Here is a 288358-nt window from a genome sequence, read left to right as displayed (position 1 = left end):
TAGTGGAAATGCGCTCAAAACTCTAGAGAACTTTTAGTATTCCCTTTTCAATGAGAACAGACAGCCATCTTGTCATACCTGACAACAGTTGATTTTGACTTGTCTGAGTTAGACTGTGATCGTGGAGATTTAGAGTGAGGGCCTCTTGATTTAGACCTTTGAAATGATTTTTCTGATGGTGTCTTTGATCTTTCCTCATCAGATGATACAAGTTCGCCCTCTTCTAGCACCAAACCACCTTCTACCGTAGATGTTGCAGTTGATTTCTCAAATTCTTCAATCGATTCTGCAAGGAAATGCATTCCAAGCAAACACTTGTATAATGTGACGCACCCATTACCCAGGTGCTTCATCAGATACAAGACAATTAATAGTACTCAAGGGTCAAATAGCTGAAAAATCCACAAATTTGAAGCCTTTTAGACCAGTTGAGAGTAACTTTTTGCTAAATAACAATGCTTAAGTAGATCCTTTAACACAACAAACAAACTAAAGGAGGGCAAACACTGAACCTTGATGTTAGTTGAAACTATACAATTGCTATGAAGTTGCTAGCATGAGTGCAACAAACTTTTAGCAAATTTACTTGAAGCAATAACAATGGCTCACCAAGTTGTTGGCAGCCAGAGATGTTGCTTTCAGTTCTTCCAGCGAAGCTATCTACTACTGGTCTTTTCATATTTGATTGCTGTAAATATAGCAAATGTTCGTACCTCTGGACTGACAAATTGTGAAAAGATGGAGCTCACAACACAGCAGTAAGCTCAAACAGCTGTTTATCAGCAATAATCATAAAGAATAGGCCAAGTTCGGTGGGTAAAACAAACCTCTGGAGCAGTCACATAGTCTCTCCGACACTCCTTTGAAATCCTAAACACGAAACACATGCATTAATTTACAAAGAGCAGAAACAGTCAGATTATAGTACTGTAGGCTAGATCCTAGATAAAGACGGAACTCGCCCGTTCCTGTCTCGAACATTATCACAGACACTATTACTAGTAGTCAGACACCAGCTTAACAAAATTGAAATTAGACTGCTGACACTTGCAGTCTTCACAAGAAAACTAGCTAGTGTTTTACACCTAAAGAAAGAAAGCACATGAATGAGTTAAATTCGAGAGCCAAACACTGCTTGCTTTCAAGTCATAGGCAGTTACATTGAGTTAATACTTTGCATCTACCAAACGACTAAGTGTTGGTGTGTGCCATGGCAAAAGGACAAAAATGTTTAAAATTTCTGGGCAGGATCATAAAATACTCGCCTTCTACTTGACTGTAAATCTTCTTGCAATAGCTTGTCATGACTAGGATTAGCCCTTCTGCAACGTTTTAATACACCTTTGGTGCCATCATCTGAACCACTATCAAATAGCTTTCTTTTTCCTCTCCTCTCCTTCAGAAGATGGTCAGAACAGTTTTTGAGTCGTCCATGGTCTTCCTTCTTCTCAGAGTATACACCCTCACGGCGCAACAACTTCTCTTTGAGGTGAGAAGGATATCTATGCTTTTCATAAAGTTTATTTCTAGTCTTGCTAGCATCGTCCATTGCTGAAACCTTTTCTCCATAGCCTTCAGATTGGTGCCTAGATATTTTCGTTCGAGCATGGTGGTCAGAAATCAAACAAGAGTCAAATGATGGGTGACCCAAAGACGTCCTGCCATCTTGTGATTGCCCTTGCACAGTTGTGCCTTCTTTTTGCGGTCGATCCTTATGACCAATCTCTCTTAAATGACTCTTGAGAGACTGTCCTTTATCACGTGCCTCGCTCTTAGAAGACCGTTCTCCCTCATATGAATGGCCATTATGAAACAGTTCACTTTCTTGTGATTCCCTACTCCGGTGAAACTTTTTCAACGAAGAACGGCTGCCCTCTGTTATGTCCTCAACAAAGGCCTTATCTCTTGGTTGATTTTCCATCATGTACGACTCTCCTCCTGGAGACTTCCTCGTGGCGAATGCTTGATTCTCGAAATGCTGCAGCCTACTGAGTGATTGCTGTTTAGCAGGTGTTTTATACCGATCCTTTAAGAATGACCTGCTACTGCGTGAATGACCTCTGTCAAACTTCCTCTCATCATGAGATTTCCTCTTGACGTCTAACCATTTATTTTGTGACCAGCTCTCATGATAAATAGATTCATTTGGTGATCGCTGATCTACAGTCTTCCTTCTGCTAAGCAACAAACTTTTTTGAGACTTGATGCTATCATGAGACAGGCGTGATGAAGATGCTTTACTTCCTAAGAAAAATCTTTCAGATGTCTGCTTTTTACAGTTTCTATAATCACGTAACTGGTTTATTGCTGATGTCTTACCATGCGAGCGATGCTCTACCAACTTTTCTCTGCTAACTAGTGAATCATTTTTAATATATTTCTTTTCTTCAGATGAATGGTGCTCCGAAGACTTTCTGGTCTTGTGTGATCGGTATTGTACTAAACTTCCTCGTGATGATTGACTCTCTTTGGACACGCTCCTATGCTGTGACTCGTTTTCAATATGCTTGTCTTTGCTTTGAGATCGCTTTTTGGTATGACACAACAAATGTTCTGCTGAAGAACATTTATCATATGACTGGCCCTTTGGGGTAGTTTGAAAAGGTTGTTTAACATCACTCGATATGCCATCTATTAGACCTCTCCCTTGAACTGATTGGTGCTTTTTTGGCTTTCTACTATGACATGATCTCTGTTGACACTTTTTTGTGTCTGGTGAGCTGGGTTCTGTCCTATTTTTTTGAGGAAGGTTGTGGTTCAACTTTCCTTCAGTGGGTGAACAATTTTTAACCTTTTCGTGACAAAACTTTTGTTGCTCTATGTTTCCACTAGCAATTACCTGCGTAGCTGCTGATCTTTTCCTATCATATGATATGACAGTATGTTCTGGGCTAAAAGGCGGACTCTCTGTGAGCTCCTCTGCTGATCCCAATGAGAAATCGCTCGTTGAGTTTTGGGGATCTAGCAATTCATCTGTGAGCACTTCATACGCTGATGCAGTTCGATTTTTACTAGAAACTAAACTACTCACTGACACACTGGGTAAGTTACTATAGTCCTTTCCTTTGTTCTCTGAAAATTCTTTTTCTGAATGAATGTGCGGTTTGGTGGTCAAATGATTTCCATGCTCTTTGGTTGATTCCTCAAGTTCTACAATGGTTGTTTTTGAAACATGCAGCTTATACAGGTATGAAAACATAATTAACCATAGAGTGAGGACATTACAGACTGTAAAGCCATGTTTGTATCTACAAATTTACCATCAGATGGAGTAAAACTAGTTAAATTACAGCTGCCATTACCACTATCAGAACTGACGGTCACAAATATATGCTTCTTCAAATAGGTCTCCGATTCTACCTTGAATTGGTTTTTAGTATAGCAAACAAACCAACTACATGTTTGAGCAAAACATAGAGCTAACAACCAGGACATTTTAAAGGCATACAGCATGGTAAAATCATCAAAATATGTATGTTTACAAAAACACTATATAATATACTTATAATCACTAGGGACTGAAGAGCAGCATATAGGAGTGACCTCCCAAGCTACAGTTAGTAGAGTCAAAGGAAATAGGTGTCGACAGAAGTACCAAAAGCTACCACTGACTCTCATGGGTCAACAGAGCAGTCAGATCGCAAGCGCATACAAAACTATAGTTGGCTTTCACATAAACAACAAGGAAGTCACACTAATGTTGCAGAATAATGGGGCAGCATGCAAGAATTACGACTGATATGCATGGGATAATCGTGGTAACTGTGTTGTTCAGCAGCTAGACTAATATGGTCTCACAAAGATTTTACCTTTATTAGAAGAAAAGAATGAAACAGCTGGCAGGTCTGGATTGCTCATCAATTCGTTGCAGCTATTGGAATCACACGCTATCTCATCTGCGTGGGACTGAAAATTCTCAACCAGATGACATTCAGAGCTGGAGGCAAGCTTACTGATCGCTGTTGAAGCCAGCAAAACTTTGACTCCTGGCTTACTGTTATTTATCATGTGTGGTCCAAGGCTTATGTCTGCATTGCAGATAGTCTGTGTGGTCTGCTTTCCAACCTCATAGCTGTTACGCAGAGGTTTAGGAAAGCCTTTAAGATCATGTTCAACAGGATCTTTAGAGGTAGATGCACATTTGTTGGCAACCTGATGGTGTATTGACAACCTTGATGTTCTATTGGGCTGACTATCATAAGGATTTGTCTGTATTTGTGAGGAAGCAGCTGTCCTTTGCTGTCGTGTCATTTGATCTTCATCTGATGACATTGTGGCTGAACTTTTCTTCGGTATTCTATACTTCTTGCTGATTGGAATATGACGGACAAATGAACCGTTAGCGAAAGCATCAACTGTATCCGATTTGGACTCAACACCGCTTAGTTTAATGGTTTCCTGAAGAACATTTTGAACGATGTTTTCAACCACTTCCTTAATTATCTCATCCTCTTGCATCGGTTTCAAGGCAGGACAGCTTCTTGTGAATGCGCAGTCACCTTTCCGAGATAAAGCAGATGAGCTGCAGAGGCTGATAGCAACTGCCTGGAAACAGTTGGTATCAGCCTCTTCTTTCATAATGTTACCATCAACACTGTTGCTGTTATTACTTGTGGATACCTTTGTCCTCGTCTCACAGATGACTTTTTCACATGCAGTTGATGCGGCAGTATTATTACCTTCTTCTTGAGCGATTGATTGATGCTGATTTGATGACATTGAGTTCCGAGACCTCCTAACCATGTTTAACACTGTGGAATCTGTAACTAAAGCCGGCTTCTCTAAAGAGTTAGACTTTGGCATAGCTGTGCTGTCATCAACTAACTCTTCAGTCCAAACTAACACAAGCAAATCAACTACACTGCTACTGAAAGTGCTCCGATGACTCCTAGGGTCTATAATGTTAAGGTCGACAACTTCTAAAGGTATCTCAGTGACATCGTCTATCTTCCTCATTGTAGTATCGGCTTGTGAATATTTTATTATTCTTTCATTCTTATTGGCCTGAATATCTTTGTGAAATGAACTTTGTGGCTGAGATGAATTGTCTGCTATAGAAAATAAAAAATTAACAGCTTGCATTAGTGATAGGGCAGGTGCTTATATTATGCGACTTTGAAAATGATTTTACAAACTGTTTGCTATGAAAGTTTTATAGACGAGCAGTAAATTGTGAGTTGCACCGCTAACAATCGGTAACCTATCTGCAGAGTATAAGTGATTTGGGTTGCCGTATAGTTGAGGTTCATTGACATATTTCACTGTGGTTACACCTTTTTCATGTATTCATTATTGTAACTCAATGACCATTTTAGCTCAAAAGACATGTGCTTACAAGTAGATTAGAAAAAAATAAAAAGCTTAACATTATTCTGCATTACCATGGAGTGTTCCATATTGAATTTGAAAGTTAAAGTCGGGCCCCAAGCGGCGGCAACAAGCTCGTCAGACTACTGGCAACGAAACAGAAACCTACGACCTGAGTCATGCCTAGAGCCGTCGACAATTAAGGCAAGAGTTGAGCACTGTTCAAAGTTTTGTAAGTAGCAGCGCAGAAAGTCTTTTTCAAAACACTGTGATACACTATAAAAGTGAGTGAAGGTCAGCAACACTTGCTGTGTGGAACTGCTTACTGGTGTTTTGTGGCCGACATAAAAAACACACGAAACAACTTTGGTTTGCTGTGGAAAAGCAGCCATTTTGACGATAAACGTGAAGATTCTTAGGAGTATGCACAATAGATTAATGATGCATTATAATGATGCTGATCTTAATGATAAATGCGGCACTTTTGGAACACAAATTGAGCGATAGTTTTGCCGAGGTCTGGCAGCTGACATTAGAACTGGGCTGATGCAAAATGTATGTAAACAAATCAGATATGTAAGTGAGTTGTCTGCCGATGTTCGTAGCAATGTCTTCAAAAAACCCCACTTTGAAAATCATATTTTCGTAAGTTCAAATGTACAACCATCTTAATGCGCTAGTACAGATCTAGAAATTAGGCGTGTTAATTATTTGTATATTTAAAGAATGTTAGAAGGCTGTGAAGATTACACTTCACAACTGATGCAACTTTTGAAGAATTATACCATCTCCTATAAAGTATGTAAGCCACTTATAGATTTACTCTACCATTAGTGTAATATCATTGATACTACATTAGCGTGCTCAAACTAACAGCGTTATCTTACACAAAAAGACTTTGACTGGAAATATTTTGCTTGTTAGAAACCAACTAGTTTTTAGACTATAAAAAATTAACCCTAGAGATCAAGTACCAGTTATTAGACTATAACATATTAACTCTAGAGATCAAGTACCAGTTATTAGACTATAAAACACTAACCCTAGAGATCAAGTACTAGTTATTAGACTATAAAATATTAATTCTAGAGATCAAGTACCGGTTATTAGACTATAAAATATTAACTCTAGAGATCAAGTACCGGTTATTAGACTATAAAATATTAACCCTATAGATCAAGTACCAGTTATTAGATTATAAAATATTAACCCTAGAGATCAAGTACCAGTTATTAGACTATAAAATATTAACCTTAGAGATCAAGTACCAGTTATTAGACTATAAAATATTAACTCTAGAGATAAAGTACCAGCAATTAGACTATAAAATATTAACTCTAGAGATCAAGTACCAATTATTAGACTATGAAATATTAACTCTTGAGATCAAGTACCAGTTATTAGACAATAGAATATTAACTCTAGAGATCAAGTACCAGTTATTAGACTATAAAATATTAACTCTAGAGATCAAGTACCAGTTATTAGACTATAAAATATTAACCTTAGAGACCAAGTACCAGTTATTAGACTATAAAATATTAACTCTTGAGATCAAGTACCGGTTATTAGACTATAAAATATTAACTCTAGAGATCAAGTACCAGTAATTAGACTATAAAATATTAACTCTAGAGATCAAGTACCAATTATTAGACTATAAAATATTAACCTTAAAGATCAAGTACCAATTATTAGACTATAAAATATTAACCTTAGAGATCAAGTACCAGTTATTAGACTATAAAATATTAACTCTAGAGATCAAGTACCAGTTATTAGACTATAAAATATTAACTCTAGAGATCAAGTACCAGTTATTAGACTATAAAATATTAACCTTAGAGACCAAGTACCAGTTATTAGACTATAAAATATTAACTCTTGAGATCAAGTACCGGTTATTAGACTATAAAATATTAACTCTACAGATCAAGTACCAGTAATTAGACTATAAAATATTAACTCTAGAGATCAAGTACCAATTATTAGACTATAAAATATTAACCTTAAAGATCAAGTACCAATTATTAGACTATAAAATATTAACCTTAGAGATCAAGTACCAGTTATTAGACTATAAAATATTAACTCTAAAGATCAAGTACCAGTTATTAGACTATAAAATATTAACTCTAGAGATCAAGTACCAGTAATTAGACTATAAGATTTTAACTCTAGAGATCAAGTACCAGCTATTAGACTATAAAATATTAACTCTAGAGATCAAGTACCAGTAATTAGACTATAAGATATTAACTCTAGAGATCAAGTACCAGCTATTAGACTATAAAATATTAATTCTAGAGATCAAGTACCGGTTATTAGACTATAAAATATTAATTCTAGAGATCAACTACCAGTTATTAGACTATGAAATATTAACCTTAGAGATCAAGTACCAGTTATTAGACTATAAAATATTAACTCTTGAGATCAAGTACCAGTTATTAGACTATAAAATATTAACTCTAGAGATCAAGTACCAGTTATTAATTAGACTATAAAATATTAATTCTGGAGATCAAGTACCGGTTATTAGACTATAAAATATTAATTCTAGAGATCAAGTACCAGTTATTAGACTATGAAATATTAACCTTAGAGATCAAGTACCAGTTATTAGACTATAAAATATTAACTCTTGAGATCAAGTACCAGTTATTAGACTATAAAATATTAACTCTAGAGATCAAGTACCAGTTATTAATTAGACTATAAAATATTAATTCTAGAGATCAAGTACCGGTTATTAGACTATAAAATATTAATTCTAGAGATCAAGTACCAGTTATTAGACTATGAAATATTAACCTTAGAGATTAAGTACCAGTTATTAGACTATAAAATATTAACTCTTGAGATCAAGTACCAGTTATTAGACTATAAAATATTAACTCTAGAGATCAAGTACCAGTTATTAATTAGACTATAAAATATTAATTCTAGAGATCAAGTACCAGTTATTAGACTATAAAATATTAACTCTAGAGATCAAGTACCAGTTATTAGACTATAAAATATTAACTATAGAGATCAAGTACCAATTATTTGACTATAAAATATTAACTCTAGAGATCAAGTACCAGTTATTAGACTATAAAATATTAACTCTAGAGATTAATTACCAGTTATTAGACCATAAAATATTAACTCTAGAGATCATGTACCGGTTATTAGATTATAAAACACTAACCCAAAGTGTAGAGTAGAAATTTATAAATACGAATGATGACAGAGCAGAGTAGTAAAAGTGTATAAAATACTAGAGCGTCTACTAACTTTTGGTGGTTTGATCTTTATTATTCAAGGGAATCACAGAGTCACTCAAAGAAAAGAACTGGGCACTGGTCGTCTCCCCAAGTAGATTTTGACAATTCTCATCAGACTCCGCAGATGAAATTGTCGCATTAGCTTGTTGGATTTCTGCTACTGTCGGAGGTTTTTTGTCATCGCCTGATCGGGGAGAACTTGATGCAGCCCTTGGTGTGTTACTACTATTATCTTTTACACACATACTATCTTTGTCTGATGTACTAGCGCATGTTTCTTGCTTTTTTGATGCAAACCTAGTCATAGGAGTGTCAATCACGGCCCCTTTTGATGAAACTTTCTCACATAATACCATCTCTGGTAGACTGTCGGTGCTTTTAAAACTAACACTGCTCTCACTCTTGTTAGGCAAGTTGCTATAGCGCGTACTTGTGTTACTGGAGGCAGTAGCAGTATCTACTTCAACACTCGAGTTAGAGTCATCTCGAAGCGCATCGAGTAAAGATTCTCTCAACTGCAAGAGCTTGTTAAGGTTTCCATCTCCCGTATGACTTACTGAAGCCGATGTATGCTTCACTGCATGACAACCTTTGGAAGTAACCTTATGTTCACTATGTTTGCGTGGCGCTTTATTACCATATAGTTCTCGGTGACTTTGGTGAATGCCCAAGGATGGGTGTGTTGCAGCGGCTATGATTCTAGTTTTGTCAACTTTTGACTCATTTTTTAAACGTCCCATCCTTTTGTCATAGCCGCGTTGGCAACCCGACCGGTACATTAGCCTATCAAATCGTTCCTTTCCATATTTTTTTAGATAATCTTCGTCTATAGTGTTTACTTCACATTGCTGCCGCCGTCTCAGATGTTCTTTTGCTTTATCGAGACTAGTCTGGGAAGATATCCTGTTCCGAATATCAGAGGTATTCTTAGAGTTTTTAGAAAAAGTTCTGGAATAACGATGAGCTTCGTGTTTCAAATCATTGGATTCTCTGTGATGCGTTTCTAGTGGTCTTATAGGAAGCTTCCGGGATGCAAGACGACGGTAAGAAATATTTGTAGCCTTTTCATCTCCAGCAGTGATGCAGGATGATTTCGACTTGCCGATAGGTTTTTGAAAAAGACGATCTGTAGTTGGAGATGTCAATGCAGGCCTGACTGGCTCTTCTTTGCGAAGGCTCGACTGGTCATGTGTGCTCAGGAAATGACTGTCAGCACAGCGTGATGATGAGGATGCCTCAATGCTCACGCTAGACTTCTGAGCAGTAAATGATTGCTGATGATATCTGCAAAAAAGAATTATGGCTGTAGAACACTCAAGAACAGGCTAAAGATTTAGAAAAGACAGCATGTTGATGAGTAAATGAGGGGCAAACCTTGTAGAGTGCATTGATGTTTCTGTGGAGACAAGTTGCTTCCTTAAAGTCAAAATCAAATTTTTTTGACTAGCAATTTCTTTCTTTGCCGTGGCCTAAAAGTTTTGATATATAAGCAAAGACAATAATCAATAAGACCGTGGAAGGCTAACTTTTGTAATACGGCTGCTCATCAAGAAAACACAATCCCAAAATATGCCTTAAAGTAAAGTTAAATTTCACTAACTGATAATCGCAACTGAATGAAAGTAGCAAGTAATGAGTGACGTAGAAGAGAGTGGCAGAGCAGAGGGTACATATACCAGATGGGGCAAATAGAAATGTATATGCTAGTGATAAACCAATGAAACTGCATACAGCAGCATAGGAACAATGGAACTGCACATATTAGTGACCGACCAATAAAAACGCTTGTGAAAAAAGAAAAAACTAAATACACTAGTGAAAAAGCAACAAAAGTGCATGCGTCTGCAACTGACCAATAAAAGTGCCATGCTGTGACGCAGCTGCTTGTTTTCTGCAGTAATCTTGGTAAGTTTTGCGTGTAGGTCATTGATCTCAATCTGCTTCCGGTTTAACTCCTTGCAGTGCTCTATATCCTTCTCTGTGTGAAGCGAGTACACATCATTCATCAAATCCACTGTTTCCAGCTGCAAGCAGGAGCTAAATCAAGACTATCACAAAGAGAATACAACTCCTTGATATAATCGCACACACATGTCTGCATTAAAGTGCCGTAACTTACAATCTAGAGCACCTTTTTATGAATTTGCAATTTGACAATACAACAGTTGGTCACTAGCATATATACAAAGGGTGGCCAAACTATGGTCGGTGGGCCAAATGTGGCCCAGTTGCCTATTTGGAGCGGGCACCCGCTTGTGCTAATTTTAGCGTGTCAAACAGTTAGTGAAGCTCACTGGATTTGTTCTGCATAACGTACATGTATATGCTGCATAACGTACATGTATATGCTGCATAACGTACATGTATATGCTGCATAACGTACATGTATATGCTGCATAATGTACATGTATATGCTGCATAACATACATGTATATGCTGCATAAAGTACATGTATATGCTGCATATCGTACATGTATATGCTGCATAACGTACATGTATATGCTGCATAACGTACATGTGTATGTTGCATAACGTACATGTATATGCTGCATAACGTACATGTATATGCTGCATAACCTACATGTATATGCTGCATAACCTACATGTATATGCTGCATAACCTACATGTATATGCTGCATAACGTACATGTATATGCTACATAACCTACATGTATATGCTGCATAACCTACATGTATATGCTGCATAACGCACATGTATATGCTGCATAACCTACATGTGTATGCTGCATAACCTACATGTATATGCTGCATAACATACATGTATATGCTGCATAATGTACATGTATATGCTGTATAACCTGCATGTATATGCTGCATAACGTATGTGTTGCATAATCATTGTAAGCATCCCAAACATTCTGCATCACACAGCATGATGTTTTGACCAAATCTACAGTTATACACGTATACCGTAAAACCTCTATTTGAACGCCACCCTCTACTTGAACACCACTTTCTTTTGACAGCAACTTTAACAATCTCTGATCTTTACGAACAATAATATCAAGTGATCAGTAGAAAAGTGTCCACAAAATCACATTAATAATGAACTGTTTACATAAATAACAAACAATTAATTCTCTCATTGTCCAAATCCCAAGTTTTAGTTTTTTCTCCGTTAAACCTTTGAAAGCAACGTCATAGAAATAATTAATAACGGTCTCAGGCTAATAGTGTTTCCTTGTTTTACACAGTCTTGATATTTTGATGTGTATATATAAAACAGTTTACATTAACGACAATAGATGAATGACTAGTTTTAGGTTAAAGGTTAAAGGTTGCATTTAGCGAGCAAAACTTTTACGCGTTGCACTTGAGCTACATGTCAAACGTGAAAGTTTTACTTTGACAAAAAATTGTTTGGATGCGAATATCGACTGTTTCAGAAGTTCAGTAGAAGAGTAGAGGTCAGAAAACATTGTGGAAGGTGAAGATCCATCCTTTTGTCCCATCGAAAGCAACAACCAGAACCCAGCTGGCCGAGCAAACAATGCAAATATTTGTTTTAAAAATGTTAATTTTTGTTTCTGCATGTAACATAAGTATGGTTAATTTATGCCACTTGTTCTTGAATATATATTTGTAGCATATGATAGATTATAATTATACAACTTATAAATTTGTAGCATATTATCGGATAGCATCATTGCAGCAATCTGATCTTACAATTGATCCTTCTCTATTGCACATAAAATGCTAGTTTTGGCTAAAAACTGTAGTAAACATATCAAGTGAGAGCCATGAGCTTTTATGCAACAATGTTAAATATAGATATAAAATAAACATGTCTTCAAATTTAAAATGAAATAAAAATTGAAAGCACCAACAAATTGCAAAGGAGGACACAGAATATATCATCGAAGGTTAATTGCAAGCAGTAGATATCGGCTGGTAGAGATATTTCTCGATTTCTCAATGCATATTTATTAAGAGATTTTTGACAAGTTGGCAGATTTACTGCATCAAAAAGTTAATATCGCTCCACCGGAAAGAGAGGGCAAAATATAGGCGACATCCGCTTTGCCCGTAAAAGGGCTAATTTATTTGCCATTTGAAAAATACAACACCAGCCTCTATTTGAATGCTGCCTCCAATTGACCGCCACTAAAAAGAAAGGATTGAAAAATAGAGCACCATGGTGTTCAATCAGAGGTTTTACGGTATATAGACGTTATAGTTGAAAGCTTGAGAATGGCAATATGTCAGAGACTGCGATGTTGCAAAAACATCACATCACTGGAGAAGAGAGCTACAGAGGCTTCCTGGTGTTTGTCAAAATTGCAGAAGCTGTGACACCATAGTCATGTTGATCTAGTAAAGTCTTGCATGTTGTAAATTGCAAAGACAGCGTGTCCTTACAGAAAGACACAGGGTTGGCATTTTTCCCGGGAAAAACTGTTTTTCCTAGGGCAACGGGAACAACTGGTAAAAACCGGGAAAAACTGGTAAAAACCGGGAACAACTGGTAAAAACTGGGAAATATTATAACTCCAGAATTTTTTATCCAAATATTTTGAAAACAATGAAATTTAATAAAAATGGAAAATTGGACTAAGCAATTAGTTGCGTGACTCCATATTTATATCAATCAATAGCAATGGAATTAAAGTAGTGTTTAAAAGTTTTTCCTTAGTGCAGACCAAGCTGCGCAACGGGCTTGGAGTGGAGAAAGCGTCCAAACTGGTAGCTTGATACCAAAACCTAAAAACAATTTCTTTAAGGTAAGATTCGGCCGAATATGAGGATTAACTTTTCTTAGACAACCAATTCTCAATACTCTAATCCGTTTGTTCAGTTCACCGGTCTCGACTACTTGGTATTATCTTCATGTGTTTTCATTTTTTAATTATTTTTAATTGTTGTATTGTGTTTACTGTCATGTTTCACACATATTACTTTTGATTTTTATACAATACTAATAATTAATATATGTTATATAATATGTTTATTTAATATATGTTTATATATTAAATAAACAAATATTATCTTGTAGTCAGGTCTTCCCATTCAATATTTAGTAAATAAACCAATTATAAAGGTTGTGCGCTTTCTTAGCCTGTGTACTGTTAAAGAGCCATAAAGAAGCTCTATAGCAGCTAATGGTATAAGTGTATTGTAATTCTTTGTTTAAGCATTAGTCAACTTGTCAAAAAATAAGCTTTTTAGTTTTTCCCACTTTTGGACCAAAATGAGTTTTTCCTGGGGCGGTAATAATCGCCATGGGAAATACTATGCCAACCCTGGGAAGACAAGACATTGTTGACAAGCTGCAATCAGTCCCGTTATCTCAGGAAACATGTGCAAGGCGCACAGATGAATTAGCTAATGACCGAGTAAGGCAACTACATGCAGAAGTGCTTATGCTTAATGGTATTTGTTAGCCCTAGATGAGCCATCAGATATTTGGGATGTGGCACAACCAGCCGTATTTACTAAGCAACTATATTTCTGTTCTCATGATCTTTTACTCAAAAACACAATTTTGCCGTAACGTTTACGGTATTGGTTGTGAAACACAAAGTATAAAAATGCATCGAACGCACACAGCTGTATCATATTTTGGCTGTATGTAATATGCTGTTTTTGCTTCTAATATTTGCAAAGCCCTTGTTTGTAGATACTTTTCTGGAGAAAAATTTGTAGACGAGCTGCTAAATCTGGTTGGCATTAAAGGAGACAGAACAGGATCTACAACACATACACTCATACAGCTACCTTGGAGAAACTAAGAGAAGCAAGACTGTTACGAATTGTGTTTCTGTTACCACTGATGGGGCATCAGCAGACTGGCAAGAAGCAGGGATCGTTGGTGCAATTGAAAACAAGTCAGCCAAAACTGCTAGACTTCCATCGCATAATTTTATCGCTAGAATAGATGGCGATTGGGCATTGGCTATAAGTGAACTTCCTATTGACTTGTCAGTGGCTGCTATGCAGATGGAACTACGTGATCTGCGAGCTACATGCAATGGCTTTACCCCATAGTGTTGGACCAAAGCTGCAACAAAGGCATTGTGTCCTAACATGACTCATCTAGCACTTGGGCTGTGTACAATATTCTCACCAACATGCTTATGCTAGCCGGCATTTTCCAAGATGAACCTGATAAAATCTAGCAACGATCTGTACTCAAAACAAGACCACCTTCAATCAATGAGATTAGCAGGTTCCCAGAAGGAACCAGACAATGAAAACATCTTGAGTGCTAAAACCCATTCCATCCTAGTCACTAGAATTTTGGTGTAAGTCTGTGCATACTTTGTGTGCATTACATTAGTGTATGTATAATTACATACTTTTGATGTATTTTAGTGTAAATGCATCATTTATAATAAGTTATATTACTTTTGACAGTAGAATAAATATTGTTTATTGCCTGTGTTTATTAGCTGTGTCACTATTGTTTCATGTGTTTATTAGCTGTGTCACTATTGTTTCATGTGTTTATTAGCTGTTTCACTATTGTTTCATGTGTTTATTAGCTGTATCACAATTGTTTTATGTGTTTATTAGCTGTGTCACTATTGTTTCATGTGTTTATTAGCTGTGTCACTATTGTTTCATGTGTTTATTAGCTGTGTCACTATTGTTTCATGTGAAATACCGGGTAGTTACAAAAGCAGAAAACCTCTGGCCCACAGCACTGCTTGATTCCTAAAATTTGGCCCACTAGCAAAAGTTTGACCAGCCTTGATATATACGGTTGGCGACCGATCTTGAAATAACAATACAAAAACTCCAATAAAATGGTTACACTTCAGTCGTTGTAAGAATAAACATTTATAAACACTATTTTAGAATGCAGGTTTAGATATACTAACATTACTAGTACTATATATAACTGATGATAATACTACTATATATAACATATGACCGATATTACTGCCAAAAATCATAATAATAATCATTTGAAAACAGTAAACAATCTGCAAGTTCGTTATCTTAGTGGAAAGGTGATTGAGAACTGCTTAAGAATTGAAGATATTGGGGTGATCAAGCCATTTCTCCTTTGTTTCCTTATTTTAAATAAAGACAAAGTCATTATGTATTCTAATTTGGCTACATAAAAATATTCTATTGAGATACATTGATGCACAAACGGATCTTTAGATGTTATAAGCACAAAAATACTTCATTCAGAATCAAACTATGTAAGTTAATTACGGTTTATGTAATGCAGATAAACTGCTAGCTATTGATTTTGGCCGCACAAGTTACCGTAAAACATATAATTGAACGCAACGGCACTCTATTTTCCAATCCTTCCTCTATAGTGGGGGCCAATTGAAGGTGGCGTTCGAATAGAGGCTGACAGGATATCAAAAGACTGGGAATGGTGACAAAATTAAGCTCCTAAAACCTGTAAAAAGGTAGCCAGCCTTCTGTCTCCATCTCCTTCTGTTTGAAGGAGATGGATCAAAGGATCAATCAATTTGAATGAAAGGAGACTGAACAAACTCTTGCATTCTGTGTAGGTCCTCAAAAGGACCAAGGAAAGATACCTCTTCTGATTTACCCCCACTCTTTTCCTCCTCTGTGTTTTGTCTTTCCTTTATGCTTATAGTCTCAAGAATTGATCGGAAAGATGGCTTGCACAAAGATGAAATGCGTGAAAAGTCACCAGCTTCAAGCTTTGAATTCGTATCATTGTTGTGTGACTCGGCCTTTGATCCTGCAGCGTTTCCATTTTGATCACTGTTAGCCGGTTGTGTGCCTGTAACGATAGCGATACAACTTTGCAATGTAGTCTTTAGCTAACTGTTTCATACAGACACCCGCATCCTCTCTAACTAACTGTAAGAATATAAAAAATTACCTGGTGAAGTATTCTCAAGCAGGTCACCATAAATATCAACACTGTCATCATTCATCATCTAAAATCAACATGACATAATACAAATGTATTTCAATTCAAATACCTTGAGCTTTAAGCTGGTTTATATATTAACTAATCTCTCGCGCGCAGGATGCAAGGTCAGACAAAATTAAAGATGATTTGCGAAATATTTAATAGCTGGAAAAAGACATGTTTGCAACTTTTCCTGTGGTCTTCATCAGCTATAATGTAAGTACCAGCACTAAAATTTACCTTTCAGTACTGAAAGCTGCATTATAATAATGACGTTATTCAATAAAAATAAAGGTTGACTTGCAACAAAATTCACATTACAGTTATTTGGTATCAAAAGATTCACCATGTCTTAAGGTAAGGCCACACGTATCGTGTAACTTCAACTAATCTGGGAAATTCCATTCATACGAAATTTCTGACCTGCCACACGGAGTTTCCCCACCACGGATTCGTACGAAACTAACTTTCAACTAGCCAATCAGAACGCGGTGATAAATTGAAGCCGATTCCGTTTCAATCATTTGCTTCAGTACAAACATGCGCAAAAGAAAACGACCTTCAACATTCAACTAACCTTTTCAACCGACCAATCAAACAACGATTCGTAAGAATTTCTCACGTTTCGTCCAATTCAGGATTCGTTCATCGTTCGCAACCAACGATGGACGAATTCGTCCAAATGTCAATTCGTACGAATCGTTTCGTCCAAATTTTGCCGATTTCGTGAGAATTTTGTCTCGTGTGGCCCTACTTTTACTCTGCTGTGTTGTAGGTGCAAAATATGTAGAAATGTGATTACAAGCTTTAAAAAGCTTAAAAACGAAAAGCCGCCGTAAATTGGAATCAGTTTATTTCTCTGACGTAGTCATTACATTTAGTTATTTTTTTGTCACGTGATGTGCCCACGTGAATTGAAAGGCCAATAAAAGGCTCAATATAAAACTTCTCGTAGCCCTAGTTTATGACAAACACTGCGGGTTTTACCGAAGACCCCGTATCAAATATAGATGCTTGCTACTTTACAGTTTTGTTTCAGCTTGGTCTAATCGTCTAGTCGTAATCTGATCATGTGACCCATATTTCACGAATAATTTCTGCAGCATTTTTCGATTATCATAGGTGACCAACAGGCTCATCATGTTTATCAGACAATGATATGTACTCCTTCGAGCTAAGGTTAAAATATTAGACGAATTTTCATGGTAGGTTATAAGATATCAGTGCTGAAAGTGACAGCATTACAATGACGATAAAATGGACACGTAAGAACAATAAACACGGTTTTATTGAATGCATGAAGTAAATTTGTGAAAATATTTTGATGAATGAGGTTGCGTGAAAGTGTAAATAAAAGCCATCTTGTACAACTGCGTCCCATTTGAGCCGTTTTGGAAAGAGATTCCAACCTACGGCAGTCTCATGATGGCGGCGATTAACTGTTCGTTTTTTAGCTTTAAGAGCTTGTAATCACATTTCTAAATATTTTGCACCTACAACACAACAGAGTAAGACATGGTGAATCTTTTGATACCAAATAACTGTAATGTGAATTTTGTTGCAAGTCAACCTTTAATAATACTGATTTGATTAGATTGAAGCTCAAGCGGTTTACAAGTTCAATGGAATGGCAAGAAGACATTTGTTTGTGCATCACACGAAGCATACGTGAGATCATGAATCTAGGACTGTGATTCCGAGTTGCAGCGTAATCACAACTACTAAATCATTCATACTAATGTGCCGAGGAAAGGCATGTGTTTAGAGCTGTTAGAAAGACACACATTAGTAAGCAGTTTTGCCTATGGCATCCACGGCAATAAAATTTGAAAGTTGTCAATTATTCATAAAGCTTACGAAAAAAAGTGACCTGGTCAAAAAACAGCATCAGTTGATAACTTTGCACTCATCGCCAAGACAAAAGGCAAATACAGTAGACATTTCTATAACGTATACCTTCTATGACATAAATTCCAAATAATGTAAAAAATTTATATAAAGTTTTCAATTCGTTAAATATAACATATATATATCTCTCATATTATATCCATACAACATAAAGCGTCAAGTTGGTGCAAGTTCTTGAATTCTATTTCAATAAGGAGTTTTGTTAAAAATAACAAGTGTATACTCACATGAATTACGAGTCTTTTCTAATTTCAATAATCACTAGTGCAGTAACTATTGGAATATTATCATTTTTGTGAATGTAGGGTGGTAATTAGTTTCAAGAATAATTATAGGGCAGATTTATCACTCAAGGACATCTTTTCAAGTAACACCCAGAATTTCAAATCGGACCTAAGATGCAACCTTAATAAATCCCCATTCAGTTCACTAGCAAAGAACTGAACGAATATAAAGGATTGTTCACTTTTAAACACTCATAAAGGTTTGTTAAGAGCATCATACATCAGTTGTAAATTTATAACAATCATCTTGCTACTACTTATACAATGCAGGGGTACAGGGATCCTCTAAAGTGACCTAATTTGACTGAGAATATTTAGTGTCTATAAGTGCCCTTTGCAAAATTATCAGTGCTGAAAAGTTGCTAAATAGTCTTTACATTATGCAAATTAGAAATAACCCTTAAATGTTGATCGATTTACAAATTTTGTCTATTTGCTTTCTTTTAGCTTACATTGTGTCTTTTTGGAGACAAAGAATGTATGAAGTATGATTTCTCCAAAAGATCTTTAATGAATTTGAACAAAAAACATCTTTTAGAGCATTCCTTACTCTAGGTTTTACTCTTTGATCAGCCATAATGCCAGGGAGCTTAGCGTTGCAAACTGCTTTTAGAGCTGAGCGATAGAACCATTGTTCCCAGCAGTTCTAAGCCAACCTTTTGACAATATTTTTGGTCAAGTTCGATCTAAAAAGTGATTCCAACATCATGTTTAGCAGATGTTGTCGAGCCATCTAATTCTACTAGCAACGACAAATAATAGCTAAGGTAGTTTATGCCTATCATAGTCAATAGGAGTAAAATTAGTACTTGCAAATATTCTATTAAATATATTATGAAGGTCTCAATAAAAATAGTAAAAATTAAATGAATTGTAACAAGATAAAATAAAAATATTATAACAAGTGTATACTCATAAGAATTATGAGTCTTTGAATTAAACTCGTCTAGCTTTGTAAAATCTCTACTAATAGCATTTGCAGCTAGATTCTATCGGAGACATGCGTTTTTTACCGAAATAGTTTCAGATTGAATGCAATATATTCATTGCCACAAGCTTGCCGAAGGTATAAAAAGCTATTTACGCTTCAGTAAAAATTGCTATTTGTCGATTACCCATAAGGACCAGCATGACTCCAAAAGTTTCAGCAAGTTTAACAAATATGATGCATTTATTTGTAATAAGTTGATTAGAGCCTTCTACCCCACTATTATTTGAACTGCGTTACCTCTTAATGAAATCGTTGAATTGATCAATTTATCTTTCCCAAATCTGCGTAACTTGGGGTAGCCCAGCTTAGTATAGCATTACTTCAATTATTTTTTACTATATAGCTTTTACTTATTAGGGTAAAATGCTTCATTTGATATAAAACTATAAAGCTTACCGCAGTATCATTTATCTAACGATAACAACGGCGATAGACAACTTTGTTTTGGGAACTTCGCGCCTGGATATAGATTTTAGTGTTTATTATCCGTATATACGCTTTTTCATAAATATATAGTCGAAGATTATTATTGCCGATTACAAGTGCTGTAAATTTTGTGTAATGTAATGATTCCCAAAATTCACGCCTAACAAACGCCTGCTTATGCATGAGCAAGAGGATTGCTACGCTGTGGTCAAGTTTTGAACATTTTCAATAACAATAATAAATGTTTTCAAACAATCATAAATTAGTTTCTAAAATTAATTGTCGAATACTAGGTATTATTCTAATGACACATAATAGGACTTGCCTGCCCTTGCTAAAATTCTCCTATAACCTAAAGAAAACTCGTGGAGGGAGTGGTGGAGACCACTTTCACGTTTGGTGTATCTATGATAAGTTCTCGAGACTGTCTCACTAGGCTTAGCTGAGACAACCAGAGTGTGCTGAATCTAATGCTTAATACAATACAACCTGCTGTATCCAACAAGAAGGAGCTGGAACCATCTCCATTTGTGCTTTGCTGAAACCAACAGAGTGTGCTGAACAATTGATATACAATCCCAGGTGGTTCATATCATTGGCTGAACCCACCAAATCCCAAAATACAACCTGCTGAAAACCAGCAGTAGGAAGTTGAAACCAGCTCACTTGTGCTCTGCTAAAACCAACAGAGTGTGCTGAACCAATTGCTTCCTAAAATATAACCTGCTGAAAACTAACAGTAGGGAGCTGAAACCAGCTCACTTGTGCTCTATTGAAACAAACGGAGTGCACTGAACCCAATGTTTTCTACAATACAACCTGGTGAAACCGACAAGAACGAGCTCAGCTCTTTGTAAAAACAATAAGTCTTTAGTTATCTAATTATTTTAGCAATGTTGTTCGAGCTTGTTATTAGTAATTTAATGACAATTAGACGTGATATTTTAGTCTAAACTAGAATAGACTAGGCTAGTTATTGGTCTAGTCGAGAATAGACTAGGCTAGTTATTGGTCAGGAGAATAGACTAGGCTAGTTATTGGTCAGGCTGACCAATAACATCGCTTTGCTGACTGCCGACTTAGTAAGTTTTTCACAAACAATAAAAAATTGTCGAGTTACAACTAGCCGTTATAGTTCAACTAACTAGACAACAACAAAAAACCCGTACAAAAGTGAAAATAATAGGTAGAGAACACAACTCTTAAAAACAGTAAGACAGCCTGAGAATGAAAAATATTAACTACAGAACCTTATCTTGAGAAAATGTATAAACCGAATATAGAAACATATTACTTAAAAGAACTTTAACAATTAGTACATAATTAGAACAGATGCCTAGATTATTCTGACAGGCAATCCATGAGCATAAATAACTTTTACTAACATGCAAACAGCTGGAATAAATTTGTTAAGGATTGTCGAGTGCGTAAAATTTTCTATAAATTTCAGTAAAAAGCATCTGTTATTTTTGTTGTGTAAATAAATGTACATACATGAATTTGAAGCAAAGGAGGAACCGGTCTTCTCCTCCACTAGCCTTTATACTCTTCTCTCTACTACGTCACTTCTCATTTAACATCTGGTAACTACCTGTAACCGCAGAGATCTCAGACATTAGGGCAGCCTGTGGCCCACTAATCCGATTATACAACAATCTTTTTTAGGTCAACCTCTGTGCCAGAAGTCTTTTGTTTATATGCAATGACTCGATTGCTTTGTCTTTTCATCAGTCATCATAAATGAATGTCTCCCTACATTTCGCCCTGCCAATGGAATCAAGGCGACACAAGGCATGCCAACCAGAGTGGTCTAATTTGCGGAGTTGCTCTTCCATGGCTCTTTTCAGAACTATCATTCATTTTCTAAAGTTTGTCCGCTAGAGTATTTCTCGCAATTTTTAATTTTACTACAAACCCTCTACTCAAAAATAAACAGAGACTTGGTTAACGTATATTCCCCTTTTGTGAATAGAAATAGAAATGCTCAATAGAAAATACTAAGCTTAAATTGCTTTACTTTACATATACTTTTTTATCACTTTATCACCGTTTAATATTTATCATCTTGTACCAACTTGTATCAACACCGAAAAATGTGGGAGGCAAGGAAGATAAAGAATACCGAAAGAATTTCTTTCTGTTATTTATAATGTGCAACCAATTTATAAAGGACACTCAGCAACTTATGCTTAGCTTTCAAAGTTTTACTGTCTTTCTAACCTCCGCTTGCAAGCAAGTGTAAATTCCTGGTAGGTATGAGTAAGTAATCCTCAGAGATTAAGTATGCTGACTGGAAGCAGAGGCTGTGGGTGTTTCTAAGAGCAATGTTACACAAACAATGGCTCCATGTTCTTGGCTGGACATGTCTGAGTTGAGTGATAAGTACGATGAGCTGGCTCATAACACGTATTAATGTTTCATAGAATGACAAGGTCTGTCTTGTGTCTAATGATTGGTGTGTGGAGCAGTTGAGGGCACTGAATTGGCTTCTCGATCCATGGGAGACCATAAAATGAGCAAACTGGATGACAAATCATTCATCTTGTCACAGCAAAATGCAAAGTTATTAAAACTATATTTGGGCTATTGCGTTTTAGTTGTTAGAACGGAAGGTAGGATCTTCATTTCTACACAGAGTAGACAACTCTTCGACACCAATTGCAGGTTTTTTATGGTAGAAAACAAATTAATCTAACCACTCTCTACCTAAAAGGAGAACTCTCAATATCACACATTGACAGCTGCCAATGTGTAAAGCATAAGGGAACTTTTGACACTGTTTCATAACGTTCTGACAATGGCGACAGTTCAACCTCTCAAAACTGTTTTAGGCTCATTAGAAAGGTTGAGAAGTAAAGGTAATCTTTTATTGCTTCTCGAGCAAACGGTATACCATAATTTGCAGTACAACCTATGAGTGTGTTTAGTCACATCTTATATGAACAAATGCTACTCATTTACAGTATATACCATGGGCAGCAAGCTCTGCATTAATCTTAAGCCAATTAATTATAAATTGTTTTTTCCACTAGTTGCCATCTACGAGCGGTAATAGTTCAACTGCTTTTTAATGTTCGTTGATTTTTATTAGAACTTTGATACTGTCCATCAAATAGTAGCTAATTACTAAGCTATGTAGGTCAAACAGAGTAAGTTTTGTTGTATACATAAGTTAACCAGATTCAGCTTTGATCCTTATATAAGTCAAATAAAGTTAGCTATGTTGTTTATAAAAGTCAAACGAATTCAGCTTTGGTCTTTATATAGGTCAAACATAGTTAGCTTTGTTGTTTATATAGGTTAAACAGAATGAGCTTTGTTCTATATATAAGTCAAACAGATTGAGCTTTTTCTTTATTTAGGTCAAATTGAGTGAACCGTGTTACAGGGTTGAAGATATGTACTACCTGTATATGGTTTATTATAGCCTACTCTTTTCTCTGACAATATATTAGATTCAATAGGACTGTCTGTGATGTGCACACCAGAGCAAATTAGCGACCCTAAATTTACCAAAAGCTTTGGCATACAATTTGATATTAAATGCTAAAACTTATCTTGCCCTTCTTTAGACTTTGCCCCGCTAACCATCACCAATAAACAGAGGTGTTCGTTTAATCTCCCTCTTCTGGTTATATACTAGCTAGCCAAAGAAGTTGCAAAGCACTTATAAAAATGACAAGTCGTGCGATGTTTCAAATAGCATTTTAAGTATATGATTTATTAACTAAATTAACAGTTATAAAAACATTACAAAACTGTGAATTGTAAGAAAATATTAGCATAAAAACTTATGCAAAATATGAGCCTTACATATGAGATTGAATTGTCATTAAAAATCTGATATAACACACACGTACATTAGGAAACATTTTTTTACACATGAGTGCTTTCCATAGAATTATGAATGTCATCTTATTTGATAACTCAAATGGAATTGGCTTCATTTGTCTACCGGCAAGTGAGAATAGAAGCTGAGAGTAAATTCTACATTGTGAACAACATCATTTTACTCGAGTGAAACGAATGCTACTAAACTATATAATATATTTTAATATATTTTCCTTTCAATAATGATGTATTTTAAAGTGACTAAGAACTTGAAGCAGCTGAACAACAAGCCACTAGCCCCGCGACTAAGACCGCAACTCCGATCACAGCAATGATAGCTACGCCTCCAATAACTGTGCCAATAATATTAAGAACAAAGGCAGCGGTAGCCTTCTTCTTTGCAGAGGAATATTTTCCTTGTTTATAGTCTCGAGCTGAGAGAATGGAGAGTATTGTAGCTGGAATGCCTAGTGGTATGCACAGTACCACAAGTGTTACTATACTCCACGCCAACCAAGTTTTAGGCTGTGTTGATTGAGGGGTCGCTTCTGCATTAGCCGCAACTCTCTGAAAATAAAAACAAAAAATAAAAATCCTTAAATTCAAATAAGCTTGAACGATAAGGTAAAAAGCGTTCACAAATAGACTATACCTGACTAACAGTTGGGAGTTGTCTTCTGTTCTCTGAAGATGGAAGTGTCGGTGGTATTATAGCATCTACATTATTAGGATTTTCTGGGTAGTCATACGAGTGACACTGTAACAAAATAAAAATACAAGCTACACTAATTTTTTAACTAAGATTAAAAATTCAACGTTTACCAGAATTGCGTATTAGTGGTATACAAGAGGGGAATTAGTGTGCAATATTACAGCTTTACATAAAGAAGAGCACGAGCCTTAGGCCCCCGTCTTGTACACCATCATAGTAAGAGCTTTTACCTATGTGGGCTATGTCTATGGCTTTCAAAATTATGTTGTATATAATCATCAAGGAATTATAGTATTTGTTGTGATAATTGGTATACATGTTCGTACGGGAACATCATACCATAACAGTGACACATCATCAGATAGGCCATAGATTGTGTTCAGTATTTAAAGTTTGTAAGTTAATGCAATTGACCGCTTGGCGTGTAACACACGTGACTGGAAATTTCCAAAATTGAAGTTGTTTTAAGCGCGTTACAGGCCTTCCTCTACTTACTAAAACAATTGCTGTATGGCTGGTTGCGCATTGAAAAAGGAGCAAACAACTCCAACTTTATAGGTAAGAGATAGTTTGCATGAACCTGAGATAGTGAGACATAACAGATCTGAAAGCACTCTAATCTGTAGACTGTATTTTTGTTTGCACACGAGACAAATGGTTCTTCCTACCTCATATGACTCATAGGCATTCTCATGAGGACTCCTCATAGACTCATATCTGTTTTCTCTCGATATAGGTTGGTGGACTGAAGCAGCATTTCTATCAGGTTCCAAATAGTCAGGACCAATATAGGCAGGCTCGGGTTTTAACTCCTGATCATCATACGCTGCCTCGACCTGGTGACCATCAGCTCTGGATTGCACTGGAGCTACATAGCTGTATACTGTAACGTATCTGGTTGCGGTATCAGAAGGTAATGGTTTCAAGCTTTCATACGCTGGTGGCTGGTCAATTCTTGTCTCTAAAAATATCCGACTGTTCATATATCTGTAGCTATGAGAAAATCTCATTTTAAACTACATTGTAGCTCATGGCTAACTGATGTGACAACTCCGAACCTAAGTGCAGCGAATGAACTTCTCTAAATAATTGTGAGAAGATGGCAGATGCATGACACAAAAGAAACAGGAAGTTAAAAAAATCATGCCGTTATTTAAAAATATGCTTTTGGATTCAACCACGCCAACCCTTAAAGAAAATATTGTTAGTTTGGTTTGTAGTGGCCAAATTTTGTCTAGCAAAGCTTTAAGGTTTTGAGCTGATCATCTTTGGAGTTCCACTGTGACTAATTTTAAATGAGCCAATTCCTCTATGTTATGGTATTCAGCAAGAATACCTTTTTCAAATGTGAAGACAGCTAGCCACTTACAGTTGATGCTCTCACTTTGTGTACTTATTACTTGTGTACAGTCACTGACTCTCTCTCTCTCTCTCTCTCCTCTCTCTCCTCTCTCTTCTCTCTCTCCTCTCTCTTCGCTCTCTCCTCTCTCTCCTCTCTCTCTCTCCTCTCTCTCTCCTCTCTCTCCTCTCTCTCCTCTCTCTCCTCTCCTCTCGCTCCTCTCTCTCCTCTCTCTCCTCTCCTTTCTCTTCTCTCTCTCCTCTCCTTTCTCTTCTCTCTCTCCTCTTCTCTCTCTCCTCTCTCTCCTCTCTCTCTCTCCTCTATCTCTCCTCTCTCTCTCTCTCTCTCTCTCTCTCTCTCTCTCTCTCTCTCTCCCTCTCTCTCTCTCCTCTCTCTCTCTCTCTCTCTTTCTCTCTCTCACACATTGCTGACACATTGCTGACACATTAAATTAACAGTAAGAATTAATAGCATCTCATTTTTGCTTTCAACTTCCTAAAGCAGACTTGGTAATTGACAAAAATAGTGCCAAAATGCTGATATAGTTGTAGAGATGTAAATATTAGTTTTGATCTTTGTCATATCTGATAGAATTGGCTAGAGAGCATCAAAGTAGACCGGAAACGCTGATATACTGGTAAGTTGTATTTTGTGTCTAGCCATAGAGGTAGGTTAATTGCGAAATGAGCTTCCAATATTACAAGGTAAGGAACATTTACCTACACTCGTTTCTTCATCCTTGTTTGGCTCCATGACTGTCTTGGCACTAAAACACAGGCTATTGTCAGGCTATTGCGACACAAGCTAGTAGGTATCGTTTATCATGCAATTAGATGATGTAATAAAGGTTTTATTTGTTGATTGAGGGACACAAGGAATTTTGAGATACTGCTATCAAAAGGTAGCTTTCTCTAAAACTTAGCACTTTGATGTGTCTTATCAGACTTTTAGTTTTGATATAAAGAATACCAAAGTTGCCTCTTCTATTAAGCCAACCACAAACGAATGACACAGTCAATTTGTCATGTTATAGTTTATCAACATGCTCAATAATTGTTTTCTTTTAAATTTTAAGTAAATATTTTTGAATAGTTTGCAAACATGCTTTAAACAATAGTCCATTGCTACCTTTGAAACATATAACTGTGCCTTTATCTTTTTGATAGTACCAATGAGCAAACAACTCCTTGTATTTGAATATCAGTAGTTGAACTGACATGAACATTTATCCATCACGTGCAAATGCTGTTCAGTTCATATACAGTTGAGCAACACGCAATTAGGTGTTGTCAGATGCTGCACCTATTTATAAACCGCGGAAGAAAATACTCTTCTGCGAAAAATAAGGCTACCACTGCCTATGTTTCTAATATTATTGGCACAGTTAATGGGGCATAGTTATCATTGCCGTGATTGGTAGATGCAGTTCAAAATGGAAACAATGTTTTACACTCTAGTAAAGCCTATAAACTACTTTGAGCCCCCAATAGTTATTCACACCAACTCCAATCTTGTTGCTTCGAAACCTGGATGCACTTTGCTACATTTCGCAGAACCAACAACACTGATAGTGAGGACAGGAGAGACGTCTTCACGATAACAATTCCTACAGACAGTCATTCCCGATGCAAGAGTTTAAGAGATTGCAACTCCCAATTTACTTAAATTAGCTGTCCCATTAAATGAAATTGATAGTATAATTATATTATAGTTCTACTATGTAGAATTCTGCTTGTCAAATGAGCATCACCCCCCTTAGGTTGGTTATGCAAGAGTCTCTCTATCTCTTGAAAATTGATCATTTCGACAACGACTGTCTTATGCTTCACGCTTTGTTACTGACTTCCATATAACTCTGTTTTGCGCCTCCGCTTATTTAAGACTAGACAGAAACGTTGGTTTCCTTTGTTCCAAAAGAAGACATTTTGTTCATATAGAGACATTTTGTCCTAGAAGAAAACGTTTTGTCTCCATAAGAAGAGATTTTGTCCATATATAGACATTTTGTCCTAGAAGACGTTTTGTCTCCACAAGGAGATAGTTTGTCCATATATAGACATTTTGTCCTAGAAGAAGACGTTTTGTCTCCATAAGGAGACAGTTTGTCCATATATAGACCTTTTGTCCTAGAAGAAGATGTTTTGTCTTCATAAGGAGACAGTTTGTCCCAATAAGGAAACATTGTCTACAAAGAAGGTGTTTATTAAGCAAAAAATGTGTTTTGTTATTGAAATAGTGTGGTGTGTTATGATTCAAATATAAACACTCACTATTTATTTTAACTGGGAAATTCTTATTGCAAAACAACACATTTTGCTACTGCACCACTGCTGCTGATCTTCAGTAACTCAGTAAGTATTTCAGCAGTTTATTTTTCTAGTTCTCATAGCTGAAGGCGTAATCGATGCAAGGAAAGGCTTTTTGACTCGTACCATTAAAGCACTGAAGCAATGAAGTGGAGCAGTGTCTGGTCAGGTGATATTGAAATTCAATGTAGCATTTAGTGGCTTGGCAGGCTCTCTTTGTATTCAAGCATTTTGATCAACTTTTTTCAGTTTTGACAATTGAAAAAATGGATAACATATCTTCATATGAATGCAAGAAAACTCTAAAGTTGTATCTGCATAGCAACTAGTATCAGTAAAACAAACTCAAAACAGAGAATATGCTGTGATCTGGGAGTTCCACGCAAAACTGGAGTTTTTGTAAGGCGGCTAGGTCTAAAGCCTGACCCTGATAACATACATATTATAAATAACGCTGCTCTTCTAGATTTGACTACTCAGTAAGTATAGATTGTATAAAGGAATATTACGTACTCTCTGTAAACCTACATACAAAGTAAATAAACTATTCAGTGCTTATCAATGCTTGCTGATATAGGATGATTAGTTTACCATCCTACTTGCCCCGAGAATTCAGAACTAGTGTGAATATGAAGAAGGTGAAAACTGTGCTTACCTATAGCTGCTTTAGCTGGCTTCTTTGTTTGTTGGTGCCTCTGCAAATAATACTACTCTCACTTGTTCCGCGTGGTCAGCTTCAGGTGTAGCAATCATCCATTCAATGACGATAGATGTTACGCACATCGCTCGTGTGTCATTAATAAATTCCTGAAAGATTACTTCAGTGTGCCAAAGTGCACGAGGAAATAGTTGACTCATATCAGGATAAAATCTACACTTGAACACTTTTTAGTTTTCAACAAGTTGACTAAATTTAGTGGTGATTCAAAATAGTTAATTATCAATTCTGCATTTCACAGCTGCAATTTCTTACAACTGCTTATAATGGTTGCTTTTGTAATCTAAAAGCTCTAAAGTCTGTGGTAGAACAGCACCTGAAGACAAAACCCATGGTATTTATAAAATACGTAAGAATGTAATGCGTATATATACTTCTACTTAATAAACAGGCTTATAGAAAATAGTATGGTACATCTAAAGCATACTAAACAATTTAGTAATTAAAGGAATGGCGGGTTAGTTGATGCTGGAAGGAATGGAGTGTTAGTTGATGTTGGAAGGAATGACGTGTTAGTTGATGCTGGAAAGAATGGCGTGTTAGTTGATGTTGGAAGGAATGGCGTGTTAGTTGATGCTGGAAGGAATGGAGTGTTAGTTGATGTTGGAAGGAATGGCGTGTTAGTTGATGCTGGAAGGAATGGCATGTTAGTTGATGCTATCCGTATATATAAAGCATGATGCTTCTTAGTCAGTCATATGATTAGTAAGCTTACCTACATGTAGTTATTGTTATTTATGATTAAACAGCAGTAACAGAAGTGCTAAAGAATTGCTATATAAATAACAGAACAAGTGTTAAAAAGTGTATAAGCCCGTAATGCAGTGTACTTATATGAGTGCATACAATGAGCAACAGATGTGATTGCGGTAAAAAGTATTTGACAAACAATGTGAGAAATGAACTTAATTTCAATATTTAGAGCAGTTTTATTTTCTCTTTAACAGATTGAAGAAATTCGTTGCTTAACTATTGAGCAGATGCTTAATATGTGTTTTCTAATTTAAGAACATTGTCAGAGCAAAAATAGGACTTTCAAAATCTTTTTTATAGAAACCCCAAGTTTGAAAGATAAGACAGCAATGGTTTTCCAACCTTGTTGACAAACAGCAATTCTTGGCTGAGGCATTAATACATAGTATGACTATGTATGGTACAAAGTGTGACTATACATAATACATGGTATGACTATATATGGTACAGTATGTGACTATACACAATACATAGTACATTGTATGACTATATATGGTACAGAGTGTGACTATATACAATACATGGTATGACTGTATATGGTACAGTATGTGACTATACACGACACATAATATGACTATGTATGGTACAGAGTGTGACTAAACACAATACATCGTATGACTATATATGGTACAGTATGTGACTATACACAATACATAGTATGACTATATATGGTACAGAGTGTGACTATACACAATACATTGTATGACATGACTATATATGGTACAGTATGTGACTATACATGATACATAGTATGACTATATATGGTACAGAGTGTGACTATACACGATACTGATTATGACTATATATGGTACAGTATGTGACTATACATAATACATGGTATGACTATATATGGTACAGAGTGTGAATATACACAATACATTGTATGTCTATATATGGTACAGTATGTGACTATACATGATACATAGTATGACTATATATGGTACAGAGTGTGACCAAACACAATACATCGTATGACTATATATGGTACAGTATGTGACTATACATGATACATAGTATGACTATATATGGGTACAGAGTGTGACTAAACACAATACATCGTATGACTATATATGGTACAGCATGTGACTATGCACAATACATGGTATGACTATATATAGTACAGTATGTGACTATACATGATCCATAACATGACTATTTATGGTACAGGGTGTGACTGTACATGATATGACTATATTGTAGATAGCAATAAAAAAACCGAGTGTATATATTGTACTTTAGAGTTATCTCTTTTATGCATACAGGAGTAAACAATTCGTGTTTTGTAATAATATGTTTTACGCTCAGTTGTCCTTGCGGATTAAACACTCTGTTTAGTTTTTTTTATGAACGAACCCCTTGAATGCTATACATGGAAATGTAGAATTTAGCTTGCTGTAAACTATCTGGTGACACAAAGAGTATGAAAGTTGCCAAATCAACCAAGCAAGTCACGACATGTGTCACCTGCAAAGAAAGCAAAATGCCGAGATGCCCTAAATCTGAAGACGATCCGCCAACTCACATGATGAAGCTGGATTCTTTTCCCATCACGTGAAAGATACTGCTACCTGGTCAATTTTGTTGATGAATGTTCTTCTATGCAGTTCACTTACTGCCTGCAACACAAGGACTAAGCAACAGCCGTGGTAAAAGCGCTCCCGAGTGCTGTAGATCTGGTTGGTCAAGTAAAAGAGATACACTCTGACAATGGAGGCGAATACACTGGGCAAGCTTTCTGACTAGTACTACTGGACAGAGGAATTAAACAAACAACTACTGCGCCTCACAGCCCATAACAAAATAGGAATGCCAAACGATCATGGAAAACATCGATGAAAATGCGGCGATGTCTCATTACCAAAGTAGGTTTTTCGAAAATGCTGTGGCTATGTGCTGTGAAGTATGCAACCTACTTACGCAACCACGGTTACCAACAAATTCTGTGACTTATTCTGTGGACAACAACCCGACATGAGAACAACTCATAAGTTCGGCGCTACATGTACCTTCTACAACGATGACAGGTGATCTACAACAGGTTACGTCTTCACACTCCGTGTGAACAGTGCGCCAATCAGCTGGAAATCCAGCAAGCAAAGCACAGCAGCACTGTCATTCACCAAGGCCAAGTACATGTCTATTTCTTATGCCACCAAGGAAATGATCTACCCTCACTCCTTCTGTAAGTCTTTTGATATGAAGCAGAACTCTATCAATGTCATTGCGCCAACCTATCTGCTATATCGCCATGCAATGGCAACCCTGTTTCACACAGTTGTATGAAACATATTGATATTCGTCATCATTTTATAATACATCAAATACTCTTACATCAACACGCTAACTGCTGACTGTTTGATAAAGCTACTTGCAACATCAAGCCATATGTCTGCTGTCAAATATCTTTGCATTTTACATGTTGATCTTTTCAAACATATTTGCATGTTGATATCAATAAAAATCCTTAGTGTACATATACTTTGGAGCTATCCTCTCTTGTACATACAAGAGTAGAAAACTTCTGTTTTCCAATAATATGTACGAATATTTATTTGTCTGGACTGAACACTGCGTTTAGATTTTTTCACGATTAAACTTCATAGACATAGAGAGCTGTGAAAATTAGTTTGCTGCATAGATATAGTAAACCCTAGATATGCGAATAATTGAAACAAGTGAGGCCTATAATTAGCATGACGCAACGTCATGGTGATGTGTAAAGTGAATCAGCTGATCTATGAATTCCTATTGACTTGGCACTAAAACCTGCACAATTATTCCATAGTTTATGCATGTGAGACTGCATATTTTACTGATAATATATAAAACTGACTTTGGATAAGAAAGGCAAAAATCTTAGACACATGGTAACGGATAATACCAATGATTTAGAAGCTTCCATATCATTGATAATACAAAGAGTGACCAAATAGAAATTAAACTAATAACTCTCTGCTGTAGAGTTTTGATTCTTTTTTTTTAATATTGAGATACGTGTGACAGCAGGCTGTTTAGGTTTACCACCACGTTGGCAGCTCGTTGTCGAGGCTGTAGGTGTGTCCTGATTGTTAGAAGCTGCAGGTTGCTCATCATGGATAGCAGTATCACCAGGTGTAATATTTTCAGGGTCAGGCATTATGGTGCTGGCTGCTGTCTGAGATGTTCTTCCATGATTCAGTAGGTTTCTGTTTTTATGGTTGGTGTCTGTCTTTTCACAGCTTTTGGCTGAAGGTAGGTTGGATAAGCTGTAAATATTGTAGGTATTGCGTCAGATTTTAGCATTTGTTTTCTTCCAATACCTGGTGGAACCTTGTAGCAGTCTTTCTGAAAATGTCGACTGCATAATACAAAGCTTGATGTTGGAGTCCAATCCTGTCTTTGCACCGCGTTTACCCAAGCCTTACGGGTTTCAGCTCGTTTCTCGTTTGGAAAGCAGTGAAACGCCAGATCTGGGCATTCCTCAGGATTGCTTGAACATCCTTAGGCACAGCACCAGCTGGGGCTTGACTTTTTCTTAGCCTAAACATTGACAATATATATATATATATATATATATATATATATATATATATATATATATATATATATATATATATATATATATATATATATATATATATATAATAGAATAAATATCATTACATTACTTGGAATGATACAAAAAGGCATTTGATCAATCACGCCAAGCTAAATTACAACCCTATTATTAAATTACAACCCTATCAGCTGAGAGACAAGTTTGTAATATGCGTTGTTGTAACCAGTCAAGACACTCTTTCTTATGATAGTCCCAAGCATTCATTCACTTCGCTTTCAATTCAGAATAATCATAGAAAGCTATGTTCGTTGTTATGAGACCATGATAAGACAAGTAAGTTCAGTTGAGTTGGTAGTTAGTTTGTTTCCAGTAGTTTCTTACAACGTGAACCAATGGTACAGTACACAGGCAAAGGTTAGGTTCACCAAATATTTAAAATTTGTATTGTGGGTTCACATACCTGGGGTCTTGTAGTCTCCTCTGATGACATTTCACCAAGAATTTGGTTTTATTGTGACGTTTATGACTTACAAACTAGTATGACAAGCATTCTTTCACTACTAAACTCATTGCTCAGCTGAAGGCGCTGTTGCAATGATGTACATCACTGCGACGTAACGCCGTGAGAACAACAGCCAATTATATGCCTCACTTTTGCTTCATTGTAATAATAGCTATTGGCCAATCTAGGGTTTACTATATCTATGGTTTGCTGTAAAACTGATATTTAACAAAAAATTATTGCCTATAGTTTAGCTGGGTTTTTAGCAAGGTCCTATGTTCAGGCTTCAAAGAAAAAAGGGTATGTTGAGTATGCAGGCGTCTCTTGTGCGTCTGACTATGTTACAGGAACTTGGGCTAAGAGAGCCAGATAGGCTTTGGGAGGCAAAGCCTTTCACACAGTCTTGCAGGATTATGTAGCTTTCTCAGCTTATTGATAAAGCTAAGGAATAGCTGACTAGAGATGGAGAAGGGTGTATAAGGAAGCATTCTTCTTCCTGCTGCCAGAGAGAGTAAAGTTGTGGTGAGTGAATACACAACATGAACATTTGCTTTTTTCATTGTTCTGGTTTTGGCTTCTGCGGAGATAAGTTACAATAAATGCATATTTTGAACATTAATTTGTACATTCATATCAAAGCAAGCATCATGTCATAGGGTCAATCAACATATATATAGTATAGGATGTGGTTATACAGGATAAATGGTAAGACTATGTATAGTACATGGTGTGACTATACATGATGCTAATATTCTTTTTTTTAAATGATAATTTTTGTTTCTGAATATATTATAAATATGTTTTGTTTATGTCATTTGTTTTTGAATATATACTTGTAGCATTTGATAGGTTAATAATACATGTATATAACGAATAAGCTTGCAGATTTATAGCATATTATTTGAGAGCATCATTGCGGTTATATAAACTCGACTTACAGTGGATCGACGCTCATAACTCTTCATCTATTGCGCATAAAAAGCTAGTTTTGACAAACTGATAATTGCAATGAGCTTTTATGCAAACTTGTTAGATGTTGTTTAAAATGAAAATATGCCTTCAATTTTGGAATAAAGTAAAAACTTCAAAGCTCCAACAATTGTAATGTAGGCTATAAGATCATCGAAGGTTAGTTGCAAGTGATCCACTGGTAGAGGCACGTATCGGCTTCCTCATGCATATATTAATTTAGAGTTCTACGACAACCTGGAGGTAAGTTCTTGCATGTCGCTCTGCTTGAAGGTGAGTGCAAATTGAAGGCGACATTCTCTAATATATTCTATTCTAAGATAAGCAAAAATTCTGACGAGGTGTTTGAAGAATACAGCGATACATTTTACTTGAATGACACCTATAATAATGCCACTATATGAAAAGGGTTGAAAACTAGAGCACCATGGCGTTCAAATAACAGCTTTACGGTATATGTATTTTAGCTTTTTATGAGCAACCAATAATTTCTGCATATAAATACTATAATAAATATAAAACATAAGTAGATTATCTGTACAGGTCATTTGGGAAGAGACAAAGGACACCATCATATGGTTAGGAATGAGCATCAACTGCTATAACCATGATCATATTGCCACGCGAGTGACTTATTTGTTAATACTTGTGCCATTTCTCAAGATGACAACGAGTTGCTGAATTTTTTGGAGCTAGGAAGTCATAATTCAGTGACCGCTGCGACTTGTTCGAGAGCGTAATCTTTGTCGAGCATTTTGAAGGCGATCTCGCATGCCAGCATTAAAACTTTCATTTTCAAATTGATATCCTATCCTAGAATCAGCTGTATTCCCATTGGCCATGGTGCTAACTGGTGCAGGCGGAGCCAAAGATGATGCCTGTAACAACTGTTTTGTGGTTGACATTGAGCCCGAGTTGGCGATACTCAAATCAGACTTTTCGTTCAATGTAGTTAGACTAGTGAGAGTAGCATTTGAATGGTCAGTGATGTTTTGTGCAACAGTTGTTAGTGGAACAATACTAGTAACATCGATGTTCGTAGGGATATTGGAAAGCAAACTTTCCAATGTTCTTGTAGTGGTTAGATGGGAAAATGAACTCGGCAGATTATTGTTAGAAACATCATTGCCAGAGGGGTGAGTAGACATCATTGAGATCTCTACTGCTACTGCACTGTTTGTACTTATACCGACATCTGTTCTGTTATGTTCTGCTACAGGACTAGCACCATTGTTCATTATTGGAGTTATCGCTCTAGCAGAACTAGCTGATGGTTGTGTGGATAAATCCGAACTCGCTGACATCAAGGAAGATGCTATTATGTTGCTAGTTGTGGTGACAATTGAGGCAGAAACAGATGAGGTGTTGACCGACATCTTGGGAGGGCTGCTAGCCTCCACTGTGAAGGTATCAGTAGATGGTATTGTGGTACGCGTTGGTGTGGTGGTGGTACCTGTATCTGTAGCTGGTGCTGAAGCTCCTGTAGTAGTAGATGGTGTAGTGGTAACTTTAGGAGAATTACCTGGTGTAGAGGTGACTCTAGGAGTAGTACCTGGTGTAGAGGTGACTCTAGGAGTAGTACCTGGTGTAGAGGTGACTCTAGGAGAAGTAGCTGGTGTAGTGGTAACTCTAGAAGAAGTAGCTGGTGTAGTGGTAGCTGCTACAGTCGTGCTTTCCGATGCATCTACAGAATACGACATGATATCAATAAAGAACACAGAATTCCAACAGAGAGCAACGCTTAGCTAGAGTCTATGATGCTAAGTTGACAATTGGCTGACCTCAATAACCTATGTGTAAGTCATATCAAATGACGAGGTAATCAAACCCTCTTATAAAGACAAGATTGACTGTGGCTATCCTATAGGAGAGACTATTGGTATTTGTTTCCATTACTAAAAGTCATGTCTAACATGCGTTGAACAGTACTTTGTTTTTTTAAATTTCAGAACAGGGCTAGAAAAAATCTATAAAATAAATTACTAGGAAAATATGAAGATGAATTTATGTCATACTTCAGTGTACATGTCAAAGACACTGACCATGTCTACATGTCAAGGACACTAACCATGTGTACATGTCAAGGACACTAATAATGTGTACATGTCAAGGACACTGATCATGTGTACATGTCAAGGACACTGATCATGTGTACATGTCAAGGAAACTAATCATGTGTACATGTCAAGGACACTGATCATGTGTACATGTCAAGGAAACTAATCATGTGTACATGTCAAGAACGCTGATCATGTGTGCATTTCAAGGACACTGATCATGTGTAACATATTCAAAAGTGCAAAAGCTTTCATGTTTTGATGTGTTGTTTCTTTGAAAAACTTAGATAAGTACCAAACTACATTGACGTTTCACTAAGCAAGGACACATAGGCCTACTGCATCCAGTGGATAGGTTCAATAGGTCAAAGCCTATCAGTGCAGAATGTCTCCAACAGAGGTCATCACACCACAATAGTGAGTGAGAGCTCCTATTGCTTGAGGAAGGAAACCTTGCCGGCCTCAAGCTAATGCTAGAACTCCAGCTTTTTCAGCATAGACAGAAAACTACATCTACTCTTACAGTTCCTGCACATTACTGCCGCTTGGTAGTCAGACTACAAAGTTGTCTTGCTCTGGCAGCCACGCACATCTCGATTGGTTAAAGTTGGAGAGAGGGAGCAAGATAGCTGTCCTGGAAGTCTGCACCTTCTCAAGACACACTACACAACTGCGCTAGAATACAGTGGAACCTCGGTTCTCGAACCTAATCCGTGCCAGAAGGTTGTTCGAAAAACGTTGTTCGAGATCCGAAACAGTCATTCCCATTAGAATTAATGTATGTAAATTATAATTTGTTCCAAGCCAAGAAAACAACTTCTGTAAAGTACTTTTTTAACATTTTACACCATAAACTGTACTGTATACTGCATACTATAAATAAAAACGGATAGATATAGATCGGGTTTATTGTTAATAAAATATTTTTTTATCAATGATTAGGGAAACAGAAAACCAAAAGTCAATATTTCGCATGTTTGCTCTTAAAACATCGAAAACATTCTATGTTAAGATGCAATACCAAAAATTGCGGAAATTGATAACGAAACAGCAAAAAATACAACAGATCAGTTACATCAAAAATCGTGTAAAAAAGGAAATGTAAACAGCGATGGCACGGTTACTTCACATCTTGGAAAGAGAATCTTTCTCCAAAACTATTTTGGGTAACCCGATTAGAGGAGTTGTCACCCTAGCAAGTTTCTTCTGTAGAGGAGACGTCGTCCCAGATGGTTCCTTCCTTTTTGTAAAAAATTTATGAAGCCTAATTTGCTTCTCCCTTTGTTAATGAATGTTTCTATGCTGTTTTCGGAGCTGTTTCGAACCTTTAAGTCTAATGCGCATGCTCCGGTATGATCGAGAACCGAATTTATGTTCGAGCTCCGAGAAGAACAAATGTCAATTTTTTTTGGTCGAAAATTGAATTGATCGAGAACCGGCGCGTTCGAGAACCGAGGTTCCACTGTACTGCTATAACTGTGTTGCATGATCACTCACTTCTATTTGCAAATATGTCTCCATTATAGGTGTCATCAAATGTATCCCACTCTACATCCTTTAACTTGCCAAAGTTACCATTGTTCAGCATAACAGTGAAAGCTGTACCAAAGTGACGCAACCAGTAATCGTTGTCTCCTGCCATTCTTTCCACCTTCAAGCAACAACACGCATTGCATTATAAACAACTGAAGCTATCAGTTCTTCAATTGGAGCATTTGAGTGATGAGTTGACAAAATAAGAAAGGTTGCTTCAATTTTGCTAGTGATAGAGAACTACCAAGACAGACATAAGTACATTTTTCTGCGGGAAGCAGGTTTTAGCACTGCCCGATTCATGTTAGGCATGCTGCTTAAACGCTGTCTATAGAACACAGGTTTAAAATACTTTCTATATTACATAAGAAACAAATAAAATTCTGTTTGTTATCCGCCCCTGCAGCGAATATGAAATAGCAACTTACCGAAGCAAATGTTTCACTCTTAACACAGCTCTCTATAGGGTTATTGTTGCAGTCTCTAAAGTTGGTGCCGACATCAAAAGCCATGAAGAAGTCACTGTCCAACATAAGATTATTTCCTGTAGTGCCATGAGACCAAGTGTTGCTTGCTGATCTGAAAGTTCAAAAGAGAAGATCTCGTACAACTAAGGATTGAGATTACCGTGCAATACGATACGATCTGGTTAAAACAGGCGGAGACAACCACTAGAGCACAAAAGTATCGCTTATGGTATAGGCAATAAGGCAAAGGTGGGATGATAAGTGTTAGTGATAAAGTATGCGATTGAATAAACTGGTACTGTTCAACTTATCTAGCAGCTGCATGCTGCCTGCTTGGTGACATTGTTGAAGCGTTGTTGTGTTGTCTCCAGCTACACTGATTCTCTACTTTTAGAAATCTAAGTCTAAAGAATGATGTTTGCGCTACTGAGTAGATTTGATCAAAAGAAGGAACCTAATGACAACAAACTGTTCAGTAATCCCTTCAATTAGTAACAACAGAAATATTCCATATATGGTTGAGGGAGAACTTGTTGCCTAACTACCTTTGTGCTTTCATCGTGATTGAATTCAGATTTAAAAACACTACTGCTACCTCAACCACCAAAATCATGCCAATTAATTGTAACAGGAGGGAGTTAGAGTCGATCCATAGTTTAGTGTAAAGCTTTTTCTGGTCTTTCTTTGGATTGATCGATGTAGGAATCTCAGAATTTCAACTCCGTGGAGCGCGTTGAGTCACTCGGAGGACAGAGTACGCCACTTGTACATCTCATAACCTGGTGAGATGGCATACAGTCACACCAATTACCACTGCCAAACCTACGCCTCTGTTACTAACTGCTGAGGAATTTGAACTGATCAGTCATGCAATCCATCATTCTTCGCATGACACCGATTCCAATTATAGCTCTCTAGAGGTCAACTTGTTATTAACCTCAGCAGGCAAAGCAAGGCGTAAAAGGAGAATTGCGAATGAAGGAGTTATTTTAAGAATATGCAAAAACCTACCCTTGACGCACGCCTTTCCGCCATTGGAGAGAAGAATCTATCATGTCCTTGTAATACTGGTTATCAAATCGTGTTTCATTTTTTACCCAAGTAGCTCCAGTTCCATGGTTCTTGCCTAAGGTATGAGCGCCTGGAAAAAGGAACAAGACCAGCCGTACTATTATTTGAAGTTCTGTTCGATTGCCACTTGATGTCTCTGTTCTCTAGTAGAATTTTCATTCAAATCAAGTCAGGCTAGAATATGATAACTGTAGACTATAGTAACTATAGACTATGATAACTGTAGACTATGTTAACTGTATACCCAGTTAATTCGAGACTATGTTAACTGGAGACTATGGTAACTGTAGACTATGGTAACTGTAGACTATGTTAACTGTAGACTATGGTGACTGTATGCAATGGTAACTGTAGACTATGGTGACTGTATACTATGATAACTGTAGACTGTAGACTGTTGACTGTATACTATGTTAACTGTAAACTATGTTAACTGGAAACTGTGGTAACTGTAGACTATGTTAACTGTAGACGATGGTGTCTGTAGACTATGGTAACTGTATACTGGGGTAACTCTCGACAATGGTAACTCTAGACTATGTTAGCTCTCAACTATGGTAACTGTAGATTATGGTAACGGTATACTGTGGTAGCTCTTGACAATGGTAACTCTAGACTATGTTACCTCTCAACTATGGTAACTGTAGATTATGGTAACTGTATACTGTGGTAACTCGCGACAATGGTAACTCTAGACTATGTTAGCTCTCAACTATGGTAACTTTAGACTATGTTAACTGTAGACTATGGTAACTGTAGACTATGTTAACTGGAGACTGTGGTAACTGTATATTATGTTAACTGTAAACTATGTTATCTGTAAACTAGGATAACATTACAGGATTACGCTAAGGATACTTGATAAGAATTACACTGTATACTGTGGTAACTTTGACAATGGTAACTCTACACTACGTTAGCTGTCAACTATGGTAACTGTAGACTATGGTAACTGTAGATTGTAATAACTGTAGACAAAGGTAACTCTAGACTATGTTAGCTGTAGACTATGGTAACTGTAGACTATGGTAACTGTAGACTATGGTAACTGTAGACAATGGTAACTGTAGACTTTTGTAACTGTAGACTATGGTAGATAGCATATAGTTGGTGTTGATAAAAATTGTTTCAACATCATAAGCTGACAAAGAAGCGCATCACAAAGGAAATGAGTCAGATACATCGTAGAAGAGATAATCTCACTGGGATCAAGATTTCTAGTACTGACAGACACGGTAAAAACAAGCCTTTTTCTGCATTGTAAAAGCTATAATTTAGCTTGATGGGGTTACTAACAAGCTAATCCAAAAAGCAAAAAATTTTAACTTTACGCTGACGCGTGGCAAATAATTTAGAGAAATAATAATTATACAAGATTTTGTCATCATGCGTGATAAAAGGGTTGAATGACAAAAAATCTCTTTGAAGCAGTTTAACAACATTTAAAATCTCAAAGTAACAGAAGTACGTCTAGCCCATAGACCTATTAACCTACGATATTAAGTATAGTTAATATGTTAATGGTCTAGCCTTGAAAACTCAAGGTAATAGAAGGGTGTCTAGCCTTAAAAACTCAAGGCAACAAAAGGGTGTCTAGCCTTGAAAACTCAAGGTAACAGAAGGGTATCTAGCCTTAAAAACTCAAGGTAACAGAAGGGTGTCTAGCCTTAAAAACTCAAGGTAGCAGAAGGGTGTCTAGCCTTAAAAACTCAAGGTAACAGAAGGGTATCTAGTCTTAAAACTCAAGGTAACAGAAGGGTGTCTAGCCTTAAAAACTCAAGGTAGCAGAAGGGTATCTAGCCATTCTGCTAGAATGCTGACTTACCCATAAGTGCTGTTATTTCTAGCAGATTCATTCTAAATGTGCGTCTGATCGTATCTCGAGGGTCATTGTTTGGACCAGGAAATTGACGGAAGAGAAGGGACTCATTGAGACAATCTCTGCGACCCCATTTAAATGTCATCGGTGGTATGCATATTCTGCCTGTACAAGCTAGAAATGAAGCAAACTTGTGATTAAACATAACTGTCTTATGTTTTACTCATTCTTTAATGCCTCTGGGAGCGACTGCGTTTAACACAGTTTGACATACCTCATCCTAAACAATTTAGAGGTGTTTCACAGCAACTAGCAGCTTACGATAACCGCACTTTGTTATCAGCAATAATTCATCTATCAGGATATGGCTTACCAGTTAGGTAGGCAAATCATGAAGCGTGAAAACAAAGTCAATGCTAGCGTTTAATCTTAGAAGAATGGGAGAAGGATGAGTCAAGATGTGATACCTGATGAGGTAGACCTATGTGGGTGGTCTTTGAACAGGTACCTACATAGTTATTTAGACCTCTCTGGGTGGTCTTTGAACAGGTACCTAGTTATTTAGACCTCTCCGGGTGGTATTTGAACAGGTACATAGTTATGTAGACCTCAATGGTTGGTCTCTGAATTGGTACATATTCATTTTTTGTTCACGCTTCCCTTGTTGTTGGAGCGCTTACAACAAATACAGTCAAATCCTAACTTTATACCCTTTTAGAATATTAAGCTTACATACTAAAGTAAGCTGATATTGTCTCAAACTATAAATTATCTTCTAAAGTAGGGAGGCCAAAACTTTCTAAAACATTACAGTTTTGTAAGTATAAGTAATTAGCGGAAAATTCGCCAATAAAACATGAAAGTGATAAAATATATAAATTATCATATTTCTATCACTCACTCGACCACCTGATCTGTGCATTGTTGAGTCCGCCCTTCTGTTCGTGTGTCTCCTAAGTAAAGTAACTATTAAAACTTTTTTTTTGTTACTACTGTATTAATTTAGTTTTTACTTAAAAGATCAGTTTTTGCATTTTATTTTTTGTATAGACTTTATAACGAATTTGTTTCAAGTATTTTGCAATTAAATATTTTTTATCACTCTCAAGCTCTGAAGCGAATTAAGCTATATACAGGGTATTCTTCTATGAATATATATTTGGGCATACGGTGGCTTGGATTTATGAAGCCATTTATAAAGCCACTATTGTAACGAGTTAACTTTATTATAGGTTGAGGCGCGTCTGTAAAACCACAGATAGGATTAGAGTATTTACAAAGGGCAGAGCAACACTTATTCTCACCTCCTACATTACAGAAGTTCAATATTCCACTTTCATATTAAAAATACATGCACACGCTTGTACGCTTTAAGGGCCAGTACTCCTATAGTTTCTTTGTTATAGTTTTTAATATAGCACCCATAGGTGAGTTAGCTAGCAAAGCACTCAGTCTATATCTCTTTCAAATCACTTTCTATATCAGCATTTCAGTCATACAGCCCAGTTGCGTCTAATGCCTGTTAGTTACCTTAATAAAGAATGAAGGATTAGACCAAGGTCACTGCTGCCGCTATCGCTGCAGCCGCTATCAGACAGCCAGGAAAGCGCGTAGCTTTATTCATATGTAGCTACATGTAGGTGATACAAAGATCACCATTTCCTGAGTGTAAGTTCTTATAGGAAATAGAATTGCCCAATCTTACTGCCGTTAAAGATAGAGCTGTCAGATTCAATGCTAGCACTATACCATGATTATTATCCTGAGTTATCTACCCTTGCTATATTGTACGTTGTAAACTAAACCAGCGGCAACTAGGCTAGGTACAAAAATAAGAGAAAATTAATAACGGTTTGCATATTCTTAAGACACACCCTCTCATGGGGAGCCTCTCTAGTAAGACCAAAATTAAAAACCTTTCATTAGTTGAAGGCGTCTCAAGGGCATGCTATTCTGCATTCATAGGCAAAGCGTACAATCGATGAACACGTACTGAGACTATGACCAGCAAGCGTTTGAGGGCGCTGATGATAATCAGGATATACCACTCAAAGTGATGACAGGATGAGAGAGGCCATCATTTGTTGTTAACTGATTAGCTTTGGTGAGAAGAATAAGAAGGAAGTGAGAAGGGAAGACCGTACGCAAATCGATGTTTCTCTGGCACCTTGCAATGAAAGTGCCTTCTCCAGCTGACTCCCAATTTTCAGATCAGGAAGTCAATTAATGGGATTCCAACTTTTTCGAGTAACCATCAAATACATGTATCGCGATAGCAAAGCGAGACAACTACTCACAACCAACCAGTTCTATAGATATATAGAAACAATTGACTCACGATCATCCAGTTATATAGACTTACTCGTGCTTGTATATAGTTATACAAGCACAAGTTAGTCACAGCAAGTTAAGCTAGGAAACTTACGGGTGAGAGCTGCTGCATACTCAACAGCCGTGAGACCAGCGAGGGCGTACCAGTCAGCTCTAGACATCTTTGGAAAGATAAACTCTCGGTACATAAGGTCGAGTGGCTCTTTATAAAAACTCAATCCTGCAGTAGAAATAAAACATGTCAAGATGTACTATTATGAATTACTTGAGCCCTTCCGTATCCATATGAGCGAATAAGGATATTTTAATGATGTATGTGTTTGTATTCACTTATACACTTTCGCAAGCTCCTCAATCAATACCAGTCGTTATGACTAACCTAACTTAACAATTAACATTGACCCTTAACATTGACCCTTGACTATTAACCTGTAGTCCCTAACCAGAGATTATTCTGCCTATTTAAGAGACACTACACAGCCTTGTTACAAATGTTTAAAGCTGGCATGGCATGTGCATTTATACCCACTCCTGTAATTACATGCCCGACATTTCTAAAAAAAAATTGAGTGGCATTGACAAAAATTTTATCTTGTTAAAAATGTGCTCGGTTCACTCGAAAACAACTTCTGACTTATTGGATTGACAAAGACTTGACTTAAATCACAAGCGTTCACACTTTTGTTATTTTCAACGCTCATGTACCTGCGTTGGATGGATTGCGGAGGTTAAGGCAGCCATCACACCCTCCTACACAGTCGTGGAATGCGAGTCTAATGAAACCAGCATTAAACGTCTTCGTATTATTTTCTGTGCGGTTGTTGATAAGCCACCTAAGCAATGACTGCGCCCTCAACATCTCAGATCTCTTTAGTGGTTCAAATTGTTGACTGGGAGTTGTTTGCCCAATTGCCAAGCAACACCATGACAGTAAAATGACGGCCACTAGTATAAGCTCAGCCAGTAGAATCTAAATAAGTAATAGAGAGGAGACATGAACATTGGTATATGACATAGAATATGCATAAAACATAGAATATGCATAAAACATAGAATATGCACAAAACACAGAATATGCATAGAAACATAGAATATGCATAGAAACATAAAATACGCATAGAAACATAGAATATGCATTGAAACATAGAATATGTTTAGAATCATAGAATATGCATAGAAACATAGAACATGCATAGAAACATAGAATATGCATAAAAACATAGAATATGCATACATGTAGAAACGTAGAATATGCATTGAAATATAGAATATGCAAAGAAGTACAGAATATTCATAGAAACATAAAATATGCATAGAAATATAGAATATGCATAGAAATATAGAATATGCATACATGTAGAAACGTAGAATATGCATTGAAATATAGAATATGCATAGAAGTACAGAATATTCATAGAAACATAAAATATGCATAGAAATATAAAATATGCATAGAAACATAGAATATGCATAGAAACATAAAATATGCATAGAAACATAGAATATGCATTGAAACATAGAATATGTTTAGAATCATAGAATATGCATAGAAACATAGAACATGCATAGAAACATAGAATATGCATAAAAACGTAGAATATGCATAGAAACGTAGAATATGCATAAAAACGTAGAATATGCATAAAAACGTAGAATATGCATAGAAACGTAGAATATGCATAAAAATATAGAATATGTCTAAATATTTCTTGCAGGACATTCATTTGTTCTCCAAAAGAATAGGAAATAATATTAGACATCTTTCGACAGTTTCGATTGATCAGAAGCCTAATGTAAGTTAATACATTAAATCTTTTTGTCAAATTGTTACATGGTTAATTTGTTAATATATGCCAGGTATGTTTCATGGCCTTGGGTTGGCCATGAAACCTTGTTAAGATATATCAGGTATGTGAAACACAGGCTGACAATGTTAACTTGTTAAAATATGTCAGGTATGTTGGACCCAGGCTGACAATGTTAATTTGTTAAAATATGCCAGGTATGTTTCATGGCCTTGGGCTGGCCATGAAACCTTGTTAAGATATATCAAGTATGTGAAACACAGGCTGACAATGTTAACTTATTAACATATGTCAGGTATGTGGGACTCAGGCTGGCAATGTTAACTTGCTAGCAAATGTCAGGTATGTGAGACGCAGGCTGACAATGTTAACTTGTTAACATATGTCAGGTATGTGGGACCCAGGTTGGCAATGTTAACTTGTTAACAAATGTCAGGTATGTGAGACCCAGGCTGGCAATGTTAACTTGTTAACAAATGTCAGGTATGTGAGACCCAGGCTGGCAATGTTAATTTGTTAACATATGTCAGGTATGTGGGACCCAGGCTGGCAATGTTAACTTGTTAACAAATGTCAGGTATGTGAGACCCAGGCTGACAATGTTAACTTGTTAACATATGTCAGGTATGTGGGACCCAGGCTGGCAATGTTAACTTGTTAACATATGTCAGGTATGTGAGACCCAGGCTGGCAATGTTAACTTGTTAACAAATGTCAGGTATGTGAGACCCTGGCTGGCAATGTTAACTTGTTAACATATGTCAGGTATGTGATACCCTGGCTGGCAATGTTAACTTGTTAACAAATGTCAGGTATGTGAGACCCTGGCTGGCAATGTTAACTTGTTAACATATGTCAGGTATGTGAGACCCTGGCTGGCAATGTTAACTTGTTAACATATGTCAGGTATGTGAGACCCTGGCTGGCAGTGTTTTATTCATTAAAGATATATGTGCATAGATACTGTGCATAGATTTGTATTGAAAACACTAAACAAACAAACAGATTTTTAAATGCATAGTTTAATTTAAATATTTCATAAAATAATTATCTAGATTAAGGGATGACACAAAATTTATGCAAGGAAAGGTATGGTGTTTTAGAAGCTTGTATAAAATGGTTTAGTGTTCACTTGATGTAGTTCTCCACAAAGATTCTCCACAAGTTCTCACACAAATAACAGTGTTGTTGTCACCACATACAGTTGGTATATTATACAACAGAACTAGAACATAAGTTGACTACTCCTAACATGGTGGCTGGTTACAATGCAAAACACACTAGATAAAGGCTACCATAATTTAAGAGTTTTATGAACGTTTACGAATAAACTCGAATTGGAAGACCCCTCTCTCTCTCGGTACTCACCCTGCTAGATTTCATGAAGTACATTTTCAAGTAATCAAATTGAAGATACCGTTTATAAAACCTTTTCTGACAATATCTCCCTCATTTATGCACTAGCAATGCTCATACTGCAGTTAAATCAATTTCGTAAATTTCTGTTGCCATAGTTACTCAGCGGTTCAATAATGCGTGACAATGAATTCCACATTTTAGATTAGAGTTAGAGAATTACATGGAAAAGTGATCTGATACTTGTGTACACCTTTTAGCTAATTAGTCTAAAATCTCAGCCATCATGAATTAGTCTTGGTAGGTGCGAGTGTCACGAACCCTTCTGCGTTATAGCCGTGATTAAGGAAAATATTTTCAAAATTTTGAGCTTTTGAGACATAATCGCATAAAATTCAATGATAGGTCTAGCGAGTGATGAAGTAATTCATCACCGGACTACGTCAAAGACATTTCATTGTTTATTAGTCGAGAGATATTTGTGTCAGTTACGCGGTTGCCATCTTATCTGCTTGCACAGGAAGTAACAGTCATTGTTTTCGCAATGAGAATGCTAGCTAGAAATGATGGGAGAGTCAGGTTTCATATAATCATGATGTAAGAGATAGACCTGAATTTCAGACATCAATTATAGATCTGTTGACATCAATTATAGATCTGTTGCTGATCAATAGATCAATTATTAATCAAACCCATCAGGTCGGTTATTAAAACAGACCAAAAGCATCTGGACAAACAAACGTTTCTTAAGTGAAAGATTAGACTGACTTTCAGTGAGCCGGAATAATGAATAAAGTTGAATGTGAATTAATAAATTACAAAGCAAAGTTTTGTCAAAAAAGTGGTACATCTACTGATACATTATATTAATACCGGAATAAGACTAGATCAAAAAGGCAAATTTTACAATCTTTGCTATGATCTTTACTATAATAGGAGCCGTGTCCATCTTGCAGGTTGAAGCTATGGTTGCAGGTGGAGCAAAGAGACTGTATCATACAGGATTTCTGTTCGTTCCCTCAAACAGTTTGAGAGCCCATCCCATCTTTTGATTTCAAACTCATTCCCATCCCATCTCTTGAGTTCAAACTCATTCCCATCCCATCTCTTGAGTTCAAACTCATTCCCATCCCATCTCTTGAGTTCAAACTCAATTCCATCCCATCTTTTGAGTTCAAACTCATTCCCATCCCATATTTTGAGTTCAAACTCATTCCCATCCCATCTCTTGAGTTCAAACTCATTCCCATCCCATCTCTTGAGTTCAAACTCATTCCCATCCCATCTCTTGAGTTCAAACTCAATTCCCATCCCATCTCTTGAGTTCAAACTCATTCCCATCCCATCTCTTGAGTTCAAACTCATTCCCATCCCATCTCTTGAGTTCAAACTCATTCCCATCCCATCTCTTGAGTTCAAACTCAATTCCATCCCATCTTTTGAGTTCAAACTCATTCCCATCCCATCTTTTGAGTTCAAACTCATTCCCATCCCATCTCTTGAGTTCAAACTCATTCCCATCCCATCTCTTGAGTTCAAACTCATTCCCATCCCATCTCTTGAGTTCAAACTCATTCCCATCCCATCTCTTGAGTTCAAACTCATTCCCATCCCATCTCTTGAGTTCAAACTCAATTCCCATCCCATCTCTTGAGTTCAAACTCAATCCCATCCCATCTCTTGAGTTCAAACTCATTCCCATCCCATCTCTTGAGTTCAAACTCATTCCCATCCCATCTCTTGAGTTCAAACTCAATTCCATCCCAACTTTTGAGTTCAAACTCATTCCCATCCCATCTTTTGAGTTCAAACTCATTCCCATCCCATCTCTTGAGTTCAAACTCATTCCCATCCCATCTCTTGAGTTCAAACTCATTCCCATCCCATCTCTTGAGTTCAAACTCATTCCCATCCCATCTCTTGAGTTCAAACTCATTCCCATCCGATCTCTTGAGTTCAAACTCAATTCCATCCCATCTTTTGAGTTCAAACTCATTCCCATCCCATCTCTTGAGTTTAAACTCATTTAGGGTAACCTACTTCAGCAACTAGAATCTACTGAATAGTAGCTGAGGTGTTTAGCATGGCAATGTTGCTTACGTCTAACTTACTAAGTTGATCAGTTATTTTGGTAGCTCTCGATGACGCCTCATTACAAACTTCAATCAATACACTCGTTTAGGACTAAAAATAAGGAGGTCTAGACAAGCTCTTCGCCGAATTTTATAGAGAGAATGAGAGTAAAAAGAAAAGGGAAACAATGGTGACAAGAGAGTAGAGACAGAAGAAATAAAGATAGAGGGAAATCGAGAGAGAAAAAGAGAGAATAATCAGAAAGAGATGGAGAGAAAGATGGAGAGAGAGAAATCGAAAGAGATGGACTGAGAGAAATGGAGAGAGAGAACTGAGGAGAGACAGAAGAGAAAGAAACATGGAAAGCAAGAAAGAGAGAGATGGCGGAGAGAGTCACAAGGCTATTTTCCAAACCTTCAGGGTCTGTGTTTTTAATGTGATGACATCGATGCAGGTACCATAGGGTTTTGTATTTGCAATGCGACCTCATCCGTACTGACGCCTTCCTGGTTTGTGCTTGCTAGATATGCCTGATAGATATCTAATGATGATTTTGGAAATTTTTCTCTTAAACGACATTCTAGCTTACAAGTATGACAATAGTAACTGCATAATATCATGTGCAAGCAGCATTCTTAGTTATAAGAGGTTTATGGGCAGACTGTTGAGTTGTGGATTGGTGAAACAAGATATCTCATTTCCCAAGCTAATGATAAACTTTAGAAACATTCGAAACATTTGCTTAACGATTTAGTCTGCCATCTCCATGGTTACTAGCATTCTTTGTCTATGGGTGACACGCGCCCGTCGCTTGAGATTAAATTAATGGACTCTAGACTATCAGACACATTATTTGGCCAAGCTCATGTTTCTCCTTTTTCCCAGTACCACACCCATGAATGCTTTAAATAGCAACATTTAACACCGGAGGAACTTTTGAAGAAACTTATTACATATAAAATTGCGCAAATGAAGTGGAGAGATATATGCCAGTGAGAACATTTTGAGGTTTTCTCAAGGGTTCTAGCAAAGATTTATTACCCATTCAAAGACCGCAGATGGTACTACATGACTTATTCTTGTGCGATGACTCAACACTCAAGTATTTCTAACAATATTCTTTAAAAACATGGAATGCATTTGCATAGTTTTGCATCTTGCTAGCCCTATGATTGTTTCAGCATATACTTGCTTTTTTCCTCATAAATACTCCTTTTTGCATAACAAGTGAAGCCAATTTAAAAAAAAACCACAACAATAAACTGTATTTGCTAAGCTAGACACAGTTATGCAAGAGTTCATTTTGAAAATCAATGTCCCACACACTTTAAGCAAAGAGTGTTACCTAGAGTCATGCAGCAAAACATGCTGACAGTTTAAAGATGATACTTAACATTAAAATGCATTCTTTAAAGGCAAGATGTGTTCTTCTGTAAGGCCTTAGCGTGATATTAACAAAATAATTTATGAGGTGAAGAGATCAGTGAAATAGGATGGAGAGGTTCATGAAATAATACAAAGACATCAGTGAGTTATAACGAAGATATCATTAAGATGTTGAAGAGGCTCAAGCTACTTGTTCAAAAGCCAGCTAACTCCGAACTTGCTTGGAAAATACAACCGTGATAAACTTAAACAGATTTCATTGTCGTACGTCGTTTTCATGACGATAACACCATTGACCTCATACCTAGCCTGTCTTGAACAGCTTTTCACAAACAACAGCTTTTCACAATACACACTGCACCTGATGCATCAGCTGCACTAAAAGGGAGTTGTCCTCTTCATAGAACATTAGTAGAACCTAAGAACTTGGGCAACAACAGCGACTAAACATGTCGTTATTTGTGCGCTCAGTCAGTTTTATTTGTTTTTATTAGTTTTATTTCATCGTTGGCACAGGCTAAGACCTCTGGAACTAGGTAATGCTTTTTGGATATAATAAGTGATTGCTTGCCATATAGTATTTGGACATGGCTAAAATAGTTTTTACTGGATTCGTCCATGCGGTATCTTTTAATCAGCCAAGTAATCACCAAATCAATCACATATTAGTGAAAGCAGCGCGCGGAGAATACTCAATGTTTAAAGATACATAATTCCTTTCAACGATAAATATTTGTTTACTTGTACCCCAAAAGGTTATATAGAAAGTTTTACATCATTCTGAGTAAATGGCTAGGTGTTGCCTTCTCTTACCATTTTAGTGTTTGCCAATAGGCTGAGTAACCACAACAAGTGTTCGCTGGCGACTTTCCATTCAGGAGTGATCATAAAACTAGAAAGTATTCCTGTTAGCTAATACTGTATTTGGCTACTTCTGTTAAGAAGAAACTAAGAGCTTGTATCTAAGCCATGAGCAAAGGAGAGTAAATCTTATGACCGGTCTAATAGGTACTTGTGAAAACTTGGAGCAGGTTTGTGTTTTAATCGGTGAAGAAGGAAAACTAGAAAAGCATCAAAAAATTATTCTTCTACCACAACACAACTGAAAAGACAATCACTGGCCACATCTCTAGAACTCAACCGACAATCATTTGTGCCACATCTCCAGAACTCAACCGACAATCATTGGTGCCACATCTCCAGATCTCAAACGACAATCATTGGTGCCACATCTCCAGATCTCAAACGACAATCATTGGTGCCACATCTCCAGAACTCAAACGACAATCATTGGTGCCACATCTCCAGAACTCAACCGACAATCATTGGTGCCACATCTCCAGATCTCAAACGACAATCATTGGTGCCACATCTCCAGAACTCAAACATCTCCAGAACTCAAACATCTGTAGAGCTCAAACATCTCTAGAGCTCAAATATCTCAAGAACTCAAAAAAGATGAAAACAATGAAGAATTGGAGTTGACAATTAGTGATGAGTTTCTCCAAATGCAACCATCATCTCAAATAGATCAAATGAAGAAGGAAATCAAGTTGAAAAGAAACCATATAGTAATTATATTGCTGCCAGATTGCTTGTACATACATGTAGATGGCTTGAAAGACAAACATTTTTAAAGAACCATCTTATTCCAGTTTTGTCTACTTGGGAGATCATTTGCCTATCCCATTGACATCTACTTTGGTGGTCTCTCGCTTATCACCTTGACATCAGTTTGAGAGGTCTCTTGATTATTCTATTGACATCTAGTTGGGAGGTCTATAAATCACAATAATAGGAGGTTAACTATTGATTGCTCTGGTAGGTGCAAGAAGCAACAGGCCTTAGATAGGAATATACAATCTCTCACTCAGTTGTCGGCAGAAATTTTGGTTATCAGCTTCACACTGAGAAACTTCAAAATGTTGGTTGCTTGCCAACATTTCTAAGTAAAACTTCTGTAGGAATTCCTATAAAAAATTTTATTCTTTCGCTTTCTACTTTTTTCATCATGACATGTGCTGAAGTAGCCCATCTGTCAGCCATTCTCTGATGTCAGCCTCTGGCTTATCAATATCAAAAGATTCAAACAATGTTTAAAATTCTTAATAAAACTTTCAAAATCAACATTGCTGATAAAGTTACCGATGCACTGTACTGTATAATTTTTTTATTTTGCCTCATCTTTCTGGCCCCCTGTTTAGTAATTCATGTCAGTAAACAAGCCGTTTACTTAAATGCAATGCTTAATACTCGAAGGAGCGCCTAATAAGGTAACAGTGGACTTCACTGACTCTGTAGACATCAACTGATAGATTAATACAGCTTAGCTGTTCGAAAACAAACCTGATAGTACATTATTATTGAATATTACATAATTAATCGGTTTATAGAAACTTTTCGAGTTATACTATGGCAATAAATATAATTATTCAAGCATGCCATTTGAGTCATAAAAGCAATAGAACTTTGGCTATATCTTATTTCTGGCACTAATAATTTGTTTGGTCTAACGGTTTGAACACTACAGGTAGAGCAGTTGCCCTTAGTCTAAAAGTTTGAATACTATAATAGATAAAACAGTTGTACTTAATCTAAAGTTTTTATACTACAGATAAAGTAGTTCTATTTAGTCTGAAGGTTAAGACAATACAGGTAGAGTGGTTGTACTTAGTCTAAAGGTTTGGACACTACAGGTAGAGTGGTTGTACTTAGTCTAAAGGTTTGGACACGACAGGTAGAGCAGTTGCGCTTAGTCGTTTTGCTAGATCATTAGGCAAGTTTGTCATCTTTATAAAAGAATTAGCTGTGTCTCCCGGCGTTGCCCAGGTATTAAAAATCAGCTTATAAACAATGAGAAGTGATGAGATTTACTTATCACTTGCTGGCAGGCAACTCTCCAGCAAATGGTAGGCCATTGCCAAGTGGCCTGGCACATTGCCAATGGAAAATTGCAGTAAGCTGCTAGGCTTATAATGACGGTACTCCATGACATTGCGCCAGCATTGTTGTCCTGCTGCAGTTATTCTAATATTAGCTATAGCCGAAATGCAGACAGACATACGACACGCGGACATACTTTGAGAAATATATATATAGAAGTTTGTACTTCTTACTGGTTTGTTAGCTAAGCTCGTGTTCAATATGAAACACTTTTGTGTTGCGTGCTTCTTGAAAAATATTTGAAGAGCATACATATATGTATTTACCTGTATTCAACCATAATTCTTGCTGTTCGCAAAGGAAAGTCGCTTAATTCTCTACATTTATTAAGATGTTCAAACACTGCAATGGAAAATATATGTTACTCACTTAAAACCTTTTAAAGTAGTCGACAACAAAGTCCTAATAATTAAACTGCAATAAATAAGGATAGGCCTTACATTCAAATCTATTGGCTGGTGAATAAATGCTTTTATAAACGCAAGGACACCGCCTATATATACTACGCATAGCCATAAATCTTGCGATGTAAGTTACTATGTTTCCATACAGCGATAGCGTAGCAGCAAACTCTCTATATGAGGCTGCAATGCTACTGTGGAAACAGCCGTGTCGTACTCATTCTGTAAGGATTCAGTGTCGCTGTTTGGAAGCGAAACATCCGTAAAAATTGAAATGACGGAAATGGCGCCAGCGACCAATGGTGTCATACTTGTGCACACGCATAGGCCTTGCTTTCCTGTTATATGATATGCAAACACATGCCTTGACATCATGGGTCACACAATCATCGCTATGGAGCCATGACCTACTGGTCGGCCCGGCGCAGCGCTTCCACACTGGCAATACTGGTAACACTGGCAACTTAGTAATTATGTGATGAAAACTATCAGTTGAAAGAATGGCACATGTACAATCACAATCTTGCAGCCATTCCACACTTCTTCAAGAAAACAGTTGATTCTTACCTTACTAGAAATTGCGCCATCCTTTCTGTCAAAATATCTGTGCCATTCCACACTTCTTCAAGAAAACATTTGATTCTTACCTTACTAGAAATTGCGCCACCTTTTCTGTCAAAATATCTGTCCCCTCTCTTCAGATCCACCGGTATTGAAGAAATCAGGCTACTTTGTAGCAACTTGAAATAACTAGTGGTTGTTTAAATCAATAACTGAAATCAACTAATCTTTATCAACTGCAGGATAAAATGGTTATTAATACAATTTGAATAATACATTTTTAAATATATTTTTAGATATTTTTTGGTAATTTGCTTATATTTAAATGTAAAGGTTGAACAACTTATTATTGCTGTATATTTTTGTGACAAAAGACAGTTATGAATGAAATTGCTGAAGAATGTTTTACGCTTATATGTAAATCACTGAAAGATCTTCAAGTCTTTAACCAACTACTTGTATATTCGGCGTGAGTTACCTTGGCCTATATGATGGCTTAACCAATCAGCTATCTCCAAAACTCAAGTTCCAAAACTAAGATTAATCGTCACCCATACAATTTAACAAAGTTTAGGCCCATAGATGATAGTTGAAACAGAATAACTAGATTAAGCTTTTAACTGCAAGCTGTCTGAGGATACGTGATGTGAAACTATGGAATTCAAAATCAGATACCTGATATGAAATCAATGCTACTCATCAGTTCTAATATATACATTTCATATTGATAAAAAAAATTGCTATTTTTGTAAAACTAATGAACAACTGGTTTTTGATTCGAAAAGAAGTTAAAATGAGCCTCAGCATTGATGGAGATATCATTGATGGAGATATCATTGTCTAGTTCTCACAGTTACATATGTTTATATAAACTCATCACGCTTACTCATTGGTTTACCTAAGCTGTGCTTTATGGTTACTTGTGCTGTTTTTGCATACCTTCACAACCCTATATGTAATGCTTGCTATGTCTATGTCTATGCTTGCTATGTCTATTGTATGTCAGTTGCTTATCGTATCTTGACAAATAAACTTGTACTCGTTTCACACAAACTATAAATTCTAACAAGCATGCCATATTAATGATGTGATTGAACCATTGAAGACATTCAAATGAAATTAAGACCAATATAAGACTAAAACATCAGCTACAATTTGATGTAATTTTTGTCTTTGTAGACTAACCTTGTCTAGAGATGTATGCGTTTGAATAAGAACATTTTTTAAAATGCTCAAATTCAAGCGGGTGCTTTATTCTGGACGTGTATAGTGAGTGTATAAGAAAAAGCTCGTGAGCAATAAATATGCGATCTCTTCTGTAGCCAATCATCAGCAGACAATTTTTTATAGGCTATAATACATGTTATCACAAGTAAAACTCGTTGTCTGTGATCTGGAAGATTTTCGTCATTAGGAATTTACTGAATTACTAGATCACACACGCTGCTTCAACACGTTTTATTGATGAACAGAATTTTAACAATACTTCTAGTTCCAGCGAAAGTCACTGAAAGCTTCTGAGCATCAAGTGGTTAAAGATGGGGGCAGACAGCTTATGGTTGAAGCTGACAGGCGTCAGCACCGTTATGCTGCAAAGGAAGATAGGAGAATAGAGGTAAATCTGTTGTTAACTTTGAATCTCCTATACATATACTGAAGGCAACAATTTTACTACTCGTGAATACATTTACCAATTTATAAAATTATAAATTTTTGTTATCACCAATCATCGTTTCATAACATTTTTTTCGTTTCACCTAGTTATAATATTTGCTTCAAACTTTCTTTGGCAGTTTTAGCTAGTAAACCAGATTTATGATTAGAATTTATGTTCACTTCTCACTTGTAGAAAGTAAGGAAAATGGATTGATCAATGCTTATCTTTAACTCCCAGAAACAAAGCTTCGAATTGCTGGCTTGGCGTACTTATGCTTTTGTTAAACATTTATTCATTTTGTAATTTTATGCTCTCAATCTATTTCCCAAATTGAAAGCTTTCAACAGATACACGTTAAAATGACATATCAATAAATGAGATATATTTGTTATATTTGTTTTATTGATTACAACATGTTTATGTGGCGCCAGCAGTGATGTCAGTGTGGAAAGTACCAAACACGGAAAAGAAAGAGATGAATGTGTGCTGCAAAGAACCATGATATGTGGCATCCTGTTTCTCAGACTGGTCTCAAGTGTGTTGAAGAAGTGCAGGAGATTACAGACCTTTTAAAACCAGATCCATTGAGAGTGGCATTTCATAACTACCAAAACTTCTATAGTAAGTTTTGTAGATAAATGTATTTTTGATGTTGACAATTTTGCAAAATGTCATATGACTTTCAAGCAACATTAAATAAATTATCTAAAGATAATAAAAGTCTAATATTTTGTTATTACCAAGTATCCAGATGCAGAGTGTCTGAAACCATCTAAAAGGCTGCAGGAACATGAAATGTACAACATGGTATGTAAAGACAGAGGAAATCATGCACTACAGATCATTGGGATTTTAGAAACACCCAGAAGGACTTATAAGAGCAGAGTTGTGATCACTACCAACCTGCGTATACAACCTGCGTGAGAGTTACATATCTTAGGACTAAATATGAAAAGGAATATCCAGATATCATGCATACAGAATTTGAGATTACTGCAGTACAGTAACTTGTCCTATTATATTAGCTAAAACTATGTGAGTGGCCACAAATCGGATAGATATTTTTAAAGGTTGACTTGCAACAAAATTCACATTACAGTTATTTGATATCAAAAGATTCACCATGTCTTACTCTGTTGTATTGTAGGTGCAAAATATGCGGAAAGGTGATTACGAGCTCTTTAAAGCTCAAAAAACAAACAGAAAATCGCAGCCACACGAGACCGCCGTAGTTTGGATTCGCTTTTCAAAACGGCTCAAATGTGATGTAATTGTGAGAAATGGTTTCTGTTTACACTTTCTTGCAACCTTATTCGTCGAAATATTTTCACTAATATACTTCACGCATTCAATAAAACTATGTCTATTGTTCTTACGCGTCTGTTTTATCGTCATTTTAATGCTGTCACTTTTAGCACTGATATCTTATAACTTGCTGTAAAAAACATTTAATTTTTTAACCTTAGCTCGAAGGAGTACATATCAATGTCTGATAATCATGACGAGCCTGTTGGTCACGTGTGATAATCGAAAAGTGCTGCAAAAATTATTTGCGAAGTATTGGGTCACATGATCAGAGAACGACTTGACGATTGAATAATGCCGAAACAAAACTGTAAAGTAGCGGAGCATCCATATTTGATACGGGGTCTTCGATAAAACCCGAAGTGTTTGTCATAAACTAGTACTACGATAAGTTTTATATTGAGCTTTGTATTGGCCTTCCAATTCACGTGAGAACATACGTGACAAAACGATAAGCAAATTTCGTGGTTACGTCATCGAAATAAAGAGATTCCAATCTACGGACGCTTTTCGTTTTTGAGCTTTTAAGAGCTTGTAACCACATTTCCACATATTTGGCACTTACAACACAACAGAGCAAGACATGGTGAATCTTTTGATACCAAATAACTGTAATGTGAATTTTATTGCAAGTCAACCTTTAATGAAAACTTTTTGCTGAGATGAAAAATTTTCGGCTTGTAAAAATTATATAGTAGAATAATAATGTTGAAGATAATACAAAACATTATTTCCAGAACATACTGGATACATCATAGCCCTGTTGCCACCTGTGCCAAAATCTTGTCTGATAGATGAGTTTATGAAATGTAATCAGAGCTGTATTGACAGGTACTTTTGCATAGCTAGACTCAATTCCAACAGACCAAATATTGAAAGCTACTCAAAAGATATTATGTTCAGCACTACTAAATGAAAACAGGCAAGTTCTTTGCCAATAACCACCAACCAGGTGCAAGAATGGCTTTATTAGCCTTTTGCCAGAATTGGAGGGTTGATTGATTCCAAAGAAATTAACATTGTTTTGCGTTTCCTATTTTGGCCAACTCCAAACCATTTGTTTTGTACTTGAATCAACTAATCAAACGTAACCAGTAAATATTTTTCTACAAAATGATACTAATAATGACTAGATAACATTGACTATACATGAATTCTTTAGGGATGCAGTTGGTTTCGCCATTTATTCGAAAATATTATTTTCAAAGATGCGGCTTGCTTATTTTATCTAGTAACTAGTTTCCGGTGTATGTATCAACTGAAAACTTTTCTGATACAAAGGCCGTAATGAAATATGTTAACTCGACGACCTAATTACCGTAGACTGGCAGAAATGTAATCGTAATCGGTACTCAAATGTTTACGCAGCATTCAGAGGAAACTAATATGACAAACTTTTAATTACCCTTATTTGAGGTGTTTGAGACATTTACAATAATGTATTTGTAGCTAGATTTCAAATTTTATTCTAGCAATCATAAGCAAACACAAATTAAAACATATGCCAATAGAGCCCCGTATGACTAAACTTTAATCGCAATAGCCGATGTGAATACGAAAGATAGAGACGGGCTGTCTCACTATATACATCATTTTGGGCAAGTCTGGGTATATTTTTTTCTGAGCGTTTTAACAGCGACAATGTTTTGTAGATTTTAATTTTGAATAATCTGAGCAGTCAGGTCACCTGAAACATCAAAAACAATAGCAACTGATAGAATAATATCTATAATATATAATATATATATAACACTTTCTAATAGAATCAACTAAAATTTGTCTAAGAACTAAAAATGTCTTTAAACCTAAAGTGATAAATTGAAATTGACTAAAAAAGGACAAAGATCTATTAAAACTAAAGTGGCCTACTGAAAATTTTTAATGTACTGCTAAGTTGTAGTAGAAGTTGTAATGTCCTGTAATGCATTTCAAAATGAAGGAGAAGACAACCGTTACAGTAAATGACCAAACGCTCATGAACAACAATATGCATGTAGTATTAATTAGAAAGCTTGGGATAAGTGTGAATGTGTCGTGTTAAAATATACCTGGCACAAACTGAAAGTAGTTAGTTTTGCTGTTAAAAATATTTATAGCCATTTGTAGAAAGCTTTCTCATTTTATTCAACAATTAAAACTAAAAGCTTTACAAATATTCATGCTTTTATATACATATATATTTATATATTATATGTAAATGTATATATTTCTCAAAGAATGTCGTTGTCGTCTTTGTATGTGGATCTGTATGCATTTCCGCTATAGATCTTAAAATCTTAATATTAAAATTTAGGGTTCCGAAGGATTTGAACTCCCGTGGAATGCATCATCAAGTGTCTTATCCAGACAGTCTACCAATGAGCTACCACATGCGTGTGCTACTTATTTCAGCCTTCCATCCATGAGTTACGATGCAACTGTTTACAAATATTTTGGAACCAAAGTATATATTTAAAGTATTTAAGTATTTAAAGTATATATAAAGTTAATAATTTATTTCGAACTTAAAATTTGGCGATTTTTGTACTGATTATATACGTTACCAAAATATATACGTTGAGTTGACATTTCCTAGTTTACATACTTGCTATTTATTTTACATGTACATTTAGTTCACTACTAATTTGTTCCAGCTGCTCAGACTTTTTCCCAGCTACATTATGTTTTTTGAATTCTGAATTGGTACCTTGCGTTCCACAATCATTAAATACAAACAAAATCTTTGTTCATTTAAAAAATCTTTTACGTTATTTCTTTTATTTAAAATTAAAACATCTTTGTTTGCATGAATATTTTTGCAATTTGTTATTAACGTTTATTTTAATAGTGATATAGTATATTAATAAGCGCAATTTCCTTTCCTCAGCAGATGAATGAGGCGAAGTTCGCTAAACACGCATTTCACAAAAGTTTCTATTAGTGCTCGCTTTGAATAATATATATTGTCACACAGTAGATGTGGTGACACCCCAAGTTCTTATATACGACCCTTTGTGCGGGTCTATCAAGAGAAGATTCAGACTTTTCATTAGATGTTGTCTTTATTGCAAGTGAATAACAAATGAATCAAGCCAGCAAGCACCATGTCAGTCCTTATATACTAAAAACATTATTCCAGTAATTTCCAGAAAAACAGCATTATTAGTCAGTTGCTAAAATAGAATATTGCGTAATAACTAAGTAATTGAACTGTGTTAATAAAGAAATAGTATGACTCAACCATGGATTGCGCAATACTACATCAGCTATTTAACTATTGCACAACATGCATGTACAAAGTCAGCAGTCTGATGCAGATTATATTGACATCCCCCTCTTTAAGAGGATTTCTCTAGAATTGGAAATCCTTCATAATCATAATCTGCACACACATGGCTCATGAAATTGGCTCCAATGTTATCCTTTCCTTTGATATATTGAATCCGCATCCGATGTTCCTGTATTGCCATTGCCCATCTCATGATACGTTTATTGTCAAACTGCGCCATTCATGTAGGCAAAAGGGTGATGATCAGTCTGCAGCACAAACTCACGTTCGCTCAGATAAAGTTCAAACTTATTGATAGCCCAAACTATCGCCATACATTCTTTCTCAATAGTGGCGGATCGTGTTTCTCGTGGTAAAAGCTTTCTACTGGCATAGCTAACCGGGTGACAAATTCCCTCATACTCCTGTATGAGGATGCACCTAGGTGTAGCTCTGATGCATCTGTTCTCAAGATAAATATCTTATCCGGTTCTGGCAGCTTCAATACTGGTGCAGTCAGAATGGTATGCATGAGAGAGTTGAAAGATTTTTCTTGTGGCATTTTCCAAATTACAACGTTTGGCATTCGTGTCATTTGGCGAGTAGTGTCAGTAAGAGGAGCTGCTATCGTCGAGTAATTAGGAATGAAAGATCTATAATAGCTGGTCAGTCCGAGAAACGAACGAATTTGCTTTTTCGTCTTAGGTCGATGCTGCCTTCTGATTTTTTCCATGTTCTGCTGAGTGGGAGTTAGTTCTCCAGAAAATATATGATGACCTATGAAGTCCAAATTGGAAGAAGCAATGACGCATTTAAATGGCTTTACTGTGAATTTCTCCACTTTCAATTTTGAGAATAACTGTATCAAAGCAAGCTTATGCTCTTCCCATGTTTCAGTGTCAACTAAAATATTGGCAATGTAATTCTCCACATTCTTGAGCCTGTACAACAGCTTTCTCATTGCCCTTACAAATGTCGCACCTGAATTCATCATGCCGAAGGGCATTTTGAGGAACTCGCACACTCCAGAATGAGTAGTAAATGCTGTTTTTGGCACATCTTGTTTCCGCATCGAAATCTGCCAATAACCTTTTGAAAGATCAATTTTGCTAAAGTATTTTGCTTTTCCGAGTTTTTGAAATAGACCCTCTGCTGTTGCCATCGGTTCAGGATCAAACACTGTTACTTTATTTAATCTTCGATAATCAGTACAGATGCGTTTAGATCTGTCAGGCTTAGGAACGAGTACAATCGGCGTGGAATAAGAAGACTATGATTTCTGGATGATGCCTAGAGTTTCCATTTCATCAAGGTCTTTTTGTAGCTGCTCCCTTTAGGCATATGGTACAGGATATGGTTTCTGTTTAATTGGTTCCTCACTCGTAAGATTTATTTTATGCTCTATTATACTTGTACTTCCGCGTATATTATTGAAGACTTTTTTAAATTGGTTCACAATTCTATATGCTTCTTCTTTCTCAGATATGCTCAGTTGATCCCCATAATTGACTGCGTTTGCACATTCACGATTTAAAGTAGGAATGACGTCTTTATATTTGTCTGGCGAGGTATTCTTGCTAGAAAGATCGGCACTTGTAATCCTGGTGCGCAGCGCATGATCTGCCTTAGCCTTTTTTAGCAGGTTAGCGTGAAAGGTTTTCTCTTTTCCTTCCATAATACGTATCAAATAGTTGTTTGAACCGTGATTAGATTTTATGATAGAATAAGGTCCTTTCCACTGCATCAACAGCTTGCTAGAGTGAGTAGGTAAACGAACGAAGACCTTATCTCCATTTTGGAATATTCTGTATATCTCATTCTGTATATTAAACATGCATGTTTGTCAAAGTATGACTTATTTCGTTGCTGAGACTTTTTTAACGAGCATTGTGCTAAATTCATCACCTCATCTCGCTTCTGTCTCGCTCCAGCACATATTTGTATGTAGTCATAGTTTCTTCGTCTTGATTCTTTCCCGACCATAGCTGTTTTACATGGGTCCTTTAACAGTTCGTTCATATAGAAGTTCAAATGGTGAAAAGCCTGTTGCTTTTTGAGGAACCTCCCTATATTCAAACAATGCTGCGTTGAGAAAACGGTTTCATTGTTTAGGATTGTTGGCACACAGCCTCTTCAGCATAGCTTTCAAAGCCCCATTAAACCGTTCCACGAGTCCATTGCACATTGGGCGATAGGGTGTTGTTGTTAGCTGCTGAACTTGAAGAAGACGAGATACTTCTTTCATGAGATCTGAGGTAAACTGTGTGCCCATGTCACTTAGGATTTCTTCGGGTATTTCCAGTCTGTTGAAAATGTCAAGAAGTGCTTCGGCGACTGCTTCTGTTGAAATGTTTTTCAATGGTATAGCCTCTGGGTATCAGGTCACATAATCGACTAAGGCTCGTATATATCGGTGTCCAGATTCACTTGCTGGAATGATGGGTCTGACCAAATCAACAGCAACTCTTTTAAAGGGTGTATCAATGAGTGGCATCAGGACTAGTTTAGATCGAGAAATGTTTCCTTTCTTGATAGTTTGCTGGCAAATATCACAAGACATGCAAAATCGTGTGGTGTCACCATGCATTCCCGGCCAGTAAAACTGTGTCTGCATTCTGTTAATTGTTTTCTTTACTCCAAGATGTCCGGCTAATGGTCCTTCATGCGCCAACTGTAAAACTTTACTCCTCAAGCATTGTGGCACCATTATTTGAGCTACCTCTTCCCCGTTGTTGTAACTTGGATGCCAATAGATTTGGTGTAAAAGTCCACTACCGGTAGCAAATGAAACGACCTGGTCACCTTTGTTGATAAGATCCATTGTCCAGTATTTGTTCATCTATGCATCTTCCTTTTGCATTTTAATAAGTTTTTGGCGAGTTACGTCAACTTCCTTGATAGGTTTACCAACGTTTAGTGGTGATAACGGTTTTCCAATCTCCTTTTTCTGTGATCTAGTGGTGACAGCTGCTTGTTCTGACCAGTCCTTATCAAGATTGTTGTAGCATCGAGCTCCCGGCATGTTACCAATCAGAAGGGGGTAGAGTGGACCTTTAAGTGCGAGTGCTTTAATTTTTTCATTGTAATAAGGAGAATTGATTTCGATCACAACTTCAGGTGCTTTTATAACACTTCTGTCTGCCATCTCTATTCATTGATGTTGCCCAATTTGTTGTTTTTTTTCAATTAATGCTTTCTTAATAATTATTGTTGAGCAACCAGTGTCTCGCAGTACTTCTACTAGCTTCCCATTGACTATCCCTTTGACGGGTTGAACGCCTCCATGCTCTGTGAAGCTCTGGTCAGAACAGCATGCCACCGGTGCATATCTTTTCCCATCTAAGGTGATAACATTATCTTTTTCTTGCTGGTTGTCTTCTTTCTGGATTGCTGCTGCCCGCTGCTTATATCTTGGCTCAAAGGGTTTTCTTTTACACTCTTCTAAACCACGCCTGCCTCTTTTACAAAAAGTACACCATGCTTGGTCATTGTTCTTCTGGTTAGGGAAAATGCTAGCTAAATGTGTATTGATTGGCAGCGGAAACATCTATTCTCTGTTGTCAGCATTTCCTTTTCTCATTTCTCCTGATAAAATTTTATTTTATGCGCCTGTAAAAAGCGTTCTGCTGTTTCTGCTAGCCTGGCAAAATCATAGTTGAGGTCTTTTTCCTGTTCGCTGAGGTGACAAGCTAGCTCTTTTGGACAGGCTCGAATAAACTGTTCTCTTACCGCAAAATTTCTCACACTTTTCCAATCTTTTGCCATTTCTGTCATTTCGAACCACTTGTCATAGTAGGTTGTGATCTGTACCAATAGTTGGCTAGGACTGTCATCTTGTAGGGGTCGAACTGTGCAAAATTTTATTCTGTATCCATCTTCTGTTAGGTCATACCTCTTCATCAGTTGTTTTTTCAAAATGTCGTAATCTTGAGCATCCGCTTCATTCAACCGTGAGTATACTTCCAGTGCAGCTCCAGATAGCAAAGCACTGAGATACGTTGTCCAGTCCTTTTTATCCCAGGCTTGATTTGTTGCAAATCTCTCAAACCGCTATAAGAATGTAGCTATCAATAGTGTCTTTTCCATCTACAAACACTGGCAGCTTTGGGAGCCTTCTGGTAGATTCTGTTGATGCGGTTAAATTGAGTCCTGGTGAGTGTGAACGTAATTGTTCGTTAAACTTGGCTTTTTTTAACTCAAGTTGGTGACCTAACTCAATTTTTCGTAGCTCAATTTTGTCTATTTTTCTCTCTTTCTTCTGCTTCTCGCTGTTTCTCTTTTTCTTCTGCTTCTCGTTGTTTCTCTCTTTCTTCTGCTTATCGCTGTTTCTCTCTTTTCTCTGCTTCTCGCTGTTCCTCTCTTTCTTCTGCTTCTATCTTCAATTTTTCAACTTCTCTATTTTTTCCCGCTCTATTTGTTGGAGCTCTTGCTGTTCTTTAATGAAGTTCTGCAGTGGCTCTGCTTCATATCCCATTTCTTTTCCAAGTTTGATGAGTTCTGATAAGCTCACCATCTTGAGTTCAGCTCAGTTGTTGTATTTTATAGTTTCTTCAGAATAGCTCTGGCAAAGGTAAAACAAATTCAATCGTAATGATTCGTCGATTATTGGATGTAATATCCACCAATGAGATCATCTACTAAACCCCTGGTCCTCAGAATAATTCTGGCTAAAATAGATGATCCTGGTCAAGCCCCCAAATATGTCACACAGTAGATGTGGTGATACCCCGAGTTATTATATACGACCCCTTGTGCGGGTCTATCAAGAGAAGATTCAGACTTTTCGTTAGATGTTGTCTTTATTGCAAGTGAATAACGAATGAATCAAGCCAGCAGTATGTCAGTCATTATATACTGCAACAATATTCCAGTAATTTCCAGAAAAACAGCTTTATTAGTCAGTTGCTAAAATAGAATATTGCGTAATAACTAAGTGAACTGTGTTAATAAAGAAATAGTATGACTCAACCATGGATTGCGCAATACTACATCAGCTATTTAACTATTGCGCAACATGCATGTACAAAGTCAGCAGTCTGATGCAGATTATATTGACATATATTTAAATTTACATTCTCTTATTACATTCATAAACTTCTTACAACTTTTGAAGTTTACAATATAAGTTTTTAAAATTTGTTGCAATATCGTTTTTACTTAAACGTGCATTTTTTAAACATAATTTGAGTACCTATCGTGTTTGAAGTTTAAACTTTATTCATTTTTCTATAACTGTTATTATTACTTAGTAGGTTTCCAATCTTTATTATTAATATTGATTTTTCATTCAACCATTTTTGGCAGACATTGTTCTAATAAGATTTTAGCTACAAAATACTACCATATTCTGTCATATTTTTTATCAATCTGTAAAATACATGTATTATCAGAAATTACACATTCTCTAATGCCTCCAAAAAAATAAACCTGTCCTGCACAACATCATTTCCTCATGGTGTGAAGTTTGAAAGTTACAGTTATTTAACAAAGTTTTCAAAACCAGTGATAGGCAAGTGTTGAGATGAGAGGGTAGTCGGTGAGATCATCTATTCTATGTGCAGTGATAGGCAAGTGTTGAGATGAGAGAGTAGTCGGTGGGATCATCTATTCTATGTGCAGTGATAGGCAAGTGTTGAGATGAGAGAGTAGTCGGTGGGATCATCTATTCTATGTGCAGCGATAGGCAAGTGTTGAGATGAGAGGGTAGTCGGTGAGATCATCTATTCTATGTGCAGTGATAGGCAAGTGTTGAGATGAGAGAGTAGTCGGTGGGATCATCTATTCTATGTGCAGCGATAGGCAAGTGTTGAGGTGAAAGAATAGTCGGTGAGATCATCTATTCTATGTGCAGTGATAGGCTAGTGTTGAGATGAGAGAGTAGTCGGTGGGATCATCTAATCTATGTGCAGCGATAGGCAAGTGTTGAGATGAGAGAGTAGTCAATGGGATCATCTATTCTATGTGCAGCGATAGGCAAGTATTGAGGTGAGAGAGTAGTCGGTGGGATCATCTTTTCTATGTGCAGTGATAGGCAAGTGTTGAGATGAGAGAGTAGTCGGTGGGATCATCTATTCTATGTGCAGCAGCGATAGGCAAGTATTGAGATGAGAGAGTAGTCAGTGGGATCATCTATTCTATGTGCAGCGATAGGCAAGTGTATAGCTGAGAGAGTAGTCGGTGGGATCATCCATTCTATGTGCAGTGATAGGCAAGTGTTGAGCTGAGAGGGTAGTCGGTGAGATCATCAATTTTATTGCACGCTGTACAGACCTGGCTAAATGACAAAAGTTGCAGCTCTTTTGGCAATAAAAACTTCCGTTTAATACACGGAAGAAAATTTTACATTGAAAATCATGACCGATGTTTTCTTTTTGCTTTTAAAAGTGCATATCAATAACTGACTTTAACTGACAAGCCTTGTATCTCAAAACATTGTATGGATAGTGGATGAATGTAGAAAACTGGACATCATATTTGGAGAATCAGGGCACTTGAGATTTTCTGACATTGATATAAATATATTTATATAGAAAGTTAATAAAAGTATTCATTTACTTTCACTAAAAGTAAATGAAGTAAATATATATATATATATATATATATCATTCATCAAGATGTCAATGACCAAATGGAAGACGGAACTGGAGGCTAATGGCAAAAAGCTGGCGAGTGTAAAAATCAAGCGAGGCATCTATCAAGGTGACTCCTTATCACCGCTGCTCTTCTGCATATGCCTAAACCCTCTAAGCAATATGCTGGAGGAGACTCAATATGGGTACCAGTTTAAGAGTGGCACCAAGATAAACCACTTCTTCTACATAGATGACATCAAGCTGTACGCTAACAAAGAAAGGGACATTGATTCGCTAATACACCTCACTCAGGTATACAGCAAAGACATCGGAATGACCTTCGGTATTGAGAAATGTGGAAGGCTAATTCTTAAGAAAGGCCATTCTATGCTCACAGATGGCCTAAGAATGCCAAATGGTACCATCAAAGATATAGAAGAAGGGTACAAGTACTTTGGGATTATGCAAAGCCACATCAACCACAAAGCCGAGGTACGTCACAAAGCCATTACCGAATACAAGAAACGCCTTCGGCAGGTCTTACGGAGCCAGCTCAATGCCAAGAACCAAGTCATGGCAATAAATACCTACGCACTGCCAGTAATAAGATATCCAGCAGGCATAATAAAGTGGACTGAGGAAGCCATCAAAGAGACAGATATAGCAACTCGTAAACTGCTGACCATGCATGGAGCACTCCACCCAAAATCTGATACTACTAGATTGTATCTCGATAGGAAAGATGGTGGTAGGGGACTCAAAAATGTGCAGCAGACAGTGAAAGAGGAGGAGCAAAGCATCAAAGCATATACAGCCTCCATGGCCACTTCAGATAAGTTGCTAGCTGAATTTCAATCGACTGCTCTTACAACGGACCTACGCCCTGATGATGAGGAAATTGACTGGCACACGAAACCTCTTCATGGTGCTTACCACCGACAAATATCTAAGGTTGGCGATCTTCACCAGACATATATGTGGCTGAACAAAGGAAACCTAACGGCCAATGCAGAGTCACTAATCATGGCAGCCCAGGAGCAAGTGCTCCCAACAAGGCAACTCCAAACAAAAATCTATCACACTAGAGACGATTCTAGATGCAGACTGTGCAAAGATGCACCTGAGACCATCCAACACATCATCAGTGGATGCAAGCAGCTAGCAGGAAACGCATACACTGAGCGGCATAATCATATATATATATATATATATATATATATATATATATATATATATATATATATATATATATATATATATATATATATATATATATATATATAAGTCAACTCTCATGGGTAATGGGATTTGTGTCCCTTGCCTAAGCTCTGAGCTGCACTGATGAGGCTTCAATAGAATAGCCGAAACAGTACTGTCTGTAGCATGAGTATATGCTCCCTCACTTTGGTTTGGTTGAGCACTCTGTAAGAGGTGTGGCACTATTAGCCTTTGTGCAAAGCTCATCACTTTTGTGATTTGAGCACTCTGGTGTCAACACATTGACCTTCTTAAAGTCTGCGCAGCAACTTAGTTGTTTCGTGGCAGGAAGTCAACTCTCATGGGTAATGGGATTTGTGTCCCTTGCCTAAGCTCTGAGCTGCACTGATAAGGCTTCAATAGCCGAAACAGTACTGTCTGTAGCATGAGTATATATATATATATATATATATATATATATATATATATATATATATATATATATATATATATATATATATATATATATATATATATGTACTCCAAATATATACCATTATATATTTGGAGTACTCCATATATACCATTATGTATATATATATACATAATGGTATATATGGTATATATGTATATATATATACATATATATATATATATATATATATAGCACTAGCACTATACCTGGTACAGTATTTTCGTGAGGGTATTATGGATCTGTCAGCCAGCTCGATGATATTTTTTTCAGCCTCTAATTTTAGATGTTCCAGTGCCAACATTGGACAATTTCCACCTTAGAAAAGTCTTTCCTATGTCACCCTTGCCTCGTTGGACACTTTGTTTTTGGAGTAAGCTGCAGCTGAGGCTGGTGGTTTTGCCCAGGTTTGAGTTTCACATATGCCACCATTTCATTGTTCCTGTGAATTCAAATTAAATTGATTTTATCTTAACAAAAATAAATTGTCTATAAGATGAGATTGAGGTGAAAATGAGATTGAGCTTGGTGTGTATCTGACACCATGACATAAATGGCGGCATAGTTCAAGTACTCAGACTTCAAACAAGGGGAGCTGCTGATGCCAATAACTCCATCCGTTTAAATACCAATCCTTTAGAACACTCACACGAATTCACTCTTCCTTAAATTGATAGGAAATGCTTAAATTCTATTGCTTTGCTATACATTTTCAGGTGAACCCCAAATAGCTTTCGTTTGGGAAGGAAAGCATTTTCACAATTGAGACACAAGACAGTAATTGCAAAACCTGTTCCAGATTATATGATAAAGAGTGTATCACACAGCTTATTAATTTGTATATTCAATTATTTATTCAATGCAATAATTTAACCTCAATGTATTTGGGGAAAATACTTTTGAAAGAAAAAACCTTTCATAATAGCAAAGAATAGAAAATCATTGACATAGTACAAGAAAAGGTTTTGTGTGAGCCGTAAAATATACAGCACACATAGTGTTTTGGTTTGATGAGTATTAATACTTAGCCTACACGAAATATCAGTTTCTTAGTTGGGGGTCTTTTGCAACGAGCCCTCCAACGAAAATTACTTTTATATCTTGTTATGTAAGCCAGCTTTCTATACTGGCTTGGCTACTGAGCTCTTTGACATAGAATTTGAACTCATTTTCTTTACACTGTAACTCATTCCTTTGTTCATAGATGTATGTGTAGCATACATCTATGTAGCATACATATTAGGAGTATATTGTAGTATATGTAGACTGGTAGTATATTATGAAAATAGTAGAAGAAAATAACAGAACACAACCCATCTGCGATAAAATGCGCACACACAAACCCAAAAAGAATATGATATAGTATGAGTTATGTGTAGGGCAGGGGAATCCCATATCCATGTACACCGACTGAAAGACAACTGTACATCAGAACACAACAGAGACATTTCCAGGTTATGTGATGCACTCGAGCTCTTGTTGACTGTTGATGTTGAAAACATGTCTAAATTATTAAAAAGCTCATAGATTGATATAGGCCTACTTGGTCAAGCTCTGAGGGAAGTCACTAATAATAAATTTGAATGTATATATCCTCCTACGTCCCTTTTTTTACCAATACAATTACAAGCGATAGATTTATTTAATATAGATAAATATAAAAAGTTATGCTAAAGCAAGAATTTACATTAAATTATTATGTAAATTCTTGGTTAAAGCAAGTATAGTATTAACCATTATTATATCAATCACCTCCCCTCAGAGGGGAGGTGATTGATTATACATCATTGATTATACATCATTGATTATACATGATTTATTTTTATTTATTCATATATATCTATATATATGAAGTAAATAATATACAATGTATATAATTTAAATTTTCATTATCCATCCATGATTTGAGAACCAACCAAAGCCTATCGTCGATAATGCATGCCAATCAATCGTGGCTGTACTGCTATTTAGCTTTTGAAATACTTTTGAATAGTTGTGATCGTCCATGATAGTTTTGGAGTTAGTAAATCAAATTGTGTAATAATTATAGTCTAAATATAAACATGAAAGTATATAAGCAACGACATTACCGAGTGCAACGTGCAAACAGGCAATATATAAACATTGAAGAATCTTTTGCACGCATCCATATTGCATCAGTTGAGAAAGGGAATAGAAATTATTTTTATGACAGATAGGGTTATCCTGCTCTCTGACTAATAGGAGCAACTCCGCGTATAAGTGGTAATTTCCCAAACAACATCATATTGCGCGGAACAATCGCGCTTTTGCGCCTCCTGCCACGAGAGTTTTTGACACCACTTTTGCATCTCGCGTCCCAGAAGCTTCTTCTCTCTTTTAGCACCTCGGTTTTGCCGTAAATAGTAGGGTTTACTATATCTATGGTTTTTGCTATAGAAAGAGAAAAGTGAGCAATTTTCTGGTTACCTTAACCTTAGCTTTTTATAAGCCGGTATTCATAGAGTGTAATGGGAACTTTATTGCTCACAGTTGACAAACAAGTGCGGAATACAGGCTATCAGTAGTTTTGCAAGATTCTATGAGAAGCAAACTCTCAGGATAGGCAAAGACTCGCGTTTGACAAACAGTGTTATATTAAAGACTCGCTAATGCATAGCCTGATCACGTAATTTCACTGCAGTATAATAATGCATACTAGTTTTAGAAATATCAATATTCTTTCTGCCAACTGGTTAAGTTTTAGACTGTTGCTAGCATAGTATTCAGTCAAAATGATATCAAATATAATCAATCAAAAATAAATTAATTCGCAACAACATCCGCTACTAACAGCGCATACTACACTTTTTATACTTTATACAAGAGACATGCTGAACTCATGGAATGGAATCCCGCTTCAATATGCAGACGGTTGTTCAGTTATCTGCTCAAAACAAAATGAAGAACTACTATATGAAACAATGAAAAGCAACTGCATGAAGCTTCTCCCCCTCCTCCCCCCCTCCGCTGCTAGAACAATGGCACATGAAAGCAAACTGTTTTAAGACAGATACTATTTGGTTCAACTGCAACCCAAAACAACTCCAAGTCAGCGGAAAAAAAACATAAACACTCCCAATTCTACTAAAGTTTTAGGGTTAACCCTCAACTCTAAGTTAGTATTCAATACACAAAGAGAAAAATCAAAAGTGATATTGGCCAAAAAATGAAGCCTACTTCTTCCGTTTATCAATGCAGGGTTAAAGTCATACTATTCTAAAAAGATACTAGAATCAACCAAAATACCGAAAGTGTTTTACAATAGTTTTATATGAGATCAAAAAGCTGACATCTCTCTCCTTAGTTGTTTTGCAAAGCATACTAGGAGCAAAGACTAATCTCACGACAGAATCACTCCACCATATCACAAACATACCTCCAGCTGAGTCTTTAAGCTCCAGAGACATATATACATACTGTAGAATGTCAATAAGACAGAATTATTTCGCAAAAACTTTGTTATCTACCGAAAGCAAACTTCAAAAGGAAATACATTATCACATTGCAATCCTAAATGGTAGAAACTCAACTGTAGCAGATATGTCATCAAGTCATTTTAGAAATCCATTATTCGAAAGCAACTAAATAATGATCGGCAACTCCGATGGAAAACTCATCTGATAACAGGACACTGTTTCACTGGTTTATTAAATGACTTAGAAATAGATCATCTGGAGAAAAACACCATTTCACTTATATTACCAAAAAGACAAATATCAATTTTAACCAAGCTTTTCACAGGCCACGCAACCTTACAATATCACTTATGCGAACTCAATTTAAATTTGCACCAACATGTACATGCCTGGATGAGGATGAAACAGTGAACCATTACCGATACAGATGCAGCAATTACACCAATCTAAGAAAGAAAATATTCCTTAACCCTCACAACTATCAACATCTGCTAGAGTTTGTACATGAAAGAGACCGATTCAATTGAAATTTAACCCATTGCAGACAAACCAAAGAAGTAAACATCAATGATAATTACACAGACAGATGATACAGACCATATTATAGTCATCCAATTATTAATCAACAATCTATTTTTCCACAAACAATACTCATAGAGAATCTAGTCTTCAGACCTGAACCCTTGTATATAGTGTCAATCAAATTATTTTTGTATGTTATCCTGCATTACTTATTTGAAGTCATCCTCTCATGTGATTGTTACTTTTACAGAAATAATCTCAAACTAAAAATGGATTGTTTACTACTATCTTGCATTCAGAATATTTTTACAGTTTTTATTTTATTTGATAATACGCCTGCAAATAAAGGCTTTTTGTTATCAGCAAAATAAAAGATTACTAACTAACTACTACTAACATCGCATTCATTTTGCAGGCCATCAAAATCAAAACCAAAGGTCTCAACACGACTCGTTGAGATCTCAGTTGACCAAGATGGAGCAACTTCGCACCATGACGAAATAAATCGTACATTAATCTTGTGTGCTGACAAGAGTATTTTGTGGCAAATGCAAAAAACAAATTTAAGCAGTTGTTTTAATTATACATTAGTTTTAATAACGGTAGTTTTTGAAGCTGCAGCTATTTTCCTCATATTCTCATATTTAATGTATCTAGTAATTACACTTGATATATTAAATTTAGATTTGGCTGACATGGATTTATATACAAAGTACATTATTCAAATACCATTACCACCACACTATTTGACTTTGTATGTAAAACAAAAAAGTTGTTTTACGTAAAAAGTCGGCCACCCATTATTTTCAGATCACAAATCTATTAGCAGTTCATTGTTTTTGCACAAATTGTATCGGTATTGTTATGTGTGCGTGAACAACTAAATTAACACGTTCTACTGAGCACATAAAATTATACATTGCATGTACATCTTATAAATCTGGTGTTCATTCACTATTGCCCGTAAGACTTTCTTTGTTGCTATTGGTTACGTGGCTATAGCGGCAGCGGTCGGCTACTCTAGGGAGTAATTTTACGTTTTCTTCCTTTAAGGCTCATCGGATTTCTATATAAACACGACTAACGATTTAAAAGGACATATTAGCAAAAGAGTTTGCGACATCTTGCGGAAGCTTTGTCGGTCCGTTAGTTGCGTTCATTTCCTAAGTTTCATCAATGGTAGCGTTCGATAACTTTTAAAATATATCAAGTCACGTAGCTCTCTTCATATGGTACAAAAATGACGCTATTGCTACTACCATGATTATTTTGGTATGTAAACAAATATTTGATTTTGTTGCTTTTGCATCAACGTAACTTACAAATCACTTAATCAATCACTATGTGTTAATCGAAATCTACAAGGCAATTTGCGAAACTCCGATTACCAGATTATTTAATGAACAAAAAGGCCATCGTCAACAATAAGATTAGTGCTAACTTAAAAAAATTGGAATATGTTCGCCATTTTTTAATTAAAGGTTCTCTATTGCCGGTAACGAATCACAGGTGGCAAAAGATTTATCCTTTAGGCAAACTACATTCACGCAGGTCAATTTGTCGCTTAATATTTTAAATGTGTGTGAGTGTGCAGTGTTTATTGTCAGTATGCTCATAAGTATGCATTGATATGCATTTAAACTATTCTGCTGGTGCATATCGTGGGCTGAGCGCAAAATTGTAACTTCCCTTATGTTTTATATGAAGTTACAACAATTTTGCGCTCAGCCCACGGTATGTTCCAAAGACGTTTGGTTTGTTATATATCACGTTCAAAATAGAATAAGGAACTAGAGTGGTTGAAAAAAGAATGTGAAGGCAAAAAGGGATGAAGATGCTGATATGTAAATTATTAGATGCATTTTGTCATTAACGTTTTTGCTTACTAATATTTCAGATTAACTTGTCCCAACTTCATTTTAAGTAACATACTACAATTCAGTTTTATGCTGATACTAGCGCAGGTGACCGGTGCTGCCTGGGTAGTGGAAAATATATTTAAAAAATAATTAAGCAAATATGTTAAAACAGTGTTTGTAGTTTGCTTGGGCGCAAATATGTAACTAGACACATTAAGACTAAAACTGTGACTGTACTAAAATATTATGACAATGGTAAACTTTGTCATAATGTATTTAGTAAAATTTTGGGTGGTGATATTGATATGGCTGTTAGGGTTGGAGATAGTGGTTTGCCAGAGGATGTTAAGCCTCCTTTATTCTCCACTCATTTTGGCCATTGCTACCTACCTTTTATTAAAACTGACCGGCTTACTTTTTCTGGCCTCATACTGTATGACAACTGCGTGCCGAGATCTACTAGGTATTCAGAATAAAATGAGTTTCTCTGTAACTTTTTACCTCCTAGAAGGCCCTTTACCGGAAACTTTTGGACTTGACTAAAATATTTAATGTGACTTAGCAGTAGGACTATATTTTAGTAATAATTCAATAATTGCAATGTAATCTTTAAAAAGACCTTTTGAATGTTCTAGGCACAATATTGATACAATATTTGTGAGATGTTTCTTAATACACAACATTTTTTGTTTTTCCGTTTGGTGTCAGAATGTACACATTTTAGGATTGCCAACCTAAAATAAAGCAGCCTACATAAAGTTGACCATAAGGTTACCACAGGTTCTTTAAGGTCCAGTCCAACGAATTTTAGTGTTTAGTCTTTGAATCTTACTCACAGACATTGCAAAGCTGAGTTTGACTCGAAACTGAAGTCTCTTGAATTCAACTGGCAGATGTGATGAAATGAGGGTTATTTTTGGGATGAACGCTTGTTCACCTTTGCATTTGCCTGTCAAAATGATGACCTCCCTAAAACACAGGCCATCATCTTTCAATAACGAATCGAGTTCTTTGGCAAACCTTTGATGGGTTTAAGTTTCTATGAAGAATAACTGGAGCTTCTTTTTTCAAAATTAGATTATTGGGAGGCAGTCCTATAGGTTGCTGGCCATTTAGGAATTTTATTGAATAATCAATGATTTCATCTCGATCAACCATTTTTTCAAACAATTTGTAGCTCTAGAGTTCATAACGTAGTTTGTCAAGGAGTTTGGTATTGGATAAATCAACAGCATCATTTTTGGTAGCCAGCTTGGCCCTTTTACCAAGCCATGTTTGGTCTGAGAAAATAATTGAAAGATTTGGAAAGACCTTGTCATAAGTTCTTTTGATCGGTTTGGAACCCAAAATAGTTCTTCAGGGCGGTGAAAAATTTTTTCGTGTAATTTCATGCAATTTTAAAATTTCTTATAAAACCTTTCCCTAGGCCTAGTTGATTGTGAATGTATAGGGTTTGTAGAGTTTTAAAGGCTTATTTTAGACGAAGTAAACACACAAACAAGCATGGTTGCCAATATATTAGTTTTCATCTTTCAGCCTTATTCTTCAACTTCAAATTTTTCAGCTGTTCTTGTACATAATATCAGCATTAACCATTGTTTATACAGTGGAACCTCGGTTCTCGAACGCTTCGCTTCTCGACCAACTCGGTTTTCAACCAAAAAAATTTGAGATTTGTTCGTCTCAGATTTCGACCATAAATTCGGTTCTCGACCGAACCGGACCATGCGCATTTGAATTAAACATTCGGAACAGTTCCGGAAACAGCATGTTTATACGTTTAACGACGTTGTTATGAGCCACATCGGAAGGTTCTAAAAAAGGGAGAAGTTTCACGTCATTAATTCTTTACAAAAAGGAGCCATCTGGGAGGACGTCGCCTCTACCTAAGAGATTTTCTGGGGACACAACTCCTCCAATCGAGTTACCCTAAATTGTTTTGGAGGAGGATTCTTCTTCAAAGATGTGAAGTAAACGTGCCATTGCTGTTTCTGTTTTCTTTTTCACACGATTTTTGACGTATTTGATCTGCTGCATTTTTTTGCTGTTTTATTATCCATTTCTGCAATTTTTGTATTGTATCGTAACCTTTAATGTTTTTGATGTTTTAAGAGTAAAGCATATGAAGTGTTTACTTTTTGTTTTCTTTTTCATTCTCATAGATAAAAAATCTTTTATTAAAATTAAACACGATCTATATCTACCCGTTTTTATAGTATGCAGTCTACAGTACAGTTTATGGTGTAAAATGTTAAAAAATAATTTACCGAAGTTGTTAAATCGACTTGGAACAGATTAAAACTTATATATATTAATTCTAATAGGAAAACCTGTTTCGGATCTCGAACAACTCGGTTTTCGACCAACCATCTGGAACAGATTGTGTTCGAGAACCGAGGTTCCACTGTACAAGAGTTGAGTATAGCGAATTTACCTTAACAGTAATTAGCAGTAACAAAAACAATCATATCTGAATTTCAACTAAAACAAAAAAATACACCTTTGTGAGCTCTATGTAAACTGTGTAAACTGGAAATAAATTTATTTCAACCTGTGGTATTCTGAGTGTGAACATCAAAGGCGGATGCCGGTGATGGTCAAACTTTACATTAGATTGAAATAAAAATTTAAACAATTTACTATGTTATTAGTATGCTTGTTTTAGTCAATTTCATTTCAAACATCAATTTACAAATTATCTTTCGTATCTCTAAACTTTAACGTATTTTTTGTTTTCGGGTTGATGACTATTATTTATAGCAGTTGCACCGTTGACTTGAGGCTTTTGTAACCTTTTAGATTGTAAATTATTTCTGATTGATTGATTTATTGCAAAATTCCTGGTTCGAAGTTTGTTGATGTGTCCAAACCAAATAAGCTGTTGGGAAATGTGTCATAAATATAGCAAACTCAAAAATCTTAAAGTGGAAAATTATTTTGAAACTTATTCAGGACATAAGTTCTGTTTTGGTTATATGTTTGGCCTATTTCTTGTTTCCGATGTCGTATAGCTTACAAGTCTGGCATCGCCAGCGACACTTTTTTATCTTTTTAGTTTTTTCAAGCCTATTGATTGACTTTTAGTACATTCCTCAAAGGCAAGTTTTCTGTAACATTTTAACAATTTCTCTTTGTTTTGAAACCTTGTGTGGCACATTCTATGGTCTTAAACGACGAAAGGTTTGACAATATCTGCAAAAGTAGTTAATTTCCAGCAAGGCCACATAAAACTGTAGGTCATACTAGAGAAGCTTGGTTTATTTAGCAACAGTTTTGTAAATTTATGCTCCCATTATATAAAAGCTTTTCAAACAATTTTGAAGCCTACAATGGGTAGTCTTAAGAAGTTTTGTAATACCTGTTGTATGAATATCTATTACTATACTACATAGAAAATAAGACCTTTGTTCTTGACATATTTTTGTTAAGGATGCCTAACAACAAAGACAAGCCAGAGCTGAAATTACAGCTTTTGATACGCAGTTACTATTATGAGATGCTTTTTTTTTACTAACAATCAAGTCATATATTTTAATGTATTTATGGGATGTGTTCATCATACACATAAAGGCTGTTCAATTGTATACAACTTGAGCATTAAGGCTAAACATTTTGATCTAACACTGGTTGAGCCCTGCTCAACCATACAAAAACTTTATTTAAAACACTTAATGTAAATACTGTTGTCGGCAGACTTCCTGGCAGATGACGCATGTCGAACTTCTAGTTCCTCTATTGGCACGGCGCAGACCAATGACAATGCGTATAAAGAAAACTTGATTTTCCAATATTTGATTATAACCATCATGCATCAAAATTCAGTACAAACCTTGGAAGATTTTCATAAACTCATCAAAAGTGGATTTAATAATTTATGTACCCGGTTAGAAAACCATCAGTGTATATATAAAACAGGAAATCTGTGTGTGCCTGCATGTGTAAATGATGTGTGCGTCCGTATGATCTTTCTCATCGATTTCTAAATGGCTGTGCAGAAATTCACAATTTACATGTGGCTTGCCCTCAATGAAGGTTTCCCAAATATAGTTATTAAAAATTCCAAACTTTTTTCTAAAATTTTCATCTCAAATAACAAATTTCTTTTAGTCACCATCTTGAATCCACTAAATAATGGATTCTGATTACGTATTTTGCTTAGAAAGATTTTCAATTTTCAATTTTCGATGTTCTGTACATTTCTGATAAATTTATATATTTGTAACTGATGACTTTTGGTAGTTTTTGCCAGGATTATTGATTACTTTCGCCTTTGATGTTTACCATGTATACCAATATGTACCAAGACATGTTACCAATAATGTATACATATATATCTCTCTGTCATCACAAATTTCTACTACAATATCTTAATCAGTACTGATTAAAGGAAAGCCGATGAGCAATAGTTTCTTCTCACAAAATACAGACTGGAAGTAAAAACAGTATCTTGGTTAGCATTTGTATGAAACGCTGACCTTCACGTTTGTTAGCTATTGGCCATTATTAGTGATTTTTATTATACTTGGCTATGCTACTCGGACATTTGCGTTTCTCCGTGTAATCACAAGTTTTTATCTCCTCTGTTTCAAGTGGCCATTTAGACATTTATCAAGATAAAAATTACCCCTATTACACACGCGCTGTGATAGAGTCATCTACGCATGTCTTGGATAGATTAATAGATGCGCACATAGAAAAAGATAAAGAGAATAAATTTAAGGAAAATTCACTCGAGTAGCAAAAGGTATTTTAGCTAATTTTATCTACCATTGTATATTCAATCAAATAAACTAAAGACCATTTTCCAGAAAAGTTCCACCAAGGCTTGTGAGCCATATTTTCTTTTATTTAAAATAGGATTCTTGTGTTGAAAAACTTTATCAGTTTTTAATACGTAGGAAAAATCAAACCTGAATTTGCTGATTGTTTGGTTTTGGTTTGGCTAAAATAATTTTACAGAAATAAAAATCAGTTTCAATGTTATACCTTTGCATAGAACCTATGTCTGGAAATTTCATCGAGTCAACCTCCATGTATTTTTATCAACGTGTAGTGCGAAATGGCAATATTGGTTTTTATCATAAGCCATTTGATTGTTCTCACGGTAATATTCTAGGCATTAAATTTGCTCATAACAACAGAAATCACAATGAAGTTGTGTGGAATAGCTTATAAATGATCTCTAAGGATTTTAAATTGTCTTCTAGATTGGTTGCTCAAGGTCCGAAACATCTGTGTTAAACTTAAATATTTGAAAATTTTTATTAATGATGTGAAAAAAGTTTTTTAAAGTCGTAAGTTTTGATATTCTTGGGGATGAAATTTTTTTATTATGAGTACATGTTGTGTTTGACAATAAACCATCTGCATATACCTACTACTGTAATAGCATGCCTGTGTGTGCCTTAGTGAAATCATCCTTTAGTGGTGATTGTTCGTGATGAATCTGTTATAAAAATCAACTGATGAAAAATGGATTTATTAACCATTTTTGTGGAATCGTGACAGGTCTGAAGCAAATTTTTACAGAGTAGCTGGAAAGTCATTAGCTTTGTGAAAAGATATTTAGATGACCTCAAGGAAGGTTGAAGATGTAAACCATGAAACGATACTATCTAATCAATGGCTGCTCAGAAGCTATACGAACAGTAAAAATGTAAAGAACACAATATATGACAGCATCCAGTAAATTAGGCTGAATCAATATTATTATATATAACAATGTTGGCAATATGGCATTTCCAGTTGGATAGATAAAATAACCAGGAACTAGTGACCTAGTTTCCAGAGAGCTCTAAAAAAATCCTTCAGCCAGTTTTCAATAGCAAAAAAACCATGCAGATTTTACTTTCTAGACTAGGTAAACCGTATTGTTCCTTTTTTGTAGAATACAGTGTAGTTGGGTACAGAGACAAAGTGCAGTTTCTCCTCATTGCTGTGATCAGCGGAAGACCTGGCTCCATTTGGCAGCATGGGGTGCTGCCTGACCGCAGAGGCCAAGGAACAGAAGCGCATCAATGCAGAGATAGAAAGGCAGCTACGGCGTGATAAAAGAGATGCCAGAAGAGAGTTGAAACTCCTGCTCTTGGGTAAGTACCATTGATGCTGAAAATATGATGTTTGTATATTTGGTTCAAAGGAAGTTAAATGTGGAAATTTTGGTTTTATGAACAGTGTAACTTGACATGTAATGTTTCATCATGCTAACATCATGCTATTAAATTTGTTGTTAAACGGGCTTTAGAGAAGTTGCTGTAGTTATTGCTATACACGGGCGGGCGGCGAGACGTGCTTTTATGTTGTTTTTTTAAAAAGTAGTTGAAACTAGTTTCTCATCATAAAAGTGTCGCATGCAAGCGGACTAGCTAGCGGTTGTTGGAGGGTAGGGGAAAGGGTAGGGGAGAGGTTCATTGAGAGATTTGTGTTGTTAAAAAGTATGTGGCGGTATAAGCAAGCCGGCTAGATGTATTGAGATGTATTGAGATGTATTGAGATGTATTGAGAGGAAAGCTGTGAATAGTTTGCTGACACTACTAGCTAATCAGGGTTGCCGGTCGGTATAAACACAACTGCTTGCTAGCTAGGTGTGTTATCGAAGCTGCTGTCTTTTCATTGTTACTAGTGGCATTTAAGCGAATTGTATTCTAGCTTCTGCTTCAGTTAATTCTACTCTCCCCTCTTGCAACAAGCTTGCTTAGCTCATCCAGCCTGGGCATATGCACGCCTTGTATAAGCCGTGTATAAGCCGTGTACGCTCATTAGACTTGTATCGATCTCGAAAAGGTTTATTAGGTCAGATGCGAATGAAATATTCTAATTGCTTTTAAGGATTCCCTCATTGGCAACACGATGTGAGATTAGATTTTCTAACTGAAGGTTACTAGTAGTTCAGCTATACTATGGACACAAGCACTCTGTCTCAACCACCCTGCCTCAACAAGTTCTCAGCCGTTACTGAGTAATGCTTTATTTACCATAGACCGAAACAGGCGACTACGTCTACTTACCAACAATGTATTATCACACGAATTATGTACTGTCTGTTAGAGCGTTGGCTCATTGCTCTTCTGTATATTCATCTCTACACTTGTTTGCGTTTTGTACATAGTCAACTTCATGTCTGTGCTGCAGATATCAGCTAATAGTGTTCTAGATTTAAGGCACATCCAGTTGAGTGGCTGTTTGATTTTATTGGCACAGTAGAACCTGCAGTCGATTGACATTTGATGTTATTGGTACAATAGAACCTGCAGTTGAGTGACTTATTATTGTTATAGGTACAATAGAACCTGCAGTCGAGTGGCTGTTTGATGTTATAGGTACAATAGAACCTGCAGTTGAGTGACTGTTTAATATTATAGGTACAATAGAACCTGCAGTCGAGTGGCTGTTTGATGTTATAGGTACAATAGAACCTGCAGTTGAGTGGCTGTTTGATGTTATAGGTGCAATAGAACCTGCAGTTGAGTGACTTATTATTGTTATAGGTACAATAGAACCTGCAGTCGAGTGACTGTTTGATGTTATAGGTACAATAGAACCTGCAGTCGAGTGACTGTTTGATGTTATAGGTACAATAGAACCTGCAGTTGAGTGACTGTTTAATATTATAGGTACAATAGAACCTGCAGTCGAGTGGCTGTTTGATGTTATAGGTACAATAGAACCTGCAGTTGAGTGGCTGTTTGATGTTATAGGTACAATAGAACCTGCAGTCGAGTGACTGTTTGATGTTATTGGTGCAATAGAACCTGCAGTCAAGTGACTGTTTGATGTTATAGGTGCAATAGAACCTGCAGTTGAGTGACTTATTATTGTTATAGGTACAATAGAACCTGCAGTCGAGTGACTGTTTGATGTTATTGGCACAATAGAACCTGCAGTCGAGTGACTGTTTGATGTTATAGGTACAATAGAACCTGCAGTCGAGTGACTGTTTAATGTTATAGGTACTGGAGAGTCAGGCAAAAGTACGTTCATCAAACAAATGAGGATTATCCATGGCTGTGGCTACAATGATGATGACAAGAGAAGTTACATTAAATTAGTATATCAAAATATTTTCATGGCCATGTCATCTCTCATCAAAGCTATGGATACTCTCACCATCTCATATTGTCAAACAGAAAATGAGGTACATAAGTCTCTCTCTCTGATTTTCACTGCTGTCAACCCGAAATGTAGCAGATTGCATATCCTGTGCTATTTGCAGGAATTCACTGTTTTATTAATGAATGCTTAGAAAGTGTGCCAATATCTTGCATTCTGGTCTCTTATGTGTCTGGTTGTTACTTTTCTGAATGGAAGCAGTCTAGTTGCTATTAGGTCTAGGCCTACATATGTTTGTAGGTCACTACTAGTTGCTATTAGGTCTAGGCCTACAGATGTACATGTATGTAGGTCACTACTAGTTGCTATTAGTAAGTCTAGGCCTACATATGTTTGTAGGTCACTACTAGTTGCTATTAGGTCTAGGCCTACAGATGTATGTAGGTCACTACTAGTTGCTATTAGTAAGTCTAGGCCTACATATGTTTGTAGGTCACTACTAGTTGCTATTAAGTCTAGGCCTACAGATGTACATGTATGTAGGTCACTACTAGTTGCTATTAGTAAGTCTAGGCCTACATATGTTTGTAGGTCACTACTAGTTGCTATTAGGTCTAGGCCTACAGATGTATGTAGGTCACTACTAGTTGCTATTAAGTCTAGGCCTACAGATGTATGTAGGTCACTACTAGTTGCTATTAGTAAGTCTAGGCCTACATATGTTTCTAGGTCACTACTAGTTGCTATTAAGTCTAGGCCTACATATGTTTGTAGGTCACTACTAGTTGCTATTAGCAAGTCTAGGCCTACATATGTTTGTAGGTCACTACTAGTTGCTATTAGTAAGTCTAGGCCTACATATGTTTGTAGGTCACTACTAGTTGCTATTAGTAAGTCTAGGCCTACAGATGTATGTAGGTCACTACTAGTTGGTATTAGTAAGTCTAGGCCTACATATGTTTGTAGGTCACTACTAGTTGCTATAATTAAGTTTAGGCCTGCGGATGTTTGTAGGTTACTACTAGTTGCTATTAGTAAGTCTAAGCCTGGGGATGTTTGTAGGTCACTCATCGTGTAATTAACCAATCAATCTCGCTGCACTTAGATGCAGACAGACTGAGACCATAGATAGCAAGCTGTCCCTGGCATTGCCTTGTACTAATTGAGTAGCTGAAGATGCTAAGCAATTTGTGCTGCGCTTGTGTTCAGCTCGTTATTCAGTGGGTCTCCTATCAAGTCACTGACATACCTTCACATCGTCAGTCAACAGTTGCCAATCACTTGCAGTGTATATGCCTCTCTAAATCGCCTCTCTAAAATTTTGCTGAGGCACCTCGCATACATCTACCTACCTTTTGTAGCAAAACAGTCGATGATGAAGCCATTTGGGAAAGTTTTAGATCATGTTAAGTACTATGATAGAAAGCTTGATTGTAATAAATTACATTGTCTTAGAGTATCTCACCTTCAACTAGCAGACTCGCTTTTGATGTAATCAACGTAGCCACAGTTCAGTTTTATTTTGTCATTCGCAATCTATTCCAGAAGGCTGCGGAATGTATTGCCATATCTGTAGCGACTCATACCCAGCCTCGATTTTCCGGAATTTCATGTAAAGTTCGAGAATGTAGAAATAGCTTATGTGTTTTATTGTACTAAAAGGAAAAAAGTAAAATAATACACTAATGCTTTTCACACAATATCGTCAGTATTTTGTGAAGCTCGATGTACTCTTCTGCGTTCAATAGTCGATAAAGAGTCTGGTGGCAACCGAGCAGCCTCACCAGCTTTCCTCGGCTTATGTCAATACGTTTGAGTACCGGATTTTGCTTAGAAGCCAGAAAGTCCTAATTTTTAAAAAACTTGATCTGACTGCTTTATCTTCAACCTCTCCACAGCATAGACCTATTAATTATAGTATAGTTAATAGGTCTATGCTCCACAGCTAGGCTATACCTGGCAGTACCTGGTTTACATGTACAGACATGTTAGCATCAGTTATTTCATTGCCCTCAGTCAACTTTTTTCTCTTGTTACTCTTTTTCGCTTGGCACTTGAGCATGGAAGGAGTTAATGCTATTCATTTAATTTAAAAATTGCAATGCTGCGAGTTAAGCTTGTTTTGGTTTATACAAGTGGTAACTTCTTAACTCGTCACAGCTAAGTTGTAGGGAGATATATCTATTACAATAGAGTCACATCTAAGTTGTAGGGAGCTATATCTATTACAATAGAGTCACAGCTAAGTTGTAGGGAGCTATATCTATTACAATAGAGTCACAGCTAAGTTGTAGGAGCTATATCTATTACAATAGAGTCACAGCTAAGTTGTAGGGAGCTATATCTATTACAATAGAGTCACAGCTAAGTTGTAGGGAGCTATATCTATTACAATAGAGTCACAGCTAGTTGTAGGGAGCTATATCTATTACAATAGAGTCACAGCTAAGTTGTAGGGAGCTATATCTATTACAATAGAGTCACAGCTAAGTTGTAGGGAGCTATATCTATTACAATAGAGTCACAGCTAAGTTGTAGGGAGCTATATCTATTACAATAGAGTCACAGCTAAGTTGTAGGGAGCTATATCTATTACAATAGAGTCACAGCTAGTTGTAGGGAGCTATATCTATTACAATAGAGTCACAGCTAAGTTGTAGGGAGCTATATCTATTACAATAGAGTCACAGCTAAGTTGTAGAGAGCTATATCTATTACAATAGAGTCACAGCTAAGTTGTAGGAGCTATATCTATTACAATAGAGTCACAGCTAAGTTGTAGGGAGCTATATCTATTACAATAGAGTCACAGCTAAGTTGTAGGGAGCTACATCTATTACAATAGAGTCACAGCTAAGTTGTAGGGAGCTATATCTATTACAATAGAGTCACAGCTAAGTTGTAGGGAGATATATCTATTACAATAGAGTCACAGCTAAGTTGTAGGGAGATATATCTATTACAATAGAGTCACAGCTAAGTTGTAGGGAGATATATCTATTACAATAGAGTCACAGCTAAGTTGTAGGGAGATATATCTATTACAATAGAGTCACAGCTAAGTTGTAGGAGATATATCTATTACAATAGAGTCACAGCTAAGTTGTAGGGAGATATATCTATTACAATAGACTCTGTTGGTGTTTAGGCATGAGGCTGCAGACCAGTATTGATCCTGTCTGATACTGGTGAGCAGGCAGTTTGGATAGCTCTAGATAGCTCTGTTTAAATGCATCCTGAATTCTATCATGTCACAGCTATATACCTGTTCACTTATCAGCACTAGTGAGCGTGCTGGGCGTCAGTGTACTGGGCGTCAGCGTGCGCGTGCCATGCCGGGCTCATCTAGTCAGTCCTATACTAGTTACTCAACTAATCAATGAATTAAAAATGACTGGGTACATGTTAAGGAAAGCCTAAGCTGTGGCATAGATGCTGCTGTCCTTCATGGATGGCTAAGGCCCTCGCCTTGCTAGTCATCTACCATCATTCTAAGGCTGACTTTCACATCAATCGTCTCTCCTAATTGGATTTTTCAGAAATGGCACTGTTTCAGTTCATCATAGCTTGGCTGCCAGCACCTCTCCGCTCTCCTGTAGTCAGCTCACTAGGTAGCACCTTTGATTGTACTTTCTGGCTGCGTTATAGTACTTTTTGAACAAGAGCATAATTCTTTCAAGCAACCACCTATAGTAGCAACGTTGTTTGTCACTCAAAGTTGTTGGTTCATCAGTACATGAAATACTTGCCTGTACCGGGTTAGCCTAAAGGGGTGGTCACACGAGAGCCGAAACGAACTAAACGACGCAAAATGACGTCGCTGTCAGTTGTAAACTGTTCGGCCAAAGACATTTCTATTGACATTTTTATTGGCTGATTAAAGTTTTAGCGAGCACACGTCACATTTCTCCTTAAACCATAACTATCACGTACAACTTTTATTGTATTTATTAAGTAAATCAGACACGCTGATTCCGATTTTGTACTCAAAATAAAGATTAGTCCACTAACTTTTAGAGTAATGAAGGCTTTTTTACAGCGTTTTAATATCGGTCTCGAAAACAACACGATCGGCACAACAAGCTCCGCCCATAAATACGTTACGTAACCTAGCTTTTTAGGAACAGCAGTTACATAGGGATGTTTAGACCGATTTAGAATAATAGAGATGGGTGTTTTAAAATCCATTAATATCTAAATTCAGCTTTAAAAATAATTTCAGTCTTTTCTGAAAGGTAGATAAGCTATTTAACATTGCATATTTAAAAAGCGCGATAACAACGCTAGCTTGCTATAAAACCGCGCTTTTTGAGCTCACTTTTCTCGGCGTTCAGCCTATTTAGACATCATGTAACTAGATACGAGCAATTTTACATAGTTTATATATACCTTTCATAAAAGACTGAGATTATTTTACAGGCTGGATTTAGATAATAATGAGTTTTAAGACACCCATCTCTATTATTCTAAATCGGACTAAACATTCCCAACTTCCGTTCCTGAAAAAGCTAGGTCTCGTCACATATTTATGGGCAGAGCTTGTGATGCCGATTGTGTTGTTTTCGAAATGGATAGTGAAACGCTTTAAAAAAGCCTAAATGACTTTGAAGGTTAGTGGACCAGTCTTTATTTTGAGTACAAAATCGGAATCAGCGTGGCTGATTTACCTAGAAATTATGATAAAAGTTGTTCGTGACAGTTATGGTTAAAGTGTGTGTGAGCAAAGTTAAAAAAGAAATGGGATGATACCTTTATTTCGTTAAATAAACAACATGAAGCAATTTACGATGAGGCTCACCCGGACTTGTGATTTTGTTGCATAAATGTAAGATGTTGCACTCAAGTTTTGCATAAATGTAAGAGAATGGTTGTGATTTTCTTGCGTGTAGAATATAAGTAATGTGTCATGCTCATCCTGTTGAAGTATCGTTGACTGATTTATTTATGTAAAACCACAGTACTATGATAAAGACTGTTTTTGTTTGTTATAAATAAAATAAATAAAATATAATTAAGTTGATGGGAAGGGTTGGCAAAATCTTTGTATCGAGTGATTTATTTTGAGCAGCTGAATGATCTTCTGATAAATCTGCTGCGTAATTATAATTAATAATGGTTCCTCAAAGTTTTTTTTGTTTACAATAGAAATATTTAGCTCAAATACATAAAAACTACCAATGAAACAGTGTCCGTCTCCATACGTATGGTATTTAGGAAGCGAAGTGACTTCGGATGCCGTGTGACATGTGGCTTAGCCAAACCGAAGTAAAACAACTTCCAAACCAAACCTAAGTCGGTTCGGCGCTCGTGTGACCACGCCTTTAAAGGTTGACTTGCAACAAAATTCACATTACAGTTATTTGATATCAAAAGATTCACCATGTCTAACTCTGTTGTGTTGTAAGTGCCAAATACAGTCAAACATGGATAACTCGTCCACGGATAGCTCGAAAAAATGGTTAATTCGAACATTTCCTTTGGTCCGTTCCCACGTAATGATAAATTGCTATAGATAACTCGAATTCAACACTGTTAATTCGAACTGTTTTTTTGCCCAACAGCTACCGAAACGGTTGTTTTCGCTTTAGAAAATCACTTTATTCAAAGCCATAGAGGTAAACTTCATCTTTTCGTAATTCATAAGCGTCGTTATTACCACCATCGGCAAAATATTTTTGTCAACGACTTTTCTAAATGTTTGGTGAAATTTGATTAATACAGCGATACGATGAATAGCACGGGCTAGCCGGGTCACGCGCGCAAGAATTTTCGCCACGCACATACAAAACAAAAATCGCATGTTGTTTTGTATGTGCGTGGCGAAAATCCTTGAGTGCGTGACTCGGCTAGCCCGTGATGAATAGTTTTCCGACGTTGATTCCGTGTTGAATCAACCTCGGAATGTTGAATGTTTAAAACGTCTTTAAAAATGTTGTAATTAAACGTATACGTTGTCTGAGCTACAAAAAACTATATATCGTTTGACCTAAACACAGAATACGTGTGTACATTCAATAAGTATCTATTAAAAAAGTGTGAGTGATATAGAATGTACCGTAAAACCTCGTAAAACTTCTAATTGAACTGCCTCGGAGTGTTGCTCTTAACGAATCCCAGGTAAAGTAAAGTAATCTGCATAAACTTCAAGAAAAAACGGCAAAATTGATCGTGGGTAAAACCCCAAAAGAAAAAAATGTCTTTTCTTTTGAGCATTTCAACAACGATCAAGTTTTGCCAATGTCAATCTGAAAAACGTCCTGGCAATAACATCACCTCAAACAACAAACCAATCTCAAGTGATAGAAAAATCTCTATACTTTTTCATGAAAACGTTTTAAACTTTACATTAGAAGCATTTAATTTGAAACAAGCCATTTGTGCTTTTGATTTATATTATAGTTTGTATATGTACATGTATTTACTAATAAATAAGTAAATATATGGACTTGTGACAGTGCTCTGATAACTTGAATGCTCTGATAATTCGAACACTTTTGCTCGGTCCCTTGAAGTTCGAGTTATCCATGTTTGACTGTATGTGGAAATGTGATTACAAGCTCTTAAAAGCTCAAAAACGAGAAGCTGGCGTAGGTTGGAACCTCTTTATTTCGACGAAATAACCACAAAAATTGTTGTCGTCTTGTCACGTATGTTCTCACGTGAGTTGAAAGGCCAATACAAAGCTCAATATAAAACTTATCGTACTACTAGTTTATGACAAACACTTCGGGTTTTACCGAAGACCCTGTATCAAATATAGATGCTCGCTACTTTACAGTTTTGTTTTGGCCTGGTCTAATCGGCAAGTCGTAATCTGATCATGTGACCCAATGCTTCGCAAATAATTTCTGCAGCACTTTTCGATTATCACAAGTGACCAACAGGCTCATCATGATTATCAGACAATGATATGTACTCCTTCAAGCTAAGGCTAAAAAATTAAACGAATTTTTACGGTAAGTTATAAGATATCAGTGCTAAAAGTGACAGCATTAAAATGACGATAAAACAGACGCGTAAGAACAATAGACATAGTTTTATTGAATGCGTGAAGTATATTTGTGAAAATATTTCGACGAATAAGGTTGCAAGAATGTGTAAACAGAAACCATCTCTCACAATTACATCACATTTGTACCGTTTTGGAAAGGGAATCCAAACTACGGCGGTCTCGTGTGGCTGCGATTTTCTGTTCGTTTTTGAGCCTTTAAGAGCTTGTAATCACCTTTCCACATATTTTGCACCTACAACACAACAGAGTAAGACATGGTGAATCTTTTCATATCAAATAACGGTAATCTGAATTTTGTTGCAAGTCAACCTTTAAAGTACGGCCACACGTGTTGATTTTTTCGTTGGTTCCGACCAAAATTATGAAATGAACGAACAACACAGAATGATTCAACTTAAGTTCACAGAATTGTCAAAGCTGTGCATACACACCAGAATCATCGACGAAACGCTTTTAATTGGCTAAACAAATTATTAGCATGCACGATTCTAGCAGCTTTCACAATTTATATAGTCCAAGACACATAACGCGATTTCTTTTTTAATAATTTTTTAATAATAAGAACATAATTTCTTTTTTAATAATAACAATTTGTTTTTAGCAGCAAAGGTTCCATTGTAGAAAGAGTTGCCATATTTACCGCAATCAAGTCAGTTGCATCGTATTTACTGCGGTGAATTACGTTAGTATTTTTCTTGCTTGCCGTGTTATGTGCCTCGAACTACATAAATCGTGAAAGCTGCTAGAATGGCGCTCGCTAATAATTTGTTTAGCCAATTAAAAGCGTTTCGTCGATGATTCCGGTGTGTATGCACAGCTTTGACAATTCTGTGAACTTAGGTTGAATCATTCTGTGTTTTTCATTCATGTCGTGATTTCGGTTGAAACCAACGGAAAATCGGCACGGGTGGCCTTACCTTTATGCCTGCCTTTCATATATATATATACATGTACGTATGTGATGTATATACTTGATGAACATTGTCATGCAAGTGCCAAGTATTACTGGTACTTTGCCAACAAACAATTATGCTTTTTAGCTAAAGCTTTATACAAGCTAATATTATATAGTACTGTCTCATTATAGCTATTAATAATGCTTGTAGCTTTTTACAAAGCTTTTCTATGACCAAACATATAAATACTTGGGTTTTCTGTTATCAAATCAGTTGTCTCTGGAGTGTGCAATAAACCATTTCTCTAATTTAATACTCTATCTAATTGCTTCTGTGCAGAAACATAACAGAAGCTAATTGGCGACAAGGATTTCTCTTTTGAACAGTTACAAAGAGTTTTGTTCAGATTTTATCATTGATAAAATCGATACAAAGAGTTCTAGTTTATTACAAGAGTAACTGTTCAAAATTGCACCACTACAATGGCAGAAGTAGCAGACCTGATCAAGCTAATGCAGAAGCAGCAGGAGGACCAGAGACAGCAGCAAGAGGAGCAGAGAAAGCAGCAAGAAGAGCATAGACAACAGCAGCATGAGGAGTTCAAGCAGCAACAAGAGGAATACAGACGTCAGCAAGATGAAAGAATGGAGGAGAATAAGAAACTGATGGAGCTACTACTACAAAACCTACAACGGAAACAAGAAACAGCTGCAACCGCTGTTCCAGCCTTCCCAGGTTTTGACCCAACAGCAGAGCTACTAACAGATTACATAGACAGATTCAACACATTCATTGCAGCAAATTCTATTCATCAAGACAAGATTGCTGGCACTTTTCTCACCAACCAACAGCCTACACTCTACAAGCAGCTTAGTAATATGGCAGCTCAGCTTTCAACACCCAAGCAGATCAACGACCTCAACATGGATGAAATACTGGAATTTCTCAAAGACCAGTATGACCCTAAGCGCTTCATTGTTAGAGAGCGTTACAAGTATTGAAGTGACATGCAGAGGAAACCTGGAGAAACTATTCAAGAGTTAGCTGCCAGAATTCGTCAAGATGCAACTACATGTGCCTTCATAGACATTACAGATCCATTAGATGAGGCTCTCAGAACAAGATTTATCTGCTCTGTAAACAATGAAGCAGTTCTCAAATCTCTCTTCAAGGTCAAGGACAATGAACTCAACTTCAACAAAGCTATACAGGTAGCACAGGAAACAGAAGAAGCAGCTAAAGTTGCCAAAGAGACAGTTTATGGAAACTCGTCTAAAGTCAACAAGGTTGCTCAACAGAGATCAAGATACAAACCAATCCAGAAAAACAACTCTACACCTGACAAGCAGAAGGAAGGAAAGCTATGCTACAGATGTGACCGAACTAACCATACAGCGGATGACTGCAGATTCAAAGCAGCCACCTGCAACTTTTGTTCTAAACAAGGTCACATAGAAAGAGCATGCAAGAAAAAGAAATCATCTGCAGCAGAAAAACCAGTAAAGATGATAGAATGCACATCAACCAAGATGGTGAAACTTGCTGAAAACATCAAACTGGAGGGAGACAACTTCACACTGGAACTGGACACTGGAGCATGTGACAACTTCATCTGTAAATCAATATGGGAGAAGCTAGGAAAGCCAAACCTAAAACCTACTACAGTTAACTACAAATCAGCCTCAGGACATCTCATAGAGACGCTTGGCAGATGTGAGCTAACTGCCCAATTGGATGCACAGAAAGAAGTCAGACCACCATTTGTGATTAGTGCTGTACAAGATCTCAACCTACTAGGAAGAACTGCTATACAGCAACTAGGCATCTCTATTGATGACAAGCTACAACAGAACCTTGTATCAACAATCATAGAGAACCAGCCAGATGGGAGGTTACAAATCAAGTGTAAGGAGATGTGCAAAGAATTTCCAGAAATATTCAAAGACGAGCTAGGATGTCTCAAGAACTTTGAACTAGAGATAAACTTCAAACCTTCAACAAAGCCAGTCTTCTGCCGACCCAGACCAGTTCCTATTGCCTTGACAGAAGAGCTCAACCAAGCATACGAAGCAGGTGTAGCTAAAGGCATATGGGAACCAACTCAATTCAACCAGTATGGAACACCAGTTGTACCTGTACGCAAATCTACAACAGGTCAAGCTGCAGGGAAGATCAGAGTATGTGGAGACTACTCCAAGACTATCAATAATCAGCTAGAAACACATAGGAAACCTATCCCACTACCAGAAGATCTAATCAGAAAACTAGGTGGAGGCTATTGCTACACAAAGATTGATTTAGCAGATGCCTACAATCAAATATTGTTGGCACCAGAAAGTCAACGACGACTAGCACTATCAACACACCGAGGAGTACTACTACAGAAGAGGTTGCCCTTTGGCATAAGCTCAGCACCAGGGTATTTTCAAGAAATCATGGAGCAACTGACACAAGACCTCCCAGGAGTAGCAGTATACCTAGATGATATACTAGTGAGTGGAGCCAATGCAGAGAGCCATCTACAAAACTTACGTCGACTTCTTCAAAGATTAGAAGAAAGAGGGCTCAGATGTAGAAAAGACAAGTGCTGTTTTGCTCAACCTACAGTAGAGTATCTGGGACACAAACTCACTTCAAAGGGAATCACTAAAGGAAAGAAGGCAGATGCAGTACAACAGATGCCAGTCCCAACAGACTTAACTCAGCTAAGATCTTTCTTAGGAGCTACACAATTCTACAGCAAGTTCATACCCAATCTGTCACAACTCACAGGACCATTGCACAAACTGACACGCAAAGGAGAGACCTGGAAGTGGGGCACTGAACAAGAAAAGAGCTTCAACAAACTGAAAGATATGCTATCAACTGATAGTGTCTTAGCACACTTCAACCCAGATCTTGACATTGGAATCTCATGTGATGCTTCAGAAACTGGACTGGGAGCTGTACTATTTCATCGTTATCCTGATGGAAGTGAGAGACCGATAGCCAATGTTTCAAAAACACTGACCAGCACACAGAGGAAATATGGACAAATACAAAAAGAAGCTCTCTCAATCATATTTGCTCTAAAGAAGTATCACCAGTACCTGTATGGTCGACGGTTTATCTTGGTAACTGACCACAGACCTCTTCTCACACTTCTAGGACCTACCAAAGGAGTTCCAGCTCTAGCAGCCAACAGACTAGCAAGATGGGCACTGGTACTAAATCAGTATGACTACACCATAGAATACAGATCTACCCAGCATCATCAAAATGCAGATGTCCTCTCAAGACTGCCAGTTGGACCTGATAAAGAGTTTGATGCAAGAGAAGATGAGGATGATGTTGATACAGTATGCACTATTCACACTATTGGACAACAGCTCAACTCTACAGACTACAATGTTCTAGCAAAGGAGACAAAGAAAGACCCAACACTAGCCACAGTAATGCGCTACACAGCAGAAGGATGGCCTGGTAACAAAGAGATGAAGGAGACTCAGCTGTCACTCTTCCACAAGATCTCAGATTCACTTTCTATCACTGAAGGTTGTCTTCTATATGGCAACAGAGTAGTCATTCCTGTCAAGTTACAACAGGAAGTATTAAAGATCCTTCACCTTGGACACTTTGGAATGGAAAGAATGAAGAAGCTAGCTCGAACTGCTGTCTATTGGCCTCGCATTGACTCTGATATAGAGGAGACAAGCCGACAGTGCACTGCCTGTGCTGAACACCAGAAGCTTCCACAGAAGTATCCTATACATCCCTGGATGCTACCTGAGAAGCCATGGAGTCGTCTTCACTTAGATCATGCAGTGAACTTCATGGGCAGCCAATGGCTAGTGATGATAGATGCCTACTCAAAGTATCCATGCATACACAGGACGTCATCTACTTCTACCAGAGCTACCACAGACATCTTAGAGGAGATATTCGCACACTTTGGATACCCTCACACCATAGTCACTGACAATGCTACCAGCTTCACCTTAGGAGAGTTTCAGCAGTGGTGTCAAGAGAGAAGCATTGTTCACCTCACTGGAGCACCCTACCATCCAGCTACAAATGGCGCAGCTGAAAGACTAGTACAATCCTTCAAACAAGCCATGAAGAAATCGTCACTCTCACCTAAATCTGCACTACAACAGTTCCTGATGCACTATAGAAGGACACCACTTCCTACAGGATACTCTCCCAGTCAGCTGCTGAATGGAAGACAGATGAGATGCAAGATTGACACCCTATTGCCATCACCCGCACACATAGCACAGTTTCATCAATCCAGAGAAGTCAACCGATCGGCAGAAAAGACAGTTAGCAAGATACACAGCTACAATCTTGGAGCACCATGCTATGCCTTGTATCATGGACCTAGACGCAACAGACAACCTAGATGGGTTCCAGCCATTGTTACTAAGAGATATGGAACTCGTAGTCTCAATGTCAAAGTGGTACCAAAGGGACCTACTTGGAGAAGACATGTTGAACAACTCAGACCAAGATACTCAACAGAAGAAGATCAAGACCCTGGAGATAAACCTGATATAACAGAGGAGACAAAACTGCAACTACCAGCCCCTACAACTGTAACAGAGCAACCTCCGTCTAGAAGAAGACCACGCAACCCTCGTCTACCTGATGGAGATGAGTATAGCAGAGACAAACCCCGAAGGTCTAAGAGAACCAGAAAGAACCTTTAGCTTAGTGAGGAGGTGTCATGCAAGTGCCAAGTATTACTGGTACTTTGCCAACAAACATTATGCTTTTTAGCTAAAGCTTTATACAAGCTAATATTATATAGTACTGTCTCATTATAGCTATTAATAATGCTTGTAGCTTTTTACAAAGCTTTTCTATGACCAAACATATAAATACTTGGGTTTTCTGTTATCAAATCAGTTGTCTCTGGAGTGTGCAATAAACCATTTCTCTAATTTAATACTCTATTTAATTGCTTCTGTGCAGAAACATAACAAACATATACATGATACGTATCATATATTATCATGTATATACATTGAGTTTAATCTCTACCCACTCCTAACTGCTGTCTAGCTATTTTGTAAATTGTCATGATGCAGATTTGATAAAAATAATCACTAACCTGCACTTTTGCCAACTCGGTTGATTAGCTTTATGGCATTCTGCATGTGTATAAATTTTCCCGTTATTTCTATGGTAGTCGTCTACAATTATGAAATGTTCCCGTTATTTCTATGGTAGTTGTCTACAATTATGAAATGTTCCCGTTATTTCCATGGTAGTCGTCTACAATTATGAAATGTTCCCGTTATTTCCATGGTAGTCGTCTACAATTATGAAATGTTCCCGTTATTTCCATGGTAGTCGTCTACAATTATGAAATGTTCCTGTTATTTCCATGGTAGTCGTCTACAATTATGAAATGTTCAAACAATACCACTTAGTATTTATTTAAATTCTTGCTGCCAGTTTGGAAATTAACATATTCCACCTTTTGGCTCGCCTTTGGCTGAATTGTCATTTAAAAATACATTTATTTTTTTAACATATCTCTGATTTTTCATAGACATATCATTGATCTTTCACAATAAATTTTACTGACATATTTCGTTTACGTTTATCACTAGCATGTTTCAATAAATTGCAACAAACCTAAAACATGATGTTTATTATTGAAATGAACAAATTACTATGCAGCAACTGCAATTGTTAAAAGTGAATTTTATGGTATATTTGTAATAGTATGCAAATCATAAAATATATTGTAATATTGTAATTATTAAGCAAAGGCTAGAATCATGATATATATATATATATATATATATATTAATATCTACGTACAGAGCAGCTCATCCAGTCGCATCGTCCTGCTACAGTTACTACCTCTCTAGGTTTGGAGTTTTTTTGAACTGCCAACCTCTGTTCTGTTTTGAAGCATCTGGTGCATGGCGTGATCACTCGCTTGGCACAGGAGATTTAACCACTTTAAGCAGTAAAACCTTTCTTCATGTTTGGATTTATGCCGAAGATAGATTTGCCTCCCTTGATCCGTCCTTAACTGTCATAAACTGTAGGAATGCTAATAACTATGTATTTTAATTGCTGAGCACATTTCAACTATGCATATACATAGCGAAAAGCTGAGCTGTTCTCCCTGTTCATCTTAAAAGCATTTTGTTTTGGATATGCTATTTTTGAAATATTTAAACATGTTTGCTATGAACATGTTTGCTATGAACATGTTTGCTATGAACATGTTTGCTATGAACATGTTTGCTATGAACATGTTTGCTATGAACATGTTTGCTATGAACATGTTTGCTATGAACATGTTTGCTATGAACATGTTTGCTATGAACATGTTTGCTATGAACATGTTTGCTATGAACATGTTTGCTATGAACATGTTTGCTATGAACATGTTTGCTATGAACATGTTTGCTATGAACATGTTTGCTATGAACATGTTTGCTATGAACATGTTTGCTATGAACATGTTTGCTATGAACATGTTTGCTATGAACATGTTTGCTATGAACATGTTTGCTATGAACATGTTTGCTATGAACATGTTTGCTATGAATATGTTTGCTATGAACATGTTTGCTATGAACATGTTTGCTATGAACATGTTTGCTATGAACATGTTTGCTATGAACATGTTTGCTATGAACATGTTTGCTATGAACATGTTTGCTATGAACATGTTTGCTATGAACATGTTTGCTATGAACATGTTTGCTATGAACATGTTTGCTATGAACATGTTTGCTATGAACATGTTTGCTATGAACATGTTTGCTATGAACATGTTTGCTATGAACATGTTTGCTATGAACATGTTTGCTATGAACATGTTTGCTATGTTTTGCATGTTTTCACACTATTGTAACATCGATATATACTATCACTTATATTGATAGACAACAGCAAGTGATAGCCTTTAATTCCTCAGCATAGCGTATTCAAATAATGTTTTGGTATATCAATGCTATTATAATTGTATTAGTAAGAATGGTTTTTGTAACAAATATAAGGCTATATTCCAAAGCCTCGCACTACAGAGAACCGCATGGTAGTAATCCATTAACCTTAAACATTTTAGTTACTAGGCTGGTTATAGCCTGTCTTGACAAGCTGTTGTTTTTGCGTAGTTGTCCCCCCGTCGAGCGGCGAGCAACAACAGCTTGTCACAAGACGTACTGCACCTGATGCATCAGCTGCACTTATAGGGAATTGTTCTCTTCCGTCTACGCGGCTTGGCCGCGATGTTATGTCGGTCGCTCCATTGGTAATCATGGAGTATCATGTAATCACGGATTTCACGCAAAAATTTATGTAGAAAAAAAACAAGATTACAACGTATAACCAAAGACCAGTTTCTGTGATAAACTTTAGTAGAACTTAAGAATAAAATAAACTCAAAATAAAATCCATAAGAACAGATAAAACTGACTGATACAAAAATAGAAATAAAACTGACTGAGCGCACAAATAACGACATGTTTAGTCGCTGTTGTTGCTCAAGTTCTCAAATTCTAATAAAGTTTACTGCAGAGAGGGGTCGCCAGTTAAACGTTCTTATCTTAATTTTTCTACATAAATTTTTGCGTGAAATTCGTTATGATAACCAATGGAGCGACCGACATAACATCGCAGCCGAGCCGCGTAGACGGAAGAGAACAACTCCTTATAAGTGCAGCTGATGCATCAGGTGCAGTACGTCTTGTGACAAGCTGTTGTTGCTCGCCGCTCGACGGGGGGACAACTACGCAAAAACAACAGCTTGTCAAGACAGGCTAGGCTGGTTAGTATATAGAACTATAGGAGAAAGACTTAATATTCATTATTTTCCTGCGTTCTGCTCATGTGTAAGAATGCTGAACCACTTTATATGGTGTAGACTTGTCTGTCCTCTGATCATCTTCACACAAAAAATGTATACTTAGCCTTACCACTATTTCTCAAATAAACACCACAACTGGTCACTATCCATTTTATTGCATACATTTGATCAGCAGCCGTCCATAAGTTCTAAGTCAGCTTCTATAAAATTATGTTTCGCCTATAATTTATAGATCTGGTTTACAATGTTCATTTTGACTGGCTGGTTGTTTATCTTTTTAATGGTAAGGAATCCGCTGTGGTAAGATCGCACAACCAAAACGATTCATGCGAACAGCTTTCACCAACATTGCCTTTGAGAAATGCCGAGCAAGTTCAACATTGTTTGTTCCCAAATGAAGCTTTAATCTAAAAGGGTTGTATACTGCTAGCTCGCTTTTTTATTTGTTTCAACTATTGCCTGTTGATGCCTGTTGATGTTGTATGTTGTTTTAGTGTTATGTTCATGTTAATTCTACCTAATATCTCCTGACCGACTGTGTCACAATAAAATGAAGGCATAGGGGATGACTAATATATATATATATATATATACTGATCGTGGGAATATGAGGTGAATAAGTAGCGAGGGTTCATTATAAAAGTCCTATCTGAAGAAAAAACAACAAATATACGGTTCACAGAGCATTCTATGTGAGTTAGAAGTAGAAGTACTTAAGATATGATTTTTTTATTTCTTATATTTTGTAAGTTCACAAAGTTTTGTTCAAAATTTTGTTTGAAACAAAGTGTTTATATGTGCTGTAGTGTTTGTCATGGAGGCTAGCAAATGAGGTTAACATGAATTGCTGAGGTTTATTCTCCCCAAATATGTAATATTTAAATTGTTTCCCTCTCTGAATATATGTCTCTGTCAATATGGAAATCAAAAGAGAGTGCTTGTAAATTATGGAAATGTTCTGTTAAAAAAGAAGGATTCTATTATAACTTATAATCTTTAACCTTGCAGTGCTGGAAGTGATGAGAAGGTTGTTGCACACTTTGTAATGTTTAACTCAATCATATCGGTTATTTGCTGATGTTTTATAAAATAATAAAAGTGCTGGTGCTTATTTCCAATGTTACAGTATGAGCGATTGGACTCGAAAAATATTAGGTTGTTGCACCACTTCGGGTAAACTGTTTTTTTATACGAAGTATGTGTTGTCTTCAAAGTTTAAGCCATAAGCTAATATCGATGTACCAAAATGAAGCTTGTCTATAAACCTCCAAAAACGCACTCAGCCGGGTAATCGATATTACTATGCATGTGTTAGTGCCAAGAGATACTTTCCTAACAAACAGCATTATCCATGAAAGATGCAAACATAATGATAAAGTTTTGTTTATTGTTAAGCAACTATTAATTAGGTTGTATCACAGACGATTGCAGTGATGTTGACCCTGAAGACTAGGCATTGAAATCTATAATAATGATGATGTAATAACAGCGGCACAACCCCCCTATCCCAATCATCACCATGTTTTTACCTAAGCTGATGAGTGTCGGCAATGCAAGAAATGACAGCGGTTGTACCCATAAAGTTATCTTCCCCTATAGTGATAACAGCGCAACAACACAAGAGCTCAACAACACGAGCGTTTCAGGGGAAAACAAGGAGCGTTTAGGCCACGCCCCTTTTTGTGCTAGTAACTTGTAGTGATTGACTAGATCAATAAAATAAGCCATGAGAATGGTTAAACAATGATCATGAATTTATACAGTTAAAATAGTAATTATTGCTCATATTAAAGAAATGATGATTATAGTTTATTACTCTAATATATGCTTATTATTTAAAGCAATTCACTACCTACATGACTTATAAAGGCACTGAATAGATAGTGTTAAGTAAGTGAGTTAATGCAATCAGTTACTCATAGATAAGATAGATAGTCATACTGGGGTTGTGTTACATCGGTGTGATGGGAAGCTAATCAACTGCCATCAATTGAAAGTATTGACATTGTATGGTGATAGAGTGATTCATTGACACCACAGTCCACAAACAGCCCTTGCATGTAAGTTGTAGTTGTTTGAAAAAGCTTGAAAACCTTTCCAGTTGTTTTCTTTTTCCTTTTAATTTATTTGAACTGCTTAAAAATGTTTTTTCATGATATGAAGTTTAAAAGTTAGAATGGTAAATGTTGTATACGATATGTTATATAAAAATAAATTTTCTGTCCAAATACTTTTTTATTACTCAGGCAACGCCGGGTAGACCAGCTAGGTACGCCTCTGATCCTTCATTTTAGTTGTTGATACAGCTAAATCAAGCCTTTTTAATTTCAAATACTGATGATATTATTGTGTGAATAAAATATATACCAGAAGAATTGAATGAATAACTTAACAAAACTAAACTACAAAAACTCACCTATGGAATTTTCTGTCTGGTGTCTTGCTACTAAAATTGGAGCGGCCAAAGGCTGCACAAAAACTACCATTTGGCATACTGTTAATGTGATGATCACAGTCATAGAATAAACAAAGCAAATGTAGTAGTAGCAGTAGTATAGAATGGAAATATAATTGTAATATAGGAATTAACTTTGTAGTAACAACTGTCTGAACTAGTTAAAGTAAAATATTCAAATTCAGTGGCAGTTGTTTGTAAGGAATGGGTTTCCACTATTGTACGTTGGGAGTGTTTGGCTGAGGTCACTCCTCTTGATACAAGTGCTAACTAATAAAAGGCCTAGGTCTATATTTCTTCACAGGTTTTCATTTCCAACAAAGCTTTTACTTGACAATTTAGTGACAATCATGTGAAGACATCATTGCACATATATTTGTATTGAGTAATTTGTTCAGAGCACAAAAAATAAGATGGCCGCCGTGCTTCCACGGTGACATAGCAATATGGCGGCGCGTTATCACTCTAGGGGGAAAATAACTCTATGGTTGTACTTGTCAGCACTTGGCGAAAGCTGATGCAAATACTAGTCATTTTAGTCTAGCTTTTTTAACGCAAATGCTGACACTATTTACCGCAATGAAAGGTTTTTCTTCTTTACATACTGTGTGTCCACTGAAGTGTCCTGGAACTCATCCAGAGTAATCCTTCCCCACATGAATTTGCAGTAGAAAAGTTGTTTGTTGTATTGTATAACTTGGTAACAGGACCTTGTAGCAATGCTATCTAAAATGTATGTAGCATAAGCGCAAAGTCATTTTCTCATTAACATTTGCAAGGCTCTCTTATCGAATATCTATTTGAAATTAAGTACATGGAAGTAACGACAATGAGAAATTGCTTAATATTCGCAAAGCTGATGAAACTTTTTCAGTTTGTCAGCTAGTCTGCAATGTTGTTAAAAATACATTTGATTTATCGTTTAGATTTAAGTGTTGCTATTATAAAGGATTTCAACCTTTATGACATTTTTGTTCCTATGTCTGCGTATCCTTGACAAGACTCACAAGCACTATGTAAAACATAAGAAGCAATTATAATCTTTGCAGAGAAGCATTAACACGTGTATTTAAGTTGACGAGTCTTCATGGGAAAAAGCTCTATGGCTATGGCATATGGCTACTTTTACTCAGTTTTGCATAAAAAGCTGGGCAAGTACCACATTTTATGTGTATAGTATATGTAAGGCTTAAGAACTTTTGTCTTACTCTGACATGACTTCAGCTAATGCGTGGGTATAATATAGACCTGTAATTGGTTAGTTCTATGTTAAAAACTTGCTTTCCGTTGCACCAACTATCTTTCAAATCCTTTCGATTGTTGCCGCTTCGGTAAAAAAGATGTGGAGATGTCTTGGACTTTGCACAATGGCTATGATATATGGGTCGCGATCTCAGAAACCATGTTTAAGTCGCAAATCACGAAGTTGAGTTATCTGACTTTGAAGCTGCACTAACTGAATTTATATATAATATTGGGAACGATTTTTGCAACACGCGCATCCGGACCAATCAAAGAGTGATCTTTTTGAATCTGAAGTCAGTTTAGCCAATAGAATTTTCAAACCCTCGGAAAAATCCCTTAAAATCGTTGCTACGCTAAACAGGAAGTACTAAAGAATGGCGTTTGATAAAATTAATCGATTCTTTTTTGCCGGTTTTAAAGATAACTCTGACATTTTTGACAATTTTAATGAGTACTTTGGTATTCCAACTGATGTCGAAAGCAGTGAGAGAAAAGGGAATGACGATTATATTTTCCTAACGATTCTTATAAGATTTAATTATAAGAATAATTATTCGATTTTATAATATTATTATAAGATTTAATTATAAGAATAATTATTTGATTTTACAAGATTGGAGTATAAATTATAGTGTCCAATGGTGTGCAATATGTTACTGTTATTATTTTTCTAAAGATTTTGTTGGTGATACCTACGGCTGTGCCCAAAATCGCGATACTGCTAAGCCGTTTTTAATATCTGCAAAATTAAGAATAAATAATACATTTTCTGATAAATATAAGTTTTTTGAGAATTAGCTGGCTATTTCCATGACAGCCAGCTAAAAGCTGTTTAGATTTTTCAATTCACGATAATTTTTTGTATACAAATAGGTATACAGAAATCTAGATAAATATTACAACTTCTTGATATTGGTGGCTATGATGTTTTGAAATGTAAACAAAATTGTGCATTGGTTTTCGTTTCTCAAACTTTAACACCAGTTTTGTCAGAACTATTTTTTTTTCACCAATAGTAAGTCTATGGCGAGACAAAATATCGCAAAATAACTGAGAGTTTTCTCCTTCTGCAAGTGTAGATAACTTCAAATCTCCCACACCCGACTCAATGGTTTGTGAGATCATGAGCCATATGGCTAATATATGTCTGATATATGTCTGATATATGTCTGATATATGTCTGATATATGTCTGATATATGTCTGATATATGTATTCTGGTTGATTTATAAGCAGGAAAAGTGTGTAAAGAGCGAATGATTTGCTTGTCAGTAATAATACTCTCCATATCATCTCCTCGCGCTTCCCTTAATCCCCAAACAAATCACAGGGATTCAAACCCTTTGCGCTTGTATGAATAACAAATGCTCTGCTTGTCATGAATGCTTGATGATTTGTCCCTTAGGGCTGTGAAAGCATTGTTATGATTTGAAAAGGGATAAACGCGTGTGTTAAATTAATTAGTTAGCAAGGGCTGAATCTCTCGGGCTGTTTGAACCTCTAATTATCTGTCTGCTGCAGGAGAATGCGAGCATGGTGAAGCGGAAGGACTCTGAGAAAGTAACAGACGAAGACTTTAAAACCTGTATAGACGCGTTGAAAAATCTATGGAGTGATGATGGTATTCAGGAGTGCTATACTCGAAGGAGGGAGTATCAGCTAACCGACTCCGCCAAGTAGTATGTTCATTTCTTTTTTCTTCTTGGCAGCATCTGCTGTTATATTTCAATCTATTTCCGCCTTCTTCACCTACGATGATGTTTCCCTTCCCGTTGTAGATCATTCACTCGATTTTCAGCGACTACTTCCTCATTTCATACTTGTTTATAAAGCGAGATAAATAATTTATCACTTAATTTAATTCTTATTAATGACCATTTATGTATGATGCCCGCTTGTTGCATGAGCGCCAGGTTGGCACCTTCCTTTCCGTGTCATATACACAAATACCAGATTGGTCAGGGTACACTTCATGACAATTGGCTTGCTTCAAGATTGCCGTGCTCTATAAGAAAGAAGTTGTATGCTCTTTAGGTAGGAAATCAATTTCATTGGCTGCTTGCCATGTTTTGTCCATCATCGTGATGGTAGGAATAGATTTTAGATAAGATCCTAACAAGTCACGCAATAGAAGTTTCTCTTATTTTTTATGTTATTTTGTTCGTAAAAGTGATGTTTTCCGTGAGAAAATCTCTTAAGATACAATATGTAAACTGATTCTTGCTTCAAAAATTGTCGCAGTCAGAAAAGATTGTGAAAATTCTATGTTATAATTCCATCTTGATATAATATAATAAATCTAAAGTTGCCAGATATTATCAACATTTTAAGGCCTTTTAAAGTTTAAAATTTAAAGTGATTTTAAAATATTTGAATCAATGTATCGATTTATTTCTAATAACAAATACCCTTGTTTGCCAAATCATTTGACGACTCAAAATGTATCTGCAATTTAAAACAGATTCATTCTACTTCTATACACAATCCTTCATGTGCAGTGTTGATATCTTGCAAGTTGGGCAACTCAGAGCTCTGCAGATGCCATAAGTGCCTTGCCAATTGCTAGTCCCCAGTTGTTCTCTGCAGAATGATCTCAAGTTCTAATTAACTCCAATTAAATTTCTGTTTTAGCAGAGTTAATGTTTAATACGAGTTGATTATTTATTAAACATATTTTCAGGGGCCTTACAATTCTTTGACAATAGTTATTAGGAAATTTCAATATCAAGCAAATCAAGAAACTGGTAAATTTGAGTAGGCTTTTGTTCTATTTTGGGGATATCGTATAGATGGGTATAGAAACCCACAGTAATTATCTAATGCAAACACCCCCTGGTAAAATCATCAAAATTTGTATATATGTAGTCTACATATTAAAGATTAGTAACAAAATAGTATAATAACCTTAGTAACTATAGTTACCGTAGGTAACTTTAGTTACCTACGGTAACTTTAGTGCATTTAGTGGTTATGATCTGCCATGAAATGTAATATTACTATGTGCAGTATGTACTGTATGGAGCGCTTACCTTCAATTTAGATGTATTACATAAACTTTGAACTGGGCTTGAATAAATTTGGCTTTGGCATACTAGCTACATATCACACTAGCTACATATACTAGCTACATATCATACTAGCTACATATCATACTAGCTACATATCGCACTAGCTACATATTACACTAGCTACATATCACACTAGCTACATATCACACTAGCTACATATCATACTAGCTACATATCACACTAGCTACATATCACACTAGCTACATATCACACTAGCTACATATCACACTAGCTACATATCACACTAGCTACATATCACACTAGCTACATATCACACTAGCTACATATCACACTAGCTACATATCATACTAGCTACATATTACACTAGCTACATATTACACTAGCTACATATTACACTAGCTACATATCACACTAGCTACATATCACACTAGCTACATATCATACTAGCTACATATCATACTAGCTACATATCATACTAGCTACATATCGCACTAGCTACATATTACACTAGCTACATATCACACTAGCTACATATCACACTAGCTACATATCATACTAGCTACATATCACACTAGCTACATATCACACTAGCTACATATCATACTAGCTACATATCACACTAGCTACATATAATAGCTACATATCACACTAGCTACATATCATACTAGCTACAAAATAAAACCATGCAGTGATAATACAACGTCCGTAGCATAAGTTATTTTAGTTGGTCAAGCGGATATTCTGCGAGCGTGCCATGCGATGAATTGTTTCACAAGAAAATAAATCACTGTGAGAACGGAGGAGACTTTGTAACATCTGTAACTACATGTAACAAAATATTTAAATTTGCTATAATGTTACAAACTCATTATACTGAAATGTTTATTTGTACATAAAAATACAGCATGAAGAATCATAAAATTGTATAATTGAAAGGATTCACATTCGGTAAGTGGCAGCAAACATTTTTAACACACATGGATATGTAACAAGTAATTATCCCTAATATGAATTTGATGATCTTTATCTTAATAACCTAACAAGTAGTAACTCTCATTATCTTTAGTCACTCCTTTGCTTTCTCTTTCTTATCAACATTATAGTCATTTGTCTAATTCATTGTCTAAACTCTAAACCATAAACTAATTTATCAATTGCCATATTTTATCGTCCAAAGGGAGCCAAGACAGGACTTGGAAGATTTAAGTTCTAGGGACTTTTGTGCTATATTCTGTCTTACGTACTAGTTATTTACAAAAGTTAACCGATACTATGGCCAAAGGCTCGACTCTACCACAAGGGATCGTCTGTCCAATTATAATCAGTTAAACGTTCATCACAGTATCACCAAAAGTACCATCTATGAAAAGATGACATAAATGCGACAGCTAGACATCAGTATATTCATTGACAGACCTTAAGTGTTAATCATTTCTTTTCACTTGCAGTTACTTAGATCAACTGGATAGGATAGCTGGCGAGGATTATCTACCTACCTTACAGGACATCCTTCGTGTAAGAGTGCCTACCACGGGAATCATAGAATACCCTTTCGACCTAGATAGTATCATATTTAGGTGAGCAGCAATTTGATAAGTCTATGTCTTGATCTTTGGTTTGCCAATGGCATGAATTCAATGGGCTTGTTAATAGTAGTGGTAGTGTAGGTATGTTAATAGTAGTGGTAGTGTAAGTATGTTAGTAGTAGTGGTAGTGTAGGTATGTTAATAGTAGTGGTAGTGTAGGTATATTAATAGTAGTGGTAGTGTAGGTATGTTAATAGTAGTGGTAGTGTAGGTATGTTAATAGTAGTGATAGTGTAGGTATGTTAATACTAGTGGTAGTGTAGGTATGTTAATAGTAGTGGTAGTGTAGGTATGTTAATACTAGTGGTAGTGTAGCTATGTTAGTAGTAGTCTTAGTGTAGGTATGTCGAGTGTGCGCAGAGTGTCGAGATGAATTATTTTTGTTGGAGTCACAACATATGGTTTGATACTGTCATGCGGTTCTTCACAACTTATTCCACATTTTAGAATGGTAGATGTGGGAGGACAGAGGTCCGAAAGACGGAAGTGGATTCATTGCTTCGAGAATGTAACCTCTATTATGTTCCTAGTAGCCCTTAGCGAATATGATCAAGTTCTCGTTGAATCTGATAATGAGGTGAGGCCAAGATTATTCCTAGCTTCTGTTCCTACTATCAGGTTACTATCAGGTAAGATTGGTGATAGAAGTCGTACGTGTAAACTGAGTGAGTTTCAGTCTATTACTTTTCTACATACATCAAATAACCGTCAGTACGCTTTTTAAATTTTCATGCCGCGGTGACCTTTGCCTTCTCATCACTACTCTATTGCCTTTTTAACTCACAAAAACATAGCATATGTATTTTAAAAGGTTACTTGATAGCAGCCTATCACTTGTAGGAGACCTGGTGAACTAATGGTACCTTGATGAAACCCAACTAATCACACTAAACTAATCAACTCCTAGACCTAGTTTTTACTGGTAATTTCAATTTATAGCATCGGCAGCTAAAATATTATTCTGACCGTTTAGTTTAACTTGCAGCTGTTCATATACAGTGAAATATGGATAACTCAAACTTCACGGGACCGAGTGAAAGTGTTCGGAGTTATCAAACCGTTCATGTTATCAGAGCACTGTCACAAGTGCATGTATTTATCGGTAGATACATGTACATATACAAACTATATATAAATCAAAAGCATTGATTGTTTGTTGCAAGTTAAGGGCCTCTCATGTAAAGTTTAAAGGTTGACTTGCAATAAAATTCACATTACAGTTATTTGGTATCAAAAGATTCACCATGTCGTACTCTGTTGTTTTGTAAGTGCAAAATATGTGGAAATGTGATTACAAGCCCTTAAAAGCTCAAAAACGAAAAGCCGCCATAAATTGGAATCTCTTTATTTCGATGACGTAGCCATGAAATTTGGTTATTGTCTTGTCACATGATGTTCTCACGTGAATTGAAGGGCCAAAAAAGCTCAATATAAAACTTATCGTAGCACTAGTTTATGACAAACACTTCGGGTTTTACCGAAGACTCCGTATCAAATATAGATGCTCGCCACTTTACAGTTTTGTTTTGGCATTATTCAATCGTCAAGTCGTCATCTGATCATTTGACTCAATACTTCGCAAATAATTTCTGCAGCACTTTTCGATTATCACAAGTGACCAACAGGCTCGTCATGATTATCAGACATTGATATGTACTCCTTCAAACTAAGGCTAAAAAGTTGAACGAATTTTTACGGTAAGTTATAGGATATCACTGCCAAAAGTGACAGCATTACAATGACGCTAAAACAGACGCGTAAGAACAATAGACATGGTTTTATTGAATGCGTGAAGTATATTTGTGAAAATATTTCGACGAATAAGGTTGCATGAAAGTGTAAACAGAAACCATCTCTCACATCTACGTCACATTTGAGCCGTTTTGGAAAGAGAGTGTAAACTACGGCGGTCTCGTGTGGCTGCGATTTTCTGTTCGTTTTTGAGGAGCTTGTAATCACCTTTTCACATATTTTGCACCTACAACACAACAGAGTAAAACATGGTGAATCTTTTGATATCAAATAACTGTAATGTGAATTTTGTTGCAAATCAACCTTTAAAATTTTTTTATCAGAAAGTATAGATATTTTTTTATCACTTGAGATTTGTTTTTTGTTTTAGGTGATCTGACTGCCAGGGCGTTTTCAGATTAAAATTGGCAAAACTTGATTGCGGTTAGGCGCTAAAAAAGGCATCTTTTTCTTCTGAGCGTTTTAACTAAGATCAATCTTGCCGATTTTACATTAAGTTTATCCGAAGGTTTCCACGCTTTCGATGGGCCATTGCCAAGCGGATGTTTGGTAAAACTTGACCTTTTGCAAACCTTAATAAAAGTCGTTAACAGGAATATTTTGCTGATGATAATAATGGCACCTAAGAACTACTAAAAGTTGATGTTTATCTCTCTAAGGCTTGGAATAAAGTGATATTCTACAGCGATAAAAACCGTCTCCGTAGCCGTTGGGCAAATAACTGTTCGAGTTAATGATGTTGAGGTCGAGTTATCTAAAGCAATTTATCATTGCTTGGGAACGGACCAAACAAAATCCATTTGGGTTAATATAACCAAGTGTTTATAACCATGTGTTTGAGATAAAATTTTACATTTTATCCGAGGGCGAGTTATCCTAGTTTGACTGTACTTAGCCGCCGAAAATTCCTAAAAAGTTGGGGCGGCTCAGCCGGCCAGCCGCCCCAGGGAATACGGGCCTGAGCTACAGATACATTATTATGAATGTTTCAAATGCCTCAAATAAGGTAAATTATAAACTTGTCATATCAGTTTCCTCTAAATGCTGTGTAAACATTTGAACACCAACTGCCGATTTTACCCGTCTATGGTAATTAGGTCGTCGAGTTAGTCGTCGTCGAGTCTGCTAAGTTCTCAGTTGCTACACGCACACCTGAAACTAGCTACTAAATAAAATAGGCAAGCCGCCATCTTAGGAAATAGTATATTCAAATATATGACGAGACTCTATATAGATAGAGAGTCGTAGGTAGAGATACAGAGAGACCTAGGTAGAGATACAGAGACGTAGGTAGAGGTACAGCGAGACCTAGGTAGAGATACGGAGAGACGTAGGTAGAGATACAGCGAGACCTAGGTAGAGATACGGAGATACGTAGGTAGAGATACGGAGAGGCATAGGTAAAGATACAGAGAGACGTAGGTAGATATACAGAGAGGCGTAGGTAGATATACAGAAACCTAGGTAGAGATACGGAGAGACGTAGGTAGAGATACTGAGAGTCGTAGGTAGAGATACAGAGAGACGTAGGTAGAGGTACAGAGAGACATAGGTAAAGATACTTTCTCCCAAGTACTAGTCTTAGGCCCATGATTTTAAAACGAAAATCTAACTTGTATGTATGAAGCCCTGGTTAGTATTATTGAAGTAGCACAGGACCAACTATGTATAGGTACACTGAGAATACTTCACTGATTTGTAAAACTGCAATGTTCTGAGAAGTTTCGAATGTTATATGTTGGAAATTACCTTCGTACAATGGGACAAATAAGTGCCCAAATTTCTTGTTGTTTGTCAAAGAATTTGCATGTGGAGCTGGTCATAATAATTCTGTGTGACTAATAACTTGAAAGGTATTTTTGGCTGCGTTTTAGATGCTTCGCATGTTGCAAAACAGCTGTTTAAGTGTATGCAGCTGTACCATAAATTTCAGCATACAAATCAAACCGGCGTACAAGTCGACTTGACATACAAACAGCTCCCTACTTACGAACATTCGAGTTACGAACAACGATACATACGAACGTATGTCCCGTTGTTCGTAACTCGAATAACTTTTGAGTTATTTGTTTGAACTTTGTTTGAACTTTACATACGTATTGTACAGGGGTTTGCCTTATTGTAAAGGGGTTTGCTGGCCTTGGCACGATCTCTACTAATAAATAAAGAGAAGAGGGTGCGTGTAGTTTCATTCAGCTTTTAATTAGCGAAAGAAATTTCACTAGCCGAGGAGCGTACGGCTATCTGCTCTGCTCAACTAAATGAGCGCACTCAGTTATATACAATAATATCAACCATTCCGGCTAACGGCAAATGGTAAGAACACCGGCTAACAAGGTGAATAAATAGGACTGCTACCGCGTTGGTATGACAACAATATAAGTGACGATAAGTGATAGTGTTATGACGTTATATCAGATATAACCATAGCATAACGAGTGAAACAACGATATAATAAACAGACAACACATACAAAAAATAAGACAACAACGATAAGTGATAGCATAACGATTAAAACAACAATATAATAAAAAGGACAAGACATAATTATAAGAAATGCAGTGTCATGGCCCAGCGTCCACCAAAGTATTATCTCCATTTTATTTAAAAAAAATTTCAGTACAAACCAATACAGGTTACTGATACAAGCCTTATACATACTTATATAAACCTTCAATATACTTATATAGGCCTTAAACATAAATTATAATACAAAATATAGCACTGAAGCAACTTACGAACAAATTCACCTTACGAACAATCGTTCGGAACGTAACTCGTTCGTAGGTTGGGAACCGTCTGTACAAGTCGAGGTCTAAAGTTTGGTTTAAAAATTCTGGTTTTGACATGTAGGCCACCTGTCATATAAGTTGACCCTCTTCTCTAGCTCAAAAAGTTTGCTCATTAATAGTTCAGTTGGCATCAAAGGCGGGCGATGAGTTGCTGAGGAAATAGCTTTCCAAAATGCCCATGTTTTTTGTTCTGTCGGCAATACGTATAACAATTAACAAAAGAGTGAGAGATGAGAGTTATAGTGATGGCCACAAGGCACAAAAATTAATACTTAAATTGTATTGGCCCGCCTCGCCAATAGAACGAAACTACCGCCTTTAATAGTATGTACGTTTTTAACAGGAAAGCCATGTTGCAAGACGGATTTCTGTCAGGAATCGTGATTCATGTACATGAAAAAGGATGGATGGACGATAGTGGATGTGTCAAATGGATTACCGAATGTCAAATGGATTATTGTAGGCTTGTAGGCAGATACTACGAAAAAAGCATTAAATTAAAAAAACACGCTATTCCAGAAGATAATTCTAGCAGATGACAATTTTCATGGTTAAGAATGGAACCTCGTGTTTGATCCATCTCATGTTGAGTAGGATTGCTAGCATTTCACTATTTTATCAACTAGCAGAATGCTTGACTTTTCACAGGTACTAAAAACCAGCTTATAATGTAGTTGCCTGCCACTTGCCATTAGCCTGGCACATTGCCAATGGTTAATTTAAGTAATAGGCTAATAGACAGCTAATAACTAATACATATAATGACGTTGCGTCGTAACAGAGAGCGGTAGTGTATTTTCACCCACATAGCGACATATATCGCCCAAAGAATCTATCATTCTCGCCTATCTAAATTGGTTACGGCATTTGCCTGGCTAACAGGAGTTTCTGAGATCAAATATTCTGTGATACAGATTTTTCATTCCAATATTTAAATAGCTATAGTTGGACAAACTGAATTACAGACAGACTTTGAGATTTATATCTATAGATGAATCCCGATATGTCATATCATGTAATGTTGATTTGCAATGGCTTTTTGAAGTTGAATTTTGCTAGATTTGGTGTCATGAAAAATGCGACCACTGTATAAGTCGAAGATGGATTTTTAAGCTTGAAATTTCGTGTCCATTTTCAACTTATACGCATACGTGGAGTTTACGGTTATTAAACCCCAGCAGTAATTCATTCATGGAGTGTGATAATGTCCTAATAGGGTTTGCTGACTTCCATTGAAGAAATAGCCAGGACTCCGATTTGTTTAGGGACCAGTACTCAGGGTATTTGTGATTTTACAAAATATTTAAAGGAAGCTTTTAATAGAAGTGGGTTGTGATAGAAGGGTGAGAGACACAGAGATGTAGATGCCATCAACAGATATCGGTTAAGGCATGTGAAGTGTCATGAATGAGGCTGTCGCAAGCTTACGGTATGATACATCAAGACTGTTTTTGTAGAACCGCATGGAAGAGTCGAAAGCTTTATTCCGAACTATCATCACATACCCTTGGTTCACAAACAGCTCAGTAATCCTCTTTCTTAATAAAAAGGACTTGCTTGATGAGAAGATACTGGTAAGATTTGTCTTTCCTTCTCCTTACCTTTGCTCTCGATTGTAGCTATTTAGGGTGTCAGGCAGTGAGCTTATAATTACTCCATTTTTCACACTTTTCAATTGCACATTCCAAATGTAGTCAAACACAAGAATAGGTGATCTTAATGATGTTGATGCCATATTGTGTTCTGTGGAATCTGACAACATGAGTTAGGTGCCATAGAGCAATCATTAATAGTGACAAAAAGCTGAAGAATGACAATACGATGAAGGAGAGACAATATGTATGTTGAATTGTGATGTTAAACGTGTCTACAAAGCGTAAACTTTCATTTTCTCCCTATAGGTTTCACCCATTGAAGCTTTATCTCCAAATATTTTTGTATTTTTTGCTCTCAGCAGTATACATGTAGTCAGTTACTACTAGATAGCATTTTATGTGCTACTGTAATTAATCGTTGGCTGAGGGTTGGATGGAGTCCTCTGCAATTTCTTGTAAGACCTAGAAACAGTCATGGCTCTATATAATTAGATAGCATTTCCTTTAGTTCGAATTCATCAGCTGTTTTTTAAGGAAATTACTCCAGATTGAAATAAAGTGGTCGGTTCTATAATCACTTTTACAGCATTCTTAGTAGATCACGCGGCTGTCACTCCCACTGTGAAGGCTTAAAAGTCATGTTCCATCTTAACGCGTTGGATGGAGTTTGTCTCTAGCTAATTTCACTCTAGGAAGAAGGTTGTGCGCTTTGAATCTTACCCATTTTCAAAATCTAGTAAATACTGTACTCATTGGAAAATACTCAAAATACCGACCCTCAACTCGTGAATCTCACAAGTAGCGCAATGTGTGTTTATCTGGATATTTTCTATTCATGTGTATTGTCTGTTGCCATTGCCTCAGTCAAATGGTGTGTTTTCACTAATGCAATATTTCATTATTCGTGCTGCAGTAATCTTGTGATGTAATGTTTGAGAATTTTGCAAGTAGCTCATTCTGTTGTTATTCTATACATATTACATTCTGTTGTTATTCTATACATGTTACATTCTGTTTTTATTCTATACATGTTACATTCTGTTGTTATTCTATACATGTTACATTCTGTTGTTATTCTATACATATTACATTCTGTTGTTATTCTATACATGTTACATTCTGTTGTTATTCTATACATGTTACATTCTGTTGTTATTCTATACATGTTACATTCTGTTGTTATTCTATACATGTTACATTCTGTTGTTATTCTATACATGTTACATTCTGTTGTTATTCTATACATGTTACATTCTGTTTTTATCCTATACATGTTACATTCTGTTGTTATTCTATACATATTACATTATGTTGTTATTCTATACATGTTACATTCTGTTGTTATTCTATACATGTTACATTCTGTTGTTATTCTATACATGTTACATTCTGTTTTTATTCTATACATATTACATTCTGTTGTTATTCTATACATATTACATTCTGTTGTTATTCTATACATGTTACATTCTGTTTTTATTCTATACATATTACATTCTGTTGTTATTCTATACATATTACATTCTGTTGTTATTCTATACATGTTACATTCTGTTGTTATTCTATACATATTACATTCTGTTGTTATTCTATACATATTACATTCTGTTGTTATTCTATACATATTACATTTTGTTGTTATTCTATACATGTTACATTCTGTTGTTATTCTATACATATTACATTCTGTTGTTATTCTATACATATTACATTCTGTTGTTATTCTATACATATTACATTTTGTTGTTATTCTATACATATTATATTCTGTTGTTATTCTATACATATTACATTCTGTTGTTATTCTATACATATTACATTTTGTTGTTATTCTATACATATTACATTCTGTTGTTATTCTATACATATTACATTCTGTTGTTATTCTATACATATTACATTCTGTTGTTATTCTATACATATTACATTCTGTTGTTATTCTATACATATTACATTCTGTTGTTATTCTATACATATTACATTCTGTTGCAGTATTCTAATCTAGTCGACTACTTTCCTGAATACGACGGTAAAACCAAGGATGCCGTGTCTGCCAGAGAGTTCATACTCAAGATGTTTGTCGAGCTCAATCCGGACCCTGATAAGATTATATACTCCCATTTCACATGCGCGACAGGTGTGCACGCTATCCTTTATCAGTTATAATCCATCCATAAGCTTTTGTTTGGCGTTACCCTTATATTGGGGGTCCTCCCATGTTTTGTGACGATTCTGACGACCCGACGACAGGGATATTTAAAAAGTGACAGACGAGACGACCATTTATCAATGTAGGTGACGATGATTGTGTAAGTAGGATTACTAAAGGTACGGCTACACGTAACAAATTTTTCGTTGGTTCTGAGTTCTGGCCGAAATCACGAAAAACGCAGAATTAATCGGTCGAAATTCGCAGAATTATTTGAGCTGTGCATGCCCACCGAGTTCGTCGACGAAACGCTTTTAACAGATTAAACAAATTATTAGCGAGCACGATTCTAGTCGCTCTAGCAATTAGTATAGTCCAAGACATGTATTGCGACACACAATAAAAGTACGAAAGCAATTCAACATAGAACACACGATGTAACTGTTTAAGTTGCGCTATTGTTGGTTAGCGTGCACGAATCTAGCGAATTTTAAGATATATGTAGTCCGAAAACATAATGCCACACGCAAGATGCAACCGACTTGATTGCGCTAAAGATGGCAACATTTTCTACCACAAAACTTTTGTTGCTAAAAAGGAAATATAATTAAAAAATAAACAATTTGTAGCTATAGCGTCCAAACAATAAATACATACAATAACGCAATCTAAGCAGTTGCATCGTATGTACTACATGTATGCTGAATTGCACTTATACTTTTATTGTGTGTCATTATACGTCTCTTGAACTATACTAATTGCAAAAGCTGCTGGAATCGTGCTCGCTAGCACGATTCTAGCAGCGCAGAATAATTCTGTGTGTTTCAATTATTTCGTGATTTTGGTTAGAACCAACGAAAAATTTGTTACGTGTAGCCGTACCTTTACTAACTTATTTTTTGTTCATAAATCAACACGTTCAACCGAAACTTTACCAGTTTTTGTTTGAAGGATCTGGCCCAGCATTTATAGACTGCCAAATAATTAAAGTAAACCGCTATAAAAAGGCCACGACATTGACAGCAAATCCGTTTCCAAGTCTGTGACTGACAGTGATTATGAAAGACAATCTCGGTCTATTTTCAGTACAAGAAATGTAGCCCTAAAAACCTAAGACGGCTGTCATTCTTCGCAGAGTAATGAGCTGCACTCCCAAACATCACTAATAAGTTTTTGAAGGTCGCTGGTTGAGCCATGCTTTTGGTTAGCAGAAGTTCAAACTGAGCAAGTTTCAGGTTTTTAACGCGACCCAGTGCCACCAGAATGGATATTTGTATTAAAATAACGAATGTGAAGAAAGAGGTTGTTTTGGTTACCAACTTGAAAAAGGTGACAGTGACTTGAAAAGTGATGATAGTGATTTTGAAAGTGACGACAGTGATTTTAAAAGTGACTATTCTGACGACAACTTTGTGTGGTGGGACCCCCTATATTCTATATTTTCATGCGAGTAATAGTAGATTCCAATGCAATGATATCTGTAAATTGCTTTTCGTTTTCCAAATGAGTCATGCCGTATGTTTTAAAAGTAACATAGTGATGTTGTCAGGTATTTATTAACAATAACACAGAGTATACCTAAAAGTTGCAACAAAATGTTTTACGTCTAGTTTACTTTATAAACTAAAGTGGTTTTATAACTTCAGTTTATAAAACAACTTCCAACAGGATCACATATCAAAGTGCTACACTGTTGAACTACATACGATGAAGCCTGTGTGTAATTCACTCTGTTCTATGTAGATTTGTTCAGCCTTGTTTGCCTATTTTCAGAAAGTAAACTGATTCAGCAAATAAGAGGAACATTTTGTCTTGGGAGAGTTTACACATTGAACAAAGTCATTTGTTTTACACTGCTCTTGAAAGACATTGCAAACAGCTGTCTGTTTTCGGTTTTTCAATTCAATACTTCAATTCAATACTTCAATTCACGGGTAAAATTGAAGTGTAAGAATAGATTAGTATCTCCAATTACTTTACTATTCCAACTTGCTTTATTACCTGCAGCTGCAATGGCTAGGATGATTATTTGACGAGCATGGTGAAATCATGTTCGAATTAGCCAGATAGTACTGGAATTAGCCAGATAGCTCTAGAATTAACCAGATACTGCCTGGATTAACCAGGTACTGTTAGGATTAACCAAGTTCTGTTGGAATGAACCATATAGTGTTGGGATTGATCAGATAGTGTTGGGATTAACCATATACTGGTGAGATTAACCAGATACTGCTAGGATTAACCAAACGCTGTTGGGATTAACCATATATTGTTTGAATTAACTAAATACTGTTGGGATTAACCATATACTGTTAAGATTAACCATATACTGTTAAGATTAACCATATAGTGTTGGGATGGATCAAATACTGTAGGGATTAATGAGATACTGGTAGGATTAACCGGATACTGTTGGGATCAACCAAATACTGACGGGATTAACCAGATACGGTTGAGATAAACCAGCTACTGTTGAACTGCTACTCAATTTCTCGGCACTGATAAATTGGATTTATTAACTGTTTCCATAGCACTGGAATGAGTTTTTAGCAAATCGTATACAGATAATATTGATATACAGATAATATTGATATTCAGATAATATTGATATACAGATAATATTGATATTCAGATAATATTAATATACAAAGAATATTGATATTCAGATAATATTGGTATACAGATAATATTGATATTCCGATAATTTTGATATTCAGATAATATTGATATACAGATAATATTGACATACAGATAATATTGATATACAGATAATATTGATATTCAGATAGTATTGATATTCAGATAATATTGATATTCAGATAATATTGATTACAGATAACATTGATATTTAGATAATATTGATATACAGATAATATTGATATTCAGATAATATTGATATACAGATATTATTGATATTCAGATAATATTGATATTCAGATAATATTGATATTCAGATAATATTGATATACAGATAATATTGATATTCAGATAATATTGATATACAGATATTATTGATATTCAGATAATATTGGTATTCAGATAATATTGATATTCAGATAATATTGATTACAGATAATATTGATATTCAGATAATATTGATATACAGATAATATTGATATACAGATAATATTCAGATAATATTAATATACAGATATTATTGATATTCAGATAATATTGATATTTAGATAATATTGTTATTCAGAAGTCTAAAAATTGAATGGATTGTTGATAAGCTGTAGATTGTTGTCTGTCTCTATAGTGCCCAACTTGATATATTTGAGGATACATAGTAAACTATTCTCTGGTATTGTAAACTAGCTAATCATGTTCAATGATGGCAAATGTGTAGCACAGCCGAGTCGTGTTAACTGAGAACAAATCTTTCCATCTTTGTTCATTCCTATGGCAGTATTTACTTCTTCCTCTAAGCAGGTCTGATTGCTAGTGAATATACTTAGGAAATTTTTGTCTAAAATTTTTGTTTTTCAGTCATTTGAAATTGAGACTTATTTTCTTTGAGTTGAGTTGAGGTCAACTGATATAGAAATGTGCATGTCTTGTACATGTCTTGTACATGTGAAGACTGGCGTACTTCAAATAATGACGTCTTATCGCTGGTCTCTAACATTTTTAAGCCGCAGATATTTTTATAGCTAATGATCACTCCATTGTTTGTGTACTTAGCTTCGCAAGCATCACATAGCTCTAAAGGAAGCTATAGAATAGACATGTTAATGTTCCCCTAACATAACTCTATTGAGTGAATTTATTGTTACAACTGAATCGAGTGTTCATGAAAATAAAAGTTGTTGTTAAATGTTGGTTAGCATTTAATTTCTTTTTGTCGAAGTTCTTTTAACCTTTTTGGAATACACTAACACCAATAAAGCGCTCGTTGCACCACCTGACCCATCTCAAATAAGCTAAAAGTTGATGAATGTAAAATCTCTTTTATAAATTCACATAAAAAATAAACTCGGAGTAGCAATAATAGCATGTTGGTTCAATCTCAGTGGTAGAGAAAATAGCTCACAAATTTGGAGTTGTTTGTTCTTTTTTGCTGTGACTCGCAGACAGAGAGGTTTACTTCGAACATTTTGCTTGTAGATGGTTTATCGAATTGCTATCCTCATTGAGACAGAATCATTGTAGCATATGTTACAATAATTATAAGAAAGATTTTGTGACACGCATTTTTCGCCATTCTTACTAGGCCAGATTTTGTTTATACTTATGAGATGCAATCATTTGTAAAAATTGTTGTAATGTTGTTTGAACAACTACGGATAGAATAGATAACATAGACCCCATTGCGTTTGATTCCAATGAGTTAGAATTTTGCAGTGTGATCATTTGCCAAATTCAATTTTAGAGAAACAAATGGTTTTTACATAAAAAGTATGTATTGTTGAAATATTAGGATGTGAACCTTGTTGATATATTGCGTCTGAGCTGACGCAGTGTAGCGGCAGCAATTCATCTGTTACCCTACAAGATGAAAATATTCGTTGGTTATAAAAATTCGCGATTTCGCGAACAGTCAATTCCACGAATTATTAAATTCCCTGAATAATTAGTTTTATTTTTAATCACAAGGGAGAACAACTACTGCATCAAATTAAAAACTAGCCATTAGGTTAGTTTTTAATATAAATACTAAACGTAGTTGAGTTCCAAAACATTATTAAAATCATTGCCTGGGCTTTGAGCTAACACCATTGCCAATGCATCACATTTCTTTACAAAATTATTCAAGGTTGTCACAAGATATGCAGAATGGCGTCATCGCAAAAATAACCGCTGGGCAAAAGTACTAAACGTAGCCGAGTTTCAAAACTTCTTTTAAATCATTGAGTTTTATTGCCATTGCATCAAACTTTACAAAATTATGCAAGGTTTTCACAAGTTATTCGGCATGGCTTCGTCATCGCAAAAAATCTCTCCTAGTCTTTTTACATTGAAATCAACTCCATCAATCTCTAATACCGAAGTTGAGGACGATCATGATTCTGATCTGGACATTATGGTATGTATTTGATTTGAAGTGCAGATACGTTTTTCCATAATTAACTGCATTAGTTAATTCTTTTGTTTAAAAACTGATCGCTTTCATTAAATACTTCAGCTATTGTTTTTGTACTTCCTTAACATTTATTAATATTTTTTCTTTTTTGTGTTTACTGCAGATTGAGAGCGAAACAACCTACTCCGATTACGAAAACTAGAGACAAGTAGTAATATTTATCAAGGCAGGAATATTGGCAGAGAAGCAACCAGTCAATCTAGACCCCTTCATCGACAACAACTCTTTGATATCGCTGCAGCAAACATGATTAAATTATATTTTATTTCATGTATAGATATATTATAATTTATTACAAACCTGAGTGTACAAATAAAATATTTCAAATACAAATAAAATTTTACAAACGATGAATCGAGTAAATATAAACAGTTTAGTCCATATGGCGGTTGTCTAGCAATAAAATTAAACTGGTACTCTTGATAAGTGAATACTAGCGTGTAATGGTGCCCTCTGACTAGTTATTTTGGTAATAGCAGCTCTGTCGCTGTCACTGTCTTGGGTAGATGTCAAAGGCGATTCTCTCGCTACTACATGACTGGTAAGGAAGTTATCATCAGAACTCTCCTCGTGGCTTACTATTGCAAAGTTCTGTTCCTTTTTTAAAACAGATATATTCTCCTCGTTAGCAGCTGCGGTCACTTCTACCTCAATTTCAAGACCTCCCTGAATGATTGGTGATCTTCTAAGAATGACATCTACCACCCTTGCAGTCATTGTGCTTCTGTGTATGATGAAAGATCTCTCTCTCACACTAAAACAAATAACGAAGCGGTAGGGATGGAAAAAATAAATATTGCGTTTTACCGAAGAACCAAAGTAAAATTCAACTAATTTAATAAATGGTTTTGAAAAAACTCATTACTTACCACAAATTGTTGGTTCATCAAAGGCCTCCAAATCTATGAATATTCGTGAAAAGCTCTGAACGCAGCAAAAAATTTATAGCTTAGCACGATCGACCCGTAGTTGTAAGCTAAATAGAAAACGAAACACGCAATGTGCGCATGCGTAGGGTTAACTCTATTGCTAGATGTAATAGAGTTAACTCTTCATAGAGAGTGACAGTTTTCAGCCGCGAAGAAATTAATCCGCGAATATGCATGAAATGGAAATTTTCGTGAAATTTAACTCCGCGAATAAATTCATCCTGTAGGGTATAAAAGGTATATGTTATAGGAGGTATATGTTATAGGAGGTATATTTTATAGGAGGTATATGTTATAGGAGGTGTATGTTATAGGAGGTATATGTTATAGGAGATATATTTTATAGGAGGTAGATGTTATAGGAGGTGTATGTTATAGGAGGTATATGTTATAGGAGATATATTTTATAGGAGGTATATGTTATAGGTGTATGTTATAGGAGGTGTTATTCACTCTCAATTCATCACCTGACTGTGTTATATTGAAAACACTGCCGGTACATAATATAGTCACTGCTGCTGATTTTGGGGCTGTAGACAAAAGACAAATACTGATCTGAAGCAAATGTTGACGCTCTCCCTTGCACTTAATACTCACTACATATCAGTGGATTTAGTCGGCCACTGTTAAACAACGTTAGAGGCAACATATGTTATAAGCAACATCGGAATGCTAGTGATACTGCTTGACAATGTTTTAAGTTGCTTTAAAACTGTTTTGCTCGGACTACACTAGGACTATACTAGGTTCATGACAAGTTTTTTCACATAAGCTAGTCATCTGTGATTAATATGCGGTATTCCTTGGGCCAGATGAGTTTACCATTAGTTCCCACATGTGCACATGCATGATTTGGCCAAATTCGTGCACTTGTATCTAAGATGGTAAAGGCTATTATAACACTTTCGTTTTATCTATTGTAGATACAGAAAATATTCGATTTGTATTCGCCGCCGTAAAAGACACTATCTTACAGCTGAATTTGAAGGAATACAACTTGGTGTGAGCTGTACATATTCTCTGTCTTTCCCATCGTGGATGAAGGAGGCGAGCCATTGTAGCCCAAATGTGTTCTGCACTCAGCTTCCTTGTGCGCTAGTGTTTCATAGACATGACTTCCTATCTCCTCTAGTCCTGACATGACGCATTCATTTAGATTCCTCTATGGCCTTCTATGACCTTGGTCGTGGTGAGGTGCGCTCAAGTGTCATGCTCTATTACCGGTTAACAGCGGCTAACCGTGACACTAGGAATTGTTGTCTTCTGGTTCACAGGGTATTATATTTAACTCTAGTCCGACACTGGCGCTACCTTCGTTCATATTATTGTGTTGGATGCAATCTCGGATGTCAGTTATATTGAGTACTGTTTAAGCCAGCTCTGTGATTATTATGGTCATGTGTGTTCATCAGTCTGCGTTCGCCGAAAGCTAGACACGTGAATCAATACCGCTTCGAGGATTACCCCCTTGTATTATTTTGTTTATTTGGTCTGTAGCAAGCTGTTAGCCTTTTTATCACATAAATCTGTATTATTATATTCATCGTCATGCGTTGTTAATAGATATTGGTATTCAATATGTGTGTTTAGTGTATTGCTTGTTGTAGGTATCCGTATGACATTGAGTGAAATGTTTTAGGTAACTTACGTGTTTATTCAATGAGCAACTGAGAGCCGCTGGCTTGTAATCCGCAGTCCATTGTACAATAAATGCATAAGTGCGCAGTGGATGGAGCTAACTCCCATCATAATATACTATTATGAAAACAACACAATACATCTCCTTTCTTAATGCACAAACACTAACCTAATCTAATGATAATAATAAAAAAAGTTGCCAGACATGCATAAAATAACATAATATATCAGGTGATGTCATATCAGCTGATATCATAGACCTTTTGAAAGGACATTCTTATTCGTAAAAGCGTGAACATAACCATCAAGCAGACTAGGTTCTGTGACACCATGCATCTGACAACTTACCACTCCATGCTGCCCAGTTTACCTAACCCACCAGTATCGACCGCTTTGGATTTTCTGTCGCAAGCCTTTGCTTTAAACTTATTACCTTGATTGATAAAGCACAAGTCAACCATTCCTATTGTAAGTATGTTAGAGCCATTGTATGCTGACCGGCTGGTTCATTGAGAAACTTGTGAAAACAAGCAACTACAAATTTGATCACTTTTTGAGAAATGGCAAGTAAATTATGGGCAAATCGCTAACTTTTCTTAATATTGTTCTTAGTAACCCTGTTCATATTTATTTTATTACGGCAATTTTCCCTTTCATAACATGAAAACCGGTCTTTTGTCTATATATATGCAGTGTTTGTTTGTATCCCAGGGTCCGGTTATAGTGAATAAACTCTATATACAATATGACCTAAGCTTGTTCTCATGGCTTTTTTTACTAAGTTTAATAATAAGTATACTAGCTTCCTCGAATTAGCCAATGGCAACTACATTACTTGCCACTGTTTATACACAGTTTTCTATTACCGTGCAACGACGGGCATTCACCTAGTTAGTGAAAAACTTGACGCTGTTGTAGTTTATAGAATAACTATAATTATATACTGTATTTATACTAGGTTAATGTTCTGGTAATAAAAAGTCTGCACAGAAATTTATTTTCATTCAATTTATAACAACAGATACCATTCTAACTTTCAAAATGCATGTCAGGAGAGAAAAGTATTTTGTGCAGCTCGAATAAGTTGAGAGAAAAAAAGCAACTGTAAAGGTGGTTAAAGGTAAATGTGAAATAATTAGCAAGTAATGGCTAAATGAAGTCTGTTTTGCTACGATTACGATGAAATATGATTTAGTATACAATGACATGATTTTAATTCGGTTCAGTGCTGGTATCATAAAGCAACAATGTCGGTAGAATGGTATAAAAACCCATGATAATGATTTAATACAAACACCACCGGGTAAAAATCATCAAAATGTTGTATAAGTACTGTACTTATTAAAAGTTAGTAACAAAGTAATGTGTTAGCCTTAGTAACTATAGTTACCTACAGTAACTTTAGTGTATTTTTTGGTTATGATTTGCAATAAAACGTAACATTACAATGCACTGTGTGCAGTACGTACTGTAGGGAGTTCTTACCTTTGAGACAGATATAACATAAATTTTGAGTTTGCCTAAAATAAATCTAGCTTACTAAACATGTACATAAAACAAAATTTTAGTAAGTATTTTACTAAACTTCAACATTACCACTGACTAAAATTTTCATCGCCCAACTATGTATGTTCGGTTTTGTTTTCACCATAACTAATAATAAATAACGCTGAACTAAGATAGAGAGCGAGCATCATATCCCTTTCAGGCGTTCTGAGAGGGATTTCGGCGAGTAGCATATCGGCATCCTCATTATTTCAACGTAATCAGTACACTGACTGTCGATTTTTACTTTTTGATAAAAATTTTTGTCGGTATCATATGACGGAAACCGACAAAGATTTTTGCCCTCTCATGGTGATTAGGAAAAAACATTCTGTTCCAATTTGTAAGGCAAAAAAATCGTATAACAGAGGCATCGTAACCCGAGGGTGCATTTTATTAATTAAATAATAATAAGTGTACAATTGTGAAAAGGTAAGTGTGCAATCGCGAAAAGGATGTACAGTACATGGTAAGAGTGATAGCTGTGATAAGAATGGCTTAGCTTGTGGTTACGTGCACTTGTTTACAAACTTGCTATTTGCATGTCGTGAGTTCAAATCCAGCATGAAGGTGATTTTTCATTGCTAAATCTTTATCACTACAACTTGATAGACCAATAACATATAGTAGCTATAATTATGTATATATATATATATCTCTCAAAGTTTGTGTGTGATGCGGTTTGTCCAGCTATAGTTATTAAAATCTTGGAATGAAGAATCCATATTTCACAAGATTTGATCTCAGAACCTCCCGTTCCCTCGATGATATGCTAAGCCATTGAGCTACGCGAGATCGACGGATTCATTGGGTGATGTATGTCGCTATATGGGTGAAATTACGGATACTGCTTTGCGTTATGGTGCAAAGTCATTTTATGCTTGCTCTCACAGCTCTTATTAGTAAGTTTAGCAATACTAGCTTACTCAAATTAGCCATTGGCAATGTGCCAGGCTGGTGGCAAGCGGCAAGCAACTACATTACCTGTCTCTGTTTATAAGCTGATTTTTAATACTGCGCAACGCCGGGCATTCCGCTAGTTATATTATATCATAGCTATGATTATATATTTATTGTATATAATAACTATAATTATCCTCATCTAAGGTTAGCAGGTCATCTAACAGCATGTAAGGTTTTATATACTGAGAGTGTGCTCTGTTATCCAACACTCTCTGTAGCTAATATTATACTAACGACTTATTCTTGTTTGTATCAGCCATTGTGCTTCTGCTCCACCTTTTGTTAAAATTTTTGTTTTTATTATCCAAACAAACTGTAGCCCCGATTACAAGTTTATCAGATGAGCTTTCAGAATTTTCTAATTCAATTAATTCAATGAGTCTAAAACAAGTACAGCTTTGACGCATATTTGAATGAATTGGAATTCTCTAATCTTTTATTAAGCCAATAATTTCAAAACACCAGCTTTACCTAGCTGTGTAAAATTTGACCAAATATTGTCTTATCTTTCGTTTGCATAACACTCGCTGTGTCAGCCAAGCCAATTATTAACCTACACTTATAACATAGCAAGGAATTTGTAGAAAAACATCAGTTGCTACGATAAGAGCAGCTTCAGTGCAACTTCTTCAGCAATTGTATCAGAAGCTAGTTGTACAGGTACTTCTATTAAGATATGGATAATCCTTGGCAAGTACAAACATACCTTGTTACATTGGTGGTTAGTCGCGGCAAGTCTACCGAGATATTTCCAATGACCATCGCATATACTGTATTCACATGTTAAAACCTTGAAAAGCTATAGCTTTTAGATTCATAGAAATGCGGTCTTCTGGGAGGTTGAATTGATTCTTATCTATGCAAACTAATAGTTTCATGCGTTGATCTATATTCCTTCTGCCTCAAGCATCTTAGCAACATTTCTTATATCATGCAGTTAGTATAGTTATACATATGTCTATGGTATTTTGCAAAGCTATTAACCAATGTCATGCACTAGCGAAGCAGAAGATGTGGTCGTCTATTGATAGTAGGCTACTTAGTAGACAACTTTTACCACCTACAGAGTCAATGATTTGTTGGCTGTTTGATTGGAGTTGCTTACTATTGCCAATCGCATCCACTAATGGTGAGACAACTTACAAATATCTTTGGCCTAACGCGTGTACTTCATCAACACCGGCCAAGTAAAAACTTACATACGCTGGACTGGACAGCCATCTCGACTGTTGAAGGATCGTCAAGCATGATCGTCAAGCATGAGTGTTCAATTATGGAACATAAGGAGAAACTCCGGAGAATTAAAACTATCTATGCCCACATTTTTCTTTACCAAACTACAAGCTCTATATAGGCTTCGCTTCAACATACAAGCAAACTTATTAAGGTTTCAGCAGCTTTTACTTTGGCCATCAAAAACTGAAATTGTTTAATAACTTGTATAGTTATGGCAGATATGAGTTGAATTTTTCACATTACTAGGATGCTCAACACCTCACCAACTCACTGAGTCATTATCTGGTGAGAACAGAAGTTGAAACAGCGTGGGGTTTGCATGGAGAACTGTAAAAGCACAATGCGCAACTTAGTTATCGAGGTAGATTTTTAAAGTTATATTTATGGCTATACCTTCTAGGAGACCCGAGACTAATGTCGTATTGTATGGCTATATATACCGTCATGTTAATATCTAGCATATCCATGTCAGTGTAATGGCATCATGAACAAGAAGTTCTCAGGCTAATATAACATTGACATTAAAATGTTTAGTTGCTAAAGGACGAATCCTATGGAAAAAGTTTTTGGTGGGCCATACCATGTGTTATGTTTGTATCGCTAGTTTTATTTACCGAATTACTTGCAATTTTCAGCACTAGGAAAACTAATATGGTATCAACAAATGATGCAGCGCATAGCATATAGGAAGTCATTACTGCACAGCACATATATATATTAACAATGTCTAAAGAAGGTGCATGTCAACTAAACCATAGGTTGGTAGCATATATATAATATAATAATAATATATATAATGTTTGCAACAAAATGAAAAAATTTTCATCTGTTGCCGTAAAAACCTTTTCAATAGTTATTTCAGAAGGAGTTGTTGATAAAGCAGCACAAATCAAAAGCTTCTACAGAAAGAGTTTAGTGTGATGTATTCAAGCATCTCCTGCGTAAGCTCAAATGTTGAGCTATGTCTGGATAGCAGCTTTTGAAAACTTGCTCAACATCGCTGATGGCTAATTTTAAGTTGAAAAAACAAAAAGGAAGTACAATTGACACTTCATAGTTTTCTTTATCAGCAGGTAAAACTAGCTGACAAGGAGTGCATACTCAACCCACACAACATCTCCTAAGTAAAAGTGCTCACTATGAGATGAGAATAACGAAATAGGATTTTAATTAGATTGCATAAAATTAAACCATGGCGAGATAGCGCATTTATGCATCTCTATATATAAACCTCAGTGTTTATGTGTCATCTGTATATATAAACCTCAGTGTTTATGTGTCATCTGTATATATAAACCTCAGTGTTTATGTGTCATCTGTATATATGAACCTCAGTGTTTATGTGTCATCTGTATATATAAACCTCAGTGTTTATGTGTCATCTGTATATATGAACTTCAGTGTTTATGTGTCATCTCTATATATAAACCTCAGTGTTTATGTTTCATATCTATATATAAACCTCAGTGTTTATATGTCATCTGTATATATAAACCTCAGTGTTTATATGTCATCTGTATATATAAACCTCAGTGTTTATGTGTCATCTGTATATATAAACCTCAGTGTTTATGTGTCATCTGTATATATAAACCTCAGTGTTTGTATGTCATCTGTATATACAAACCTCAGTGTTTATGTGTCATCTGTATATATAAACATCAGTGTTTATGTGTCTGTGATCCAGTCTGTCCATAGCGATTAGTATCTAGCAATGAAGAATCCGCATCCCAAAAGCTATGATCTCAGAAACTCCCGTTCACCAAGCAATTAACTAACCCATTGACCTATGCGAGAAGTAATTGATTCATTGGACGATTGGAGTCGTTATCTAGGTTAAAATACGCATAGCTCTTCGCGTTACAGGTAATGTCAACAAAGCTTGCTCTCACGGCTCTTGTTAGTAAGTTTAGCAATATTAACATACTCAAATTAGCCATTGGCATTGTGTCAGGCTAATGGCAAGTAGCAGACAACTACATTACCTGCCACAGTTTATAAACTGTTTTTTAATATTACTGCACCGAGCATTCACCTAACAATCAAACCCCTATTTCATTACTTATGCCATAATGTTATGTTAAGTAATTGCCTCCACTATAAACAAGAGAGAACAACTCCTAAATATGATCATTTTATGTTGTCTATTTTTATCCCACAATCCTCTGTACATTCCTCTCATCCTGTTTAAATTATGATGGCAATACATGTCAATCAAAGCTCACACTATTAAATCCATGGCATCGAGCTTTAACTCAACAGGTTATGGGCCCAGTCGGGCAAAAAACAGACTGTATTTCGATGGCATTCCGAAAAACTATCCTATATGGGAAACAAGATTCCTAAACTATCTGTATACACAAGATGAAAATGTCTACACTGCTATCCAGCCAAAGCTTGACAACAAGGGTGACAGAGATAACTTTGCTACTAAAAATAGAAGATCTTAAGCTAAACTACTTCAGTTGCTAAATGAGTGATCCCTACAACTGATTGTGTGACCGACGCATCTAATGACGGCAGGACAGCGCTTGGTGTATTGAGAGAACGATATGCCAGCACTGAAAAGCCCGAATGCCGGCGCTCTACGAGGAGCCCACCATTCTGCAGCATTAGGAAAATGAAGACATTACCAGCTACATGATCAGGGCAGAGAGCGCCACCAGTGGACTACAAACATCAGGCGAACAAATATGAGACAATCTAGTAATCGCGATGATCATTAAAGGTTTCACTGAAGCATACAAACCATTCGTTGTGGTACACACCCAACTGGATAAGATTAAAACTTAATTAGAGTTTAAATCAGCTATGGCTACTAGGTACAATAATAATAAAGAGTATACCATACATTATAATCAATCTAGTCCTACAAATAACAACACCAGGTGTTATGCATGTGGAAAAAGACACAAAATATATGACTGCCCTACTGATAGATCAACTCTACAATGTGAATTTTGTAAACTTACTGGCCACGTAGAGTCCGTATATCGCAAGAAACGAAATAATCATAACGCCAAGAGAACAACTACGCATGTGCCTGTGTCTACACCTACACAGCCACCCAAAAAATTGACACAACACTTCCATTTTGTGGTCACAGCTCATCATACAAACGACCAAACTACTCGCACCAACACATCTGCATTGCTCGTAGATACGGGCTCAACAACCCACATTATCAATTCGGCAGATCACTTTGTATCATAGGACCAAAACTTTAATCCAAGATAGCACTATATCAAAGTTGCTGACAGCCGACGAAGAAATGACCTAGTTATAGCTCGTAAAAATTCCGAGTTCTCTATAATCAACTCGAAAAGGCAGCGACAGGTCGTTATCTTACACGATGCTTTACTGGCACCCAATTTCCCGTCAGCCTTTCTTCTGTACATGCCGCAGCTGAAGCAGGTGCCCCAGCGACTTTTACTAAATCAACAGATATCATATAAAATAAGACGACACAGCTTTCAACATGACTAAACGAGGAAAACTCTACTTTCTAAAAACTAATATATCCACACTCGCCTATGCTGCTAAAATACTAGAAGAATGGCACCATACCTTGGGACACATGGGCAACGACGACATCATCCAACTTCCTTCCTGTACTAAAGGTATGAATATCAGAAAATCTACCAATCCTTCTAAACCTTATGCAATATGTCATGAAAACAAAATTACGGGCAAACCAAAGTCGGTGGGCGACAACATAATCTACGCTACCAAACCTCTCAAGCGGGTTCATACTGATATAGCTGAACCGTTATATTCAACATCTCAACCTGATTAACTTTATTGACGAATATTCAATTATGTTGTTTGTTTACCTTTTACGCTCAAAAAACGAGGCTCACTCCGCTCTGACCCAGTTTATGACGGATGTATCACCAATTGGCAAGGTGAAACAAATACACTCCAACAATGGAGGCGAATACACGAGTACACAATTCCAGAACATACTGCCCAGTAACCACATCAAGTACAGTTTGACGGCTCCATACTCACCTCATCAGAACGGTAAATCTAACTATACATGGCGTAGTTTGCTGGAAATGTCGCGTTGCCTAATATCTGACTCACAACTTCCAAAATCACTTTAGAGTTACGCTGTCCGACACGCCATGAACCTACGTAACCGTAGTTTCCAACGACGTACCAAACAAACTGCATATGAACTTTTCACTAATCACAAACCTGACATGAGCAAAATAGATACCTTTGGCTCAGCATATACATATTACAACGAACACCACAAACTCAATTAGATGCCAGAGGGTTCCCTAGTTTTTATCTAAGTATAAACAAACGTAACCATAGTTATTTTGTTACTGATTCTAGCCACAACAGAGTGATCACTACTCGAAACATCAGTGTACACCCAATAGACAACTGAACAAACCAACCTGACTACACTCCAGATCAAATACTAGAAGAAACGTATACTTTTCCTAAAGCTACATTCAATGACAATGTGCAAACTACAAATCGAGCTGAGTAAACCGCAGAACGGCCGCTCCCAGACAGACCACAGAGAGAATGCAAACTTCCAATACCTCTCCAGAAAGATTACCTTCTCTCAACCAGCCTAGACCACGGTTACAAGGCTTTCCCACTCATATCGAACACTTACAAAGAGGCCATAGATAGCAAACACGCCGAGCAATGGAAAGCAGCCATGGACAAAGAAGTCAATACACTTATAGCAAACAACACATGGGAGGTGACATAACTCCCGGCTGATCGTGCAGAAACCAAAGGACGGTGGATGTATAGTATACACCCACCTCTGCTTTAGTGTATACACTGTATACACTAAAGCAGAGTAAAACACCAGGTGAGGTGCAGTATAAAGCCCAGTATGTAGCTAAAGGTTTTTTGCAAATATATGGCACCGATTATGACGAAACATTCTCACCAACTAATAGATTCACATCAATTCGTAGTCTAATTCAGAAGGCTGCCAACGAAAACCTCATTCTCCACCAACTAGATGCCAAAGGGGCCTATCTTAATGCTCCTATTGACAAAAAATGTACTTAGCTCCACCGCTCGGTTACGAACCTAAAACTAACGCTCTCGAGAAACTCACATGTAGACACAACCAATCGTTGTATGGACTAAAACAAAGCGGACGTATATGGTACAAAACACTAACTAACTTTCTAAAATCAAATGGATTCAAATCAAATTCTCATGACCCTTGTGTGTTTACCAATGATGAAGAGAGTCGTGAAAAATACATTTTACTTGTATTCTGGGTTGATGACACCATCTTGACAAGAAAATCTACAAAATACATCGAAATTACCAAACAACTCCTCCAAAGTAGCCTAATTTCGAAATTGATGATCCTGGAAAGCTTAACTGGTTCCTGGGCATCAATTTCAAACGAAACACTGACGGAAGCTACACTATTGACCAATCCAGATATGCCAAACAAGTACTAGCACGCTACGGCATGGCTGACGGCAAATCAGCACCCACCCCGAGCGTCAGCGGAACACAACTCCAAAAGGATACCGATGACGAATACGAACAAGTTCGCAAATCCGGGTTTCCCTATCGTGACATACTAGGCAGTTTAATATATCTAATGACAGCGACGAGACCAGATATCAGTTGAACTGTATCCAAGTTTTTGCAACACCTTTATAAACCCGGACCAGCCCATGTCACGGCGGTAATACATCTATTACGTTATCTCAGCGGTACCGTAACGCATGGCCTAACCTACCGCTCAACTAGTGGTATACTCGAAGGTTCTGCTGACTCTGACTGGGCGAGGGATGTAAATGACCGCCGCTCCACAACAGGATTCATTATGACACTCAGCTCAGCGCCTATCAGCTGGAGATCTACCAAGCAATCAACTGTAGCATTATTAAGCTGCAAAGCAGAATACGTAGCATTGAGCGAGGCCACCAAAGAAATGATTTACCTCCGATCCATCTGCTTTTTACTCGACATAAAACAACCCGAACAAAACACTATGTATTCAGATATTCAAATAGCCTTTACAAAAGGGGTCAAAAGGGGCCCTCACATTTGCGGTCAAAGCATATTAACATTCGTCATCACTCTATCCGAGAACAAACCAGTATCATTTACAAACACATCGCCTCCGAGTCAAACATCGTCGATGTACTTACCAAACCTTTCGAGAAAATCAAACACTGTACTGCCATTAGAATGCTAGTAATGTGTGTTATTGATTGAGGGAGTGTGTTAAACTACCAATCAAACCACTATTTCATTACTTATGCTATAATGTTAAATAATTGCCTCTACCATGAACAAGAGAGAACAACTCCTAAATGTTAACATTTTAGGTTTATAATTTTTATCCCACAATCCTCTGTACGTCCCTCTCATCTGGTATAAATTATGCAGGCAATACATGTTAATCAAAGCTCACACTATTAAATCCATGGCATCTAGCTTTAACTCAACAGCTAGTACATAAAATTACCATTACAATGTTGTGTTTAGGCCTCCATTGGTCCTTACTTCTGAGTAATAACAGTGAATGTTCTCTAAAGTACCATTAAAGATTGAACAGGCAATATAATCCAGTATCATCTGCCTTCCAAACAGTCCATAGTTTGACCAATATATCGCTATCATATCAGCTACCACCATAAAGCAAGGAGTCTATAGTTTGACCAATATATCGCTATCATATCAGCTACCATGATAAAGCAAGGACCCTATAGTTTGACCAATATATCGCTATCATATCAGCTACCATCATAAAGCAAGGACTCTATAGTTTGACCAATATATCACTATCATATCAGCTATCATATTAGCTACCAGCATAAAGAAACTTTGGCCAGCTCACCAAAATTAAGGGGCTGCTTGCTTCTTTCTTGTGTTGATTTTTGAATAAAAAGTAGAACATTTCTTGACTTTGTTATATAAACAATATATTTTTGGCCTTTTCATCAAACAGATGCCTAGCTGTGCTAAACATTGCTTTGTGAGCAACCCAAAAATACTCTTACCATCTCATGGCTGACAAATTGGCAATCCCATTTTCACTGCTGCCAAAACTATGATAATTCAATTCGTAATTTGACCAAATTATTAATACCGGAATAAACACTACTAGAGTGAGCATAGCCTTGTTGTTGTCATCAAAAAGCTTTTCGTATTGCTGCAAACTTCATTTGGGAGATATTGGAGTTATGCTATCTTCCAACCATGCCATAGCATGCAACTCTTATGAGAGCGTATAATATTTGGTAATCAACCTAGAATGAGGTAGAGCTGTGAGTTATCATGCGCTTGAACAGGATGAATTAAGTTTCATGATTAATTTAAGCGATGACCGCGAGTTTGCTCATTTATAACGACGGGAAATAGCTTGCTCTTTGGATAATGCTGCCAACCACACTTTTGCTGGTCAAATGGCGCAAATGTAAATCATAGAAAGCAGAATAAAGTGCTGCATACTGTTTCATAGACGTTGACCATAGAAGCGTATTTTTCACAACAAGTGGCTTTATCCTTTAGCTATGTCAAACAATTAGCGCACAAGTAAATTTTGAATGAACCCTTCAAATGTGGGAATGCTCATCTAAGACTGCCAAATATTACAATTTTTTCATTAGGTTGATGTGGAGTTTAGTTTCAGTATCATCTTATGTTTATTTGGGCACTCGGGTGACACTCTGATATACTGAATATACTGTGGTCTGTATGCTATCATTTAAACCTGATCAGGCAATTGGTCTAACACTTGAAACATAACACCTGTTAGTTATCAGTAATGAACTATTGCTGGCAGTCAGTGCAACTTGGGTTATTAATAACACCTAATTACTATTAACAGTTACAATTTATTAACAGCTATCAATTTAGAGTAGATAGGTATATACATGTAGATGCTTGTGATTATATTCTGATATAAACAGGAAATAATACAATGAGACCAAAGCAGAACTACCACTCTGTTGATGTTGATCCCAGATGATAGATTTTGGATATACATATATAGTCACTCTAGTTAGAATGAATGGAATTGATGTAGGTTTAGATACGGAATGAAATGCATGTTTAGTAATTATATTTAAAATCTGAAAATGTATTTCCATGGTGTTATAAGTACATCGTCTGCTTCAGTGACGTACCATTAACTGGTTAATGTGTACTATTTTTCAATCTAGCCAAAGATCGTTATTGGAAGAATTTTCCAACCTATTAATAAAAACGTATTAATGTACTTCTCAACAACAGTATTGACTGTTGCTGAAATAAATAGAGAATAACACGGTCCACTCGTACACAGATAATCTATTGTTCAATCCCCAAGCTACAGTATGTAATAACATAAATTACAAGTTGATATAAGGGTTCATAGGTTTCACTCATATGTTAGCTGTCCCCTCGTGTACTAGATTGTAAAATCCTTCAAGACCCTTGGTTGAGAACTGTTGCAGTTTAGGTGTTAACACCAGCGAACCGCGTCAGCTAGAAATACCTAGAAGCCTACATGTATGTCCATGTGGAACACTTCATACCTTATAAATAATCGTAGTACCTTGACAGAATAGGCTAATTTACGGTGTGATAGAAGGGCATACTCACTAAACAGGTCAGAGATGGTTTACGGAAGCAAATGCATTAATGTGGGGCACTCAAACATCCGTCTATGTTGTCGTGGCATGTGCTTTCAGCTGTTGGGCAGAAGGCTCATTTTTGTTTGACCATGACGGATTTTGCTGAGGAAATGCTCTCTTCAACACTGACTAATGTTTGACTCGCCATTATTGGCCTCTGGCCAAATGTTAGACAATGTCCACTGCTAGTCATAGACAATTATTGGTGCCTATTGTCGACCTCTTATGAGTGTTAGCTGTAACTCCTGTTAGCCATGACTAATATTTGCTGCTAATGCTCAACAAAATATTGCCGCTCAGGCAACAACTTGCTAATCGTATGATGAGACCTCTGAAATGAATCATACAATCTAAATAGATTTCCTTCACGAATGTGTGCTTAAAATAGCACCGAACCAGGATATAGTACCGAACCAGGGTATAGTATTGGACCAGGATATAGTACCGGACCAGGATATAGTACCGGACCAGGATATAGTACCGAACCAGGATATAGTACCGAACCAGGATATAGTACCTAACCAGGATATAGTATCGGACCAGGATATAGTACCGGACCAGGATATAGTACCGGACCAGGATATAGTACCGGACCAGGATATAGTACCGGACCAGGATATAGTACCGAACCAGGATATAGTACCGGACCAAGATATAGTACCGGACCAGGATATAGTACCGGAACAGGATATAGTCCTGGACCAGGATTAAGTACCGGACCAGTATATAGTACCGGACCAAGATATAGTACCGGACCTGGATATATATAGTGCCGGACCAGGATATAGTACCGGACCAGGATATAGTACCGAACCAGGATATAGTACCGGACCTGGATATATATAGTGCCGGACCAGGATATAGTACCGGACCGGATTATAGTACTAAATACAGTGAATGCTAGCAAATGGAGTGGCTACCAGACATGATAACTTCTCTTCACAATTTTGTTTCTAACCATTTGATAGACTATTCATGAAACAAGAGCCTGATTTGTAAGTAACACTATGGCAATAAATTACATAACGTTAATTTTAATATTTTTGAGATTCCTATGGAAAACACCATAAAGGCTTGAAGCCTTAATAAAATTGCTGAAAAACTGAGAAAAACAAGTAGCAGTTAAAGAAATAGCAAACAAGAGCCATAACCTGGAAACAGGTTTTAAAGCGAAGGAATTTCCCTGAAGAGAACAGATTAAACAAGCCATTGTGATATACTGATATCCAACGAAAATATAAATATCTATGAAGGGTGATGAAATGGGGATAAAATGTGGTGCATATGTCATAATGCGATGCGCACGGAACACAGACCGACAGCCCAGTTGAACTGGTCTGGAAGTTGAGTTGAACAAAGAGCTATGATGGTAAATATTTATCAAGGCTGTATTGCTCTTTGTGGTGCGAAACATGCTCCTGGGTCTCTTCCAGCTGTTTCTGCAGGCGAGGTACCATCTCCGCATACACATCCTCAAAAGCTGATGGGTATGGTGCGAGTTTCTCTTTTTCCGCCTCGTTGAAGGCTAACAGCACCTGCGATGGATAACATTAGTAGTTCTCATGAGAATTATAGGACATTTCTGAAATGACTCGAGGCAAATATAGGCCATGTAATGACAGCAGCAGCACCTCTACCTACATGTATGTATAGCGCTGTTCAGAACTGTTAAGAACAAATTTGAACAAAAAACATCAAATGTTCTGGTAGCATGAAATTCTTTGTACCAATAACCAAATCTCAAAAGCTCTAGATCTTTCAAGTTTCGAATAAAATGCATAAGACTTTACTTAGGTAAAGCATGAGACCTCATTACACCAATATATATATTTATATATACGTTGCGATATATAGATATAGCTATATTCCTTATATCTATATATACATTGCGATATATAGATATAGCTATATATCTTATATCTATATATACGTTGCGATATATAGATATAGCTATATTCTTTATATCTATATATACGTTGCGATATATAGATATAGCTATATTCTTTATATCTATATATACGTTGCGATATATAGATATAGCTATATTCTTTATATCTATATATACATTGCGATATATAGATATAGCTATATTCCTTATATCTATATATACGTTGCGATATATAGATATAGCTATATATCTTATATCTATATATACATTGCGATATATAGATATAGCTATATATCTATATATACGTTGCGATATATAGATATAGCTATATTCTTTATATCTATATATACATTGCGATATATAGATATAGCTATATTCCTTATATCTATATATACATTGCGATATATAGATATAGCTATATACCTTATATTTATATATACATTGCGATATGTAGATATAGCTATATTTCTTAAATCTATATATACGTTGCGATATATAGATATAGCTATATACCTTATATTTATCTATACATTGCGATATATAGATATAGCTATATTCCTTATATCTATATATACGTTGCAATATATAGATATATATATATCTTATATCTATATATATTTCCCAAAGTATGTGGATATGTGTGTATGCGTCTCCAGCTATAGCTATTAAAATCTTGGAATAAAGAATCCATACCGAAGAAGATTTGATCTCGGACCCTACCGTTCACCAGCCTGAGGCCCTACTCAATAGGCCACAGAAAATGAGGTAGCATGCCGATATAAGTCGCTATACTAGAAATTCCCCTGTCATACAGCCCATGACCAAAGTGATATTGGAAAAAAGAAAGGGTACTGATTGTTGAGAAATGCAATATTAGCAGTCAAATGGCACTGCAGTGCAATAGGATAACTGCAATGGTAGTTGTAATGTACTGGGTGTGGGTGTTATTATATACAACAAACAGCAATAATGAAAGGAAAAGATTATATGTTTATATCTCTCCCCAGCAATAGGAGAAATGCAATACTGGCCGATATTAGAAGTGAAATACACTGATATTATTAGAATAACCAATATTATTAATATAGTAATAGTATAAAACCAATGCACAATTTTGTTTACATTTCAAAACGTCATAGCTAACAATATCAAGAAGTGATATTTATATAGATTTTTAAAAAATCTATTTAAAAAAGTGTTTGGTCATGACAAAAAGCAATAATGAAAGGAAAAGATTATATGTTTATATCTCTCCCGCTGCAATAGGAGAAATGCAATATTAGAAGTAAAATGCACTGATATTATTAGAATAACCAATATTATTAATATAGTAATACAGTAATAATAGAAAACCAATGAACAATTTTGTTTACATTTCAAAACGTCATAGCTAACAATATCAAGAAGCATCAAGAATAATATCCAAAATTATAATTAAATATCGTAATCTCATAAGAATCGTTAGAAAAAAGTATCATCGTCATTTCCTTTACTTACACTGCGTTGGACATCAGTTAGAATACTAAAGTACTCGAATGTTTCTAAAAAGTCAGGTACTTTGAAATCGGCAAAAATGAAACGATTTCAGTACTCCTACGTTAATTACAGAAACCTTCGGCAATTCGACAATGCTATAGACTGGTGAAATGTGCACATTTTGTTTTCGTGAACTGCGCACGACTTAATCGTTCTATTCCCTGTCGCTCAGCGTTTCAATTTCCAATCTTAACTTTGGTAAAAGAGAGGCTTAGCAAGTTTTAATAACGATTTTCGGCCAAATGAATCTGTCTATTTGTGTATAATCCGATCAGATGGGTAAGTTTTAAGAGAATTTCGATAATTTACAAAAACTTGGTAACATATTTAAATGGAAACACTGGATTAAAATAAAAAACGCATCCTTTTGAGTGCTTAAGATACCATAGATAAAATATGAACAATGATAAGAATAACTTACATTTATGGTTAGGTTTGAGTGTTGGCAAAATTTTGGTTGCATTTATCGCAAGTTTCATTCCAGTGCCATGCAGTTTTTTATTCTTAGATTTTAATTTCTATAACTATACTTGCTACATATATATATATATATATATATATATATATATATAAATTGTTTCCTCACCCCGGTTAACTCGTATGGGTGGTAATTTCTGCTCTATCTCGGGTCTCGGTCTCTATTCTATTGTATGTGTTAATACAAACAAATACAATAGAATATTGTATGTGTTTTGTATCGTTATTATACTTTAACGACTCTACAAAACGATGGTTAAACTTGTTGATGAAATTTTGATACAAGGGTTCGTCTCAATGTTGATGAATAATTTTCGTAAGTTGTGTGCACATGCATTTATCATAAAAGCTCTCAAACTTCGCTTCCGCTCGTTTAGCCGTGGGAATATGGGAGCACATATTGGGTATGCATACCTTTGCATACCATGCAGGGTGATAGCGTAAGTAATTGATTGTCATTAGTTAGCTTACTAAAATTTTCTATTGGCAATCTGCCAGGCTAATAGCAAGTGGCGGTCAACTCTTATCACTTCTCATTGTTTATAAGCTGATTTCTAATACTCGGGCAACGCCGCCACAGCTAGTATAGTATATAAATCTCAATGTTTGTCGTACGTCTGTCCAGCTATAGCGATAAAGCTTAAGCAATGAAAAATCACTTTGTAGTGGATTTAACTGGCGAGATTCAAATCGCAAGTTTGTAAACAAGCGTGCGTAACCACAAGGCTAAGACGTTCTTATAATTCCCATCGCTCTTACCATATACTGTGTATACTTTTCGCGTTTGCACACGCTAAATGTGCACTATCTATTACTAATTAATATTAACTTTGTGTTTGTTATTTTTTAAAAGCTAATTTTTTTACCATGACCTATTTTTTTAATTTATAATTTTCAAATGTGCCGTTTCAACTTCAAATGTGCCGTTTCAACTTCAAATGTGCCGTTTCAACTTCAAATGTGCCGTTACACTCATATTTTTAGTTTCAGTAAATCTGCAAAAGCTTAATGCTTTTCACGTGTAAAATCGTATTATCTGGAGTAGAAATCGCCTCTACATTTTCTCTTCATTCCGTCAGACCAAGTCTCAGACAAATAAATTCCGATATCTCATTTTTACATTTGTACCAGTGTCGAGAGGTATTGTCCATAAAAACGCTTCTCATGATATGAAGTTTAAAAATTGAATGGTAAATGTTGTATATATTAAATAAGTTTTCTGCGCAGACTTTTTTATTACCAGAGCAACGCCAGGCATTAAGCTAGTATACATATATATAAATGTGATATCCAACAAAGTTATACCTTCTTGCGGGCATCCTGCTTGAGTTTAGCAGTATCCTCCTCAGACCACCACCCTTTATTGATGAGGTAAGACTCTAGCTTTTGTAATGGGTTATTCTTCTCCTTCCAATATGAGACTTCATCCAGAGACCGATATGCGGAGCTGTCATCAGAGGTGCTGTGATGCCCCAGTCTGAGTCACAAAGATCTTATTTTCTGATATCGAAATACCCCAAACACCTGAATTTTCCAACATTTTCAATGCCTACAAGTGTAACTGTAGAGACCCATTGCTTGCCGCTTGAGATATAGTGAAAGGTCACGATAGGCAGACATGCATAATTTAGCTAAAACTGCATCAGAATTAGGAATGAATAATTATCATAAGGAAGAACTGCAAGCTGGACTATTTTGGTCATATAGTGATGGCGAGGTCTCAAGGTATTAGCTAATAGATATTGACTGCTATTCTCCGATGTCAAACAACAGTCATCCGTCAGCACTACTGTATGCACCAAATTGTCCAGTAGGTGTTTCAGAAGCTATGGTAGTCATGGTTCACTTTCTTAGCCATAGTGAAGGGTACTGTCCAGTCATTTCTAAACTAGCGTGGTTGGTATGGTCACCTTACGATAAGTTCTACATTAAGTTCAGTGGCAGACAATCAACAATACATACGACGAGCGTGAAGGTGTGAATTGACAACCCAACCTGAGTAAAAACTTTTGGCAGAGCTGATACGCATAGTATAAAAATATACTCCATACTAACCTGTATGTCATGGCCTCTATTAGAACTGGGCAATTCTTTGAAAGAGACATTTCTCTCGCTTCCTTGACGGCATTATACATGGCAAACACGTCGTTGCCATTAACTCTTATAGTAGCGATTCCATACCCCACGCCTCGGCTTGCGATCCCATCGCCTCTGAACTGCTCATGGGCTGGAGTCGAGATAGCAAAGCCATTGTTTCTGCTACATACATGTAATTAATAAACATGTTGGTGCTTCCCTTTGAGAATAAACTGGCATCTTTAGAGTTGCATTCTCTCTCTTTATTTAGTGCTAGTAATACTTATACAAATAATGGTTAACTGACAGCATTTTAAAATTACATCGTTACATACCCATATAATCATAATATTTCATTTGTTAGTAATGATGTGGATGTTAGGAGAGCAAAAAGCAGTTTTAAAAACAAAAACACTCACGATGCAAGCTCCAAGCTGTGACAGTTCTAAATATCGTATATTTAAAACCGTGCAAACTAGGGCAGTGCTTCTAGCTTACAATAGATCAACACCCCAGAGTTTATAATGCCAAAACATAACAAAGGAATTCCAGTTTATCACAACCTTGGTGAAAAAAATCTTGATAAGGAAAAATCTTTTGAGATGTGCTTGTAGAAGCAAAAGACTTCCTTTACACAAATTGGAAATTCAAAAAGCTGTCAATAAAATATATTTAGATATTATCAGAAGCCATTTTTCTACAATCTATAATTAATGCCCTGTTTCATGAATAAGGATTTTGAAAGGACAATGTTTAGATAATCTAGTTCAAGAAACAAGCGATTTCAATATAATTGTATAACGTTGCAACTGTTTTAAGTTAATTTTTTGCAAAAATCGCGAATTTTTCTGTCCATTTTCACGACTTAAAAATGTTGCCAAAAACTAGTATTTGGTTGAACTTACACAGAAATATTACCTAGACACCAGCATATAACATCTGTAATCTTATCTGCTGTTAATGCAAAAAAAATTGTGCTGTCAGTTAACCTTTAATAACTAGTTAGTAGGCTTGGTGATAGTTGACAACAGTCACCATTCATATTGGTCAACGAACAGGAGACTCAACCTCATTATGAACAACAATCTATATGTAAAAATCCGTTACGTTGCAGGACATACCATATAAATAAGATGGGACATTTCAATGTGGAGGCAAAATTCATGGCTGCATGAGCGTCTCCTTCAGATGCTGCCCCGTCACCAAAGTAGCAGACGACACAAAGACCGTTGTTTTGCATCTTATATGCGTAGGCAGAGCCGACAGCTACAAAATGGCTTAATAAACGTACCAACTATCTAGACAAGTAACACCTCCATCTCCACAGACCACCGCTACGTTCTTATGGCTCATACAGAAAATGAAACACAGAATATAAAACAAATGTATGTGGCTTGCATATATACGCTAAATGACCGGGTTATGGTTGACTAAATTGATGCTAAATGATTGCTAAATCAACTGGGTTATGATTGACAGCTGGTACCTTGTATTTCTGCTAGAGTAGCGACTGGTTCAATGTAACAACTGGTGACCAATAGAAAATTAATTACTAAGCCATATAATGTATCTCATATAATTGTATATTCTTAAAAATCTAAGACCAAACACAAAGCTGACTATAAGCTTGAACTGCATTCAAATTATGCATAATATTCTGGTAAGTTATAAGAATGCATTTACCTTGAGGCATCTGTGTAGCCAATGTTGAAGAAATTGTAACAAAATGAAGGTCCTTACTACCATAATGTACCGGCATTTGCCTCCCCTTTCCCAAATCTTTACTGTTACCATAGCACTGATGCATGAACTGCACAACCGGAAACCCTCTGTGCAACAGGACTCCTGCAACCAAAAGATCCGTATAAAAATAATCAACCAATTCTTGAAGTATTTTCAAGTATTTCCATATTAAAAACTGGAGTGGCTAAATGGAAACACCAGTAACATGAAATCAATGAAAGCGTGAAATAAACACAAAGTTACTGTGAACTAAGGTGACGAGTGTCAGATGAAAACTTTGCAATGTTGTGGTTGATGTCAAAACAAAACCTAGATTGGTCCTCTGCGAGACGGTTGGTCCTCTAGATTGGTCCTCTGCGAGGCGGTTGGTCCTCTAGATTGGTCCTCTGCGAGACGGTTGGTCCTCTAGATTGGTCCTCTGCGAGGCGGTTGGTCCTCTAGATTGGTCCTCTGAAAGACGGTTGGTCCTCTAGATTGGTCCTCTGCGAGATGATTTTCCCTCGTAACTTCATGGTTCAGCTTTCGCAGCTTTGATATTTCGCGCGGTAAAAATACTCAGTAAAAAGTTTTAAATTAAATGAAACGGATAAAAATTGAAAAAAATCTAAAATACATAAATCTGTCTCATACTCCAGCCCAGTGAAAAGCCTCCGCGAGCATCATTAAGATAGCAGTCGCTGCATATGACGGTTCACTGTTTTCCTCTTCCGTTTTGTAAAGTGTACAAATGCAAGGTTATTTTGACATCCTCCATCATGCCTCCTAAATGCCTTTGACCCTCAAAATTGTCTTATGAACCTAATAAAGAAAAATGTTTATAAATGAAAAGGTGACTAGGTTAGATTTGATAAAATCAGGCAATAACTTATATATATATATACATCGGTATGGGGGTAATAGTGTTGAATTATTTTCTCAATTATGAGAGGGGTGGTGGTTTCTGGTACCCATTAACAGCAATAACCGAGGAAACGCTGTATTCAAATGTTGCTGGCAATGCAATGCTTCACATCAGAGTAAGTAACAGAGCCTTATATTAAGCTGTCTTAAACAAAGTGCCACAAAAGCGAGGTGGCAATAATGAATTACCCATTGCTTGAACTTTTAGTTAGTCTAGAGCAGGCATGAGCAACGTTGGGCCTTCAGGCCACTGTGGCCTTTTCGCTGTTTCAATGCAGCCTTTTTGTTGCTGGCTAAAAAGAAAAAAGTTAATTGTATTTTTTAATCTAAATGCTGCAAAATTCGAATGTTAGTCTGGCATCATAAAAAAGTTGCTTCCCTTATTGATGGAATAATGCAGCAATTATAAGGGGCTATCGCTGTGCTTGTCCTCCAGAAAAATGAAATACCCTTTTCGCGTGAGGAATTCTCTCCAACATTTTCTTTTCACAACAAAATATTCAGTACCTCTGTGGCAGAGAGTTTTCAGGTGCAGCAATGCCAGGTGCAGCAAAAAAATCAAAGCATTCAGTAGGAGATGCGAATCGTGAATTCAACAGAGAGTGGACTGATGAGTTTTTCAGGATGGAACGGCCAAACAGGAATGGAATGTCATGTTTAGAATGTTTGGACATCATAAAGACTACGAATAAAAAGCAATGCAAAGACGCGTTTTAATGCTAAGCATGGAACAGTATATGAAAAGATGTCTAATGATGCTAAAAAGGTAAGAATAGCAACAGTGCTCAGCAACAGAAAAACACAGCAGAGTATGATGAGGACCCCTACTGAGAGCAACTGAAAGGCCACTTTAGCAAGCATGAAGATAGTTTATCGAATCAGCAGGTGTGAAAAGCTATCTATGATTGGGAAATTAATCAAACAGTGTATTGAAGATGCAGCTGATGTTATATACTCTGATGAGAAAATCAAGAAAACCTTTAAAGATATACCCCCTCCCACGTTGTACAGTAGCTCGTCTAGGTGAAGTTTAGAGTCGGGGATGCGCAGCGACAGCTACAAGATAAATTGCAAGGTTTTACAGCATATTCCATTGCACTCAATGAAACGACAGATGCAACAGATACAACCCAGTTAGTTGTGTTTATTTGTGGAGTAGACAAAGAGCTCGTTGCACAGTCATAATACAAGTTGCATAGTCATACAACAAGTTGCATAGTCATACAACAGAAAAAAATGTGTTGGCTGAAATATGAAGTGGTAGAGCAAAAAAATTTTGATCTCAGCAAATTATGTTCCATAGCAACAGATGGAGCCCCTGCTACGACTGACCGTGCCATGTTCCATAGCAACAGGAGCCCCTGCTATGACTGACCGTGCCATGTTCCATAGCAACAGATGGAGCCCCTGCTACGACTGACCGTGCCATGTTCCATAGCAACAGGAGCCCCTGCTATGACTGACTGTGTCATGTTCCATAGCAACAGATGGAGCCCCTGCTATGACTGACCGTGCCATGTTCCATAGCAACAGGAGCCCCTGCTATGACTGACCGTGTCATGTTCCATAGCAACAGATGGAGCCCCTGCTACGACTGACCGTGCCATGTTCCATAGCAACAGGAGCCCCTGCTATGACTGACCGTGTCATGTTCCATAGCAACAGGAGCCCCTGCTATGACTGACCGTGTTATGTTCCATAGCAACACATGGAGCCCCTGCTATGACTGACCGTGCCAATAGTTTCGGGAGTTTGCTAATGGATGAGCTCAAGAAATATGGGATTAATCTATTTCCCTTACAATTTCACTGCATTCTACATCAGCAAAACCTGGCTGCTAAGGCAATGAAACTGGAGCATGAGATGAGGGCTGGAGCATGAGAAAGGGTTGAGACATCGTTAGTTTCACCCGTTTCTCGACGATTTTGAATCAGAATTTGAAGATGTTCCATATTTTGTCCAAGCAAGCTGGTTATCAAAAGGAAAGATGTTACTCCGAGCTTTCAACCTGCAAACTAAGATAATCGAATTCTATAGATTGCTAGAAAAACAGTTGCCTGATGTTCAATTTTTAGCTGACTTTGCCTTTTTTGTGGATGTGATGCTGCACCTTTATGAACTCAACACTAAACTGCAAGGTGAAAATCAGCTGATTAGTGACATCTATCTGCTGTTGGTGGTTTTCACTGTCGACTTGAAATGTGGGGATCATAGTTAAGAGAGGAGAAGGTTGATGTACAAAGCTTTCCAGCGCTCTGTGATCGGCCAAGTGAACCACAGCTATAAAGGTATGCTGACGTTATGTGTGAACTAAAGCAAGAATTTAAAGCCAGATTTCATGACATCAAGAATATAAAAAGAGAGCTCTGTCTGTTCTCAGCAGTGCTAATTGTAGAAGACATTCCATCTCATCTTCAAATAGAAGTGATTGATCTTAGAAATGATCTTATCTACTCACCGCTGTTTAACCCTTGCCAAGATCTCACCCCCGCCTATCATACGCTTCCCTGTCTGGAATACCCACAACTGACAGCCTTTTTGGCATGAATCATGAATATGTTTGGAAGCACGTACATGTGTGAACAACTATTCTCTCGGCTGCATTATGTCAAAAATAAATACAGAACAAAGCTCACAGATCAACAACATTCTTCACCTCCGCTACAGACATTACTGATTTTTGTCTTCAAAAAGCAATTTTGAAGACAAAAACACTCACGATGCAAGCTCCATGGTGTGACAGTTCTAAATATCGTATATTTAAAACCATGTAAACAAGACTAGGATATTAATGTCCGTTACAGACATTAAGATCCTAGTCATGGATGACATTCAATGCAAAGCGTCTCATTAAAGGAGTCGTGTGTAAACATAAACAGCTATTATCATGCTAACACCATCTTAATTTTGCTTTCTATATATACTAGTTCATGTTTATTTGTGTTCAAGGAGAATTAAACATGAATAATACAGCCCTTGCAATAACTGGACAAAGTTGAGTTTTTTTCCAATTTCCATAAATTTTTTTAATTTTATAATGTTGAAGCAATAACTGAAAATTCATGTTATGAGCGTTGACATTATTAGAAATGGTGACATATGAAGGTAAACATTCTTTTGCCTGCAATGGTCATTAAAAGTTGTAGGATATAGGTGATGGTGGCCTTTTATTAAATTACCATATGAAAGTGGCCTTATACCCAAAAAGGTTGCCCACCCATGGTCTAGAGGATAGTCATCTATCTAAAGCGATTTCTTTTAGTCACTGGCCTGCAATACTGTGCATGTGTAAATATACCAAAGTGATCACGAATGCTTTAAAAACATACTATTACTAAATAAAATACATGTAAAGTTAACTGCCCCGGAATCGATTTCACAAAATGAGCTTTTATCGCTGTCAGACCTCCTTTAGAAGTAGCCCACAGACTCAGACTTCACTTACACTTACCCATTATTTTCACCTCAATGACTCACCAGCTTCTCGATATTGACCCCATATTAGGTCTTTTGGATGCAGAGCTGCTGCTGAGCCAATTTGGCAGGCTTCCTCACCGTGATTAGTCATGTAGAAACTGACACGACCTTGTCGCTGAGCATCATACATTATCTTATCCATCACACCCAGCGTAACCATTGTTTTGAGCATGTCCAAGCATAATTCCTTCGATAGCTACAATTACATCAGAACAAACAATTCAAAATGTGCTGGTAACACCAAAGCCAGGTGTTTGTTTGCAATGGAGTTGTTGTGATCATGGCCAATCATAGGACTTTGTTGTTTAAAGCATATGAAGAGTGTGCTATTGCCAGATGATTCCTTTTATTTTGTAGTTTATCTTCCCAGTCTTACGTCAATACGTCGATTACAACTATGATTTCAGCCGAGAATATTTCTGATTGTTCCAACTTAATTCACGTTTACTGAAGAAACCCAATCTAGTTTCCTGACAAACGTGAAGAAAGCAGCCGCAACTTGTGATGATTTGGTGGACTTTTGTGACGAGGTTTTTCTCTATATGTGTCAGCTTCCACAGTAATCATATGGCAAAGTATTCTTCATAAGAAACAAACTTACTGAAAAATTAGTTTTCTTCACTGCTTAGATTATGCTTGTAGATTTTCAAGTTTCTTATGCAAACAGCTTAGCAAGATCTTGATGCCTCGATTACATTGAGACCGCAGGACAAGGACTAACACATGAGAGATTTCCACTACAATACCTTAAACATGCCTATTAGATATAGAACCCTTCTACAAACGTAATACGATAAGCTTGTGATAGAACAACAGCTCCTTAGCAGATTATACATAAAAGTGACTACAATTCCGTTTCTAACTTACTGATGGATCGGCAGCACCAGGTAATATTTCTCCATGGTCATCAAGGACGCGATAAACTGGAATTCCTTCGTTATGTTCTGGTATTATAAACTCTGGGGTGTTGGTCCAGTGTAAGCTAAAAGTACTGCCTGGAAGCTTTGAAGGCGCATCAGATAGCGCCCTAGTCTGCAAAGTTTTAAATATAAAATACACTATTTAACACATTATTTTCTAACAAAATAAACGAATGCAAGCACAGAATTCCACCGAAAACTGACATACCCACTGCCACGTCACTGTTTTGGGTGAAAAACTTTTAAATAAAAATTTACAGGATGGCAAAATCTGCTTTCCGTATAGTTTACGAACGGAATTATGCAGCGAAGCACCAATTATACCACGAAAACAATTCATTTCGAGTTTTTATATGAGAGAATAGCGATTTTAGTGCTAGGCAGCAAATAACTGCGCTCACAAAAACTTCGGCTACAGGACAGTCCGCCGCCCAAGTTCCGAAAAGCCAAATATTACGCGACTGATGAATATTATCGATTGCATGTACATTAAGAACTGGTCGTTATCTGGAGATTATGAGCATGAAAACGACTGACAATTCGCCACTAGACGCTAAGTCTGACTAATTTCTCACTGCATGTATTACCGTATAAAGACTATTAGTAGAGCAGGAACATAAACTTATCTTTCAGCCTTTTCCTTCAGAGGGTGGACTACTTCAGCAAAAATGTTTCATAGTCAGAAATTTATGCTGAATTCAATTATAATGTTTTTACGCCCATGTGTTCGCACATTTTTGAGCTAAAGAGCGCTTTTGAATTAGTAGGGGGCAACTCCAAGTTTGCTCTGAAAACCTTACATTTCAGACAAAGAAAACTATGTTATATTCTCGAAAACTAATAAATGGTTTTATTTGAGATTAGGTGAGTCAGCTCTTAGCATTTCTTAACTAATGCCAAGGATGCAGCAAGACTGCTTGTTCCACTGTCTTGAGCAGTCTGAATAAAACCCTGGTCAGAGTGACTAAACTTCAATATGAGACAGCCAAACAGTATTCAAACAATGGTTGATATTGGAAGAAGAGAGCATTCAATGGGAAATTGCTCAAGTGCTAAGCATTGACAACTTTGATGAGAGTTCAGACTTGTTATGTCATTATGCCTGTTGTAAAAAGTATTGTAGCAAACTCGTTATGGAAAGAGCTGAGAAAAGACATGAGAAGAGAAAGAAAGAATGTGATACAGCAGAAGAGATGAGACTAGATATTTATTACTTTAAAAATTTATGATGATTACTCCATGATGATGGTACTTTGGTGGGAGAAAAGGAAAACATTTTCTTTTTTGTCTGCACATTTTGTGAGCAGCAAAACCAACTCTTTGCAGTTGGTTTTGCACTCTATAGCCTACATTTTGGACATAAATGTATAGATAAATTATATGTATGATCCTTCTTTGGTTTTTTTGCGTATGACCACACAAACTACGTTAGATATAGCACGCTGTACTATGCAGGATGACTAATCTGCAAGGTGTATGAGGCTCTTATGAAGAAGGGGTATTTTACTTATAAATCACGACATCACTGTCCATTCAGCTCTATCGCTTGTGATCAATCTATTGAGCAAACAGTTAAAATAGACTCAGTCTCACGGTTGAATCATAGGGTTTACCAGGAAGTCATCAGCGCCTCCCACCGCTGGACTCTATCTCACCCGGAACAAGCAGCTGTACATACAGACATGAAGAAGATGCTAGTGCTTGGTGATTTGGGTGCAGCAAGTTATGAAATGCGTGAAAAGGCATGTAAGGCTGATGAGGAAATGAGGGAAGTTATGAAAGACTCATAACAGCAAGAATAAATCCATTTGCGTTTCAAACCACCAAGCTAGAACATATTACCAGTGGTGCAAAAGCCTTCATTGAATTGAAGCAGGATTTTGAAATGGCAAACGTGATAGGAGAAAAATAGCTTTCAGAATTTGTCCATAAAAAGTTACGCACCCAAGAGATTGATTTCAATGCATCCATCAAGTCAAACAAGCTCAAAACCTTCACCACATTACCATCAGCTAAGAAGAAATAAAAAAAAGTCCTCAAGTTTTGGCACAGACTGTTTGAGAGTCTGTTAGTGATCAGCCAACAGCGTAACTTGGATTTAAGAAAAGTGTTATCATTCTCTCTTGGCAACATCAGATGGTCCCTGGCTAACTCTGATGGCTCTATACTGAATACTGCTAAATCGGCTCTGATGGCTGCTGTTGAGAAAGATGTTGATGATCAACCATCAATCTATGTTAACCAGGATCAGCTACCAGTCTTTGACGCTGTTGTGGTTGTTGCTATGGCTGAAATTCAGGCCCTGAAAGCTCCTCCAACTTTTGGCATGGTTGCACGTCAGCTTTTGCAATGAATAGTTAATATTGCAAGCGTGTATCACACATGTCGTGTGGATTTCGTTTGTAACACATACCCGGATATCAGCATTAAAGAAGGTGAGAGAAGTCATAGAAGTGTGAAAGGAAAGCAGAAGGTTGTTGTGTTTAGGTCCGAACTAATCAGTGCCAAAAGTGTCTGAATTTTTAGCAGATGGCTCAAACAAGACTGCCCTAGTGAAATTTTTGAAGGATACATGAAGCAAGTCAACTGTGAAGCAGAAACAAAATCTTGTAACAGCTTTTTCTCAAGAATGCTACATGATCAGTTATGACCTAGATGAATCAATCGCTGTAAGTCAAATAGATAGTTTGACATCAGACCATGAGGAGGCAGATACGTGCATGTTATCACATATCGCAAAGATAATGGAAGATGAACCCAGCTCAAAAATTCTCGTCAAGTGCCAGGACACAGATGTTTTCCTAAGCTGTCTATCTCTAGTGGATGAGCTGCCATCACAGAAACTTATTTACTGCTGTGCTAAGGAGCAGTTGAGATATGTAAACATAGGCTGTCTTTCTACGGTCCTCACACCCGAACGATGCAAAGCACTGCTCGGGCTCCATGCTCTAAGTGGATGCGACAGTGTAAGCGCACTCTATTCCAAAGGGAAGATAACTTTCTTTAAGCTGCTAAAGAACAATCCTGAATTCTGTAACACACTGAAATCATTGGGAACAGATTTTGAAGTTGATGGTGCAATAAGAGAATCTATTGAGACATTCATATGCAGATTATATGGTGAAGAGACAAATTCCATCAATGAAGCACGGCATAAGATCATCTGCTCACCGTCTCGCACATCACAATCAAACCTAGCACCCACACTAGATGAGTTAAATCTCTATATATCTAGGGCTGCCTATTAGGCCGCGGTATGGAGAAGAGCCAAGCAAATCATCATTGATGCCCTATCCCTCCAGCAACATGGATGGTTTATGAAAGGTGGAGAGATTAAAGCTAGATGAATGACACAACAACCAGCACCTCCTGATGTGCTCATGGACATGTTTTGTCGAACCACAACTGGGTGCCAGTCTCGCCGCTGTCCGTGCAGCAACACAGACCTCAAGTGTACGCACATGTGCAGATGCAGCTACTGTAGCAATAGAAATAGAGAAGATGGAGATGAAAGTTGTGATGCAGAAGACTCAGATGACTGTGAATTAGAAGGTTAGTATTTGAAAGGTATTGTAACCAGGGGTGTGCTTCATGTTTGATGAGAACACATATGTGTTATACCATATAAAGGACTGACTAATTGCGATTTCACTTGTATAATAAAGTACACGGTTTAACATAATAAGCATTAATGATGAATATATGTATACTAAAATATTATATATACATGGTCTGAGTCTTTAAAAATACTTTTCATTTTGTTTTGCAGATCTGTAATGATATAGGAGTTGCGGAATGACAAGGACAAGCTGTAAAACTGCCACAATATCAACCAAACTGGGAATACATAATATAATATAATACAATTCTAATTTTGTTCTAATATTTGAATAATACATATTTTAGTGTTGTCAGAATTGATTCCAACTTAGGTTATTGCGAATTATTTAGTATTTATATGCCATTTTCATTATCACATTGTTGGTAAAAGCACATAAAACATTACAGACATTTATTTAATTAAAATAATATATTAATTATATTGCTCAAAAATGAACAATTTAAGAGGTGTAGAAACCAGATATTTGAAATCAGCTCGAAAATCTTATTTAGATGCCACTCTTATCATATAGCCCTTCAAAAGGAATAAATCCCTTTTTGACAGCCTTTTGATGCCCTCCTGTTCTACTACATTATGTATTATTCTAAAGACGTCATGTAGGCTATGTTCCTCCATCAAAAATGTTATACTGAAAATCATGAAATTCTTCGTACTGCACTAAATGGTAGTATAAACATAATCAAGAAACCTTATATCCCTCCCTTATTATTCCTCAATATCGGTACTCCATTAATCAGCTCGGTAAATTATAAATTCACTACAATTTGTTGTAGCCAACAGAGAGGGCTGAATCGAACCAATGACGTATTGCCCACCCATATACCATTGATATATTGATCATTGATATCATTGATCGAACATACTGAAAACCAGCTGAAACCAACTCGGTATACTTTGTTGAGACCAATGATATACAGCCCCCCTGTGGGGGGCTGTATATCATTGGTCTCAACAATGATCATTGGACAGCCCCCACAGGGGACAGCCCCCCTGTGGGGGCTGTCCCCTGTGGGGGCTGTCCATCATTGGTCGAGGTTGCAATTCATTTTAGGTGACAATTCATTTTTAAACGCTGGTATGACTAAACGTTTCTTGATAGTATATCTTGGAGGGGCTGATAGATTAACAGGTGGTACATATATTGGCAGATGGTCATTAGCAAGAATAGGTGGTAGGGAGAAGCAACCAGATTGTACAGATTTTTTTATGTCGGTGAAAATAAGATCTAGCATTTTATGTTCTCTTGTTGAAAGCTGACTACCTGCACGACTGGAAGAATGTCTGTGAAAAATAAAAATCCTTAAAAATCATTAAAATCACCAGCTAGAAATAGCTTAGATGTATTTCCTGAGATATGTTGAGACGCTAGGGATGAAGGGTTAATAGTTTGATCTTCTTCTGAGTTTTCAAGACCTGGAGGGGGGCATAGAATTGAATATATAATTGGTGTATGGTTGTAGAAATTGTAACAAAAACCAGAATGCTGACACGGATCTATTCGAGTATTCAGCCAGTTTTAGAATAAATTAATTATTCCGCATGTGAATTGCACCACCAATTCATTTATTAGCTTTATGACATGCGTGTAAACGAAATCCATCAATATTATAAAAATGTTCTTTTTCAACATTGAGCCATGATTTGCTAAGCATCATGACATCATACCTCTTCGATAGTTGCTCTAGTTTGTTTACCTGATCTCCATGGAGAGACCTGACATTGCAAATTAACACAGGTGACAGAATATAAATAAAAACATTGTTAGAGTAGAAATGGTTTTTATTGTAATCATTATCATGATTACAATAAAAACCATAATAAATAAAACAATAATATTGTCATGACCAAATGGAGATTCAACAGAGTTAGCCTAGAATTTTAAAGCGACAACATCTTGTAATTTTTTAAAAATCTGACACAAAAAATTCTATGTTGGCTATTTCAATTTACACATCGAGAAGTACCTGCGCACACATCACCATGGTATGGTTTTCCGCAGTTGTAACAATTTTTATCATTTGGACAGTACGAAGCAATATACTTGAAGGTTGACTTGCAAAAAAATTCATATTACAGTTATTTGGTATCAAAAGGTTCACGGTGTCTTACTCTGCTGTGTTGTAAGTGCAACATATGTGGAAATGTGATTACAAGCTCTTAAAAGCTAAAAAACGAACAGTTAATCGCAGCCATCACAAAAACGCCGTAGGATGGAGTCATGGAGAGCAGTAGCGTAATTTTAGGAAAAATGGAAGACAAAGGATGACTCCATCATGTAACTAGGGGACTATAACAGCCGGTGAATGTTATGCCATAGTACAACACTCCTGTGAACATACACAATATGTATTGGCTAGCCCTATGCTTTATGGGCATATGATAAATCACAAAGCAACCAACAAATAATAAAAAACACTGTCAACGATAAGTCTAAACATGGTGAGCGACCTTGCTTAGTCCTTTCTTTTATGTCTTGTGAAAACAAACTGCAATTATTACAGTCCTAAACCTCTTATAACTGATACGGTTTTACTTTATAGGTTCTCAAATCGGTGGCAAAGTGCCAAGTCAGGCTGTTGAGTTGCACGACGCATATTTGTTAGTCTTATTTTATACTGATGAAGGTGGCAGACAGCAAACACATCACGCTATCATAGGCATATAAGATTCCTACTATCTATCTCTATGTATCGAGTTGTTTGAAGGAACAGCTTTTAATAGATGATAAGTCTGCATCAATCATAGTAGATCATAAAATGAAAACATTTGGCCTTCAATACTGTTTTTATATCATAAAACAACTAAATGGAAAATATAAAGTTATATAATTACTTTTATTACATCTCATAGTGAGGAACATAGGCCAACGTGATTACGTTTATACTTGTAGCAAACCTAAAAAAATAGCAAATGCATACTAGTGAGCGACCTATAAAATGAGTGATGGTCCAGCAAAGGATCGTGGGGGCAACTCCATGAGCATTCATTTCCAATGGATGGATGAAAAAACGAGGCAACCAAGCCGATATATAGAGAAAGGACTTCCAGAACAGAGGTTGATCTAGAGAAGATAACAGACGAAATTTATCGAGATTTATAGAAACTTCATACGAAATGAACAATCTTTAACAAATTTATTTTCACTTCGTGTGTTCAAAGAATTCATTTATGTTCATAATTGCTTGTCAGATGTCAGAATAATCTAAGTATCTGTTCCAATTGAGAACTAGCTGTTAAAGTCATTTAAGTAATGTTTTTCTGTTTTTGTTAGTACATTTTCTCGAGATAATATTTTGTATTTAATATTTTCTGTTATCAAGACGTGTATTACTGTTTTCCAGAAGTATTGCTCCCTAAATACTAGTAAATAGTAGAGTAGACGTAAAAAATTTTTATAGCCTTTTTGTTAGTGTTGAATGTTGCACGGAAACGGCTAGTTATCACTCAATAATCTTTTTATTGTTAAAAATGGGAAAATTTTACAAAGTCAGTCAGGAAGGCGATGTGATTGGCCAGTTTGAACAACAACTGTTAATCTCTAGGCCATCCGTCTATGTAATATGAATACTGCTGCAATTCTTTAGGCAAGTCAGCTTGTGTTTTGCTTTTGAAAAAGACACGTGATATTCCCACGACCAAACAAGCGGAGCGAAGTTTGAGTTTTTATGATAAATGCATGTGCACACAAATTACAAAAATTATTCATCAACAACGTCGCAAACCCTCGTATCGAAATACCATCAACAAATTTAACCATTTTTTGTAGAGTCGTTAAAGTATAATAACGATACAAAACACATATAAACCTATTTAAATATGTTACCAAGTCTTTGAAAGGTTACCGCAATATCTTAAAACTAACCCATCTGATCGGATTATACATAAATAGACAGATTAATTCGGCCAAAAATTGCCACAAAACGCTTGAAGAGCTTGGTTTAATAATAATTAAGACCGGGCTACGATACGCCAATAAAGCCGTGCGACAGATAGAACTATTTAGCAGTGCGCGTTTCATGAGAAAAACGTGCTAATTTCACCAGTCTATGGCATTGTTTACCTGTAATCGAATTTATCCGAAGGCTTCTGTAATAAACGTAGACCGTTTGAGGCGTAGACCGATTTACAGGTACAAACTTGTGGTACACAGTTTATTAGCCTATGTTTTTTGTCCAATTACTGAAGGTTTCATTAAATTATTCAAAACGTTAGCCGAAATTCTCTACAACTTATGTACAAGCTAGTGCCGAACTACAATGCCCCTTTATGACGAGAACATTTTTTTATTTTGCTCCAGTTTTCTGAAAACTTCCAAACGCGTAAACGCTCATACTTGCTTTCTGTTAAAGATCGCTATCAAAACCATTCTACATTTAACACAACCAACTTTCAAACTGTGTATAGTACACAGTAGCTTGCCATTTTACTTCTAATTTTGAATTTCAGAGTTATAATAAACATATTTCCTTATTGCTGTTGTTAAATTACATACATTACAGTAGGTTAGGCCTACAGCTTTAATTAATATTTATTTTATTGTTGTCAAACATAGGTTTGAGATAGTAGTAGATTAGGTGTAAAGTAGATTAAATCAAAACACGCTGGCCGCAATACTCACTTGGCATCTTCTAATCTTGCATGCGGTCTTCAACGCATTGGACTTCTATCAGTCGGTTTGCGAGTTATGCTTAGAGCAAATCTTTGGGTTGAGAAGGGATTAGTCAATGGTTCGATTGGTACAGTCTTGCGTATTATATACTGTGCAAATCAAGGTCCACATGCATTACCTGCTTTCGTTGTCTGCATATTTCCAGATTATACTGATCCAACATTTCTTCCCGAACACCCAAACAGTTTTCCAGTTACACCTATCAAACATACTTGGACTGCTGGCCATGCCACTCTTAGTCGCACAGGCATTCCTTTCGATCTAGCATGGAGTTTGACAATACACAAGAGTCAAGGTCTTACCATGGCTAAGGCTGTCATTGATATAGGACACCGCGAAATGACTGCTGGAATATCGTTTGTTGCTCTCTCTCTCTCTCGAGTTCGAAACATTAATGACTTACTTGTTAACAACTTCACTAGGGAGCACATCACTCGATTAGCTATCAATGACCAAATCCTACAATGTAAAAGAGAGAAGAATAGATTGGGCGACTTTTAGCAGAACGCTGAACTTATCTAACTTATCTATATTTGTTGAAATTGTTATTTGCTCCTTTTTGAAGTCGCGCTCCCTCGTATTCATTTTATGTCATCTCGAACAACTTTCATTTACACTATATTCTGCCAATTCCTGCTGACAACTACTTTTTCAACAACCAGAACTGCCATTTCTTTTTTTCATCATCACTTATTCCATTATCAGGTCGTGGGCTGTATGACGGGAATTTCTAGCATTAGTTATTGCTATTATATAATAGAATCATTTATTCGTTGGAAAAATATCATTTCTGATCATTGTTAAATGGCTAGCATCAAGCTCGGACCAGATTGCAATAAATACTTAGATAACTAAAGAGCTATTGTTCTTACAAGAGTTGTGTTCCCTTCTGTTGGGTGCAGTAGGTTGTATCGCAAGCTGCATTGGGTTCAGTGCACTCAGTTTGTTTTAACAGAGCACAAGCGTGTTGGGTTCAGCTCCCACCTGTTGGTTTTAGCAAGTTGTAATGTTAGCGGCATTGGGTTCAGCTCCCTCCTATTGGGTGCAGCAGGTTGTATTGCAAGCTGCGTTGGGTTCAGTGCACTCTGTTTGTTTTAACAGAGCACAAGTGAGTTGGGTTCAGCTCCCTCCTGTTAGTTTTGGTAGGTTGTATTGCAGGCAGCGTAGGTTCCAGCAGAGCACAAGTCAGTTGGGTTCAGCTCCCTCCTGTTGGTTTCAGAAGGTTGTATCGTCGGCAGCGTTGAGTTCAGCAGAGCCAAAGTGAGTTGGTTTCAGTTCCCTCTTGCTAGGTATGCAGGTTGTATCATCGGCAGTGTTGGGTTCAACGCACTCTGTTGGGTTCAGCAGTTTGTATCGTTTGAAGCGTGGGATCCAGCACATACTACACTCCAGCATTAAGAATTGTCTTCACCCCACTCCTACAAGTTTTCTTCATACTGTTACAGGCCTGCCAACTCTCGCGCATTGAGCATGAGACACACGCATTGGGCGTGAGACTCGCGCAATCACATCAAAAAGAAAAGGAATGAGAAATGCGTGAGATTTTTGCCCCAATTTTATATATGCTATCATTGATGCATCAATTGCCCCAAAACCAAATCTCAAGCATTGCCCCACTCTTGGGTTGGCAGGCCGGTACTGTTATAAAGTGAGGAACAAAGGCCCTCGTGATTATATTGCGCAATAATTACTGTAGAACAGGCCTACTACTTGATAATCCTATGCATTATATAGGTACTGTATACAGTACACGAGATATTCATGAAAGCCTACATAACTGAACACATTTTTTCCAATAAAATAATGAAGATCTATGTTTCTTTCTCTAAAATAATACAAATATATAATGAAGAACAAGCAGACCTGCCAACCCAAGAGTGGGGCAATGCGTGAGATTTGGTTTTGGGGCAATTGATGTATCAATGATAGTCTATATAAAATTGTAGAAATTGGGGCAAAAATTTCACGCATTTTCATTTTTTCTTTGGGGTGATTGCGTGAGTCTCACGCCCAATGCGTAAGAGTTGGCAGGTATGAGAACAAGGGTATCTATGAATATATTCATGTTATGAATTGCTGAGTATGTATAAATGTATGTCTGCATGAGATTCACAAATCTCCATTAATATTTTCTGAAATTTTGATATTTAAGGAACGTTGATCGCATCGTATTGTTCGCAACATGTAGTTCAGTACAACGACTACTACTTTCATCGAGGCATGGCCACATGGCGAAGGTTTTGAATTGATGCACAATATTTACAATTTTTGTTTCCAAGTTGTCCATCCTTTCGTGCGACATCAACTGATTTTGCATAGAAGCGCCGCACATGCGACATTGCGGAACACTTGTCACTAAAACATCGGCTCTTTCTATCACGATTTATTTGCTTCATCGTTTTTCATAGAGAATGCCCGTTCGAACAAATCAGACATAAACGTATGAATATAGCCTGACAGAAAGTCCAACTATTCAAATCCGTTCTTTAACATAAACATCGCAACTGTCTATGTCATAGATGTAGGTTTGCTTCTATGGTCTATACTTTTCAGTTTTCATAAACCGATGTTTTGGTGCGCCATGTTTGTAATTTGTTAGCCTTCGCTTTTATATCATTATAATGTGACGTTGGGGTATGCCCTCCTGTATAATTGGCCATGCGCTATCGGTAATATCGGTATAGAAAGCCGCCAAACTACCCAAGGGTTTGTGTTTCAGGGTATGTATATTATTGTACTCTATAAATCTCTATTTGAACAATTTAACGTTGTTCCCGTTATTTTGGATTAAGGTACTGGTTCAGACTTTATTACCAGTAGTTACTACCAACTAAAACATGTAATTCACAGCAATTCATACTTGCACTGTTTTACAAACAGTGCAAGTAGGAATTGCTGATTGACGAGGCCGCTCATATAATCCGGTATAGAATCGGAGAAACAAAGACAACCGCGCCGTGAAGTTTCCTGTTAGTACAGTAGCGTACTGTTTTAAAAGCTGCTTTCGTAAATTGTAACGAAGGCATACTGTATAAGCAGTGTTGTTGTTTGTTATGCGTCTACAGTAAAATATATGCTGAATTGCTAAAGTAAGTGTACAAACTAATTTGGTTGTATTGTTGCGATTTCACGCTTGTGCGGCAACGCAATATGGTTCCGTATAGATATTTGCAGCCATATCTTGATCTTGTTTTACCAGCACATAATGTGGCATAAAATAGATTTTCCGTTAAGGTGAGCTCACCAAAGACCTGGTTAAATAAATCATTAGTCATTCATCATTTCTTAATTGTACATAGTTTTGTTTTATTATTGCGGTCCAACAGTATGCTAACGTTTTCACGGAGGCCTCTAGCAATAGCTTTGTTATTATTTAACCATTGAGCTCTGCTTTTATAGAAAATGCCTCTTCTACGGCGGAAGCAGTTTGAGCCTCGTCCTATACCACCAGATTTAGATCCAGAGGGTAAATACTTTGTTTGTCAGGCAACTGGAGAAGTATTTGAGCATTATGAGTGAGTAATACCATGGAATATATGTAATTAATTGCCTTTCTACTATTTTCATCACCCATATTTTTAATTACATTGTTTCCGTGTTCTCATTCAGTTGTTTTTTTCAGTAGATTTCTGTGATGCTGTTGTATTTTGCAGTGTTTATTTGCATCATCATGCTCGAACATTAAATTTACCACTTCATCTGCGCAACTCTACAATATCCTGTGTATTATCAAAAGAGCTATTCTTATATAACAATTTCAAGATGGTTTTATTACTTTGACTACAATTAGAAAATGCCCCTGTAATGGGCTCTATATAAGCATATCTATGTATATGCTTGTCCGAAGTATACATTATACAAGTTCATTTACAGGGAATTTTTCGACAGAGTCATTGTCTGCAACTCTTTGGTGTGGACATGCGGCGTAACTGGCAAACCAGGGTTGACTTATACAGAAGCAGTAGATTGTGAGAGGAAAGCCCTTAGCATCATAGAGAGATTTCCCAAACATCTACGGTATAATGCAACTTCTGATTTCCTTTAGCTTGGGTTGGTGGAGCTCACGCTCAGGATTGTTGCATTTTCACTCATAGCCCACTATTTACATCGCTGACACCTTTTCTTTGACAGACAGAAACCCACGAGAACGACCTTAGTCAAACTAACTCGATGATACCTATATTTAATGTACTTTCATAAATAATAGAAGCTCAATTTTGTAGTAATGTTCTTGTTTTATCATACTTGTGTGACTCTGTTCTAGCACATGGTCGAAATATTTTTCATTTTTGTTACCTAGATCGGCTGTTACAAGTTGTTACTTAGGTTGTAGGTATAAATATGATGATGGTTGTTCAATCTGTATAATTAATCGATGTGTAAGAATGTTCCAAGACAAACCTTCAGCACAATTTTGCTTGCTTCTTGTTGTCTTTAGTTGCTTTACTCTTAAACCTCCATAACAAGGCTGTAAACCTATGGTCATTCCACATTACTTTTTTTTTGATGATAACCATAGGATTTTATGTTTTTTACCTCTGTATAGAAGAAATTTTCTCGGAATGACTATGCATAACTTATAAGTTCTGAACTTGACCCAGGCATAGAACTTGCTCTCTTATGTCATAACTAAAGGTTCGATTTGTTATCACGATCATATGGTGACTGACGACCTCCAATTAACTGATGGTATTGAAATTAGGTGTTTGCCCCGTGTTGAAGTTGTTACATGTCTCTTTTCTAGGCCAGGAAATATAGGCCATGCCTTATGTATATGCACATTTCCTGGTTCACAGGGGACCGGTGCTCTATCTGGCAACACTCACCTTCCGGACTCGCATCAATGACCTGAATGAAGATGTGTACGTCTATGTAAGAGATGTCTATTTCAAGAATGAAATTATCGAGGCCATTCATGAAGACGAGTGGTGAGGCCTAGTAATTCTTTGCTATCAACTAAGTTTATTGTTTATTGCTATCGATGAAGTTCATTGTCAACTTCATATTAAATACAAAATATTATATAATAGCACATTTAGTAAATTTCATCCATGCATAGCACTAGCTAGGTGTGTCATAGCATTAGCTAGGTGTGTCATAGCACTAGCTAGGTGTGTCATAGCGCTAGCTAGGTGTATAATAACGTTCGCTAGGTGTGTCATAACGTTACCTAGGTGTCTCATTGCGTTACGTGTTTCATAACACTAGCTAGGTGTGTCATAACACTAGCTAGGTGTGTCATAACACCAACTAGGTGTGTCATGACACCAACTAGGTGTGTCATAACACCAACTAGGCGTGTCATAACACCAACTAGGTGTGTCATAACACCAACTAAGTGTGTCATAACACCAACTAAGTGTGTCATTGCACTAGCTAGGCATGTCACATTTGAAAGATTTTCTGTAATGTTTGTATGAATTTTTTTAAATTTAGTTATGCTTAATCTTGCTATTCATTATTACACTGTTTTACTAAATGTGAAAAAGTGCCTGTATGGCAAGATGAACGGCTAAAAAGATTTCACACACATCGAGTATTTGCCTTATTATAGTTGTCTCTGTATTATCTGCAACATCTCATGGACATTTAAATACGGTAACAATTTCTAAGGCTAATTTGTGAGCATTCAGTTCAACGGCCAAATTAAACTGTCATGTTAGAGATAAACATGCAACATTCTGTGTTTAATAAGTGACTTTGCGTTATACCAACATGTCTATGGATGTTCGAACAGCACAATTCACTTGCTAATGGGCAATTGACAAATATTTCTTCTCTGTTTATAACGAACTTCCGCCATGAGAAAGGTCAGCAAATGATGAGCAAGCGAGTCAAACACAACATATTTGACTGGAGAACTATTTGAGCAGGTTTAGAGAACCTTTTAACTGTTGTTTATAAGTATATTATACTTATGCTATAGTAACCGACAAGAGCAGTAGTTCTTATCCAGCCTCGTGATAAAAATTACTGTGCTCGAGGCTATACTAGGTGTGAAGGAAAGTCGTTAGACTTATCTTTACACCTTTAAAAGTTCATCAGCTTGGCTTGTTATAACCTATCCATAGGTAAGATGTTTCAAATATGTCTGCCTCATAGTGTCGATGAAGATCAGTGAATAACAATAATAGTTCTGCTTGATGAATTAATAATCGGGCCAATAGCTAACAGTGAGACAATTGTCAAAGTTTTGTTTTACTCTGACGTGAACTTGTGAGCACTTTTTAATAACTTCATGGTACCCCGAAGAGTGTAGTGGTGGCACTACAACAAGAAGAGTGTAAGAATGTAGTGGTGGTACCACAAGAAGAAGAGTGTAGTTGTGGTACTACAACAAGAAGAGTGTAAGAATGTAGTGGTGGTACCACAAGAAGAATAATGTAGTGGTGGTACCACAAGAAGAAGTGTGTAGTGGTGGTACCACAAGAAGAAGAGTGTAGTGGTGGTACCACAAGAAGAAGAGTGTAGTGGTGGTACCACAAGAAGAAGAGTGTAGTGGTGGTACTACAAAGAAGAAACTTTTTGTTGAATCTGTTTTAGAATATTACTTTTATAGCCAAAATACATTTTTACCTAAATATTCGCTACTCTATTTGGTGTCTATGAAGATTCAATAGGTTTATTTACTGTAACTTAAATCAGTCAAATTTTTACCTACCTTTTTAATTCACTACTGGGCCCTTTTTCATCTATAAGATGAAAAAGGGCCCTGTAGTGGATTAAAGCCCTATTCCTATAAGACTACACTAATTCATCTAGTTTGTTACAAGCCCCAAAAATACTCCTTAAATATAAACTAGCTAATTAAACCCAGCAGTGAGACGAGTGCGTTATATAAGGGAGATGCTAGAATAATTTAAAATATAACTGATCAATAAATAAAGATTAAATTGTTTATTTTATTGAAGATCTTAGAGACAGCGCATTGGAGGTGCAGTCTTGATGTAGGAGGGACACAGTGCAGAAGTAGAGTTTGTGATACAGATAAATAGAATAACGTGCTCTAATGTAGGAGGGACACAGTGCAGAAGTAGAGTTTGTGATACAGATAAATAGAATAACGTGCTCTAATGTAGGAGGGACACAGTGCAGAAGTAGAGTTTGTGATACAGATAAATAGAATAACGTGCTCTAATGTAGGAGGGACACAGTGCAGAAGTAGATTTTGTGATACAGATAAATAGAATAACGTGCTCTAATGTAGGAGGGACACAGTGCAGAAGTAGAGTTTGTGATACAGATAAATAGAATAACGTGCTCTAATGTAGGAGGGACACAGTGCAGAAGTAGAGTTTGTGATACAGATAAATAGAATAACGTGCTCTAATGTAGGAGGGACACAGTGCAGAAGTAGATTTTGTGATACAGATAAATAGAACAATGTGCTCTAATGTAGGAGGGACACAGTGCAGAAGTAGAGTTTGTGATACAGATAAATAGAATAACGTGCTCTAATGTAGGAGGGACACAGTGCAGAAGTAGAGTTTGTGATACAGATAAATAGAACAACGTGCTCTAATTTTGACTACATGATCTTTAAACTAACATAGCTCTTTTGACTTATTATTTTTATGCAACTGTCTTTTTTAATTCTCACTATAATCTCTTCATTTTGTTTCACGCGACTGCAATGTTTCGAGATCGCGTGTTGGAATTACTTGAAATATAGAATAAAATATTTGCTCAAATATTTTGTTGTATGTTGGAGATGTGTTTAGCTAGTCGAATGTAGATGTTTCCTTGCATTTTATAATGACAGGAAATCAATAATAATTTATACATCGTAGTACAATATCGATGTCTTCATTTCATTCCGTATATATTTTGTTAATTATATTGTATGTTGGTAGGTGGGAGGGGAAAGTTGTGGACAGTTTCCTTGTTGCTGAGGAGGAAGATGAGCAGGATGAGAGGGCAGCAGATGAACCAGATTGGGAGTAAGTAAGGGGAAGTACGTAGGGGGAGTAAGTGAGGAGAATAAGTTGTGGGAGTAAGTAAGGGATAAATAAGGTGAATTCGTCAGGCATTGCGTATCTAGTGTATCTACTGTTGTCTTATTTGATATTATATATACATGCTAAATTTTTCTTAATTGTGTAAATATCCAGATGATAGTGTCTATTGACTAATAATGCTGAGAGGGTTAGCCATGTTTTAGTCACATACGATACCGAGTCCGGCTTTGGGATGACGAGACAAATGAGTTTATTGAGGGTGACGATGGAATAGTCGTTGTTGACACTTCCTGTATTAGACGTGAGAAGAACGGTCTACACAGCATCAACCAAGATAAATGTAAAATGTTTCTCAAATATCACTGTGAGCAAGTCAATGGCATCTGGAATGTCAAGGTACTGTAATTCAACTCACCTTATATTCTTGTGTACTGTATCTCAACCCTCCTTATACTCTTGACTACTGTATCTCAACCCTCCTTATCCTTTTGACTACTGTGTCTCAACCCTCCTAATACTCTTGACTACTGTATCTCAACCCTCCTTTTACTCTTGACTACTGTATCTCAACCCTCCTTATACTCTTGACTACTGTATCTCAACCCTCCTTATACTCTTGACTACTGTATCTCAACCCTCCTTATACTCCCGGTACTGTATCTCAACCCTCCTTATACTCTTGACTACTGTATCTCAACCCTCCTTATCATCCTGGGTACTGTATTTCAACTCACCGTGAAGTCTTCTAGTCTTCCCTTGCCAACTCAGTGCATGTATAACCTTTTGTTTCATCCCCTCATGACACCGTTAGATGACCAATGAAAGGGGTTAGATTTTCGTCTATTAACTCATTCGCAACCATCGCGAGTTAACTCGTTAATTTATATTGTATCTAGGCTACCAACGCAAATTATCTCGCCGTGGAAATTTATATGTACCTATTCCATTTACAGTTATGATTAGTTAGGAAGAAAAATCCCTGGCCAATCAGAAAAACATACAAATATGCATCGATGATATCTCTGGCAAGTTGTAACCAAAATACTAAACCCATATCGGCGTTTACTTAACCCGGAAATCATCATGGCAACTGGAAATTTTATCGTTCGTGATCAATCTTTTTCAACTGCAGAAGTAATTATGCAGATTCAGAAGTGGTAAAACAGTGAAAGACTGCATAGATCAAATTGAAACATTATTTTTAATGTTTCGAAGTTTTTATTAACTTTTAATTTTGCCAATTTAAATCATTATGCTCGAATAAAAATGCACCTTTTAGGCAGTGAGCCGTAGTCAGACTAATGCTACCATTCATTTTCGATAGCATCATATTGATTCTTAGAGCTGTCTATGAAGTCTGAAAAGTCAAGAACAGAGTTTATGAACATATTTTCATTATTTGAAACATGTTGATGACAGTTTATTTGAGTTATATTGTCATGTAGATTTGCTATGTTTTGGTTTGAAGGTTGATACTCGTGAAGAAAGGTTCGAAATTAAAGTTTCATGTTTTTTACGTTCATGTCTAACTGTTATTTTTAAAGATATTATTTATAACTGTGTATTGTATGTAGCCAAACAATAATTTTAACTAAATTACTTAGATCTTTACCATTTTTATGGTGAAATTCTAACTTTGTTTCAGCAAGTAAAGGTTTTTGAAAATTAGAAATTTTTAAAAACTACCTTCTTTGAGACACATGTCTACATGTAAGTAATATGAAGTCTCTGTTTAAATTTTATACCATTTGAAAGAGACTTGGCTGATTATTTTGAAAATTGAATGGGTAATCTATCTCAATTCAGTTTCTTGTAGCGGCAAGTTAAATTTATAGCATTTTTCTGAGAAATGATTGGTATTTGAGGTACATGTAGGTCGCATGAAAGTTAGTCGGTTGCGAATGAGTTTAAGGAGATGTGACAGTGTCATAACTTACACGTTTTATATAAATCACTACATGACAGAAAACTTAGATTTTAATTTAAGCACAAATTCATGATTCATAAATTCATGCACAAATCATTTGCAGGTTTATCATTGCTAGCAACAGCGGCCTGCTAAGAACTTGTTTATAACTTCTTATACTCGCATTGTAAATTATTGGATCTTTAGAAAGGCATTTCAGGAAGATGAACAGTTAGCTGCTGAGATCTGCTTCAAGTTTCTTTACATATAGTTACATTTAGTTGCTAAGGACTTCATGGGCAGTTGCTAAGAACATCAGGGGCAGTTGCTAAGGATTTCATGGGCAGTTGCTAAGAACTTCAGGGGCAGTTGCTAAGGACTTCATGGGCCATAAATTTAATGAAGCCTGGTAAAAACCTTTATGGTACAGTAATACTTCAACTTACGAGTGCTCCAATGTACGAGAAACTGGAGATACGAGCCAACTTTTAAGCAAGTTTTAGCACTAACATACGAGCCATATTTAAGATTCGAGCACGTGAGTCAGTTGCCAAGTATGCCGGAGGTGTTTTATGAGAACAGCATCACTCTGTATTTTCAACTGCCCAGGTTATACTTTTGTACCAGATTTTTTGCGCGATTTTCAGAGCAGAATTATGTGAATTAAAAGTACTGTGCGTAGACCGAAACTTTGCCAGTAAAATAGAAAGTAATGCAAAGAAACAGCAAATGATAACAATTGATATTAAACGGAAAATTATTGAAAAATATGCGAAAGGTGTATGCGTGATTGAGCTAGCTCAGCAATATGACAGAAATACACCCACAATTATCAAACAGAAGGATTATATTCAGGGCATTTAGTTCGCAAAAGGACTAACCATAGTTTCTAAACGGCGCAGCGATCTTCACGACCGCTGATGGAGAGACTGTTCAGGCATTGGATAAAAGATAAACAATTGGCCGGTGACAGCGTAACTGAAACGATGCTATGTGAAAAGGCCGTTGCTATCTATCAAAACTATAAAAATAGACATTCGAACAAGTTGGCTAATGGTCGTGCATTAACCCTTTGTGACGACACCTGTGTTCGTCCTAATCGCAACATGTTAAAAGGGCGACAAAGGCAAATGTCCTTAGATAGGTTTATTTCAAAACGGCCGGCTGGTCGTGAAAACGAAACAAAGGAAAAATTAGCTAACCAGCGAGAATCAAAGTCAAATGTTGTAATGAAGGATAACTTTTATCTCCCTCTCTGGCAAATGCTAGCGTTAGCTGCTATTGTATGTGTTTAATTTTACATTTCAATTAATCACATTTCCTTGCATTATTTTTTATTTGTTGCTTTTTGAAAGCATGTGGTAAATTAGGACAATAACCAACATGTTCTTTCTGTTACAATATCTTGTTTTGAGTGTTTTATTTGAATTTTTTTAGAGTATGGAAACCAATCAATATATATTTAATTGTTCTATATATAAATAAATTGCACCAACATGCGAGTAAATTGACATACGAGGTCAGTCTCGGAACGCATTAAGCTCATAAGTTGAAGTATGACTGTATTTGGTTTGCCATTGCGTAGCTTTTTGTATTAGTCGCTGTTTACTTTCGCTTTGTATGCAGCAAGAGTATTTGGACAAATACAACATCACAAATGCAGATTTCTCAGACTACATCTGCCTTTCTAAGCCCGAGTTTGCTCATTCAAAAATGGCTGCCAAGAAGCTAGCCGCAGGTCGGGGCAAATCTAATAAAAGAATGAGGAGAACGGAGGAGGACACGGAAATAATCCGGGAGGCAAAACGAATGGCCAAAGAAGACAAGGCTAAGGAAGCTAAAAGCAAAGGTTAGCTGTGTTGCATATCTACATACATACATGTACATGCATGTACATACATGTACATGCATGTACATACATACATATGTAAACCCCTAGCTTCATTGAAGCGTGACATCTAAACCTGATGGCTCATTTCACAACCTTCTCTACTCCTTTTAAATAAGTTCAAGTCAGTTTTCACTCGTAATCGTTTCTAAAAGAATAAAGTGGATCTTCGTAGTTGTTGATGTTGTACCACTAGTCCAAACAATTCATTTTTAGCCCTTCCGCAGTCATTCACACTCTTTTGTTGCAGTTAAAAAGGAGGCAAAGGAGAAGATGACTCCGGAGGAGAGGGCAGCGCAGAGGCTAGCATTTAAAGAGCAGCAAAAGGTAGAAAGGGAAAAACTGCGTGAGGAGGCAGCGATGAGGATGGCTGAGGAGAAGCTAAGGTTGAGAGAGTTGAAAGAACAGGAGCGGATCAAGGTCATTCCTAGTTCCTCGTTTTTAATAATAAATCTCTAACCTATTTCTGATGTTTTGTGGACAGTAAGCATCTTATTTTCAACTGATATGTAAATACGAGTTGTAGGCACGAGAGGAGAAACGGCTAGTGGCTGACAGACTTAGGGAATGGAACAAACCGCGAGATGATTTATTATGTGAGGATTTGGAGGCCTTTCCGAGCTCCCTGCCTGTCCCTCCTATACTCGCACCATATTTTGGTGACATTGTCATGGTTGTGGAGTTCCTCTTTGTCTTTGGTGAACATCTTGGACTGGAGAACAGCTTTCCAGATGGAGTCACACTAGGTCTGGTATCTAAAATGTTTACATTCTCTTAAGCTCCTTCCGACATTCAGACACTCGAGGCTTGTAGGCACAACATTTCACGAAAACACACAACACTTTGCCGGCACAACATCGCAGAGGGTCATTTCAGACTTTCCTTGTAGCTTCTTCATTGCAAAACTGACCATAGTACATTGATCTGTTTCAATCTCAAATTTTCAGTTTGTGATTTTGTATCAATCTGCTGTGAGTGTGTTAAGGTTAAGACGATGTACAGTGGTGTGCATAAACTTGGAATCACCAGTTAAATCTTCAAATATGTATGTTTATATGCTGTTGTCTAAGAAATTCTTTGGAGTTAAGTGCCTCAACCCCATCAATATATATATCATTTGAAAGGGAAAATTCTGAAGAACAAGATGATGCCAAATATTCGAAAATATTCTCAGATTTTTATTGCTGGGGGTGGATCTACCGAAAGGCAGACTTATTGCAGGCTATGAATGTTGTTAGTGAGAATTGATAAAATAGGATACAAACAAACTCTTTTATACAAATTGGTGGCCCTGAAAAGGGCCGTTGGGTTATTGTTGGTCTTCAGAAGGACTGGTAAGGTGTCTTGAGCTGAGCATTAGTATTTTATTGGCCAGCCCTTGTTCTTGATCACCATCTGACACCGTCGAGGCATGCTGTTTACCAACTTTCTGAGCTCTTCAGGAGTGATGATGTGATGCCAAGCATGAATAATCTTCTCTATGAGCTCCCGTTTTGTCTTTGGTTTATCTTTGCTGACTATCACACCAATACGCTGCCAAAGATTTTCAATGGGATTCAGGTCAGGGCTTTGTGCTGGCCAGTCTATTACCCTTACATTACTTCTGGTCATCCACTCCTTGACTCTCTTGGCACGGTGGCAGGGTGCATTGTCATCCTGGTAGTACCAGGGTTGGTCGTTGCTGGTGAATAGGCTCCGAGCACTTGGAAGCATGACATCTTCCATGGTCTTGATGTATTTGTCTCCATTCATCATGCCTTCGCAAATGGAGAGTCTTCCCACACCAAAAGCTGTCATGCAACCCCATACCATGACTCCAGTAGGGTGCTTGATGGTTGGTAGCGTACAAGCCGGGCTGTACTCCTCTCCAGGTCGTCTTCTCACATAACAATTTCCAGAGTGGTTTTGGATGGTAAATGTTGACTCATCACTGAACAAGACCCTTTGCCATTGGGCTGTTGTCCAGAACCGTTTATCTTTAGCCCACTCTAGACGACGCTTTCGCTGTTTCTCAGAAACTAAGGGCTTGCGCCTTGCCTTGCAGCCTTTCAAACCATTTGCAAGCAGTCTTCTTCGCACTGTACTGGGGTGAATCTCAATATCTCTGTTGTCCTTGATCCCCTTACAAAGTTGAGTACTGTTCAGATGTCTGTCAGCGAGGGATCTTCGTACCAGGTACCGATCTTCACGGATAGTCGTCTTCTTGGGTCGTCCAGCAGAGTAGGTGGGTTTAAGACTGCCATTGGAGGTCCAAGTCTTGATTGCTGTGTAGACTGCCTTCTGAGAACAACCACATCTTCTGCTGATCAGATTGATATATAATATCTGGCATGGCATTATAATTGGCGGGAAAATAGAAAGCAAATGGAAGATCCATTCGATATAGAGTGAACAAAACAGTGTGATTCCAAGTTTATGCACACCGCTGTACATGTAGTTATAGTCAGTTTATTGTAGGGCTGTTTTCATGGAAGTAGAAGCATCGGTTCTACAGAAAATAGATGTCTTATATAATGTACCAGCATACTTACTGCTTGTATTGTTACTCATGCTATCCTACTAGTAATCTCTGGCTTGATGTAAAGTAATGACTAAGGTGTGTCACTCATTGGTTTGATGGAATTTTACTGAACTGTTTCACTGCAGATCTGGTGGAGAAGGCAGTATATGAGTCAGACATAAATGGTCCTCTCTCTGATCTACTCTGCTTCCTTCTTACCGCCATATTCAGCTGTATTGAGGAAGAGGAGGTCGAGGAACAGGAAATGGAGGCAGAGAGTAAGAAGGCTGACCTTATTGATGAATCAACAGAGCCTGGAGAGCTGAGTTATAAGGAGCTACTGAGTAGCGCAACAGTTGCATCACAGACACCCTTTCTCAACCATGGTATGTTGCACTTTCGTTCTTCCTCAATCATGGCATGTTCCACTTTCATCTTTTCTCAACTATGGTATGTTGCACTTTCATTCTTCCTCAATTGTGGCATGTTCCACTTCCATCCTTTCTCAACCATGGTATGTTGCACTTTCATCCTTCCTCAATCATGGCACGTTCTACTTCCATCTTTTCTCAACCATGGTATGTTGCACTTTCATTCTTCCTCAATCATGGCATGTTCTACTTTCATCCTTCCTCAACCATGGTATGTTCCACTTCCTTCCTTTCTCAACCATGGTATGTTGCACTTTCATTCTTCCTCAATCATGGCATGTTCTACTTTCATCCTTCCTCAACCATGGTATGTTGCACTTTCATTTTTCCTCAATTATGGCATGTTCCACTTTCATTCTTCCTCAACCATGACATGTTCCACTTTCATCCTTCCTCAACCATGGTATGTTGCACTTTCATTCTTCCTCAATCATGGCATGTTCCACTTTCATCCTTCCTCAACCATGGTATGTTGCACTTTCATTCTTCCCCAACCATGGTATGTTCCACTTCATCCTTTCTCAACCATGGTATGTTGCACTTTCATTTTTCCTCAATCATGGCATGTTCCACTTTCATTCTTCAACCATGACATGTTCCACTTTCATCCTTCCTCAACCATGGTATGTTGCACTTTCATTTTCCCTCAATCATGGCATGTTCCACTTTCATTCTTCCTCAACCATGACATGTTCCACTTTCATCCTTCCTCAACCATGGTGCAACTTGCACTTTCATTCTTCCTCAATCATGGCATGTTCTACTTTCATCCTTCCTCAACCATGGTATGTTGCACTTTCATTCTTCCTCAACCATGGTATGTTCCACTTCATCCTTTTTCAACCATGGTATGTTGCACTTTCATTTTTCCTCAACCATGGCATGTTCCACTTTCATCATTTCTCAACCATGATATGTTCCACTTCCATCCTTTCACAACCATAGTATGTTGCACTTCTTTTCTAAACCATGGCATTTCCACTTCATCCTCTCTCAACCATGTCATGTTCCACTTCCATCCTTTCTCAATGATGGTATGTTCCACTTCCATCATTTCTCAACCATGGTATGTTCCACTTCCATATTTTCTCAATGATGGTATGTTCCACTTCCATCATTTCTCAACCATGGTATGTTCCACTTCCATATTTTCTCAATGACGGTATGTTCCAGTTCCATTATTTCCAAGGTCATAGGTTCACTTTCACCCTTTTTGCGCCCACTACATGTTGCGGCCGTTCTATTTCTCCTTAACGCTACCATAGTCCACTCTATCCCTTTGCTACCAAGTCTGGTTCTACTTTTTGTACCTGTTACTCTGTCTCGGTATGTCTCATCAAACAGCTGTTCATAAATGTTTGCAATCTTTTGTCTAGGTACAAGTTTGAAAGGCTTCCAGTTAGATCCATTAACTGTCTCAGAAGTTCTTCGCTTACACTTTCTTGCCTCCGGCGCAAAAGGCTCCTCCGCAAGTGTGAAATTTCGCTACCAATCACGTGGGGGCTACACTTCCTTAGATGATGCTGGCATTATACTGAAGAAGGACCATCCTCACATACTCAACGCACTGGCCACCGGCAATGTGTTTGACCTTGACATTGGTATGTTTCAACAAATGACGTTCAAGTCTGATTTATGTGAAAATGAATGTTAGTATTATTTGAGTTTATTGCACCCTCAGAATGCGATTTCCCTGATATATGATTTTTCATCTTACGAGATGGAGCATGATGATTTTTTCACCTCTCCATACGATGTTTATTTCACCACAAAAATTCAACAAAATTTTCGCCCTAGTTCAAATTTGGTAGTCAGTGTTTATTACGTATGTCAAAATAACAACACGACACCAACAAAGACACAGGCATTTTCACAAAGCCTGAAAGAAACTAATGACTGATTTCTCTCAGTTCAGCAATTATTATGTGTGAAAAGGTAAATATTTTCCCTTTAAAACTATTAGCAAAGTTGGAGTTGCGATTCCTTCATACAGAAGGTCTAATGGTCAGACAACTTCTATTAACCTGCTAATAAAAATCCTAATCACTACGAAAACAGCATCGTTCGGTTTTTTTGCCGATTCAGGTTGAAAAATGTTTTAAACAGGTCCGCTAATAGTTACAGTGAAAGCAAAGTAAAAAACTGATAAGTGATAAAATTTTAATGATAAAAAGTTGCAATTCAGTAAAATAGATGAAAATACCTACTAAAACTTAGCTTTAAGCGTATGTGTTTAGTAAGGTAAGGTGAGCTTGTAATCGCATTTCCACATATTTGGCACCTACAACACAACAGAGTAGGACATGGTGAATCTTTTGATACCAAATAACTGTAATGTGAATTTTGTTGCAAGTCAACCTTTAAGTGTTTGTGTTTAGTAAGCTAAACTTATTTGAAGTGATTTCAAAGTTTTTGTCATATGTACGTCTATCTTGAAGGGGAGAACTTTCTACGGTACGTAGTACTGCTCATAGCACATTTTAAAGTTATTTTTTATTGCAGATCATAACCACTAAATACACTAAAGTTACTGTAGGTAACTATAGTTACTAAGGTTAACATACTATTTTGTTACTAGTTTTTAAGATGGACTGTACCTATATAAAGTTTTGCCAATTTTTACCAGGATATGTTTGCATTATATAATTACAGTATACGCTCCTATAATGTAAAATCCAGATAACGTAAACAATTTATGTGAAGTTTTTGCTTCATACTACGTAAAAAATTCCATATAAGGTAGAGTGCAAAGTCGGGCGAGTTCTCAAATTCGATTTGAACATTAATCTATCTCGCCGCACTGGCAAAAGAGAAAATGAGCAAACTAGTAAGAGCGAAGAGCAAACTAATAATGCTGCAATTACGGTACAGCTCACAAGTTAACAAAGCTGTCAAGTGTTTCCTTTTTGTATGTCGGAAAGGGTCCGATTGAAAAAATCTAGTTTTTTTTTAATTTGAAAGTGCAAAGGAGAGAGTTAGGAAAGAATGTGGAATAAATTAGGCAATTTACATGTATTTTATTGTTCTTATAGTGTAAAATCCTTATAACTTAAACGTTCTGGAACGGATTATTTACATTATAGCAGTGCGTACTGTACTACAGTTTCTGTCCCCCTTTGCACGATTTTTTCACCATACGATGCCAACCTTGGAATAGATCAAAATCGTATCCCGAGGGTGCACTGTATTTCTTTGCCAAGTGAAGAATGTTTAGACTCATGCAATCCTACTCCAGTTCTCTCGCCTATTACTCAGCATTGCTGGAGATGGTACATGTGATATAGCAATATCAGTGTGTTTCACTTGGATATGGTACATGTGATATAGCAATATCAGTGCGTTTCACTTGGCGGTTGGACATGCTTTGTTCTTTTTTACTGGGATTCAAAGTTTATTAGCTTGACTTATTTGGTGATCAGTATTGCTGTATATTAGCATCCAGTAGGTCAATATGCACTGCCCTCTATACTTCAGTACATAAAACAGCACCTGAAGGTTTGTAAAAGTCTGTTGAGATCATTGCTGTTAGGATCGCACTACACCAATACTTTTAATACTCACGGGTTATTACACGGAGGAGGTAACTACTTGTAGCGGATAAGTTGACGATTCTGGCGACATTAATCAACCAGTTGCTGAGCTTCGCTAGTCTCCGAGATGTGATCGAAGAAGCCATGGACCAGCATAAGACTCTCTCATATGAGCTCAAGCAGATCCAGTGGGCTGAGCAAAGGCGGGAGAGAGAGGAAGCCCATCTTAAACATAAAAAACGGATAGAGCACAAGCTACACAATCAACAAACGATTGTGTAAGAGGAGTAATTTATTGTAGTGTCTTATGATATTGGCAATTAAAAATGATGTTTTAGATGAAGTTGAACTGGGTGTTCTTTAGCCAACAAGCGCTATTGAATGTCTACATTTAGAGTACAGAGATGTAGCATTTCACTAGAGGAGCTGAGGTTATTTCTGCTCCAGGATCCAGATATTAGCTCAGACACAGTTTTTAGTTGAGGTTGTCAAGTTTCTCTAGAGTCAAGTTTCTCTAGAGTCAAGTTTCTCTAGAGTCAAGTTTCTCTAGAGTCAAGTTTCTCTAGAGTCAAGTTTCTCTAGAGTCAAGTTTCTCTAGAGAGTGGGGGAGCTGTTTATTGTTTACTATGGTTACTAGGCTTATCTCATGATTCCTAGCTCTAACAATCAAGCCTCCACAAATAACACGGAGAAAATGGAGACGGAGGTTGTGAAGCCCAAGTGTGAGTCTGTTAACGGGGAAAGTTCCAACGAGGAGGCTGCCAAGGAGGCACGAAAAATAGCAAAAAAAATAATCAATGAAACTGCTCGGCTCGATCCAAACAGGATGCCGCAGGACACAGGCAGATCGCGTAGAAAGGTGAGAACCGCTGTACCTCTGCTAGCCTCAAAACCATTTGGTATGACCATAGAAAGTTGGTGAAAAAGTGGGGTCCTTTCTGTTGTTGGTGGTTAAGGAAATGTAGGCCATTCTCCGGTCCCAGTTAAATCACGAATGGGCAGTTCTTGTTGTTGAACTGGAATGTGATAGAAATGGTATACCTATTAAGGTGTATGTATGTGCTTGTTGAAATGTTCATATGGTTATAGAAGTTATCGTGTGAAGGAAATATCGAGCGCTGTAAACTGTACCTTGCTGGGGAGATGGGTCTCTATTGGCAGGAGCGTTTTTAGACTTCATGGGATGTGTTGTTGTTCGCTCTAAATCCACACTTCCTCATGCGTTTTCATCGTTGAACCCCCTATGACTGGCAAGGGAAATCCCGCACCCCTTTTTTTGGAAGAAAAAATGCTCAAAACATAATGAAAAAAAGACATTCTAAATATATGAAAACATTGTACTGGAAGGCTATTTTAAGAAGAGTCTAACACTTTCACACATCAACATATAAAATATTTGCTGATATGTTGTGACTAGATATACGAATAGCCGTCACTCAAAATTTTTTTGCGACACCGAATACACTTTCTTCTTTTACATGATCCGATTCATGCACCTGCACGAACAACAGCTCGTGCCTTGAGTCGGGGAAACTCTCTACACGCTAGAAGGTAAAAAGATCTTTTTCACTGGCTCTCTAGAAAGCAACTTTAAGCCATCGGGAAGCTTTTCTAAGGATGTGTTTGTTTATAAAATATTATGCTACTGATTGTTGAGAGTGTCTTGTGCTATACTATTCCTTCATGCTATGATTTTGTTAAGAGTCACCATTAAATCCTTTGTCTCTTTATATACCATACAGGCAGTATGTTTATATACCATATAGCTGGTATGTTTATATACCATACAGCTGGTATGTTTATATACCATACAGCTGGTATGTTTATATACCATACAGCGAGTGTGTTTATATACCATACAGCTGGTATGTTTATATACCATACAGCTGGTATGTTTATATACCATACAGCTGGTATGTTTATATACCATACCGCTGGTATGTTTATATACCATACATCCGGTATGTTTATATACCATACAGCTGGTATGTTTATATACCATACAGCTAGTATGTTTATATACCGTACAGCAGGCATGTTTATATACCATACAGCTGGTATGTTTATATACCATACATCTAGTATGTTTATATACCATACAGCTGGTATGTTTATATACCATACAGCCGGTATGTTTATATACCATACAGCCGGTATGTTTATATACCATACAGCTGGTATGTTTATATACCATACAGCTGGTATGTTTATATACCATACAGCTGGTATGTTTATATAACATACAGCCGGTATGTTTATATACCATACAGCTAGTATGTTTATATACCATACAGCTGGTATGTTTATATACCATATAGCTGGTATGTTTATATATCATACAGCTGGTATGTTTATATACCATACAGCTAGTTTGTTTATATACCATACAGCCGGTATGTTTATATACCATACAGCTGGTATGTTTATATACCATACAGCTTGTATGTTTATATACCATACATCTGGTATGTTTATATACCATACAGCTGGTATGTTTATATACCATACAGCTAGTATGTTTATATACCATACAGCTGGTATGTTTATATACCATACAGCTGGTATGTTTATATACCATACAGCTGGTATGTTTATATACCATACAGCCGGTATGTTTATATACCATACAGCTTGTATGTTTATATACCATACAGCCGGCATGTTTATATACCATACAGTCGGTATGTTTATATACCATACAGCTGGTATGTTTATATACCATACAGCTGGCATGTTTATATACCATACAGCTTGTATGTTTATATACCATACAGCTGGCATGTTTATATACCATACAGCTGGTATGTTTATATACCATACATCGAGTATGTTTATATACCATACATCTGATATGTTTATATACCATACAGCTGGTATGTTTATATACCATACAGCTGGTATGATTATATACCATACATCTTGTATGTTTATATACCATACAGCTGGCATGTTTATATACCATACAGCTGGTATGTTTATATACCATACAGCGAGTATGTTTATATACCATACAGTTGGTATGTTTATATACCATACAGCTGGCATGTTTATATACCATGCATCTGGTATGCTTATATACCATACAGCCGGTATGATTATATACCATACATTCGGTATGTTTAACAAGATTACATCCAGCTTCCTGTTAAACATTTACTAGTGGGTGTGTGACTTGTACTGTATCATAAGCATTAAGATAATAAGGGGAGTTCTTGTTGGCTCCTTAAATTTTATACATTTATTAGATATTTTCATAATTTGGCTCATCATCTCAACCTAATTTATTATAATCTATGATATATAATATGAGAACTATCTATTGCAAATTGCAATAATTGAACTTTTAATTGCCTTGATATATCATTTAGCTAACTTATACAATGACTTACATAATAGTACAACTGTCTCTCACCAGGCCTGACCTAGTTACACGCTTCGACCATGACTCTAAAGGGTTTCAGAGAGAGTGACTGCGTTAAAGATGTGGTTGCGTCAAATTTGAGTTGATCTTAAAAGAAAGCATTTTTTTTTCTCTATCAGTTGATATGTTGTTTGTTGTGTTACACGATCTCATTGCCAAGATATTTGAAGATTAAAATCGAAAAAATCTGATCGCGGTAAAAACGCTCAGGCCACAAAAATGTGCCCAGGCTTGCCCAAAATGATGTCACGCGTTATACAACCTGTCTCTATCTCTCGTATTCACATCGGCTATTTGCGATAAAAGTCTAGTCCTACGCAGCTCTATTGGCATATATCTTATTTTGTATTTGCTCATGTTGGCTAGAATAAAATTTTAAATCCAGCTACAGATGCATTATTATGAATGTTTCAAAGGCATCAAATAACGAAAATTGAAAATTTGTTCTACTCACTTTCTCAAAATGTTGTGTAAACATTTGGGTACCGACTACCAATTCTACCGGTCTACTGTAATTCTGTCAAGCTAACTATGTAGAAGAAGGTCTTTGTATCAGCACAGTTCCGCTGCTACCCATACTAACGATATACAGCCTCCCATAAGTCCCGCCTACCTTACGTCCGTCGCCTATCCTTGGGGCGGGGCTGTATATCATTGCCTACACCGACTACAGTACTAGTTTCTTACTACCGTAAGTAAGCAAGCCGCGTCTTTGAAAAGAATATACATAGGGATAGAGTTTTAAGGATGAGAAGTCTGCTGGGTAAAGTCACAGTATTTCCGTTATCATACAAGGGACATCCTGAAGCACTTAAACTAGAATTGTGCTTTGAGTTTTTGGATTTTGGTAAACAATTTTCTCATGCTGAAGCAGTTCAGTAGGATGAACAGTTTAAGACAAAAAACTTTAAAATTGCTTAAGTCAATCCATAATTATAAGGTAATTAAGGCCCATCATACAAGGGACGCAGAAAAATCGCTAAAAACGAAACTTCAATTTTAGGCTGAAAACTCTGTGAAGTATATGCTCACATTTTAAATTCCTTTTAGCTGATGTTTGCTATGTATGTTTCAATGTTCAGTGTGAAAGAACTAACAGATTCCATTAATGGTTCTCATTAAACCACAGATTATTTACCACTAAGTTTGATCATACAAGGGACATCATACAAGGGACATTTCGGATCACTTGATTTTTCCACATATTTTATTGATAGACAGTAAAGTATTTAGCTAAAAGAAACTACAACCGTTTTAATGGAATACTACATCTAAAACTAGCATGCACTGAAAACAAAACTATAGAGCTAAAAAATGTTGAGTTTACAGGAAGTGACCAGACATGTCAAAAAACGATAAATAATTGATATCTTAGATAAATATTGGAAATTAGATAAAGAAATAACAAATAAGATCACAAGGACATGCACCTTGCAAATTTACATGTATTTGCGTTTATATTGACTGTAAGCAGCTTTGACTGCCTCAGCATTCAGCAGCCGATAGGCTCGACAATTGTTGTCGCATGGAATGAGCTCTGGGTTAATATCGAGGATAAAGTTAGAGTGGGTGACTTCGATATTTCTTGGGGTAGGCCACATCCATTTCTCTCCATTTCTATTTCTACAGAACTATTGCTCACTTAGTAGGGGATTTTGGCAATGCCTTCTGTACCTTCCGTGATGCTTTTCCTGTAAAAAATTAGAGCACTTGGTTATTAACCTTTGATACTTGTACTTGCTACAAAGTGATCGAAGTCAAAATTTTATAACACAATTCTTATTAATTAAAACCAATGCAATTGAACTGATTGATTTTGTTATAACTTACCAAGTGCTTGAGTAGTTGTGTATCCTGGTGTTGACTGATTACTGGTGCTTGCTTTCAGCTCACGAGCCTTCTGACGCTGAGCAGCCTTCTTGAGCCGTTCCTTCTCTCTTTGAGTAGCCCTTTGCTCCTCTGTAAGGCTGGCTGTTACTTTTGCCCATGCCTCACGTACTTGTTGCGAATGCTTAGCCTTGTACAGCTCTGGATTTTCCAATTTCTTTTTAGCTATATATTTCCTTTGCGCGGCACAATGAGCTGCAGGCCTGTCTTTGACAACCTTTACCGTCCACATTCTGGTTGAGACTGGCAGCTTGTGGAAAGTAATTGTTCTATTGCATTGACCAGCAGCAGTGTCTGGACGGGATTATTTATTAAGGTAGCCAGTCAGGCAATCACAAGCCGACAATGCTTTGAGAAAATATTTAGAGACAGCCAAATTAATTGTATTGGAACTAATTAACTCAACTAGTTATGTTTAGTTGTCTACAATGCCAACTCATGAAGCCATCACTATTCAGATCGCCGAGAAACTAAATTTCAACATAATGGGATTAAGTGCAATTAGGCTGGGAATATGTTGGGTACAGAAAAGATTATGGCCTTCCTCCACCAACAATGGTTAAGAAACCACTAACCATTTAAAATTAAGTTACGGACTGCCGAGTATAATAACTTTCGTATGTATGTTAACTATACCTCATGAAAATTGTCTAAAATAACATGGCCATCTTTTCAACGCTACTATTATGTCATGAATATTCATGACATAATAGTAGCATTGCAAAGATGGCCATGTTATTTTAGACAACTTTCATGAGGTATAGTAAGGGAATGAAAGAGTAGATGTCCCTTGTATGATAAAATTGTCCCTTGTTTGATAATTTATTTTCTTAATTTTTCTCAAGTAATTAAATTATTTTAAAAAGCTAAACATGCCATCATGAACCTCTCATGGTACTATCGGAAATTCCTAAGTAGAAATTTTTTCACATGACTTGTTTTCAAAAAATGGTGCCCAAATTATCATACAAGGGACACGCATGTATTTGGGACGACTCTTAAGCAAGATTTATTAAGGTTAGAACTTTGGAAACTTTTCCAGTCATAGAAACTTAATTGGATTAAGAGGTTCCTGGTGACACAATTTGCAATTTAAAATATGCATCTAAAAAAATCCAAAAAAATCAATGTCCCCTGTATGATCACATAATCGTCTCTTGCTGCTTAATTTTCTCAATTTCATGAAAATCGTTCATTATTTTTAAAAATCATTATTAGTTATGGAAAGTTTGGACTTTTAGCTTTCCAATGATGTGTAAAACTTGGTTCTATGATAAAATTTAAAAATCACATCTTTGGTTTCACAATACTGTGATTTGACCCTGCTGCCAACTGAATTTGAACTCACATTCTCCAGTTCTGCGGACATCCATATACCATATTGTCAGGCAAGTGCCAAGTATTATTGGTACTTTGCCAACAAACATTATGCTTTTTAGCTAAAGCTTTATACAAGCTAATATTATATAGTACTGTCTCATTATAGCTATTAATAATGCTTGTAGCTTTTTACAAAGCTTTTCTATGACCAAACATATAAATACTTGGGTTTTCTGTTATCAAATCAGTTGTCTCTGGAGTGTGCAATAAACCATTTCTCTAATTTAATACTCTATTTAATTGCTTCTGTGCAGAAACATAACAGAAGCTAATTGGCGACAAGGATTTCTCTTTTGAACAGTTACAAAGAGTTTTGTTCAGATTTTATCATTGATAAAATCGATACAAAGAGTTCTAGTTTATTACAAGAGTAACTGTTCAAAATTGCACCACTGCAATGGCAGAAGTAGCAGACCTGATCAAGCTAATGCAGAAGCAGCAGGAGGACCAGAGACAGCAGCAAGAGGAGCAGAGAAAGCAGCAAGAAGAGCATAGACAACAGCAGCATGAGGAGTTCAAGCAGCAACAAGAGGAATACAGACGTCAGCAAGATGAAAGAATGGAGGAATACAGACGTCAGCAAGATGAAAGAATGGAGGAGAATAAGAAACTGATGGAGCTACTACTACAAAACCTACAACGGAAACAAGAAACAGCTGCAACCGCTGTTCCAGCCTTCCCAGGTTTTGACCCAACAGCAGAGCTACTAACAGATTACATAGACAGATTCAACACATTCATTGCAGCAAATTCTATTCATCAAGACAAGATTGCTGGCACTTTTCTCACCAACCAACAGCCTACACTCTACAAGCAGCTTAGTAATATGGCAGCTCAGCTTTCAACACCCAAGCAGATCAACGACCTCAACATGGATGAAATACTGGAATTTCTCAAAGACCAGTATGACCCTAAGCGCTTCATTGTTAGAGAGCGTTACAAGTATTGGAGTGACATGCAGAGGAAACCTGGAGAAACTATTCAAGAGTTAGCTGCCAGAATTCGTCAAGATGCAACTACATGTGCCTTCATAGACATTACAGATCCATTAGATGAGGCTCTCAGAACAAGATTTATCTGCTCTGTAAACAATGAAGCAGTTCTCAAATCTCTCTTCAAGGTCAAGGACAATGAACTCAACTTCAACAAAGCTATACAGGTAGCACAGGAAACAGAAGAAGCAGCTAAAGTTGCCAAAGAGACAGTTTATGGAAACTCGTCTAAAGTCAACAAGGTTGCTCAACAGAAATCAAGATACAAACCAATCCAGAAAAACAACTCTACACCTGACAAGCAGAAGGAAGGAAAGCTATGCTACAGATGTGACCGAACTAACCATACAGCGGATGACTGCAGATTCAAAGCAGCCACCTGCAACTTTTGTTCTAAACAAGGTCACATAGAAAGAGCATGCAAGAAAAAGAAATCATCTGCAGCAGAAAAACCAGTAAAGATGATAGAATGCACATCAACCAAGATGGTGAAACTTGCTGAAAACATCAAACTGGAGGGAGACAACTTCACACTTGAACTGGACACTGGAGCATGTGACAACTTCATCTGTAAATCAATATGGGAGAAGCTAGGAAAGCCAAATCTAAAACCTACTACAGTTAACTACAAATCAGCCTCAGGACATCTCATAGAGACGCTTGGCAGATGTGAGCTAACTGCCCAATTGGATGCACAGAAAGAAGTCAGACTACCATTTGTGATTAGTGCTGTACAAGATCTCAACCTACTAGGAAGAACTGCTATACAGCAACTAGGCATCTCTATTGATGACAAGCTACAACAGAACCTTGTATCAACAATCACAGAGAACCAGCCAGATGGGAGGTTACAAATCAAGTGTAAGGAGATGTGCAAAGAATTTCCAGAAATATTCAAAGACGAGCTAGGATGTCTCAAGAACTTTGAACTAGAGATAAACTTCAAACCTTCAACAAAGCCAGTCTTCTGCCGACCCAGACCAGTTCCTATTGCCTTGACAGAAGAGCTCAACCAAGCATACGAAGCAGGTGTAGCTAAAGGCATATGGGAACCAACTCAATTCAACCAGTATGGAACACCAGTTGTACCTGTACGCAAATCTACAACAGGTCAAGCTGCAGGGAAGATCAGAGTATGTGGAGACTACTCCAAGACTATCAATAATCAGCTAGAAACACATAGGAAACCCATCCCACTACCAGAAGATCTAATCAGAAAACTAGGTGGAGGCTATTGCTACACAAAGATTGATTTAGCAGATGCCTACAATCAAATATTGTTGGCACCAGAAAGTCAACGACGACTAGCACTATCAACACACCGAGGAGTACTACTACAGAAGAGGTTTCCCTTTGGCATAAGCTCAGCACCAGGGTATTTTCAAGAAATCATGGAGCAACTGACACAATGCCAGTCCCAACAGACTTAACTCAGCTAAGATCTTTCTTAGGAGCTACACAATTCTACAGCAAGTTCATACCCAATCTGTCACAACTCACAGGACCATTGCACAAACTGACACGCAAAGGAGAGACCTGGAAGTGGGGCACTGAACAAGAAAAGAGCTTCAACAAACTGAAAGATATGCTATCAACTGATAGTGTCTTAGCACACATAGCACAGTTTCATCAATCCAGAGAAGTCAACCGATCGGCAGAAAAGACAGTTAGCAAGATACACAGCTACAATCTTGGAGCACCATGCTATGCCTTGTATCATGGACCTAGACGCAACAGACAACCTAGATGGGTTCCAGCCATTGTTACTAAGATATATGGAACTCGTAGTCTCAATGTCAAAGTGGTACCAAAGGGACCTACTTGGAGAAGACATGTTGAACAACTCAGACCAAGATACTCAACAAAAGAAGATCAAGACCCTGGAGATAAACCTGATATAACAGAGGAGACAAAACTGCAACTACCAGCCCCTACAACTGTAACAGAGCAACCTCTGTCTAGAAGAAGACCACACAACCCTCGTCTACCTGATGGAGATGAGTATAGCAGAGACAAACCCCGAAGGTCTAAGAGAACCAGAAAGAACCTTTAGCTTAGTGAGGAGGTGTCAGGCAAGTGCCAAGTATTATTGGTACTTTGCCAACAAACATTATGCTTTTTAGCTAAAGCTTTATACAAGCTAATATTATATAGTACTGTCTCATTATAGCTATTAATAATGCTTGTAGCTTTTTACAAAGCTTTTCTATGACCAAACATATAAATACTTGGGTTTTCTGTTATCAAATCAGTTGTCTCTGGAGTGTGCAATAAACCATTTCTCTAATTTAATACTCTATTTAATTGCTTCTGTGCAGAAACATAACACATATCCAATTCACTACGATATTCTGCAAATCATGTTTTGCATTATCTTCAACAATATTATTTTATTATATAATTTTTACCAGCAAAAATATTTTCATCTTGGCATAAAGCTTTTATTAAAAATATTCATCAAGTCGTGGCCACTCACATAGTTTTAGCTGATACAATAAGACAAATTCATCTACTGCAACAAACTCAAACAAAACATCATGGTTTATGCAACACACATTCAAGTCTCTCTTTCCATTTTATGGCAGTTTCCACACTGACAAAGCTGCTTCGGCTGGTGTTACGACATAAACATTCTATAATCAGTAAAACAAATGCAATAAATATATGTCATTCATAGATATGTCATTCTAAAGCGTATCTATTGAAAGCTTTCAAATTGGGAGTTAAATAGATTGCGAGTGTAATTTTAAAACGAATAAACATTTAACAAAGGCACAAGTACGCCAAACCAACGATTTGAAGCTTTGGTTCTGGAAATTAAATTTGCATTGATCAATCGATTTTCCTCACTTTCTACAAGTGAAAAGTGAACATCTAATGTCAAATCATAAAGCTAATTTACTAGATAAAGCTGCCACAGAAAATTTGAAGCAAATGTAGCTAGGTGAACTGAAAAAAAAATATAAAACGATGATTAGTGATAGCAAAAAGTTATAATTTTATTAATTAATACATGTATTAATGAGTACTAAAATATTACCTTTAGTATATTCATCAATCTAAGCCATTGTATAGCTAGATGTTAAAGATTAAAAAGAAGCTGTCAAGAACTTACTGTACATACGTATCTCGCACGCGCAGGAAATTACATTTTAGCCTCAAACAGGGAAATATAATCTGAATGTAAACTCAACAAGAAACTCTATAGGAAACTCAAAGTAAAAGATAAATTCACCTCCATTCTCCGATCTTCCTCCGTAGAACTTTAACTACCTGATGCGAAGAAAACTCGGAGTGACTTTCGCAGTAACTTTACAGCAATTTTACAATTACATGTATGTTGTTCGCCAATAAAACGTGTCGATCGAGTAATTCATTAAAGTAACGATGTTAATTAATTTAGTAAATATCGATGTCCATGCGGTTTAATAATAGAGTAAAATCCCTAAATTTGAGATCACAGACAACACGTTTTACGAGTGATAACATTTATTACGGCCTATATAAAAATTTCGCGCTGATGATTAGCTAAGGAAGCGACCTCATATTTATCGCTCGTGGTTTCTTTTCAGATATATTGCTTGTGACGTCACGAAAGAAGCACCCGCTGGAACGTGAGCTTTTTAAAAGAGGGCCTCATTCAAACGCATATATCTCTGGACAGGGTTGGTCTACAAAGACAAAAATGGCATCAAATTGTAGCTGATGTTTTAGCCTTTTATGGGTCTTAATTTCATTAAATCGAATTTTTTGACGCAACCATATCTTTAACTCGTTTTGTGCAGCCTTGTATGTCGCCTTTATCAATTGGTAACATTGTATCTATAGTTTAACATATAGAAAAGTTTTAGCTCAGGTAGATAAAAAGGGACCGATCATCCTCCTATGAGGGCTATAACAAACTAACACCCTGCACTAACAACTCTCTTGTGTTATGCTCAATGTGTATCAGATGATTAGTTGTGTTTTAACAGTTTAGAGATTGTGTTGACGATTGAGATGTGTGTGCGTGCGTGCCTGCGTGTTCAAATGCCTTGCTAGAGTTTTGACTTGTGAGACTGTTTCCGTCACACAAGTACCAAGTCACTACTTTAGCCTTACCCTAATGGTTTCATATGAATCCAATTTAGACCCCTCCAGCGGATGACTTCAACTGGAGAGAGTATGACATGACCGAGTGGAATAACTTGGAGGAACGGTACTTATCTGAGGAGGACATAGAAATACTGAGTGTGCGGCGAAGGGAGATAGAGACAAGACAGAAACAAGACTATATCGACCGGGTAAAGCTTCTGGTTATTTTTTTCGGTTGTAGACCCTTTGACCCTTTTGTTGTTGGTAGAGACTGGCAGCACCCAATAGGGAGGTCCCAGCTATCCAATAGGTGGCTCAGTCGTATAGATTGTATGTTTTATGTGCATGTATATACACATATGTACACGTATGTACATTCATGATATAAACCGGGTAGAAAGCCTGACATGGTTGGATCAAAGTGAACACAGGCTGAAATCTCAACTAACAGTATTATTGCATACAGCTGCCAATATTAAATTTTTAAATTATGTGTTTGTTCTGAAACAGTTCTAGAAATTAACTCTATGGCTTTAAAGTATTTATGATTTTCTCACATTACGCTCAAGTTAGATTCTTGTCTCCAAGATGATCTGTTCCCAATCTTTATCATCAGGAATAATACAACTTGGTCGAGAGAGAATGATAGTGAATCTTATCCGTTCAGTTTACTCGCTCTGGTCGTCTTCATTGTTATTATAAACTGCTGGACTATTACATCTCCTTATACTTTGTTCGTACCTGAACCCTAGTGATAACATCTGCAGTAACAGAACAATTCTCTAAACTGTCTTGATGATTTATAACAGATGCTAGGCATGTGCTGTTGTGGCTACTACGGGTAAGAGGCATTTCTGTCTTCTAGTTGTTGAAATCGTTTATTCGTGACAACAAACCAGTTTTTTAAGCCTGTGGTTAGCTTTACTTATTTTGTAATGATGGTTTATTTATTGTTTATATATTAGAACACTGCAACATAGACTTCAAGCTTTTAGATGCGAGCGTGTATTTGTCAGTTTCTTCAACAAAACATTGATTGGTTAATTTATTGGCTACATCAGAACTACTATCAGAAACACCAACACGTGTTGGTAGTAACTGTAAGCCTATGTAGGCAGCTCTTGAAATTTATAATGGCGCTATGCAAGTATATATCAACAATTGGTTAATATTGTGAAAAATTCCACTTTTCTTTAATTGAAGACGAAGAGTTACAAATACAAAGCATGTGATTTTCTGTTGCTAGGTCAAATGTGTTTTGTATTGCTCGTCACTATTGATAGTGAACTGTCTACCGCTTGGTCTACACTCAAAAAGTTGAGTGTAGTTAACACAAGTACTAAAGGTGGTGTCTGACATTCTAGGGCGGGAAACGGGTCAAACATGCTGCTATTAGCTGTATATAGGCAACTAGGAGTGTATCGATAACTGTATGTAGACAACTAGGAGTGTACTGATAACTGTATGTAGGCAACTAGGAGTGTACTGATAACTGTATGTAGGCAACTAGGCGTGTACTGATAACTGTATGTAGACAACTAGGAGTGTACTGATAACTGTATGTAGACAACTAGGAGTGTACTGATAACTGTATGTAGGCAACTAGGAGTGTACTGATAACTGTATGTAGGCAACTAGGAGTGTACTGATAACTGTATGTAGGCAACTAGGAGTGTACTGATAACTGTATGTAGGCAACTAGGAGTGTACTAATAACTGTATGTAGGCAATTAGGAGTGTACTGATAACTGTATGTAAACAACTAGTAGTGTACTGATAACTGTATGTAGACAACTAGGAGTGTACTGATAATTGTATGTAGGCAACTAGGCGTGTACTGATAACTGTATGTAGACAACTAGGAGTGTACTGATAACTGTATGTAGACAACTAGGAGTGTACTGATAACTGTATGTAGGCAACTAGGAGTGTACTAATAACTGTATGTAGGCAACTAGTAGTGTACTGATAACTGTATGTAGACAACTAGGAGTGTACTGATAACTGTATGTAGACAACTAGGAGTGTACTGATAATTGTATGTAGGCAACTAAGAGTGTACTGATAACTAGTTTATAGCCAGAGGTGTTTTACTTCATTCTATATTGCTTATTGCTTTGCTTAATGAAGGTGCACAACATTCTCCTGGTTAACTATAAAGGGGTGGTCACACGAGAGCCGAAACGAATTAAACGACGCAAAACGATATCGGTGTCAGTTGTACACTGTTCGGCCGAAGACATTTCTGGCCGAAACGAACCATTGCGGTCCTGCTCGAAATTTCAAAGGCCGAAACCCTGCTCTTATTGGCTGGTTAAAATTTTAGCGAGCACGCGTCACAATTTTCTTTACGAGTGTGAGCAAAGTTAAAAAGATGGTACGATCTTTTTATTTCGTTAATTAAACAACATGAAGCAATTTACGACAAGGCTCACCCGGACAACATCAAAAAGATGGCGTCATTTACAATATTTGGTCCTTAATTTCAAATGAAATGAGAGCACAAAACTATATGGAATTCGTTGGTGAATACATAAAATAAGTAAAAATGTCATCCATTGCCATATAATGATATATTGTAAAAGATATTTGTCGGGCTTTACTCAGGCACAATGTAGCTCGTGATTGTGTTGCATATATGTAAGATGTTGCACTTAGGTTTTGAACAAATGTAAGAGAATGGGTGTGGTTTTCTTTCGTGTAGAATATAATTAATGTGTCACACTCCTCCTTATGAAGAATTGTTGACTGATTTATTTATGTAAAACCCCAGTACTATGATAAATACTGTTTTTGTTTTTATATATTCAGCAAAAAAATTCATATGTTAACAAAAAATATAATTTTGTTGATGGGAAGGGTTGGCAAAATCTTTGTATCGGGTGATTTGTTTTGAGCAGCTGAACGATCTTCTGATAAATCTGCTGCGTAATTATAATTAATAATTGTTCCTCAAAGTTTTTTGTTTACTATAGAAATATTTAGCTCAAATAGATAAAAACTACCAATGAAACAGTGTCCTTTATCCATGCATATGGTATCTAGGAAGTGAAGTGACTTCGGATCAGGGTTGGCGCGGTTTAAACCTGGTGGTTTAAACCAACCGAAACAACCGGTTTTTTCCTTATTTTTTGTGAAAAACAATATTTTAAGCTCCTAATGGTTCATGTGCGGTAGAAATGCAATTATATGTAATTATCAGCTGTGGAAGTTTATTTAGGACACAGTAGTAAATTGATGGCGGAGCTCAAGTTGAAACTACATGAAATCCTAGCACAACAATGAATTAGTGAATTTCATTTTCAATTGCTTTTAGCAAATGATTTAATGATCTCTTTAATGATGAAATATAAAAACCATGTGAAATATACTAATCCAAACATCGTCTCTAATAATGAATGAATACTTTCTCAAGTCTGGCCAGTGAGAAAGGATTACTTATAACTAGAAATTGAAACAATAAAATCTTTTTGGGCAAAAGCTCTAAGCTTGCAAGCTAATATTTCATGTATCGGGCACAAGCCAAAGTACAATGTAGTTGGATTTTTAGAATTCCGTTTATCAAGTTTTGTGTGTGTTTTGAATAGTTAAAGTTGTGTCAACACGCCTCGCAAACAGGATCCCATTTGGCAGTTTTTTACTCGAACTGCAAAAGGCAAAGGTTTTAAGGCAAAATTTAATAGGTGTGCTGTCGTAACGCGAGGTAACACAGATAGGCTTAAAGCTCACGTAGCAAAATGTCAAGCTGAAAACACCAACTTAGACAGTGATGCTAGTATTCAGGTGATAGAAGTTGAGTCATCTGCCACTGCTCCAACCACTAGCAATGCATCTGCATTATGCTCTGCTCTACATTACCACACAACTAATCCCTTGGATTAAAATTCCTATTTATACATAGAGCTGTATGTAAAATATTCACTTTATGTCATAAGATTTCTGCTCTATATTTCATCAATCATGTTTGATTAAAGACTCATTCTGAAATTTCCATCTTTTCTCTCCTTTTTCCCATAACAACTCCCACAGTACCATCTTTAATAGATGATTCCACATATGTATGTTCAATACTCAATCATGCAGCTATAGTAAGTGATGTTAATTAAACTTAAAATTGCAGAAACCTTGGTAAAATTATAGAAAATAAACACCGGTTTAAACAAAAAAAACCTGGTTTGTCGGTTTTTCCATAAAAACTGTGGTTTTTTCCAACCCTGCTTTGGATGCCGTGTGACATGTGGCTTAGCCGAATCGAACCGAAACAACATCCGAACCAAACCTAAGTCGGTTCGGCCATCATGTGACCACAGCTTAAGAGTGCTTGAACTGGTAGCGCCTTGTCTTATGTCTATCTGAAAGCAGCCCATAGACTCTACAAATCTTGAACTTTTGCAGGAAACTGAAATGTATGACCATGTAAATGAACTAGCCAGTAGAATAGCCACACATTCCTTGGGTCAAGACAGGTGGGGACGTAGCTACTGGTCCTTCAGCTCACTCCCAAACCTCTACCTACACAAAGTTCACACAGACCTCATCCACCAGCCTACTGACCTTGACTCCTCCCTTCACAGCGAAAAGGTCTCTGCTCGTAGCGCAGTTTGCACAGAATTGAGTTATCTTATACATACATGGCTATCTTTCTCCATTAGGAGGTTTTTTGCAAGTTATGCACTTGCCTTGGTGACACCGTAATTTGTACTTGCTGCGATTCCATACTTTAAACATAACATAACATCCCTCGTATTATCATTTTATGACTGGAAACGCATAAAGCTGTGAAGACTCTTTGAAGGAGGGTTTTGATGATGTCTTGGGTGATAGATACAGTCATAAATCAACATATGATCTTAATGCATTTTGGAACTGAGCTAGTATGTCAATTTACTCATGTTGCAATGCACTATTTCCTATATAAAATAACTAAATACAAATTAGTCTTTTACCATACTATGAATAAAACCAAAATTGGGATATCACGGTAGAAAAAGGTGACTACCAGCCAACATTCATCTCAATTTGCTGCAATAAAAATTAATTTTTGGTAGGTGTAAGTTAACACCAAACTATGTAATCTAATAACTACTAAAATTTTAAATATAAATCATCTAAAAAAAATAATTGATGATATAATAATTTGAAAACAATAAATAATTTTAATAGTTTAACACACATGTAACATGTGCTCAGCCGTTAGTTGGTGTAATATTTTTGTTTCAGCATGACAAGCAAATAAAATTTTTAGTTTTTAGCTTTGTTACATATCCTCTACTTTGACTATAGCAACCTGTCTGTAATCACACGCTCAAAAGATTAGCTTCTATGAAAGATATCTTTCAAGCATGGAAATACAGCGATTCAATACTTTAGTTGGCTGACCAAAAGGTACATGACGTACAGCACGTTTATGCTGAAAGAAGCAAATCATGTTCAACGCTTCTAAAACACCTCAACCCAGTTGGTTGAACAAGTTTAGACACCAAATCAAAGTGGTGTAATAAAGCCTTGTATGACTGTCTAACCTGTAATGAACAGTATAATACAAGCTCATGAAAATGCCTCAGGTCTTTTCATCGTAGCCCTTTTGTGTTCCAGGAGAACAACCTACCCTCCTTAACAAATTCAAGCCTATCTCCCCAACAGCACATGGTTAACGGTGATGAGCCTAAGATACCCAACACAGTCCTAGAGAATGATCCTAGCAATGCTGAGGTATTCTATTAAAGTTATCTCCTCTATAATATCTACAGCGTCGGTGTCGCATGGTGGACACGCGTGCAGGATGTAATCAATCCACAAAATGATTGACTGGCCAGGTGCTTCTGGCTTCCATAGTTTTCTCATTCTTGATGCATCCGATAGTAACTGGTAATTCTCTGGGATAGATTCACAAGCCTCAGATCCATCCTCGTTCATTACCCACAACTATGGAGCTATCCGCTCCTGACACATAAGTAGTATAACTCTGGTAAGAACTCGTATTGTCTGTTTGAGCAGGAGACTACTTGGGTCTACTACAACACCATTCCAAAAATAGACCAGGTCATCACCTCGCTCAACAACAGAGGCTTCAGGGAATCCACCCTCAGACAAAAGATCATATCAAGGAAACGAAAGTTAGAGCAACTTAATGAACAATATCCAGGTAGCGCATTTGATATCATACATTAGCCGAGTGATACCTTTTAGCGTGCAACGAGTATATAGCTGTTGTTTATTGCTTGTTTTAGAGCTGATCATAAAGGGTTGGTCGAGTTATTCAAATTTGCTTGTTCAGTTTTGCTTCTCTAACTTTTGGCTGTTGTTTGTTGCGACAAAATAGTTCCGCCCTCTATTTATTTTTTGTTTACAAATCATGACATTGCGCAGAAGCGGTGTCTGTAATTTGTAATTGTCTCCACTTGCCTCTCTGCAAGCATCTAAACCTGTAATGACCTAACATAAGTTTGGTTTTTCAGCAGTAATTTAGCTGTTGATTGTATAGTAATTACTATTGATTTTGCTAACATAATGGAAGATTTCGTTGTTTGCTCTATTTTAACTTTCTTAAATCCGACTATGTAGAATACATGCTTGATGAACATTCCATTCACGAGATGAGTCGTCCGGTTGCCGCGAACAACCAGAACATAAAGTCAAGGTCGCGGATAGCCAAAGGTCAAGTTCAGAACAGTTCAGCTCAAGAGTCACTAGAGCTAAACCTGCGAGAGATGCTGCTCGACCTAGAAGAGCGAGTCTGTGTGGGTGGCCTTGGCAGCATTAAGGTGAGTGGCGTAGGCAGCATTAAGGCTTATGGCTTTGGTAGTATTGAGGTAACTGGCTGAGGCAGCGTTACGTGTGGTAGCAAAGGCAACATCATGTTTGGTGGTCGAGAAAGCATTACTTTTGGTTCAGTTTCGAAAAATATTTCTATGCTAGTTTTATCGTAAGACTTAATCAATAGCCTGTGATCTGCAATAGAGTGAATTGAGGGTACTGTCAGTTACTAATATATTGTCTCCTATCTCAATTCATAGCCTGTAAACTGTGGGAAAGTATGTTAAGGTGTTGCCAGGTGAGCCTTTCGCTGCTATAAGAGTAGCCTTAGGGAAAGATGCTCTATTGCCAATGATCAAAATCTGTACCATCATAAATAAGCAGAGTATATGTAACCAAAAGACTTAACTGTAGTTAACTGTCATTGATTAAATCGAGGAAATCAGCGTGTTCCTTAAAATTGGCATAGAAAGTTCATACTGCTGTATTCTTAGCCATCTTCAATAGAAGGCAGAATAAAAATCTTTTTTGTAGTAAACAATGTTTAAAAAATTGATTATTGTACATTTTGGCCAAAAACTTGGTGCAAGAAAAATAAATTGCCTACAAATTGCCTAAGGAATGCAGCATTTTATGTTGGAATACATTGCAGTATTTCTCTAACGTTCCCATATACATGTAAGGATGGTGTACAGAGTTGTCTGCCTGACAACTTATCATTCTGTCAGTTTTATAAGGAGTCCTAAGCATTGTTGGCGTATGCTAATACACTCTGGGCGGACAACTCTCAAACACTCAAACTTATTATTTAAACAACTATGTTATATGTGTCCTAGTTTTAACTGGTAAAAATTGGATGTTGTTTGTGATACATTTTAACCATAACTTGATTCCTAAAAGAAACTGTTGGACCACAGAGTTCTAGAACGAGGCCAAGCATCGCTGTTTATTTGTGAAAGACTAGCTGTAGCACAAGAAATTACAAGTCGATAGAAAACAATTACTGTTAACTCTAGCATTGCATTGACCATTCAACATCGAGATCTCCGATCTCGTATAAAAATAAATAATAATTATTTATTATTATTTATTATCGTATTATAAAAATAATTTTATGTCTGACCTGTAAGCAATGTGAACTAAGCTTAGCATGGAGGCTTCACCAATGGGTGCATCAGAGGGCAGCTTTTATAGTTTTGATTGCGTTTTGGTATCTATTATCTACGCTTTTGTATGGTATGTATTGGGCATCTATACCACCACCTGTGTGCTCTCAGATACCTGCTACATCAACACGCCCACCTCTATCTTGTCCTTAATCAGGGTTGGCTTTTGTTGTTGGTGTGTTAGATTTGGGAGGTTGATTACTAAATTGTTTTATGCCTAATTGATGATTCAAAGCATTTTAGGGCTTATCTATAATGAGCAATTTGTTTATGGGCGAACAGAACATTCGGATAGCCTGTTATTCACACCTTGGTTTGACTATTAAATATATGTTAATGGTTATTTATTCCATCCTGCATTATTTATGCTTCCGGTTCTTTCCTTATATATCCCATTATATGTTTGACCTCATTAATTATGTAAAGCTGTCTCCGTGTCTCTGGGCAGCGATGCCCAGGGACACGGATACTGTGATACTGTCAGGCTGATAATCCCTTCGCTTGCGCCTGCTAAAGCTAGTAACTCAGCTTGTGACTTGATGTATCACAGGCATCCAGGTCCGGGCGTGTATTGTAGATGTTATCTATCGTTTGTCTTGGCAGCAGTTAATCGGTTTTATATGAAGTGTTGACTAACTAATGATTTGCAAATGTTTTGGTTACCTTGTGGCCACATGTTATGGCGTATACCTGCGTCATGCAGGCTGCTCCTCTTAGCACCCGAGCATTTTGTTAACTCTTTCAACTCTTTCGCTACTGTAAGCCGATATATCGGCTTTTCAAGATGGTTTCACTTTTCTTTTAATTACGAAGCCTATACAATAGCTAGACCAATAAAATTTTGACTCCAGTGAAACAACCTTGTTGCCAATTACTTGCTATCAATAAAAAAAATTTTGGCTAAACATTTCCAACAATTCGTGGTGATAAAGTACCAACCGTAAAACAATATATCGGCTTATCAATAGGGTTCCACTTTTCTTTTCATTACGAAGCCCACACATTAGCTAGGCCAAGCAAATATTGTCTCCAGTGAAACAATCTTGTTGCCAATCACGTACACCTAAAAGAAAATTTTTTGGTTCAACGATTCCATTTCTAATTATTTTTAAAAATGGCAAAACCAGATCGCTATCATCATGGCAAGGAACAACCCACGCGTTCGTTCAATGCAAATAAAACGTTGGAGATTATATGAGAGTGGAATTCACTTTATACTTATCTTGTAGAGAATTTTGTTTTGAATAAGATGCATTTCACACTATAACGATATCGGTTTTTCGAAAAATTTGTTTTATTAATGCAGGCAGAATATTCATTCGGTAAGATTTTAATGCGGTATTGAAAGAGTTAATTTGTGTTTGGGTGTAATTACTTGCTTTGGAGTTGCTAGGCATTTGCAGCAAAGAGCAGCTGTAAGATTTGAGTCTATTTATCTGTCAGCTGTAGGATGTGTCTATTTATCTGTCAGCTGTAGGATGTGTCTATTTATCTGTCAGCTGTAGGATGTGTCTATTTATCTGTTTGCTGTAGGATGTGTCTATTTATCTGTCAGCTGTAGGATGTGTCTATTTATCTGTTTGCTGTAGGATGTGTCTATTTATCTGGCAGCTGTAGGATGTGTCTATTTATCTGGCAGCTGTAGGATGTGTCTATTTATCTGGCAGCTGTAGGATGTGTCTATTTATCTGTCAGCTGTAGGATGTGTCTATTTATCTGTCAGCTGTAGGATGTGTCTATTTATCTGGCAGCTGTAGGATGTGTCTATTTATCTGTTTGCTGTAGGATGTGTCTATTTATCTGTTTGCTGTAGGATGAGTCTATTTATCTGTTTGCTAGGTAAAATATAGGGTTATATAGGGATGACTGTGATAATCATTACCTATGTGTAAAGTCAGTTACGGTCAGACAATGACATGTTGATTTTATTTACTTCACCCATAAAATCCCTGTTGGACTACAAGTATACAGGTGGGTATACAGGGTACACATAGTATGAGTGCGCTGGTATACATACATGCAGTATACGTATTTGATATCTATGCTGGTATGTATATGTAATATACATATACATGTTGTGGATGGTTACTAACAAATTATTGTTTTGGGCTTGACTTTACCTTGCAGGTTCCTGACAGAGTTGGGTGGCGCGAAGCGCTAGAAAGTGGGTCTTATTCTCCGCAGGATAAAGAGTTGTCCATCCTAACTGTGCAAGATATTGATCCTATGGATGGCGATTCCTTTGTAGTGCGAGACCTACTGAGAGCTTTGCTGCAGATACAGCGGGGCCTCGACCCGAAATACATGTGTAAACCTTTAGGTAATTGTAACAGATATATGGGGACTCAGTCTGCAGTTTCATCAGTTTACCAAGGTTGCTACTCGTACACCGAGCTGTGAAGAAAGCTTGTAGTAAATGTGAAAAGGAGTGTACGAATACTGTTGTTGGCAGTTTTATCGACGACTGCTGGCCATTCTCGTCGTAATCGTGACCGCAAAACAGAATTTTTGTAGCCATAAGTAGTAGGAATAAGGAAGGGTGTTATTGTGATAGAAATAAACAAAGGCATACTTGCCCACAATGCCTAAGTTTTTAAATTAGGAGTAGCTCTGTCATTCTCATGGTGAGCTTAAACATGAACCCTGGCTCGTGCCTTGTAATTGTTCTCTATTGAGTTGCTCGGCTGAGGATCTCCGAGTTGGCACGCCTCTCAGCTTTTCCTCGTTACACCTTATTTTATTGGTGTCATCAATATATTGATGTCATCAATATATTGAATTCGTAACTGGCATTGAACAGTATTTTTACTGAGTGTAATTACACTATATGAGTGACTGGCTGGCAGTGTGATGAACTCATCTCTAGAGCTCATTGTGCTTGAGAATCTGTAGCATTAATACTATTAGCTACACATCACCAGTTTAAAAGAGGATAATTTTTAAAAAACTATGATTTTTGTTTTCGGTAAAAATGTGCTCAAGTGCCTGCTAAACAATTTACTAGACAGGAAACTGTGCACTTGAATTACGAGCAAATCTGTTTTTTCTGTAGACAAGCTTGACGGAACCGCTTGAATTATCGCAACTAATTTACTTACCAGGTCTGGGGTTTCTAGTTACACCAGAATCAGCTTGCTTTGTGATTTTAATTATGCTTGCGTGTTGATTTAATGTTCGTGGAGCTGAGTTTTTATTTTACTTCGGAGAAATTCAATATAATAATTTAATGTTTTAACATTCCTATAACATACCGGTATCATCATCCATATTACATATCACCATTCATGTAACATATCATTATTCATATATCATATCATCATCATTCATATATCATATCATCATTCATATATCATTCATATAACATATCATTCATATAACATATCATTCATGTAATATATCATCATTCATATATCATATCATCATCATTCATATATCATATCATCATTCATATATCATATCATTCATATATCATATCATTATTCACCTAACATATCATTCATATAATATATCATCATTCATATAACATATCATTCATATAACATATTTAGACATATTAGCACTATTTTCCGGTTTCGATTTTAATACATAGATTATACAACAAATATGCTCTCGAACTTTACAGGAAAAAGATAACGCTCCTGTACAACATTATTCATAAGTAGGCCGTATTAAGGGGCTAGTAAAGCAGTAATATAGAGAGCGCCCTAGTAAGGGGCTAGTAAAGTTGTAATATAGAGAGGGCCTTATTAAGGGGCTAGTAAAGTTGTAATATAGAGAGGGCCTTAGTAAGGGGCTAGTAAAGCAGTAGTATAGAGAGGGCCTTAGTAAGGGGCTAGTAAAGCAGTAATATAGAGAGGGCCTTAGTAAGGGGCTAGTAAAGCAGTAATATAGAGAGGGCCCTAGTAAGAGGCTAGTAAAGCAGGAATATAGAGAGGGCCTTAGTAAGGGGCTAGTAAAGCAGGAATATAGAGAGGGCCTTAGTAAGGGGCTAGTAAAGCAGTAATATAGAGAGGGCCTTAGTAAGAGGCTAGTAAAGCAGGAATATAGAGAGGGCCTTATTAAGGGGCTAGTAAAGCAGTAGTATAGAGAGGGCCTTAGTAAGGGGCTAGTAAAGCAGTAATATAGAAAGGGCCTTAGTAAGGGGCTAGTAAAGCAGTAATATAGAGAGGGCCTTAGTAAGGGGCTAGTAAAGCAGGAATATAGAGAGGGCCTTAGTAAGGGGCTAGTAAAGCAGTAATATAGAGAGAGCCGTAGTAAGGGGCTAGTAAAGCAGTAATATAGAGAGGGCCTTAGTAAGGGGCTAGTAAAGCAGGAATATAGAGAGGGCCTTAGTAAGGGGCTAGTAAAACAGTAATATAGAGAGGGCCTTAGTTGTATTGGAGTTTAATTTAAAAGACCCAACAGAGCCATTTTCCAAAGCTATGAGCACTGAGGATGACCAGCGGAGGTATTTAGTATCAACTTGCTGAATGTACAGCTGAAAATTCTTTTCTGTCTAAATATTAATTGATTCAGTCATAAAGAGTGAGTGGCAAGTTTACAATATTATAAATTGTTCATTGTACAATAAATGTAGATTCTTTGAAAATTGATTTGAAATAATTACTGCTACTGAAATTTCGTTACCAACATAGCGCATCTAATACATTTGATATGATCCACAGGTATTAAGAAATTTATTGGCAATCAAATTTATTGGCAAACAACAAATCTATGTCATAATCTGTAAATATTACTCTCCATAGGTTAGTAAAGTAGTACATACATACCGTAAAACCTCTAATTGAACGTCATGGCGCTCTATTTTTCAATCTCCTTCCTCTATTGTGGCGGTCAATAGGAGGCGGTGTTCAAATAGAGGCTGGCGGTGTATTTTTTAATTGGCTCGTCAGAATTTTCGGAAGATAAATTTAGCCCGTTTAAAGTTTCAACGAACAAAAAAACAAAAAGCTTAGCAGTTGGACAACAAAAGAATTGATTGTTATTAATGTGAACAATTCATCATTAATACGATTTTGTTCACACTTTTCTACTGATCACTTGATATAATGGGTTCATAAAGATCAAAGATAATCAAATTGGTAGTCAAATCGAGGTGGCGTTCAAATGGAGGGTGGCGATCAATTTTTCAACCATTCTCTCGTAATGGCGGTCAAATAGAGGTGGCGTTATATTAAAGGTTTTACGGGATCTACTATCAGTTTTTTTCAGGGATTATTAGAACAGCTTTATGATATTTTAATAATACTGACCATGCTAAACTGAATATTATATCTTTCATGGTTCAAGGTTTTCTCTTGCTTTCAGGCTCTGCTGAAGTAGACAAAAAAAAGTCGAGCTCTAAAAAATCTAAAAAAGATGATGCGGATGATGCAGATATGAAAGGGGAGATTGAGCTGAAGACTATAGACAGGTGGACAGAGTCTTTGTTAAATGCTACCAGTCTCTCACAGGTCTCTCTCTCTTCTTTATCACTATTCTTTCCCAGTTGCCATTTTGTTATAAATATTTTACTCTCTTTTTGAAGTATAGAAGCATCCATGATGAGAGGCAATTTTACGTTTTCTTTCAGCTCTATTTCATTATAAACTCTGTACTCACTAACGCAATATTTGTGATGTTTAGCTCTGCTACTCACATAGTTCTGGTGAACAGTATTTCAACTCGTATAATTGCTTATTCAGAATACATTCATGTTGGTCAAATGTCTATAGGATTTCGCTAGGAAGGGTGTGGTGTATAGATCAAGGAGCAGATTTTATGAGCATGTCACGCTCCATACAGTGTTATGTATTGCTCTCGTGTCACTCTCATCAACTTGATTTGTGGCTGTCGAAGGCAGTAATTGTGTATAGCTTTTCCTTTCACCGGTTCCGATTGAACTTTTGAGATAGCCAATAGCCTGTCACGGCAGCTAATAATCTCTCGCTCTCTCTGTCACACTTGCAGTCTTGTTTAATTATTCATCCAGACTTAACTACTCTGGTCAGTTAATCTTGCTTCTCTGCTGTTGGTAAAACTGGTGTGCTCCTGCCCCGCTATTATACCTCCTGTCATGCTTTCTAGGATGCGCTATGCCTATGGATAGCGAAATAATGTGATTGCCATGTGACAGTCATTTTACGTTAGGTGACATCACAACAAGTGCCTTTTATCACCTTAAATATCAAGTTGTTGGCTGATCAGTTGTCCCATTCTCTTCAAGCAGTCTTCACTTGTCAATATTCAGGACTGCTTGCCTACTTTATTCAGGCTCCCTACTTAGTTGGGTTACGGTCTAGCACCTGGCGATTGTCTGTATCGTTTGCACGGTGTAGCCACGCAATGGTCACTTATTTGCAGATATTCTTGCACATGTGCACCCTGGAGTCTAGCATCACATGGTCCAAGTCAGCGTTGAATGCTAGGTGCAGGTTGTGTCGGCGGAAAGGTGATGGAGAGAAGATGCTGCTGTGTGACATGTGTGATAGAGGTCACCATATGTACTGCCTCAAGCCCCCAGTCAAGGTATCCCAGCATTCAGCTGGCAATTTTTTCTTGTCGTTCATTCTTTTATTTAGTGTTTGTTGATTATGCATGGCGGCAGATGTTGAAAAATCGTTATTCATCGTACCGCTAATAAATAAACTTACATGTATGTGCAGATAAGGTTCAGTAGGTTGATTCAGGAAGTTATAAAAATATCCTATTTCTAGTCTTGCACTTCTTGCGATTCCATAGGATGTTCCTCGGGGTGACTGGTTTTGCCCTGAGTGCAGACCAAAGAGCACAAGAGAAAGAAAAGCATCCCGAAGGAAGTCTTTTTATGACGAAGAACAGGAAACAGAGGAAGAAGATGAAGAAGCTCGGACAGCTACAGACAACAGGTACTCATTGCACGGCATCTGAGATAGTTTGGAAGTGGCCATTGATGTAATGGGAGGTGCCACATCATATTTGCTGCATGTTTGACCTTCACCCTCTCAGTGACAGAACTTTTGATGCAGTGTCTATGATGAAGAGACGGCCAGTAGCAGTGAAGAAGAGCCAAAACATCCAAAGATAAAGTTGCTAAAAGCAAGTGAGTGCTTGTTCTATGACTTTAGCGCCACGTTAGCCCCATTCTCATGGCGTGTGGTCGACCATACGCAATCTCCATTGTCCTAACTTGTGCAACCTTTGATTAGATATGTTTTGTTGAGTGATTGAGAAATGCTTTTGGTGAGAATGAAGCTAGATTGTTGATGTGTTTCTTCCTATTTCATGTCACCTATTACATGACCTATCTTGTGGTAGGTCACATGACCTATCTTGTGGTAGGTCACATGACCTATCTTGTGGTAGGTCACATGACCTATCTTGTGGTAGGTCACATGACCTATCTTGTGGTAGGTCACATGACCTATCTTGTGGTAGGTCACATGACCTATCTTGTGGTAGGTCACATGACCTATCTTGTGGTAGGTCACATGACCTATCACGGGACCTAACACGTGAGTTGTGACATGGCCCATCATGAAAATATTTGCAAATATATTTTATTTGCTGCTCCCTAAGATTTGCTTCTCGATTATGACATTCGCATCTGATAAAAGTGGAAAGAACAGCTGTGAGGGTTGACAGAGAGTTGCCATCATTGTCCTAACCTCATTCGTTCATCGTGCTGTTTTACTTTACTCCTGAAGCTGCAAAGCCTTCTGGGAGATCTTCTCCGGCCTCATCTTCCTCAAGCAAAGTCCGAAGATCACGTACTAGCACTCCGGAAGTGGATGCGTCAAGAGCTAGAAGATCGGCCGCACCCAGTCCAGAGGCTGCGCCCCTTAAAAGATCCAAAAACAGTAGCTCAAAGCTTTGTGAAGGTGAATGCCTAGTCTCTCCACTTTATCATCTCATTGCTTCTCCCTCTCTCCTTCCCATTCTTCTTCCCCTCCCTTCTCTTCCTTACTTTTTCGCACCGGATTCTTCTTTAGTATACAATACTTCACAGGTATTGCTTTGACTTGTGTGTCTCTCTCTCCCTTCTCACTATGAGCATGCTGTATTGAGTCTGTCTTTAATATTGCATCTAGGTTTGGAATTACAGTGCACTCCCGGTTTGTGATGTCCTTGTTATACAGTTTTTTTCATGTTAATATGGGGAACAAATCGGTTTTTCTCTCCGCCATATGACGTTTCTTTCGTCATACGATATCAACAAAAGTCTTTTATAAAACTTCAAATTCAACAGTCGGTGTACTGAATACGTTGGAACAATGAAGATGCCGATATGCTATTCACCGAAGTCCCTCCCACAACGTCTGACTAAATACAATGCTCGCTCTCCCTCTCCGTTCAGCGTTCTTCGTGTTTCATAAATGCTTGATGTTGACGTGCAACGAAAATGAAAAGTAAGCAAAGGTGAATGTTTATTGTGCATTTTAGCATTTAATATAATATTTAGTCTGAATTTTAATTCTATATACATGTACATAGAATATAGTAGTTATACATGTATATATACATGTATATAGAATATAGTAGTTATACATGTATATATACATGTACATAGAATATAGTAGTTATACATGTATATATACATGTATATAGAATATAGTAGTTATACATGTATATATACATGTATATATACATGTACATAGAATATAGTAGTTATACATGTACATATACATGTACATAGAATATAGTAGTTATACATGTATATATACATGTACATAGAATATAGTAGTTATACATGTATATATACATGTACATAGAATATAGTAGTTATACATGTATATATACATGTATATAGAATATAGTAGTTATACATGTATATATACATGTATATAGAATATAGTAGTTATACATGTATATATACATGTAGGCCTTTATAGAATATATTAGTTATACATGTATATATACATTTACATAGAATATAGTAGTTATACATGTATATATACATGTATAACTACTATATTCTATATACATGTATATATATACATGTATATATACATGTATATATATACATGTATATAGAATATAGTAGTTATACATGTATATATACATGTATAACTACTATATTCTATGTAAATGTATATATACATGTATAACTAATATATTCTATAAAGGCCTACATGTATATATACATGTATAACTAATATATTCTATAAAGGCCTACATGTATATATACATGTATAACTACTATATTCTATATACATGTATATATACATGTATAACTAGTACATAAATAACTTTAAATCGTAGCAGTGAGTCATAAGTTTGATAACGATGTTAAAGGAAGAAGGAAATGATTACCATTGCAAGGAAGCTAGAGTTATTAGGTGAACTATAGGTCGACTATTGTTACTAAAGGTTATATACTATTTCAATCCCTCTCAGATCACCTAAAAGAGATACGATCAGTTCAACGTTATTCGTTCTATGTTATAGTAAAAGCGAAGCTGGAAACATACAAGATAAAATTTTAGATGATCACAAAGCCGAAGTTAAGCTCAGTAAAATACATACAAAAACTTAGCCTTAAATATGTGCTTATTAAATTTTGTTACTAATGTTTAATATGTAGACTACATATCTAAAATTTTGATGTTTTTTACCAGGCGGTGTCTACATTAAATAAATACTATAGGTTTTTATACCCCTTTATAGAACATTTTCACCTTACGATGCCAACATCGGAACGACTAAATGTCGTATGGCGGAGGTGCACTGTAATCAGTACTTTCCTATCTCGATTTTCAACCAGAACCTTTTCCTGAAGGCTGCTTGAGAAGTTACTTCCTTTAATTCCAAAGCAATTCTACTTATTTCTAATAACGTAAACAATTTTAATCCATTTCAAAATTCAAATAATCTTTTGAAAAACTTTTTATATGATTTTTCAACATAAACTAAACTGGATAGCAAGTCATATATAAAGTACACTGAATTTCTCATAATCTTTTTATAACCTCTCTGTCGCTGATAAGGTCTCAGTACTCCGAGGTCTCAGTACTCCGAGGTCTCAGTACTCCGAGGTCTCAGTACTCCGAGGTCTCAGTACTCCGAGGTCTCAGTACTCCGAGGTCTCAGTACTCCGAGGTCTCAGTACTCCGAGGTCTCAGTACTCCGAGGTCTCAGTACTCCGAGGTCTCAGTACTCCGAGGTCTCAGTACTCCGAGGTCTCAGTACTCCGAGGTCTCAGTACTCCGAGGTCTCAGTACTCCGAGGTCTCAGTACTCCGAGGTCTCAGTACTCCGAGGTCTCAGTACTCCGAGGTCTCAGTACTCCGAGGTCTCAGTACTCCGAGGTCTCAGTACTCCGAGGTCTCAGTACTCCGAGGTCTCAGTACTCCGAGGTCTCAGTACTCCGAGGTCTCAGTACTCCGAGGTCTCAGTACTCCGAGGTCTCAGTATTCCGAGGTCTCAGTACTCCGAGGTCTCAGTACTCCGAGGTCTCAGTACTCCGAGGTCTCAGTACTCCGAGGTCTCAGTACTCCGAGGTCTCAGTACTCCGAGGTCTCAGTACTCCGAGGTCTCAGTACTCCGAGGTCTCAGTACTCCGAGGTCTCAGTACTCCGAGGTCTCAGTACTCCGAGGTCTCAGTACTCCGAGGTCTCAGTATTCCGAGGTCTCAGTACTCCGAGGTCTCAGTACTCCGAGGTCTCAGTACTCCGAGGTCTCAGTACTCCGAGGCCTCAGTACTCCGAGGCCTCTGTACTATAGGGTCTTAGTTCTATGGGGTCTCTGTACTACAAGGCCTTTCAGCACATTCATGTCTTCTACCAATTAAGCTTTGTAGTAATACAATTGCCTGACATCTCATCATTGCCTGATGTTTACTGTTTTAACCATTCATCATTCTCCCTGGATGAAATTTCCAATGTTTCGAAAAGTAAGGTTCTTTTTAAAAATGGAAAATATTGCGGAGTAAACATTACCTTCACTTCTGGGCAATTTATTATCACTAAAAAAAATGTTTTGCCATTATTTTAATGACTCATCTCTCATTTTATATTTGATTTATTATCGAAAGACTATTAACTGCTTGTTGTGTGGAAGTATGCCATCACGCTTGCAGTCGTCTGTCTCCTATTAGCTCATTCGTTTACAAGTTTCTAATCTATTTAGTCGAAGCCCAGCTCGCAGCCCATCCACAGCTTATATAGTTACAATAATATCAGTTTGAGTTGTGAATAAAATATTTTACATAGACAGGGCTGATGAACGGCTGAGTCCTAACTCTTCTCTCCTACTTGCAGGCCGAAAGTCTAAAGGCTCAAGACCAGCTTCTCCCAGTGATGGTTGGTATTCTTCCCCTTTTTTGTCATACTCCGCTAAGCATTGTATAGGTTATACATAAATGTCTCGCTGTGTTTGTCCGACTAGTTCATTTCCTGGAATAGATATAGTATAGAAATATTTATGTGAACTAGCTGTTCCCATTCTGTGTTGAGGCGGCGTCAGTCGAACTACTTTCTACCACTGCTCTCTCTCGATCTTTGTTTAGCTAATTGAGAAGGAACAACATTAGAATGGCTGCATACACCTTTATTGTTTTCCCTCAACATAAATGTCCTAGTTTGCACTGAGAAGTTGTGTGCTTTACTTGTTGTCATATCGTATCTAAACTGTTTTGAGAAGCGGATTAACTGCCTCCAACACTAACTGTTCACTAACTAACTCAGGTGGTGTGAGGGCCAGCCATAGTTGTGGCAGAGCGAATCTCTCTGAAGAAGTTGCCCAGCTCGCCCAATGTGAGGAGATAGTTAAAGAGATGATGGAGATGGATGACTGCTGGCCTTTCCTCAACCCTGTCAGTCGTCGAGAGGTAAATTATTCACCATCGCTGTCGCACCGCTTTAGATTGCTGGTTGTTGAGCTGCGCCTTGTGTTGATCTCCCACCTTTCTCCACTTGTTGACTCCTCATTGAAGAGGTTCTATTCTATGCGGTCATCAAAATTCCTTGACATTATCCGACTAAATACACAGATATATAAATCAAACCCCGCTAATGACTGTATATAAACGTTTTTGCCCTATTGTTCAATTCCATTAAAATATTTTACATTATACAGTGTTGCTAAAAAATAATAGACCACTTTGAATTTGCAGAGATAGCCACTGTTTTTTTTGTAGATTTAACCAGTTAGCATTGAGCCAAACATAGCAATGGTACAGAAACATAGCAGTGGTACAGAAACATAGCAATGCTACAGAAACATAGCAATGGTACAGAAACATAGCAATGGTACAGAAACATAGCAATGCTACAGAAACATAGCAGTGGTACAGAAACATAGCATTGGTACAGAAACATAGCAATGGTACAGAAACATAGCAATGGTACAGAAACATAGCATTGGTACAGAAACATAGCAGTGGTACAGAAACATAGCAATGGTACAGAAATATAGCATTGGTACAGAAACATAGCATTGGTACAGAAACATAGCAATGGTACAGAAATATAGCAATGGTACAGAAATATAGCAATGGTACAGAAATATAGCAATGGTACAGAAATATAGCAATGGTACAGAAACATAGCAATGCTACAGAAACATAGCATTGGTACAGAAACATAGCAATGGTACAGAAACATAGCAATGGTACAGAAACATAGCAATGGTACAGAAATATAGCAATGGTACAGAAACATAGCAATGCTACAGAAATATAGCAATGGTACAGAAACATAACAATGCTACAGAAACATAGCAATGCTACAGAAACATAGCAATGCTACAGAAACATAGCAATGCTACAGAAACATAGCAGTGGTACAGAAACATAGCAATGCTACAGAAACATAGCAATGGTACAGAAACATAGCAATGCTACAGAAACATAGCATTAGTACAGAAACTTAGAACTGATACAGAAACAGCAATGCTACAGAAACATAGCAATGGTACAGAAACATAGCAATAATACAGAAACATAGCAATGGTACAGAAACATAGCAATGCTACAGAAACATAGCAATGCTATAGAAACATAGCAATGCTACAGAAACTTAGCAATGGTACAGAAATTTAGCAATGGTACAGAAACATAGCAATGCTACAAAAACATAGCAATGCTACAGAAACATAGCAATGATACAGAAATATTCAAAAAATTAAAATATGTTGAATCTAAATATTTTATATAAAGTTAGTTAAATTCAAGTCAAGTATTTAAGTAACCTTAGAAATTCACATCATACCGATTAAAAGTTTTGCCAGTGCATACCACCTTTACATCAGTGTAATCAAATGTTATAACCAACGCTAGACAACTTAATGAAATTGGCAAATGTACTAGTTGATCAATAGAACAACTTTTGAACAATATTGTTGGCCCTGAAAAGATCTGTTGGAGTATGAAACTGATCGAATCGCACTAAAAGACTGCAGAGAATTTTGATCACTTATCGCAATCCATTCAGCATTTAATCTTATTTCTGCATAGCAGAACAAATGGGAGAAAATTCCCTTTCTAATGATATATAGCTTGCTATAGTTTGTGACAGACGAAGGACAAAAATGTTAGTAACAAACAGCAAACTTTGCATGAAGTGCGGGAGGTCCATTATTTTTAACTTCATTGTAACGTTACTATTCCATTGCAACTCCCTGATTATGCTTGTGGGTTGGTTTGGAAGACAGTTGGTCTTGCATCACATATTTTTTCTATGTGAATGTGTATTTGGTTTAAGTGTTGACAATTTTTTTGAGAAACAAGCATTGCAAAGTCAAGTTTTACCTTACCATCGTTTCAGCATAAGAACCTCTCAACAGGTGAAGAACTAAAATTGTAGCAAATATTTGTTTGGGTCTACAAAGTTATTGCTGACATACATGGAAGCTTTTCTGCGCAACACTATGTCAGTACAGGGTGCTCTCCGCTCCGGTTACAATGACCCTGTTAGATGATTTTGTCGCCCTATGAAGTAGAACAGGATAATTTTTTACCCTCTAAACAAAGTTTGTTTCGCTATACGATATCAACAATAATTTCTCTCAAATCAAATCTGACAGTCGCTGTGCTCATTATATCGGAATGACAAATATCGATATGCTATTTATTGAAATCCCTCTTACAACAAATGAAAGAGAAACAATGCTCGATCTTGCACAGTTCAGCGTTATTATTAGTTTTTGTGAAAATGGAACTGAAAGCAGATAAGTGGGAAAATTTTAGCAATGACAAAGTTGAAGTTCATTAAAATAGTTGAAAATACATACTAAAACTTAGCTTCAAGTATTTTTTAAAAAGGCTAAATTCACGCAAGTTAAATTCAATGACTAGGTTATACGTCTGTCTCGAAAGTAAGAACTTCCTTTGGTACGTATTGCGCGTTGTACATGCACTTGTAATGTTACATCTTATTGCAGATCATAATCACTAATTACACTAAAGTTACTGTAGGCTACTATAGTTACTAAGGTTAAAAATGAATGTAAGACCTTTTTCAAACAACAAATAGAAAAACACGAGCAAACATGTTCGAATGAATTTTTTAAGAGCTGTATAGTAGTTAGCTTGGGGAAGAAACTGAAAGTGCTTCAAAGAAAAGAAAGCAAATGAAAGCTGAGGAATAAAAGTCGAGGAATTAAGGTTGAGGAACGGATGTCGAGAAACGGATATCAAGAAACGGACGTCTAGAAACGTACGTCGAGGAACGGACGTCGAGGAACGGATATCGAGGAACGGATGTCGAGGAATGGATGTCGAAGAACGGATGTCAAGGAATGGATGTGAAAATTAAACATAAAATTTAGAATACAAAGACAAAAATGTGTATATAAGTTATATGTTATTTTCAAGTTCTCATTGTTTCAATTACCTCCCCTACCTATGTATTGTCCGTCTCCTGTAGCTCTAAGGCTACTTCTCACTTCACGGGTCATACCCCTTATTGATTTTTACTTTATTTTTTTTGCTACAAGTCTGCAATGAATTATTTTGTGTTTTATGGCTTTAGCATATGGAGCGCATCTCGGAATAAATTAACCTCATATGTAGGAGTTTCTCCTCATGCAGTTATGCTCAAATTTCATTTGCAAGATGCATTCAAATCTTTCATACATTAGTTCTTAAAACTTAAACTTGTTAAAATTATAGCACCACTCAGTTTATTTATTAATTATTGAAAGTGAGTTTCATGTGAGACAACAGTCCTGGTGAGATTGTTATAATAGAAGGCTTGCAGTGGTTGGTGATTTAATTGAGTGCTCAAATAATGCACACAGTAAAGCTCACTGCACAACCACCACTAGTCTTACATCCCTAAGCCTGAAGGAGACCGGAACTGTGTATCAACAGGTGTCCACAGGTGCTTTGCTTGAAGCTCAGTAAACATTTAGAACTGCAGAACATAAGATGTTTGGATCAGTTCAACCCAAACTTTACTCCGCCAGCCATTAACAGCCCAAAAAGTGCATTAAATGCCATTAAGAGCTCAATATCAGCTGGTTTTGAAATATTTATTGTGTAGAGAATGTTTGCAACAACTCTATGCAATAACTCTATGCATGTCTCAAGAAGACACAACCGGAACAACTATGATGTATAGTTTTTCATAGAAGCTACATTATTTCTCAACTAGCATCACCCATCACTGTATCTCAACTAGCATCACCCATCACTGTATCTTAAACCATAACTGTCACGAACAACTTTTATCATATTTAGGTAAATCAGACACGCTGAATCCGATTTTGTACTCAAAATAAAGATTAGTCTACTAACCTTCAAAGTCATTTAGGCTTTTTTGAAGCATTTCAATATCCATTTCGAAAACAACACAATCGGCATTACAAGCTCCGCCCATAAATTTGTGGCGAAACCTAGCTTTTTCAGGAACGGAAGTTAGGAATGTTTAGTCCGATTTAGAATAATAGAGATTGATGTCTTAAAACCCATTATTATCTAAATCCAGCCTGTAAAATAATTTCAGTTTTTTTATGAAAGGTATATAAACTATTTAAAATTACTCGTAGCTTGTTACATGACGTTTAAATGGGCTGAACGTTGAGAAAAATGAGCTCAAAAAGCGCGGTTTTATCACGAGCTAGCGTTGTTATCGCGCTTTTTTAAATATGCAATGCTAAATAGCTTATCTACCTTTCAGAAAAGACATATTATTTTTAAGGCTGAATTTAGATATTAATGGATTTTAAAACACCCATCTCTATTATTCTAAATCAGTCTAAACATCCCTACGTAACTTCTGTTCCTAAGAAGCTAGGTTACGTCACGTATTTATGGGCGGAGCTTGTTATGCCGATTGTGTTGTTTTCGAGACCGATACTAAAACGCTGTAAAAAAGCCTTCATTACTCTGAAAGTTAGTGGACTAATCTTTATTTTGAGTACAAAATCCGAATCAGCATGTCTGATTTACCTAGTAAATACGATAAAAGTTGTTCGTGACAGTTATGGTTTAACTAGCATCACCCATCACTGTAGTTTAACTAGCATCACCCATCACTGTTTCTTAACTAGCATCACCCATCACTGTACCTTAACTAGCATCACCTATCACTGTACCTTAACTAGCATCACCCATCACTGTATCTTAACTAGCGTCACCCATCACTGTACCTTAACTAGCATCACCCATCGCTGTACCTTAACCAGCATCACCCATCACTGTACCTTAACTAGCATCACCCATCACTGTATCTTAACTAGCATCACCCATCACTGTACCTTAACTAGCATCACCCATCACTGTACCTTAACTAGCATCACCCATCACTGTACCTTAACTAGCATCACCCATCGATGTACCTTAACCAGCATCACCCATCACTGTACCTTAACCAGCATCACCCATCACTGTATCTTAACTAGCATCACCTTAACTAGCATCACCTATCACTGTACTTTAATTAGCATCACCCATCGATGAACATGCCAGCGACATACGGTATTAGGATTCCACACCTAGGCAGTTGCTGTTACTATGGCCGGTCAATGTTTGAGAGATTCATCAGCTGATAACCTGTACATCAAAATTTTATTGTGCCAAGCTACTGCGTGTCTCAGATGTGTTGTAATTTATTACTGCTTATGTCTACTGTTTGTTACTACTTACTGCTTCTGTTGATTACTACCTACTGCTACTGTTGGTTACTACCTACTGCTACTGTTGGTTACTACCTACTGCTACTGTTGATTACTACCTACTGCTACTGTTGGTTACTACCTACTGTTATTGTTGGTTACTACCTACTGTTACTGTTGGTTTACTACCTACCGCTTCTGTGGTTTCTATAGTCAGTTATGATGGTAAGCTAAAGGCTCAATATGCTGATATGTAGGTACCTGATTACCACTCTATAATAAAACACCCGATGGACTGCCAGACAGTCATGAGCAGAATCAAGATGGTAAAATACAGCAACGTCAGGGAGATGATCAGCGACGTTCGACAAATCTTCATCAACTGTTCTACTTATAATGAGACGTCAAGTGATTTCTACAAGATGGGTAAGATGCAATGCATAGCACCAAGGTTGGCTCGGTTTAAACCAGCCGAAAAAAAAACGGTTTTTCATGGTTTTTTTTTCGGTTTTTCATTATTTTTTGTGAAAAACATATTTTAAGCTCCTCGTGCTTCATGTGCGATAGAAATGCAATTATATATAATTATCAGCTGTGGAAGTTAATTTAGAACACAGTAGTAAATTTATGGCGGAGCTCAAGTTGAAACTACATGAAATCCTAGCACAACAATGAATTAGTGAATTTCATTTTCAATTGCTTTTAGCAAGTGATTTAATGATCTCTTTAATGATGAAATATAAAAACCATGTAAAATATACTAATCCAATCATCGTCTCTAATAATGAATGAATACTTTCTAAGTCTAGCCAGTGAGAAAGGATTATTTATAATTAGAAATTAAAACAATAAAACAATAAAATCCTTTGGGCAGAAGCTTTAAGTTTGCAAACTAATATTTCATGTATCGGGCACAAGCCAAAGTAGTTGGATTGTTAGAATTCCGTTTATCAAGTTTTTTTGTGTTTTGAATAGTTAAAGTTGTGTCTCAAATTTTCAACATGCCTCGCAAACAGGATCCCATTTGGCAGTTTTTCACTTGAACTGCAAAAGGCAAACGTTTTAAGGCAAAATGTAATAGGTGTGCTATCGTAACGCGAGGTCACGCAGATAGGCTTAAAGCTCATGTAGCATAATGTCAAGCTGAAAACACCAATTTAGGCAGTGCTGCTAATATTCAGATGATAGAAGTTGAGTCATCTGCCAACTGCTCCAAACACTAGCAATGCATCTGCATTATGCTCTGCTCTCACTACCACACGATTAATCACTTGGATTAAAATTCGTATTTATACATAGAGCTGTATGTAAAATATTCACTTTATGTCATAAGGTTTCTGTTCTGTATTTCATCAATTATGTTTGATTAAAGACTCATTCCGAAATTTCCATCTTTTCTCTCCTTTTTCCCATAACAACTCCCACAGTACCATCTTTAATAGATGATTCCACATATGTATGTTCAATACTCAATCATGCAGTCATAGTAAGTGATGTTAACTAGACTAAAAATTGCAAAACCCTTAGTAAAATTATAAAAACTATAAAATCTGGTTTAAACCATCAAAACCGGTTTAAACCATAAAACCTGATTTTTTTTTCACAAAAACCGTGATTTTTCCAACCCTGCATAGCACTGCTCATCTGAAGCTCTCGATGCTACGTAAAATTCTACATATAAATTCCAATGGGGCAAGAACAGCGCTTTATGCCTAAATGGCAAAAAACTTAGTAGTGACGCTTTGTCTTCTGTTCATATGAAATGTCGTTTCCATTATCTACATCTTAAATGTAAATGTATATGCAGGAGAGTTATGAGCAAGGACAATTATGATGTCTGCGAGTGTTTTAAAAAGTTTCACAAGGTCAAGCCACCAATTTGGTTTGCTGTCGAGTAAGTTGGGAAGCACATTTATGTCTTGCTACGATGGCAACTCGACCTTGGCTAGGTTTTTTTTAGATAAAATTAACACAAAATAGTTTGTCATATTTCACTTGCATAGGTATGCTATACCACTAGTGGTATACTTGCATAGGTATGATATACCACTAGTGGTATACTCGCATAGGTATGCTATACCACTAGTGGTATACTTGCATAGGTATGCTATACCACTAGTGGTATACTTGCATAGGTATGCTATACCACTAGTGGTATACTTGCATAGGTATGCTATACCACTAGTGGTATACTTGCATAGGTATGCTATACCACTAAATGAAAACTGGTAGAATGCTTGTGGTTCTGCATGGAGATGGTAAATTTAGTTCATTTTAAGTGGAGTCTATTAACTGTGTCACTCTGAAGCTTTTTAACAGGCACAACTCTTCTCATGACTACCTTACAACTCGACTTGTCTTAATAACTTACAACTCAACTCACCTTAATAACTTACAACTCGACTCACCTTAATAACTTACAACTCAACTCATCTTACTAACTCACAACTCAACTCATCTTAATAACTTACAACTCAACTCATCTTAATAACTTACAACTCGACTCATCTTAATAACTCACAACTCAACTCATCTTAATAACTCTCAACTCATCTTAATAACTCTCATCTTAATAACTTACAACTCAACTCACCTTAATAACTCACAACTCGACTCATCTTAATAACTCACAACTCAACTTAATAACTCACAACTCGACTCATCTTAATAACTTACAACTCAACTCATCTTAATAACTCACAACTCGACTCAACTTAATAACTCACAACTCGACTCATCTTAATAACTCACAACTCGACTCATCTTAATAACTTACAACTCAACTCATCTTAATAACTTACAACTCAACTCATCTTAATAACTTACAACTCAACTCACCTTAATAACTTACAACTCGACTCACCTTAATAACTCACAACTCGACTCATCTTAATAACTTAAAACTCGACTCACCTTAATAACTCACAACTCGACTCATCTTAATAACTTACAACTTGACTCACCTTAATAACTCACAACTCGTCTCATCTTAATAACTTACAACTCAACTCACCTTAATAACTTACAACTCGACTCATCTTAATAACTCACAACTCGACTCATCTTAATAAATCACAACTCGACTCATCTTAATAACTTACAACTCATCTTATCTACTTCCAACTCAACATATTAACTTACAACTCAACATACAGTGGAACCTCGGTTCTCAAACAATGTTGTTCGAAAACCGAGTTGTTCGAGATCCGAAACAATTTTCCCATTAGAATAAAGGTATGTAAATTTTAATCCATTCCAAGGCGAGAAAACAACTTTGATATAGTATTTTTTCAGCATTTTACATCATAAAGTGTACTGAACACTACATACTATAAATAAAAACGAGTAGATCGTGTTTAATTTAATAAAAGGTTTTCTATTTATGATTGTGAAAAAAGAAAACAAAAGTAAACATTTCGTATGTTTAGCTCTTAAAACATTAAAAACATTAAAGGTTAAGATACAATACCAAAAATTGCAGAAATTGATAATGAAACAACAAAGAAATGCAAGAGATCAGTTATATCAAAAATCGTGTGAAAAGGAAAATATAAACAGCAATGAAATTTGTATTTCACAACTTTGAAGGAGAATCCTCCACAACAATTTAGGATAACTCGACTGAAGGGGTTATCTCCCTAGCAAATATTTTCCGTAGAGGAGACGTTGTCCCAGGTGGTTCCTCCCTTTTTTTTTTAATAATTTATATAGAAGTGTAAATTGTTTCTCCAAATTTCCTTTTGCATGTCTCTAAGGTGAAGTTACAGTAACCTTTGTTGATTAATTTTTCATTGATATAATTAACATTTTCATATAATGCATTTATTCTCTTGCTGCAGTAATAGACTGAATGCAGCAGTTACTGCGGAGATGAATATTTTTTCTACTGTGGAATGAATGAAACAAATTAGAGGGTATTCATACGGGAATATTTGGATATGAACAGTTCTAACATTTATGTCTCCGATTAAATTCATAGGAGGTTTGAGTTTATAACGAATTTAGAGCGCAGAAACAGTTTAGAGGTTAGAACATGTTTTGGCTTGTCACTTCTTGTGAATAGCACAAATATCATTTGAATCTCTTTTAATACGAAGGGATCATAAAATACCGTTAAAGTATTTTACTTGCATTTCACATCTTCTGATTCTTTGATAAATGATGCTTTGCGAGAGCTCTTGTTGCTTGTGATGGGTCTCGAGCTACGCAGGTGGCTTGTGAATAAACATGAAGGAATCCAGAGAAATCAAGGCAAAGTGAGGTTTTGCACATTTGCCTTTGATGCTTTCCTTTTGTATAATTCATGCCAGTTTCTCACTCATCCCTTTCCGAGTGAGCAATTTGCACATTTGCACTCTGCCACCCAGCTATTGGCAGTTGAAAAACACCCGATATGACATTTGTGGTAACTATTCCTGTTGGTAAATTTGCATTCATTGGCACCGTAATGCCTTTCACTGCTTCTGTATCAATCATTTTTGGCAGGGCATCAGGTTTCTCATTAGATTTCCAGGCAGTTGGCAGGATGCACACTGACTACACTATAGTCTGTGCCAATTTTCTGTGCAGTAAACATCTTGCCATAGTAATTTTGTTGTTATCCATTTAGGCTCAGTTTCTTAAATCGTTCTTTACAGGCGAAAAGATGTCAAAGTTTTTTGAAAGACAGCTAAAAGCTCTCAAACTCGAAGTAAATTCTGCCAAAAGACCTAAGCGCAACTGAGGGTGGTATTGCAAAGTCCCTTGCTCCAATGCTTATCTGCATACCATGGCCAAGATTTCTAACAAATGCTGGTTGTGCTGACCAGCTATTTAATATGGTCGATTTGCATGGAACTATGGCTAAGTTATCAGATGGTGTCATGTATATATTATATTGTATGCTTGAAATCGGTTGTATTTAGAGGTCAAAGAAGCATTTCTTTGAAGGAATGTATCACCTCCGTCATTATTGCTTGGCATGTTTATGTTGGTGTAATTTATCAGAATGACTGTTTGATACCGACTGCAGATTACAATGTTGTAATTTGCTCGGATGACTGTTTGACAACCGCTGCAAGTTATGATGGTGTATTTTGCTAAAACGTCGATTAAAATTGCAAAAGCTAGAATAATTATTGTTGTTGGCTAGGAAATATTTGTTATTGTATTATATATAGCAGTGTTTCTGCAGAATCGTGTCTTGTTAGTAATACATAGAGCATCTATTTCAATGTCTCTTACTGACACCAAGGTGCAGTCGATGAATTGACCCAACAGGCATAACATATTCTGTAAATTGTAATGAAACCTCGAGAAAGTTCTGGTAGGCAAATAAGCATCACACCATCTAGTAGTGAAGGGAAAAGCGTTCAAATTCTAACATCTGACCTGTTTGTGTCGACATTTTTATTCCATTAACCTTTAGAGTTGGCTTACCAACAGGATGTTAGGAAATCATGACAACCGCCTTTCTGCCTGTTCCCGCTCACCACTATTCCCCTTCCATTTGCCATGTTTTCTGTACAGTAAGCAAACTTCATAAATATTTGTTGCACCTTTGTCATTAGTAGTAAAAAATTGTTTAGCATTAATGAGTGGCTGCAGGAGCTTAGTCTTATTCTAAAAATAACCTTTCATTTCTGCGTTCTGATGAAATAATATTTGGAAATATGTGCGCAAGAAATTCCAATAAGATAAACCAGCAGGGTACGCAAAGAATAGTTATAAGATAACAAATTCCTAATGCTTTTTTAATCTCACTAACTTAACAATATCTTAAATAAAACAATTTCACTTTAATATAATAGCTCTCTGTCTCTTGGATATTTTAATTGTATATTCTCTATCTGCATTATATAAGGTATTCATTTCATTTTCAAAATGTAGCTAACCTTTCAAGTCCTCTTACAGTCGGTAATAGGTGTTTGTTATAAGTTCTAGATGAACTGCATGGCAAAACCAATAAAAAACCTGTCATTGTAAGGGTTGGCGGTTATTTATTCATATCTGTTCTTGAATAGAAATTGTTCCGCCGAGCTTGCTGGTTGAGGAATTTTTTTCTCAACTAAATGTTCGTAACACACCGAGTAACTTGCTAAAGTTAACATATTCAGTGCAAAAAGTGTCTGTACTATACTATTTTTAATGAAAGCATAAAGCTGTGCGTTATCCTGCACGCTATATCCAATTTGTGGGGCTGAAAGGTGAAATAGTACGATATCATCAACTAGAGAAAGCCGGAGGTACTGCTTGTTTGCCAGATGCTGACAAGGCAGCATAGTAGTAGAGCAAAACATTGGGTGCAGGTATGTCAGCTCTACTTCCAATTTTGCATAATATATTTATGCAGCAGTGATCAATATCATGATATCAAAAGCAAAACCGGGCTGTTTCCTCTTTCAAAGAAGGAATACCAAAACTAGGCTGACCCCTGTTTGACTATTGGTTATATAAGATCACCTCATGAAATGCAAGTTAGTGGCAAGAAGCCAAACATCGTTTATCAATCTTTCATCTTGCCGGTAGAGCAAAACTATCATGTCTGCCTCCGTATAAACTTAGCATACCGGTACGTCAGTCTAAGCAATGGTTAAGACCTCTAGATGTTATTATTTCTGTAGTGGTCACACTGACACAACAGTCCACCGAGAGCTAAGCAATGGTTAAGACCTCTAGATGTTATTTCTGTAGTGGTCACACTGACACAACAGTCCACCGAGAGCTAAGCAATGGTTAAGACCTCTAGATGTTATTATTTCTGTAGTGGCCACACTGGCACAACAGTCCACCGAGAGCTAAGCAATGGTTAAAACCTCTAGATGTTATTATTTCTGTAGTGGCCACACTGACACAACAGTCCACCGAGAGCTAAGCAATGGTTAAGACCTCTAGATGTTATTTCTGTAGTGGTCACACTGACACAACAGTCCACCGAGAGCTAAGCAATGGTTAAGACCTCTAGATGTTATTATTTCTGTAGTGGCCACACTGGCACAACAGTCCACCGAGAGCTAAGCAATGGTTAAGACCTCTAGATGTTATTTCTGTAGTGGTCACACTGACACAACAGTCCACCGAGAGCTAAGCAATGGTTAAGACCTCTAGATGTTATTATTTCTGTAGTGGCCACACTGGCACAACAGTCCACCGAGAGCTAAGCAATGGTTAAGACCTCTAGATGTTATTTCTGTAGTGGTCACACTGACACAACAGTCCACCGAGAGCTAAGCAATGGTTAAGACCTCTAGATGTTATTATTTCTGTAGTGGCCACACTGACACAACAGTCCACCGAGAGCTAAGCAATGGTTAAGACCTCTAGATGTTATTTCTGTAGTGGTCACACTGGCACAACAGTCCCCCGAGAGCTAAGCAATGGTTAAGACCTAGATGTTATTATTTCTGTAGTGGCCACACTGGCACAACAGTCCACCGAGAGCTAAGCAATGGTTAAGACCTCTAGATGTTATTTCTGTAGTGGTCACACTGACACAACAGTCCACCGAGAGCTAAGCAATGGTTAAGACCTCTAGATGTTATTATTTCTGTAGTGGCCACACTGGCACAACAGTCCACCGAGAGCTAAGCAATGGTTAAGACCTTTAGATGTTATTATTTCTGTAGTGGCCACACTGACACAACAGTCCACTGAGAGGAGTAGTCCACTGAGTTTCTAGTACCAAGGCATCGTGTAAGCTCACGGAAATACCTGGTGAACTTTTCTAAATATACCCCCAGTGCATCAAGGTATTGAATGAAAAAACAACCAACAATAGGAAAGCCTCGTGAGACATACCTGTTGGGTTGTTATACTGGTATAAGCATAGGAGAGCAATGAAAAGATGAGATCATGATGTTCGTAGATTGAGCTTAGGCCAAGGAAAGAGGTAGTAAAGAGAATAATGATCGAGACTATTGATATGATACGATTACTGCTGACGAAAGTTTGAAGGATGCCAATGACTGACGCAGATGATAAACTCTGTTTTGGAAATAGGTAAAATTACAAATTTTATGTCAGTTGTTATTTTTATCCATTGCAGCAGCTCTCTGTAGCGACAGTAAATGATAACTTCTACTAAACTTTGCAGCAGTGATGAAATGTGGCATCAACAGCACCAACAAAGGTGTTAATTGCAGTCTAAAATAGCCTACTTCAGCCAGAGTGAAATATGCTTTCCATAGCAGCTATCTCTAACTGAAGGTAAGTTTCTCAGATAACTACTAGCTACGTCAACAAATATGTAGGCATAAAGGTAAGCAAACACACATAGACGCTATCACACATGCTTGTAGCAGCGTGTTAACATTTCCTATTAGATGTTTTGTTCCGACAGCTCAGCACTTATGAAAGACATATAAAGTAGCCTACATATATTATTCACGTACATCAGCAGAGGTGATGTTACCTCAGCAGATGTGATGTTACCTCAGCAGAGGTGATGTTACCTCAGCAGAGGGAATGTTACCGCAACAGAGGTGATGTTACCTCAGCAGAGGTGATGTTACCTCAGCAGATGTGATTTTTAGCTCCCGATTTGAAAAATAGACACGCCAATCATGCGTATATTCTGAAGTTTACCTAGATTTTCTTTCATTTTGGATTTGTTCAGACCGTATTTCTAACTAGGTTATTTTATTTATATTACCATTTTAGTATTTGTATATCAGTAAGCGAGCTACATAAGTTAGGCCCAAGAACTCTGTAGAAGGGTGAGGATTGCTTCTGATTAAATATAAATTAACGCTTTAGACGGGTCAACAGTGCAACTGCATTAGCTACAAGCTGAAACTCCTTAAAATTCTGTGAATATTCATGCTCACTTTAGATATTTATGCAAATGTGCGCATCCTTGGTGTCCTAGTCATAAATGAATTTGTAGCTAATGGTTTGCTTTGAGACAAACAGTTACGTGCTTGATTTTATAGATAGATTCTCAAGTTGCGGGTGCCCAAGGCTAATTCTTCTACTGAGGAGTTTTCCCAAAGTCGATAATGAAATATTTAAACAGTTTCTCATTACCGGCTCGTCCGGCTCTCTTTAGCTCAATTAATTGTCAACCAATGATGATGAGCAGTCCCTGCTACAATGATTGGTGGACTGCTGACCAATGGCTAGATCGCAAGCATCAGCAATAGATTGATAAGGGGTGCACCATACTCGCGGCATCACTCTGCTTTTCAGCACCTTCCAACCATCCCAACCTCCATTCTCTACAGCAAAATGGCAACCTTTGGCTACCGGGACAATTTGGGTAAGAGAAATGCTGTCAGGTTTACCCTCATTTCTGTTACAATTTGTAATCGTTTCAACATCATTCTTCTCACCAACTCTGTTCTGGGATCCGCATTCATATTCTTTAAAAATGTTTGGAGAGATATAGTCGGATAATCTTTTCAAGTTTGCGCTTATTCAGCGTTATTGAATACAAGAAGTGAACAGTCTGAAACATTATAGTATCAGATATCACGAATTATTGTATGTAAAAATTATGAATTGAGTTGAAATGATGTAATTGCTAAAGAGCTTTGCAGTAAGGTTGATATGAAACAAGTTGGTTGAATCAAGCTGACCTTGTGAGTAGCTAGAATAAGCGGGGGAGGGGGGAGCAATAAACTTATACAGAAGAACTCTAAGGCTAAAAGGGTGACAATGTACTTTGTAAACTGAGCAGCATCTTTCATTGAACGGAGTAGTTTTAAAGAATAGTCATCTTTTCGCTAACCAACTTTGAGATGAATTTCTCTACGAAAATTTTCATGAAGAGAAAACACTTGATTTTCCTTGATATCCGTGTCATTTATTTTAACAATGACCCAAGACTAATCAGCTACTATATGAATAGTAACAAACAGCAGAGTGCGACCCGCTGTTCCTCATTTAGCATGCATCATTTTTACCAGCAGAATTGAAGCTCTGCTTCTGAATTTAATTGAATTTCATTTCAATTATTAATGTAATCAATTAAGAAAAAGAGAATTAAATTGACCACGTGAGTCTTCTAATAACATCACTGTGAATGTTTACTTTTTGATTTATGACAAAATCCTGCTGCCTTCTGATAATATTTGCGAGTGAAGTTCGTGTTATTGATTGCCTTCTCTCGGCTTGCGTAACCGCATTTAAACGCCTTCAAGGAGAATCAATAACTATTAGTGTATATATCTCTAATACCTAATAATTCCTTAGCATTGTTGTTTATCTAGTAATCAATGCCTTCCAATGGCTATAATACGCTCTCTTACAAGTGTATTAGTGGTCTATAATAGCAAACATTTGCGCTACAGGCAGAGCTTTTATGTCTAAATGGGATGATTGTGTAACTTTGCAGCGAATAGGTTTTTCTACTAGTGATATGAATGTCTTCAATTCCTTTTTTGCTACAATTCTGAGACACAGTATTAAGACAGCTCGATATAAGTTCTGGCTATTCGCTTGACAGAAACAAGAATTCTATTTTAGCACCGTGTAATTGGGGAAAGTTGAATGAATCATGGAAGATTTCTGATGCTGGTAAAAAGCAAAGTCCGATAGACATTTCTACGTCTTGCGCGGAGCAAAATGCAAGCCTGTCCAGCCTCAAGTACAACTGGCAGTCAGATGCTGATGTACGACTCGTCAACAACGGTGGGTATTTTAATATGTCCATTTAAATACGAACACAGCTTAGACCGAACGAGGGGATGCTCTGTGTTGATGCTAGGAAGGAAGTGAAGCGCCGAGGGCAGTCTGTTGCATAATACTTGTATGTTTGTGTAGGGCTACTCTGTACGCGCAGTGCACTAGCGAGTGAACAAAGTTTGTATCTTGATTCTTCTACAAATATCTATTGAATACGGCCTTTGATGTTTACAGCAGATACAAGTGATAAATTTGAGATAAAGAGTGAGATTGTTTAGTATTATGAAGGGAGCTCAGACCCGCTGTATGAGTACACATCACTGCTCAGCTCAGTATTAATATACTATAATATAATATAGTCTCTAACCTTGTATACTATGTCACACCGAACCACAATAAAATAACATTCATATGATTATATAATGAATAGGCTGAAACATCTATGTCTATGTCTGTCTCATCTCCTTCCCTTATATTTGAGTGAGAGTTGAGCTTTGTCTCATTTAACAACTAATTTTGTATTATAATCAAATTCAAGTAATTAATTCAAACATAAAATTAAGACTAGCTTCTTAAGGCAATGCTTGCATCAATCTATGAAATCTGAAAAACAATTACTGTCAGATACCGCTGTCAAAAACAAGTTGCTATTCACATCTAATTGTGTCACACCCAACTTGTCTTGGTCTGTCATTAATCATAGCTTGCATCGAGGCAATCCGTCGATTATATTGAAAATATTCTGAACTGAGCAGCTGTTTATTACTTAATGTAAAAGCGTATATTTACGACAAATAAACACGTAAAGTGATCACTAGTATAAAGCATAGAGCATAGAACGATTGCAAATAGCCCTTATGCATCAGTTGAAAAGATGAATTTTCGGTGTAAATAAAAAAATTGATTACATATAACTCGAAGTAGATGCCACTGAAACTGAAGGCAGTTAGTAACTTCATCGACTCAAAGAATTCTCAACAGGTTATGCCGATAAAATGTACTCAGGTTTCATGAATGTATGCCGTGCAAGCAGTCTGTATCTATGTAAACTGTTCAACCAGGCTACATCTATATAGACTGATTAAACAGGTTACATCTATGTAGACTGATTAAACAGGTTACATCTATGTAGACTGATTAAACAGGTTACATCTATGTAGACTGATTAAACAGGTTACATCTATGTAGACTGATTAAACAGGTTACATCTATGCAGACTGATTAAACAGGTTACATCTATGTAGACTGATTAAACAGGTTACATCTATGCAGACTGATTAAACAGGTTACATCTATGTAGACTCATTAAACAGGTTACATCTATGTAGACTGATTAAACAGGTTGCATCTATGTAGACGGATTAAACAGGTTACATCTATGCAGACTGAGTAAACAGGTTACATCTATGTAGACTTGGAGAATAGCATGTAGACCGGGGTACTGAATAAATGTGTAGAATATTGGTAGCTTGATACTTTACAATTGTCATTATAGGCCACTCTCCAACATGGAGCGTTACTCCTGGCAAGCATACTCTCCTCGGAGGAAATCTCCAGGAGGCCTACGAACTTGTGCAGTTTCACATTCATTTCTCCAATGAACAGAAACATGGCTGTGAGCATACAATTGATGGGAAGTCACACCACGCAGAGGTGATTTAGACTTAGACATGCAAGGAGACCTTGATAAGTACTTTATTGCAGTGTTAGAAAACTCCTCTGCAAGTATAAGCATTGATGGCTGATGACTTGTGAGCAGCTCATATAGCGAAGGAACGAATTAGGAGGAAGTTGGAGGGTTGTTAATTATTACAAGAAATAGGCATCTATTTTTGTTGTTCATCCAGAGTAATGACCTCATGCTTTGCTAAATTATCATTGAAATGCTACAGCACCTACATAAGTATTGAATGCGCAGTCTAATTGCTGGCCATTTTTACCTATAAATTTAGCGTGTATATAAAAGAGGAAGTTAGTAAAGATATACATGTAGAATAGATATACATTAGTTGCCATGCAGGACTTGAGAGGGAAATTCTTAGAGAAGTAAATTTATGCACTTTGCTAACATGCTTAACTATTCACCTAAATTTCTAATATCAAAAACATGTTATGACTGAGTTATTATATATTAATATTTTGAGAATTGAGTTGTTTTCATTTAAATTGGCTGTTTAACGGAATTGGCTGGTATCAAATGACAAACTTGCTCTAAGGAAGTCCTGGTTGTCATGTTTATAATGCATATACCATAAAACTTCTATTGGAACGCCATGGAGCTCTATTTTTCAACTCTTCATCTATAGCGGCTGCTTGATTAGAGGTGACATTCAAATAGAGGGGTGGCATTGTATTTTTCAAACAGCTCGTCAGAATTTTGGGAAAATAAATTTAACTCTTTTATGAGTAGTATATGTCATCTATATTTTGGACACTCTTTTGGACGAAGTGACATTATCACTTTACATGTAAGATATCTGCTATAACTTATCTCCAACTTGTCGCAGATCTCTAAATTATGGTAATATGCGTTGGGATGCTGGGATACCAGTTGATATCTATTGCTTGCAATTAACATTATTTGATGATCTTATAGCCTGCGTTGTATTTAATTCGAAGTTTTGATTTTTTATTTCATTCTAAATTTGAAGGCATATTTTTATTTTATAACTATATTTAAAATGTTGCATAAAAGCTCATCGCACTCACTGATGTTTCCTACAGTTTTCATCCAAAATTGGCTTTTCATGTGCATTAGAGGAGGAGTTATGAGTGTCGATCCATTGTAAACTTTATATAACTGCAATGATGCTATCAAATAGTATGCTATGCAACTCTGCAAATTTGTGTTATATAATAATAATCTATCAAATGCTACAAATATATATTCAAGAACAAGTGACATAAACAAGCCATATTTTTCATGCATACATAAACAAAAGTTAATTTTTTTAAAACAAATATTTGCATTATTTGCTCAGCCAGTTGCGTTCTGATTGTTGCTTTCGTTTGAAACGATTTCAACTTTAAACTGTACAATGCCATTTAAAATACACTCATCAAGCAAATAAAGAGAACTCATGTGTAATTTTGCAACCTCAAAATAGTAATACATATTCCATCATAAATAATAAACAGTTTTTCACACCTGTCAATGTATCGAGACTGTGTTGAACAAGGAACCATTATTAGCCTGATACAGTTTTTAATGATTTCTATGCTGTTGCTTTTAGAGTTTTAACAAAAAATCATAAATCATGGGAGTTTAAAAATAGACTTTGATACAAACAGTAACAACAGAATTAATTGTTATTGATGTAATTGAGTCATTATTAGTACCATTTTGTGGACTCTCTTTTACTGAGCACTTGCTATTATGGGTTCGTAAAGATCAAAGAATGTCAAAGTAGCACTCAAATAAGGGTGGTGTTCAATTAAAGGGTGGTGCTCTATTTTTTAACTATTCTCCTATAGTGGCTCTCAATGTTTGCGTTCAAATAGAGATGGCATTCAAATAAAGGTTTTACGGTATAAAAGGAAATCAAAACATGAAATGTGTCTGGGTGCAATGCATGTGATGTAATGCATGTGGTGTAATGGATGTGGTGTAATGCATGTGGTGTATTGCGTGTGATGTTTTTAAAACAGATGATATTCTTAACACATGTAATGCATGCAATGTGTATTAATATTGTAATATACATAAGATATGCAATCTATAGTGCATGTAATGCATATAATACATACAGTGCGAGCAATGCGTGTAATGCATATAGTGCAAACAATGCATGAATGCATGTATTGGTGGAAGCCCTGTAAGGCGAAGAGTCAAACCTTTGCCTTGATGGTTTGATAATTTATTTCTAAAATAAGCTAACCCATTTCATATTAAATAGCTTGCAATACTGTACAGCTGGAACGCAGAGAGGAGATAACTGGCATGGTTTAATCCAAAAACTAGCTGACAACCATTTTACCGTTTCTCTTGACAGTGGTAATCTGATATAGTTGTCATGTAATAGGGTGTAAGCAGACCTTCTGTTCTTGCAGATACACTTTGTGCACTACAAGAAATCTTATGGAAGCTTTGGAGCGGCTGTCAAACATGGCGATGGACTCGCTGTTGTCGGAGCTTTTCTTGATGTGACCTCTGATGGCAACGAGCATAAGCTACTCTCAAGTGACATCGAAAAGCTGACACAAATAGAAACGGACGGTGAGACTGGCAGCTCTTAATAAAGTACAGTAGCTTACTTTGGCTAGACTCTAGATTAGCCCTGGCAGACATTGCATGAATATTTCTAGTATTGTTATTGATCACAGAATATCAAGGTGAGTCTAGTACCCAGTCGGTATTTGAAAGGTTTGTAATACATGTTAGGTGAGCCGTTTCAAGTGTTCCATACAGCTCTTATACAAGTCACATTCTCCGTAGATGAACAGTTTGACTCTATGAACAGCTCTATGTACTGAATCAGTAAAATGAGTAAAACTGATTGTTTTCCAACCGAGTCAGTTCAAGTGTAGAGATTAATGATTAGCATGTGACAGTACTAACTGTTATGAACTTCATGCAATTGTTATAAACTATGCGCGGTTATGCGGTCACTATGAGGAGTGACTGCATAACAGCTGTCACTCTTGCTCAGCGAATGGAAAGCAGAGTTATCTTCTCTAGATCTAGTAATTATTACTGAACAGAGCGGTAAAACCATGGTCAATATATGAGTGGCTCAACCCTTATAAATATAATAGACTTCTATTACTCCTTTTAGGAAGCAGCCAGACAGTCGAAATAGACTTGAAAGAGTACCAGCTGCCAACAGAAAAGTACTTTACTTACTCTGGCTCTTTAACAACTCCAGGATGCAACGAGTGCGTCATCTGGATTGTCCTTGACCAGCCAGTTCTTATCTCCCAGCGGGCTGTAAGCTACTTCTTAGCAATGTCGATATACGTGTGCGTGTATGTGTGTGTGTAAGTGTGTGTTTGAGTGTGTGTTTGATTGTGAGTGTGTTTGATTATGTGTTTGATTGTGTGTTTGATTGTGTGTTTGATTGTGTGTTTGATTGTGAGTGTGTGTTTGAGTGTGTGTTTGAGCCCTGATAATAAGCCATAAGGTTAGCCGAAGGTTTGTTTATTTAGTTGGACGGTTTTATCATCATTTTGATATTAAATTTGTATCATTAAATGTCTCCGGCTAAATCAGTAAGTACATGAAATTTAAGATTCCCACAGCCTGTGTGTATAAGAGATAGCCCGTGTGCATAAGAGATAGCTTGTGTGCATATGATTTAGCATCCACTGAAAAGTATACTAGCCAGAATAGTTGGTGCTACCAGGACTACCAGGTGCATTTCCTCCTTTTGTCCGTTGTTGCCACATAGCAGTGATTTAGGTCCGTGCAAAGCTACTTTTGGGCTATTCCCTGCGATTGGCAATATTCCCCGTGATTGGCAATATTCCCTGCGATTGGCAATATTCCCTGCGATTGGCAATATTCCCTGCGATTGGCAATATTCCCTGCGATTGGCAATATTCCCTGGGATTGACAATATTCCCTGCGATTGGCAATATTCCCTGCGATTGGCAATATTCCCTGCGATTGACAATATTCCCTGCGATTGGCAATGTTCCCTGCGATTGACAATGTTCCCTGCAATTGGCAATATTGTTTTTGCCAATGCCTAGCCTTCTTGTGTAGCTCCAAACAATGAGAATATATTCGATACTGATGAACCACAGTTCTCATTATTCTACAATATAGACTGGTTGATTTATATAAGTAAATCTGTGTGACTGTAAATTTTTTGTTATAGTATGACTCTATGGGCTCGATGAGGTCATGCGAAGGAGGATTGCTCGCTCAACCTGGAAACTTCCGACCCGTGCAACCTATCCACGGCAGAACTGTCTTCTCTAGCTTTGACCCGAAGCAGATTATTTCCTTTAACTAAACGTCCTTTACGATAAAACCAGGAAATAGAATGCGTATTGTTTAATGAGAAATATTTATTTTACTATTGTTGTTGCTTGCTTATTCTTTATTATTGATGTTGTACTGTAAGTTGGGTGCAATATTTATCACATGAAAGAACGTTATGTGAAACCTTGAAGATATAAATATATGGATACACCCCCTATTGTCTAAGTGTCCTAATAGTAAAGAAATGATGAGAACACTTAACAAATAGCACATCCAGCAATAGTTTTGAGATAACAAAAAGTTAGAAATAAGAAGAGCTACAAATGTAGGTCTTTAGAAGTTGAAGTAACCAAGAAGAAAAATGGGCTCTGTTGATTACCAAAACTAGGCATGCAAGTAGTCTGCTGATTTCTAACACTAGGGGTGCATGGACTCTGTTGATTACCAACATTAGGCATGCATGGACTCTGTTGATTACCAACATTAGGCATGCATGGACTCTGTTGATTACCAACACTCGGCATGCAAGGACTCTGTTGATTACCAACAATAGGCATGCAAGGACTCTGTTGATTCCCAACAATAGGGATGCATGGACTCTTGATTACCAACACTCGGCATGCATGGACTGTTGATTACCAACACTAGGCATGCCAGGGCTGAGTATAAAATGGCGCCAACATTGACACAATGAGTAAATCCACACAAGTATCTATGCTGCACTGTAGGATTTGACATTACAACTTTGAGCGACAGTAGACAACTCCTACCTGATGGCTCTATATGTACTAATCTACTTCGGTATGCACAGTGCTGGAAGGACTCTATTGGTAATACATTTTTCTCTTCAAAACATCACAGTTTTTGTAGTATGAATTAAACATTGTGAAGAAATACTTCGGTTTTGGTGCAGGCATCCTAGGGGTTTCTATGAGAGCTAAAGAAGCATTTGATCACGTTAGAGTCATATTATAATTAGATTCACTTTGTAATAATCAGACAGTAACGGAATGTGTTGTCTGCCCTCTTCTGATAATTAAGGGTATTTGCGACAGAGAAGCTAGTAGATGATGAGATAATCAACTTTGTTGGCAGTCACATATTGGCCAAAAAGCTGGTATGATTGAGAAGAAAACTAATGTAAAATAACATAAAAACTGACAGCTTACATCAGTGAGAGCAGTTACAAACTATTCAGCGATTTAGTCTGGATTGAACACTTCTGATTTGACAATGTAGTTATCATAAATTCTTTTTTCCTGACATTGAACCGATGTTCTAGGGATGTTTTTGTAATAAATACACCACAGAACTTTTATAGGTTTTACGCTGAATAGCATGCACTGCAAGTTTTGTTGTTGTAATGCTGCACGAGACATCCCTGTTACTGATTTCAATTAGCTACAAATTCTTAGTAGGCGACCAGGTGTTTTATCTTGTACAGGTTACCAGGTGCATCTATCTTATCTATTATAGGCTACCAGGGGTCATATCTTGTCCAGTATACCAGGTGCATGTATCTTATTACCTATAGGCTACCAGGTGTCATATCTTGTTCAAGATACTAGGTGCATGTATCTTATTACCTATAGGCTACCAGGTGTCATATCTTGTTCAAGATACTAGGTGCATGTATCTTATTACCTATAGGCTACCAGGTGTCATATCTTGTTCAAGATACCAAGTACATGTATCTTATTACCTATAGGCTACCAGGTGTCATATCTTGTTCAGGATACCAGGTACATGTAATGCAATATATCTACCTGTATGTTACACAGGCTAAGAGTGGTACCTGCACGCGCTGTCTGAATTCATGGCTACATATCAGTTTTGTTAACCAAAATGTTACGACACAGAATAGATATTGTCAGTTTTCTATTAGAAGCGTTGCCTTCTAAACAAGAAAATAAGAGAAATATGATAGAATGTAACCGAATGAGAGAATATACGTATGGTAGACTAGCATTAGCATACAACCTTAGGTTTTACTTATGCGAAGATAAAATATCATAATTAGCTATTTCCTACTGCGTACTCGAGCACTGTGTTCAGAATAGCAAGGCACAAGCCTTAGCGATAAGACATCTATGCGCGGTGATATCGCATGAGCTCTAGACAATAGCTCATCAATTACAACACATAGATAGAAAGCAAATAAAAAACCTTAAGTATAAAAAATATGTAGAACTAGTACTGACACAAACACTGACATAATTAGATGTATCTTTTTGTACAAATGAACAGAATGAAAAAAAACTAAATTGATCACGCATGCAGTGATTGTGGTTACAATATCTGGCAGCCAACGCAGTGTCATACAAGGGTTAAAATGACATAATGTAAGAGAGGCGTAGAGTAAATTGAGTAAGTTGCGGCGAGTACTTGGAGTAGATACGTATTCCATAACAAACTATTCATGATCATCAAGCGATCTCGCTTGTAGCATCATACGCGATATCATTAAATATAATTACAGCTATTTTTCAGTCATGTACCGTGACAAGAATATCATATTTAAAATATATAATAAATAAGTAAAAAGACAAGAGAATAGTGCAATCATTGGAGATTCCGCAGAGAATGCTGAGCTGAAGGCAGCCGTAGAAATCAAGATGTAGGGCAGACAACTACAAAAATATATGCAAGTATAATGGGTGCCATTGCACAATTGGTTTTGTTCCAGTAGCACATATTCAATCAGTACTTACAAGATGAAAACCATTATGGCTTCTTCGTTACAAAAAAGCAGTCCTTTGTTCTTAATGGTTGTAACATGTATTTGTAACATGTAGTCCATTCTAGCGCTTTAAAACTGAGTGAAATCACAAAAAGCACGCTCAACGCCGATGATATGTGAACCTGGTAAGTATCGAAGCACAAAACTCTGGTAGTTTCCTTCATCTGGTAAAATATGGCTGCCTGCCTATGGTAATCTGATATGGTAATCTGAGGCTGCATTCACAGAATCAAATGATATTTTTATTTGCTATGGCTTTCAAATGACCGAAAATCTATAAACTTTAACTCATCCTAATACAGACGACAAATGAACAATTATGAAAACAATACAGCACTTAAATTCCAGAATGAATGGATAAATTGTGGAAACTATTAGACTTAATGGCTGTTAATTAACTTGAAACTTCAAATGACGAGTAAACAAGCAAATTAAACCTCAATGCAGAAAAAATGAGCAGAGATGTTGCTCACAATGTTGCCCAGAAATAGAAAGAGAGAAGAAATATACCTTTTAGAATGTATTCTGTTAGCATAGCAGGTACATTAGGTTGGTCATCATGTATGGCCTTGAGAACTACAATAAGCAGGTGATAGGAGAGTTAGCTGAAGGCTGACAAGTTGTGAACCTGCAGAAAGCTAAAGAAAACATCTGATGAGTTTATAAAAATTCCCGATCTGTTCACCAACTGTTTAAAAAATTTACAAAGCTGTTGATGAATGGTTCTCAAATATAATTATTATACTACGGGAGTAATTGTTTTCTCCTAAATACCATCATGAGACAGAAGCACAAAACTCTTTTACATTGCAGAGCGACATTTTGTCGTAGTTTTATAAATGGTCTGAAACAATATAAAAAAACCATATTATTCAAGCATTTGGTGAACAGGTCCTTGAATTTTTCTGGTTATGAGAAAGTAAATAGACAGATGTGAGATATATTGTGGCAATGTCAGCGCATAGTACTTCTACACAGTAAGAGTGCTTCTACACAGTAAGAGTGCTTCTGCATAGTAAGAGTGCTTCTACATAGTAAGAGTGCTTCTACATAGTAAGAGTACTTCTACACAGTACGAGTACTTCTACATAGTACGAGTACTTCTACATAGTACGAGTACTTCTACATAGTACGAGTGCTTCTACATAGTACGAGTACTTCTACATAGTACGAGTACTTCTACATAGTACGAGTACTTCTACATAGTACGAGTACTTCTACATAGTACGAGTACTTTTACATAGTACGAGTACTTCTACATAGTACGAGTACTTCTACATAGTACGAGTACTTCTACATAGTACGAGTACTTCTACATAGTACGAGTACTTCTACATAGTACGAGTGCTTCTACATAGTACGAGTACTTCTACATAGTACGAGTACTTCTACATAGTACGAGTACTTCTACATAGTACGAGTACTTCTACATAGTACGAGTACTTCTACATAGTACGAGTACTTCTACATAGTACGAGTGCTTCTACATAGTACGAGTGCTTCTACATAGTACGAGTACTTCTACATAGTACGAGTACTTCTACATAGTACGAGTACTTCTACATAGTACGAGTACTTCTACACAGTAAGAGTACTTCTACATAGTACGAGTACTTCTACATAGTACGAGTACTTCTAAATAGTACGAGCACTTCTACATAGTACGAGTACTTCTACATAGTACGAGTACTTCTACATAGTACGAGTGCTTCTACATAGTACGAGTACTTCTACATAGTACGAGTACTTCTACATAGTACGAGTACTTCTACATAGTACGAGTACTTCTACATAGTACGAGTACTTCTACATAGTACGAGTACTTCTACATAGTACGAGTACTTCTACATAGTACGAGTACTTCTACATAGTACGAGTACTTCTACACAGTAAGAGTACTTCTACATAGTACGAGTACTTCTACATAGTACGAGTACTTCTACATAGTACGAGTACTTCTACATAGTACGAGTACTTCTACATAGTAAGAGTGCTTCTACATAGTACGAGTACTTCTACATAGTACGAGTACTTCTACATAGTACGAGTACTTCTACATAGTACGAGTGCTTCTACATAGTACAAGTACTGCTACATACAGCCTGACCAAAAGCGCTGTTTCTTATTGAGATTATGTTGATACTTTGACTGTATACATATATATATATACTCACTAATATACTGGTTCATATTGAGTCGCCGGAGCGCTGGCGTAATTCCAATCAAATTGATTGGAAAACTTGTCAAGAAACTAATTGTAAAGCTGCAACATTGAGCAAGTTAGTCTTGCTGACAGTTTTGAGAAGATGCTGTTGATATGAGCCGATGCCTACGACGAATTAAGTATACGATAATGTGACCTATATGTGATAGTGTGACCTATATATCGTACAGATTCCATTATATGATAGTATATCCTTACTCATCAGAGAAATTTGTGACCAGTTCACCAAATATTTGGAAAAGGTTATTCTATGAAACATGAGGTACAGTAAGGGTAATTATACGAGCCTTTACAAACACGCTGTTTTAAAGGTTGACTTGTAACAAAATTCACGTTACAGTTATTTGGTATCAAAAAGTTCACCATGGTTTACTCTGCTGTTTTGTAGGTGCAAAATATGTGGAAATGTGATTACAAGCTCTTAAAAGCTAAAAAACAGACAGTAAATCGCAGACATCACAAAACGCCGTAGTTTTTAATCCCTTTATTTCGACGACGTACTCAACTCGACGTAGTTATTGTTTTGACAAGCGATGTTGTCACATGAATTGAAAGGCTAATAAAAGGCTCAATATAAAACATCTCATAGCACTCGTTTATGACAAACACTTCGGGTTTTACCGGAAATCCCTTAACAAGTATAGATGCTCGCTACTTTACAAATTTGTCTCAGCTTGGTCTAATCATTTAGTAGTAATCTGATCATGTGTTCCATACTTCCTGCCAAATGGTGCGAACAATTTATGCAGCAATTTTCGACTATCACAAGTGACCAACAGGCTCCTCATGTTTATCAGAAGATGATATGCACTCCTTCTAGCTAAGGCTAAACAATTAAACTAATATTTAGGCTAGGTTTTAAAATATCAGCGTTCAAAGTGACAGCATTACAATGATGATCAAATAGATGCGTAAGGACAATAGAAATAGTTTTATTAAATGCGTGAAGTATATTTGTGAAAATATTTCGACGAATGAGGTCGCACGAAAGTATAAACAGAAGCACATCGTGCTCAAATACATCCCGTTTAAGCCGCTTTTGAGAGGTAGATTCTAATCTACTACGTTTTCGTGATGCCTGCGATTAACTGTTCATTTTTTTAGCTTTTAAGAGCTTGTAATCACATATTTCTACATATTTTGCACTTACAACACAGCCGAGTAAGACATGGTGAACCTTTTGATACCAAATAACTGTAATGTGAATTTTGTTGCAAGTCAACCTTTAAAATAGAATTAAAATAGAAGTTATTGCTTACTCCTGATATAGACTCTAAGAAGGTCATTGCTAGGCGGCATCTGTGTCAACTGGTATGGGATTACATACTGCAACAAATTCAAAATATTCACAGCAAAACAAGATCCCAAAATAAAGAAGGCAATTCCATTTTCCGTTGCTTACATCTGACTGAGTAAGCAACAATACAGCAAACAGAAACCAGAACAACAGACCCAAGTATCAAACCTCCGATGTCAGTATCGCTATTTTACTTATCAACAAATATTTCCCACAGAGCAACTTATTACTATTTTCAATGTCTGTAAAAGTAACCCTATCACTGTAATATATTTGACAATAGTGCAAGCTAAAACTATAAAGCACTAATCAGAAGATAAAAACAATCTTGAAAAGACATGACAACGAAAAGTTATCTTGCTATTCGTTTAAACTCCCTGAAAGGCACGAATGGAATCAGGGAATACCGCTGTGGAGGAGCCTGAGTAAAAGGGAGGGAGGAGTATGTACCTTTGTTCCGCTTGCAGACTACAAAGTAATAAAATATCTCTATTAAGAAAATGTAGCAAATAAGCTGTTAAAACTACACGCAAGTCACAAAACTGTGTTAGTAAATACCTTCTAACTAATTGTACAACTGACTTAAAGCACATAAACTAAATAATTTTTTTATTATATATTTCAATACATCAGAGTCTTGGCTTTCGAATGAGCCTATATTCAATACACAAAGAATAATAGAACTATGAAAACGGGGTGTCAAAAGTACGTCCTGCAAAAAAAAAACACTTAGTTCAGGTACTCAAAATGTGACGACATAATTCTCATTTAGCCTTAGGTCGTCGATCCCTTTCGCTGCCATTGAGGCTGCGTTTTTCGGTGACAATCCAATCGGTGCTGTTAAACCCGGAGAGCGCTAATAATAAACTAAGATTCTAGATAATCAACAATGCCCGCGATCGTGCTAACGCCGACCAATACAAACACATGTTCTGGGTTAATTAATTATGCTTCAATAAATGTACTGTCGTTGATCAAGGTAATGAAATCACATCGATTAAATTATGACCTGCGGTTGCGTGGCCCTAGAACTAAATGTCAATCGCACTTTCGCGAGATCACGCAATTCTTGAAATTAATTAGTCTCAGTCGTTACCCTCAACATCGCATTAAAAATAAAGAGCTAGTGCATAATATCATCGGGAAAATATAGTATGGTTCTTGGAGTCTGAGGTACTTATCATAGAAGTAATATGTACATGGAGAACTAATGACACTGATTCCTTTGTCAACTTCATTCGTTCTCTGGAGTTGTCCTACCTTCGCCTGCCACTAGCGTCATTATCGTAGTTGATAAGTAAGCGGTAAGAGCACACAACAACGAATATGAGAATTGTGACGTCACAATTTTCGAGACTATGCCAGTAAACTTTTTCGCGGTAGAGCTCTGGGGAAATCCTATAAACACCAACCAATGTCCGTTTCACCATGGCAAACAATAGCTCATTGGAAAGCCAAGACTCTGATGTATTGAAATATACAGTAAAAAAATTACGTAATTTATGTGCTTTAAAAAGGAATCTTAAATCAATAATTGTATCTTTGTTTGGAAATGAGTTAATTGGAGAACTTTGTTTTTCAGCCAGCTAGCGGTGAGCAGTGATTATATCTATGGCACAAATGCAGTTAATTACGTAGATAGAAAAAGTTGGGACAAAAATCAGCTGCTCCTCACTTGGTTAAGCGATGGAAGCAAGAGTCTAGAAAACAAGCATAATAAACTATCATCCTAAAGGCTATTCAAGAGCCATGATAACATAAAACATGCCTTCATGAAATGGAGTTGTTTCAAAATGGTGTGACAACTCCCATTTATAGCAAATCCATTTCAAGAGATATGTATGCAAACTCCTAGCGGAGGCTTACACATTTGTAACACATTGTATTGCGTGGCCTACCGTGGCTGTCTCCGTGATGTTACTTCTCCTTTTATCTTTTGATCCGTGGGGCTTTTGTTTCTTTTTAACCTTTTACAACAAAGAAGAAATATGACTGCAATAAAGAAGCGTGACCACAACATAATCTTGTTTATCCAAACAGCAAAGCGAGTGGGAAGAATTTGTTACCTCATGGCAGAGAGAGATGAACGTGTTCTTTAGCTCTTTTTCTATGGACATTTCATCTCCGGAAGCATACTGGCTGGCTAGAATTTCTGACTGGACGTTGATTTCTGTCTTTAGCTCTTCTACCATATCATTGAGTTGTCTCACAGATAATTGCTGGACCTCTGCTAAATGCAAAATACAAGACTATTATGAATCTTGGGATTCGTGACAGCTACAAAATAAACTGCCAGACTTGCAATATGATGTCCAATGTTTCTACTCCTAGTCTAACGACAAGCCATCGCGCGCAGTAAACGTACATATAGTAGTACAGTAGTAGTAGTAAAGGTACATACAGTAGAACAGTAGTAGTAGTAAAGGTATATATAATAGTACAGTAGTAGTAGTAAAGGTACATATAGTAGTACAGTAGTAGTAGAAAAGGTACATATAGTAGTACAGTAGTAGTAGTAAAGGTACATACAGTAGAGCAGTAGTAGTAGTAAAGGTATATATAATAGTACAGTAGTAGTAGTAACGGTACATATAGTAGTACAGTAGTAGTAGTAAAGGTACATATAGTAGTACAGTAGTAGTAGTAAAGGTACATATAATAGTAGTACAGTAGTAGTAGTAAAGGTATATATAGTAGTACAGTAGAAGTAGCGGTAGTAACCGTAGTAGTAAAAGCACATAGAGTATTGATGGCGTATGAGAGGTTAGATACACTACAACCATTGAGTATTATTAAGTATTTGTTTTTATACGACCATCAGCCAGACTGTAAAAGACTAACATAAACTAAATTATCGTTACAAGATGTGGACGAGAGGTAGTAGCTGCAGTGGCGGTAGTTCTGCCTCACCACGCATGAAGCACACACTTGGCCGGAATACCCGTTGGCATGACAGCGTTGGCATGACAGCGGCAACTAGGTAGAGCAATCTTGGGAATAGCCGAGTGATTTCCTGATTAGATAATCTAGAACTAATCTAATAAGATGCTATCCCTTCTATCGGTCAGTATATAGCACAGGCTAAAGTCATCGCCAGTCTTCCTACATGATGCACACATATGCCTCCATTCAGCAGGTCCATGACATCTATGATTTCAAGTGTACAATTCCAAGGTCTGGCAGTGGCAGCCTCCAAATTTAAGAGAAGTTACAAGATGATCACATTTACTTTAAGCGCGAGTAATTTCTTTAAGATTTATAATCATTCAGCAGATGTCCGTGGAGAGAGGAGTTGAAGGTATGCACTCCCCTTTATTTAACATTTTAATTACTGTAATTGTACAGCCTCATCAAAGTTTAAGTGATAATAAAAAAGGAAATTTTTTTTATACAAGCCAACGATGCAAACCAACGATACAAATCAACGATACAAACCGACGATATAAACCGACGATACAAACCAACGATGCAAACCAACGATACAAACCAACGAGACAAACCAACGATACAAACCAACGATACAAACCAACGATACAAACCAACGATACAAACCAATGATAAATAGTTATTGTGCAGTCATTAAAATAAATAGTCGAGTTGAACTTTTTTCCTTATGAAAGGCGAACGGGGCGAGTTTGGCAAGATCTTGGAACAGATTCGGCTATTTACGTGTATTTTACACTTTATGTAACGTAAAAACCCCTATTATTATATATATTATATATTATTATTACAAAAACATGCTCGGAACAGCTAATTTACGCTGTTGGAGTGTCTACCGTATAATGTTGTTATACCGTTATTATCGCGCCACATCATTGAGAGATGCGCCTGCACCCGGCTAAAAGTATTGTTCATGTTAGACCTTGGCTACCCCGACCTACACACGCTATTTTAATGAAGATGAATACATACTTACAATTTCTAAAAAGACAGGCCGACTGTATATTGCAATTGCAGCGAAAAATATGTTATAATGGCTGATTTTTATGTTCAAGAGCTTTTAAAATGACAAATGTTTGGTGATAACAGAATTAGCCAATGAGATGTGAGTGATGCGCAAGCAATCTGAACAGTCATCGATGTGCTGAACCTAGTGATGACGCTATCTGAACCATGCGCCAAACGTTTGGTGTCAAATATGGGCGTGTTGAGCCACCAATGGCTTGAGAATATAAAAGGATTATACATGACATACAAAATATCAAAATATACAAGAATACGTACTATACTCAAATCATCTGTGAGACAGAGGTGGTCAACTAGTAATTTGTACCAATTAAAGCGATCTAAAACCCAAGACTACAAACCGAGGATATGTAGAAAAAATAATGTTGTAAAAATGCGAAAGCTCATTAACAGAAAGCGTGTGCTTAGCTAGGACTAACCTATCAAAGGGTTACAAAGAACAGTAAGAGCAATATTATTGGTGAAACTCATGTGCCGAATGATGACAAACGTATTGAAAGGAAGCGCATGCTTAGCGGTGATAAAGTTATCGACAGAAAACATGGAGCTTCACAATAACTGAAAAATCAAAATTACTAGCTTACAACAAACAATGAATATCGAACATTACCTGAGCTAACTACAAAATAATTGAAGCTTTAAATTTGATATTAACCGACAATTCAAATACATCTACTAACAACCTTACTTCTGCTGCATATTATAATGTTTAACAGCTCGATACGTCCTCAGTGATTTTTGTTTTTGACCCAAACAAATACTTTGGTCTAATCGCTGCTGTCGCTGAAATACGGTTTCTAACTTTCGATATCCTCAACTATAATCAATTAAATTACTCCAAACAGTTAAACTGATCAGCCATAGTGACCGAACAGTTAAACTGATCAGCCATAGTGACCGAACAGTTAAACTGATCAGCCATAGTGACCGAACAGTTAAACTGATCAGCCATAGTGACCGAACAATTAAACTGATCAGCCATAGTGACCGAACAGTTAAACATTTTTAAATTACATATATTTATACCAATTTGTTGAATTTAATAATGATAGTTCGTTTTTATTAGTGGTTTTGACATTGGAACAAACAACTTCAGATTCGAAGACAAAAAATCTTGTTATGCAAGTACCAAGCTGTGACAAGGTGATTTTTTAGGCAAAACAGATGTACGATATCAATGATTATCCAATGTGCAAACTTGTTACCTTTCTCATATGTTTTCCCTCATCTAGTCACCACGATACGTGCTTTGGTCACCACGATACGTGCTTTGGTGACCCATGAAAGGTAATTAGAAAGCAAAATCTCAGCAGATACCACAAATGCTTCATGTTTATACGCTTTCGACTAACTTCTGAGCAATGGTCATAGAACTAACAGGGTTGTGAAGCATTACAAATGCACTGCGTCATAGCAGTGCAATACACAGTAATTTTACAGTACACTACAACTTTATAATATGCAGTAGACATTTACTGCTATGACAACTGCACTCCTGCTAATTCCCACTGAAATCTACTGCACATTTACCTCCATGACACAATATCTGAAATCCAGCACTACATAAATACTGCAAATTCGCATTCTTCAAAACTAGAAACTACATGTGTACTGCTACTGTGCATGTGTACTGCTACTGTGCATGTGTACTGCTACAGTGCATGTGTACTGCTACTGTGCATGTGTACTGCTACTGTGCATGCGTACTGCTACTGTGCATGCGTACTACTACTGTGCATGTGTACTGCTACTGTGCATGCGTACTGCTACAGTGCATGCGTACTGCTACAGTGCATGCATACTGCTACAGTGCATGTGTACTGCTACAGTGCATGCATACTGCTACTGTGCATGTGTACTGCTACTGGGCATGTGTACTGCTACTGTGCATGTGTACTGCTACTGTGCATGTGTACTGCTACTGTGCATGCGTACTGCTACTGTGCATGCGTACTGCTACTGTGCATGTGTACTGCTACTGGGCATGTGTACTGCTACTGGGCATGTGTACTGCTACTGTGCATGCGTACTGCTACTGTGCATGCATACTGCTACTGTGGATGTGTACTGCTACTGTGCATGCATACTGCTACTGTGCATGCATACTGCTACTGTGCATGTATACTGCTACTGTGCATGTGTACTGCTACTGTGCATGTGTACTGCTACTGTGCATGTGTACTGCTACTGTGCATGTGTACTGCTACTGTGCATGCATACTGCTACTGTGCATGTATACTGCTACTGTGCATGTGTACTGCTACTGTGCATGTGTACTGCTACTGTGCATGTGTACTGCTACAGTGCATGTGTACTGCTACTGTGCATGCATACTGCTACTGTGCATGTGTACTGCTACTGGGCATGTGTACTGCTACTGTGCATGTGTACTGCTACTGTGCATGTGTACTGCTACTGTGCATGCGTACTGCTACTGTGCATGCGTACTGCTACTGTGCATGTGTACTGCTACTGGGCATGTGTACTGCTACTGGGCATGTGTACTGCTACTGTGCATGCGTACTGCTACTGTGCATGCATACTGCTACTGTGGATGTGTACTGCTACTGTGCATGCATACTGCTACTGTGCATGCATACTGCTACTGTGCATGTATACTGCTACTGTGCATGTGTACTGCTACTGTGCATGTGTACTGCTACTGTGCATGTGTACTGCTACTGTGCATGTGTACTGCTACAGTGCATGTGTACTGCTACTGTGCATGTGTACTGCTACTGTGCATGTGTACTGCTACTGTGCATGTGTACTGCTACTGTGCATGTGTACTGCTACAGTGCATGTGTACTGCTACTGTGCATGCGTACTGCTACTGTGCATGTGTACTGCTACTGCGCATGTGTACTGCTACTGTGCATGTGTACTGCTACTGCGCATGTGTACTGCTACTGTGCATGTGTACTGCTACAGTGCATGTGTACTGCTACTGTGCATGCATACTGCTACTGTGCATGCGTACTGCTACTGTGCATGCGTACTGCTACAGTGCATGCATACTGCTACTGTGCATGTGTACTGCTACTGTGCATGTGTACTGCTACTGTGCATGTGTACTGCTACTGTGCATGCGTACTGCTACTGTGCATGCGTACTGCTACAGTGCATGCATACTGCTACTGTGCATGTGTACTGCTACTGTGCATGTGTACTGCTACTGCGCATGTGTACTGCTACTGTGCATGTGTACTGCTACTGTGCATGCGTACTGCTACTGTGCATGCATACTGCTACTGTGCATGTGTACTGCTACTGTGCATGTGTACTGCTACTGTGCATGCGTACTGCTACTGTGCATGCATACTGCTACTGTGGATGTGTACTGCTACTGTGCATGCGTACTGCTACTGTGCATGCATACTGCTACTGTGCATGTGTACTGCTACTGTGCATGCGTACTGCTACTGTGCATGCGTACTGCTACTGTGCATGCATACTGCTACTGTGCATGTGTACTGCTAATGTGCATTAGTATGAAGTTGATATTCAAAGTATTTCCATGACGCGGTTAATCAATTGCAAGATGAAAACGTCAAAATCTGCAAGTCAAGTGAGTTTCATTACTTGCCAATTTTTATCGAACCAGTTTCATGCTTGTGAAAGATAGAAATGACACTTGCAAATAGTGCGCAACAAATTGCTGCGAAAGCCAATTTCCACACTTAAATTGTTCTTGTTTCGAAAGTGTGTTGCGAAGCGAGACAGGAATGCGCCACTATGACCTCCGGCGTAGAATTCCTTACCCTGAATTAATCTGTAACATGTGAGTGTTCATTAAAGATGTAGTTGCGTCAAAAAGGTCAATTTAATGAAATTAAGACCAATAAAAGACTAAAACATCAGCTCCAATTTGATGTCATTTTTGTCTTTGTAGACTAACTCTGTCCTGAGATATATGCGTTTGAATGAGGCCATCTTTTAAAAAGCTCAGATTCCAGCGGGTGCTTCATTTGTGATGTAACGAGTGATACATCTGAAAAGATTCCACGAGCGATAAATATAAGGTCGCTTCATTAGCCAACCATCAGCCCGAAATTTTTATATAGGTCGTAATAAATGTTATCACTCTTAAAACTCGTTGTCTGTGATCCCAAAGTTAGAGATTTTACTCTATTATTAAATTGCATCGACATCGATATTTACTAAATTAATTAACATTTGTTACTTTAATGCATTACTCAATCGACACGTTTTATTGAAGAACAACAGAATTGTAAAAATGCTTCCAGTTACTGCGAAGGTGACTCTGAATTTTCTGAGCATCAGGTGATTAAAGTTTGGGACAGACAGCTTATAGTTAGAGCTGATAGGCGTCAGCAGCATTATGCTACAGAGGAAGATAGGAGAATGGAGGTGAATTTATCTTTTACTTTGAGTCTCCTATTATTATAATAGATATACTGTTGTGCTTACATTCAGATTATCTTTCCCTGTTTGAGGATATAACGTAATTTCCTGTGCGTGCGTGCGAGATACGGATGTACAGTGAGTTATTGACGGCTTCTTTTTAATCCATAGCATCTAGCAATACAATGGCTTAGATTGATGAATATACTAAAGGTAACAATTTTAGTACTCAGGAATACATTTACTAATTAATAGAATATAACTTTTTGCTATCACCAATCATCGTTTTATAATTTTTTATCGTTTCACCTAGCTATATTTGCTTCAAATTTTCTCAGGCAGTTTTAGCTAGTAAATTAAATTTATGATTAGACTTTAGATGTTCACTTCTCACTTGTAGAAAGTGAGGAAAATCGATTGATCAATGCACATCTTTAACTTCCAGAACCAAAGCGTCGAATCATTGGCTTGGCGTACTTATGCTTTTGTTAAACATTTATTTATTTTTAAAATTACAATCGCAATCTATCTAACTCCCAATTTGAAAGCTTTTAGTAGATACGCGTTAGAATCACATATCTATGAATGACATATATTTATTGCATTTGTTTTATTGATTACAGGATGTTTATGTGATCCCACTAGCGAAGCGGCTTTGTTAGTGTGGAAACTGCCATAAATGGGAAAGAGAGACCTGAATGTGTGCTGCATAAACCAATGATGTTTTGTTTGAGTTTGCTGCAGTAGATGAATTTGTCCTATTGTATGAGCTGAAACTATGTGAGTGGCCACGGCTTGGCTGGATATTTTTAATAAAAGCTTTATGCCAAAATGAAAATTTTTTTGCCTGTAAAAATTATATAATAAAATAATATTGTTGAAGATAATTAAAAAAATTTTTTTACATAGCTCGACAATTTGTTTAGTACTTAAATCAACTAATCAAATGTGACCAGTGAATTTTTTTCTACAAATTGATACCAATAATGACTTGATAACGTTGACTATACAATGTACATGACATCTAGGGATGCAGTTGGTTTCGCCAGATATTCTTTTCAAAGACTTTGCTTATTTTACTTAGTAACTAGTTTCCGGTGTGGTAGCGACGGAACTGTGCCTATACAAAGACCTTATTCTACTTAGTTTGATTGACATAATTACCGTAGACCGGTAGAATTGGTAGTCGGTACTAAGATGTTTACACAGCATTCAAAGGAAGCTAATATGACCAGTTTTTAATTTCCCTTATTTGAGGCGTTTGAGACATTGATAATAATGTATCTGTAGCTGGATTTAAAATTTTATTCTAGCCAACATGAGCAAATACAAAATAAAATATATGCCAATAGAGCTGCGTAGGACTAGACTTTTATCGCAATAGCCGATGTGAATACGAGAGATAGAGACAGGTTGTTTCATGCGTTACACCATTTTGGGCAAGCCTGGGGATGTTTTTTGGCCTGAGAGTTTTTACCACGATCAATTTTTTTCAATTATAATCTTCAAATATCTTGACAATGAGATCGCCTAACACAACAAACAACATATCAACTGATAGACAAAAAAGTACTTTCTTTTAAAATCAACTCAAATTTGACGCAGCCACCTCTTGAACTCTGGCTGGGGAAACGACCAAAATGTCGTTTATCGGTTGCGTGGAGAAACGACATTTATGTCGCTTTCGGTAGACGTTTATAAAGCTGTCGTCTAGTAATGCTAAACAAAGGATATGAACACTAGTAAGTTTTAAATATCATCAACAAAATATTAGTCGATGATTTACAATATGAAACGATTATCTGAGAGGCGTTGCTTTGCGCTAAAAGCTAAAGAAATCGCGCGTCATTGGAAAAGAATAAAAGTTGAAAAAACCAGTCAACATCGGCTCGACTTTCAAAACGGTAAAATGAAAAATTATTTGATCCTGCGATCGTTAGTGATTTTTTCTCTGATCAGAATAAAATAATTCAGATGATAGAAGAAATGTAAACTTTTTGAACTTTTAATATACTTGGAATATACAGAAAAAACCGATGGTTATGGTAGCTCGCACGGCTACGTTATAGCGTTTGACTCTACCGAAAAAAATTCTTCCAAGCATTTCATACAGGGGCAATTGCACATGGTTGTATTTTTTGTAGTAGTAGATAAGTAGATGAATGTTTATGTACACAAGATTTTGTTCATAAAAATAAATTTAAGATTTGAGCTATGCATGTTCATAAAATACAGATGTTATTGAATTTTGAAAAATAAATTACACGACTTTCGGGTGCTTTTGCCGGTCTTTAATCCAGCTAAAAGGTTAAAACGCTTATCGCACGGTAACTCAACGTGCACACAACTCCACATTCGCATCATTCACACACTGCTGGCTTTCTAAGCACCTGTATTGCGTTGTACAAAATTGTTCGATGAAAAAAGAAGCAAAATAGCTCGTACAAAATAGCTCTTGAACTGGCCCTTCAACTCCCATATCATTTAGGACTACGAGTCCGGCATTATCACTATTTTAATCGACAAAGTTGGGGGATTTGAATCGTATTTTCATTAACATTAAAACATTTTCATTTTACATTAAAACCATTATAGATTTCTATGATATGTCAACCTTGTACAACACACTGATTATGATCAATTTGTTTGCCCACTCATGCTCAATTTTGAGCAGCATTCACATTCACAATCATACTGTATGGCTGTGCCAAGCTTATGACTCTCACTGCACTGCTAATGCATCTACATATACATCCAGGTAAAACTGTACGACAACTACAATGCATTTCGCATCTGAGCATCATTACAGCTCATGTTCGTAGCAGCTTGTCATGACAGCGCATGACCTATTTTTTAGCGTACACAACCCATACACGTAGAGATCTGCAACACTCGCGTTTCACAGCAAGCGTTCAGAATAGTAATTACACCAACCGGTGCAGCAGACCCACTGACGAATATAATAAACACGTTTTAGGAATCAATGCTTGTACACCTGTGTCCCGGCACCGCAGTGAAAACTACCATAAGTCCTCCGCAATAATTGAGAAGAATACGTGATCCAAATCCATACCCACACCTCCTAAAATCCTAGTGGGTGCCAAAACGAACCAACTGTGAGTGGTTTACCCCATGTGATGAAGATATATATGTTCATCCGCGCTCTTTAGGTTATAAAGTAATTTTACCGATGGCTATATTCCATATTTTATGCACAAACAAGTAAAAACTCTGTGTTATGGTAGTAAAAAGAAATGGTAGAAATAGGGGCAATATTTTGTTGCAAAGGGAGGTGTATCGATCAGAAAAGTAAAAAATTTATAATTAAAATACTCTTTGTTATTCGCTTAAAATTTATAAGTGGCTTGAGCAAACATGGTTTATATGTTACAACATGCCTTCACTCAACTAATACAGACTATCATTGCAGCATACTTGTAATTCATCTACTTACAGGCACATTTTCAGACGTGGCAATGATATGAATAACAACCGATATCAAGACACAACACAACAAGAACTCAGATGAGCTACCTTCACTCAAGTTGACTCTCTCAATGCTTGGCTGCATGTCCTTAAAATGGAGACTGTCAGATTCAGCAGATGTCAGCATGTCAGGCTCAGTTATGTATCCAGTATCATCCGTATTCATACTATCCTGCATCTACAACATACTCTAACTTGAATTATATAGCGACTCACACCGCGACTCACACCGCGACTCGATGGTGAGAGATTGAGAGTGGTGTGGCAAGCATTCACCTGTTACACCATCAAATATTGATTTATAAACAGCTCTGCTTTCTAATATCAAATGTTGACCAACATTTGTAGGGAAATTTATTATCTGAATATGTCTAAGTTAAGTTTTCTGCCCTACTGAAGAATATAGATCTGTCACCCCAAAGACTGGCTACACCGGCTGAATTATCTGTAAGAGTCACCGGCTGACGGATCACCGGCTGACTTATCCGTGACAGTAACAGCTGACTTATCCGTGACAGTCACTGGTTGAGAATTCCGAAAGATCACATTTTTTCTGAACGCGCAAGGAGATATTCTGAGAGCAGCTAGAATGCTGACCAGTTGCTAAATTGTGCTAACAAGGCTGCTTGTTATAAAACTGTAGCAGCTGGCAGTTAGCATGAGAAATTATATGTAGAATAGAACGAGAGAGATAAGCAGCTTGAAGAGGAGTAGAAATGGCAGCATGATTCATCTCAAGGCAGACATGTAATAATGCAAAAGGGTGGCAATTAGTCAGGCACCCAGCACCCGAGGGAATAAACATATAGACCCTCTAACAGTTGCTGTAGATTCAACATCAGCTGTCAATGTAGAGGCCATACTGGGCTATAATAGTGCTCCATACATCTTACCTGATGCGGTGATACGATTTACATACTAGTTTGTTGGTGTATAAGCAACCAATCCTTACCTTCATATCATTAAAATGGCAACCAATATTCTCACCTCAATTTTTTACTAGAAAAAATGATAGAAAACAGCAACCGTACCGTTCAGAGTTGATACAGATTTTAAATATTTTAATAACAGCTACTAGAAAGAACAGGACAAGCTAACTGAGAAAGCTATTCTTCGCCTAAAGAGTCCACGCGCAGCAAGTGCCTACATTAGTACTGTCACGCATAAAACTGTTTACGGACAACTCCTATTTACTCTCTGCAAAGCTTTGATCGCTACATCTGTGAACCCTTCCATATGGAAAGTCTCTGAGTGTGTTTTGGCTCTCCGTAATGTAGTTTAAACAACAATGACACATTTGTGTGTTACAGACTCCAGCTTGTGTATTCTTGCGATATACATGATGATATGGCTATTTTAAATTATGGCTCTAATTACATAAAGCTATGAAAGTTTTAAGAACAAACAAAAACTTGCTAGCACCAAATAAAAACATAATCATAAATCAGCTTCATATTCTTAGAACACTATTAAAATAATATTACTATACAAAGTTACAAACGTGAATCCGTTTTCATTTGCATTCAACTTAAAGGTTGACTTGCAACAAAATTCACATTACAGTTATTTGGTATCAAAACATTCACCATGTCTTACTCTGCTGTGTCGTAGGTGCAAAACATGTGGAAATGTGATTACAAGTTTTTAAAAGTTCAAAAACGAACAGTTAATCGCCGCCACACGAGACCGCCGTAAAAGTTTAGTAAAAGATTAAACTTTGTTTTAAGTGTGTGTTTAGTAAGTTAAATTTATGGAAGTTAACTTCAAAGTTTCTATTACGTAGCGCCACAAAAGTTTAGTGTACCGAACGTGTTGCTCTCAAGTCTCTCTCAGACAGCCATTATTCAAAACGTCTGTCTCGAAGGTAAAAACTCCATACATTAGTGTACAAGTGATGCTACATTTTATTGCAGATAATAACAACTAAATAGTTATTGCAGGTAGAACATCACAACAAATAAAAACTCGTTTTTCCTATGTAATATCCTGTTTAGGTAGTGCTTTCATAGTATGGTAATGGACTAATTTGTACTGAGTGCTGTTATTTAGGAAATAATGCCTTGAGATACGAGTAAATTGACCTATGAGCTGTCCTAGAATGCATTAAGCTCGTATGTCGAGGTATGACTGTATTACCATGGGAATGAATAACTTAGTTAAGTTAGCTAAATTAACCTCTGACATCGTTGGTGGCAAATCAATTTTCATTTCCTCAGATTTCTTGCATTGGTTCTTTACCCATATTTTTTATCCCGATCATTACAATGGCTTATTTCAATGTTTTTAAGCTATTATGAAGATATATAGAATAGCTTATTTGGAAACTGTATTCGGCTACATCATGCGAGATAAAAATTTGTTTTACAAATATTTGAGGAGGCCAGTTTCACAACAGAACTTTGATGGTTTGTAAAATTTAAACATTCTTTGAGTTTCATAATTTTTACGAGCTGCACAACTGAAATCTGTTAAAATTGCCACACATATGCACATACTTTAGAGCTAAATTCTTAAAGACCAAGACACATGTATCTAGGAGATGATGTCAAATAACGAAATCCATGTATATAGGAAATGATAATTAGCTTTCATTAATGGCACATTACTGTTTCACTGTAGTAAGAATGCTTCTGAAATGGCAAACAAGAGAACTTGTTAATCACAACAAAACTGCAATAAATATAGGCCTACTTTAAACTACAAAAAATGCTCAAAATTTATTGTTTGTAGGGGATGTGAACGGAGAAAAATTTGGATCAAAATCATATTAAAATAAAAGTGGTAACTATGGTTAATGAGAGCAATAAACACTAATAAACATTTGTACAAACATATGTACAAACATGTGTACAAACATATGTACAAACAGAGCACCTAGAAACATACTGAGTCTGACTCCTCGACATTTCCTTTCTATCAAACAAAACTAAGACTTTGCTCAATATAAAAACTTACACCCAACAGCAACAGACAAGCTGACTCTTAGGAAAAAGTAGAAACATACACATTGCAGTGTCAAGTAGAAACATACACATTGCAGTGTCAAGTAGAAACATACACATTGCAGTGTCAAGTAGAAACATACGCATTGCAGTGTCAAGTAGAAACATACGCATTGCAGTGTCAAGTAGAAACATACGCATTGCAGTGTCAAGTAGAAACATACGCATTGCAGTGTCAAGTAGAAACATACGCATTGCAGTGTCAAGTAGAAACATACGCATTGCAGTGTCAAGTAGAAACATACGCATTGCAGTGTCAAGTAGAAACATACGCATTGCAGTGTCAAGTAGAAACATACGCATTGCAGTGTCAAGTAGAAACATACGCATTGCAGTGTCAAGTGGAAACATACACATTGCAGTGTCAAGTAGAAACATACACATTGCAGTGTCAAGTAGAAACATACACATTGCAGTGTCAAGTAGAAACATACGCATTGCAGTGTCAAGTAGAAACATACGCATTGCAGTGTCAAGTAGAAACATACGCATTGCAGTGTCAAGTAGAAACATACGCATTGCAGTGTCAAGTAGAAACATACGCATTGCAGTGTCAAGTAGAAACATACGCATTGCAGTGTCAAGTAGAAACATACGCATTGCAGTGTCAAGTAGAAACATACGCATTGCAGTGTCAAGTAGAAACATACGCATTGCAGTGTCAAGTGGAAACATACACATTGCAGTGTCAAGTAGAAACATACACATTGCAGTGTCAAGTAGAAACATACGCATTGCAGTGTCAAGTAGAAACATACGCATTGCAGTGTCAAGTAGAAACATACGCATTGCAGTGTCAAGTAGAAACATACACATTGCAGTGTCAAGTAGAAACATACGCATTGCAGTGTCAAGTAGAAACATACACATTGCAGTGTCAAGTAGAAACATGCACATTGCAGTGTCAAGTAAAACATTAACCTGTTAAAGTTAGTAGTGACCAAACAAGGACATACGAAACATGTCCTTACACCTTTTTCCATCACATGCTGTTCAAATGTTGCATACGAAGCTTAAAACTTGTAAAACAAGACAAAGACTAATCCACGTGTGCCACCAGATTTCTTGACATTTTATGCGTGTTTGCTACGATTGCTTACAGTTTAGAAGGCTATCAGTGCATAGTTATTGCTGTCATGATACAGGCAACCTCTACATAAAACCATAATTCGTTCAAGAAACCATCTTATGTTTGGATGAATATTCCCAAGAGAACACTGTAGTTAGTTTAAGTTATTCCACAGGTCAAACAATTACGATAACTTCATGCGAACACCACAGATAATTATATTGATAATTATATACAGATCATTGAAACAAATGCAATAAAAAAACTATGTAAAAATTAAATAATATGTAAAAAGAAAGCTAGGATTAGCTATAAAAAGTTGCCGTTATTATATTACCCTAAAGGCACCCGAATGCAAAAACAGGCTCAGAATTATACAGATTTATAGATTACAGATTTAAAACACTTATGATGTAACTCAACTTATGGTGTAACTCAACTTATGATGTAACTCAACTCATGATGTAACTCAACTTATGATGTAACTCAACTTATGGTGTAACTCAACTTATGGTGTAACTCAACTTATGATGTAACTCAACTTATGATGTAACTCAACTTATGATGTAACTCAACTTATGATGTAACTCAACTTATGGTGTAACTCAACTTATGGTGTAACTCAACTTATGATGTAACTCAACTTATGGTGTAACTCAACTTATGATGTAACTCAACTTATGATGTAACTCAACTTATGATGTAACTCAACTTATGGTGTAACTCAACTTATGATGTAACTCAACTTATGGTGTAACTCAACTTATGATGTAACTCAACTTATGACGTAACTCAACTCATAACGTAACTCAACTCATGACGTAACTCAACTCATGACGTAACTCAACTCATGATGTAACTCAACTTATGGTGTAACTCAACTTATGATGTAACTCAACTTATGACGTAACTCAACTCATAACGTAACTCAACTCATGACGTAACTCAACTCATGACGTAACTCAACTCATGATGTAACTCAACGTATGCTGTAACTCAACTTATACTGTAACTCAACTTATGATGTAACTCAACTCATGATGTAACTCAACTCATGATGTAATTCAACTCATGACGTAACTCAACTCATGACGTAACTCAACTCATGACATAGCTCAACTCATGACATAACTCAACTCATGACAACTCAACTCATGACATAACTCAACTTATGATGTAACTCAACTTATGACGTAACTCAACTTATGACGTAACTCAACTCATGACATAACTCAACTCATGACGTAACTCAACTCATGACATAACCCAACTTATGCTGTAACTCAACTTATGCTGTAACTCAACTCATGACATAACTCAACTTATGATGTAACCCAACTTATGCTGTAACTCAACTTATGCTGTAACTCAACTCATGACATAACTCAACTTATGACGTAACTCAACTTATGATGTAACTCAACTCATGACGTAACTCAACTCATGACGTAACTCAACTTATGATGTAACTCAACTTATGCTGTAACTCAACTTATGACGTAACTCAACTCATGACATAACTCAACTCATGACGTAACTCAACTCATGACATAACCCAACTTATGCTGTAACTCAACTTATGCTGTAACTCAACTCATGACATAACTCAACTTATGATGTAACCCAACTTATGCTGTAACTCAACTTATGCTGTAACTCAACTCATGACATAACTCAACTCATGACATAACTCAACTCATGACGTAACTCAACTTATGCTGTAACTCAACTTATGATGTAACTTAACTTATGAGGTAACTCAACTTGGTTTCATAACTACAATTAAAAAAACTGGTGGTTGTAAAAATTGAAAATAAAATGTGAAACTGAGTCAATTTGAACTCCATCTAGGGTAAGTTTTGTAAAGAATTTTGGACATTGTGTGATAGGAATCAGTTCATAAAGGTTGACTTGCAACAAAATTCCCATTGCAGTTATTTGGTATCAAAGGATACACCATGTCTTACTCTGCTGTGTTGTAGGTGCAAAATATGTGGAAATGTAATTACAAACTCTTAAAAGCTAAAAAAACGAACAGTTAATTGCAACCATCACGAAAACGTCGTAATTTGGAATCCCTTTAATAACACGTTTAACTTAACTTAGCAGATTTGTTAATTTAGTTTTATATTTTTTGCATGGTATTTTTAATTTTTACCGGTTTTTAACTTTCATTTACAAAACCGCAAGATTTTGAGATACGTCAATGCTGTTGGATAAATACTACTTCTAGGTGATCATGGAAGGTTTTAATTACAATCTGTAGCAGGCACTCAGTTACTTCCATGCTAAAGTCAATAGAATCTTCTGCAAGTCGCCCATAATTTATATAATTAGGAGCTATGGAGTAAGAGGCAGACAATGACCCGGGTATGGAACCATGTTAAGTACAAATGAATTGCAATCACCTGCCTCGCAATAGCAGCGTAAGTTGCACGGATCCAAGGATTGTTGCAGTTGCTAGGTGGAATATTTTGAGTGTCTTGTGAAAAGAACTGCGGGTTTGTTCCACAACAGGAAAGGTAATGACAGCCCATCCTTTATGAGGCAGTGCCTACCTTTGCTCACTAAGTTATTAAGATGCTTTGCTGCTGCCTGCATTTCACTTCTTTATTTTTAAAGATGAACTTGCCAACTACGCACAAATCAACTATGCTGAATATTATCAACATACGTAAAATAAAAGCATGGGTATTTTTCTATAATTTGCAAACATTGTTGATATTTGAAGTGATCCTACTGCTAGGATGTTTCAAGATTAAAATCTACAAAACTTTGATCGCGGTTTAAATGCTCAGCAGAAATGACGTTACCAGACTTGTAAAAAATGACATCAGTTGTCATGCATATTGTCTATAAATGATAAATATATCCGATGTCATAACGAGAGGGACAAACAGGAAGTGTGATCACTGACATCATTTTTAAAGATGTCTTTTTCTTCTGAAAATTTTAATTATGATCAAGTTTTGTAGATTTTAATCTTGAAACCTCTTGGCAGTCAGATCACCTCAAACATCACAAACAATCGCAATTGATAGAAAGATAGAAAAACGCCGATACTTTCTGATAAAATCTACTAAAATTATGAGCGAGTTTATTTTTAATCACGATTCAAATGATGAGTGTCCGATTGCTATAAAACAAGCTAAAAGACTAGCTCTATATCTTCTTGTGTGGCTCATGTGTGCCTCATGTTTGGCTCATGTGAGATTTAATGAGTCTACATAAGATTGCTCCATGAAGCAGGCCAGTAGCACAGCATGAACCTTCCTAAGTAGCAAGGGTATGCAGCTTAGAGAAACATTTCAAGGGCAGACCGTGAACATGCTGACTATTATAGAGGATTACGAGAGGCTAAAGGTCAGTGAACACGCTGACTATGGGGTATTACCGCTGAGTATGGGGTATTACCGAGAGGCATTTGTTTGTTTGAACTGCCTGTGTTTATCACTAGCCTATTGTGTTAAAAGGTGTTTCTGGATGCTGTAGCTTGAGTAATCCTACAATTCCTATTCACTTTCATAAACTAATGACTAGTAATTTAACTAGAGGCAGCCGTACTCTGCCAAGAGTGTGCGCTGCCTCTTACAACAAAGCATTATGGAAGGATGCTTAAATATCTAGCAGGAGTTTCTTCGGGTGAGGAGACATGAATAAAAGGAATAATAGTAACTGTGTAGATTACTAGCGACTAACCCACTTTGGAACCTTCTCTAATTTACTAATAGATAAAACTATGATTTTTGTAGAAAAATGCTACAACAATTACACATTTAATTCTTACATACATGTATGTATAAATCGATTCCACTTACATATAAAATCATTGCAGAAGCTTCGACCATACCATTATCTATCACCACAGGCCTCAAGCTACTGGGCTCAATGCTCAAATTACATGTCAGCTGCATGAAGCAAAGCAATTCACTATTGGTAAATTTTCATTCAGAGTCTGATATGGCCATCACTGCTGTTAGACGCTGATTTATCCACATAAAACAATCGATTGGAAACACATTCAGTTACCTTAATGAAGACAGACTGAATATGTCAGTTTACTCAGTTCGGGAAATGACACGAGTTAAGGGGAGAAAAGCAACTATTGACTTTAGCTCTAGAACTCTAACCAGCTTCAGTAAGGGAGGGGTGTGTAACGCGTCAAACTAAAGGAAATGCCTGAGAAATTAAGGATTTGCAAAACAAATAAACTAAACTGTGGTCTTGCATTTCATGAGAGCCAGAAAAGCATGTGGAAAAGTTAGATATCTTATAAAGTGTTAGTGTTTAGCAAGCACCAACTTTATGTATATCCGATTTCTGAGTGAAACAACCTACACAGGGAACAGACTAGCATATACATATCATTACCTTCATGATTGTATCAATTTCCTGTATGACATCATCGGCATTGATGTCTTCTTCAGCTGAATGAGGCACCATCGGTGAGATAATGGCATGTACATCCAGAGCTTCTTTCAACTCCTCATCATCTGAAAGATCCAAATTCTCGGCTGTCTCCTGTCTCTGCAACCAACAATGTTCATTGAACAAACTGTGACCATAAAGCAGTTGAATATTCTACTACTTCTTACTGTTCTATGAGTAATGATGAAATTTACACCACAAAAGGAAAGCCTGCGAATTATATCATATCTGACTTTACTTAAAAGGTCAAAACCGACGAGCAGATGCAATGGGCTCGTGTCAGCGACAGCAATTTCTAGCCAACATACTGAAGCATTACCATGAGAATTAATATTTTAGTTAAATTATCAGAATTAGGCAGAATTCATCACACACTCTTAGCTAGAAACATCTCTGTTGATTATAATGTTATACGACTTGCCATGAGAAGCCTGCTCATCTAGAAGGAATCCAATTGAACGATAGGCATGAAGTCTTGCGACCTATCAATGCTTAGCCATGCTTTTCATAGTGAAATGTACAACAGAAAGAATTAAGGCCGAGCTTTCAAACTATATAAATGCTTGTTCTACCAATTTGGGCATACAATTAGGTTGCGGACTATACCTGGAGCTTGGGCCAGCGAGAGCTGTTAAGATTTGACAAACTGGTAATCATGTTATCAATAGCGAAGCTGTCTGGCTGCCAAGTGATATACCTGTTGATGCCTAGTTCTTGATACGCTTTACTTGTTATGAAACATTTTTTCAAAAATAAGGTTGTATAGGCAATAAAGTATATCACACTTTTAACAGTAACAACTGCAGGCTCTTATCCGAAACAAAGATAACAAGTGGAAAATGGACTGTGTGAATATAGAATATTTTACTGATATGATGACCGCACGAGATAGGAGGCTATTTCAAGGAGCAAAGGCTAAGACAGAACACTTGAACAAGCAGAACTGTGTGACAGCATGCTTTAGAGACAGGTTTAGCTAGTCTACAGTCTCTAACGACTAGTAATACATGGCTACTTGATGAATCAATATTTTCAAGCCTAGCAAGCTCACGGCACAAATAGAATAGAGCACGACTATTGATTTTTTAACTAAGTGTAGCGGAGAGATAAATTAGATAATACTAAGCATCGTCTACTCGGTTTCACTCTGAGTGGTCCGAGAGATCGCTGGGGATGTACCACTCGTCGGTATCGACTATTTACGACCGGAGTAAAAGTGTGCTTGAGCGTGTTAAGGGTTGACAGCGCTGCTGCCTAACAGATAAACCCACACTATCCATAAATTACTAGGGCATTCTCCATAACTATACAGAATATGAAGCTAGAAATGAAGGTTGAGAAATAATGAATGAGAATTAGCGGGCTCTGCTAATAAGATAATTCGTTTTATATGGTAAAATATGTCTCAACACCTCTGCCAACTTAACATATGTTTACAAGTTTGCAAATCTAAACAGTTTCAATAATTTTAATGCTGAATTGTGGAATACTATAATTTGGTCAGACCAAGAAATTATCAAAACATAGGAAGCCAGATATGAAACTGATGAACAGATAAGAGCAACTGACGTCACTCACTAGAAGCCTTGTTAGACAATAAATATTGGTTTTATACGCAAAAATGCTGTAATAGGTACTTACAGGGGAGTCTAATAAATGCAAGGATTTGGTTTGTAGCTCTTTTGTGTAGCATTTCGACCAGTCAATTGGCAATGCATTGCCATAGGATCCTGTCAGCGTAAGCCAAGTTCTGTAAATTGGTAAGAGTCAGTGCTTCTAATCTGAATGAGTCCAGAGGCAAGGCTCTCTAAATAAATTCTTGTAAATTTATTCCACACTCACTACCAGCTTACTAACATAGGCCCAATAAGCAGTATTTAAATAAGTGGACTCAAAATAAATCGGAACAGCGTATTTTTTGCAAAAACCATTTTTACAAAGTTTGTAGTCAAAGAAAAAGGACTGAAGGTTAGAAATATCGTGAGTTACAGCTTTAAATTGTTTTCTGGCTTTAGAGATGTATCAAAAAAATAAGTATTAAGACATCAAAATATAATAAAATACTCGATTAGTAACCAGCGAACCAACTAGCCAATTCTTTATTTGCAATGTAATAAGCCTCACTCCAGATATCGGGTGTAGCATCGGAAACATACATGTAGGTGAGCAAACACATATACAAATAGAGTACTTCACTAAAGTTTTAAACAGAAGCTTTCTTATCGTGAAACAATAACGATACGGTTGAAGATAAATAGCGAGACAGCAAGCATATGTAAAAAACGCCAAATAACCTTTTGCTACTACCTCCCGTTACCAGTTAAAAATGATTTACTCACTGACAACCGTTGATTATTTCTTCCTGAGATCGCACTTGTACTGGAGCAATGATGGACACATTGCTTTTATAATCTCCGAAACACTCGGAGAGTTGTTTGTCGAACGTGTTAACAAGATCTTCCAATGACCCCGAATTTCCTTTTTCCATAAAACTGTCCATAAAGGATGATGCTGAATCGTCGCTATTGCAGGAATTAGTCATTTTTCCATGACTGTTTTTTGTGACAGTGTCTTGAACGGAAGAATGATTGTCGGAGTCTTTGTGTTCTACACTTCCATTGTCACTAGTTGTTGTCTCAGAAAAATCATTCCAATCTTCTTCGTATTCTTCATGCACTAAAGGAGCTCCGACTTTCAAATCAGCCATGGTCTTTCAGATTTAAGCAATCATTAATATTAAAAGACAAATGCGATCTTCAACGATGTCGACCTTATCGTCCAACCGTACCTGCGATGCTGACTAACTGTAAATGAAGCCTGTGGTCTCAGTTTATAGTCACGGCGTATAGCGAATAGCTCAATTCATTTCGATATTCTACACTACCATCTCACGGAAAATGGTACTTCTATAGAATAACATACGCTAAGAAGGATGTGCGTCAATATTTATTCTAAAACTATTGGTCACATGATCAATAACGTGATGCTCTAGCCGTTGCAGGCTATAGCTTGGGTAGTTTTTCGTACATAGTTATTTACCAATGCTTAAGACAGCCTGAAACATTGGTTTTCAATTTAACATGCTACAATTTTGAAATTTTAAAATTTGATCATTGTAAGTTCCGTATGTTGGTCTAGTAATCTTACTAAATGCCTCTAAACATCAGCTCTGTTGTGATCAGACCTGCCAACCCAAAAGTGGGGCAATGCGTGAAATTTGGTTTTGGGGCAATTGATGTATCAATGATAGTATATATAAAATTGTGTAAATTGGGGCAAAAATCTCACGCATTTTCATTTTTTCTTTGGGATGATTGCGTGAGTCTCACGCCCAATGCGTGAGAGTTGGCAGGTATGGTTGTGATACTCTTCTGTATTGTTCGAGCATACGTAGCTCACTGACTCCAGCAACACGAGGTTACTAGCATAACTCATCAACAGCAAAAACGGTTACGAAAACCACAGAATAATTGCTTCTTTATAATAACTTACCATAACATACCATAAGCAAGACTAACTAATGACGAAAACATATCATGATTACTTTAATAGATGATTGAATGTGACTCATCGTTAAAACTATAATAAATGACATATCTGACGACAGACCTAATCCTACTACGCATATAATAGGTATTTTAATTCACAATAAGTAAATTTTTTGTATGCATTCACACATTACAATATAAATTTTGCGACATTTAAAAGCTAAAAATTAAAACAGTGATTAATCAAATCAGGTCGCAAAGTTGCTAGAAATATTAGCTCTATTATTGAAACGTAGTTTCTCAAATACGGATAAATAGCATGCCAAATAAGTAGTATTAACCATGCAAAACATTAATGTGTACAGTTTGAAATATTTGTAGAGACGATATGTAAATAATTTATTAAAATTTTGTTTATGCATTTACCAGGTACAGTATACGTAAAACATCGTATGATATTTTTTTATATAAAGTGTTTCAATTGATACTTATCAAAATTGTATAATTTCCTCTTTAGTGACCCGATTGGTAAATCAAGAATGGGAAAATTTGAAATGCTGAAGATTAAGTCCAGAAATTGTTCGTGCGAAGTGGAGAAAACTCGCTGGAGTGTAGGCAACTCTTACTTTTAGCATATTTATGATACATTCATGAGACCGACTCACTTGTGCTTTGCTGAAATCAACAGAGTGCGCTGAACCCAACGCTTCCTGTGAAATATGATGAAACCAACAGGAGGGAGCTAAAACCAACTCATTTTTGCTCTGCTGAAACCACCAAAATGCGCTGAACCCAACGCTTCCTAAAATACAACCTGCTGAAACCAAAAGAAGGGAGCTGAAACCCAATCTCTTGAGATCTACTGAAACCAACAGAGTGTGCTAAACCCAACATTTCCTAAAAGACGACCTGCTGAAACCAACTCACTTGTTTTCTTCTGAAACCAACAGAGAGCGCTGAACTCAACACTTCCTATAATGCAACCTGCTAAAACCAACAGGAGGAAGCTGAAACCAACTCACTTGTGCTCTACTAAAAACAACAGAGTGTGCTGAACCCAACACTTCCTAAAATGCAACCTGCTAAAACCAACATAAGGGGACTAAACTCTGTAGGAACAATAAATCTTCAGCTTTAATCATCATTGCAACTTTTTCCGCTCTTGCTGTCAGCTATTTAACTGACGATCAGAAAGTGATAACATCTCTCTAATAAACAATTTTATGGTAGAAACATATTCATGTTTCTATTCTCTCAGTAGTACAACACAAGCTGCCGTGCCTAAAAATTTGCAGCAGTATTATTTTATATTACATAAGCAGTCGGACTACTAGAGCTAAACAGTTATTGTTAGAATCGACAAATCACGTTACTTGGCTATTTGTTAACTTTTTCACATATGAAAGATAAAAAATTATTTTGCCGCAACTAACCGTCATGGTGCAATAAACTAGGCACTAACAAAAATTCAGTGAAATTTACATACAATACGTAGTGAGCAGCTCTTTATTAATAGAAAGGCATATTCTGAGGATGACAAGTAAGAAATACAAAATCCATTCGTGAGAAAAAGTATAAATAAAATGGAAACGTATTACTCAAAAGAATTTTAATAACTAGTAATTAATTGAAACAGACACTTAGACTATTCCATCATGCAACCAAGAACATAACTAAATTTTACTAACATGCGAACAGTATGAATAAAATCATTAATGATTGCCGATTGCATAAAAATATCTATAAATTTCGGCAAATGGCTTCTTTCATCCTTTCTATGTCAAATTTGATCTCAGAAGTCCTTTGTATATATATTGTGACTCGGTCACCTCATCTTCTCATCAGTTTATTGGAGATGAATACCTATGGAGTTGCTCCCTCATGGTCCTTTTCAGGACTATCACTCCTTTTATGAAGTTTGCTCGCTAAAATGGCATTCACAATTTTTTTTAGGTTCACTACAAAAGCTATTGCTATGAAACAGTCGGTGGCTAAGTTTCGACTTTATTAATTGGTTAGTGCAGTTTCAGTCGATGGGCAGCATTACAAATGCATTCAGTGTGATGCTGTAAATTAGCAAAAACGAAACCTGTATTATTGGTATTATTACAAACTCTAACAATTTTTAAACACCATCTCAAAAGCTGATTAAGAGCAGTTTACTTCAGTGCATTCGTTTCCTTCGATATTTCAAATTATCAAACACATTGCTACTAGCCTTTTATATGGCTTCAATGCGCAGCACCATTTAATGATTAGATTTAAAGCTGGCATAGCTTTTGTGAATTATTTTAGTAAATTCTTCATGTGCTCTGCCAAAAAATGCTTAAACAAGACTATTCATTCCTAAATATCACCGTATCAATATTTCAAGAGCAAATCCAAGCTCTATTTCAGAAATTTCTGAAACTTCTAAGCACCATAATAAGCAGCCATCTAAGATTTAAGCTGCTTGTAAAAAATCCAAATAATTAAAATTTCTGTATAATATTAAGACATGGTCTTAGCCTCAACCATTTTGCTTTTTGCTATAAGCTTGCAAAAATTATACCAAGGTTTAGGTCAAATGCTTCCCATCACAAAGTGATTTGAAGCAGTCTAAATTAGAGTTTCAGATGCAGTCAAGTCAAACCATGGAACTAATTACTACAGGATGAAATTACTCGTGGACAGTCAATTCCACGAATTATTAAAATCCGCGAATAATTAGTTTCATTTTTTAACACAAGGGAGAATAACTTCTACCTCAAATTAAAAACTAGCCACTAGGCTGAGTTAGTAAATGTAGCTGAGTTCCAAACTCTTTTGAAATCATCGTCTGAGCTTTGAGTTAACCTCATTGCCAACGCATCACACTTCTTTACAAAGTTTTTCAAGGTTTTCACAAGTTATTCGGAATTCGGCACAGCATCATCATCAGATAAATCTCTCATGCAATTCCTGATGTTGAAAAAACTCATGATTTAACACAAGTTGTTGGTTCACCAAAGGCCTCCAAATCGATGAACATTCATGAAAACCTCTGGATGCAGCCAAAAATTTATAGCTTAGCATGATCGACATAAAGTTTTCAGCTAAATAGAAACCTAAACACGTGGTATACACACGTGAAGGCTTTACTGTATTACTGGCTGCTTTCACGGATTAATTTATTTGCGGATGTGTTCATCCGCAAATAATTTAATCCGCGAATATGCATGAAAAGACAATTTTCGGGAAATCTAACTCCGCGAATAATTTCATCCTGTAGGGTATTTAGTTTAAAAGCCAATTGAGCAAGTCATGTGTGATACAAATCAATGTTGCTCTTTTTTGCTATATACTTTATGCTTTTATGGTGCATTACAAGACGCTCATTCTGACAGCATTTGTAAAATTTGCAGATACTTCTCCAATTTGTGACTAGCACAGGTCAGTCCTTAGGGCAAAATATTGTTAAAAAAATAAATATAGTTAATTAGCATTAAAAAAGCTTTACACACAAACCAGTGGAAAAGCCAACATGCTGTGGTTTTTGTTTTTAATATGGAAAATTAGTCTTGAGGATTTTCTTCTGGTCGTATTACGACATGTATTACGACGGTTGTATTACGACATGTAATACGACCGTAAGAAAATCCTGCAAGTATTCCAGCAATGCAAGATCAAGTTGAAAATTTAGCGTAGAAATTATACAGTGAATAAAAACTGGTGTCATCACCGCGGTCTTTTATCTAATTCAGCATTACACTATGACATTGCAATTGGAAAACCATGATGTATTTCAAATGTAACTAACAAGGTTTCACAAAATCATAAATTCCTATGAAACATGAAATTTAGAAATAATCTTTCATAAGGCATCTTTTTTTCTTATCAGCCATAATTAATAGAAGCTTTTCACACGCCTTGAGGTTCGAAGCATTTAAATATCCTCCTTTAAATCAATTTTGTGGAGTTCTGAGGGTTGCTTACTTTCCAGTTAATTCTCACTGCATGGGAAACAAATCCTCAACATCCGGCAGAAGGTTTTTGTTAAAAAAAAAATTTGAAACATTAGATGCTAGCAGAAGTAAATAACGCTAAATTTTGCTCGCAAAAACAGGTTACCTTATATTGCAGTCCAGGGGTTCAGGATTTAAAGTGTGTTAATTTGTGTGTTTTATTAGTTTGTTCATTTGTTTGTTAAATTATTTATTAACTTGCTAGTCGTGAAAGTTCTCTATCTTCATAGCTACATTAAACTGCATCAGCAACATTGCAGCAATGCTCGGTTAAACACGCTGAAACAATTAACGGTTAGTTTTTAATAAAGTCAGTAATAGAGTTTTATCAAGATACAAAAAACCTCAGCTCATGACAAATTGTAAACGGAAAAGATGGTATTCTTTAAATTAGGCACTTAAAAAAAAGTTTTTCTTATCTCACTCAAACTGTGATAGCCTCAGCTACACAGTAAGGAGTCGTATGCACATGAATGCTGGTTGTGTCATTAAAAGTTATTTTTAAAAGTACAGAAACACAGTTTTGAAGATTTGAAGTAAACAATTATCACGTTTCAAACTTTGTGATCACATTTGCTACTTTAAAGAGCATCAGTAGAAAAGTTATGATAGAAGATTGGAAGAGTGTATAGGTATAAGTGTTAGCAAAGACCAGCGCACTTGGAGGTATTAATGAGAATGTAAATTTCAGAACAAGTGTTTGAGATATTTTGAATTTTAGCTGTCAAATACAAGCGGAAAACTAGCAAAGATTTGATGCTAATGGGTAGTATACTTCCGCAGCATTATAAAAACTTCAACACAACTTCATTAGGCATACCGTATTTTATTCATTTTTTGTCTCACACTTTTTGTTCTTCGCAAAAGTTTTTGATGCTCCAAAAGATTTATTCTATGTTGTTGTAGACCTATAATGCTGTATAGTGTCCCAGAAGGATTCCAATGGTGTATTTGTCATTCAGAAAAATGAACCCTATCGCACAGGTGAGCTACTCAACTGCCGAACTCTGGTATTCATGCGTGTCAGCCATATTGCTCCATATTTAAGTCGAAGCACTTAGGACACATATTTGTCTTATATCCTCTAAGGTCATTGACAATGCTCACGTTAACAGGAATCACACAAAAACTATGGCTTCTATTATGTTCTTGTACAATCTATGAATTACAGCAAGTCTATTGTAACATTCCAGGTATCTCAACATTGTATGGCTTGAGATGGTAATTAAGTTGGAGTAGGTTGTTTTTATTTATAAAATTAGTTTATAATCAACCTAAAATGAACCCTCATCAAGTGGTTTCAATTTCACTGAGTGTTGGCATTCTCAGGCGAAAATGTCGTATAGAGTACAGAAGGGTATAGAAACCCATAGCGATTCTCCAAAACCTCTAATTGAACGCCACCTCTATTTGAACGTCACCTTCAATTGACCACCACCGTGGGAAAAGGGTTGAAAAATAAAGCGTCACTCTCTAATTGAACGCCACCTCCATTTGAATGCCACTTTGACATTTTATCTTTCCGAGCCCAAAATATTAAGTGATCAGTTGAAAAGTGTTCACAAAAACGTCTTAATAATGAATAGTTTACATAAATAACAGTTAATTGTCTCATTGACCAACTCCATAACTTTGAATGTTTTTTTCATTAAAACTTTAAAAGCAACACCATAGAAAAAATTAATGACTCTCTCATGTTAGTAGTAGTTCCTTGTTTAACGCGATTTTGATTCTTGGAAGTACAAATATATAAGAAATGGTTTACATTTACAATGGTAGATGAATGACTAGTTTTAGGGTGAAGGTTGTGGTTAACGCCCATCAATTATATCAGTACTTTTATCATATATTTCAGTACTTCAGAGTCTTATCTTTCGAATGAGCCTATATTCAATACATAAAGAATAATAGAACTATGAAAAATAAGGTGTCAAAAGTATAGTCTGCAATAAAAAAAACACTTGGTTGTGGTTCCCACAATGTGATGTCATAATTATCATTTAACCTTAGGTCGTCGATTTCTTTCGCTGCCTTTGAGGCTGCGCTTTTCAGTGACAATTGGTGCTTCGAAACTCGGAGAGCGCTAATAATAAACTATGATTCTAGATAATCAACAATGCCGGGGGATCATGCGAACGCCGAACCAATACAACCACATTTTCTGGGTTAATAGATTTTGGGTGATTTTTAAAGTTTGCTTTTTTCATCCTTTCGTTCATTTTAAACATTTATAGTAATTATTATCGCATCGTCTTATATGATGACATTGTTTGTCCCATACAGAAATGCAGTAGTAGTAGTATCTGAAGAATTAGTATCGCTTTCCAAGTTGTATTCTAAATATGATTATGTTTCAATAAATATACTGTCGTTGATCAAGGTAATGAAATCACATCGATTAAATTGTGACCTGCAGTGGCCTGGCCTTAGGACTATATGTAAATTGCACTCTCGCGAGATCACGCAATGCTTGAAATTAAATAGCCTCAGTCGTGCCCCTCAACGTCACAATAAAAACAAAGAGCTAGTGCATAATATCAATAGGAAAATATAGTATGGTGCTTGAAATCTGAGCTACTTATCATAGAAATATGTAATCTGTACACGGAGGGCTAATAACACTGATTCTTTTGTCATCTTCATTGGTTTTCTGGAGTTGTCCTACCTTTGTCTACCACTAGCGTCATTATCGTAGTTGATAAATAAGTAAGAGCACACAACACCGCATATGAAAATTGTGACGTCATAATTTGGAGCTTATACTATTGAACATTTCTGTGGTAGAGCTTTTGGGAAATCCTATAAACACCAACCGATGTCTGTCTCATCATGTCAAACAATGGCTCATTTGAAAACCAAGATATTGAAGAACCTGAATAAGCTGAAACAATGCTGATATAATTTATGTGCTTTAACCAACAAAACTTTACACTTTGCATTTGTGCTAAATGCAAAGTGTAAAAATATGGCTCTGCCAGAAAATTGTTTGGATGCTACTATCGACTAGTTCAGCACTGCAGAAAAAAAAGTTGAGGTCAGAAGACATTGTGAAAGGTATTGGACAACTAGAAGAAGCTCATTCTATCGAAAGCAACAATCGGAACAATCGTTTGCTATCTGAGCAAATGATGCAAATATTTTTGTTTTAAAAACTTTAATTTTTGTTTCTGCATGTAATGTAAGTATGGTTCATTTATGTCACTTGTTCATAAATATATATATATATATATATATATATATATATATATATATATATATATATATATATATATATATTTGTAGCATTTGATAGATCATCCTTATATAATTTATAATTTTGCAGATTTGTAGCATATTATTTAATAGCATCCTTGCGGTTATCTTAACTCGGCTTACAATGGATTGACCCTCATAACCCCTCTTTTATTGCACATAAAAAGCTAGTTTTGGCTGCGAACATTAGCAAACATATCAATGAGAAAATTGTTAAATATAGATATAAAACAAAAATATGCCTTCAAATTTAGAATGAAATAAAAAATTGAAATGCAATTTTTTGCATTTCAATTTTTGCAAAGCAAGGCACAGGTTATAATATCACACAAATTGCAAAGCAAGGCACAGGCTATAATATCATTGCATATTAATTGCAAGCAATAGGTAACTGGTAGAGATATCTTTCAGCTTCCCAATGCAATTTTATTTAGAGATTTTTGACAAGTTAGTAGTAAGTTAGCAGATTTATTGCATCCAAAAAATTTAATATCGCTCCACCGTAAAAAGAGGGCAAAATATAGGCCACATCCACTTTGCCTGAGAAAGGGCTAACTTTATCTTTCCAAAATTCTGACGAGCCATTTAAAAAATACAATGCCAGTCTCTATTCGAACGCCACCTTCAACTGACCGCCACTAGAAAGGAAGGGCTGAAAAAAGGAACGCCATGGCGGTCAATTAGAGGTGTTATGGTATCTAATGCAAACATCTCTGGTAAAGACATGAAAATTTTGATGATCTGACCAGTTGTAGATGTTGGTACATTTTAAAAATTAGTAGTAAAATACATGTAGTGCATTAACCTTAGCAACTAGAGTTACCTACAGTAACTTTAGTGTATTTACTGGTTATGATCTGCAATAAACCGTAGCATATCAATGTACTATGTGCAGTACATACCGTAGGGAGTTCTTACCTCCAAGACAGACGTATAACATAATTGTTGAATTTAACTTGAATGAATTTAGCGTACTAAACACAGACCTAAAGCTAAATTTTAGTATATATTTTACTAAACCAAAATTGGACTTTGTCATCGTCTAAAATTTATCTATATCTGTTTCCGGTTTTGTTTTCACTATAATTTGTAACGAATAACGCTGAACTGAGAGAGAGAAAGCGAACGTCGTATGATCGTATCTCTTTCAGGCGTTCTGAGAAGGTTTTCGGCAAATAGCCAATCGACATTATCGTTATTTCGACGTATTCAACACACCGACTGCCAAATTTTAATTTCAACATTTTTTGTTGTTGATATCGTATGGCAAAAAAAATGTTGTAAGGCGGAGTCGAATGACATTGTGTTCCACAGCCTAAGGCGAAAAAAATGTACAACCGGGTAATAGTAACTCGGGGTACAATCGTAACTCGGGGTGCACTGTACATAAAAAGCACGATTATTGTAGGCCCACTTGAGAAAAATGTGACTTCAGAGTAATGCAGGTTTCAGTCATGAGATGGTATTTTTTATGTTTTGAAGTATCACACATGTAAATTTGCTCCTCATAAGAGTTTGAAATTGTTTAACAAATGTTAGAATTGTTTTTATATCAAATTTTTTGATTAATTTAGTCTTACAGCTTCATGCTGACAGACTTTGATATGCTAACTAAATGGAGTGCTTACCTCTAATTAAAAGATTAATGGAATAATTTCTTCCTAAGAAATATATTATAATATAATATATGCTATACTAAAAAATATCCCTGCATTTTAATTTTTATTGATATGCCGCTATGAATTGCTGTTAGTTTTTTCCATTGCTATTGGTTACTACTTCTTTCTTCATGTTCTGTTGCTATCAGTCTGAAGCTCGTTACGGTGGTTATTTTTATACATTCAGTGAGATACAAATTAGCCCAGTGTTCAAATAATAATGGTTAAGGTATCATTTTGAGATGATTGGTGGATAGGCTCATATAAAAAAACAACAGGTAGAAAATCAGTTTAAGGCAAAACTTAGTCATACAGTGGCAGGTATTTTACAAGTATTGTAGTTGTTATAGTGCTTGATATCGCTCTGTTTTTAGTGTGTTTTCAATCTATAGCCGTGCCATTCTCTATGCCCAACTATGGCTGCATAGCCCTTGTCATCGTGGCTATTCTCCTCTTTCTTCTCATCATATGGATGACTTGTCTTTTCTTGTGAGTATTCAGTTATCTTTGATATAACCATATAACCATCTTTGATATCTACCATTACATAACCATTCCCAAACCTACATCACATGTAACATTACGAGACTTGCAATCGCTTCAATATACAATTTTTTTGCATATGAAATCATATTTGAGCTAATATTCGTTTTGGTATGTGAAGTAATATTCAACAGAAGACATCCGAAGTTTCATAAAGCATGTTAGTTTTGTTAAAGAATAGAGAAAACATAATATTTTTATGCTTTATTATTTATCTTGAGGTGTTGACTGATGTTGTAAAAAAGGAATCAAGGAGATTGATCAACCAGAAGCTGAGATATAGCCAGCCAAACACAGGTCTACCAAAAAACATAAGTGTTTTGGTAATCATCAATATACATGTATGACAAATGAACTCGACTTGTGTGCCATTGGTTAATTAAGCCAACTAATGCGCTCTCCTATAACAATCACGGCCTTTCAATTGGTTTAATCTCTGGAAGTATAGAACAATCAAATTGGGCCTAACAATCATTGCTCTGAGAATTCCGAACCAGTCCCTCTGACGTGTAGATTAGTTTTAGCATAAAATAATTACACGCATCTATTATTTCGCAACATTTCGCTATCTTGCTAGTTCAGCTCAGTTTTGTTGTTCTCCCACTTAGCTTCCCTATTCAGACTCATCTTTAGCGCTGTTCAGATTTTTTTAACTATAGCTAATAAATGGAATCAATTCAATCAATCATCAATCTCGGTTATCATTTGGAATTTTCTACAAATTATATTAGTTACATCATTTATTCTATACGCAGTTATGTTATTATTTTGTATAATATGCATTATGATTATTATATTAATCATAAAAAATAATCATAGATAAGATAATAGATAAATAGAAAAATCAAACCAAAAGTTATCGTTTTCTTCTCTTACAGCAAGAGCAGCATGGTCAAGTTATTCTTTTTAAACTTATGGCTGTAGTGAACTTACAGTCTGTTAATAGTGACGATAATCATGAAAATCAACTGAATGCTGCAGTAGGTACACAGTAGAAAAATGATGAATGAACAAAAATTCACATTCCCATTTCTTATTCTAAACAAACTGCAAATCGCGGATGTCGCATATAGACTATACATGCGCCGTTCGTTGAACAGAGGATCTTCGGAGCATATCCGTGGAAATCGGAGTTAAAATTTGAAGCACAATAGTCAAAATCTGCTCTTCTGTTTTGAAAAATCATGGCGAGGGGTTGTGGGCAAATGCCTTTACCACACAATGTTTGCTTGATTTTCCTGAGAAACCAGAGCTAGTCTGTAAATTCTTTACTATCGCGAGAAGCGTTTCACATCTCGTAGCCTAAAACAATCATTATGCGCAACGGCGGTAAGGGTGCGCAACTCTGGCACATGACCAATAAGTCGATTTCATACGTCACAATTCTCGGGATTTTCGAAGGGTTTTTCTCTGATTCGTTATTAGGTAGACCTGTGTTTGGCTGGCTATATCTCAGCTTCTAGTGGGTCAATCTCCTTGATTCTATTTTTAGAACATCAGTCAACACCTCAAGATACATAATAGAGCATAATAATATTATGCTTTCTCTATTCTTTAATAAGCACTTGTGGACACATTTCTGCTATAGACAGTTTGACTCTATGGTGCTCGAGTAATCTTAAAACACTGCTTCATCTCTTCCATTTTGCCTTTAAAATCATAGATCTGGAAAAGACTTGAACAAATCGTTGTAGTGTTGAAAAGTGGAAGGCCATATCTTTTTTAGAATTCACACCCCATAATAGGTAAACATTTTGTATCTCTTTTTTAAAAATAAAATAACATTTAGAAATAATTAATATAGTAACAAAAAAAGTTACAAGTAATGTTAATTTAAAGTTCACATAGCCTACATAAGTTGGACTATCTCCTTATTTCCTTTGACACCTCTACCTTGGTACGTACAGTCTTAGTTAGTACCAAATCTACCTTGGTACAGTCCTAGTTAGTACCAAATCTACCTTGGTACAGTCCTAGGTAGTACCAAATCTACCTTGGTACGGTCCTAGTTAGTACCAAATGCAAGGAATTTTTCTATCTTGAGTATTATACAGTTTTATATAATGAATTCTAATGCTAAATGTAACTGAAGAATTTAGTGTTACATTTTTCAGTTGTGGAACAATTTAAATAAAGTACAGTGCGACCTTAGGATACGATGTTGACCTGTTCTAGGGCTGGCATCGTATGGTGAAAAATTTGTATGCAAGGGTATAGAAACCATTGGAATTATACACTGCAAACATCCCTTGGTAAAAATCGTCCAAATTTTATAAAATGGTTGTACATATTGAAAATTAGTAAAAAAATAGCATGTTAACTTTAGTAACTATAGTTGCCTACAGTAACTGTATTGTATTTAGTGTATTTAGTGGTTATAATCTGCAATCAAGTGCAACATTATAATGTGTACCAAATGCATCACGTACGGCAGGGATTTCTCACCTTCAAGATGTACGTACGTATAACATAACTTTGAATTCACTTCAAATAAGTTTAGCTTACTAAACACACACACTTAAAGCTAAGTTTTAGTATGTATTTTTAACTGTTTTGCTGAATTTCAACTTTGTATTAATAAAATTTTATCGCTTATCAGTTTCTGTCTTCACTTTCATTATAACATTTAGCGTGTCTAGTTAAAATATTTTCAACCTAATACGACAAAAAAGGCTGAGCGATGCAGCTTTTGAAAGTAGCCTCTCGCACACTTGACCATTTAATGGCCATCAAAAAGAAAAATGAAATTTTATTTACTATACAGTGTATACATACCTTTGGAGTAACGTGACTTGAGCTGGTACTTGCAGCGAGTAAAGCAGAGAGGAGGCAAAAATGTATCAATGCTAATTATTTTACTGGACACTTTAAAAATAAATTTAAGACGTAATGAAATGGAATTTTTTAGCAGGCTAAAATAAATTGTCTAATCCTGTCAAAGAGATTGCACCTCCAATTGTTCTACTGGTTAAAAAAAAGTCCACCACTTTTGGGTCTAGAAAAGCATAAATCGCCAGGAAAACACATCTTTCTTGCTGGTGCAGAGAGTTCTAAGAGAAAACAAGCGAACTTGGTGCAATGTAGAAGATAGCCTACTTGATCACTTATTGATGATGATGCTTGCTAATGCAGTGTAAATGCTGGTGCAATGCAGACAATTGCTAACGCTTATAAAAAGATCCAGAGGTTGCAGTTTGTCTTGTATGAAATGTGCACAAGAATCAATGTAAGCATACATAAGGAAGTGTATATGTATTTATACCCTAGAGGGTAAGACTTTAGCAAATTCTAGAAGGTAGAGTGGATGCTCAACTATCTTAAGTAGCTAGTTATATATGAGCTATGTATGAGTTATATATGAGTTATATATGAGCTATGTATGAGTTATATATGAGTTATATATGAGTTATATTTGAGCCCATACGATGATTTGTATTTACGTAGTTGAAAACAGGCCGGCCTGCAAAAATATGATTAAGCATGAAATAAAATAAAACATAAAATGAAAATGGAATATGTAAAACATGACTAGTTGTGCCACCCGGCATTGCCCGGGTAATAAAAAAGTCTTTGGACAGAAAATTGATTTGCATTTAACATACCCTAGGACACTTATATTTCGCTAGTATTTAGTTTCGTGAGTAGCTCACAGAGTAAAATTTCGAAGCAACTTAATTTCGCAGCTCTGATGAGTGCGAAAATATAGTGATGTGAAAATAAATGCAGTGGAACAAACATAATTATATTCCTCAGGTTCGGTTCACCGATAAAAAAATTCAATTTGCGACTAGTTTGTAATTGTGAACCGCAGGTAGAATGGTGTGGGCAAGGTCGATAATGCAATTTGATCGCTTGCTGCCATTTGTTTCTTGGACTATCAACAGGCCAGTTTTCACTGGGGCAGCTGGCCGGTTGAGCCGCCCCAACTTTTTGGGAATTTTTTACGGTAAGTACAGTCCAACTCGAAAAACTCGCCCTCAGATAAAATGTAACATTTCATCTCAAACACAAGGTCAACTCAAACGGATTTGTTTGGTCAGTTCCAACGCAATAATAAATTCCTTCAGATAACTCGACCTCAACATCCTTTATTCAAAAAGTTATTTGCCCAACGGCCATGGACGCGGTTTTTATCGCTGTAGAATGTCACTTCATTCCAAGCCATAGAGACAAACATCAACTTCTAGTGGTTCTTAGACATCATTATTATCATCATCAGAGGCAAAATATTTTTGTTAACGACTTTTATAAAGGTTTGCAAAAGATTCAGTTTTATCAATCACCCGCTTGGCCGTGTCCCATCGAAAGCGTAAAAGCCTCCGAATAAACTTAAAATAAAATCCGCAAAATTGATCTTTGTTAAAACGCTCAAAAGGAAAAGATGTTTTTTTTTCTGAGCGTATTAACTGCGGTCATGTTTTGCCTATTTTAATTTAAAAACGTCTCGTCAGTCACATCACTTAAAACAAAACAAATCTAAAAAAATTACAAGTTATTGAAGAGGTGGTGAATCCAAACCTTTCCAGAGCCATGCTGCTTGTGTAGTACTGCGAGTGTCAGTGCATGTGTCTTATTTTCTTTCAACACACGGTGCTCACTGCATTGATTGATGTCCCCAGCAAACGATAACGCTAACTAATGCATGTGCATTGACATCAAATTCCTATCATTATAAATCATTCCTAATGGGAAAATAATCCTAAATAATTGCAAAATAATAACGTAATAAATTTTGACAGTCAAATTATTTTGTCGGTTTATATTTTAACGATGCTATAGTGGTCGTTAAAAACGTTAAAATAAATGTCGTTATAAAATTCAATTATACAGTATCAATGAACAAAGCTATTTAGTTTCACTTTTTCGCTCGTTTGTTATGATAGTTTAGTTTCGCACATGAAACTTTCGCGAGAGGATGACACCGCGAAAATGCGAAAGTTAGATGCCGCGAATACATAAGTGTCCTAGGGTATAACAACATTTGCCATTCTAACTTTCAAAATTCATATCATGAGAGAAATGTTTTGTGTAGTTGAAATCAATTAAGAGAGAAAATAAAAGCAAATGTAAAGGTTTTCAAACTTTTTCAAACAACTGTAACTTTCAAACTTCATATCATGAGGAAAAGGTTTTGAAAAGTCAGGAGGAAAAGTGTAATGTTTTTGCATGCCAACACTGGCATGTGAAAACTGGCATGCAAAAATTGACATGCCAGTTGGCAACACTGAAACGAACTAAAATCATATACAATGTACATATAATTGTATACCAAATAGTTCTTCATTGTAATCGTAGCAAAACATACTATATTTAGCCATTACTTGCTAATGATTTTACATTTACCATGATTACCTTTACATTTTTTTGTTTCCCCCTAACTTTTTTTTAATGGAACACTTCTTTCAAATTATGAAAATTAAAACTTTTCTCTCTTACTTTATTTCAACTACACAAAACACTTCTCTCATGATATGTAGTTTGAAAGTTAAAATGACAAATGTCGTTATATGTTACATACTAATAAATTTTCTGTCCAAAGACCTTTTATTACCCGAGCAACGCCGGGTAGCACAGCTAGTGCCAACGCCAAAGGTAGACCGCTCAGGTTTATATTTGTTGTTTTTCTGTTCCATGTGTGCTTTTTTATTATGTATCAATATAATTCGAAAATATATTTATTAAATGCTTTAGCCATTACATGGATCTATAATTTATGTAAATATTATGTTCAAATTTTGTTAGGCTTTGGAACAGATTAGGGCATTGATATAATAAATAGGTTTCTACTTAAGAAATTTCTAACTAACGAAATGGTTTCCAGAATAAATTGATTCCAGAAGTAGAAGTTCCGCTGTACACTGATAGACTGTCAGTTTCATCTTTAAGGTATGAATGGAAATGCAGTCTTATGATATGGCAGTCATAAGACTTCAGTCATCTAGTCTGAAGTCAGCGATAAGAATAAAATCTCTACCAAAGATAGCATGACACCGCTTCTTAACTATTGAATAGAATATGACCACCTTTCTTACTTCATCTAAAGAGAATCTCCACTAAGCGCCTTCCATCATTCTGCTATCCTAACACTGATCAGCTCAAAAATACTTAGCATTGCGTTTGCTTCGTTGATGTTGTAATGTTTTTCCTTTCAGTTTTCATTAATCTCTTGCAGATTTCACTACAATCTGTACGATGTACTATACAAGTAGAAAGACATGTACATTTATAGTAACAGCGAAAGTATAGAAAGGCTTAGTATGGCTCAAACTAAGAAAAAATCTAACTTCTATCTCACAGAATTTCATATCTTCTGTCGATCTGGAATTTAACTACCGTTACTATGAGGGATTACTATATTCTAAAACTTAAATTAACGATTTACAACATTAACCAATGAAATGCATTTGATCACGCAAACAAAGACCTACACATAGGTCATAAGGCCTAAACTTCATCAAATGTTTGATGGCCTAACATTGGCACACATAGCCCACAGCGTAAACTGAATTATCATCACATTTTACATATCATGATTGAAAACTTATGGCTGTCATAAACTATTGAAATGCTCTTGGTGGTCTGAGATCATATTATTTCTATGCCAATATCTATGTCTATGTTTTCATCTTATTTATACTGAAATTCTTTTGAGCATTTGTGATGGAGAGGAAAAAGAAGACATATATAGTCAGTGTGACTTGTAGAATAACTCCTGTATGTATTCTACTACAAGTGCTCTCACCAGCCAGCTCTCAGTTGGACTTCCTACACTACTCTGCACAACTGTAATCGACTTGTATCCATCACCTTTAGCACTTTTCAGCAGAGCTAAAGCCCTTTCTTGTAACAGTCAGTATAATTGTTACTTGGATTGTTTGCATCTGAGGAGTTTGTAGGACTTTGTGAAAGCTAGTGTAATATTGGTCATGGAAACCAATTGTACTGCCAAAATAGTTATGGCAACAACGTTTGTAGCACGAAGGTTTTTTGGGAATGCTTAGTGAGGGAATTTAGATCTAGAAATCCAGCCATGTTATATCGCTATTGCTATAGCTCCAAGGTTGGTGAAGTTTACCATTACAATACATGCTCCTATAACCTTTATCTCCTACAACGTAAATTTCACATAACATAAAAAATTTATGTAAACGGTAAACGTAAAAAATGTAACCGGTCAAGTCGGCGCAAATTTCACAATTTGATTTGAATAACGAAACTCACATAGTCAGCTTTAAAAATATTGTTTTGCTCTTGCGATAAAATACGAGGTACAGTAGTATATCTATTATATATACACCATTACCTTGACGGACTAGAGTTCCACCAGAGATATTGTCAGGTGGGCTGATAAAGCAAAGAGAATAAGTAGCACTATAATTCAGAAATAGATGAAGGTGGTCAGATTAACGCGGGTGTTAGCGTGTTGTACCAGCAAACTGACTGTCACAAGTTGGAGTCTTGTTGCCGGCCATCTATTATCCTAACCTCTAACCTTGACAACAGACAGATGGACGAACAGACATCAATTTTCTGACAGTAAATATATATTTTTGCTTTACATTATTTTAAACGCGTACAATACTTTTGATTGTTTTTTTTTGCAGTGTAGCCTTGTTGGCTAAAAAAAGTAAACAAATCAATTTAAATTGACAGTAAAGATATGCTCTTATTTTATTGTAAGATTGCTATAATCATGAACCCTAAACCAAGTAGAAGTGGTAAGAAAAAAGAGAGAAGTTGTCTATACATACCAATAATATCACAGTTACTGTAAAGCCATTAAGTTAAAAAGTTACGTCTAACTTTTTCTCCGTTGAAGGGCTAAAGAGGTAAGTTTGGGAAGATCTTACAACTGATAAAGAAATTTACATGTATTTAACTGTTTGTATAAAGGAAAATCTCTACAACGTAAATGTTGTTGCAACGGATTATTTATGTTGTATGAGTGTATGAGTATTTGAATTTTAGGTTTTTTATATCAAAACTGTTCAAGTATTAGAACGACATGTTCTTCAAATATTAAATCAGTTAATTTTGTCAAACATTCACAATTTATGTCTATGTGAACTATTGCATAGGCAGCAGTAAAAAGGTGTATTTAACTACAACTGAACGTACCGTGTCAAAAAGGTAGGCCAAATTAGTTTTAAATCTAAAATTGATTTTAACTTAAATTAAAACCTGAAACAATTATTACTGCAAAAAGTTGGTAACATTCTAATGTCACACTTCCTTCAATGCTACAGCACTAGTAAGTCTTGTAGGGAAAAGAACTCTAAGCAGCATAGTTGTCTACCCTTGTTGCAACAGTGGGACAACTACTCAATAAGTGGTAAAATACCAACTACGTCGCCTTTTTGCACAATATAATTACAGACATCTGGAAGAAGAAAATTGGGTATCATCAGCATCGGCTTATCTTATGGGCATCAAACTAATACAGTAACAAATCTGCTATAGTGACGATAAATCTAGTGACGACAAGATAACTCACGTAATGCGAGCTCTATAGAGACTGCAGACTCGTATTGTAAGCATGCCGTGCTAATGTTGTGCTAGAGGTAATTGCAGCCTCCTGCAGTTTTTTGCGTTAATCTGCTGTGGCCTGCTTCACAGGTAACGTTTAGCATGCCTACTTATTGAACAAAGGGTCACATGAAGATAGATGTATGACTTGTACATAGCTTTGCAATGCTTTGAATGTAGAGGCTGGTGAATGCAGGCGTGTAGAACCCATTTGCGCCATCGTAGAAGCAGTGCTAGTAAATTTTGAAAAACATTCTACGAGGTGGAAAATTTCTGCCGGTATTGGAAAATTCTACTGCAAGTCCATGCTAACAAGGTTGAGTGACTAGCCAACCCAGCATATGCCGACAAAAAATTTATGTTGTGTACTGATCATGCATTGTTCAGCGACCTCATCCATGTGATCTCCACAGTTCCACCTAGCACACCTTGATAAAAGGTTAGTGTTGCTTGCAGCACTAATGTTTTGTCAAGCGCTCAACCTTCCAAGATTCATTGAGTCAGCTCATTGAGCCAGCTCACCGAGTCAGTCTGGCTAGTTTGCCAATGTAGAAGATTGAAATGGTTGTTATGGTAATTGCAGGCAGCTGGCCAGTGCTGAACCCTTTAGCAGAAATGGCCAGTGCTCAACCCTCTAGCAGAAATAGCCAGTGCTGAACCCTCCAGCCGAAGTTGCTAGTGCTGAACCCTCTAGCTGAAGTTGCCAGTGCTGAACCCTCTAGCGGAAATGTCCAGTGCTGAACCCTCTAGTGGAAATAGCCAGTGCTGAACCCTCTAGTGGAAATAGCCAGTGCTGAACCCTCTAGCGGAAATTTCCAGTGCTGAACCCTCTATTGGAAATAGCCAGTGCTGAACCCTCTAGCTGAAGTTGCCAGTGCTGAACCCTCTAGTGGAAATGGCCAGTGCTGAACCCTCTAGTGGAAATGTCCAGTGCTGAACCCTCTAGCGAAAAGGGCCAGTGCTGAACCCTCTAGTGGAAATGTCCAGTGCTGAACCCTCTAGTGGAAATGTCCAGTGCTGAACCCTCTAGCGAAAAGGGCCAGTGCTGAACCCTCTAGTGGAAATGTCCAGTGCTGAACCCTCTAGTGGAAATGTCCAGTGCTGAACCCTCTAGTGGACATGGCCAGTGCTGAACTCTAGTGGACATGGCTAGGCTGCACAAAAAACACTCTTAAATGAAGAGCTTTTACGTTTACCAAATCTTAGGTAAAGCTCACTGGTCAACAGAAGTGCGTTGCGTTAGGAAAGCTACAATATAAGAACAACAAGGATAATGCACTACACATTACATTAACATGGAGAGACAATAGCAGAAAGAGACAGAGCAGATCTCATATGCAGATCTAAAAAAATGTTGAAGATGTACATGTACGTGTAATGTTAACCTGCAGTTTTTAAGTGCTAAGTTTCTGTTATAGCGCATTTAATGCAACTAAATATTAGTCTCAAAAACATCTTTCTCTACAGAAATATTGTGAACATCGGTATCCGAATCTGGGTGGGTTCATATTTGTTATGCTTAGGGTTATGCAACTGGGTACAAGTAGGCTGATAGATTTCTAAACAGGTACTCTTCACAATTTTAGGAGAAATACAGTAGTTTTTCCTTTGATTGGAGTACAAGATGATGGGCAAGAACCTATTTGGTTAGGTTTCGATGACGCTGGATAAACACGTGCAAGGCAATGGATTAGCAAAAACTCTGGCCTGGGTGCTTGATAAATGGTTTTAGTGTATCAAGGCTGCCATAACTAAATCCCTGCCTTATAACAAGGACATTCTGTAGATGTTAAAATTATTTTATCAGGTTCATTCATGGCTCGTCGATAGGGTGATTAGTAAATTGCCATGCTGGTCACAAGTCACTGAAGCCTTATGTAGGGGATAAGTTCAAATATATGGATACAACTAACCTAAGGCTAGCCTGTCTTGACAAACTGTTGTTCTTGCGGAGTTGTTCCCCCGCCGAGCGGGCGAGCAACACAACAGCTTGTCACAAGACGTAATGCACCTGATGCATCAGCTGCAGTGAAAGGGAGTTGTTCTCTTCCGTCTATGTGGCTTGGCTGCGATGTTATGGCGGTCGCTCCATTGGTAATAATAACGGATTTCGCACAAAAATTTATGTAGAAAAAAATAAGATTACAACATTTAACCGAAGACCAGTTGTAAACTTTAGTAGAATTTGAGAATAAAATAAATTAAAAATAAAATCCATAAGAACAAATAAAACTGACTGATACAAAAATAGAAATAAAACTGACTAAGCGCACAAATAACGACATATTTAGTCGCTGTTGTTGCCTAAGTTCTAAAGTTCTACCAAAGTTTACCGCAGAGACTGGTCGCTGGTTAACCGTTGTAATCTTATTTTTTCTATTTTATCTTTGCGCGAAATTTGTTAAGATTACCAATGGAGCGACCGACATAACATCGCAACCAAGCCGCATAGACAAAAGTGAACAACTCCCTATAAGTGCAGCTGACGCATCAGGTGCAGTACGTCTTGTGACAAGCTGTTGTGTTGCTCACCCGCTCGACGGGGGAACAACTCCGCAAAAACAACAGTTTGTCAAGACAGGCTAGCCTAAGGCTAAATGAAGGCAGATTGTGTTCCCAATTTTAGGCTAAATATTTTGTGACATTATTTTGTGCGTAGCTCTCGATGGTATAAGAAGGGAATCCAAAAGTGACTGATACGAGGAACTCGCTGCTAAAATGCCCTTTACAGCATACCTAGTTCATCTATTTCACTCTATCAGCCATGTGGCAATATCTTCTACAGCATACCTAGTTCATCTATCTCCCTCTATCAGTCATGTGGCAGTAATCACCAGCGTTTTCTGATTTGATATTCTATGTATTTAGATTTGTTTATATAGTGTTGTTTTCACCGGAGTAATTCTTCAATTGGTTGCACTGCTGATTGTATGTTAAAACTATGAAGTTATTAGTTACTAAACTACCAATAGCTATTATACTGCTGTTGAACTTTGTTCTGGTTTGTAGATGCAACAATATAAAGATGAAAAGCATGCCTCTTCCAGCACCTGCCACTTACGCTTCTATTGTGAGCAAGCAATGTGTACCTTCTAATAAACCAAAAGATTCTCATATAAAAGCTCAGAGCAACATTGCCATAAAAAGCAGAACTCACACTACGGCCGTCTCGCAAAAGAGACAATTTGAGGCGAACTTGAAGATGATAGGTAAAGGTCGTGTTATTGGAGGCTCTGAGAAGTTGAACAACAGTAGAGTTTCTTCTAAAAACTGAATACGGCTGTGTTAGCAGAGGAACTGAAGACCCTCATTTTGTCCATATGCATGCAATGGATTCTCATAAAATACATTATATATTATTTGACACTGAAAATGATATATATTATGGTACAGGCCAGCAATAACTTGATGTTCTTGACAGTACCGGCAGTAGTTTGATATTCTTTATAGTATCAGCAGTAGTTTGATACTCTTTATAATATGAACAGTAGTTTGATACTCTTTATAATATCAGCAGTAGTTTGATACACTTTATAATATCAGCAGTAGTTTGATATTCTTTATATAATCAGCAGTAGTTTGATATTCTTTATAATATCAGTAGTAGTTTGATACTCTTTATAATATCAGCAGTAGTTTGATATTCTTTATAGTATCAGCAGTAGTTTGATATTCTTTATAATATCAGCAGTAGTTTGATATTCTTTATAATATCAGCAGTAGTTTGATACACTTTATAATATCAGCAGTAGTTTGATATTCTTTATAATATCAGCAGTAGTTTGATATTCTTTATAATATCAGCAGTAGTTTGATACACTTTATAATATCAGCAGTAGTTTGATACTTTTTATATTATCAGTAGTAGTTTGATACTCTTTATAATATCAGCAGTAGTTTGATATTCTTTATAATATCAGCAGTAGTTTGATATTCTTTATAATATGAGCAGTAGTTTGATATTCTTTATAATATCAGCAGTAGTTTGATATTCTTTATAATATCAGCATTAGTTTGATATTCTTTATAATATCAGCAGTAGTTTGGTCCTCTTTATAATATCAGCAGTAGTTTGATACTCTTTATAATATCAGCAGTAGATTGATATTCTTTATAATATCAGCAGTAGTTTGATATTCTTTATAATATCAGCATTAGTTTGATATTCTTTTTAATACCAGCAGTAGTTTGGTCCTCTTTATAATATCAGCAGTAGTTTGATACTCTTTATAATATCAGCAGTAGTTTGATATTCTTTATAATATCAGCAGTAGTTTGATATTCTTTATATTATCAGCAGTAGTTTGATATTCTTTATAATATCAGCATTAGTTTGATATTCTTTATAATATCAGCAGTAGTTTGGTCCTCTTTATAATATCAGCAGTAGTTTGATACTCTTTATAATATCAGCAGTAGATTGATATTCTTTATAATATCAGCAGTAGTTTGATATTCTTTATAATATCAGCATTAGTTTGATATTCTTTATAATATCAGCAGTAGTTTGGTCCTCTTTATAATATCAGCAGTAGTTTGATACTCTTTATAATATCAGCAGTAGTTTGATATTCTTTATAATATCAGCAGTAGTTTGATATTCTTTATATTATCAGCAGTAGTTTGATATTCTTTATAATATCAGCAGTAGTTTGATATTCTTTATAATATCAGCAGTAGTTTGATATTCTTTATATTATCAGCAGTAGTTTGATATTCTTTATAATATCAGCAGTAGTTTGATATTCTTTATAATATCAGCAGTAGTTTGGTCCTCTTTATAATATCAGCAGTAGTTTGATGCTCTTTATAATATCAGCAGTAGATTGATATTCTTTATAATATGAGCAGTAGTTTGATATTCTTTATAATATCAGCAGTAGTTTGATATTCTTTATAATATCAGCATTAGTTTGATATTCTTTATAATATCAGCAGTAGTTTGGTCCTCTTTATAATATCAGCAGTAGTTTGATACTCTTTATAATATCAGCAGTAGATTGATATTCTTTATAATATCAGCAGTAGTTTGATATTCTTTATAATATCAGCATTAGTTTGATATTCTTTATAATATCAGCAGTAGTTTGGTCCTCTTTATAATATCAGCAGTAGTTTGATACTCTTTATAATATCAGCAGTAGTTTGATATTCTTTATAATATCAGCAGTAGTTTGATATTCTTTATATTATCAGCAGTAGTTTGATATTCTTTATAATATCAGCAGTAGTTTGATATTCTTTATAATATCAGCAGTAGTTTGATATTCTTTATAATATCAGCAGTAGTTTGATATTCTTTATAGTATCAGCAGTAGTTTGATATTTTTTATAATATCAGCAGTAGTTTGATATTCTTTATAATATCAGCAGTAGTTTGATATTCTTTATATTATCAGCAGTAGATTGATATTCTTTATAATATGAGCAGTAGTTTGATGCTCTTTATAATATCAGCAGTAGTTTGATACTCTTTATAATATCTGCAGTACTTTGATATTCTTTATATTATCAGCAGTAGATTGATATTCTTTATATTATCAACAGTAGTTTGATACTCTTTATAATATCAGCAGTAGTTTGATACTCTTTATAATATCTGCAGTACTTTGATATTCTTTATAATATCAGCAGTAGATTGATATTCTTTATAATATGAGCAGTAGTTTGATGCTCTTTATAATATCAGCAGTAGTTTGATGTGCTTTATAATATCAGCAGTAGTTTGATATTCTTTATAATATCAGCAGTAGTTTGATATTCTTTATAATATCAGCAGTAGTTTGATATTTTTTATAATATCAGCAGTAGTTTGATACTCTTTATAGTATCAGCAGTAGTTTGATATTCTTTATAATATCAGCAGTAGTTTGATACTCTTTATAGTATCAGCAGTAGTTTGATATTCTTTATAATATCAGTAGTAGTTTGATACTCTTTATATTATAAGCAGTAGTTTGATACTCTTTATAGTATCAGCAGTAGTTTGATATTCTTTATAATATCAGCAGTAGTTTGATATTCTTTATAATATCAGCAGTAGTTTGATATTCTTTATAATATTAGCAGTAGTTTGATATTCTTTATAATATCAGCAGTAGTTTGATATTCTTTATAATATCAGCAGTAGTTTGATATTCTTTATAATATCAGCAATAGTTTGATATTCTTTATATTATCAGCAGTAGTTTGATATTCTTTATAATATCAGCAGTAGTTTGATATTCTTTATAATATCAGCAGTAGTTTGATATTCTTTATAATATCAGCAGTAGTTTGATATTCTTTATAGTATCAGCAGTAGTTTGATATTCTTTATAATATCAGCAGTAGTTTGATATTCTTTATAATATCAGCAGTAGTTTGATATTCTTTATAATATCAGCAGTAGTTTGATATTCTTTATAATATCAGCAGTAGTTTGATATTCTTTATATTATCAGCAGTAGATTGATATTCTTTATAATATGAGCAGTAGTTTGATGCTCTTTATAATATCAGCAGTAGTTTGATACTCTTTATAATATCAGCATTAGTTTGATACTCTTTATAATATCAGCAGTAGTTTGATATTCTTTATAATATCAGCAGTAGTTTGATACTCTTTATAGTATCAGCAGTAGTTTGATATTCTTTATAATATCAGTAGTAGTTTGATACTCTTTATATTATAAGCAGTAGTTTGATACTCTTTATAGTATCAGCAGTAGTTTGATATTCTTTATAATATCAGCAGTAGTTTGATATTCTTTATAATATCAGCAGTAGTTTGATATTCTTTATAATATTAGCAGTAGTTTGATATTCTTTATAATATCAGCAGTAGTTTGATATTCTTTATAATATCAGCAGTAGTTTGATATTCTTTATAATATCAGCAATAGTTTGATATTCTTTATAATATCAGCAGTAGTTTGATACTCTTTATAATATCAGCAGTAGTTTGATATTCTTTATAATATCAGCAGTAGTTTGATATTCTTTATATTATCAGCAGTAGTTTGATATTCTTTATAATATCAGCAGTAGTTTGATATTCTTTATAATATCAGCAGTAGTTTGATATTCTTTATAATATCAGCAGTAGTTTGATATTCTTTATAGTATCAGCAGTAGTTTGATATTCTTTATAATATCAGCAGTAGTTTGATATTCTTTATAATATCAGCAGTAGTTTGATATTCTTTATATTATCAGCAATAGATTGATATTCTTTATAATATGAGCAGTAGTTTGATGCTCTTTATAATATCAGCAGTAGTTTGATACTCTTTATAATATCTGCAGTACTTTGATATTCTTTATATTATCAGCAGTAGATTGATATTCTTTATATTATCAGCAGTAGTTTGATACTCTTTATAATATCAGCAGTAGTTTGATATTCTTTATAATATCAGCAGTAGTTTGATATTCTTTATATTATCAGCAGTAGATTGATATTCTTTATAATATGAGCAGTAGTTTGATGCTCTTTATAATATCAGCAGTAGTTTGATACTCTTTATAATATCTGCAGTACTTTGATATTCTTTATATTATCAGCAGTAGATTGATATTCTTTATATTATCAGCAGTAGTTTGATACTCTTTATAATATCTGCAGTACTTTGATATTCTTTATAATATCAGCAGTAGATTGATATTCTTTATAATATGAGCAGTAGTTTGATGCTCTTTATAATATCAGCAGTAGTTTGATGTGCTTTATAATATCAGCAGTAGTTTGATATTCTTTATAATATCAGCAGTAGTTTGATATTCTTTATAATATCAGCAGTAGTTTGATATTTTTTATAATATCAGCAGTAGTTTGATACTCTTTATAGTATCAGCAGTAGTTTGATATTCTTTATAATATCAGCAGTAGTTTGATACTCTTTATAGTATCAGCAGTAGTTTGATATTCTTTATAATATCAGTAGTAGTTTGATACTCTTTATATTATAAGCAGTAGTTTGATACTCTTTATAGTATCAGCAGTAGTTTGATATTCTTTATAATATCAGCAGTAGTTTGATATTCTTTATAATATCAGCAGTAGTTTGATATTCCTTATAATATTAGCAGTAGTTTGATATTCTTTATAATATCAGCAGTAGTTTGATATTCTTTATAATATCAGCAGTAGTTTGATATTCTTTATAATATCAGCAGTAGTTTGATATTCTTTATAGTATCAGCAGTAGTTTGATATTCTTTATAATATCAGCAATAGTTTGATATTCTTTATAATATCAGCAGTAGTTTGATATTCTTTATAATATCAGCAGTAGTTTGGTACTCTTTATTATATCAGCAGTAGTTTGATACTCTTTATAATATCAGCAGTAGTTTGATGCTCTTTATAATATCAGCAGTAGTTTGATGTTCTTTATAATATCAGCAGTAGTTTGATATTCTTTATAATATCAGCAGTAGTTTGATATTCTTTATAATATCAGCAGTAGTTTGATATTCTTTATAATATCAGCAGTAGTTTGATACTCTTTATAGTATCAGCAGTAGTTTGATATTCTTTATAATATCAGCAGTAGTTTGACATTTTATAGCATCAGTTGTTGATTGGACTTCTGTCCAGCCTTTAATCCATATATTTCTCAAATTTTGTGTCTATTCGTATATCTGTCGTTGTTGCGCGTGTCCAGCTATAGCTGTTATAATCATGGATTCCGCATTATGATGGATTACAACTTACAGAGATTGCAAACGCGAGATTTTAATACAAGCGCTCTAACACTGAGCTAGAGAAGGCCTGATGATCGCTAAATGACGTATTACTTTAGCATTGGGCCCACGCAGTACGATGCCCCTGTTATGAAATATTATTCGCCTAACTTTAGAACACACGATGCTTTTGCGTTATTTTTGCGTTTGGGCGAAATTTTTCTGCCAAACGATATCAACAATAATTTCTTTCGAAATAAAAGATTGGCAATTTGTGTACTGATTACATGTATATACATTATTATGAGATATACGTTGCTCGCCATGGTGAGTTCAGCATTATTCGCTATTATATACGATATAGCGTATGCTCATGCTAAACGACGCTACATTTCAAACTCTATAAATTCTATTGACTCAATGAAAAACGATACTTTTTCGTGTTTTCTTAAACTTCCGTTATCAGTTTTGCGTACGGTTAACTAGCTATATCCGGTGTCAAGGCCAATTCTTTTCATGCGGACAGTTATATTATTTCCGTGGGAAGAGCCTCGACATTCTCTTTCTGTTCGGTCGGACAAAGATAGTACGATATCTCACTTTTACATTTGTACCAGTATCGAGGTGTACCAGTATGATCATATTCAAAGTTTGTATGGATAGCTTCTGGTGGAAAAGTAACCTTTTTTATACACACACACACTTCTATGCAAGAGTTGTTATTGTTAATCCAACATATTCAGGATTTTCATTTTGTTTTTTCAGTTTGTATTAATTGTATTATTACCGTATCATCTTTTATTGTACTCTTAGTTAAACAGACTTAATTTAGCTGTTACTAGCTAATTATTTCATATTTACATCTTAACCTTTTTATAGCTGTTTTATTTTTTTAATTTATTTGACCTGCAGAAAACGTTTTCCTCATGATATGAAGTTTGAAAGTTATAGTTGTTTTTATTTTCTCCTAAATTATTTCAACTACACAAACACTTTTCTCATGATATGTAGTTTGAAAGTTAGAATGGCAAATGTTGTAATATGTTAAATACAAATAAATTTTCTGCCCAAAGACTTTTTTATTAGCCGAGCAACGCCGGGTGGCACAGCTAGTTTATTTATAAGCCTAATGTTAGCACATTGGTATGCTTGTATTGTCCAGCTGTAGATTCTACTTTTCATTGTAGTAAAAAAGGCCTTTTTGACCTACTGGTCCTTAACACTCTAATATGTTTTCCAAACACTGGCACTCACGGACCTTAACTGATTGATATATTGATTTATATATTGATTGATATATTGATTGATATAGACCATACATTGGAAATGCACCTAGCTGTTTAATTTCATGCTATGCTGCTATTTTTCCAAAGCTTCTTGCACCCATATCACTGCTTTTGCTGACTTCAGCAAGCTGCCTTCTTTTATATGAACAGGAAGCTGATTGCTTTTTTCCGAAGAACATATTGGGCTTAGTTTTCCATGCTAAGGGTTGCTATTGTATATGTTGGTTATTTGTAGTTAATTAATCAAGTGCTCAACATAACAAATTGATTATATTTCTCTAAGCTAACCAATTAACTCATTCTCCTGCCATCATTCTTTCTTTCACTCAAATTCAATGCCACTGGATTTTCCAGTTTCCAGTTTCTCCGCTGGAATGATCCAGCTATCGGCATTTGATGACAATATCACCTAAGACATTGATCTTGCATACCTAATGCTTATTCTGTGCTTTAATGCTAGCAGCTACTAAACAAATGTTTGCTGCATGTCCCTTTCCCAAAGACTCGCAAAGGATCAAATGAGCCTGTTCAAATAGCCCCGCAAAAGCTGGCTTCATTTACTCGTGCAACTCAGCAACTCATCGATAAAGGCTCCCTAAAGGCTGATTCACACTACATCACCCTATTTGCTACACACCCTATTCGCTACTCACCCTATTCGGCATTCCCCTTTCGCGGTGTCCATTGTCGACTATGTGCATCGTAAATCAATAACATCAACAAAACAACGCAGCTACTTCAGGAAAGTTTGCAGTTGTCAAACCTTACTGATATTTCGCTGAGTGTTGACAACAGCCTGTACAATGTCTGTCATTTCAGCTATGGTATGAGTTCCTGCGGGACTAGTATTTGATTTGAACAAGCGAAAATAAGAGGTTTCTTCGAGAAAGGTTAAACAGAAAAATCAGAACACTACGTCACGGAGTATTCGCTGATACGAACCCGGCTGGGTTTGTTATAGTGTGAACATAGTTATCATCGACGGTCACTGAATTATTGTGGCATCGACACCGAGATACGGTGATGTAGTGCGTACCAGTGTTAACTGCCTTAAATGGCATTTAGTATGCATATTTGCAGCTATTTAAAGGTTGACTTGCAACAAAATTAACATTACAGTTATTTGGTATCAAAAGGTTCACCATGTCTTACTCTGCTGTGTTGTAGGTGCAAAATATGTGGAAATGCGATTACAAGCTGTAAAAAGCTCAAAAACGGACAGTTAATCGCAGCCATCACAAAAAACCGTAGGTTGGAACCCGTTTATTTCGATGACGTACTCGACTTGTTTATTGTTTTGACGCGTGATGTTAGTACGTGAAATGAAAGGCCAACAAATGGCTCAATATAAAATGTCTTGTAGCAGTAGTTTATGACAAACACTTCGGGTTTTACCGGAAAGCCCTTATCAAATATAGATGCTCACTACTTTACAGTTTCATTTCAGCTTGGTCTAATCGTCTAGTTGTAATCTGATCATGTGACCCATACTTCCTGCCAAATGGCACAAACAATTTCTACAGCGGATTTTTACTATCACAGGTGACCAACAGGCTCCTCATGCTTATCAGAAGATGATATGCATTCCTTCGAGCTAAGGTTAAAAATTAAACTAATATTTAGACTAGTTTTTGAGATATTAGTGCTCAAAGTGACAGCATGAAAATAATTATGAAATAGACACGTAAGAACAATACACATAGTTTTATTGAATGCGTGAAGTTTATTTGTGAAAATATTTTGACGAATGAGGTTGCATGAAAGTGTAAACAAAACCACATTGTGTTCAACTACGTCACATTTAACCCGTTTTGGAGAGGAATTCCAACCTGTGGCGTGTTCGTGAAAGCTGCGATTATCTGTTCATTTTTGAGCTTTTAAGAGCATGTAATCACATTTCCACAAATCTTGTACCTACAACAGAGTAAAACATGGCAAACTTTTTGATACCAAAAAACTGTAATGTTAATTTTGTTGCAAATCAACCTTTAAGCGAGTGATCATCTACTTATCATGAAAATGCTTATAGGTAGTATTTCTATTATGCTAGTGAAATATATCAATAGATCAATAACCGTGTAAGTAGAAATTTTAAATACATAACAAGTATCAATCTGCACCACAGTTTTAAATACATAACAAGTATCAATCTGCACCAAAGTTTTAAATACATAACAAGTATCAATCTGCACCAAAGTTTTAAATACATAACAAGTATCAATCTGCACCAAAGTTTTAAATACATAACAAGTATCAATCTGCACCACAGTTTTAAATACATAACAAGTATCAATCTGCACCACAGTTTTGAAGACACTAACTACTGACAAGTAAGATAAATGTTATTGTTAATTTTGATTAATTCTATAGATAACACAAGTGAATATTAGGCATGCTTGCTTAGCGCAACCAGCCTGTCGGTGCTTGCTTAGCGCAACCAGCCTG

The 288358-nt window shown here is 36.5% G+C and overlaps 9 protein-coding genes across 11 annotated transcripts in view; 3 read left to right on the top strand and 6 right to left on the bottom strand.

The window, feature by feature from the left end:
* The window catches only part of LOC137400746 (serine/arginine repetitive matrix protein 5-like), a 9065-nt gene extending 4262 nt beyond the window's left edge, over positions 1-4803 (bottom strand). Inside the window, exons 1-5 of the mRNA XM_068087082.1 lie at positions 3810-4803; positions 1266-3150; positions 828-870; positions 610-688; positions 79-286 (exon numbers count right to left, since the gene is read on the bottom strand). Of these exons, the coding sequence (XP_067943183.1) occupies positions 79-286; positions 610-688; positions 828-870; positions 1266-3150; positions 3810-4803 (3209 nt within the window). The remainder of the gene's footprint in view (positions 1-78; positions 287-609; positions 689-827; positions 871-1265; positions 3151-3809) is intronic.
* Positions 4804-23764: 18961 nt separating this feature from the next.
* Positions 23765-29035, bottom strand: LOC137400209 (uncharacterized). 2 transcript variants are annotated; one of them, XM_068086536.1, is made up of 5 exons: positions 28902-29035; positions 26660-26706; positions 25270-25562; positions 24542-24646; positions 23765-24456 (listed from the first exon to the last, which is right to left on the bottom strand). In XM_068086536.1, the coding sequence occupies exons 2-5, from the start codon at positions 26691-26693 to the stop codon at positions 24151-24153; spliced, it is 738 nt and encodes a 245-aa protein (XP_067942637.1). In that variant the 5' UTR covers positions 26694-26706; positions 28902-29035; the 3' UTR covers positions 23765-24150. The 2 variants fall into 2 exon arrangements, with proteins under 2 accessions (XP_067942637.1, XP_067942638.1); XM_068086537.1 differs by having other exon boundaries at positions 24551-24646.
* Positions 29036-35165: 6130 nt separating this feature from the next.
* On the bottom strand, positions 35166-47252 carry LOC137399900 (uncharacterized). Its single transcript, XM_068086160.1, has 8 exons — positions 47178-47252; positions 44710-44974; positions 44099-44224; positions 41680-41847; positions 39795-39924; positions 38745-38895; positions 38281-38434; positions 35166-36410 (listed from the first exon to the last, which is right to left on the bottom strand). Exons 1-8 carry the CDS (start codon positions 47199-47201, stop codon positions 35434-35436), a joined length of 1995 nt encoding a protein of 664 aa, XP_067942261.1. The 5' UTR covers positions 47202-47252; the 3' UTR covers positions 35166-35433.
* Positions 47253-48128: 876 nt separating this feature from the next.
* On the bottom strand, positions 48129-48776 carry LOC137400745 (ribosome-binding protein 1-like). Its single transcript, XM_068087081.1, has one exon. It carries the CDS (start codon positions 48774-48776, stop codon positions 48129-48131), a length of 648 nt encoding a protein of 215 aa, XP_067943182.1.
* Positions 48777-74072: 25296 nt separating this feature from the next.
* LOC137399950 (guanine nucleotide-binding protein G(q) subunit alpha-like) lies at positions 74073-122959 on the top strand. The gene is made up of 9 exons (XM_068086220.1): positions 74073-74210; positions 80685-80886; positions 82747-82931; positions 103791-103948; positions 106747-106875; positions 107332-107461; positions 112886-113002; positions 115016-115160; positions 122108-122959. Exons 2-9 carry the CDS (start codon positions 80769-80771, stop codon positions 122188-122190), a joined length of 1065 nt encoding a protein of 354 aa, XP_067942321.1. The 5' UTR covers positions 74073-74210; positions 80685-80768; the 3' UTR covers positions 122191-122959.
* A 13252-nt stretch (positions 122960-136211) lies between these two features.
* On the bottom strand, positions 136212-148636 carry LOC137399340 (2-oxoisovalerate dehydrogenase subunit alpha, mitochondrial-like). Its single transcript, XM_068085412.1, has 8 exons — positions 148419-148636; positions 148158-148322; positions 147291-147486; positions 142854-143015; positions 142292-142436; positions 141150-141353; positions 140400-140571; positions 136212-136728 (listed from the first exon to the last, which is right to left on the bottom strand). The coding sequence occupies exons 1-8, from the start codon at positions 148548-148550 to the stop codon at positions 136555-136557; spliced, it is 1350 nt and encodes a 449-aa protein (XP_067941513.1). The 5' UTR covers positions 148551-148636; the 3' UTR covers positions 136212-136554.
* Positions 148637-159521: 10885 nt separating this feature from the next.
* Positions 159522-216607, top strand: LOC137401232 (bromodomain adjacent to zinc finger domain protein 1A-like). Its single transcript, XM_068087644.1, has 28 exons — positions 159522-159590; positions 159901-160016; positions 160375-160518; positions 161298-161429; positions 164355-164441; positions 164663-164855; positions 167992-168214; positions 168504-168673; positions 168780-168999; positions 170900-171139; positions 172561-172785; positions 174779-174992; positions 175372-175573; positions 186525-186677; positions 190864-191049; positions 192064-192180; positions 192466-192613; positions 193033-193232; positions 196518-196710; positions 199698-199843; positions 200733-200897; positions 201111-201256; positions 201377-201450; positions 202055-202228; positions 205606-205647; positions 206032-206174; positions 211660-211828; positions 216040-216607. Exons 2-28 carry the CDS (start codon positions 159904-159906, stop codon positions 216123-216125), a joined length of 4305 nt encoding a protein of 1434 aa, XP_067943745.1. The 5' UTR covers positions 159522-159590; positions 159901-159903; the 3' UTR covers positions 216126-216607.
* Positions 216608-220479: 3872 nt separating this feature from the next.
* Positions 220480-228147, top strand: LOC137399555 (carbonic anhydrase 2-like). Its single transcript, XM_068085727.1, has 6 exons — positions 220480-220637; positions 221846-222010; positions 223500-223657; positions 226055-226220; positions 226780-226931; positions 227824-228147. Exons 1-6 carry the CDS (start codon positions 220607-220609, stop codon positions 227959-227961), a joined length of 810 nt encoding a protein of 269 aa, XP_067941828.1. The 5' UTR covers positions 220480-220606; the 3' UTR covers positions 227962-228147.
* Positions 228148-229790: 1643 nt separating this feature from the next.
* Positions 229791-257288, bottom strand: LOC137399574 (fasciculation and elongation protein zeta-2-like). 2 transcript variants are annotated; one of them, XM_068085752.1, is made up of 10 exons: positions 256850-257288; positions 256152-256260; positions 254454-254609; positions 246060-246189; positions 236258-236421; positions 236090-236158; positions 234642-234659; positions 234154-234220; positions 231181-231246; positions 229791-230560 (listed from the first exon to the last, which is right to left on the bottom strand). In XM_068085752.1, exons 1-10 carry the CDS (start codon positions 257215-257217, stop codon positions 230541-230543), a joined length of 1167 nt encoding a protein of 388 aa, XP_067941853.1. In that variant the 5' UTR covers positions 257218-257288; the 3' UTR covers positions 229791-230540. The 2 variants fall into 2 exon arrangements, with proteins under 2 accessions (XP_067941853.1, XP_067941854.1); XM_068085753.1 differs by having other exon boundaries at positions 236258-236418.
* Between the last annotated feature and the right edge of the window lie 31070 nt (positions 257289-288358).

The sequence above is a fragment of the Watersipora subatra genome, chromosome 7 (assembly GCF_963576615.1).
Source record: "Watersipora subatra chromosome 7, tzWatSuba1.1, whole genome shotgun sequence".
NCBI classification, from domain to species: domain Eukaryota; kingdom Metazoa; phylum Bryozoa; class Gymnolaemata; order Cheilostomatida; family Watersiporidae; genus Watersipora; species Watersipora subatra.
The sequence above is the reverse complement of the archived record's forward strand: the minus strand, read 5'-3'. Positions and strand labels throughout refer to the sequence as shown.

Coding starts and splice junctions, on each gene's coding strand:
- LOC137400209 (XM_068086536.1), bottom strand. CDS start 26,693: ATGGAGCCAAACAAGGATGAAGAAACGAGTGTAG. Junction 25,563..26,659: donor GGATGAAGAAACGAGTGTAG/GTAAATGTTCCT, acceptor GGATATTTTTAG/AGACAAGAATTGACCAGCCA. Junction 24,457..24,541: donor AACTCCCAACTGTTAGTCAG/GTATAGTCTATT, acceptor TTTTATTTTCAG/AGAGTTGCGGCTAATGCAGA.
- LOC137399900 (XM_068086160.1), bottom strand. CDS start 47,201: ATGTACTTCATGAAATCTAGCAGG. Junction 41,848..44,098: donor GTATGCAGCAGCTCTCACCC/GTAAGTTTCCTA, acceptor CTTCATTTCTAG/CTTGTACAGGCAGAATATGC. Junction 38,896..39,794: donor CGGAAAGGCGTGCGTCAAGG/GTAGGTTTTTGC, acceptor TTGAACTTTCAG/ATCAGCAAGCAACACTTGGT.
- LOC137400745 (XM_068087081.1), bottom strand. CDS start 48,776: ATGGGAATGAGTTTGAACTCAAGAGATGGGATGGGAATGAGTTTGAAC.
- LOC137399950 (XM_068086220.1), top strand. CDS start 80,769: ATGGGGTGCTGCCTGACCGCAGAGGCCAAGGAACAGAAGCGCATCAAT. Junction 106,876..107,331: donor CTAGATAGTATCATATTTAG/GTGAGCAGCAAT, acceptor TCCACATTTTAG/AATGGTAGATGTGGGAGGAC. Junction 107,462..112,885: donor TCGTTGAATCTGATAATGAG/GTGAGGCCAAGA, acceptor CTGTTTTTGTAG/AACCGCATGGAAGAGTCGAA.
- LOC137399340 (XM_068085412.1), bottom strand. CDS start 148,550: ATGAATTGTTTTCGTGGTATAATTGGTGCTTCGCTGCATAATTCCGTT. Junction 140,572..141,149: donor ATAGAGGCCATGACATACAG/GTTAGTATGGAG, acceptor TTTGTGACTCAG/ACTGGGGCATCACAGCACCT. Junction 136,729..140,399: donor AGCAGGATGCCCGCAAGAAG/GTATAACTTTGT, acceptor TATCCATCGCAG/GTGCTGTTAGCCTTCAACGA.
- LOC137401232 (XM_068087644.1), top strand. CDS start 159,904: ATGCCTCTTCTACGGCGGAAGCAGTTTGAGCCTCGTCCTATACCACCA. Junction 191,050..192,063: donor CCTCCCTTCACAGCGAAAAG/GTCTCTGCTCGT, acceptor TTTGTGTTCCAG/GAGAACAACCTACCCTCCTT. Junction 192,614..193,032: donor ACTTAATGAACAATATCCAG/GTAGCGCATTTG, acceptor CCGACTATGTAG/AATACATGCTTGATGAACAT.
- LOC137399555 (XM_068085727.1), top strand. CDS start 220,607: ATGGCAACCTTTGGCTACCGGGACAATTTGG. Junction 222,011..223,499: donor TGTACGACTCGTCAACAACG/GTGGGTATTTTA, acceptor TTGTCATTATAG/GCCACTCTCCAACATGGAGC. Junction 226,932..227,823: donor TTCTTATCTCCCAGCGGGCT/GTAAGCTACTTC, acceptor TTTTTGTTATAG/TATGACTCTATGGGCTCGAT.
- LOC137399574 (XM_068085752.1), bottom strand. CDS start 257,217: ATGGCTGATTTGAAAGTCGGAGCTCCTTTAGTGCATGAAGAATACGAA. Junction 236,422..246,059: donor GAGAGTCAACTTGAGTGAAG/GTAGCTCATCTG, acceptor TTTTGCATTTAG/CAGAGGTCCAGCAATTATCT. Junction 231,247..234,153: donor TCTTAGAGTCTATATCAGGA/GTAAGCAATAAC, acceptor TGCTTATTGTAG/TTCTCAAGGCCATACATGAT.